Source organism: Chiroxiphia lanceolata, chromosome 1 (assembly GCF_009829145.1).
Source record: "Chiroxiphia lanceolata isolate bChiLan1 chromosome 1, bChiLan1.pri, whole genome shotgun sequence".
Lineage (NCBI taxonomy): Eukaryota > Metazoa > Chordata > Aves > Passeriformes > Pipridae > Chiroxiphia > Chiroxiphia lanceolata.
Window position 1 is genome coordinate 14,764,455 of NC_045637.1, and position 288,358 is coordinate 15,052,812.

The following is a 288,358-nucleotide window of genomic DNA, read 5'->3' on the forward strand; positions in this document are numbered from 1 at the left end:
GCCGCCGCCGCCGCTCCGTCCTGGGGGCCATTCAGCAGGAGCGAGGCGAGGAGCGAGCGGCGCCGGGGCCGGGCGGGGGGCTCCGGGCGATGCGGGGCTTCGTCAGGCTGCGGCGCGGCGGCCGCGGGCTGTGAGCCGGCGGGACCGGGCCGGGCCGGGCTGGGCTGGGCTGGCGGGGCGGGGAGGGGCGGGCGGGAGCGTGGCGGAGCCGAGCGCCGGCAGCGGCGGGAAGGCGGGAGCGGGGCTGCCCGGTGCCCGCCCCGCGCGGGGGGCCGGCCCTGAGTGCATGCGGGGCGCCCCGCCGGGCCGCCGCCCGGCCGCCGCCCGCCGCCCCTGAGACACCGGCGGCGAGAAAGTTGCGGCGGTCGCCCACATGCGCGGCCGCGGCCGGCGGCTTGGGGAACGGCGCCGAGCGGAGGTGGGCGAAGAGAGTTTGAAGCGCTCGCCGGCGGGAAGATGGCGGAGCGGAGCTGAGAGCGGCGCCCGGCGAGCTCGGGCCGCCCCCGCCTTCCTCCGCAGCCCCCCGGACCCCCGCCGGACACATGCAGGCCAAAAAACGCTACCTGACGCTGCTCTCCGCCGGCACCTGTCTCGCCCTGCTGCTCTACCTGGGAGGCGTGCGGCTGCGGGCGGCCCGGCACCCGCCGCCCGGTAGCCGGCATGGCCCCCGTCCCGGCGGCGCCGAGCGGCCCTGGCCCCGCTTCCCCGATGCCCTGCGGCCCTTCGCGCCCGCCGAGCGCCCGGGCCCCGAGGGCGGCGGGCGCGTCTCCCCCCGGCAGCGGCGGGACGCCAGCGCCGGCCTCTACCGCGGGCGCCGCTGCCGCATGGAGTCCTGCTTCGACTTCGCCCAGTGCCGGAAAAACGGCTTCAAGGTCTACGTGTACCCGCAGCAGAAGGGAGAGAAGATCGCCGAGAGCTACCAGAACGTCCTGGCCGCTATCGAGGGCTCCCGCTTCTACACCTCGGACCCGGGGCAGGCCTGCCTCTTCGTCCTCAGCCTGGACACGCTGGACCGGGACCAGCTCTCCCCCCAGTACGTGCACAACCTCCGCTCCAAGGTACAGAGCCTCCACCTGTGGAACAACGGCAGAAACCACCTGATTTTTAATTTATACTCCGGCACCTGGCCCGACTACACCGAGGATGTGGGGTTCGACATTGGCCAGGCCATGCTGGCCAAAGCCAGCATCAGTACTGAAAACTTCAGACCCAACTTTGACGTTTCTATCCCACTCTTTTCTAAGGATCATCCTAGGACAGGAGGGGAGAAGGGATTTTTAAGGTTTAACACCATCCCTCCTCTCAGGAAGTACATGTTGGTATTCAAGGGGAAAAGGTACCTGACGGGGATAGGGTCAGACACCAGGAATGCCTTATATCACGTCCATAACGGAGAGGATGTTGTCCTCCTGACCACCTGCAAGCATGGCAAAGACTGGCAAAAGCACAAGGATTCGCGCTGTGATCGAGACAACGCCGAATACGAAAAGTAAGTGAGCGGTGCCCCTTTCCCTGTGCTTGTGTCCCCAGGGACATGCCGGCGTGCCCGGCTCTGCAGGCAGCCCCTGCCACCGGGCAGATGTGAGCAGCTGTGTGCAGATGTGTACCGATGCACATTCAGTGGCCAGAGGAAAGCCTCCAGCTCTCCTTTGGGCAGGTCGGTGGCTTCCCCTGTCCCCCGTGATGCTGCCGGCTGGTTCGGTGCTGCCTTGGCCGGGGGAGCCGGCGGGGAGGCATTGAAGGGCGATGCGGTGTCCTGCAGCCGTGGCGTTGCTTGCCCAGGGACTGATGACCTGCATCCGCAGCCCGCTGGCTTTCCAAACGTGGCCAGCGGCGGAGATGCTGCTGGAGGATGCGCTGGCACTTGGCACTACCCTTTGTCTTCCCAGCGCCTCTTAGATGCCCTGTGCCCTCCCTGCCCTGAAACAAAGTTTGTACGATTCCTCAGTCCTCTCCAGGTCGCGTGTGACCCTGGCTCCTGTAGAGGGTTGGTTGCTGAGGGCGATGGCTGAGATGCTCTCTCCAAAAAGCACTGCCCGGCGTCTGGCTGGTGTTTGTGTGTCTCCACAGACAAGCCAGGAACTTGCCTAGCCGTATTTTTCCCCTCAGTTCAAACTAGCGCAGCATCAGTAAAGAAAGGAGGAAAAAGAAATGCTGACTATGTTCACGTCCTGTGTCCGAGTTTTTGTCTTTTACCTGTGAGAGGATACACCAGTGATGCGAGCACATCCTGTGCTTGCTCGGTTGCTTGACTTTCCCCGACTTTTATTTTTATTCGTTGGTAATGTTACAGTGTAGCCAGATTTTGTCTCGCTGTGCTCTTGCCCTTGTATTCCAGTCTGCTTTTCACGTTTGTATATATAGCTACCGGGAAAATCGCTTCCTGGGAATTACCTCCAGGACTGCGATGCTGACTAAGCCGTTTGCAACTGATTAGTTCATTTAAATGCCGACCACCACTATGCTTACTGCAGAGTAGGTGCCTATATATGAAGTTTTTCACGTGAGAATGTTTCCTGGGTAGCAGGAATTAGACGCTGAATTAAAGCAGACCAGCTGTACAGCACTGGGTGTACAGCAGTGGAGCTGCACCCGGAGCTGCCAACAGCTGGAGGGTTTTGTGGTGCACAGGGGAACCTGGGTGGAAAAATACTTCTGGAGAGCAGTTAGGAAGAAACTACGTTGGCATTAATACTGATGAAAATTTCCGACTGGCTGCCTGCTTCTGCACTGAAAGTATCCCCAGGGATTTGGGAGAGACGGGGAAGGTCAGCACTGCAAAGCCAGGAAGCCTGTGTGTGCCTGTGTGAACTCTGCTCACCTTTCGGTTACTGTAATTCTGCTGCAGAGGAGAAGGAAACAGCAGTGCAAACACTCAGTAGACTTTTAATCCCATTCACTTTCAGGAAACTGATGGGCGAATGGTGAAACGATGCACACGTGGAAACGATACAGCGGCAGTGACGGGTGATCAGTAGAGATACTAAGCTAAGCTCATGATTTGTCACCCAGGAGTCCCTTTGGTTTGTGATCTCCTTCAGGGAATATTTTTTTGTGGGGAAAAAGGGAGACCTGACAATTGCAGCCTTGCAGGCTGTGCTAGTTTTTGGTTTTTAGATCTCAGCACTGGAGCTAATTTAGAGATGGGAAAAGTCTTTGCTGCACCGTATACCATGTGTGCTGTCAAGGTGTCATAAAAGCAAACATACCCGCCTGTGGTTTGACGTGAGTCAATTTTTTTACAGCTATGACATTTGGTCTAATAAAAAATAGACTTCTCCCCATGAATTCTGCTCCTCCCAAAGTGTTTTTGCCACTTATTTTGTAGTGAGAGGTGTACATAACAACCCTCAGGGGATACAATAGCATGAATCCAACTGGTTTGCTGTGCTGTTCATACAAAAAGTGGACTTGCCGCTAACATGTGTCCGTATCTGAGGTGGTGTGGAGAGGCTTCAGCATTTGTTGCAATGCTGCTGTTAAAAGACAGGAACTAAAAAAAAAGATGTTGACAAGAAAACAAGATTACTCTAAGAACCGAGGCAGGCTGAATCTGTGGTTGAGCTGCTGAGGTGAATGGGCTTTGCTCTGCTGAACAGCTGCAAATGCTGAAGCTCTTTGACCCAGCATCTTACCGGAGTGAGCGCACCTGCCAGAGCGTGCTGCTGCCCCTTCACACTCTTGCTTTGGTGCCTATGCACAGCAAAGTATGCCATCTGGTGATCTCCCAGCACCACGTCCTGCCGTGGCCTCTGGCTCCACTGTGCAAATAGGGACCATGCCTGGTGCTCCACTCCCTTTATAAAATGTGACAGGGTCACATCCTCAAGGTAGGATAATGCAGCCAGGTGGTTGAAATGCTTCTGTGCTGATCTGTAACCCAGGTGTGAAAGCTGTAGGAGGGACTCCGTTGTTCATCCCACCTAACTCAGCATGTGATAATCAATGAGGCTGTAGTTGCTTGGAAAAGAAATGTCTCTAAATATGTCTGGGCCTTGAAAACTGCACACAGAGGGACTCTTGTGAGGCATTTTGGGCTTGGATTCAACAATGCATCCTCAAGGTTTTAATCAAAAAGAAGAAAAAACATACTCTCCGGGATACATCTATTTGCATATCTGTATAGAGTTGGGAGTTGCATATTGTGGTTTTCTGTGCCTGTTTTCCCATCCTCTGCTGTGATCTTTACACCATTTCACTTCATGTGAAGGACAAGAGTGTGGGTGCCCTGGCCATGGGGAACTGACCCTGAGATACCAGTCCTTGTCAGGGTGAAATATGAATGATTTACTCTAGGTAGAGGCCTTGCCAAGTCGGGTAAATTAGGTGACCAGATTTTAAAACATGTTAACCTCATGTCAGCAGGGTGGTGGCGTTATGTTGTGTTAAGCTTGGGGCCAGCACCTGTTGCAAGTTACTTGTGATGGGGTTTCATCTACGACAGAGTATTTGGGGTTGTATTTGCATGAGGTCCACCTGTCTGCAGGATGTGGTGTTTCCTCTCTAGGAGGTTGAAGATACCAACAAAGGTGACTTCTTGACCTGTGGAAGAACGTGTAGAATGTCTTACTTTACTTGGGGGAAGGAGAGCTGGACATGTGTGTATTTGACTCTGTGAATTGTATTGAAAGATCCATCTGTATGTCACAGCTAATTAATTTGCATCCTAGTTATGCATCTCAGCGGATAAAGTTAATGCAGACTAAAATGAGTTACATTATCATGATTAGACTACTAGCAAACAGGATATAAAGGAAAACAAAGAAAACCTGTGGTTGCTTTGCGATGTCCTTGGTTGTCAAAGTTGGCCTTTGTCACCCAGCACTAGGGCAGCTGGGCTTTCTGAATTCCTCCACAATAGGATTTCAGCCTCAAGCTTTCAGTTTCATAAAGGGTTAAGTGAATAAACACTGCTGCTGCTGAAGTTCGAAGACAGCCTCTTAAATATTTAATGACAGTCTAAATATATACATATGTACAGTGTGTTTTAAACAAAGGCAGAATTCATATACAGGCTTAACTGGTTCCAAATAATTACTTTTTGGAAGGTAATATAAATGACTATGGATACTGAAAGAAATGGAGGAATGCAATGTTCTAGTAAAGCCAGATGCAGAGAAGAGATTTGCACCAAAATGAGGACCTTTCTAGGAAAGTAAATAGTGTCTGTGGCATATTCTCTGATTTACAGCAACTCTGCCCTTGGAAGATGGAGAGGGTAGTGGTGATGGTATCTAAAAACATAAGGTCTCATCAGAAGCTCATTCAAGGAGACTTCTTCCTCATCCATGGAGGACAGCTCAAGTAAATGATGATAATGAAGGAAAGGGGAAAAAATGAATGGGGTTGAAGAGAGTAAAATGGGGAAGGAGAAGTGAGGAAAAAAGTGTCTTTTTGGAGAAATGTGAACTATGGTGGAGGACATATAGTATAGTGAGGTGTTCATTACAGACTTAAGTTTTGTGACTAGTCAGTGCTCAAAAAGCCTGGGTGATCATGACTGAACTGAGAAAGGTAGGCAAAATACACAGACCCTCATGAGGTGGGACTAGTTTTGCCAGAGGAGGTTGGAGGCATGTGGTGTAGGAGCCTATAGAAGGAGCTGCTCACACATCTGCCTGGGACTGCTGGGTGCACACACATTGTGTGCTTGTACCTGTGAAACATTTCTGCAGGGCACGTGATAGCACTAGGTAGGGTCGTATGTGTACTTTTACAGGTGAATATATCCAACTGAACATTTTCATTGATGCCTGGTATCCAGTACCTGGTGTGCACTCTACTGGTGGAACATGCATCAATCATCCCTGAACCTCCCACCTTGAAAATCCTGAGTAAAGGTCACAGTTGACCAATAGGCACAGAATGGGAAGAGATGCAAGTTTTAGTTTCATTTCCTTCCCACCAGGAATAAAATACACATATCGAAAAAAGAGAAGTGGTAGACGTAGACACTAGGGATGAGTTTGCCATTCACAAGACCGGCAGAAGAATGTGAAGTAAGGCTTAGGCTTGCCTGCCCAACATGTGATGGTAATCTGGGCGCTGCATACGCATGTATGTGCATGTTTCAAACAAAGGTGAAATTCTTGTATTTTCAACATACTGAGCTTCCGTGTATTGTATTAAAATACAAATGTAAATGCTACACTTCATCACTCACTGTATTATTTTTTGAATTATATAAAAGCCCTCACGAGTCAGCTCATTTGCAGCTATTTAGGATGGGTTTGAGAAACCACCCAGGTTCTGGATGGCTGTTCTTCAGGACATCTGAACTGCAATGGGAACCAGTCTGTGTGTCTTTTATATCACCAGGCTGCTTTGGGAGCTTGGATAAAACTCAAAAACTACTGAGAGAGCTTGGGCATTTTCCCAGAGTGTCTTGGCTCCTGCAGAGACCTGTCACCACCAGACTACTTTTTTAATATCGATTTTCAAGAAACTGGAAATTTGCCTGGTTTACAATACGTTTATTCCAAAATGCAGTAAGCAGGTAAATAACAAAGCATTAACGTATGTCTGAGAAATACAGGACTTGCTCTGTTGTTTTCCTCTTCTTGCTCTCTGTATGTATCGCAGGGTGTCCTTATGGGCCTGTTGATGCTGATTTGATGCAGGCAGGGCCCTGGGAGGAGCTGGGAGCAGGGGTGACAGGAGCGTCCCTGAGCTCACAGCCAGCCGTGCAATCCTCATCCTCCTGACTGTTTGCATCAGGCTCTTCCCACTAGGTAGAGGTGTGGGAGCAGTGGATGCATGTGCATGAGTGTTTCCCCGTGTGAGCAGTGCTGGGCGCTGCCGCGTGTGTGGCCGGGTGTGTGGAATTAGCCCTGGCAGAGGAGCCCACCCTGCCCGCGGGCATTAAACCAGGCGCCCTTCTAACCTCAAGTAATTAAGTTTTCTTGTGGGGCGAGTTGTTATAATAATTGCTTGCCCCAGGCCTTTCTGCATCTTTCTATGAAGCATCTCATATGAGGCTCTGTGGTGACAAAGCATTACAGTAGATGGGTGATCTGGTCTGCAGCAGGTGTGTTCTGCATGCAGAATGTAGGTGAACACTGCTTTCACGGCCAGAGGGATCTGCTTTAGTTTTTCCTGCCCAGGAAAATTGTTCTTGGGTAGTATATTGATAAGTACTCATCACTGAAGAGACACTTGACGATAGAACAAAACCCAAATAAAAAAATTATGAGTCATCATTTTAATTTCAAGTAGAATTAATCTTGAAACAAGTAGTTTGAAGGGCTTGTTGAACCCAGATCAGAACAGCACTAAAAGTGACATTTCCAGCTACCCTGGAAGATGAAGCCCTCCTGTGTCCCCAGCGAGGTGCCCTCAGCAAGAATGTGCTGCAGAGCATCCCACAGTGCTCCTGCCTTCTTGCCCTCCATGGCTGGGTGTTCCACAGAGAAAACTCTGACTTCTGCAGGACGTTTTGTAGTGGCCTAAGGTAAGCTTCACTGAAATTGCTCCTAAGGGAGAGGGGTCGCTGAGTTTGAGGTTCTCCTGAGGGGCTGTGTGCACCTTCCTGCTGCTCCCTGCTGCCTTGAGAGTGTTCCCAGCTGTGGACCTCTTTGCATCCGTGCAGCTCTGAAGTAGAGCATCTTGCTGGGAGGATGGGATTAAACGAGAGGAGTTTCAGCTCAAGACAAACCTGAGCAAAATAGACTACTGGTTTGACTCTGCTGGAAATAATCCTTTTGCCCCACATACAACCCTGGAACAGCCCACTGGAAAGTAAACCAGCAGCCGCTGCTCGCGGGAGAGGGAAGTAAATGAAACTGGTCGACATGAAGCACTTATTTACACAACAGATGTGAGTCAAGAGAATGTGCTGTAATCTGATGATTTCTGGAGTATTATCTGTGATTGTTTTCTTTTTCTCTCTGAGGGGTTTCTTTCAGAAAATCCACAGAGTTTTGCGGTCTTGGGTAAACAAACTGTTTTTCTAACCAGAGAAAAATAATCAGTAGGTCCGTGGATAACTGTCTGGCCTGTGAATGGAGTTAAATGGTATGTTCTGAGCTGCAGAGGTGACTGACTTCTCCAGGATTTGGCTATATCTAGATGATGCAAGATTTATACTCCTGTCCTGTGCTGTGTGGAGATTAGTTTAGCCTGTGGGAATGTGTGAGTATAACTTCAGGTTATATTTAAGGTTCTGCAGCCTTCCACATTGCCAAGTATTTTGAGACGTATAGGTTTCAAAACCTTCTCATGGTTTACACAGAGCAGTAGATTTGTTCCTCTTCCTCTGTTCATCCAACTATGCTGTGCTTTTATATAAGGTTTTGTGTTGCTCTTTTTTCAATCCAAATTTCAGGAGGAAACAGGACATGTGTCATTACTGTTTTGCTCTTAATTTAAGAGCCTCCTCAGTCAGCTGTTGGGAGCATCAATGCTAGGTAATGCTGATCCACCTCATCTCCACATCTCTGGAGCAGGCAGAGTGGGAGGGAGCTGCAGCAGGAGGTGCCTGCAACACCAGGTGTGCACAGGGGTGATTACAGATCTAAGCCAGAGGATGGTGGGAATCCTTTCTTCCATTTATAGAGCAAATTATAAAACAAATGATTGTCAGCCATGCATTGGAAGAAACTGTCCTGGTGTTGTAGCGTGGGGGCTACAAAACCTGGGAGGGTTTTTAGAGGCTGAGAGGTTGGAGATCAGCACACTGCAGTGGTGCAGGAGAAACAAGTTAAGGAAATGAATTCCAAATGACAACAGAAGAGAGGAGATTTTCACATGAGAAGAGGGAAATAATGTTTTAAGAAACACAGGGCCTATCTCAGCAAAATGTTGTGGCTTACTGCTTTGCTGGGAAAGAACTGGCATGAGTGCTGCCAGGCTGATGGCTTTCCAAATGCAATCTAGCTTCCTAAAGTGCTATAATTTCTAAGAATAAGAAAACATAACTGTAAGCTAGTCAGGAGGGTTAGGCCTCCTTAATAACAGGAGAAAAAAGATGCCATTTTCTTTAAATATCTTGTGTTTTCCCCAGTTGTCTTTTCCTTGACCTCTCACTGGGATTTAACCTCAGTTTTTCAAGTGGTGTAGTGCTGCATCCTCAGCCAAGATGCGGACAGGAGGCTAGGTGGGTGTTCCCTGAAAGGTGGTAGATGCTCATCTTGGCTAAATCAGGTTCCCATTTTGTACTCCACTGAGACAGACTTCTCCGTGCTCCTTCAGTCCCTGGGTGAAGTTTAGTGCTGGCAGGGCTGTTGTAGGACCTCCTGCCTTCTCCTTCCTGTAGCACACATGGTTTCGAGATTGTACTTGGACAGCCAGGATTGCTGCTGGCCACCATGGTTACATTTCCATATGCTTTTAAAATGGGAAGAACACTTTGCCTTCCCCAAGCATTTCGTGGATTACTTAAATGCTTTGCCATGTTTAGAAAAAGCACTGTGTAAAGCTGAGATACTACTCATTCATGTTTTCTGTATCTCCTTTCCAAGAAATATCAGTGAGTGAAGGTTTAAACTGATTTTCCCATAAAAGGTGGCAGTTGTCAGCAGCAGTATAAAGCAGCTCTTCTGTGTGTGTCTGGCAGGGGGAAATCCCCACAAAAGCTCTTCTGGGGTTTGACACTTGTCCTGGGTCAGGATATGTGGTACATTAGTATATGAGCCTTTTAACTTCCCTTACTTCACTCAGCCCCTACCAAAGGCCACTGCCTTTCCAGGCACTGCAGCACTATCATTCCCAATCACTCCTCCAAGGAGTGATGCAGTTAGCAAATTCAGTAAAGCTCTTCTGCTGTAAGTTGACTTTTTTCCTCCATGATGGTTTCTAGTCCAGAAATACGTGAAAACAAAATAATTCCTGGGTTCCTAAGTGAATTTCCCATTTTTTCACTTTTTCCCCCCTAATATCCTTTTTGTGTTTCTGAATGAAACAGAATTAGGGCTAATTTAGTTGATTGGCTGCAAAACAAAAGTATTCAATGCTAAGAATGGGAAATGAGAAGGCCTTTCTGAAATGTTACTTCTTTACATAATTGTAACAGATTGTAATTATACAGTTGGGTGTTTAGCAGTGGATTTTCTGTAAACACGGTCATGGGAAATGTCTCATCGCTCACTTGTGTCGGTTCGAGTCCCAGTGCGGTCCCGTCGGCTGTAACAGCATCTCTAACAATGTTTTCTCTTTGGGCTGGATGGTGTGCTACAGAGAATGGTATCTCCAGTTCCCTTTTCAGCTCCTCCTACAAAATTACCACCGGTCGATATGGCCATGTCAGACTGTTGACACAAATCAATAAGATCAATCACTCTTCAGCTCCTAAACAAAATTGAGAGCGTGATGCTGATGGCTTGCACGTAACAGTAGATTCCTAAAGGAAAAATGCATGCCACAGTGTTTGCCAAATGTACATGGGGGACCCTGTCCTGTTAATAATTAGTTTTCTGAGGCTGTAAAACGGAGCATGGTATAAATAGTTTCCTAGAGCTGCAGTGTGCATTATGACCCCTGCAGCCCTCAGTCTGATGGAGAACATCACCTGACCAACAGCAGTGCTGGAAACAGGGAAGCATGGCAGTGTTGGTTAGGAATCCTGTTTTTCTTCATTCTCCTAGAAGATCTTGACTTCTGATACTGGTTTTTGCCTCGCGAATAATTGCAGACATCGTATCACAATATTGGAATTCCTGGTGCAGTCAGGTAGTTCAGTGGGTTAGTACCAGAAAGCTCATCAAAATTGTAGTTGTAGTCTGCAAGAATAAAATCAGAGGCTGCTTCTAAAAATCAGAATCTTTATCTGAAGGGAGGGACAAATTTTTGTTTATAATGTCTGAGTTTATATCTCTGAAGGCTTGTTTGGGTGTGTCTGCTCATAGACTCAATCAGCTGTTTCAGGAAGATAAAGACATGAATGTTTCATCTTCTGAATTTGCCACCAACCGTTGTGCTGGGTGCTAGCAGATTTTTGTTTTAATTAAATGTAATTTATCTAATCCTAATGGGAAACATAATTATAGGATTTACTTTTTAATAGCGTGATTTCAGAATTATTTTATAAAGAAGAGTAACATTTCCCCTTCAGGGCTGTTTAAAAATAAGCAAATAAAATAAAAAAACAAAGTACACTTTGCTAAAAGTAATAAATCTCAGACAAGATGCAAAAAAAAAGGCATCTGATATGTTGGAGCTGCAATAAAGCTGAAAATTAATGATCAGTAAGTTGCTGCTGCAAGAGACTGAATGCATTATGGATTTGAGGAGACGCCTATAGCTTATTAAATGTCAGCAAATTTTTGCATAGGCAGGAGAAAACCCTGATCAGAAATTGTAAAAAGATGCAACCTGCAGCTGGAAGATCCAGTGCCACAAAGGATGTGTGCACCATGTGTATTGTTGGAACATAAGAATGTGCTTTGTAAGATCAGGGTCTGAAGTTTCATGGTAAACTCCTTTAGTTCCTGATCGGAGAGATTTAAATGTTTCAGTAAGGCATGACTGTAGTCTCTGGGAGGGATTTGTCATACTTTGCATAAGAAGGCATGTATGACTGTTTAAAATAATTCAAAACAAATAACATCCCTTTGCCCTCCTACACTCCCTCATGCTTTTTTCCCCCTGAAACCAAAAGCTAAGGCTACTACTTGAATTGTAATAGAAAAATATATCAAGTGAATGATCACATCAGGCATGGACACTTACCAAATCACAGCGAGATAACTGTGAATAACTCTCTAGTTTCAACAATTTGCATGGCCATTAACAATTGATGGGTTTCCCTTAGAACTGCATTATCTATGGCAGCAGGATCTATTCCTGCACACTGCTCCTGCATACTAAGTGCCAGACAAATCCTCAAAAGAGAGGGTAATAAAAAATCTGATAGCAGCAAGGTGAATGAAGCAGGTAGGAATTTCAAGGCGACACTTTTTGAAAATGGGGAAATATTTCAGGCAATCACGCATTTTCATAACTGCTCTCCATCTCCCTTCCCTGCCTACTTTTTTTACTACAGTTCTGCAAGTTTTAATTCAAGCTGGTTTTAGGTTTCGCTTCACTGTTTGGCATTGCTTCAGGCTTGATGATCAGTCTGTCCTGTGGATGAGTTTATGCAAGATTTTGAAATACTTCTTATTATATTTTTGGATTAGACACATGCCTTGAGAAGCTTTTATGCATATTCAACAAAAGATAAAAATGGTGCTAAAGTTAGCCGTCCGAGATTGTTGGGTGGCTCTTTCATGGGAGTGATTTCAAGCAGGTGCCAAAGATATGCTTTCGTATGAGAATCATGCCACTGTTTTAATAAGCGCTCAACACATCCCTTATTTCTAGTGCTTTCATCTCTGCCTGACAGCAAGTCAGTTCTTTCTAGATTCCTCTATCAAGTTGATTTTTCCAGACCCAAATCTCTTTTCTCTCTCTCTTTTTATTTCTCTTTCTCACCCTCTTCCCTTTCCCCCTTTCTTTTCATGGTGCTGTTGTTGTGGCAAGATTAAAGCAGCTGAGGGAAGTGGTAGCAGGGAAGGCTCTGGTAATCAAAGCGTGCAAGCGGCTGGGGCTGTGTGAAGGCAGGTGGGTGACACATCAAAGGGGGGGATGTGGGTGCATGCTGCTCTCATCTCTCCTTGTAAATGACCCCCCTGCCATAAAGAGAGTTCCTGGGGTTAGTTTGTGAGCTCACACGCACACAAATGAGTTTGCTTTTCTATGGCCTTCCCAACATTTACTTGCGGAGAGTCGTGATAGAGTCTCAGCTTTGTTCCTCGAAAGGTGGCTTCTGCAGATGTGGCATGTAAGGAGACAAGTGCCTGAGTCGTTAATTAGCAAAAGGTGGTCGTTCACCTTCATCTGAGAACAACCCACCATCTTATTGTCCTGTCTGCCTGTAAGTGTTGTTTCTGGATTGCTGTGGGCAGGATGAGGAGAACTAGAAGGTCTGAGCAGCGCCTGGTTGTCCCCGGCTGAGTCTTGCATGGTCAGAGACCTAGCATGTCCTGTCTTGGCAAGAGGTCCTCTGGGTGGGGCAGGCAGCGCCCCTTGTTTGGCCACACAAGCTGCTCCCCAAGCTCTGCACCCAGTGTGAGGGCTTCAGGTCCCCTCAGCTCCAAATTCCAGTGGAAGCCCCAAATTCCTGCTCATCTCTAAATTCTCTGTGCATGTCTCTTGACATGGAGGTAACCATAGGGCTGGCTATTTTCTCAGCTGCTGCCTCTCCTCAGACCCTGGCTTGTCTTTGCTGTGGAGCTTGGAGGTGTAGTACCCCATGGTCTGGATTGACTCTTGTTCTGTGTTTGTGCAAGGGGACCTGGTCCTTGTCTTAACCATTTGCCCTGAAGGTGTCAAAAAATCATTGCACTCTGCACTTGCCACCTTTGACAGGACTCATTTCTGTTACTGCTCCCGAGAAACGAAATAACCAGTGGAGCCATTAGGACTCTTGTCTCTTCGCTTTCTGCATCACAACATTAGTGAATTGCAGTGAAAACAGGTTTCAGCTTTTGTTTTATTAGCTATTTCTGGCAGCCTGTAATAATAGCCCTTTTTAGCGAAAAGGTTTTTTATTCTTTCATTTTTCATGAAAATTCTCTCTGACACAGGTCACAGTAAAATAATTCACAATGAAGTTATCTGTGTTGTTTGGGTATAACACTAGAGATCTAAAAATTTAGAGGTAGTGTTTTGATCCTGGGTTGCTCTGTTGGTGTAGTTACTGGTTATAGCAATAGTTCTTATTTACTTTACCTTTAGTCTCAGGATAACTGTGTTTCACAATAATCAATGCACTGATTACTGTAATTGCAGCTTGTGGTACCATGGTCTTACAATTAAATGACTGGGCCAATAAAGCATGGAATTTAATGAATATTTGTAAACAAACTTGATTAGGAAGTAGGTTGAGGATATCTCTGGTGGAGGGTAATAGAAGAGACCCATCCTCAGCTTTGATAATTAGAACAGATGGAAACCAGCAAATGAACAGCAAAGCATGGAAACCATCCCACTGCTACTTACCTTGCATTTATTACTGCACCATGTCTTAAAAATATCTCTTAAAATAAAAAAAAAGATGGCTCCCTGCTGCAGAGAGATTCAGAGAGAGTGTACACAATTTCAGTCTCTTTTGCAGAACTTTAAAGCATTGTCAGACATGATGTTGAAAACTGGATTTACAATGTAGGGCTGGTATCAGCCTTAAGTAAGAAGTGTCTATTGTCACCCCATGGTTGAATCTTAATGCAATTAAAGTGAAAAAGGAAACCACCATTGAAAATGGGACATAGATTTCCTCGTGCTGCCTCTGGGAGGGTGGATGGCTGACATCTAGTAGTTGCTGTAAAGTTGGCTACATTTTACTGTCATTGACGAACTGTGTCCCATTTTTGCTTGTTATTGGTCATGCTTTGTGTGCCTCCCTCTGGTTGTGTACCCGTGTTTCAGATGCGTGTCCCTCGTCTCAGGCATGGAGTCCTGTCCTGCACACTCTGTCAGGCCATTTGGGAGCATGTTATGTAAGTCTGGCGAGTTAACGGTTAAAGGATTCATCCTGTTTTGGATGGTTGCTTTATTTTAAGGTTGCCAGAAATCCCTTTACACCTCTTTGTCTTTTCTTTCCTCTTTCCCCATCTTTAAGCTACTTGACTCTTATTTACAGGTTTTCCTGGCTAAGTACATGTGTGTCTCTTTAACAAAAGTAGCATTCAATCCTGCTGTCTTCCCCTCCCTTCCATTTTTCTTTAAGCTTTTTGTTGTCTGAAAAGTTTGGTACTAATTTTTCAGGGAAACGCATGTGTAAGGAGCCTTGCTTAGAGAGCGCCAGCCCTGAGCAATAGGCTGGTGAGTGGCTGCTCTTGCCGCAGGAGCGTGGAGGGGAAGAGGGTCTTTCAACAGTTACAGTTCATCTATTTGCTTCCTACCTGCTGGTTTCCAGCAGTATTAATTTTTATGCATTTATTGTGTTTAATTAAAAGCAGGGCTTCTTACAACAGTGCTCGCGGAGATTCTTTCTCCCCCCCAAATGCTACAAATAGGCATCTGGTATTTGTTTTGTATAGCACAATCCTCATAAAATGAAGAGTAATAAAACATAATTATCTGTAAAGGCTTGTTTTATAAGCCTAGGAATGAGCTTGTTCCTGCCTTGTTTTGGTCTAGTTGTAAGATAAAGATGCCTTTGTATGGTTTTAGCCCCTCTCCAAATTAGTAGGGAATCAGTTATTACAGTTTTTTAAATCCTGTTGTGCAAAGGTGTATTGTGTAAGGTGGTGTGAGTGCATACACAGGATAGCACTGATGGATCTCTATGGGTGAGAAGAGACTTTTTCTGTTCTTTTTGGAAATTTTTTCCTTACAAACAATGGGTTTTATTTGAAAGCTTTGGTAAAATAAGAGGGTGGAAAATCTGTGGGCTACATGAACAATTCAGCATTTCTGAGCTGTGAGCCGTAAAGTTGGGTTTGAGCCCTTTCTGCGTGTTGCCTGTCCTTGGCAGCATGAGGGACAGTGGTCCATCCTTGTGCTTGAGTGTGTGCGAGGATTCCTTGATTTGGCCCCTGTAGTATTTCTGCCAGATGTTAACTGCTGTGTATCTTCATCTCTATGGAGCATTGCTGGCTTGATCTGCCTCCAGTTAGGTCATCAGGACTCCCAGCACAGGATTCAGCAGTTCTGAAGAGCTAATGGTACTCATTTCATCTTAGATTTGCTGCTTGCTCTTTGTTTGTAGGGCAGTATGCCATTTTGCTTCCCTTTGGCTTGCTCTTACTCTGCAAAAGCTTTTCCTGTCACTACATGCTGGCGGCATATTCTTCTGTGAAAAAGTGAAACTAGATCATTTAAACCAATTAGATAGTAAAGCGAGACACGCGAGTGGCTTATGGCTGTCTGAAGATAAAGTGTGAAAACCAAATCCTTTTAGAAAACTCACAGTCTAAACTTACTTCCTTTTTATTTTCTTTTAAATAGTAATAAGCAAGAATCCACTTTTTTTGTAAAAAAGAGAAACCTGTGGGGCTGCAATGCACCTTCAACTTCAGCATGCTTTGGAATATGTTTGCTTTAACACTGTTCTTCTTTGCACAATTAATTAAAGTGATAGAAGAGGAAATACACCTTTGCTCAGCTTCTTTGTGAATTGTAGCCTTCTCAAAAGCAGATATGACTTATGTATTGCTTTCTCTCTGCAAGGCAAGCCTTGTAATTTTGAATCTTGATGAGCAGCTGCTTTTGTTCTGTGAGTCTCAGAAACAATGGGGTTGGGAGCACTTAACAAATTGCCAAATGATAGCATCGCAAAGAAAACTCTCCTTGAAGTGCCTCATTCCCTGCATCTTTTGTTCTTCAAAGAGAACGATGCACTGACACAGTCTTGGGTGCAGGGACCCACTGCTGGGGCAGGGGAATCCTCCCCCAGCAAATCCTGCTTCCTGGGCAGCAGCAGTGCCTGCACACAGCTGTGTGCCAAGCTACTGCTGCCCTGTGCTGGAGTAATTTCCTTGAAATGCATTTTCCTTGAAATACGCTTTTCTTTCATCTTATCTGGTGATACTGCTGTAATCTGCACATTGCTGACTTTAGTTGTTTAACAGCACTGTTGTGGCTGCTCTCAGTCCCCAGCCAGCGGACGGCCAACAGCAGCAGCAGGGAAGGTGTTAGGAGGCACCCGGCTGCCTTATGTGATCTTACGTTGTTTTCCATGGCCAGAAGTCTTTGATCTATTTAAACAGAAGCCTGAGAAGTGGAGGATGGATGCCACATGGCAGGCTGATGTGTAAATGCGTCCTTTTGCACTGAAGTCTTACGTCACATGTGAGCTAAATGTGTCAAGTATGTCAGAGGCTGCAGAGTCCAGCTACGAGTCAAATGGTCTGAGATGTTTGTCATCTCCACACAGTATATAATGTTCCACTTCTTCATGCAAGGTCTGGAATGCATCTGTCTTATTTTTTTGTCTGGGGTATTGCTTCACTTATGTGTCGAATTGGGAGATATCTCCCTGGAAAGTTTACTGATCCTCGATTCATTAATGTCTCCAGAACATTAGTGTCTCCATAACGTTGCTTTGCATTCACAGCAAAAGAATTGTGTTTAAAAGTTTGGGTAGTTCTGATTCAGACTTCTGATTTCTCCGGAATAATTGGGTTTCACTTTACCAGTGTAAATGAATTGAAGCCTTTAGCTTCAGTCCTGCTATGTGTGTCATGGACTCATTATTTGTTCTGTTTCCCATTGTGTGCAGAGTGGTAGCTTTAGGTGCATTTTCTTTTAAATGCCACGTAAAGTGAAATCCTGTTATTTCCACATTCTGTGGCACTCCTCTTCAAAGTACTGAGGCAACCTTTATGTAGATGACACTTTTGACTCAAACTTTTCCATCATTATGAATATGGTCCCATGGAAAGGAGCAGGATGAAAAAGGGACAGAAGAAAGAACTCACTTGAACTCACTTGGGGCAACTTGAGTCACTTGTAAGAAGACTCTTTGTAGGAAATACAACACACTGAAGATCTCTGCTCCCTTACACTTAAACCATCTACTTCAAACTATTCCATGTTTTTCCTTTGAGCTTGGGCAGGTAGGAAATCTCCTGGCCCTGCTGGAGCTGACAGTAGAACTACCAGGAGAGGGGGTTTTCAGGGCTTCTATAATCCGTCCCTAAGCAGTGGCCTTCCTTGTGTGGTTCTCTGCTCCAGGCTCAGGAGAATGAGTGGTCCAGAATGTCTGCAGCTGGAGCCTTGAGAGGTATGACAGATTTTGAGTTTAGCTGTGCTTCTCAGAAACCAAGAGCTGAATGGGAGGCTTGAAAGATTTGAAGGGGAAGCTACTCAGTTTGCTTTCAGCCTCTGCAAGGAAGAAGTAAAGCTTATTCAGAGGAGATTCTTTGAATTAAAGCATGTCTGTGGGTTTAGGTGTGACTATGACACCTCAACAATGCAGATGGAGCAGCCATCACTATCACATCAGGGTGATCAGTTGGGAAATGGTCTCCAAAGCCAAAGTCACTCAGATATGCTGCACAGGGGGTGTTATGGCCCCAGACTTTGTGACAGGGGGATGTCATCTCTTAGAGCAGTTCTGGTTTTGTTAGATCAAACAAGCATCCTCAAGTGGGAGGCAGGGCCAGTGTAAACGTCACACCACGTGCTGTGGCTGCTTTGGCAGAAATGTGATTGGTGTCCTCATGCTTGATACTGATTGAATTGGGGTTGCCTGATCATCAGGGTGCATGTTGGTATTAAGGAGCACGTTGATGGTGTAGGTCAGTGTACACAACAAAACAATCACCCCAGCTTCTCAACAGGCAGCATATGCAAATCTCACTTTGCCCCCCTTGCCCTGGCCTGGTGCTGGGCAACATGATGTGTTCCCCATCCAACTCTAAGAGGTGGGGTGTTCATAGGACTGATGCCAGAAGCCTAGGACTGTGGTTTGGGGAGATAAAATGTTGGGTGTCTGTAATATACATTTGGTGCGAGGTGATTCCTTTGGGCTGTCATTGCATTCATGCTGTCAGCCCAGATACCAGTGACCACAATGGCATCTTCCCACATGCAGTTGGGTTGGCCCAAAGGAGGCTGAGCTGGTGGTGGAAGGGATGGGAGGCACTGTGTGCCACTGTTGCCCTAGGTGCTGGGTTTTGGGAGGTGGCAGCCCCAGGCAGCACACTGAGGTTTCCCTGGAAGCCAGTGCAGAACATAAAATGAAGCTCAGGTTTCTCAAGACTTCTGTTGCCAGATCCCCTTCCCCATTCTCATGTTGCCCCTCTGGTCTTTATCAATAGCTGAACCTGAGTGTTTAGCGGTATCAGGACAGGGAGGGTAGCTGTTTCTTAGGGGGAATGTTGGAAGGATAGTTGGGAATGGCCTGGACAAATATTTAAAGCATGAGGAGGAAGAAACCAGATTTTTGTGTTTGAATGCTTAGATCAGTAAATGAAAGCTTCCTGTTGCAAGGCAACTATGTATGCAACCAGAAGTTGGTTTTGGTTTTTTTTCTTAGTATTAAAGGGCCAGCTGTATATATAATCTTGACTTAATTTCTCTACTACAAAAGGGTAAAATCATGATCTTGGACCTCATGATTAATGTCCAGTTTGCCTGTAAATGAGGATGCTGCTGGTAAGTATCCCCAAGCAGTGATACTTCTTTATTTGACCTCATGTCCATGGGTTGCTCATGAAAGCTGAGATGGATATTGACTGCTCTAATCTTGACTATATGCTTAATTACAGGGCAGTAAGAGTCAAGTGGGATAGCATTTCGGGTGGTTGGTGTGGAAATAAAGTGACGTGGTAAACTGAGCCCTGGCAGTTCACTTGGGACAGTGTGGTGGATTGGCATTACATTATGATGGGAGAAGCTGCCAAAGGAATACTACAGTGTGGTTAAGTGGGACTGTTAATGGCATGACTGAGCCAATTCATTAATGGCAATGGTGAGTTCTTGTGTCTGCTTTCCCTTACAGCTACTGGGTGAAGATACTTAGGTAAAACAAGGCCAATGGGGGTAAGGGAGGAGGAAAAGAGACTCCAAAGATCTGGTACAGATGCAGTGACTTTCTTAAAGCCTTGGTTCTCAGGGCCATCTGAAATGCAGCTGTTTCCAGGATGGGTTTTATGGAAACCTGGCAGTTTGCTGTCAGAGCAATGTACTGCTGATGAAACATCTTCATATAGATGCTGCTTCTGTGCATTTATTTGTTGGGTGGGTTGGAAAGAAGTGGAGGAAAGGACAGACTTACTCCTGTCTGGTGGAGGTTTCTGTGCAAAAGGATCAAATCAAGGCAACAGCTTCCCTTTGGCAGAGGATATTCTCAGTTACTGGTGTTTTCACAGGCAAATAGCAGTAAAACAGGGGTGTTTGAGATAAAAAAATGTATGGACAAAGATGCCATCTTTGGGATTCCAAAGGAAAGCCAAAGTAAAGAGCTGGTGGCTGCAGGCAGTGCAGTATTTTCTTAAGTATAGATGAAGCTGTTGTCTGACCCATTTCTGTTTATCAGTGTCTTTGTTAGGAATTAGTCTGCTGGACCTTGTAATTTTTGGAGTTAGGGGAAGATAATAAAGATGACCCTAAAGTGGAATCAGCTTTGAAAAAAGACAACACACATTTTGTTTTAAACAGTAAAATACACCCCTGTAGTAGAGGGTATACTCATAATCAAGAACATGAAAGTCTATGCTTCCTTCTATTACACAGAAGAAAGGGTCTCTGGTTGAGCTGTGCCAGGGTGTATGAGATGGCCTCTGCCCTGCTGGGGTGGCCCAGTGTCAGGGCTGATGTGTATAGGTGGGGGTCCTGGCCATCAAGAGAAGCAGGGTGAGCTTCAAGGAGCTATCAAGGAGATAAATGTTGTGTGTGAAAGCCCAAGGGTGGAAGGAGGGGGAGAGTTAAGAATGTGAAAAACAAGACTACATCATTTAGTACAACAGCTTTTTCTTCCCTCTCAGCTGTTCCTCTTGTATTTACTAGAAGTAGGGTTACATTGTTTGGGTAGTGAGAGGTGAGAAGGTTAGTCTCTCAATTTTTAATGTGAGATATAAACTGTAAACCACATGGACAACCACATAGTTGAAACAAACACACCTGCAGCAGAGATGCTCCTCATGGCTTGAAACACCTCCACGTTGACCTGGAGAGCTTCTGGTGTGAAGGCATTTGTGTCTGGCACCGTGATTCACAAACAAACCAAATCTGAGAACTGACAGTGCTGGATGGTGCACCACAAGCATGTGATTTCAAAGCACAAACCTTGTGTGAACTCACTTCACTGCTCCCAATTTCCTTAGAAACCAAACCAAAACACCAAAGTGTGATGTGATGATTTGGGGTAGGGTTTTTGCTGAGCCAGCTATACATCGAGATATCCAACTTAGATCAGGTGCCATCTCACCTGAAACTGGTGTGAAACCCAGTATGGAGGCAGAGGGGTCATACTAGTGGGGGGAGATGTCTTCTCCACCTCCACAGAGATGTCTGTGTGTGTTGCAGTCAGGTCTTGGGGAAAGCCCGGGGCTGGCACAGCCCTGGACTTAAGCAGATGACTCTGGTTTAAAGGGTGTGATTATCTTTTAAACATGGTAAAAGTGATGTACAAGATGTATTTTTAAACAGAGTATGTTTGTTTGGTGTCCCTTTGGCAGAGAGTTGTCTGCGTAATCACTTTAGTTAAACTGTCTTATTTTCTGTCTCACTCACATTATGCAAATTTTATATTGCATGCTTATGTGGTTTAGTTTTGATTTTTATTTTGTACAATCAGGCACAGTTGCATTGGGAAGCAGATGTTGCAGTGGTATTTGAGGTACTGCTGCTCCATGGGATGGGGGATGCAGGCAGGGGAATGGAGGCAGCGCTGCCACAGGGGGCCTTTTGTCACCTGTTTGGAGGAATTCCTCAGTGTGCCATTCAGAGTGGCTGCACTGAGAGTTTAATGGTGGTTGAAGCTTTGCCATAAGTGGTAACTTTGGAGGGAAGATTTAGAAGATGAGGCACTGCCTGCTTTCAGTTCCTGTGCAGGGTATCAGGTCAAGCAGCCACCTGAACCTCAACTCCTGGAGACGGAAACATCCAAAGGATGTCAAAATGCAGTGCTGAAAGTGTATCACAACACCAGGGTTTGTTAAACATCACATTTGGAGGACAGTGGGAAGTGCTGAAGTGGCTCTAGGTGTGTGGTTAGATAACAGAGAACAAATAGGATGCTTTATACATGATTTTTCTCCCCCTGCTTTCCTTTATGAGGCCTATGTGTGTGTCTAAGTACTTGTTAATGAAATAAACTGATGTGTGCCACATCTTACAAAAGCTGATTTTTTTCATCCTAATTACAGATGCTACCTGTGTCCTTGCTCCAATTTTTTGTAATATCAGAAAAGCTGATCCCACATGCCATGCACATTTTCCCTGTTACATTATACCCTGGAAATTTTGACCTCTAGCATTTCATAGTAGTTTGTAAATTATGGAAATGTTCTGAATTGTTATTGTATGAACTCCATGGAGATGGAGTGTCTTGAGTTGCTTGGTTTGGTACTGAGTTTGGGAACGTTTCCATGTGCCTTCCCAAACTCAAAGCAGCATGCTATTTTACACTCAGTTATTGTATTGAAGATAACTTTTGTCTGTGCATGCAGAAAACCTGGAATTGCTCTTAGCCAGTTTAAAATAATGGATCACTTGAAAGACTATTGCCTAGTATTTATTGCTGCTCACCAGAGGATAATTTCAATAAGAGTTTATCATATTTATTCAGCAGCAGACTAATAAATTCAGATTTGTTTAAACAAAGACTCGAGGAAGAACCTGCTAAATGCTTATGCTTATATTCATTGCAGGCATAAGCTACTCCATTTCACTCAATGTACTTGTACCTGCTTATGTCACCAATTAATTTGGCTCTTAATATCTTATTTTCAGCACTTTTTTTTCCTCCAGGTACTGCAGTCATGTTCATCCCTGATGTAAGTCTATTGTGGATAATGGCATCTCTGATGCTTTTTGTCTGTGGATGAGTTTGACTTGTTGTTGTGGCAAACTGTAGATAAAGAAAAATGCTGTTGCAGGAAGGAATGATCTAATATGCTGAACTTGAATTTGGGAAGGTCTTGAATACAAATTTTCCTCTGCTGTCTTTGTGGCTTTGAAGAGTACACACACACACATTTTAAACAGAATTGCATACACTGTAACTTTCTCTGTTTTGCTGGTCATCATCCCACCAACTTCCCCTTCTTTCTTTGCTTTTAATCATCTTTACTATTAGGCCACTGCAAACTCTTAAATAATGTGCACCACATGTGTTAGCTGTGAAAATCAAACCTTCACAGGTTAAATAGTTGGTCTTACAGGGCACAGGAGCCCCGAAGAAAAGATACAAGGACTCCCTGAAACAACATCTCAGCCTCGGCCATATTGATCAACATAACTGGTCTACTCTGGTGTCAGATTGGGAGACCTGGAGACACACCAGTTGTTTCCTTTGAGAACGCTGCTGTTTCCTTTGAGAATGCCCGCAGGATCACTCTTGAGGAGAAAAGACAACGCAGAAAGAATCGTGCCTTACAGAATATACCAGCTAAGGAGTCTTTCTGCTGTGCCTTTTGCAATCGGACATGTCTATCTCGTATTGGCCTTATTAGCCACCGGCGCTATAACAAGCTGATTGCTTGTAACAAATGTGGATAGAGCCTTCCCAAATCTTCGTTCGTGAAGCCCAGCCATGATGACAGGCACAGGCACCACAGACAACTCAGCACATGAAACTTGGTGGGTTTTGCAGGCCTTATTCCTAACTGTTTGATAAATGAATTTGTCAGACCTATCCAGACCAGTGGGGAGAGCAGCACAACCTGACCCAAGAGTCCTTTACCGCTTTCTGTGCAGGGCAGGGTTTAACTAGTGCTCATGCTTCACAAGAGATTTTGGCATTCACAGAAGACATCTTGGGAAGCTCTGTCACAGTGAGAGTCTAGTGTTTGGACCTGCAGAATATGGAGGATTAATAATGTGCAGGAGGAAAATGTGCTGGATGGTGACCTTTTCTATGTAAAATTAAGCCAAGGAATATCATGAATATTAACCTAAAAAGGCCCACTAACAGTTGTTGACTTTCTAGGAAATGTTTGCCTGTGTTGGTTGTTTCTATTCCATTAGAAATGGATTTTTCTGTGTCTTGAGAGTGAATCACAATATTTTTTTCCACTCTGTTTTTAATTAAAAAGTAGAAGAGTGGAAACCTTTTTATACAAGTGATTGGAAAGCTGAGCAAGCTGTAGGAGATAAATAAACTGGTAAAGATTAATGGAACCAAACAATGGAAGTGACAGATTCCTGTGCTTTCAAATCCTTGACAAAAAATTTATTAATATGACTAATATGTTGGTTCCTAATGTGACCTACTCTTGCACTGCAAACAATTTTATGTGGGCACGATGCTTTCTGAAATCCAGAGTAAAACAAAGCAACTGGTGTCTACATCTTCACCATTAGTAGTAGCATTAAAAGACCCGTGCTGATGCAGCAGGAGCAGCATATGGATTAAAATTATTGGCCAACAGGGAGTAAGAGAAATCTGTACAACTTTTTATACTTAAAGTCTTACATGATACATTTAAAACACCTGGGCGTGCTTGTCTCTGTGACCTCTGGGCTGTAAGAGGTATGTGCCTGGTGACTTTCTGCAGGCAGCACTTACCTGGCAGCCTCGAAGTTACCCTTGCAGTTTGTATTTATTGCATAGATGTTACAGAGTTTTAATTGCTTTTGTGTGTCTGAACTGGTGACAGGGCTCTGTGATTTTTATTTGCATGGAATTAACACTGGAAGGGGGATGTCGGAACTCTTAAATGCTGTTGTGCTGGAGCTCGTGGATATGTAGATGGTGTGAGATGGAGCTCCTAATAGAAAGCTGCTGTTGTTGGATGCATCTGCCCTTCTGCTGCAAAGAAGGAGAGGCAAGAGTCAGCATGCCGTGTCAGAAATGGTGCTTTTTATTCCAACTGATGTGATCCTGCAGGACTTCTCCATTAAAATAGCTGGAAGTGGTTTTAAGTGGTACTCTCCTGCATTGTCAACACCAAGTTGTCTGGAAATACCCACTCCCTCTCTCTGTGCTGCTGGGGTCCAGGTGGGTGTGTGATGGGAGGAGCTGACATTTGGCTGGCACTGCTTCAGCTCCTGCTGTGCCCAGAAAACCCTAGTGTTCCCCTGCATGACCTGGAGAGGGGTGGGAAGTTGAACTTCACTGCTATTCAGAATAAAACAGTGATGGAAACTGCAAAAATCAGAGTTTGCAACTGTCAGTTTGGGGTAACTGATTTATTTTGAGGATAAGGGCAAGGAAGAGAACTGGGTATTTTGGCAAATTGCGGTTGTGCTGGTCTTGAAATATCAGATGTTTTGCCCTCTCTCCTAAAAGCACAGGGACATTGAGGTCTGTATGTAGCTTTGTTGTGAAATTGAGATAACAAAGACAAGTGGCCGGCATGGTGTTTCTGTAGAGAAGTTTTGTGTGCTAATCCACATCAGAGCCTCACTGCAGGGTGGAGATTACTGGACTGTGTGGATTTTGGTCCTTACTTCTTAGCATGGGAAAGGGGAAGTTGTGGAACACTGTTCTTGGGCCTGGGAACCTCCTCTCTGCCAGCAGCCGAAATCTGGTGTCAGGTAAGGGGAGGTTTTAATGGCTGTGCAGCTGGGAGGCAGCTACCAGAAGTAGTGTTAATGAGTGTTTATGACCCTTCCTGGTGCCTTCAGTGGTTTTGGTGCAATAAATGGATACCTTTTTAGTGCTAGTTTGAAAAGAGACAAACTATTTTTGTTCAATTGCTGCTGATCTGCACCAAGCGAGCTGTGACCTCTGCCAGCCTTCGTGCATTAAGAAACTTCTCAAAGGTTTTACGGACACTTTCCATTAGCCACACCATAGCTGTTACCATGAATATTTAATGTCAAGAGCAGTACTTTTTGTTATTATTATGCTTTTTTTGGTTGCTCTGCTTTGACAAAAGTGGTTATTTGCCCTCAGAGACCAGGCGGCAGCCAGCATACCCTCCACACCCCACTTGTACCTTCCTCTTCACTTTTTACCTGCTTTTAAGCTTCTCCTCCTCCCCATGACCCTCCTCTGTAGCCCTCAGGGAGCGGTGCCATTTCTGACAGGATTTGCAGTTGAACTTCAGTTGAGCACAATGGCTGTCCCAATGGCTGTCCTGTGCCTCGCCTGGGCACCAGGGGATGAATTCCCCAAGCTTTGTGGGTCACTGGTCCCTCTTTATCTGCAAAACAGATAAATGAAACAGAGCCACTTCTGAGGGTGCACACGGATCATGTTATTTCTTTGCTGAAGGAAACACATTCTTCTGATTTGTAGTCTGGTTCTTCTTTCTTGGTAATTTGTTTGATTAATACTTTTTCCCTAGTAATGTTTTGGTGTCTGTGTTGTCTCTTGTTCCCCACTTCTCATGTGCATCCACAGTCTGTGTTCCACCTTTTGCTCTCAAGGAAGACTTCTCTTACTTTTTTTCCATGAGGAAAAGGAATGCATGCCCAGGATACCCATGGGGTGAAGCTGGTGCTGTTCTGGCATTAGGATAAGTTTTGCTAAATGTGTGTGGTGTCTGCTTGGGTACATTTGAACATTTCTTAGTCACTAATGCAGAACAGCCTCGCTGTTGCTATAGGGGAGGGATTTGTGTTCCCAGCTGGCCCAGTGGAGTTGCAGGATGGATGATGGAATCTATCCAAACTTTGCAGCATCTCCATGGCAGAGAGGAGGACACGGAGCCCCTCCATGGCCATCTGTGTATCTCCTTTAATGCAAGTTTGGGGGTGAAGCTCTTGGGCTTATGTGAACTGTGTAGGTGGCCAAATCTGTTGGAAAATCCCAGCAAGTCCTTTGTGCAAAAGGGGGTTCCCCCCCTCCTGTGCTATGGTGGTGTGCTTTAGCATCCTGCATCACACATTTGGGTTTCTGAAGTTTGAGGGAAACTGAAGGGCACTCTGTAACCAGTGAGTGCATGTATAGTAATCTCAACCATGGCCCACACTGGCAAGAGAAGGGGTAGGATGCTGCATGTATTGTCTCTTTGGAGGAGCCTTGTGCTGGTTGAAGGCGTCTTCCAGCAGGAGGTTGTACCAGTAGGTCTCTTTCTAATTGTTAATCTAGGTGTAACTTGGCCTCTGGTCAGCCAAGTTATAACCACATGTCCCAGATTGGTTTGTGTGCCAGCTCTTAGGGTGGGACTGAGTGATTAAAAATATTTGTCTGATGGCACAAGAAAGGCTTGGAGGCAAGAGGCTTCTCCCTTACCCTCATCCCAGTGAGTGGAGCAGCCACAATGCTTTGTTCTCCAAAGCCTCCTGCAAACCCTCTTCCTTTGGTCCCTGTACTTCTGAAGCCAAATGCAACTTGATCCAGGGAGAGTTTGAAAACTCCTGCTTTGCAAATTAGTTCCTGAAGCCTGTGGTCACAGTCGTGACATTGCAGGTATCGTAACTGCAGGGATCCCATCTGCCCAACATTTCTTCTGGGTCGCTTTTCTGGGATGTGGAAATTGAAATGCTCAGTTCTGGATGCAGGTGCTGAGAGGTGGTTGGGGATGGAGGGCTGGAGCTGGAGAGGCCAAAGCTCTTCTCTTCACAGCCTCCCTGGGGTGGTGCTGGGTTGTGATGACAGTGAGATTGGGCTTTGCAAAACATTCTTAAAATTTCACAATTAGCTCCAAAGGTAAGTAGTAGCTTTGAGGCAGCAAATGCATTTGTTCTGTCTCCCTGGGATCTGAATTAGCTCCTGTCCGCACACAGCTTCCAGTCTACCAACCAGCAGCTGCTCATTGTAGCAGTTGCAGACACATAGGGGTGAGGGAAGGGGGCTGCTGGTGTGCTGCTCTGCCCGGTCCCCTGCACCTTTAGCTGGGGAGGGAGGGAGACGTGGTGTCCACAAGACCCTTTCAGGAGGGAAGGGAGATGCCACTGGTGTTCTGCACGCATGGAGAAACGCACAGAAGGCAGGAGGAGTATAAGCTGTACTGTTGGTAAATATTTAATTGTGGCTTCAGGTTTTTCTTTCTAAGAATAAATAAGAAAATATTTCTTGGGTGGAGAATTGCTAACAAGTGTAAAGTGTTATTGAAAGCAAGCGGTGACTGTACTGAACTTGCTTTCTTTCCCATGCAAAAAGCATGTGTCTCCTTGCAGGTAACCTCCATCACCTCTGGTATGCTTTCATGTGAGATTAAACTAATGTAAGTAATTTTATTTCCTTTGGATTTAGAGAGTGAGAACCTGTGCTTGATCTCTTTGCCTCCCTGTCTGTGCTGAGGAAGGGACTGGGGTGTGCTTTTTTTGGAGGTAAGCCCGGCTGCCACATTGTCAGCAAAGGGCTGTTAACCTGCAGCCTCTGAATTGGACATGCATAACAAAAATGTACTAACAAGCTCCTCTCTTTTTAATTACCTTGATATGACATGCATTGGAAACAGCCAGGCTTCCCCACTCGTCCTGTCCCCAGGGGAAGAACATCTCCAGTTGCTTAAACTTGGATTTCCCTAAATGAGAGTTTACAAGCAATTGGGACATTTCCATCGTTGCTCTAGCCTTTTATTCGAGATAATATTAAGAGACATCATAACATCACAGTGTCAGAGCAAACAAAGCACTATGTAATTTTATCCCATATTAATGCAGAGTGTCGCAGATGGTGCTATCATTAGACAGCAATCTATAAAAATGGCCCATGAGACAAAGCCCTGGCACAATTATTTATTCTTCAATTATTTATTCAGCCCTTTAGGATGTGTAATACTGACAGACAGCACAGAATGTGCTGCCTACCAATTTGCAGATTTTGACTGAGTCCTCTGTCATCGATGGAATAAAACATGTACAGGGGGAGGGTGATGTCACATTGTTTTGGATTTTATTTTTTTGCTTGTTTTGCTGTTTACTACGTGGCTTGAAGACTATGTTCATCTGTTGGTTTGATTTAATTGCAAGGAAGACTTAGTGATCTCAACCTGAGGTTTTTAATCCCTTGTGTGCTCAGAGCCAGGGGTTGGTTTCCCCGTGGGGTTAACATCAGCTGGCCAGCCTTGTGAGGCAGACTAATTGGGCGGGTGCCTGCTCTCCTGCCAGCCCTGTCAATCCAGGGAGCTCTGCTCTCCTCAGCAGTTGATGGTGCTGTGGATTCTGCATGGCCCCTGTGGGAAGCAGGATGGGACCCACTGGTTTCCAGTTGGATTAATGGCTGAAGATGCAGGCTTGTTTGGTTAAGACTCCCTGGCCCAAGACATGGCCTGCTCCTGGCAGCTGTTACTGCTGCAGCGGCATTTTCGGAGAGGAATTTATAGCCTGACAAATTTTTACTGTTGCTTTACTGTCAAAATGATGTCACTGCCATGGAAAGGAGCACATCTGCTTCTGACTGTACTTTTGCCTCCCCTGTGATAAGACAAATGTTTCCGTGGTTGCCCAGTGAACTGGAACTGGGAGCTGATCTGGTTTAAAGCTAAGAACTGGTTTAGATTTAGGCTTTGAGTGACTAATTAAACTGCTTAAGTGTCATTGTCCAAAATGACTCATATTAATCTGGAAAAATCCTCATAGCTATATTATATTAACATTAACATTAAGTCTGTAGGATTTTAGAGTCCTAATAAAATACAAATTTATCCGTCACCAGTTTCTCCTTTCTCTTTCCAGTGTATTGGTTAAGTTCATCTCTTTGACATCCATATTGTTAAAGCCCTTGCCTTTGTACTGAAGCACACCTGAAACTACTGCCCCAAAGGCATCCTTCCGTGTGGTTGGATTTTTTTTTTTATAAAATAAATCTGTAACGTTCTGTTGGAAAGCCTCCCCTGCCTTCCCCATAGCACTTCTCTTCATATCTGTGATAAAAATGAACAATGGCCCTTTCAGTCAGAAACACTATTTCAGTTATTTATGGATTATATTAACTACATGTCTTTAAAACTGTAAAATCCAACCTTGCCCTTTTATTTGATGTTGAGTCATTCTGGCAAGTCCCTTGTATAAAGCTGGTAAATTTTGGGCAGGTGTAAGTAACGTCCTAATTTTTTAATTTAGTGATACATCTATGACAAATGCCTTGTAACCAATGAGATGAACTCTAATTCGATTAGTTTGCAATTTCTAGGGTGCCTGTGTATAGAGAGCCAAGTTAGCTAGTTTTGCTCTTGGTGAGATGTCTTGGTCATTTGCTGTCATTTAAGTAATTTCTTAAGTCTACCTTAAATCTTGGTCTGGATTTTAAAAGTAGATGGAGAAAATGAAAGTGTGGACTGTACCGTACCCTTCTGGATCTCAGCCCTATGGGCAGCCAGAGCTTCTCTTGCTTGGCAGAACATTTAAATTGGGTGGAAAGGAGCAGGTTTTGGTTCAGAGTTGGGGGCTGCTGTGCTGTCAGTTATTTAACCTGGGCAAACTCCTCTGGCTCCTCACTTCAACCCAGGTCCCCTTTCCTTTTCTCACTGCCATGACTGAGACTTCACCTGCTTCAGCATTTCTAAGTTAGCAGGTCCTGATGCAGGTCGTGGATGTGAGGGGCTGGTCTGGTGTCCCATGTGTGGGATGTTTTGTGTGTGCTGGACTCTGGGACCCACCAGTGTGCCCAGGTGAGCTGTCCTGCAGGAGTGGGCTCACCCATTGGTGCAGTTTCACAATTTAACCCATTTTCAGCCATCCTCCAGTGTGTAGCTCCTAGCTACAGGCAGAAATGGGAGAAACCTCACCTCTATTGCTCTGGGTTTTTTTCCTCACCCTGCCCTGTTGTATTTTTAGATTAGTGAAGCCCCTGAAGGGGCTGGAGCAGCAGGGAAGGGGGGTGGGTAGCAGCTGTGGCTGTGCCCACCTGCAGCCAGCCCAGACTTCCTGCCATTGGGATGGAGAATTTCCCTTTTCTGGGAAGTCACTTCCAAGTAAAGTCTCCCAAAGCTTCCTATCCTCACCCCCCTATTTAAAGAACGACTAAATGAATTCACCAAGGGTGACTAGAAGACCCAAAACTCAATTCCCCCAGCTTCATTTTTGGCCTCTCTGCCCCTGAGGACAGCTATGCTATGGCTAATCCCCAGGGTCCTCCTCCTGCCCACCTTCCCAGATTTGGGAGGGAAGCCAAAGCCGGATCCTTGGGATGTGATGCTGCTCTGAAATACCAATTGCTACGGTTGCCCAGGTCTGTTTGTCAGCACTATTCAGCACTGCTTAATCCCCTTTTGTGTCCATTTTGGAAGGACAGCTGGGATTTTGCCAGTTTGTTCATGTCGTATTCACAGCCTTTGGGGAGAAGGAAGGTGAAACCACACGTGGAAAGGTGTGAGTTGTGGGGTGTGTGTGCATATGTGCTTCGTCTTCATGAGGTGTTCATGTAATGTTAAGAACAATATATCTGAGTAGTGCTAGCAACTTAAGCAAGGAAATTGGTGGCAAGGTCTGAAAAATCTTTGCTGACACACAGGCTTTAACCCAGGCCCTTGTGCCAAAAGATCCAGAAAAGGCTTAATGGCAGGAGATAATGCTGCTGTGTCAGCACACATTTTCAGCCTTGGCTGTGAATTTCCTGGCTTTTGTGTACTTGAGTTAAACCCTGATGTTAGTAGCCCATCACCCCCTCCTAATAAGTACCCTCAAACAAAGGGAGAACCAAATCCCAGCAGTTTGCTACTTAGTGGGGGAGACTGGTGGATATTAACGTGTTCAGAGGCATGAACCTGATGAACATGGAGAGTGATGTTACAGTCCATGGGCGACCTATTAAACCTGCAGTAGTTTGGGTCGGTATGAACATTCCTAGCCAGAAATTCCTAGAAAAATATATTTAGTTCATGGATCAATAGCTAGAGCTAACAAGTCCTTGAGAGTTAGAGGTGCAGCCACCAGTAATCTTTGTGCTGTTGCTGATAATGAAACATGTGTGTGCACTAAAAAAAAATCTTTCTTAAACAATTGTTTGGTTGTACTTCTAATGAATGCAGGCTGCACCCAAACATTTTCATATTCATGACGACTGTATAATCTAATTACTGTAGCAACTTATCTATGGCTTTTTGTATTTACTGTTTAGTCCTTGCACCCAGCAAGTTCCCAGGCAGGAGCGTGTGCTGCAATAATCCCTGTTATGTCCTAGGCACTGGAAATGCCACATGAGCTCTGGGAGCATGGTAACGGTGGCACCCAGGGCATTTGCTGTCTAAGGAAACACAGTCATTCTGACAGCACCAAAACAAGAAGACTGATACTGGAAAGAATAACAAAGATACCTAGCAACATTTCAACGACAGCAGGATTTGATTTTGAGACTCAGATTCGGTGCTGGAATCCATTAGGTCTGATCCCCAGGTGTCCTACTCCCTCAATCTCCTCTAACAAGAAACATTCAAGAGAAAGGAAAGGGAAATCTCTCTCTTGAACTTGAGGCTATAACTGATGTGTGAGTGAATCTATCTAATCCAGCAAAGCAGGGACAGAGGGAAGGATTTATCTTCTGCCTCAGTCAAGCCCTTCTGAGTGTCTGCAGTGAGGAAATGTACAAAAGTGTAACGTTCTTGCTAATCCCTGCTGCGTGCGTGCCTTGAGGTAGTGCTGGGACAGCCGTGCGTTGGGTGTGGTGTGCTCACACTGTTGGCAGCCCATCTTTGCTCAGCCATCCTGTGGGCCCCTTCCCTGAATGCTGGGACTGCTGTATCTGAGGGACTGAAGCCAAATGGGGTGATGCCAGTTGTATCCATAGCAGTTATACCCCAAGTGGATACTTACTGTGACCACTGTTAAGGCTTAGCGTGGTTGGAAGCACGGCCTTGAGTATCAGTTCTGCAGATAACCTGGACACATGGAATAAAATGTAGAGGTGTTTTGTGCAAGTTGGGTTGTCTGGATTCGTGTGATAGTTGCTGGAGAGAAATGTGCACTCCAGGGTGCAATTCTTCTCCTCCTGATGTGGCATTAAAAGTAGGTCGGATGACTCTTGCCCTAAAGCTTGACCATGAGCTCTGCAGATGATTAGCTCAGATTGTAGTTACCTGATGAGGATATGAATTATACCTGGCTTAGATGAATATGGGCTTGGACTTGTGCTTAAAACCACTCTTAAGCAGAGGTAGTGCTTTCATGGAAGAACAAATATTTGTATTTCCAATGCCTCTGGAAAAGCTGCATACTCACTTTGTGTGGAAAAAGGACAGCTTTCCCTGTTGCTTGTCTTGGATGTTGTTCTGTGGCAAAGTTCAGAGGTACCATTCTGCATTCTTTTTCCCCAGGTATGTTTGCCTTTGTCCTTCCCTCACAGCAAGCGCCCCCATGAACATGTACGACCACCTGTTTGCCCTCTCCCTTGGAACTGTCATGGTGCCCTTGCTACTGAATGGTTTTGAGGCAAGTGGTCTGTAGGACTAAGAGTGGGATCATCCATCAATTTTAAGTCCTGGGTTCTGTGAGTGTGTTTGATTTGCAGAGCTGATCTCTAAAAAAGCCTGATCGCTCTCCTTGTGTACTGCTTACCATTTTGAGCGATGCTTGGCAGTCCACAGTGAGGAATACAGTACAGGACCCATGAAATTACAGCTTAGGTAATGATTCTGCCTTTGTTTAGTAGGGTTTGAATGGCATGTGGAATATCTATACTGTGATGACTGGAGATTTGAGGAGGAAATCTCTCCACAAGCCAGTTGTTCTTCTTTTAAATCAACTTTGCCCTCTGTATCCAGATTGCTGAACAGAGCCTTTGGTCCTACTTCCCTCCTCCATGTTCAGTGAAGAGTTTCACCTTACACCGTTGTACATGGGTTCAGGTAACACCAAGGCTGCACCACAGCTAGTTAGGATAATTGTAAAGTAATTACCACATGTTAATACTAAAAGTGCTTCTTAAAAGCTCCTTTTCTATGGAAGGCAGTGCCTCTGTGCTTTTGCATATTTTTTTGTATTTTACGGGTGTGCTCCTCATTCAGATGTGCAGTTTGGAGAGGGACTGATGGGGCTGACCCAGCTGTTCAGAGGCTGCTGAAGCTGCATGCAGGATTTTGGTCTGGAAATCTTCAGCTGCATTTCACCCAAGAAGTTCAGAAGTCCATAAACTACCAGCATTGACAAGTGGGAAGAAGGAAATGGAGCATCTTCAACAAAACCACTCCCCCCTCCCCCCAAAAAACCCAACTCCCCAGAAAAACAGGAGCAGCAAAATAAAATGAAATCTTAAAGAGGGCATGGGAGGAGGCAGGAATGAAGATGCTCTTGTCTCAGTTTCTCCTTCTCCACAAGGTTCTTTTGGATTGTAAAACCTGATGAAAATAAAGATATGGGAACCTTGTCCCATAGTGCAGCTCTTCTGCGTTGGGCCACAGGTATTAGAAATTATCAGACTGACAGACCTGGAGAAAACTGTAGCTTCTTGTAACTCCATAGGCTGCTTGGAAAAAAAGTACCATTTAATAGATACAATATTTCAGAGCCTTAAGCATGAACCATAGTGTGTTGTTCAATAGCTGACTTCTGTCAGACAGATACAAGTCTCCATTTTGGAGAGCAATGCGTCCAGGCCATGCAGAGAAACATCCAATAAAGGTTTTAATCTGTGGGTGAATTTCTTTCATGTTGTGTGATACCCAGGGACACTTATATCCCATGTATCTGTCAAAATACTTCATAGTTGAATTGAAGTAGCATCTTGGCTTCGTGGTGACCCCATGTTTTGGGGACAGTTTCCTCCTAGGAACACCACAAGGAAAACCAAAGGGAGCAGAGGTGTCAAGTGTCTTTGTTGCACTTGATCAGTCACCTGCCTTTCAGTCACCTCTTTTTCCAGGCATCTATGCTAAATCAAGAAAAACCAATCCAGCTAGCATCTCATGGGCTGGCCCCATGCAGAACCTGTGTGCTATAAGAATCATAGAATAGAATATGAAGTTGGAAGGGACCTGAAGGATCATGTGGTCCAGCCTTTCTTGGCAAAAACATGATCTAGACAATATTACCAGTACCCTGTCCAGCCAAATTCTAAACATGTCCAGTGTTGGAGGATCCACCACTTCCCTGGGGAGATTATTCTGATGGCTGATTCTCATTGTGACAAATTTTCTTCTTGTGCCCAGTCAGAATCTCTCCAGAAGTAACTTGTAACCCATCACCCCTCATCTTTTCCATGTGGCAGAATAGTCTTCAGTAGCTGGTGCAGTGAGGTGTCGTGGGGCTTGAGCCACTGGGTACTGAGCTGGGGTTTGTTCAGCTGATGGGGGATTGGAACCTGAGCTCACCCCGTGCTCACTCTGCCAGGGACAGGACAGCTCTCCTGGGTCTTGGCACTGTGTCTGGCCTGTGGGCAGGTCACATCTGCTCCAGGCACACATCTCCTCTTGCCCCTGTGTTGGGAAAAAGGCTCAAGTTGCCCATCTGCTTGAAAGGGGTCTGCAGAATGCTTTGAAACCAGGCACGAGAATTTAATTTTGGGGAAGATCAGGATGTGAGAGAAGAGATGACTGCAAACAGGGGGAGTGGGGTGGAAAAGGGAAGCAGGCCAGGAGGTATGTGTAGCCCTTGCTTGGAACTGAGTTGGGGCTTGAGTGGTGTGGTGCTTGCGGGAAGATTAGAGCAATAAGGGCTTCAGTATTTCTGAAATGAGAAGAGTCTGATGTATTGTGCTCACATTCCTGAATGAAATTATTTTACAGTGATTCTGGTAAAAGGTTTTAGGGCCAAAAAGATAATGGGAGTGTTTCAGTTCTCTTTACAAGGGTAGTCTATTTGCATTAATTCTTTTGTGTTACTTTGAAGGAAGTGTCCTGGCAAAATGTCATTTGTAAGGATTATTTTAGAGTTTAAATGCATCTTGCCAATCCCTTCTTTCTTCCCTTCACCTCCAAGAAGAGCAGAGAAATGTACACTAAAATAGATTTTGGCTTTGCAGCTATTTGGGGGTGTATGAGTAAAAATTAATTTAAGAGAACTTAAGACTTACAGAATGGAAAACATTTGCTTCTGCAGTTCATTGCGGCTGAAGGAATTTGTTGTATTTGCATGCTACTTTTCAGTTTTGGTGTGAAGTGCTAGGACGCAGGTTTACAGCCTGAAAAGGGTAGAAGCTTGGCTTGGATGGTCATGCTTATTATACAGTCTTGTCCAGGTCTCGTTTCTCTCCTTGTCTACAACGCTTGTGAAGTTGTTTTTATTGAGATTTTGATGTATGTAAATTCTGGAAAGCAGTGATGAATTGAAAGTGAGTAATAATTTAGCACTTGAGTTTGAGTAGTACTCTTCACACAGTGAAATTAGACTTTTATTGCATTCTAATTTTAATATATTTTAAAAAGAAAGGAAGATAATTGACTGTTTTTCACAGAATTTTATAAATGGATTTGTAACTGTTAGTGGTTCCAAAAAGAAATAAACTTGAATGAGGCATAAGAGGATCTGCTCTATGACTTTTGGCAGAAGATAAGCAATGCTGCAAGATGTACTTTTCACAGATGCTGCAATCTGAACAAAACTTTGCCATAGACCATTCCTAATTTCTTATCCACTTGTGACCATACTGTGTTGTTATTGTGATTGCTTATGAAAAGATGGAACAGTCAAGAATATTAGTATTTTCTTCTGTGACTTAGCAGGTAAGCTTAGTGGGAATTGAATACCACCTGTCCTGCTCTGTAAACCTAAAGCTATAGTTTGGGAGCTGTATATTCGCAGTCAACTGGCTTTCCACTTTCTTTGTGTACCCCTGCTGATCTTGCAAAGCTGGTTGTTTGTTTTGCCACTGCCCTCCTTTGCTATATGTAGTAATCACAGACTGAGGGCTTGCTTGTAGCACATTTGGTTCTTAAAAAGTATTTAAAGCTTGTTTCTTTCTTGATGTTCATCTCTGATACCTTTTGACCTTACAGTGGAAGAGCAGCAGGGGCCAACAGCAGTTGTGATTAGAGAAGTGATATCACAGAACCCTTGCACTAGTTAAGATCACAGGGTCCTTGAAACAGAGGCGAAGCTTCTGTCCTACCAGAAAAGGTCTGGTAGGTAAGCATAAGTGTGCGGTTCCAAGACAAAACGTATGCTGTCCTCTGTGTGTCCATGTTCATAAAAGGTTTTCCTTGTGGGAAACTGCCTGAGATTTTAAATCCGATTCTGTCATTCAGGTAAGGTATCTCATGCAGCACGAACAGGCCTCTACATTGCCAAAATAGATGACTTTGGAACTAGAAGCCCGTTGATGGAACAGTTATTTTTGATAATTTCTTTTTTAAAAAAGTGTTTTCTCCTGATGCAGTGTGTCATAATTTTCTCCTCAAAATGACATCAACACAAGTACAAAGACGCATTTTTTACTGACAGAGACATGAGAATATTGATAACATGCTGTCCATTTTGCTTGTGATGTTCAGGAAATATTTCCTCAGTAGGAGGGAAAAGAGTAAAAATGTGGCTTGGAAAGCCTGAAAACCGCTCTGACGTGCTGCTGGTCCAGCAGCCACCTTGCCTAAGCACAAGGCCAAGATTTCTTGACTCCTTGGTCAGGTCTGTGTGGAGTGTGCTGGGATCCATAAATTAAGATTATTCAACAACATGGTTGTTAAACTCCATTTGCCTTTCATTTTGCATTTATTTGAAAGAGCCATATAGAACTGAATATACAAACAAAAAAAATTCCTTAATTTTAGGAGCAATTATTCTCCAAAAAAAAGGGAATCTAGAGGAAACAGTGCAAAATAAATTTTTGTTTCCAACGGAAACAGTAATGAGAATGAGCTAGGTCACTGTGGAAAAAAGTACGCCCATAAAAGATATTTTTTAGCAAGGACATGGAAACAGAGCTTATCATCTTGGACAGCTTTGCCTAATAGATAAGGCCCTGAACTGAGAGTAGGTTCAAATCCCAGCTCTGCTGGAGAATTTTTGTCGACTTAGGCCTCTCAGTTTGTGCCCTTGTAATTTCTTTTTGCAAAAAGAGAAAACAGTGCGGTTAGTCCTCAGTTCAGAGTAGAGATGAGGGGCTTGTGTGGCCCCCTGGTGTGATACAGTGCAGGTACCTGCCTGTGCAGGGACTTAGGACCCAAGGGTTCAGTGTGACAGGTTGTGCTGTTCACCTGTATGTCCTCACTGAGACACTTTCACCCTCCCTTAGCAGTTTGTTGTTATCAATCAATGGCAGCACTCTCAGAGACCTTGTACAGTATAAAACACCTCCCTTTCTCACCCCCACCTTCAGAGGGACTGAGTGACTGAGTGACCTGTGAGCCAAGGCCCAGATGCTGGTTAATTAAGCCTTGTAGCAGACTTCTGGAGTGTCCCAGCTTTTCAGGTGGTGAATGAAGCATAAGGAGGTTGACTGGTGTGCTCAGGATTATACAGCCATGTGAACATCCCAGTCTCTTTGTATTTCTTCCTGTGTCTGAGGATGAGGTTTAATGTATTTCATGCTACCAAACCCATCCTATAAGGACTGGGTCAGCATTAGAAAAAATGTTACCAAAGAGCTGGAGAATTGGAAGAGATACCGAGACTTCGCTTGCTGAATCAGGAGTCTTCAGGACCACAGGAAATGAAATCCTGCATGCTTGGTGTTACAAAACATAGATTTGCTAACCCAGGGCTGAGCCAAATCCAAAGTGATGAGTAGCAATGCTCGGTTTTCAGTATAATGCTGCAGTCTTTGTTTCCTCTTTTCTGGTACTCAGTGCTTTCTGTAAGCAGCAGAACAGCTATAGTGTTGTTGACAGTGTCGTGAGTACAAGTCCTTGAAGTCCATGGCAATGCTGTTAGATGTAGTGGAGAACGTGTTAGAAATGGGCCAAACTGTGGGAGGATAAAAACAATTGAATGAGTGTCTTACATTTTTATAAAGCAAATTTAATTCAGCACCTAATGGATTTTCACAAGGAGTGAGCTCAAAGAAGTGGAATACCTTAAAGCCTTCAGTTAAAACAAAGGTATCTTTAAGACTCACATTTCAGTATCCCACTGGGGAAAACCAGATTCCATATATGCTAAGGTAAAAATTGACTACGAAGCCCAGTGCTACCTCCCTAACCCCTAGCCTTACAGGCCTACTTTAAATCTCCCAAAGAAGCAGAGAATTATAGGCAATCTATTGGGAAAAAAACCCAACCCAAAACCAACAAAAACAAACCACCAAACAATTGCTAGAAAAATAAGCTTCCTTTTTAGATATCATTAAGGTGGTGATTGGGTCTGCCAGTATTTGTAGCATCAAAAGCAACTGCCACAGGGTTATCTCCAACCCTACAGCCTCACGTTCCCTTCATACAACTCTGCTTAACAAGGTAGAAACCTTCAAAGGATGTCCAGGTTCCTCTTGGCATTTTAGCTCTTGGTAAGTCAAAGTCAAGTAGAGGCTTTTTGAGTCTTCTATATAAGCATTTTTTAATTTTCAACTGGTGGTGCTAAATTGCTGAAAGTTATTTTTTGCTGATACATTTTTTTTAAGTGTAATCATAGTTTAATTAGTTTCTAAGTGAGGGAAATAGTTGAAATGTGCCTGTTATGAAGAGAAGAAGGAGAATATTGTGGTTTCATCTGTCAGTGAAAACTGGCAAAAATGATGTAGTTCCATTTAAGGGGCTGTTACCTCCTTGATTAACCAGCACAGTCGCAAGCAAAACATGACCATAGCCTGTGTGTTTGTATTGGCCACAGCTTTTGGTATCATCAGAGTATGGAAAAAAATATTTCGTATTGACCCTTGTGCAAAAGCCAATGGTTAAGTTGCAGGCAGCTTCAAAATGCAGTTACTCCCTACATAAAAAATGTACATGTGAAGAAATAAAGCCAGAAGAGAGAGTATATTTTCAATAGCAATTTAGTGCATGATTGATCTTACTGATAGTAGTAGTGTAGTGTTCATAGCTGAGTAAGCCCACCAGCAACAACGTGCTTGTAATGTGTCTGTGTTGGAAAAATGCAAAGAAAAATAAAATAAGTTTTAAGTAAAATTTACATTTATATTAGTAAATCAACATGCCAGAGTTTAGTATGCTTGATTCCTTTTCCAAAACTCCTGTTTATGTGTTTGTTTTGCTGTCTTCTGTGTCTGTCTTGATATCTCTAGTATATCTGGTTTTGAAAGGTTAACACCTGAAAGGCAAAACCAGTGTTTGCAGATGCAGTTGACTTTACTCCCGTGTTCTCATTTTCTCATTAAATTCCCTGTAATGCTTCATACCCTCCCACAACCTCTGTGATAAGACAGCTAATAAAGTTGTGAAGCATTTTTACAGGTGAGCGTCCCAAAACAGTTGTCCACTGCCTGGGTTATGTGGGCAAGAAACCATTTAGAGGGGCACAGGCAAAGCATGGGGTGGTGTGAAAGACTGGTTGGTCACCCCTATGAAGACACAGTGGCTCTGCAGCAGGGCAGCTCTGGAGGCCAGTTTTGGTTTAAAATCATGCAGATGTGTGTTGTGGGCTGGGTACCCAGGGCATGGTTTTGCTCTAGTCATGCTTTGTGGTAGAGTTATGACTTGGGTATTTGTGAGCAAAAGCTTCTTCCCCCTGATGATGTGATGGGAAGCTTGTAAGCTGAAGACTTTTTCCCTGCGGAAATTCAAAGATGAAAGTTGTCAAAGCCACCTGGCAGAGGGTGGGAGAGATTTCTCACCCAGACCGCTCTTTAACAGTAACTGCACTTTCATATATGTGTCTGAACAGCCACAGTAATCACAAGGATGGCATTCAGAAAGACTCTGGCAGAGGTGGGGAGTCTTGATGGATGCCTTCTCTTTCCAGCTCTCCCCTCAATGCTTCCCTTTATAATGAGGGTGCTCAGCTGGCATACTTCAGCATTGTAAAGTCAGTATCTTTAAATCGGTTTACTTCCAGCGCACAGCATTTTTTCCCATCCAAAACAAAGCAGTGACTCTTACCTTCCTTTCCATCGCCTGCAAAGAGTTGATTTGAAAACAGTTCTGGTAATAGCACTGATTCCTGCATTGAGGCAGCAGTGATCCACAGTTGTGTCCAGCAGTGACGCTTTTCCTCAAGCTCCCTGTGCTGCTCTGGCAGTTCTGTGCTCCTTGTTTACAGACTTTCAGAAATAAGGTCACTGGGCTAAATTTCAGGTCCTAGCTGTTGGCACCTGTGTTCACAAACCTTAACGTTGTCTGGCAGGTTGATGTCTACAAAACCTGGCTTCTCTTTTGGTTTATCATTGTTTCTCTGTGGCTGAAGGCATCCTGGTGGTTATAATTTGCCCCCCCCCCCCCTTGGACTTTTTTGCACCACTGAAACTACCACTTTCTGCAGCCTTTTAAGATGCTGCTACTGACAACTGTTTATAGATTGGCTTGTAGCAGAGTTGGTTTGTCCCCAAACCCAGATAGTAGGATGGTGAGGCTAAGGCCTTCCCTTCTACTGGGAATGCACACATGTTCAGATGTGCAGTTTGGCTCAGGTCTGGAGCACCTGAAAAAAAAAAAGTCCTACTGCCTTGTACGTCTTCATGGGATCTGGTAGAGGTAAGACTGAGCTCTTCCTAAGCAATGGGACTGGTAAGAACCTGATGTGCAGCTGGGATATGGCAGGCAACAAGGATAGAAAGTGTTCAGGTTACTGGATGAAAGACATGCTTGAGCCTGATCCTCATTTATAGGTACAAAAAATTCAAATGCTGGAATATTGATGACAGTATCTTGGAGCACAGAATGGACCCAGTGTTTTCTAGATCCAGACAGCCTTAACTTTGAAACAACCTTCTGCATTTTCCCCATTTGGTTATATCCAGATATTGTTTATCTTTCTAAATTTTAGTTTTGATCTGTTTTGTACCAGGACTGGGTTGTTACTGAGTTTGGTTTTTTTGAACGCCTACAATAGTTATGCCAGGATCTCTAGATTAATAACACTGATTTAGTGTTTGCATAAGGGCCTTATATATTTCAGTTCTACTTGGGAGGATGTGGGTATCTAGCTTTTGAGAATGTATTAGACTATCATTGTGGGTCATAAATTGTTGTTGTAGACTGTTCACAAAGTGCCTTAAGATTTGCATTCTCTGAACTGATAAATAAAATGAGTGATTATGTTCTGAGTAAATTCAAGCTTTCTGTCTTACTGCTATTCCTTTGAGGAATGGCAGACCTGATGTTACATGTTGGATTTTGAATGCATGGTGTGTGAAGCTAATCTCATTTTATAAGAACTTACTCCACAGCCATTTATTGTGAGGTGTTACCTTGTGGCCTGGAAGCAGCAGGTTGTTTCAGCTTAGTTAGCCCAGTGGCAGCAGTTCTTCAAAATAGTGCTCTCAGGTCCAAAGTCCATGGTTTGCACAAAGGGCTTTAGACTGTTTTTAGTTCTTTTTGTGTTATTTCCTCTCCCTTTTACTCATTCATGAGTGCCACTGCAATTTTGCTCTGGGAAGAAGAAAGTGAGTTATTTCCTTTGGGAAGTATCTTTCTGCATGTAAAGAAGTGGCTTTCAGTATTTCTGTTTCCTGTTGCTATACTTCCATCACTAGATCAGCTTCTGTTTAGTTACACAGCCTCTGCTTTCAGATTTGCCAAGCAGGGCAGTGGTGAGCTGTACAGACAGTCACAGGACATGCTCATCTGTGCCTGTTCTGGTATATAATGCAGACTTAAAGCTGCAGCATCTGGCTGACAGGCCTGGATGAGTGGTGGTTGTGTGGCACAGCAGTAGGGTGCTCTGGTGTGTGCTACTTCCATCAGTAATTTCTTCCTAATATCTGTATACAAGACATGCTGGGATCTGTACGTGAAAGTGTATAACATCTCTGAGATGTATAAAGTACCTCCTATTAAAGGAGTTTGTAGTGCTCTGAATTCATCTTCTAAAACATAAATACCTCATCCAGGATGGGCAACCAATCTTGTGTTCTAGACAGTGAAAAGAGAGAGCAACTCCAGAGGTTGGTGTTGCCCTGCTCAGGTTGGTATCCACATTGTTTACATCCATGTCACTTTAGCAGATGGAATGAACTGGATTTTTGAGAAACTCATCTCTTTCTCTTGACTCGGGGAACCTGTATAGCTGACATACAGTGCCTGGCTTTCAGGTGGCTGAAGTTAGGTGTCAGGAGACCTTTCCTAAATGTCTCACTCCAGCAGTGGGTCCTGAATTAAGTTTGAGAACTTTACTTAACAAATTTGTCTCTCATCAGATTATTTTAATGTATAAGATGTGGATATTGTGGTTGTAACTGTGTTTTATTTTGAGGCAATTTTAAGTACCTTCCTCTTGCCTAACCTAGTTGTGTCTACATATGTTTACCCCATTCAGTGGAGCTCTTCTTAGAGAGGCACATCTGGAACGTGTGGAGCTTCTCAGAAAACAAACAGAAGGAGATTTCTGAAACATCTGCTGTGAAGGAAAAGAGGAGCATTTTCTGTGAAGAATGTAGCAAAAATTAACAGGCATAAAGCAAATTACCATTCGAAATGTTGAGCTTTTGGGAGGTTTCAAAAGACCAAAAGAGATCATGGAAAAAAATCATTCTATACTAATGTAGGACACAGCTTAGTCCATGAAAGTTACTAGTTTTTGGAAACTTTTTGTAATCATGTCAAACTCCTTACTAAACCATCTGGACTTTTTTCCTTTCTTGGCTCAGTTAGTATGTGTAGCCTCTTTTATTTGGCATCAATAGCATGGGGGCTGAAACAAAAGACTCCAGAGAAGGCCAAGGAGACCTTTTCCAAAGATCAATTCTTTTAAGAGATAATGTGAGGCAGGGTTTTGCCCCACATTGGGAAATTGCATAATCTCAAGGAGCTGATGTGGCAAGCAGCGAAGAAGCAAGAAACAGTCCTGCTAAATTGAGTGCAGGTGCAAGAAGAGAGCTGAACTTCACCCAGGGTCGTTCAGTGAGTCATGTGTATGTGTCTGCCTCCCAACAGCACAAACTAAAGAACTTAAAAAACTCGATTATCTAATTAAGATAACAAGGCATTCGAGGAAGAATCTTTCCCATCTGGATGATTTTATTGGATCAACTAAATTGTATGACTTTGTTAGCTGTAGTCTGCCTCGATTGAAAGCTTCTTCTTGTGGAATAAGGTGGAAGAGGTGGCCTGGAGTGAGCTCCAAATTGCAAAATTCAAATCCAGATCTCTTGCACCTCTAAAAATCAAGAGTCTGGGCACATGTCTGGTCAAGGTGTTTGGCTTATTTGGAAGTGTGTCTTTCTTTTTTCTCCAATGTTGTTGACTTGTTTGAGATTCAACTTGCTTTGAAATGGCTGGTCTCCTGCAGTTGTGAAATGTCAGGGTAAGAATATTGGAGGGAAGTTATTGTGTCTTGAGCTTATATAGATCAAAGATGTGTGTATGTATGTGAGTGTACCTGTTTTTCCTTTTCTCCCGAGATGTCAGATTTCTTGTCACAGGCATGGGAGTGGGGAAGAGATACTGCTTGGGGATGAGAGAGGCAGCAGGTATTGATATGCCCAAATATATATTGACAAATACATTCGAAGTGCCTGTCAGAACAGAGCCTTCTCCCTGAGATAGAGGGCAGCTGTCTGCTGCTGACTTGAGAAGTGTTTATGAGCAAATAAATCTTTGTCGTCTTTCCATCTGCTAATGTGGATGTGCTAAATCGGTGGAAAGAAGTAGGAGGGAGGGACAGGTGTCTACCTGCCAATGACAGTGTTTTGCTTAGTTACTTTTCTCTTAAAAAAGCTGCCATCAGAACTGTTTTTCTTACCACTTCTAAAAAGTTGTTTAAGTCCTAAAAAGAGAAGAGATGTATTGCTAGACTGAGTCAAAGTATGATCTATGTAGAAAATTTTTATTATGATAAGCCTAGTGTGGTCCTAGACACCAATGGAAAGACAGACACACTTGCCAAAGAAGCTTTTCCCTTGTTTGTCCTGTGGTTTGTGGTCTGCTAATTAGGTCAGTTGGTTTATTTGAACTCTGCAGATACATGTTGAAGTGTGTGCTTACAAAAGAAGGCATGGCCATCTCCCTGCAACAAGATGGCATTTGTGAACAAAAGTATTGTTCTTTCTTGATTCCTGGTTGTATTTTTACAGGGTGACATGATGCATGCCGGTTCCCTTTGTAGAAACCTCTGCTACTTCTAATAAATGTCAGAAGTCTGGTGTAGAAAACTGGAAATTAAGATATTCACAAGTTTGCAACTGTTTGTGAATGGAATGAGGATCATTGCTTTCAATCAGAGAGAGACTGCATATTTAATTTATACGGGATGATTCCAATTAAAATACTACTTGTTTTGGTTTTCCTTTTATATTGGAAAAGGCAGAGCCTGTTCTGTAGAAACTCCCCATTTGTACTTCAGCACAAAAATATCTATAGTTTCTCCTTCTTCATAGCTCTTCACCATTTATCATAAATCACTGGATCACCAGTGTCTGACTCTACCTGCAGTTAAGAATTTTATCTGTATTATTCTGGAACTTCTTTCTCCCCAAGGTCTAAACTGGTCCCAGCTACATCAGATTAGATAGAAAAAGAAAACTTATCCTCATTACGTAGGTCTGAGTTGAGGACCAGGGGCCATGATCTGGCTACATTCTCTCATTCGTTTTTTACCCCTAAATCTAAAACAAAAATTGGTGCATTCTTGCCAACAGGCAAATTTAATTCCTTGGCACTCCACAAGGTTCCTTCCTCCCACTGCCAGCTGTTCAAAAAGTTATGTTGCTATTAAGGATGTTCATGCTATTAAAGACGTTCATGTTACACGGTCCTTCACTGTGTTCCGTATTCCCCATGATCTCTAAGTACCAGTATTGTTGGATTTGGGATCCATTGCTTAAAACAGCCATTCCCTCCAGAGCTGCACAGGGAAAGTGCTGTGCCCAGTGGTTAGGGTTTGTAGGGTTGGTACTTCGCTGTCAGTGCAAATCTTTGGAAGCTCCTTTTGTGAGTACTTTACTATTTAAATCCATCTATTATTCTTAAAAACACATAAAAAATTTTTCTTATGGTAATTAAAAGCTTATTACATGGTTTTAGACCAAGATAACTGATGCAAGGTTTTTAAAGTTGAATATTTTAGAAATTATTTTCAGTTGTTTTCAGGAAAGAAAATTAGTAAAAAGGAACTATTCTTTTATTTGTTGCTTTTTTTTCCTCATCTCATAACTTTGACTATAGATATTTAAAGGGTTTTTTTTTAAGAAAAAAAATCTAGTTTTGTCTTATTCCAAAAGATTAGTCTATTGTAGTCACTCGGCAGACATTTGTACAGCAAAAATGTTAAACCATGAGATAATGTATTTGGAGATGCTGGGAAGGACTTTGTCTTGTTCTACATCTTCCAGAAACCAAAGGCAATAGTAAAGGTTGTTTTATGCCTCTTAACTTGTTTTCATGGTCATTAATTTAACCTTAATTCTTTATTTTCTATTGGTACCTTGAAAGATGGATTTTAGTGAACCACTTTGATACATTTTAAAAAATCCCACCAAATTTTGTAGTATTGGCAGTAGATTTCAGGTATGCTGTTAAATAAAAATGCCAAAGTTAATGGAAGTTTAAAGTTCTTGTCACCCCTTAGCCCTTGGTGAATTTGAATTTATACTCAAACTCTGCTGTATATCCTTGTTTCAAATTCATTTCCAATATACACATTTTTCTAGGCCATCCATTTGAGTCTGTTCCAGCTTACTGAGGGTTCAACGCTGAGTGAAGTGACCGTAACAAAATCCATCCTCTGGGGCTGGGGGTGGGAAGGAGCCTGGACTCCTTGTGCAATGAAAGGGAATTTAGTGAGAGGTTCCGATTTCTCTCCAAAGAGTTCGTTACATTTTCTAGCAAAGGCCAGATACTTGTTACAAAAAACTGTTAATTGGATTGAATATGCTTGCAAACAATCATGGGGATAGTAACAAAGAGCTGTCAGAGCGGACGGACAATGCCTTGTTCTGAGCTTCGGGATAAATGACAGTCCCGTGCTCATTATGAACTGATGGGGTGTTTCTCCATGGTTAAGGTTGCAACTACTTTCCCACTGTATTTTGTTTCATCAGGTTATTTGTTTTGTTGTATGAGAAAACTTGGATTCGAAGATGTCTTTTGTCAGCTAACTCTATTTTCAACAAAGCTTTTCTTGTGTCTTTCCAGTGCTAATTGAGGTCCATCAGTAGCTATATGATTTAGTGGCCTTAATAGGAATCTATGAGCACAAACAAAACAGAATGCTATAAATCACAGCATGTGCAGAGAAATGTAATTCTCTTTCTGAGGAGAGGTAAAGAGCAAAATTACTGAGCTGTATTATATTGCATACCCTGCAGGTCATTGGAAGAACTGGAATTTCAGTAGAATAATGTCACATAAACAGAGTAAAGTACAAATATCAGTGACTTCTTTGTTTCCTTTGTGTGGCCATAACCAGTGCTGCTGTTGTCAGAGTTACAGCAGCTTACGGTGGTTCATGCACAGGTACACTGACCGTAATTTATTTGGGCACATTTGGTGGCAAATATTTTTATAAAATAATTGAAGATCAGATGTTTTTCAACTATCCACCTGCCTGTGATTCTGGTAATCAAGGCACCTTGTCCGTGATATTATATGGAGATGCCTTATTTTTACTGAGACAATTTCTTTTTAAAAAAAATTTTTTTATTTGTTTATTGTTAAGTAGGTGGCAACTGTGCAGAAATTTTTATGTGAAAATGATGAGAACTGATATGCAATTGCTGATCTTCTTGAGGCATGTGGAATATTGTTTTTCAACATGCTATATTTTAGTGTATGGACTATAAAATCAGTCTTTTTCTCCATTTGCTAGCAAGACAAGTTTAAATTTAAAAAAGAAATACAGCTAACATTTGCAGACAAATGCCAGTAAAGACTGCAGTTGAATAGGTGTGATTTCCCATCTTTTCTCTCTTGACCTTGTTAGCTAGAAAATCTAGGATGTCATCTCAGACTAATTGTACTGCTGGAGTGTATGCATTTTACTGGGCTGAGGGATGTCTTTTGATGTACATAGAAATTTAATTATCAATATATCTCTTGACAGCATTTCAAGAATGGTAGAGAACAGAACTAGTGTGCTATTTTTTAAGCTATCATTGACATCTTCAAACTCCACAGGGTGTTGACAATGCATAATATTGTATAAAATGGTGGGATATTGAGAGCTACTGTCAAGACTCAGAATTAAAAAAAAAATGTAGAAGGAAGGAAAGAAGCTGAGGATGGCAAGTTATTTCTTCTTGAAATAATGTGTCAAGAAACGTGTATTTTATTGCTGCTCTTTGCATCCTTCTGATACCTTGTGTGCAGAACTGCTTACTGTATCTTCTGTGTTACCCCTTCCCAAAGGGAAACCCATGCTTGGTGCAAAGACCAGCTGCTGAAGCTTATAAGCTGCTAACCTATGTTAGTCCATGTGCTGTTTTCTGCTCTACACTCGGAATTTATGGAAAAGGAAGTAAGTTAGTTGCTCTAATGGGAAGCATGCAGAGAGTCTCAGTGTGGGGTGGATGCAACCAAACATCTAAAGAGCAGAGCAGTTCTGGCTGCTGACTGGGATCAGCTCTGAAGAGCAGGAGGTTCACAGGAGGTGAACAGGGTTTCCTGTAACAAAAAACAAAATAACATTTCATCTTCAAGTAGATTGCAAGTTTTTATCTTGGGCTTGTATTTGTAGCAGGAAGAAGAGAAACTTATATTTATGAAGTTACAAATTCGTATTAGGAATACTTGGGATGGGAGGGTAGGGAAGAAACAAGTTTAAAAAAGAAATACAAAATAAATTAGGACATTTCCAGTTACACATGCAAAACCAGAACCTAACATTTGAAAACGAAAGAATTACAACTGCACTCATTTAAGTGCTCTTACCTTTTGATATGGTATAATGCCATATGTACAGTTCTTGAAACAAAGTGCAATAAACCTTCTGCCTTTTTTCTTTTGTTCCAATACTGTTGTAAACTATTTAGGATTAGCATTTCTAATCTGGATTGAAGTGTCACCATGTAAAGTGTTCACGTGTGTTTACTGCCGTTCCACGTTACTTAGGTGCAAGCATCCTCGGCAGTGCAGCTCTGCCTTGCTCATGCTGCCTTGGTGGGGACAGGAAGGCCCTCTACCTCAGTTGCAAATATTTCAGTTTTAGTCTACAAAATCATAACCCATTTTTTCCCACTGAAATGGGTTGATATGGCGAAATAAACACCTGAAGAAAAGTACAAAGGTCAGTGTTTACAGAGTCATTGTGCTGTCTGCTCTTTTATACGGATCTGAATTATGAGTCATCTACCGCCACCACCTGTGACTCTTAGAACGCTTCCATCAACGCTGTCTCCGTACAATCCTAAACATCCACTGGTCAGATTATGTGACTAACATGTCTGTTCTAGAACAAGCAGCAGTCACAAGTATTGAGGCCATGTTGCTGAGAACACAGCTGCACTGGGCAGGGCACGTCTCAAGGATGAAGGACCACCGCCTCCCTAAGATCCTGCTCTATGGTGAACTTGCCACCGGCTGCCACAAGAGAGAAGCCCCAAAGAAAAGATACAAGGACTCCCTGAAACAACATCTTAGCCTTGGCCATATTGATCAACATCACTGGTCTACTCTGGCCTCCAATCGGGAGGTCTGGAGACACACCATCTGTAACGCTGCTGATGCTTTTGAGAAAGCACACAGGATCACTCTCTAGGAGAAAAGACAACGCAGAAAGAAACGTGCCTTGCAGAATATACCTCCTAAGGAGTCTTTCTGCTGTGCCTTTTGCAACCAGATATGTCTATCTCGTATTGGCCTTTTTAGCCACCAGCGTGCGTGTAGCAAATGTGGGTAGAGCCCTTCCCAAATCTTCGTTCATGAAGCCCAGCCATGATGATGGTTTGATATGGTAATGATCAAAATATGGTGTGATTCCAAAAGAGGTATACAAACTTTTTTGTTCTTGGCATGAAAATATTGCTCTCTGGAAACACCTTCTGTGTCAAATGATGGATATGTTCCTGTGATTTATGTAAGTGATTGTCAGGAGGTTTTGTGGCTCATCCAATTTTAGCAGTCAAGTACTCTTTCCTTGTCACTTATGACATATTTGATGAATTTTCATGATTGGCTAATGTGCTTTGTAATTGTCAAAACATTGCAATGGTATTCCTTGGAAGTATGGAGAAGGGGGAAGTCAGCTCTACCTCCCAGTTTTTCTGTACAGCCAGTTTTTCAGTTCTTTATTTACACCGTCCAGTAGCCTTTTGGAAATTCCTCAGTGAGCTTTGGTTAACTCTCTCTCAGATTCATGCTTTGTTTGTTCTTTAGCAAGCAACTCTGCTATTCTTGGCTTGGGCGCAGGAATACCTCAGTGCAGGAATATTTTAGTTGTATTTAACAGGATGGTTTTGGTAGTAAGACACAGTGCTGCTGAGAATGTGACTCTTGTATTTTCCATCTCATGTTTTATCGCTTGTGTTTTCTAGAGAAATGCTGATAAAAGTGGTTTTTTTCCCCTACGCACAACCTTTTTAGATGCCCTTGGCATCTGTTTTGAGTTGGCGTGCACCTCATTGCCTTTCTGTCCCCATCGTTAGTTTGGACACTCCAGAGACCTGTCAAGTACGTCCTTTCTGTCACCAGAGGGATGGAGTTGTTTATGGTGCCTTTTATAAATCTTTTAATCTGCGATTCTGTGATTTCTGGCTTGGTGACAGGTGAGGCCTCTAATGGCCAACCTCCGGGGAAGGACCCCACCATTACAGGCAGCAAGGCCAGCACCTCCCTCCTGCTCTCTCTGCCCCCGTCACTTATCTGTCTGCTGTGGCCTGTGATAATTACAGTGCAGGAAACCGGGAAGGAAGGGAAAATGCAAAGAAGACTCTGCTTTGGGTCTCCTACGCTCTGCGGAAAGGCAGAGAGGGCACTGCAGGGTTCTCCTGGCTGGCTCCAAGGTCAGCTCCGGCCGATGGAGAAGTGGCCATGCCCCTGCTTGATGGGCACCTGTGGTTTCACCCCTCTGGGGAGAGCTGGGCCCCAGCTTGTGCAGGCAGTGCGAGGGGTACTCCTGCTTCTACTCTCAGGTCTGCCTGCCTATTCTTTAAGCTAAGCTCCCTCTGAGAGTGCAGGATAGCTCCCTGAAAGGCAGAGGGATCAGGTTAACCTACTGTGTCCCAAGGGCTGGCCAGGTGTACCAGCTGGGTCCCCTGACATCCCTCCCTGGTGCAGAGGGTGTACCCCTCTGCCAGGCTCAACTGGCTGCTGTGCATGTACCGGGCTGTCACCCAGAGCTCCTGAGGGCAGGTGTTCAGAGATCTCTGTTTGATACATGACTGGTGTTTGAGGGAAGAATGCATACACTGCACCCTGTAAGGCTCTGAGGATGTATTTTATCAGTTGTTTTTCCTCCTACCTTCCATTTCAAACCTTTGTGTGAACTTGAATACTCCCATTAATTTGCCTGAAGGAAACACAAGTCCACTATTCTTGAATCTCATTATTGACGTCTTCTGGAGGCAGGGGCTCTAGGTGCTGGGAGGAGGATGGCACACCATGCCAGCAGCACAGCAACCATCAGGAGTGCTGTGGAAGTGATACCAAGCAGTCAACCCTGCTGTCATCACATCTGACCTGGGCCCTTCTATGGTAGCAATTGGAGCAGCATTGGTTGTCACTAAAAAAGTGTGATGGGGTTTCATCCCCTCCCCCCTTTTTTTTTCGCTTTTTCCTTTCCTGGCTGAAGTTTAGAAATTGAAGCCTTTGTCCTTGAAAAGTCCCCACAAAAATAAAATTTCTCTGAGAAGAGAAACTGGTGGGTGTGCTTTCTGAATTGCTTACATAAATAACAAAAACTCATTTTCTTGTCTCTTCCAAATACCTCAGGTCAGTATATCTGATGGGGTACAGTGTTCCAGGCTTTTCTCCTGGGCCATGCAAAGGCCAGTGTCTTATTACGCCAGTCTTTTTGCAGGAAAGTTGTGATGGTGAGTCCAATTAGAACCTTTCATGAATGCAAGAAAATATTTCTTCTGCGGGCTCTCTATAACTTCTCCCTGTCTACAACATTTAGCCTGCTTCTTTGTGTCTTCTTCCCCAAAACCCACTTCATTTTGTGTCTTTGAAATCTAGACCCCCCAAAGCCCATGAACCTCATGGTGAAGTTGCTTGGTTTGTGGAGAAAGGGCACTAAAATATTTTTAAAACTTTGAAAATGAATACTCAGAATGAAATTTGAAAATAAGTGTTCATAGTGGAAGTTCCCCAGCACAGGTATTACTAGGTGACTGCTGTTCAAGGGCTTTGACGTTTTTACTGTTGGTTTAAGTGGGGATGAATTTGTGCCAGAGCTGGCTCCTTCTGAAAAATCTGATCTATTTGACATTACAGGAGACATAACATAAAAGGGAAGATCAGTGGGGAGTATTTTAAAGAATGCAAAACAACTAGCAGTGAACATTAACTGAAAGTTTTCTAAAATCCAATAAACTGAATTTTGGTTTTGATGCGCCTTACTGCAGATGCTGTTTTAAAAGCTGTCATTTTAGCAAAGGAAGGAGCAAAGCCCTCTGTAGGTGAGTTCAGCATCAGAAGTGGTGTGAATAAAACTTGAAATTAAAAAATTAAAATTTATATTGAAGAGATTTTCTGATTTTTCTATTTAAAGGCTTGGCTGCATTAACAAAGTGGTCTGTCGGCTCTGTAGCAGTCAGTAGATACTTACTGACATGTACACCCGAGCACTGCATCAAAGCCTTTCTGTTCTTCCCTGCCCAGGAGCTCTTCCAAGGCCGAGAGGTGAGGACAGGCTGCCTGAATGCAGGTGTCCATCATCTTAGCATTCAGGCAGGTCACTTGCTGCAAGACTTCAGAGGGAACTTTCTGTTTGCCTCTGCATTCCTGGGTAATTTCTGAAAAGCCCAATACCCCAGCAATTGATCACAAAGCTGCTATCAAGCAAATTCCTGGATGACACCCCGGTGTCCGGTTCCAGTCTGTGTTTCCTCTTCCCGCCCCTGCAGGAAGGTGTCCAGGGCTGTGCCTGTGTGGGCATGCTGAGCTCCAGCTGCAGCCGGTCCCTCCTGGCCAGGGGGAATGGGTGACCGTGCCTGTCCTGTGGTTTGTTGCTAACACGGAGCTGACAGCAATATTGATGAGCGATGGTTGTGTCGTGCTGGAATAGCTGAGACTGGTAATATTTATGGCTGCATTAAACCTCCCAGCCTGAATGCTCTACATCCTGCATTTCCACCTGCTTCAGATGTGTTTCCAGCAGTGGATTTCCGATGTGTTTGTACATGTGTGTACATGTGTGCATGTGCACAGATTAACCTACAAAGTGGTAATTTCAAGTGGAGTCTTAATCTCCAGTTTCCTTTGTAAGGAGCTGTCTGTCTGGAGAGTAGATTTGAGTCTTTATTCCAGTGGGTCACATGCAGGGCAGCCAGCCAGCATGGATTTTCCTAGTCCTGCTATGCAGGAGACCTAAATCTTTTTACCTGACTGGGTTTTCCGTCTCAGCAGTGACACATCTGTGATCTTTCCCTGCTCAAGCCTAGATTTCTCTCTTGAAGAGACATTACCCAATTTGACTGTGTAGCTTATGCTTTTTTATGCTGGTACCTGTTCTGTGGCCTAGACCTTACAACTCCTCAAGGACTGAGCTGAGATCAGCAGTTCAGCCTTTATTTATTGTTCTCCCTCCAGCAAAGAACCATGGATGGTGTTTAATCTACAGCTGTTCCTCCACTTGGCTGCCCCTGTTCTTCTCCCATTCGTTACTGAGTTTGGTCTTGTATGACATGAATTGCAGCATATATTAAAATATCTAAGTACTTTGTGCTGGCAAACACTGTGTTATGGGCTGTGACCACACAGGTAGTTGGAAGTTTCCCTGGATGTTCGTAATGGTGAAGTTGGCCCTGGAGCATCCTTTTGCCTGTTGTGACCACCAAAGCAGCTGTTAGAACTCTGGTGCAAAATTTCATGAAGATGACAGCATTGAGAAGGGTAGGGCTATTGCAGAATGTTCTTTTTCTCAATTGCGTGATACAAAGTGAGATTAAAGCTAAGTGAAATCTCTGGCCAGTACCAGAGGAATGTCAAACAAAAAAGAGTCAGTGACCAGCTTTTAAGAGCAAACTTTGTTGCTGGAAAATCTGGATAAGCAAAGCCAGCTAATGCTTATGAAAGAAATTAGATTTTTGTAATGCAGATGAAATTAATTTGATTTTTCTAATGCTTACAAAGTCAGCTTCCTAAATGGTATTAGTCGACACTGCGTAGGAGAACCACTCGATTTTCCCAGTGACTAGAGCAGCTGTGCCCTGGGCCATGGCCCTAATGTCTCCAGTTAAGGGATGTTGTAAGGGTGGAGAAAGATAAGGGCAGTGCTGTGCTCTTTGGTGAGAGTGGTTTTGTTCTTTGTTGGGAGCTGAGCTTTAAGGGGTGAGGTACCTTCTGAGAATACTTATAAATAACATCAGGGTTCTATTGATAATTATAGTTCCTCTTCTTCCCTTACCTTCTGTTATCTCTTGAGTTACCTATGTGCAGGTGCAGAGGACAGATGTGAAAGTTGTGATGCACACAACTCTGTCCATATTTTGAACAACTGTTGGGTTCAAAAGGGAATATTTCTCTCTCCTCTTTATTGTTCAGCTGGATTGAAGGAATCTTTTGGATTTTTCCACCAAAGTATTTTTTTTTCTTGGATATGTTGATATGGTCTCTTCAAGTGTCATTGTTTTCATAAGAAGTTTTGAATTCCATGGTTCAGTGTGGTTTTCAACATCTATGTCTTTCAACTCTCACTTGCAAAACTTCTTCTGGCAAACCAGATGGTGTCACTGGATTCGGCCTGGGGATCCTTGCATGTGAAAGGATCCTTACTGGGTCCCTTGCTGGGCAATGTCAATGTGCATTAGGTCTTCTCCAGGTGGAGCAGCCAGGAAAGGGGAAGCAAATCAACATCCGTGAAGTCAAAGCACTTACATTAAAAAGTGAATGGTTTCCTCGAGGTGTGAAATGGCCTTTAGAAGTACTGGCATGGAAGGAAGTGGTCCGATTTTGTTTCACATTTTGTAGTGCTGTCAGCTCCTGCCTTTTTGAAATCTCTCTTAGATCTTGTTTTGCATGAAGACAGTTTAAATGTTAACAGCCAATTGTTAACATCAGTGAGTTTAACAAATGCCTATTTACATCACCAAGGTAAACCTGAGCTGAAGAACGTACACTAGAGAAAACTCTGCATAATTGATATTCAGTGGTTTCCTTCATAGTCATCAGGTGCTGAAATGCTGAATTTCAGGTTGGGAGCAGCAGTGATGGGCTGGTCCCCTGGATAATGAAGGTGGTCTGTGCTGCTGAAGCAGCTGCAGAGGGCTTGAGCTGGCTGGGGGTCTCTGGCCCATCAGCAGGATTGCTGGGGCGGTACAGCAGAGCCAGATGATTTGGGTCCTCAGAGTGTCCATTCTGCCACAAGTTAGTGACCATTAACTATAAGAAAGGCACAAGAGGTGGTATCCAGAGTGACAGTTTACATTCAGGAAGTTCTCAGCAATTAAGCACTTTCTTTTTAATGAAAGTTTGCTTTTGCACAGTGAATGATTTATGGCAGGGTTTTAAAATTTATTGCTTTGACTATGCCTACACACTTTAAACACTGTAAATAAAATCGGAAACATTTGAAACAAACTCATAAATATTATCTGAGCATTCAGAATATATTGCCTTCTGGAGGATGTGTAATGGAGTTTATCACCAATCAGTTACAGGAAGATATTTACACTACTTAGAAATTTTGCTTAAACTCTTAATAATATAATAATTATTCCGTTTGTTACCAAGGCCTGAAATAACCCCAAACCCCTGGGATCTGAGGTAGTTAATACCAGGGGGAATATGTTGTATTTTAAACAAAGCAAGCTATTTTAAACAAGGATTAGTTACTTGTCTTTTGTGTAATGCTTTGCAGTTGTATATTTGAAAAGAAGATTCACATTTTCTGTCTGCTCAGATAATACAGTGAAATTTTCTTACTGGATTCTGGAATCATAATATTTCCTAATGACACACAGATAAGGAGAAGCTCTCCCCTCCCCCTGAGTAATTTGAAGTTCTCAGCCCATTTGTCACAGAGAGATATGTCACCCTAAAACAAATCTGGTATGCAGCAGAGCAATCAGCCAGTGCTCTCTGGGGCAGAAAACCAGGACTGGTCACCTAACTGGTGGACCAGTAGATAGCAAGTCATCAGGAGTGTCCACAAAAACCAAATTTATGTATCTAAAACAGATTACAGGGTTGGAGGATGTGTGCCCTGCAAAGCCACGTTCTCAGGATGTAGAGGTAATTATTTTTTTTAAACAGATGGGGAAGATGGATACGTTTATCAGTATAGGAGGAGCAGGTGGGTACTCTGTTGCTGTAAGTGCCAGTGGGTGTTTATTCTCAGCTTTCACAAATGTTTTGTGCGGAGCAGGGATCCAGAGCTGGGGAGCCTGTGCAGATGTTCCTGTTTATAGCATCAGTACTGCTGCACTAGCTAGTGTGACATCCTCAAACATCCACATGGGTCCCCCGTGTGGTTTTAGTAATCAAGTATTTAGGTGCTTAAATACTCATTTGTGTCCCTGGGAGAATTTGGGCACACAGCCCAGGTGGCTGGAATATGTCAGACCAGCTGACCTGCTCTGGCCCCAGGGTGGTTGTCTGACACCCTGAATGATTTTTGAAGCTGTTGGACTCTGTCTGCACATGCTGCAGAATTGGGCCCTCCAGACTTGGCTCCTTCACTTCGAGTGTGCAAGGGCATGTGATTTGGCCAGAAAACAGGCTGGAAATAGTAGCCAGGTAATTTCCTTAGTTCTCCTTTGACTTGATTCTTCCATTTCTGTACTGGTCCTTTTTGAAATTTTTTTAAGCCATGTAACAACAGTGAGGGTATAAATATGCTAGGGGAGTCTGATCAAAAGCTTGGAGCTGAAGTATTTTCAGGCTTGTATTTAATAGATACTCTTTATTTTGGGTAATGACAAAATGGTATCCTTCATGGGAGTCCTTACATTGTTTCATCCTCTAGTCCAAATTAATTATCTATGTGAAAGGAGGGGCAAGAGTAAGGCAGGGCTTATTTCATAAAAGAGTCATCATCTTAAATATTCTTCTTGTAGACTGTAATTTTCCTTTGAGCACTGTCTAAATAAGTTTATATCAAGCATTGATCCTATTTTGTTGAAATATTTGCATGGTCCATTGCTTTTGATTTGTTAAATAGCACATTTGAAGTCCTGTGAAGCACACCCATTCAGGAGAGCTCTGCCAGCCAGCCATAATTTTACTTGATATTAAATTGTACATGATGGCTTTGAAAACAAGCAGCTTGTAGAACTGTGTTCTCTCTCTTTCTTTTGAGTTTCTTCCAGAACTACAGTTTAAGCATATTTCTGGTTCTACCTGAAATTTTAACTGTGGCATTTGTGTTCGAAAGACTTCTGGTGAGGAAAGGGTCCATGTGTTACCAAACATCCTGAAGCTAAAGAGTTAATAGTACACCTCTGTTTCCCTCTAAACTTAGGTATCTTTGAACATTGGATACATTTTTATTAATCAGTCCTGACAAGAGATTGAAAAATTCCCAGTAGCCAAGGAGTTAGTGTCAGTAATTAAAATTTCTGTGTGAATAACTTAACTGATTTATTTTTATTTTACTTTTAAAGGGAAACAATCTGATAAGCAGAGTATAAAGAAGTGCCCAGGTGGAAGACAGCTATTTTCTTGTGTTTTTGCATTCATCTTGGGAACTGAGAACAAAATTCAGATGCCTCCAATGTCAGGTATTAGAACATGTATGTGCAAGTTACTGTTGAAGGAGACAAACCAAATCAAAACTGGAAACGCTTGCATTGCCAATTAATTCTTCCTTTGATTCTCTTCTGTCTCTCGCTATGTAGATTGAGACATCACTGAATTAAGATCTCTTTGGCAAGTTTAGTGAAATTAATTTTAAACTTACAACTGAAACATTCTTATTATACAAATTTCTCTTTATTCTTATTCCTTACTGTGGTCTGTGCCTGTCTTTAACAGTGTGATTTTTGTTATTTTTATTTTTGCAGTTAGTGCAGCTACTGCAGCTGTGTAATACCACTTTTGCACACAGCTAGAAAATGTCCTCAGTTAGGAGGTGCTTCACACTCGATGATCATTTCCTTTTTATCAGCACAGACTCCTTAAGTGCACAATTGCCACATTTTCTGTGCAATTGGAAAAGCTTTTCTAGACTAAAGTGCTTGTGAGCAGAGGTTATGTGTTATCCTGGACATCTGTGGAGCTCTGGAGTTGTTAAACACACACATTTCCTTTAGGTGTAGAGGACTAAACCATGACAGAAGCACAGTCCTATAGGAATTAACAGGTCTTTTCCCAAAGTGCTTCTAGTCTTAGTCGTGAAATTTAAAGCTGTTTTTTAGCGAGAGAAATCTTTCTTTCCTCCTCCACATTGCTCTGGGCAATGCCCTTTATTTTTTGTTTGTTTACCTCAGTAAACTGTAATTACAATATACTCTCCTGTCATTAACAATTCCATTTTCCCTTCTTTCTTGAAATATTTCTGCCTCTTGTAATGAAATACATGGCAGCTTGATTTTTTTTTTTTTTAAGATGAGAGAGAAGTTCTGATTTCAAGGCTCAGAGCATCTGCCTGTACAAGGGAGTGGGCGCTGTATTTCCAGGGCCCAGCATTTTGTGTGTGAGCAATTAAATACTTCACATGTCTGCTCTGGGAGTTGCTGGCTACCTGTACTGCTTTGCCTGTTGTGTTGCAGTACTCAGCATATAGTCATAATCCCTGGTTTGGGAGGTAGTAATTATTGAGCAGATGCAGCATACAATGATAGTGAGGCTTTTAAGCAGCTTACTGATATAGCAGTTTAAAGAATGTTTACCAGCTATAGTAACATTACTTCTGGCTGCCTGTCTTAATTCATTTCAGATTAATCTGTCTTATAGTCGGAAGGAAAATGAATCGAGTCAGTAACTTCAAGAGTTATGTAAAATCTGTACAGTGCTAAATAATTGTGCAGTTTTATGTATGCTGCCGGAATTGGAATGTCAATTTGACACAAATTCGCCAAAACAGAATGCTAGATGATCCGATCTCTTACTGAAATAAAAGCCTTGAAACCTCTCTTTATGTACTGCTTGGGAGTTTACCAATCTCCTTGTCTTATTTCACAGGATGTCTTGGCCATATTTGTTTTTCCATATGGCAGTTAACTCAAACTGCGTGTATTCGTGTGTGGGTGTGTTTCAGAGAATGATGATCAGAGGTGTATGTGAATATGCACATGAACAGAATACCCCATTCCCAGCCACTCATGTTGAACAAATACCCAACTGAATCAGATAAGGATATGACAAACCAGAAACGTCTAATTGTATCAAAAGCAAACAGACTAAAAGTGACTAAATATTTTGGCAGCAAGCCCTGCTGAGGAAACTAGATTAAGTCTTTCTGTTGCATTACATGGGAAGGAAGAGAGGGTCTGGCTTCTCCGCTGCTCCAAAACTCTTAAGCCCAAAATATGATTCTCTTTGACTGTTTAGAGCTGTTGAAAAATTTGTAAAAGGCATGCCAGTGCCAGCTATTAGAATTCATCATCTGGAACCCATGGCTAAATTCTTTTGCTTGTTGAACTTTCTGTAGTTTGTGACAGTTAGTTAGTTTTTCCTATTTATTTTAGAAAAGGGCCAGTGGGAAAAGTCTGGGCTCCCCGCCCTAAACAAAATAAATTGTGAATTCATCATGTTTTGACCTTATCTCTGTTGTTCCTTTTTCATTACAGGCATTCAAATTTACCCTGACTGTTGTTCCACTTTTTCACTGCATCCAACTCAAGCTTTGCAAGCATAGCTTAGGGCTTATTCCAGTGTATATTATCAGCTGCTCTGTATCAAAGCTCATCCAATTTCCTTAGTTGCTTAGTTCCTATTAAACTTCTGGCTCTGAAGGTTACTTAGACAAGAATTTTTTTTTTTTTTTACACTTGATTTTTTCCCCTCCCCTTTTGGTTAGTGTAAGATGCTGGAACAGTAGATCTAGACAAACTGAATTCAGAGGTATGGTAGTCTTTTGGATCCACTACAGACAAAAGGGTTTGTGTCCATCATCTCACTGCTCATCATGGACAAAGGTTTATGCCTGATTGTTGAATGCAAGACAAATTATGATGAATTCATTTAGGTTTCAGTGTGCACAGAATTGTGTTGCACTTATATAATTACACCCTCTTTTTTTATAACATCAGTTTCTTTAATTGTTTCTGGAGGCAGCATGCATGTGAAAAGACAAGCATAACCACTTTTTCATTAATCTGTTACCAGTGACAGTTCATGAGAAAAATTCCTTTACCTCAAAGGCCAAATATGTGACTTCATTCACTGTGCCTTGGGACAACATTTTTTCCTGTGGTAACTGGATACACAGACACTATTTCGGTCTTGAGAGCTGAATAATTTTGGTAAATGATGCTTATCATTGTTTTACTTCATTGTCTGGTGTGTAGCTTGCTGCCTTGACCTGAGTTTGTAAAATGAGATGAATGGCATGAAATGTATCTCAACCTCTAGATGAGAGTCCTGCCTCCAACGAAATGGAGCCCTGAGCTGTTTTGTGTTTGGCAGTGCAGAGCAAACAGATGTGGAAGGCCCAGCCATAAGGTTTTTGGGTGCTCTGAAAGTATGGCAGGCTAGAGTGGGGAGAGGAAGGAGCTGTCTGATTTTAATATATGTCTTGGGATAGAGGAGGTCAGAGAGCTTGAAGAGGAAACCTGCTTCTTTGGGAATCATGGCTCATTGAAAATGGCAGTTACAGCATGAACCTGTCTCAAGACCTGACTCTGCCCCCTCCTTGGTTTCTGACCAAACTCACCAATTGCACAACTCCTTCTTGCATGACCTTGACCTCTGCAAAGATCTTTGCAGAATGAAAAGAAATAACCATCATGCTGATTTTTGCCAAAGCTGGATGTTTGCTTGCTTGCAAAGGTATTGAATAACATCTGACACCTGGAAAAGGACTGATAGTTTTTTCTGTCTTTTGTGCTTGTGGACACAAATAACATATATTATGATAAGAATACATCACCCAGAAAGCAACATTTCAGTGCTTCTCTGTATATACTAGGTTGTGAATTAAAGCAAAGCAACAAAGATTGGGGGGGGCATCTTGTGCTCTCTGCTTTTTCACAGGATAATTGAGATTTACATCTGAAAACATTTGGTTCATCAGCTTTTGTGTCTTCTTTTTGCCATTGAAAAAGTAGGTGAAATGGGATAGGTTGGCTGTGGAAAAGTAGAACTACAGGAACGGAGCACAGCCAGCATTTGTTTCTGGCTTGTTAAAACAGACCATGCAGATGTCTAGGTAAGAATGCCAAGACTCACTCTCAGCTAAGTTTGAGATTTTCAAACTTTCTTACAAACCCTAGCTCTGATTTGGTATTACCTTAACAGAGAAAATTCACTTTAATGAAGCGCTGGTGCTGTTTCCTGTACCACTTTGTAACTTCTGAAAAAGCCTTTTCAGTCTGCAGGCTTGACCTGTCCTGAACCGGTGGAGCCCAGGAGACCTAATGAGAATGGATGCGCATGGGGTGTTTGAAGGTGGGAGTGATCAGACATGCACGGGTAGGGAGTATAGGGGGGAGATTTGAGCTTCTTAAAAATAAAATTTTTTTGTGTTTCTTGGGGATTAGGTCGTGAAACCACCATTAGTGCTAATAGGAATTTGTGTGGCTTAATCTTCATAAACAGCATTAACATACACCCTGCAATACTTAATGTGTTAATGTATATGAAAACTGGCTTTCAGCTAGCACATTTGAATGAGGCACGATGGGGTTTTGGAGGTCATTATTACCACACATTAAAGTAAAATTTATGTTGCACAACTCAAAACTCTCGAACAGATGGAGCTGGAATTGCTCCCAGCATCTGGCCAGAACGCCAGAGCTTCCTCGGGAAGGGGGAGAAGCGATGTAAGAATTCAAACCATCCTTCCACTCCTTTTAAGTAAGCCCTAACCAGGCAAAGTGAGGAAGCTGTGGCACAAAAAAAGTTTTCTTTGCTACCCGGCACATCCTATTTTGTCTTTCCTTGAGGATTTAAAATGAACAGGATGGTCTCCAGGCCACTTGCTGCTGGGGTGAGGGTTTGCAGGAAAGCCGATGTGCGGTCTGCACTTGTGGGAGGGGGAGATAGACCCTCCAGCCTTGCTCTTGCTGTCTGCTGGCATCTCCTGCCTGCCAGAAGAGCAGTGCTGAAGTGTATGGAAATGCAAGGCTTGGAGTCTTTACTGAATAGCAGAAAAGGGCCGAGTTAAAGAAGGAGAAGCATGAAAGGAGTGTAGTTGCAGCTGTAAATATGAATTGATGTCACTCCCTGCCTGACCCTAAAGGAAAATGGCTTTGAGGCGAGGTGCTAAGTACTGTAAGGGATGTGTAAACCACCGTTAACCCGGGAAGCTGGGAGTTTCTGCCATGCATCGATACCGAGGGAGTCAGGCTGACTTTTCTCCTGGCGTAGGACAGGAGGTCACCTTTCTATGTAAACTCTTGCTTCTGTAGTCTCCCTTTTCATACCTGTATATAGCTTTCACATGATAACCCTCTATGTGAAAATAAAAACTGTGCGAGTTTTTAACTTAGAGGTGAAATTACCTTAGCCTTTGCCACACATTATTTAAAATATTGCTCTTTATGTCTTGATATACATTTTAGTGCCCTTATGTTCCCTTGCATGTAGACAGGATCCTCACCAGGAAGGACCACAAACATTACCTACTAAACCAGGAATTTTGTAGTTTGTAAGCCATGCCATAAATTTTAACTTGACCGTTTAAACAGAAAAAAGCCCGCTACCCATAATTAGCACTGTGTTCGAAGCCTGCGCTGCTTGCATATTGTTTAAAGAATTTAAGAGAAATGAATTTCATCTGTGAGGCTTTCTTTGTAAGTAAAGGGTAAACCAAAAGGAATTTCCTGAGATTGTTACATGTATTAGATCTGAAGAGCATTTGGGGCGGTGGTGTGTTTAAAATACTCTGAAAACTGAACCTTAGGCACAGAAATTGAGGTCATTAGGATTTCTTTGTACTGAGAAATGATCACATATGGACCCAAAGCAAGGAGTTTATGTGGCTATCTGCCACTGCCTCCTACATCACTCTTCATAGAAAGCGTTTTCTTCCAAACATAGCAGAATAGGAACTCATAGCTTAAGAGAGCTTGTGGTTTAGATGCCTTTACAATCACTATGCAGACAGGGGAAAAAAATGTTTAAAAGTCTTAGTTTTTGACCAAGATCCTCTTACGTAATTCAGGGGCTCCTACATACAGAAAATGTGAAACAGAGATTAAAAAAAGAAATCATCTGCCGAACGCTGTGTTGTAGTTCAGTTAGGAATAGTACTCTATTCATGAGGGTGAAGGGTAGGGCAAAAACTTTTGGATTAACACTGATTTAATTTGTGATTTTTAGCTTTTGATAAAATAATTAGACAAGTAGAAGAGGAGTCTGAACTAAGTCTGTACTGCTCTTTATATCAAGATACAGGACTTGCTGTAACAACAGAAATGCTGGCTCTTTTTGTCAAAGTAGCCCATTGCTCTTCCCACTCGTACAATTTTAATGCCATGGGAGGAACTGTGTGTACTAGTAGCCTTGGGCTTTTGTTAGTTCTGATCTTTGGTGTACTTTAAAATATATGTCCATGGGTTATAATTAGTGGAAGCCCCCCATTATAATTAAATGACATCTGCTTTTCATCAGAATTGTGGCTTAGTTAACCCCAGAGCCATTGTTTTTCACAGGCTGTCCATAGACTCCTTGGATACTCAGACGTGACTGTTTAAATTGCTTGCTGCAGCCCGTCATTGCCCAAGAAGATTAACGGAAATAGAGTCTCCTGAGTTGTCCAGTTTGGCAGTCAAGATGTAGAAAGTACCATCTGCATAGCAGCTGCTGTTCCTCTGGCCTCGATTAGTTTATCTCATATTGCATAATAGCCAACATTTTTTTTTCCTTTGTGCAGTGTTTGACCTTCTGGGACCATCATTTTTCTCTGGAATGCATGGGTGGGTTTTTTCCCTTATCTTTTCTATAAGAAGCCTCATTTCAGGCCATGATTTTAGGTCCTTTTGCAACATTCTGCCACCTTGATGTGCTTTTGCTCTACCTGTGTGAGTGTGGGCTCATGGGGAGAGAAGGCTTGTGCAGCTCGTACCTGCACATATGTATGTAGTCCCTGGTGTCCTGCTCCTCTTTTCTCACCTCCATCCCTAGGAGCTTATTAGACCTCAGCACTCCTATGGATTAAGACAGAAGGTCTACCTGAGGCTTCTTTTGAGACACATACTAGGGAGGGAGGTAGAAAGCAGCTGTTGATGAATTTATCTTGGAAGTGCAAGTGGTCTTGTTGCAGGCAATCTCACAGGTTACTTCATTGAAACTCTTACAAATTTCACATAGCCCCAGTGTTTTTGCTATTAACAGATTTGTTCCCTAATTGAACAGAAAACCCCAAACCAACTCATTTGGACAGAATTACAGTGCAACATCTGTTTGAAAAGCAAACAGTGTTTGTGAATGTTATGGTTATGAAATGGTTGCTCTGAAACAAAAAACAAACACAAAGTGAAACACCCCCCCCCCTAGATTTTAGAGTTTTGCTTCATGAGTTTACTGCATTTGGGGAAGAGGAGAAGGGAAGAAATCCAGAAGGAAAGGAATACAGCTTGAAAGTAACCCACTTCTTCAGTTGAAGAGTTTTTCTCATTACTGTTGTCTAGTTGGAAATAGCTTTGATTACATTCACATGATCTACACCAGGTTCATTCATTCAGACTATTTCTAACCAGATATTTCTTTTCCCTGGAAATGAAGTTTATTTTGCTGCTTTCTTGCAGCACGTGGCCATTCTACATAGGGACTATATGATTGGAAATTATTGAGAAGCGGTTTTGGTTTGCCTGCTTTTGTTCCAGATATGAATGTGGGTCTGTCCCATGCCCCCACCCCTGTGATTTTTTTTCTCTTTGTGAGGAGAAATTACTTAAATGACTTAACCTTTTATTGTACCATGGCAGAGCATGATGCGCAGAGCACTAAAAGCAGAAGGCATATAAAAGGTTAAATTTTTGGATTCTCCTGTATTTGCTGAAGAATTCTCACTGTTGTTACCAGAGCAGAAAACCTGTTCCAGCTCCAGAGCGCTCTGTCAGTCCTGATCTGTTGCATGAAAAAAAAAAGTATATAGATAGATTTTACTTCTGTTTCCTAAGGGTTTTTTTTATACATAGGTTATAGGTATTTGTAGCTGGCTTTGAGATGTAAGAAACCACATTTTTACTTTGGATCAGAAGAAAGATATACATCCTGTCATTTTAAATGCGCTAGGGAAATTACATTTAAAGTAACATTTCCACACAGAAAAAAAATAATCCATCAGGTTATTGAAGGATTCTTCAAATGTGCTGAATACTTTTAGATGCTGCTTCGGACTTCAGTAGCACACCAGTGCTCTGTAGATTTGGCAATTAATCCCATTTGTTCTTTCCTTTAGCACTGGTTATAGAGTTTTTTGGCTTACTTGTATAATTTTAACAAATAGGCCCTGTTCTCCTGCGAGGCACACATGGAGGCCAAAGGAAGGTGACCTTGTGTTTTGGAGAGCTCCGGTGGCTGAAGCAGCTGCTTTGAGGGATTCTCCTGCCATCTGAGCAGCACTAGGGTATGCAGCTCCATCCAGGGAGCCTGTGACAGCAGCAGGGCTTTGAGGGCCAGGGAATCCTCCTGGAGGGGGAGTGGGAAGCATGAAGTAAATACTCGCTGTGATTTAATGCGAAATGCCCATGTGATGCATTTCATTAGAGCAGGCTGACAGGAAACCTCCTTTTGTTAAGCCCCAGGATAAAGCACAGCACCGGTTTGCTTGCTTTGTCTCTCCCCAGAGATTTTTGGAGAGGGTCATGCTGTTCCAACCACCAAGTGCAAGAGCCTTATGGCTCCCTCCCATGAGGGAGGGGGGAGAGGAGGTCAGGGTGCTTTCACCATTAGACAGGCTATTCCTTTTGGGATGAAAAAACGTTAACTGGAAAGATTATTTTGTGCTCTGTGTGCTGCTGGACAAGTGCAGGACAAGAGCTGGGGCCAAGCCCCCCTTACACCTCCCATCCCAGCTGGTGGCAATCCCTGTTGGGCTGCCTGGCCCCCGGAGGCACAACCGGGTGGGCCTTGGGGATTCCCTGTGCCCCTCTGGCAGCCCTAGAGTGGGAGCCCTGACATCTCCACACTCACTGCCTACCTCCACTCCCAGCTGCTGTCTGACACCAGGTAGAAATGACTGGGAAAAGCCAGACAAGGCTCCTAGGATGGCAGCAGCAGCATAGAAGGAGAATATACTATCCTCCAGCCCACAGCAAAGCAGTGGGGGGTGGTAGGATTAAACCTCTAGTGAAAACTAAAAGTCCTCCCATCTGCAGCCTTCAGTTTAATCTCAGTATTTTAAATCAAAATTTTGCTCAGTGGTTTTGAGACTAGACCTTTGGATAGGAAAGCAAGGGAATAAAAATATCATTGTGTGCAGGTTGTGTTTGCAAAATCAAACGCTTTCTCCCCTACTCTCTCTTAAACGAAACAGATCCCTCCCATGAGAAAACTGGGAAATCTCAGAGCTGATCTCAACCCTGTGAAAAGTGTCAGACCAAAGTAAAGACTCCCAAAGCAAGTGATAGTGTGAAGAAGAGAGGGAGCAAGAAAACCTCTGACTTCCATATGAAGCTCTGCTTGCTTGAAGGGCAGTATATGTCACCTTTCCCAGCAGACCCAGTTTCTTGCCCCTGCTCTGGAGATTTTCACCTCTTCTTTTCCTTTGAACAAGGAAAATGGAGACAATTTCTTGCTTTTGTATTTGGGGGTCAGGGAAAGATCGAAACAAAGGGGAGAGGGAGAAATTAATGACGTCAACAGGAGTGAGTCAGAAATTAAGCATGATTGCTGGGAATTTGGGCTTTCCACATTAGCAACCAATGCCTCTGTTCTGCTGGGAGAACAAGTCAGTTTTGGAGCTATCTCAGATGCTGGTTAGTCAAGTTTTCCAGCAGCAGAGGAGAATTTTCCCAGTCTGCTCCCCATGACTATATGCAACTGTGTGGACAGTTTTCCATCCTGGAAAACTTGAAATCGGAGCGGAGAGTGTGTGTATGGAGGAAGAACTGGGGGAAGGTGGATGGGAGAATCGGCTGCTATTTTGTAGGTGGCGTTGGCACCTAGGAAGACAATGCTTCCTACTGACAACAAAGCTAGAAGGAAACCATGTGTTTACAAAATGCTACACAAATACAAAACAAATATTGTGGATTTGATACAATGTGTGTCCTAAGGCTTAAGTATGTTTTAGATGGGAACAAATTGTCAAACTTAATTATTTATATTGGGCAACTGTTAAAAAACCCCAACCCTTCCTGAACGTTCAAAGAATAATTCAGCTATCTGAGTGTTTCAGTGGATGAGGGAAAACTCGATTTGCAGCACAAAGAGATCTTCTCTGCTGTGCTACTGGCACAGGCTTGCACTTTGTGTAGGTGCTTCTATTTATTTTTTATTTTATGCATCTTCTGTCATGTAGCATATTGCTAGACAGCCCCTTTCTCTCTCTGAGCCCTTCACAAAAACATTTAATTGAAACTGAATGTAGAAACATCTGATGTTCAGTGGTGTTCAAATTTTGGATTCATCTCATCTGCTGAGCTCTGCGTTACGCCAGTGGAAAAATGCTGGCTGTGTTTCATCACATCTGACTGTTGACTAAGTTAGATGCATTTTTGCTGTTGCCAGATGTACAAGATACAGTAAAATGAGCATTTCCTGTAGCAAATTAAGACTTTTTGGCTTTGTGATGATATTGGCAGAAGCTGCCTGTTTGCACTGGGGATTTGGCCAGATTGTGCTGGTCAATACAGACAATAAACTGAGTTAGCAGAGCATATCTCCTGATCCAGCCTAAATTCATCTTATTCTTCTAATTAGTTAAGTTTGGGGGTTGCAACCTTCTATTGTCATTGCTGACTGTGATATCGGTTCTAGATACACCCACTGTTAAGCAAAACCAAATGCCTTGTGGGATTTCTTAGCCAGACTGAACCAGTGAAACCTTCTGGAAGTGAGGGATCTTGGATGAAATGACTGGACCACTGTGTTTCCTGGGCCAAACTCCGAGCTGTCATGAACTGAGACACTATGGACTCAGGAACACAACTCACCACATCATATGACTCAACACGTCAAGGCCAGGTTGGATGGGGCACTGAGCAACCTGATCTAGTAGAAGATGTCCCTTCTCATGGCACAGGGGATCATCTGGGAACCAGATGATTTTTAAGGTCCCTTTCAGCCCAAAACATTCTATGATTCAATGATTCTGTGATTCTGTGACTTTGGCAAAGGGATGGCTCATCACCTGAAGGCTCACTAGTTTGCAGATAAGCTGCCCGTGGGTACTGGCAAACAGGACATCCATGACTGTCTCCCACCCCTCAGCTCCTTAAGGCTGGAGTGTCTATTGGATTGTATTTTAGCGTCGTATATAATTCTTCATAGTGGTCATTGATTCCCAGGATTGGGAACTATGCACATATTTGGACTGTAGGGTGTTGTCTTGCAGCTGCTGCTGTTGTGCGTTAGCAGACCTGGAGTCTCACAGGGAGTTGGGGTTTGCCTTTCTGTGTCTGTGCAATTGCTTACTGAAGAGATGCTGCTTGTCCCAAGCAGCAGATGAACGACTCTGGTGGATACAAGAAGTTAAACCAGGAAAATTACCATGTTAACATGAGGTCACTGATGGGAACAGTAAGCAAGGATCACATAGAGAGCAGAAGAGCTGGGTTAAGGCAATTCTGTCTCTTGTTCTATAGCTGACTTGGAATTTACTGCTTGAAAAACTTTTAAGTGCTGTTAGGGCAGGCAAACTGGAAAAAAAAAAAGCTGTTAGTGTATGAGCCCTGGTTATGGTTGAGTATCTGTATCAGAGAGGCCTTAGAAACCCGAGAGGAGCAATGACACTGTAAATACCTGACATTTACTGAGCTTTAAAGGGGAAGGTTATCTACCTCTGAAAAAAACCCCAAACTACTCACAGAGCCACCCAGCTATGAGAGCTGGAGCAAGAGAAATTTTTTTTTGAGCTGGTGCAACATTTAGGATGTTTAAAAATATTGCCAACCTGGAAATGGCTTTAAAAAAATCCTACCCATTCTGTTGGATGCATTAAATTGACCTTAGTGGTGTCTGAGAGTGAGTAAGGCCAGAAAGTGTCATACTCCTGGCCTGGCCTGAGTGAGAGGAAGGGTCACAGCAAGGCCAGGTTAATCTCACCTGCATTTAGATATGCAAGAGAGAAACATTCATGGTAATATCTATTAATCTAGTACAATCAGGGTAGAAACACCGTGTTCTTCAAGGGAACAGTTTAATCCACGGCATCTGTTTTGAGATAGAAGAGCATGGAGCTGTGCGACACCTGTGCGACCTCAGGCACTGGGAAACCGACCCAGGGCTGAAAGATTTTACTGCTGAGACAGCAAGTGCACATGTATTGTATGTAAGAGAAAAGCAAGGATCCAACAAGCTGTGATCCTCCCCCAGCAAGCATAGCAGTTGCTGAAAGGCGAAGGTGGTGTAGATGTGAACTTCTGAGCTTCACAGCATGAGAGGAGAGATGGTCCCTCTCTGCCAGCACAAGCACTCTCGTGTAATGGGAACATTCCCAGAAGGTGAAATTCAAAGATTCGAGGTCTGCAGATGTCTCTCCATGTCGTCTCTGGTCTTGTTGCTGTTGAAGGAAGACTACCCTGCTTTGGAGCTGCCTGAGCTGCTACAGGGAAGAAGTTACCTGCCTCAAAGTGATTGCCTTGTCATAAGACAATGGGTCTACAAAGTAGGTGCATGTGAGGTGTCAACAGCGACTCTACAGGAAGCTGAGAGCTTGGAAAGCCTGGGGAGAAAATGCTGTGCTAGCAATGTATGAGGTGTATAAGATATGCCTTGTTTAAAACAGATGTATGGGTCCCTGAGGAGTGTAGTAAATGGGGCAAAGGGAAGGTCTGGGCCAAGTTGTAGTATTGCTTTATCTGTCTGCATCAAAAATGAAAACTGGTCTAAAGAAGGTAGTCCCTTTGGGAATACCTTTAAAAAAATAAATAAATTTGCAATTATCTACTATTACCAGATCCCTTGGCTATTCAAAGCAAAGCTCAATATTTACAATAGTAAACTAACCCTGCTATTTTCAAAAAAAAGAAAGAAAGGAGGTTGTATTGTGGAAGGCTGATGGAGGGAGGATATCTCTCTATCACATTTGGTGACCTGTATTAACGCAATGGAAAAGACACTCAAAAATTCATCCAACTGGGGACTTCATGGATATCTCACCCAAAAGCCCCAAATCCTTAGGGCCAGTCTAGATCCCATTTACCCCTGTAAATAATCCCATGCAAATCAATTTACTTTCATGGGTAGACTAAACAGGATTTGTCTGTAATTAGCATGAAGTGGAACAGATTGCAGGCATGCTTATCTTCTAATATGGATGTGCAGCCAGCAGAGGTTGGACACTGGGCCACTTCATCCACAGGGCAGGGACAGCAGGACTGGTGCCTACTGGGAAGCTTTGGCTGAATAGAGGACCTTGGCCCTTGTCATGATTCTCTAGTAAATGCTGTGAAAACAAGCAAACTTCAAAGTAAGTTTGCCAGATCAAAACAGTGCAAGATCAAACCTCATGTGGGATTAAAGTCCTTCTGTTTTATTTTTCCCTGTCACAGCACTGAATTCAGAGATTAATGCCACCTCGGTTATTCTTAGGTATGTTGCATTTTTTTCAGATTAAAGTCAGTGGTACCTCTGACTCAAATTATAAAGCACATTTAATCTTTAATTTATTCGTTATAATACGTTATTATTTAATATTTGATCTCCCAATTGTCTTCCGGTAGCTTCATTCTAATACTTGAATCCCCCAGCTAGTAACAGTTTACTTACTGAATTATTCTTAATTTGTGTTTCTTATGGTGTCAAGATGAGGACAACTTTATTTCATGGTTGGTGACAACAGACCCTTTGTTAGTTTTCAGATGGGGCTATTCTTCTGCCTATTGGTTGTTAAGCAACGATGGCCCCACACAGGAATCATCACACTGAGTGGGTTATTTTTAATATGCTGGTGTACATTCTGACATGCTGGATGATGCCTCCAGATGTGTTTGGATGGATCTCTGTACCTGTGTTGAAACTTGTTTGTGTCCTTAGGATCTCAGAAGACACCTGGGCACTTTGCTGCCATAACTCATGTGTGAATGCAGCCTTTGTCCTTAAGTTGGCTTCCTAATGTTGTGTGTTGCATCTGAAGTATATTTGGTTACGCTCCCTCAAAATGAACGTTTCATTTTCCTTTGTAGGTTAGATTGGTTCTTCTGGTTCATTAAGTACCTCTTAGTTCCATGCTTGCTTTGGCAGGGATGATAGCTCCTATGTACAGGGAGGGATTTCCCTCTCCTCTGATGCAGGTTGAAGGTGTGTTATGGACCTTTACACTGCAGGTAATAAAATGCTTTATTAATCTTTATTTTTTTATTTATAATGATTTAATCATGCCTCTTATGTGCTGGATACCAACACCTACAGTAATGTTTCCAGTATTTGCAAAAACTAAATCCTGTGTCTCTCAAGATGCCATGTTTTCATCCACATGACTCCAACCTGACTAAGCCAAGTTAAAATAGAAAAATAGGAGTGAGGGCAGTAGAACAGCATTAAATTTACTCATGCAAAACTAACAGGAAAAGTTGGCCTTTACAAAGGTTAGTTTTTAATAGCAAATGCATGGAGAGTAGATGCATAATGATATAGCATTTTTATGGAGCTTTTCTCTTTCAATGTTTGGTGAAAACTATAGGTTTAGTATTTAACTTGGGACATAGAAAGTGTTGCACTTTCCTTACCCTAAATGAAATTAGAAGCAAAATAATATTGAATTTATCAGGAGTTAAATTTGTTTGGGGATGAGTGAATCTGCTTTTTCATTTCTGATTTGTGCGCTGCTAGCTCTAAAGCTTGGGGATTAAACAAGCAAAAGTGGAGTGGCAGTATTATGAGATTTATTTACACAGTATATGCAGTGAGCTGTTAATTGAGTTGGTTGACGAAAATAAAATTGGATATGTTTGATATTTTGATATAAATAAATAAAACTAAATCTGTTTGATAAGTTGAGCACTGATATTTACATTTACTCTGTGTGCGTGTAAATAGGGGTCTAGCAGCCTGCAACCTGCGCAGGGTTCCCTGCAGGGCAGAGGTCCACCTCATTCTCACCAATGAAAAAACTATTGATAACCTCTGATACAGAAAGAAAAAAATCTAATTGATTTGATGTGATAGCAAGTGTTTTGGGGAAGATCTGTCACCAAGGCAGGAAATGACCCAGAACTTAATATCTGGGTTTGACCTTGGGATTGGTTGTTGGTTTTTCAGTTTTAGTAATAATGAACACTTAATATTCGCAGCTAAACCTGCAAACAGCAGAAGGGAAATTACAGGCAGGTTTCAAATTCATGGGCAGAAATGGGCAAATCAGAAATTTTTCATGGCTTGTACTGGATAACATAAATATTTTATTTAGCTTTAAGGAATAACCTTTGAAGTGAAAAGTGACAGCTAGCTGAAAAATGGCCCAGCGTATGGAACTGAAAGGCTTCTACTTGCAGTAGATTTTTAGGTATTTTTTAATCTTTTTTTTTAAAGTTGGGTCACTTCATACTTTCCAAGTGCAAACCCTCCTGGTTATATTTGGAGGCTCCCCAATAGCAGTTTATCCATATCGTGTTGTGAGCAGCGCCTGCCAACAGTGACGCCTCCGGCTCTTTTTCATGGTTGGGAAGTTCCCAAGCAACAGGGCGGGCATTCCATCGACAGCGACCTTCCCTCCCCGAGCCCCAGAGCACTCAGGAGAAGCTTTTCCAGCCTGGGGCCTGCCGCCGCCTCTTGCTCTGATTATTCCCTGGGCCGCTCAGCCTGACAAAGGCCATTTGAAGAGGAGGCTGATGCTACAATGGAGCGTCTGACATGAATGCGGGGCTGGGGCCCCCAGGCGTGGGGAAGGCAGGGAAGGCCGGACGGCCCCTCTCTGTGATCGGGCGATGCACCCCTCGGCCCTGTGCACTGAGCCCAGCCCTGGGGGGTCTCGGATGTCCTTTGCCTGGCTCTTGTTTTTTAACAGCTTCTTGTTGACAGAGATCTGTCACAGAGCCACAGGCATCCACCGTTTTCTGAGTCGAGATCCTGGCCCTGCCAAGGGTGAGCAGCTGGATGCCAGGCTGACCGTGCTCCCCGGGATGCAGCATGTGGACCCCTGCCCGGAGCGAGGGAGGAACGAGGATGGCAGAGTGTGTGTGTCTGTGTGTGTGTGTGTGTGTATGTGCCTCATGAAAGGGGGAGAAGGGAAGCCCATGTTTCTCTCACAGCCATCAGATGGGAAGAGCAGCCAGTGTGTAAAGTTGGCCAATCTGAGGATTGCTTTTAAAACATGGGTGGCTGTCACCCTTGGTCACCAGCTCTTGTGCAGAGCAGCCTCGGGCAGATGGCCTCCTGTGATGAGTGTTGCTATTTGAGAGGCACTGGGGTGCTGTCTGCACCCACAAAGAGAGCCTGCCCATGGCCCTGCCTACCTTCCTGCTGCATCCCAGCCACAGGAGTGCAGGGGCCACCAGCCAAATCAGCATCCATGATGAGTACCTCCCTTGTCTAAGCTATGGGCAATGCACACTTTTATTCCAATTATTAACTATCTTCACTGCCACAGAAACTTCAGGGCTATTGCGCTTATCATCAGCTGACTGACAGGCCTGCTGTAGCATTTGATCTGCAGATCAAGAAATGGTGCTTGTCCTGGTGCATGTTTTGGCATATTCTTTACAGAGAGGGTTATCAGGCATTGGAACGGCCTACCCAGAGAGGTGGTGGATTCACCATCCCTGGAGGTTTTTAAAAAGAGATTGGACGTGGCCCTTAGTGCCATGGTATAGTAATTGGAGTTGGATCAGGGGTTGGACTTGATGATCTTGGAGGTCTTTTCCAACCCAATCTATTCTATGATTCTATGATTCTATATCTGTCAGGTCTAGATTGATTTTATAATTGTTACTGCAGGGTCCAAAACTGCTTCTTTTTTTAATTGTATTGAGACAGTTGTAAACTTCATTAAGACAGCTGTGAAAGTATAATAGCTAAGGCTAGCACTTCTTGGGCTAATGGAAGGAATGGATTTATTTACCAATGTATCTGTTTCTGTTCACAATATTGCTAAATTTGTCATGTTTTTCCTAATTCTGAAACCAAAGAGCAAATGAGAAAATTTTCACTTCCAGTGTTTCCTCTTGCCATGTTTCTTGTACCAGATCAATAAGAACACCATGGTTTGCTGTTGCAATTGGAAACCAAAAGTCAGTTTCATGAGAGCTGAGGTGACAGGTCAGAGGGGATGGGGCTTGGGAGCCAGTGCCCTGGATCTGTGAACATCCATTGACAGGGGACCACATATTGCTGCACAAGCAGGGCTTGGCGTGTGGTGATTCAATCAATAACAAATATTCCCATACAGGTTTACAAATCATTGGAACAGGGCTTAAAGCTAGAATTTCTAAACAGCCCCCAGCACTGTATGAACGGGGTCTCTGTTATAATAAGAAACTATCAGACAACTGCTCCTTCTGCTGTTGTGCAGCTCTCTGCATGGGGCTGCCCTCACAGCAGGACCATGTGTCTGTGCAGGCTATAATGAGACAGAGCTCTGGCTGGTTTTGTTTATGAGTGAAGGGCAGGGCTTTAAAAAAAAAAGTCCAGTTGCTAGCACTGAGTAAAGCTACGTTGTTTGACCAGAGAAGGAGATTAAGGTATAAATTCACCCTGCTTTTTTTTTTTTTTAAGTTTTAATTAAAAAGAGGAAGGTCTGGCCTTTCTGTGCCAAGACAGCCTTTCAAATTAATTTAAAAGGCATTAGTGAGTTTTCTGCTGAGGTCTACAAGTAGGTGACTCTTCTGTCACCACTGCTGCTCATTCCTTTCCCAAGAAGCAAGAAAGCTAAACTGATAAAACTCTACCATCTGATATAGCTTTGAAACTTAGAGTTGAACAGGACATTTATTGGGCAATCAAAAAAAAGTCTTGTTAAAACAACAAGATAAACAGTGATTTGGAGTGTGTGTAGGAGCTGTGTGAAGGGTCAGAGGAATAGGACTGCAGCAGCTCAGGCTGGGTTTCCACAGCGGTCACCCTGAAGCTGCTTTAAAGAAGTGGAAGACTGGTAATGCAATCCTGGCCTTGATTTATATCTCATTTTTAAACACCAGATCTTACTGAAATGAATAAAGCAATTTCTATGCCATGAGAGTAGCTCCCAGATCTCTCTTTCTTCCCAGCAGCTGGATAAAGAGTCATTTTACAAAGACCTTTTCCCTAATAAATAGCAAAGCAATCTCATAAAGAAAGTAATGTGCTTTTTAGGCTCAGTAACCATATTGAATTAAATGTTATGCACAGTGTAATTACATTTGCCTGTCAGTTGTATTAATGTGAATTTCCTTGATTAATTTTTCAAGTTAGTTGATATTAAGTAGGTAGGAAGTTTAACATCCCCCTAGACCTCCTCTGTCAGCCTCGCTCAGCTAGCAAAGGGAGGGCGAAGCTCAGCACAATCAGTGTTACTTCATTAGCTCAACTGCTTTAGGTAAGCACCTGGAATCTTCCTATTCTCACTCATTTGCAGTCATCTCGTACTGTACAGTACAGTGTGAATCCCTGGAGCTGGGAGGAGCAGTCCTGTCAGGTGTGGGGCACAGTACTTAGAAGCAGTAGAATGCCCAAACCCATATGCGTTATAGAGCTTTTACAAGGCAGTGCTGTCAGGGTAAGGTGTAAAATGGTGAGTGGGGCACAGCTTTGACCATGCTGCCTGTGCCACGTTCGGAGTGGCACAGTGAGTGTGCAAGTTCACTCGTCTCCTGAAAGTTGTGTGGAGTATGTGATTGCCAAGGATACAGAGCAGCAGTCTGGGAGCAGAGATAACAGAAGACTTGTTGAGACAAGGTAGTGCACTGCTCACATAGGTTAAAGCTGATTTATCCCAGTTATCATCCTGAATGTCAGCTCACTGCCTCTACTGAAAGCTTTCAGTTACTGTGCTGCACAGGCTCCATTTACGTTTTGAGGAATTGTATTTGGTTCTCAGCCACATGGAGAATATTCATTCCTCAGCCATACCTGACTAGCTGGTTACTATATCCAGTGATCTCACAATATGCAGCACAGACTGTCTCGAAACCAGTGGATGTTGATATGTAAGTCTGACCTTCTCTGAATTAATAAAATACTTGAAGCTATTTTAGAGAGGAAGTTGGAGTCATTTGCACAGTGGGGGTCTGTGCATTACAGCTGTGCTTCTTTCTGCTTGGTGTCTGCAAACTTTATATTAAGCTTCAGTTACTGATTCATCTCTCAAACATCTGTGTTAACTCATGGGGCTTGGGGAGTCCTGGTGTAAGTGCGAAGTAGGAATGAACTGAAACAACTTACTTAAATGGGTACCCTTCTTGTGTAAATCGGTCTGGATTATAGTGATCCAAATAAACAATCATTTGGATGAGTACATCCTGCGGTATTCTTTCTATCACACAGCTCTTGGGAGATGAAAAAAGTCTGTTTAGTGTCTACTCAGAAGGAAGAAATGGGAGCAGGGCTGTATAAAAATGTTTCAAGACTGGGAGTCTGTTTCATGTTACAGTGGCTTGTCAGATTTGATACAAAATTTCTTAAATATTGGTGCCCTACACAACTGATTAGCAGTTATCAACTGTAAAGCCATGGGGTGCACTGTACTTTTATTTCCAATGCAGATAGCTTTTGCTCCTTAATCCTGTTCTTAAAATATTTTAAAGCAGTTTGGGAAAACCCAGAAAACCAAATACCCATGAGCAAGTAAGAAGAGATTTGGGAAAAACTGGAAGGACTGTATAGGGAGGTCCAACGTATACAAGGTTATTGCTTCAGGAGGACCTTTATTTACTCCTTTTCTCTTGTTCTTCTAGTTTTGGTACCCTATGGAGCATATACGGTATCAAACCATATGCTGCAGGCAAAGTCCAAAGTACCCTGCCAGGCTGCAAGGCAATATGAACAGGAATGGATTCTCTGTGCTTTGCTTTTTTTGCCCCTTTTTTTTTTTCCTTGTCCATGTAGTCAGCACATTTATCAATTTTTACTTTATTCTTATTTAAAAGAAAAAGAAAAAAGATCCTCCCAATTAACAGTAATTAGAAGATATAAGATCACCCCCAGCCTTCCCTCTGCTTTTAGAGCCAGTAAGGAATATACAATTTCAGCTGCATTTCAGCTTCAGCTCCCTCCTAGCTGGACTGAGTCCTTGCCATGCCATAAAGGAGCTGTTTGCTTTGTTGGGAGCAAGTGTTTCTTTTTTCCTGTGACTGGTGGCTCAGCAAGTAAGAGGAAGTGAGGTCCTGGCTCACAAATAATACCATGAAAGTTACTGGTGAGTTCAGTGGAGCCGTGTTTGTATCTGGAGTTAAAGACTGCAGAGAATGAAATGGGTAGGGAAACCCGAATCATTGCATTTGGTTGTTGTAAGCGTCAGGGTACAAGAAATAAAAATGACCAGACTCCAGTTTTCTTCTGTAACTGGTTGACAATCTGTAGGAAAGGAGGCAGTACACCTTGTCTTTCTGCAGAAGTCTTTTCTTCTGTAGAATGGGAGTGTTCATAAATGTTGCATGAGTCCTGTGAGGACAAAATAATTAATTATTTTCTGAACATTGACCAAACTTGAATTTTCTTGATTCAGTCATGTTGGTACCTAACAATATGAGCAAAAATTTTAGAAACCACAGTGTTGAATGTCATGCTAAGAAAGAGCGTGCGCTAAGCCAATGAATACGTAGAAAGACTGGATAATCAAGGGAGCAGTTACATATTTAAAGTTATAGCAGATTTATTTTCACATTTCTAAATAGCCTGCATCTCTTCTGTTCTTTGGATCAGATTCTGTCTTTTTGCTGTAGGGCAGAAAAGAAATTGGCCCTGTTCCATTTTGAAGGGGAAGAAACAGTTTTGTGGGGAAATCCACTTTCTCTAGGGCTCTAATGATTTGGAAATATTTTTAAATACTTGTGATTTAGATCATAATGAATTATGCTAATGATTCAAGTTAAAACTCCTTTTAACACTTTAAGGAGGTAGGCTTATTGGTGTGTGTTGCCAGTAGTGCTAAGTCGTGTTTGGCAGCTTTCAGAGGTATTTTCAGTGTGCCCAGAGTGCCTAAATGGTCCTCAGTGAATGGTAGAGAATGGGCTGGGGTTGCTGCAAGCAACTGAAACCTCGGGCACTGTCTCAGCAGTCAGATAGGACCGGGGCAGGGACTGAAGCAGTGTGCTGTGAAAGACCTTGGTTTTCTGTAGGGGTTATCTGGATGGCACTTGATAACCTTCTCCAGATCAGACCCAGACCATACCTCTTTTGTTCCCTTCATGTAAATAAAGGCTGTTAAAGCAGGCCCACTGCTCAGGAAAACCTGAGTTATTCAGGCAGTAATGTGCCTTAGGAAAAGAACTGCAGCATTTTCTTGGGGAAAGTCTGATTCATCACTTGTCTGCATGCCTGGACAAGAAAAGGGTCATATTTCTGCTAGACACCAAAGCGAGGGGGGGAGGGTGTTTCTGACTTGATTTATCAACTAGGAGAGATGAATTAGAACCCTCGGGGGAGGGAAAACTTCACAGAAACTGAAATATTTTTACATTGCAGATGATTGTGGCCTCCAGACTTTTTCTTGTATGGCATTTATGCAAGCACACATTCCAAAACAAAATTAAACAAACAGTCCCTTGAAGACTCCTAATTAGCCACTTTGCTCAATACTCAATTAGAATAACCATGTAGGTAAAATATGACTGCAGTGCAGAGAATTTCATTTGAAGTAGCAGTCCGTAAGTAATGTTTAGGAGCAAGTAATAGAGTTCCATCAATGAATGCATTTAGCTCGGAGCAAATTTGACACTGCAAACGATTGGCAGTAGGGGAGGGTGAAATGCTATAAACGTGATGAAGTCTTCTAATTTAAAACAGAGGCCTAGAGTTCAGAAGATTTGGAAAGATCATGCCTCTGCCAGAAACCTTGATGTGACCTCAGGCAAGTCACTTCACCTTTCTGTGCCTTATCTGAATAAGTATCTCTGTTTCCTATCTGTAAAATGAAGATAATGCCTTATGCATGTTCTGAAACTCAAGTGTTAATAAAGTACACAGAAATCATCAGATAGGAAGTCCTCCAGAAGAACAAATGCTGAGTTGTGTAAGTTTGTACAGCACTTAATAGCCAAGTGGTTTTTTATTGGGCCACTTGCAAATACATACTCTTTTGGGACTTATTTGGCTTATCCTCTTTGTGAGGAGGGTAGACTTGAACAAGACATTTGGATTCAAACCATCTGAATACTTGAGGGATAGAGAGCACCTGGTTTCTCTATCCAGACTTAGATCTAAAGTGGAATTTTGGATGTAGTTGTCAGCTGCACAGTGAGTAAAACTTCCCTTTGGAACCTGACACCAGAGCCCAGATAGGACGTGAGATTTTGTGGCTAGAACCTGTTTCTGTCAAAGCATGATAACAGAAAGAGCTTTAAACAAATTCCACAACTTAGAAGTTGTCATCTCTGCATGTGTCTGTTAGTTTCATTTCCGCAAAAGGGCACAACTCTCACAAGTAGTAAATCACATACTTTCTATTGATACCCTCTAAGCTGTGCTAGTATCTGGGGTTTTAGCTGACAAATCTGGTTTTCACAGTACAGAGAGAATTACCTAGAAGTTTGAACACTAGGCTTTTCTCCCCACCCCACATCTCCAGCCCCGCTTGTGGCCACATTCAAGTGTCTGCTCTATACTTGCTCACACTTTACTACCTGTTAGTAGAATTGAAGCCGTACTGAAGGATGCCTCCTCAGAGAGACATTTTGTCAAGAACTAATCATGCTTCTGAAATGTTATGCCTCTGGTGAGGTAAAATGCAGAACATTCAAGGAAAGATTAGAGGAAAGCCTGAACAATTCTGGAAAAAGGCAAAATTTGATGTGCTTTTAATGATAGGTGTTAAAACCTATGGCTTTAGCTTTGGTATTAAAGTATTAATACCACAACATTAAAAGAGCAATCATTTAAAGAAGTGCTTACCCTGGGGAAATTTTAGATCTATCTCAGGTGGTGACTTCAGTTAGTTAGGGAGAACACCTTTTAGCTATATTCCCAGGCAATTGTAAAAGGCAGGACACTGAGAAGACCAAAATTTTCTTGAAAATAAATTGCAGTCCAGCTCGTGACTTGGATCATGCATTTCTGTATGTGAACTGAACAACTGAAATCAAAGGCTGCAGAAGTAGCTGCAGAACTGAAGCTGCAGAGACTGAAAGTGAAAGTGGGTGTGTGTGCAGTATGACCACAACAGCACAGGCTCCATGAGGGAATGCTTTCAGATTTTTGTGTTGTTCGCAGTGAAAGAGCATTTGATCATAAAATCCTTTGCTTAAATTCAAAAGCAGTGTTATGGTTCTTAAGCACTACTCCGGGAAGCTTTAAAAGATTTTGCTTTTCCAAGGTTTGGGAAGCTGAGTCACTTTGTAGTTTCTTGGGAGTCAAACAACCAAAAATTGAAAAAAGGCAGTAATGAAGTATGTGGAAATGTAGCCCTTTATCCATTTTTTATGGTAGACAGGAAAGGAGAGGTCACAATTAGTAACAGTTTAAAGTAGAACTATTTAAATATTTTGTACTTTTCCTACCTATATATGTAAAATTCAAATCAGGTGTTTTACCTGCAGGGACCTTCAAATAGGTAATTAAAAACAACTCAGCAGTTATAAATCAATTTATTCTAAATTTTAATTTAAAACTCCACTTGCATAATTTTCCAAAAGGGTTGAAGCCTTTGTAAAACTTATTTTAATCACTTTTATTTTTGTTTTTCAAAAGAAGTCAGGTATCTTTACTTATCTTCCTGATTAAATCTCTCCATACTGGAGAGAATTATCATTTCCTTCCCAACCTTTCCTTGTCTTTTGAAAATACCAATAGGTAATTTTAGCAACTTAGATAAGGAATTCCATTATAACTGGGAAGCCAATTATCTGTCAAGACGTTATTGCAATATTATTAGAAAACTGGATACTTAAGCAGCAGGTAATTTTTTTTTTTATTTCCTGCGTAACTATCATGCACTCTGTTTTGATTAGATCCTAATGATACCAAGAAGATTTTAAACAAATACTCTCAGCCTATGCAAATGAAAAACATTTTACTTCTTCAGTTGCACTTGTGCAGCAATGGTAATTAATACGTCTTGTGATATTCAAACTATATCTGATTAAATCACAGTGTACCAAAGAGGGCTTTATAAATAATCTTTCCATAAACCCTGCTGAGAGATCTGGGAGAAAAAAAGGAAATGTGTTAAACAGCATCATTGTACCTGAAAATGTGAGTGGCATCTCACCTATAGATTCCCTTGCCCATAACCCAACTCCTGCCCTGGACCACCCACGGTGAATGGGACCAACTTTTTCATCATTTTTGATGATGAGAGCAGGCTTTGCAGTGCTGGGCCCGGCAGACTGGCCAATTCCTGTCGAACAATAACTCCTTTAGTTGCTTTACCCTGCAGTTTACCAGTGTCTTATCCCAGTAGTGGACCTCTCCAAAGGAGCAGTCCCAACATCCGAGCATGTGCAGCCTAAGCTGTGTCTCCCCAGTATGACCCTCACTGGTTAGTATTAGTCTTGAACTCTGGTAGAAGTGTGTTTCAGAATAGTTTGCGTAAAGGATACGCCAAGGAGTATCTGCTTGGAGTAAGCTACTGTGTTGAGTTGTCCCTTGAGGACCATCACCAAGTTTACATGCAAGTAGCCTCCTGGTTTAAAGAACCTTAAATGCACTAGTATTGCAAATCCCTTCCCTCAGTGATGTAATACTTGCAAGCCAGAAAGAGAAGTTTGTTTTGGTTTTGAATTAAACGTGTTTTAACTTCACCAGCACCCTTTCGGAAGGCTGAGATTAAGGACCCCATCTAGGATGGGATACATTTTTAAATGAGCACTGCCAACCCAACAACAGCAGGAAAAAAAAGAGAATCCTTGTGTTATTTTGCATGAGATCTGTTTTTCTCCATTCCCTTTATGGGAATTGTTTTGAACTGTGAGTTTAGAGGAAAGAGATAGATGTTTTCCAGATGATTTATTTCACCTTTGTTAGGCAGCTTCATTCTTTCCCCTGTGTCATCAGCTTCCCCTTGTTGTTTGCAAGGCTCTTTCCTATAGCTACAGGAAGCAGGTTCATAAAAATAGAAAAGTGTGGTATTAAAACAGAAAAAAAAGTAAGTAGGATAGCCAGTGGGAAGGGAGCAGTAATCAGATTTTTGGCTTCCAGTTTCTGTATTTGTGTAAGAACCATCCTCTGTTGCTCTCCATATTGGTTCCCAACTGAATGGTAAGCAGGCACTAGCCTTGAACACCATCATTTGCAAAACCTCATTTTCTGTGTGTGTTTGGGCATGTCAGCAGCCTTTGAAGATTTATTAATAACAGATTATACTCTTTTTAAGGAGTGTTTTCAAGTTCCTGGCTGAGATGAGGGAGTGGCCCCATTTACCTCTGCAACCACCCATATCTAACTGTCTAAACCAAATCACTTGAAGCTTCTTTTATTACACAGCTGCCAAAAACTGGCACAAAATCCCTCCTCAGTGAAAGGTTGTTCAGAAGAGCATCCGTCATGCTCCTGGGGTTGGCCGAGTGGATCCATGTGAGGTTCCACACGAGCTGTTGCACAGAGCCTGGGAGGACCCACAGACCTGCTGGTGGGTGCTGAAGCTCAGCCATGTGAAAAAGCTTTCGGGTTGGAGATCTTGGGAGGCAATGCCCTGGTGCTTGGCATTGCTAGACTTGTCTTCCTGCCTGTCTAGAGCACCAGAACAAACTCCTTGTGTTTGTGCACTTTTTTCCCCTTGGAAAACTGGAAGGCGTTTAGTAAGGGCAAAGTGTTACAGTAAGTCAACATGAGTTGCACCAGAAGATCTCCCAGTAGACAGGGAAAGGAAGAGATTTGATTTGATTCAATTTAGTAGATTCAGTTTAGATGTAGTTTGGTAATTTCTTGTTCAAGTTAACCATGTAGGATCAGCACTTCTGGACAGTCATCGTTCATGAAAAGCAGAGGAAAAAGGAGAAACAGAGTGAGAACAAGAGGTGCTGAAATACTGCAGAAGTACTGGTGAACCAGCCTCAATTTTGCTGTTCCCAGATTGTACCTTCTCTGTGCTGATGCCTGTGTTAATGTTTGCCACAGAGTATACAAATCTTGGATCTCTCTGTGGGTTTTCTGTGGGAAAATACTTGGGACCTCAGACATTGACAATTTTTTTAATTATAGCCCGTGGCAATCCCAGCGTTACGGAAGGAATTTCATGGGGAGGTTTGGCTGGAACTGGCATTTCTGTCCGTCAGTGTACTTAATTTACATTTTTTAAATATTTTGATTGTGGTTAAATAATCATGTGCAGGTGGTAGATTTTAAGTATGATCTTCATTACTTCTGGCAGGGAAGGAGAAAGCTATCTTTATGAGTAAATACTTATTCTTTCCTGAACTTAAATGCTGAGATTCCATCTTTGTGGGAGAGTTTCTTTTCTCAGCCTATGGTTCAGATCTGTGACTTGCCCTTGTCTTGGGACACACATACTAAATATACTTTTAATCTCACAATATGCCCAGGTGTTCGTTTTCTTCTTTTTCTTTCAGCTCTGGAACTGTAAGTAATTCTGGACTCATTCCATCCACCTGGTTGAGTGCTTTTTTCTATTCTTGATTTCTGGTTTTTTCCTTCTCTTTCCCCGTCTCTCTCGTGTTTCATTTCCTAAGCTTTTCTGCCAGAACAGCTTTTTATTTCAATCACCTCCGGGAATGGAGTGGACATAATGAATTGGGTATTTTGTACGGGCTCCATGAAGGAATCAGGTGTGGCAAGAAGTGATATGAGGCACTGCTGAAGCAGTGCCCCATGCAGGGCAGCTGGCTGGCAGCACCATCCAGCCCAGGGGTGGGAACTTCTGACTTTTTGCAGTTGCTTCTGGTCTGTGAAGCAAGCATGGGCCCGTCACACAACCTCCCTGCAATGTGGTTGGGGAATATTTTCGGGAACAGAAACGTAACTGCAGCGGAGATCTGTACTCTTCCATCCTTGCTAATCAAGATTGCTGATGAAACATTTATTTGTCAGGGTTGGATGTTTAACTAAATATAGGAATACATTTTTGCAGTGTAAAGATGAACATCAAGGATCTTGGCACTGGTAATGTCAGTGAAATGCAGATGCAGTGAATGTCTCTTGTCAAACTATTATCCTCCCCATGATCTAAAGACATGCTGGATGGGAGTGATTCATTTCTGTTTGTTTGTTTGTTTGTTTGTTCTGTCTTAGGTTGTTGCTACCTATATTGCTGTTCCATCCTCAGCCTCAGGCATGCAGCAGGACTCTGTAAGAATCCTAAGCAATGACATACATTTGCAAGAAATGATCTAGTTGCTGGCACTGGGACAAGAAGAAGTCTTGCCCTTATCTCATTTGCTAAGCTGCTGTTGTAAACTTCCATGAAGTTAATATCACAGCAGGTTTAGGAAGCCCTTGTTCCAGTGTTTCACTAACTTTAATATTGATTTTTTTTTTTCATTTGATACCCAAGTGTAATGCATTTTGTTGCACTTGGAGATTTTTTGGTCCATCCACCACTGGACATAGTAATCTTCAACTTATTTTCTTTTTATATTTTACATTTTTATAGCTTAACTCTTTATGGTTTTGCTTCATAACCCTCTTTTATTTTTTACTCTCTATAATTTTATTATCCTTCAGTAATTTGTTAAATTTCTTAAATCTCTTCTGACTTTTGTTCCCCTATTCAAGGTCTGGGCTGTTTTAAATTTGTCTGCTGCCGTATCTGTCTTAATGCATTGTCTGAGCCTGGACACAGGAATGTGACTGAGGTCTTACAAAGGCTGAATAAACAGAGCAATTATCTCCCATTTCTTCTGTATGCCATTTCTCTTCCTAAAAACCAAGATTCTGGGTTTTTTTTGTTGCAGCATAACTTTGTTGACTCATGTTTGTGTTGTGATTCGCCATGACCCTCAGATTCTTGTTTCTTGTTTTGCATTTGTGCGTCAGTGTTTGCTTCCAGAGTATATTATTTAGCTTGTTAATTAGCTCTTCTGAGTGTACAAAGTTCTCTGGATTTGAGAGTAGCTCATATTTTCCCATGTGAAGAGTTTCTTCCCTCTTTATCCTTGCTCTTTCTTCTGTTGCTATGTGAAAGACAACACACAGAAAACAAAGAAACTGCCAGATATTCAGAAGAAACAGAGAAGCTGAGAATATACAAAATAAACAGGGTAAAAAAGAGGAAAATATTTTTCTTTCTTAGATGTGGTAATTTTAACTGCATTCTTGTGAATAGCAGTTAAACATACATATCAAACATACAATTTTATAGAAATGAAGGGTAAATTAAGAGAGCACATTCTAAAAAAAAGAAAAAAAGTAAAAAATGAGCCATAACAAAATGGAAGGAACTATTAGATATATTGCTTAGTATTTCTAGGGACAATGTTATGATTTAGCCAGCTAGAAATGGCCATAGCAGCTTTTGTAAATATGATGGATAGTGGAATAATTCATGGTTGACTTTAATTTTTCAATTCAAATATGTTTGCACATGAATTACCGCTTGTCCCGGGTATATTAAAACATCATCTTACTGGATAAATAGATAGATCAATGCATTCAATGTTAATCATGTCTTCAAATTTATTTTAGCTGGGAGTCATGAAGCTGAAGTCTTCCAAATATATGCATTTCTCAGTAATTTGGGGGGTTAATTCAGACAGGAAATAGGGATTTAAAGTGGATTGCTAATACCATTTTATTGGAAAGGGGAAAATGGGGTGGGATGAGCTGATTCTAGTAAAAATGTTTTGAAATTCACCAAATGGATGGTGAGCCCTCAGTTTTCACTGTCTGATACCACGCTGTCAATGTTCTTGGCTAATATAAGCTCTTCGAATGTCCTGTACTGCAAATAAATACCTTTTACTGAGGAAGTTTTAGGAAAGAATAGCTCAGACTTTCATGCCAAAGTAAATGCTTCACTTTTATCCCAAATTTGTAATAAGAACATTTGTGCTACTTGTCGCTGCTGCTCTCAAACCACTGAACTCTCCTCTCAAAATACGAATCTCATACAGCCATCAAGCAGGGTGGAGTGCTTGCCTTTTGGAAGCGTTTATCTTGCTGAGGCCCCTTTGCATAGCGGAATGCACCCAGCACCTCCTCCTGCCGGGGCTGGAGATCTTCACTTTGGGCTGTTACTTACCTGCGTCTTGATTCTTTTTTCTCTACCTGCTAAGGCAGTGGGGTAAGCCCAAGGATCAGCAAGATATAAGAGGATACACAGCAACACACAACTGCTGGTGGGTGGTGGAGCCTTTCTTGGGCTTTGCTGGTGTGGTCTGTGGTGCCAAAGGTTTCCAAGTACAGCACATGGGGACTGGGTGGCCTTGGGACAGGGGATGGGGCAGGAGCCAGCTGCTGGGTATCTAGTACCTTAGTTCCTATATCTTCAACCAGCCTTTCCCTTTTCATGCTTGTGGTAGAGGGCTACTAAACCAATCTTGTGTTTTGACCCTTTGCTACTATTGCCATTCACCCTTTTGTTACCCTTTGTTCTTTCCCTTTGCATGAGGAAGCAATTTATGGGTACTCAGGGGTGCAACAGCAAGCACTGGGCAGAGAGGTCATCCAAAGTTTGGAGGGTTGCTAATTAGATTTTTTCTTCATTAATTAGTCAAAGCTAATTAGCATCTGTCCTTGCAGAGATTCTGATGCAAACAGAAGAAGAGGCTAGTTAAGTCAGGAATTTTAAAGCACCCTTGTGTTCCTAACAGCGCCAGCACACATTAACCCCTGCTCCCCCTGTCCTTTTCAGTTTTTGAGACTTTCCCATGGTGGGTAAGATTTACCTGTTGCCAGACAATGCTGTTGCAATGCTCTGAAGTCAAATAATTTGTCTAAATCACCAGCCAAGCCAGACAGGATAGCAATTCCTTCTGTTTACATCTTGGAGGCAACTTTGCATCTGGAGCAAGGAGTCTGAGGCTCATTGGGGTCTCTCTTTGAACACTGCCCCCTCTCTCCCTGCCCTTTTGCCTCCTGGGCTGACCCAGCTGTAAAAGTGTCAGCCTGGCTGGAGATCCACAGCCAGCCAGACATGATGCATAGTTCCTCGGGCTCTCCATTGTGTGCTGGTGGCCACTAGGCTCAGGGAAGTTTTTGGCTGGATTGCTGGTGCAGAAGGGAGACATTGCACTTCTGCTGCCAGCTCCCACGCTTATTTTGGGAGGACATGAACAGAAAATCAATTCATTTTCAGGCACTCCTGTTCCATAGAGCAAGGCTCTGGTGTTTATCGGTGTAAAAGGAAATGAGGATTTATGGCATTACCTGTTAACTTTACTGGGTAAAAAAAGATTGCTGGAATTTAAAATTACCCTGTTGGGAATTTTTTTCCGTTTTTAATTATAAATTAGTATGCAAATAGTCCAAAGTCACTTTGGCTGCTGTTGTAAACTGCAACACATGGGAAAAGCTCCCTGTCATAGCTGATGTGATGAAAGCAGCCTGTAGAAAATGCTTGGTAACTGCTAAATGAGGAGGAGAAGGGGAAGAGGGCAAAGGATGGAGCTTGTTCACAACTCGGAGGTCTTACGACACAGATGTCCTCTGTATCTGGTTGCCCAGGGCCTTGGGAGGCTGTGCTGCTCAGCACGGTCAGCATCAGTTGTATCGCTGCCGTTGGTCTCACCTGAGGAGCTGTTGTGTGCCGTCCGAGTCCAGCCGTGGTTCACCGGTGAGGACACTGGCATCCGTCGTGGAGGGCAGTTGGAAATACTTCCATCCACACACTGATTAACCTCCAGGTACCCAATGAGAGACATGCCATCCGAAGCGGAAAATAACTCTGTGCTGCTCTGTGAAGCAGGAGTGCAGTGTGATCTGATGTACTAAATATTTGGGCCAGAAACTCCCAGGAGTTCAGGATCCCTGTGCATCCTTGCACAGACCTCCATGTGTGTTACCACATATCAGCTGTGAACTGGGCCTGACTTGATCAAAATCTCCAGAAGTGATCTTGGTTTACCTTAGTGTAGCTGTGATCAGTCAGATGACTGTCTGACCCCTTTGTTTACCATACAGAAGTTACAACCCTCCCTTCTCTTCCCGAATTAATTATTAATCACAAAAAGCTTTCTTTTTTACACAGAGAACATTATGTAATTACCATTACTTTTATATACTACTCTCCTTCGTCTTGCTCTTGGCACCTGGACTGTTTCTGTCACAGAGGTTGTCACATCAGGAAGGTGGCTGTCTACAGCTGTCAACTGAGAGAGACCATTTTAATTACATTTTTTTCATTTCACATTCAAGTCACAGTTTTACCCATGCTGAGACTGGATTCTCAGCACGTGAACTTGGAGATGGCTTCTGCTGAGCCCAGTGGGGAGTCCCGTCCCTTCTGTGGAGGTCCTTCTTTGTTTCCCTCTCCACTAATACTGCTAAGGAACAGATATTATCCTTTTTGATATGCTTGCTATTAAAAATTAGCTTTGATTCTTCAATACCCAATACTCCTGAAACTTTCTATTGTACTCTTTACTGCCTGGCATTTGTGGTATTGGAGTTATACCTATCTATGTAAGCTTTTTGTTGTTTTTAATGAGTGGAGAGTTTGGGAATGTTAAGCACCAGACAGTCAGGAATATTAGCCTTTCAAGTTCTTCTGTTGCTCTGACTGAATATGCATGACAGTGTCTTAGAACCTTCCTTCAGGTTATTTAATTAATTGAATGATATAGTTTCATGTTAGACATTTACTGACTGAGAGGAGGATTGGACTGGGTCTCAAATGTTTGGTGTGCCATGATTATCATGTATGGGAACTGATAATTCGGATGCAGCAGAGGCCAGGCATCAGGAAAGAAGGTGTTGATGGGAACTACAGGCTTGGCCATTTCTACATGGTGCCTGGCTCTGTGCTGCTGTGTCCTGTTTGCCTAAGCCGCACTGCTGGCTTAGGACTCAGTGCCCCTGGGACTGGAGTTTCCCCACCTCTCATGTTTTGGGCTGGAGGTTTGGGCTTGCATACTGGGCGGGGGGGGTAAAAGGGCAGGTGCTAATCTCTGAGCCCTATGTCTGGAATGGTGTTCCCTTAGAAGTCAGCAGTGTTTTCTCTACGTTTGCATCTGTGCAACTGAGATATAGATCCTGTACAAGGTGACAGGAGCTTTTTTTGCCCTTTTTTGTGGTTTTTATTACTGAAGTGCTGCTACTTAGAGAACATGTTAAGTTTCACTGATACATAAATCAATGCAGATGTTTCTCTTAACAGAAATTTCCACTATGGGCTGAAGTTAACACAGTTTTTGAAGTCAGATATCTCTGAGTCATTCTGAGTTTTTCTGTTTACAAGGGATTCTTGTAAAATCATAAAAAATCCCCAACCACCTCTCCAAGAGGTTTTCTAATATGATGCCAAGTTTCCTCAGCCCTCCTCCTACCCCATTGCTTCCCAGATTTTAAAACAAGCTCAAGAGCTCCTCGTATATATTGAAATAGTTACTGGTTTGATTTTATAGTAAGGGCTTTTCTTTACATGTGTCCTTTGCCTCTCTGTCCTGATGAACTCTGAGCGCTCAGTCTGCCATGCTGGATGGTGAGGTGTGATGGAGAGGCTGCTCTGGCTGGGTTGGCCTGGCTGCTTTCTGGCCCTGCATTTAGTAAAGCTGTTGCTAATAGCTGGTTAAATGGATAATGGCAGTTTAATCCCAATAGTCTTATCTTACTGAGACCAGTGTGCAATTATAACGAAACACGTTTCAATGCAAATGTTTAAGTGAGTTAAACCACTCAGATGCTTTAGGCCTTGAGTGGGAATCCTCATGGGGTCAGTGTGGAAATGGCCAGTGCATCTCTGTCACTTGCCCTGCTCCCAGACATCCATCCCCCTGTGGGTAGGGCAGCCACTTGACCTGGGGAAGGAGCCAAAAGCTTGGAGGATTATGTGCCCTGATCAAGTGAGATACACAGTGAGACACAAAGACCCTGCCAGGAAGGATGTCCAGCTTGCTTCTCTTCGTGCCAGTTTGGACATTTTCTGTACCAAAGTAGCACTGCTATAGCTTCATCCTGAGGAAGGAGTTACAGCAGTGGGGTAGGATGGCCTGCTGGGTGTCCTCAAAGCAGACATGGAGCTGCACAGCACCACTTGCTGTTCTAAACAGGGTTCTTGCCCCTGCATGGACCACGCAGCTGCAGACTCTGCATCCCCCTCCACCATCAGCATCACTTGGCTGCCCAGGATGGTTCACAGCTTGGGCAAAAGGAGCTGATTAATCCCTTTGGCTGCCTAAGTCTAGACAGGAACAGAAACATTTTAGACATGTTCTGTTTTGTTTTGGTTTGTTGGTTTTTTTTGTTTTGTTGGTTTTTTTTTTACTGAGGAGTGTAAGATGAGGCTGCATTCTTTGGTGTAAAATTAGTGCTGGCTTGCTCTGTCTAAGCAAAGCAGGATGTGATTCCTCCCTGCAGTTAGCTGTGAGAGTCCGGGAGTCACTTTATAAGGCTTTCGGTTTCATGCTCCTGCATCCCCACATGCCTTTCAGAAACATGCACCTGACATAATTTTTCAGATTGTGAAGTTTTGCTGTTTGTTCTTTTTATAGAGCTTTTTGTGTGTTCCAGAGTTCTGTTCTGTTTAGGTTTTTTAAACTTTTTTGGGGTCTTTGTTTAATGATTGCATGCCAAACTATAGTAGAGAAGATTTTAAAACACTTCACATCCAACCTTCCCAAAAAGTAGACACTTCTGGGTTGGAACACCATAAACTAATAGGACAGAATAAAGGACTCTTAGTCCAAAACTAAGGACTCTAAAATAAATGGCAGTGTTCACCATTCCAGTATGGAAGCACGTCATGCTGTTAAACATTTGTTTAGCTGAATCTTCTGGAGGATATTGTCAAGCCTCAAAATAGATGAGAGGATAAACTGCTGGGAAGGTCATTACCAAAATATCTAGAGAATCCTACATTTTCAGCTGCAAACTACTAGTTTCTTTTTCTCAGACTAAAGAGGAATTTCTGGGAGGTCCCCGGCAGTGGCTCTTCTTGCTCTGCTGCAGGAGGACAAATGGCACCTGTAGGCTTTAACCATTGGTTTGAATACAGGCTGCAATACTTGCATCAGACAGCAGCTCTCAAGTGCTGTTTCAGCAGATGCAATGAAGAGGAACAGAAGCTGAGCTGGAGGGAAGAAGGGCCAGCAGTGTCAGCTCTAAGGTGCAAGTTTAGCTCCTAAATTTTTCTGGTTTCTTCGTCTCCCCACTTCTATCCCCTCACTGTGGGACTTGGGTGCATAAGTGGCCTTTGTGCTTTTGAAATTATCCCTCTTAATCTTTTCCAGTGCAGATCTCCTTCCGTGCTAGAAGTGCCTTGCCTTCTTATTTGAAAAGCAAATAAGGACAAAATAATGGAGGGCCTTTTTTTAAATTATGAAAAGAAAGAAGCTGGGGCTAGTGTGTATGAAAGAAATCACAATGCAGCCTGCCTTGTGCTGTTTATACAACCTGGGTTTAGATCTAAACACTACCCGAGAAGTGTCAGTGAGTATAAACGGGGAGGGCTAAAGCACAGCTGGTTTATATGGGTAGGTTAAAGCAGAGATCACTGAAGCAAGACTCATAATCCTCAAAGAATTGAATGACTAGCAGCTGCTTAAGGCGTTATTCCTATTCATAATGCCTGTGCAAGTGCACTTGAAGTTGGTTACTCTTTTGGAGACACGAGGCAGAAAATGCATAAATAACTGAGCCAGAGAGAAAATCAGGGAGCTTCTTTCTAGTCTGTTGGCCTAAGTTTAAATTTTATTGCTGCAAAACCAAGCAAGTTTAATTCGTGTCAGACACCTGCCCCTCACATAAAGCCAGCGTTGGAGAACACATGGCAGCTCCGCTCATAGAGCTGTCTTCTGAGAGCTCAGGTCAAATTCATAGGAGAAATGAACACCCAGTCTTTTGGAGACTAAATGCATGTTTTTGCTGAATACTTGACAGTCTTAAGTGTGTTAATCCTCCTCAGGTAGGAAGAGCTGTGCTTTAGAGGCACAGGGTCCCTGCTTGGTCAGCTTCAGGCGAAGGTCACGCTGCTGCTGGGGCTGCAGAGCCTGCCGTGAGTGGGGCCCCAGTTTGGTGTGCACTTGGCATGCTCCTTCCCATGGAAATCTGGGATGGGGAATAGCACTAAGGAGGGGTCCTTCCTGGCCTGGGAGGACGATACCACTGGGGTTGTGCAGAGATGTTGTGGAGTGGACAGAGCATCTCTGCCTGCCAGTGCTGTAGCACCATTCCTGCTGTTCTCCCTGATGCTGCAGAAAGGTTGATGCTTTCTTCTAAAGTGTCTTCTTTTTAATTGTTGGGTTTTTAAGATTGTTAAGTGTGAAAAGGAGAAAAGCATATTCATTTGAACTCTGGGTTAAAAATAAAGGGGAATGGGATATTTAAGGACACATAAAAAGCGCTGAAGAGTTAGAAATTGCACTGGTTCTTTCAGTGTGGAAATGCATGGTTTTGTGCACGTGTGTAGATAATTTCTCACATGGATTTGTGCAAGTTTTTCTTGTGCAGTGTAAGTAGTGTCCATATTGAAGAGAACACCCTATAAATGTCTTTAACCAATCTGTTTCTTTCCTTGTAATAAAAAAAATCTTTGCATTAGCTTTCCATATGTCTACGTTTCTAACAGAGAAACTGTGCTGAATGCAATTTAGCCAAATTAAAAAATAAGCTTTGCTTAAGAATGAGGAACTGATGGAGGGCTCAACTCTTTTCTTGCTGGGGGTGATGTAAATCATGAGTAAGTTTATTGGAGTTGATTGCATTACAGTGGCACAAGGAAACTGTATAACGAGATGTGAGTCAGACTCAGAAAGTCCCATGCAGAGATGCCAAATGGCAGCACGGGATCATCAGAAAATCCCACAGAGCAACTTGAAAGTTAATTATTAGGGACATTTTCTCTTCTGGAGCAAAGTCTGTTGTTTACTGAAGCAGGTTATGAACCTGCACAAATCCTGCTATGCTTATTTGGCCAAGATCACACCATACCGTGAAAAAAATGTGTTTTCTTTCTCCCATTTGTTAGTCTTATGCACTATCCTATTTTATGCCTTGTGTTTCCCTTGTGTTTTCCATCTGGCAGCTTCCACTCTGTGTATCTTTTCAAATAAGGAGGAGAGTGGAGAAGGAAGGTTTTTCCCTGGAGAAATGAGGGGCAACAGGAAAATCCCCCGAGTCCTTTCTGCTTGCGAGTAGATAAACGATTTAGTGTATAAGCACCTTCACTGAGCATCTGCAGAGTATATAGTATATTTGAGCTGCTGCACATGGGAGAAGGCTCCCTTCTTTAAGTCAGTTCCTACCAAGAGGACCAGAAGAGAGTGATACCATCTTATCTGACTTCAGCAATAGCTTCAACCATCAGCCAGGGAGGATTTCCCGTTACAGGACGAAGGGATGTTTCAGTTGAACCTCATTGATGCTATTTCTGATCATAAACTAATTCATATGTAAAATTATACCCCAGAGAGACATTTTGGTATGTTCTTTATGAATTCACACTTCCTCATGAGTAAGAAATCATTGTGGTAAAAATTGATAGGAGGAAACTGTTACAATGATTGTGTGGTGGAGGTTGTAGGTGTCCTTCAGTTTGTGTATGAGTAATGCTAGAAGAGTGGGAAGGACAAAGCAAAGATCATTAAGGGCCAGTGCTATCCCAAAAACAAACCAGAAAAATTTGGAAGAGAATCAGATGTGACTGCTGTATGCAAGAGCCTATTTCAGGGCTTCCTGCAGAATGCTGAGCATTCAGGGTTTGGTGGGTGGATCACTATCACCAGAAAAAATACATGTTGCTCTGAGGTTGGAAGCTCTGGTTGCAAGAACATTTCCATGGAAATCTGTTGGAACCAACAAATAAAAAGTTTCTGCAGGGGGACAATGAACAAGTCCATGATGTCTTACCAGCTAAGATATCTGGATAGCCAAGGGGGTGAGGATGTAAACTCTGAAGGGAAGGGAGTACCATGGTGCTCAGACTCAGGCTCAAAAGTACAGAGAAAAACTGATGGGAAAGGTAATGCTTGGTAGATCAAACCCCCAGCAAGGGAGGAAACAGAGTTGCACATGGGATACTGCTGGCATGAGCTGCTCCCTCTGGTACGCACTATGAAGATGTCACTCTGTCCCATTTCTTCCTAGTTGAATGGTCAAAGAATGCGTGCATTTTCCTCCCCACAGCTTCTCTGGGGAATGGGAAGTTTGGGAGTTTTTTCGTGGTGTGATGACTGACATCCTTTGCGGTCCAGAAGGAACCTCCCTGGACTGTGTGAGCAGCTCTGCACTCTCAGCCAGATGCAATACTGCATGTGAGGTTCTGGCCCAAGGGAGAGCAGAGCGGGAAGCCAAGTTCTTGGGCATGAGGGAGTGGGAAGCTGAGTCACAGGACAAACCTATCCCTGAACTTTCCTCCTTTTTAATTTTAAAAAGTGGGGATAAGGCTCTTGCAAGCACAACAATTGTACTCCCTGTGTCTGTACTGTTGAAATCAGGCTGGAGAAGAACTGTGAATTAATTATGTTTTAGGGGAAGATGGATAAAATGGGCTGTTGCAGGCAGTGGATGAGAGCAGCCCTGCCGGCACATGCAGCCCCCCTGGGCCAGCCCTGCCTCAGCAGCAGGAGAAGCTAGAGGAGCTGGGGCTGGGACGGGTGCTGGGCTGTTACATGCCTTGTCTGGTGCCAGGTTCACTGCTTGTGCTAGAAAGTATTGTAGCCTTTCAGAAAAATCAGACTGGAGGGAAGAGGAACAGTTATTAAAAGTATCATTAATACCTAAAAGAAGTTTTCAGAAAACTTTTCTTGAAAGAAAATAAAAAAACCTTTGTATTGTATGAATGTAGTTGCCAAGGAAAGCATTCACAGGGCTTGTAGCAACTAACCCCTGCATCGTGCTGGGTGCAGTGTCCTTGGATCTGGCTCTGGGAGAGACAAGCATTTTTCAGAGGGGGTAAGAAGGTTGCTGTCTGACACACTGAATGTTTTTCAAGTAAAAAAAGTCACGCAATTCCCATGAACTTGTAAACTAGCTGTTCATAGTTTTGGCATTAACCTCTTTAGGAGCAATCTGAACCATCTCTGGCTGTGGATACTGTAGTCATCACAGAGTGACTTCAGAAATGTGAGTCAGATCATGACACTGACTTCCTGCTTGCTGAGTAATCAGTCTGACTTGTGGTATGTGCTGCTTTACCAGCACACCCCGGACCATTCTCATTGCTCTGTGTGTTTTATCTTGTTTTTTTTCTTATATTTATTTATGAGTTGACTGATTGACTTGAGCAAAGCACAGCAAAAAATATTGCATCCCAGGGTGAATTATTTTATTAATTTTTCTTTTACAGTTATTATTACTAGTGTTGATGAGAGGCCTGCAGGGGAGGGGGTTGAAAAGCCTCTGCTTTGTGCTTTGGTGCTGGAATATCTGCTCACTCAAGCTTTACATGGGCAGGCAGCACTGAGAACCCAGGAGGGGTACAAGGGGACCATGGTGGTCAGACTCACTGAATCAGGGAGGTTTAAGGAGATGCCTTTTGAATTGACTCCCTGCCAGCTGAACACAATACATCATGGATCTGGGCTGAGGCTGACGTTTTAATGGTTTGATTAGTTTAGGAAGAATACTTTTATTGTGTGTCTTCGATTATGTTAAGTACTATGTGAAGTTGTTACATCAGGATGAGCTTAGATTGCCTTCCTGTGTACAGTACAGTCTGCACTGTCTATTCAGGATCCTACCAGTAAGCTGGTGGAATCCTCTTAAGTAAGGAGCTGTTAAATTAATAAAGCTGTTAATCACATGGGGGGAAAAAAAGAGATATAGAGAAGGAGAAAATCTTATGTAGAAATGCCAAATCATAGCTCGAAGGTTTCCACTTGGGATGGTCTTGCAGGGCTGGGTAGAACAGCTCTTCTGTTACAGAGCTGCTTTTCATATGGTGATTTTTATACATCCTCATTTTCTTAGATATTCTCTGTGTCAGAGTTTGAGCCTTGCTCCTAATCAAATGTAACACTTAGATTGCGCTCTGCTTCTTAAATGTTAATCCCAATAGAACCCCTTTATACTCAATAAAACCCTGTTATTATTATCCTCTGCACACAGACAAGAATTGCAGTCAGGGAAGTGAAGTGAATTGCTAAAGCCCTTCTGCAGAGTTGCCATCAGGACCAGTTCAGTACTGACAGCCTGCATTCAGACCATGGGACTGTGATTCCACTCTTAACTACAGTTTTAGGACTATGTAAAAGGTATTTTAAGTGTATTTAGATGTGACAGAATTTACTTAGGTCTTATTTGAAATCAATAGGATTGAGGTGGCTTGCCAGATACTCCAGTGCTTTCAAAATTTTGCTTTGCATCTATTACTCATCAGAGTTGCATGAAAGAAAAAGCATTGAAATGGAACATGATAAATAATTTACATACAAAATAATTGAAAATTTACTTTTTCTGTATGATTAGCTATATGCAGCTATTATCTGTGCAGATAGTGACCTGGGTTTGATTGCTCTTTATTTGCAAATCAGTTTGCAACTATGGTAGGCATGAATATATGTGTATTTGATTGTTCATGTGTTGGAACAAACAGGGTCCTTGTCAGACAGTTTGATGTCAGAGTGGTTTTAATCTTGGCTGCTTTTTTTCAGGAAGGAAGTGATTGCTATGCCTCAGCCTTTCAGCACAGGATGCCCTGCCTGAAGTACATATTTTGTTTTACATCATAGAATCAGAATGGTTTGGGTTGGAAAGAACCTTTAAAGATCATCTAGTTCCAACCCTCCTACAATGAGCAGAGGCAACTTCAACTAGATGAGGTTGCTCAGACCCCTTTCCAGCCTGACCCTGAATGTTTCCATGAGCTTGTTCATGTCAAGAAGCAGTCACAGTGGTTCCTTCTCTGATGTTAGATGTCCAACATGACGTGCTGGTTGGTAAATGAAAACAATTAAATAAAAAAAAATATGCAGGAGGAAAAACCTGCATCTTTATGGGGCATTGAAAGCTGCAGAGCAGAGCAGCAATGCTGACCCACGTGCAGGGGCCAGGTCCATACAGAGATGTGAATGGTCTGTGTCACCAGGAAACCTACAGGCAGTCTTAAACCATAATCTGCCAGCGTTTTTGCATTTCTCTTTGAAGTCAGGGGAGCTGTGTTCTCCTAACATGACCTTTGTATCCTCCTTTGGATCTTATTGTATAGACTGGAGGCCAGCGTGTCATTAACAAAGCAGCAGAAAAGCAGAGCTGTCTAGGCTTTTTTGTTGTTTTAAGACCCTTTCTGTTACAAACGGGCCTGCCAGCACTTTGCCTGAACAGGCAGGGAGGGAAGGGGAAGCAGCAGTGCTGGCATAGCAGTGCTGCCCCCCGGCAGGGCCCGCACACAGTGTGTGCCCCAGCCTCAGCCATGTCCTTCTTGGGGTGTGCCGTGGCTCTGCTGGGCTGCCCCTGCCTGGTCTTGTGCCACCAAACTGCTCCTAACTACTGAGGCTGCACATCCAGATCTGCTCATCTGGGCTGAAGGGCTTCTGCTTTTGTCCTGTGAACGTCTGGCAACGGCACCTAATACCAGTAGCTGATGTTTTTTGGCATGAAGGGCAGAGTATTTGGCCTCATCTCCACTGAATCCCTACTCTTGGCCTTCTTTCAGAGAGAGGCACTCAGAGCAGATTCAGTTGACTGAGAAAATCTCTTTTTTAGATGATGATCTGTGTCAGAGGGATAAGGCTTTCGAGGAACGGCACTCCCAAGCCTAACTTTAGCACTTTGGCTCGAACTGCCGTGGTGTGTATGAGATGCAGCAGGATTAGAAAGGTCAGACAACAGAAGCACTTTCCTGGCTAACATGGGGCTTGGCAGTGACCCAGAGCTGCTGCCAGCTGTTGGCTACTGGATGGCTCCAGGCCATTTTGGGCTGTCTTGCTCCATTGCCACCAGCAGGGCAGGCAAATTCAATGGCAGCCTCTCAGCATTTCACAGGCAGCCATGACAAAACACCACATGTGCTCTTATAGATGAGAGCCCCGTCAACATCGAGACCATGAAGCCACGTGATGGAGGTGCTAGGTCTGATGAGTGTGTCCTACTTCCCCTCCAGCACTGCTGACCGGTGCAGTCCTGCCTGCACAGGTTCTGGGATCAAAAGCCCTACCTTAGGATCTTCGGAATCTTCCTCCAGCCCTTACATTTCCCGGCAGGACGGTGCTAAGAGCACCTCATCTCCACCCGATACTTGACTTGCCTTGTATCCAAGCCAAAAGTAATCCAAATGCATCCACCACCGGACCAAGGGACCTGTGTTATCTCTTGCAACTGAAGTCAACTAAAAAGCATTGGAGGGTCTTTGGAACACTCTGAGTCAAAGGAGACGCTTTTGTGTCTCGGGAAGAGCAAGTAATGTTGACCTCAGACCCCAGGCAGAAGCAATATCTTTAATCTCATGTTGTACTGGATTCTTAATCTCCCTTACATTGCAGTATCTCATTTGCACATATTTTCCTGTGTACGTAGAGATAGGGGCTTTATTCAAATATTAATCAGCCTGACTGATGGTGGAGATTTGTGCATCTGACAACTTGACATCAGTACTGTGCAAGCCTGGTTGTTTGCAGGCTATTACAGAGCACCTCCTTGAAAGGATGTTGCACAGGACAAGTTTGAGGTTTTTAGATGTTAGCTTTCCAACTTTTATTTACTTCAAGAAAAGAAGAAGGGACATGATTCTTTGGTACATTAATACCCTTAATATGTTGCCATCTCAAATACTGTTAGATGTTTATTGAGGTCTTAAAATCCAATTTGTATCAGATTGCCCAGAGCTGTTAGGATTGCCTTGGGGATAAGTGGGAGTGTTGTCTTGTTTTCTCTCCTTCCCTCCCTCCCTCTCTCTCTTATGTGGTGTGTTATCTACAGAGGTAAATTTATGAGCAGCCAAAACAGTGCTTGATTGATCATGGGGCAGGACTGACGATAAATGGCACCGTGTGCTGCTGTTCGGGAGATGCAGGATGTGGAGCTGCTGTTCTGTTTCTGCTGGTGTATAGATAATCTGCCTTTGGTTACAGAGCAAGGAAGGCAAAATCGAGGTTTGTTGGTTTGTTTCTTGTTTGATGAGATCTACTATTTTTCTCTCTTTTTTTTTTCTTTTCCTTTTTTTTTTCTTTTCTTTTTTTTTTTTTTTTGTTAACCTGAAGCAGAGACTGAAGCTGCTTGCTCCTGCTGGTGGGGCTGGGCCAGGCTCCAGCAGGGGCCAGCACAGGGTGGTGGGTCAGGGCAGGATCCAGCCCCTGCCCGGGCTGTGTGCTGGCTGTGCAGAGCTGCCTCTGGAGTCCTGCTGGTGTGGTACTGGCGAGGGGCCAGTGGGACAAGAGGATGCGCAGTTCTCCTTCACTTTTGAAGCATCCCCGGTTTAGCCAACAGCTCTGCAGCAGCCTACCATCTGGGAGGCACAGAAATGTTCTTAAAATGACCTTATTTTTTTTCCTTTTTTCCTTTACAGCCTTTTCTCTATGAAAGCTACTGCATTCTGGCTGCTGTCAATTTAAGAGTTTGTTAAACCATTCCAGACGTGTTCGTAGGATATCTGCTTCGAGTGTAATCTACACTGTGCTCCCTGGACCCTTCCTCTCTGTTGCAGAAAAATAAGCTTAATAGAGTTAAATGCTAAAGTACAATTTCCACTGAACTATGAGAATTGACTGCATAAGCCTCCTATGTAAACAGAAAGCACCAATTTGTACAGCTTTGCAGTTAAATACTGCAGATTAATTTTTTACAAATGTCAAATGTCTGTATTTAAATTTAATATACATGTTAAGCCTTTTCCCTCCTTCTTCAGCCTTTCATTTGTAACAGGAATGGAGTCAGCTAGAATTACTTCTTTCCAAAAAGAAAAGGGTCTAATTTCAGACCCCATGCTAGGCATGGAAAAGCTTGCTTCCCCAAACAGGATTTACCCACTCGCCCTCCCCGACCCCCATGGGCTGGTGTATCCCAGGCTGCACAGAACCTTCTGTCCCACAGGCTGTGTTCAGCTGAGACAGACAGCTGCCCCGTGCTACCCTGACACTGCTGCCTGGGCCTTGCCAGCAGCACCTCTTCCTCTCCCCTCATTTTTGTAGTACTTCAGCTCTTCATGTTATTTCGGGAGTGATGGGCAGAAGAAGGAGAACCTCTCCCTCATCTCTCTTCACAGCGTCTCCTCGCTTTCATAGGTATTTTAAAAACACCATAAATATATGTTCTGGCCCAGATTCTGTTGCTGGGCTCTAGGCACTGGGGGGCTTCAATTGTTTGAGGTGCTGGCATGTCTCTCAGGCGATGCTGGTTGTCTGCTGACACGGGTCTCCAGTTGTGTCTTGCTGGGGATCAGGTGTTCAAGAGGAGCAGCACCCCGTTTGTCTCCTCAGCCTCTGCAGCATCTGTGCTCCTGCCCCACATACCAGCACAGCCTCTCCATCGCCTGGTTCTGGGTTTGCTTGTGTAGCACATTGCTTCTAGAATGAAATTACTCCTTCTCATGGGGAAAATAAGTCTCCTCGGCTTTATAGGCAAATTAGTCTCAAGGTGTTTGAGGAGGACTCACAGGGCAGTAGCTTTGTGGATGACATTGAGGATAAATATGAACAGCAGTACCTCAGGTTTTTTTAGATTGCTTTTGTGTGCCACTCATTTAATTACCTTATTCTCTTAATTAAAGCAACAGTAAGAAATAAAACATCATGCAGCATCATGCTTCATTAATAATCTCAAGAATGTTTCTACTAGTATATCTTTTAACCTGTATTTATTTTTTTAAAGTATATTAAACAGGATACATCTTTTGTTATTTTCTGTTATCATGTTTGCTGTTACCTTTCTGCTCTTCTTTATATATTTGAAGAATTCCCTTGAATCTACCTGATTGGCATGCACAAATACTCATGTGCATAACCATCTGCAGATCAGGTAATCAGTGGGAATTAATGCTGAAATTCACATTGGTGTTGTTCAGCAAAAAGGAGGCGAAATAGGAAAAGCCTTCAGAAAGGCCACGAAATGTAAAAATGGGCCTTGTTGCAGCATCTGAATAACAGAGCTGTACAAAAGAGGAATGACAGTGACATTGAACCTGTCAGTAAACACTTCACAGCTTTCCTTTGGCATCACAAACCCTTTGAGCTCCATTCTCCTAGTTGATGTGATTTGGCTGGACCCCATGATGTGTTTTACGGTGTTTTAATTCTCTTCCCCAGCATATATTCTCTGTATACATTGGTGCTGCATGACCCTGCTCCCTGGCCTGCTGAAGACGAATGCCCAACGAAACTCAAACCTGTCACCTGTGTCCTGTCTGTGTAGCACTTAGTCTTGGGAAGCATCCCCTCTTAAATTTTCTCGTTGGTTGTATTGCCGGAACTCAGGAGACCTGAGCCTGTCCATAGAGGCAGCAATGCTTTATTCTCGTGATTTAACATTCTGAATAAAAAGTAGTGTCTCACCAGCTCTCATTATTTATCTATCTTTATGTTGGTCTTATAGAACAAATAAAAGTGCACTGGGCAGTGGGTGACGTGGAACAACAGCTGAGGAGCCTGGCTTGGCTTTCTCCTGCTGGTATCCACAGTGGCTTCAAAGCTTTGTGTCCTCTTCACTGAGTGCTGTGCATAAGACTTGGGCAGCGTGCAGGAGTGGGATGGAGGCAACAGCTGCATTGGTGGGTACTGAGGGCAGTCCTCAGCTAAGCTCCCTGACCGAATTGACTGAAGGTGTTTGTGATTTTTGTTCCTCAAGTAATGGAAGATCACCCAGGGAGGTGCCAGTGCTGGTTGTTTCTGAGCATATGCTAGTTTTGGTTAGGTACCGGTTACATCTTGGCTGCTCATCTCCAAGCACAAGTGTACTACTGAGCACGGCAACTTTGTGCACCATCAACTCTTAAGGCAGTAGGGTCACAAATGGGGCATGGAATTTTTAGTAGGTCATGAGAGGTGGTTATTGTACTGTTACTGAGTTATAACATCATACAAGATGCTTGTGGCAGTGGAGATTCAATTTAGGGGTGACTGATTTACGAGATTGCACCAGTGATGTATGCAGCAATCTATGCACAGGCTGCTCAAAATGGATGCATGGGGAGTACTTCTCTGGGTATAAATGTACCATATATTATAAATATATAATGCTTATATAGACTGGTTTATGCCTTGCAGTAGTATGTGGAAGGAGCAGGGAATGGAGAGATACCTGCATCCACTCAAAGATGGAGCATATTACTGGAGGTGCCAATATCTCAAGGATCAGAAGGGGCTTCTTAAGTGCATCCGTTTTACATAAATCTCGCATGTGTGTGCAAAGATATATATGTTAATGAATATTGGGAGATTGAGTTTTGTATTCTATGTATGTAAATGCCTACTCATGCACTTAAAAGTATAGTGTTAGCTGTAGGTTGCAAGTATAGCAAAACCATATGACTTAAAAAATAACTTCAGCTCTGTGCTGTGAAATGGATGAGAAATGCAGAGTAACATGTGGAGCTGCAGTCACTACTTTTACCTCTGAGATTTTGACACATCCATTAACAAGGAGACCTTGGTGGTGCAGTTGTTTTCAATCACTGTGAGTCTCATGGAAAGTTCAGGGGAAAACAATTCACAAAAAACTGGTAATATTGTTTAAGTGATACTGCTGAAACTCATTCATTTAATGAGAGTTATATGTGGCCCTATAAATAATATATAAGTGTGTATGTGTACATAGTAGTCTCATATGTATGATTAAATGTTTATATGGTACTGTCCATTCCAAAGTGTTAGGTTATGTAACTTAGCATAAAGTACCTTAAAATTTGGGGGGAAAATTAACTTGTATGTAAACATTTTATTTCTTTTTGCTCATTTGTAAAATGACACAATTGCTAAGAAAGAGGTTATCCACTCAACAGCACGTAGAAAGGCTGAAAAACCCAAGTGGAGTGTAATCCAGCATCCATCTTAACTGATGACTTGAAAATGGGGTAGGCATTATACTCAGAGCAGGGCTGGAGGTGACTGGGGTCAATAATTTCGTTTTAGATGGAAAAGGATTTTATTGGCTGCAAGATTATCTGGGAACCTGAATATACATAATGGTATATACATAAAGAAAACTCAATAGTAGATATGCAAAAATAATAGAAGAGAATGAAATAAGTAAGCTAGAGATAAGTCTCAGCAGCAAAATCCAGATGTGGATTTCATAGCAGATACTTTTTTAATGAAAAATTTTGGGAAATATTTTCCCTTTTTCCTTCCAGCTGGCTCTTGCTTGGGCCCCTCTCTAATATAAGCCACATAAGAGAAATGCCAGTCATAATCTAATATTGCACTTGGTGAATATGAAGTATTAAGAAACAATGGTGAAATGAGAAAAAGAGTCTGTAGGAGAACTAGTCTCCAGACCTGGCCTCTTTTTCATGGGTTTATCTGTTCTGGGAAAGAGGATATACAATATTTTTCAGTAATGTTTTCCACAGTTATTCATTTGCGGTGTTGTTTTTAGCCCGGTTCTCAAGTCTCTGATTTTTTTCTTACTTCTTATTTGCAATGTGACTCTGATATCCACCATCACCGCCAATAACCTGAAAACAAATTACTTTCATAAACTGGGTGAGTTAAACCTCTTACTGTCCGTAGCCTCCACTGCCATTAATGGCCTTTTTGTTCATGCCCCCAGACGCCAGTCTTAAAAAACCCTTGTGCCCAGACATGACTCAGAGGATAGATGTTCAAGCATGAATGACAAATTAGTTTATCGCAAATATACGAAAAAGAAATGAGGTGCGACGATGTCAAAGTTAGATAGGCTTCTGCAAAGCCAGCGTGACCTTGTGCAATATGTGTGCCAGTCGCTAAATTTAACTGGGCACAGTCTTGTTAAGAAAGTGCTAATGCTCCTTTTCCAGGAGGAAAATGGGCATTTTGGTTCCCTAGGCACCTGACCTCTTTCGGTGCAAATATTGAATAGCTTACACATCCCGACCTGCTTCTATTTACAATTCTTCCAGCTGAGCCCAAGGAAATACTGCTGGGAGCAGGGGAGGGAGGAGACCAAAGCACGGAACAAGTTGGAGAGGGACCCACATCTTCTCTTCACTGCTTTATACAGCAGGTCTCCTGTAAGTGTAGGAAAGTGTTTTGACCCAAAGCGTTTTACCTGCAGAGCCTTAAAGGCCATTCTCTTACCTTACTGGAAACGGGATCCATGCTAAGGCCTAAGAGGAAATGTGGAGGGGTAGGAGAGAGCTCATGACTTTGCCTTTTACAGTTCCTTTTTGGCATCACAGCTTCAGCAGGAGCTTGCCATCCCTGGCATACACCTTTTTTTCCAGAGCCCTGAGGGCTGTCTTGGGTGGGCTGACACCTGTAGCTTCAGGTGTTTCCCTGACTGTTCACTGCTAGGGCAGCCAAATGTCCTCCCAGTCAGTTGTGCAGCAGTACTGGGCTGGCTAATCCCAACTGCATCCTCTTGGCCACCTCAGTGGTATAACCCACAGCCAGACCAGCAGCGTGAAACTGCAGGGCTGTCCAGTTCAAGGACTTTTCCCGTTCCCCTGCTGCACAACGTGGCCTCACTTGGGCTTTTTCTAGAAACTCAATTGCCCTACATATTTCTGGAGGCACGTCACCTCTGCTCTGTCAGCTGGGGCCACGTAAGCTGTTGACAGCAGTGGAAAGATGACTTCATGCATCTTGCAGCCTGTGCTCCTGTCTCTGCTTTCCAGACTGGGCAGCGTTTAGGGTTTTACTTTCTGTCGGTTGGTTTTTTGGTTTGATTTTTTTAACTTGAGAAGATATCCTGGCTTACACTGCATATATGATTCACTGTAATCACCAGGTCTTTTTCTGAAAGGCTGTAATCTAATTAGTCATTCCCCACCCTGCATGGATTGTACTAATAAGAACAGGAACAGTTCATTTCAGAAAACCCTTTCTAAACTGCGCATGTGGCACTTATGCACAGCAAAGTAGAAATCTTGCAGAGTACAGAGTTATAAATCTCAAATAATTTTACAAAGGAAATGGGTACCTCTGTTTCCATTTTATGGATGTACAAGCTAGCCCACAGAGGAGGCAACTGACAGGTTTTTCACCACGCCAAAGGGAACTGGAAGGGCAGAGCTGGAAAGGAGCCTAGCAGTCTGGATCTCCTGCCCTGTCCTGTGCCTACCGTGCGTGCATGAAATGTGTACTGTCCTCCGCTTATCTCTTATCTGACCCACTTCTTCACATTATTTCCCCCTTAATTCTTGTCTCTCAAGCGCTGTGGTGCTGCGGGATGGGGATTCTTGTTGCTATGTGCATCGGAAAGATAAATGTTAAGTCCCAATATTTATGTAAGCTGGCCCACCACAATTGTTGCTTTGGAGAGTCAGCTCTTTTCTAAAGTTCCTGTCATAATAGCTCATGAAGGGTACAAACCAGCAAAATAGGAAGATACGTGGTTTGCAGCTCATGTACTGGCTAGAGGTGTTTGCTGCTTTAATCATTCACCATCACTCTGCTTTGCATATACGAAATGTTGTGTATCAAATTACCTCTGTGCGTTTTTGTCCTCTTTTCCTATGCCTCCAAGGTCTGACAGTAACAATTACTCTGCTTTCATAAACCTGCTGGACAGCTTGGTCACATATCCTATTTATTCGACTTGTTTAGGCTTGCGGTGATAATTGTTTTTTCTCTGAAGCGTATGATATAACCCATGAGGCCAGTGTGAGGTTGCCATGAGCCATGCAACGCAGCAATTGCTGGCAAATGCTGATTACCTTTGTGCTCAGATGATTTGAGAGGATGTTACATGAAGGTGTAAATAGATAATTTTCTTTTAGCTTCTGTTAGCAATGCAAGCAAAGGGATTCCCCCTCATTTAGCATTATTCCAGTTCAATTTGCAGCAGCCTTGCCAGCCAAGAAATACCCTGGTGAGCTTCTGGTCAAGAGTGGCTTCCTAAGTACCATTAGAAAAGCAGCCAGCCCTCCTGGGTAAAATGAGTCCTCTTTCTTGTCCGTGTTTGTTGCTAGTAGCAGGCCTTAGCATCTACAATGCCTGGTCACAGTTCAAAGACATAAAAGTATAAAGTAATTTGCCTGCTTTCTTTTACACTTACAGAAAATCAAAATTAATTGTTCTCTTTGAACTGAGGGGGGCTCTTTCCACTTTGTCATTTCCATCTCCTTTTTTCTTCATGTAAAAGCAAGACTCCTGGGTCCTGCAACAAAAAAGAGGGGTAGCAGCCTTGTTGCTAAAACTTAGGAGTTTTGAGAATGAGATAGAAGTCTCTAAAGGAGCCTTCTGTTTTCTTTCCAAGAACAGTTGCAGTTATTCCTAAGCAGATTATCTTCTTCAGCAGGACGGCCCTGCTGAGCATGAGGGATCATTTTGCTTTTTTATGGGGATTTAAGGGACTTTTTAAATTGCCAATGTAGCAGCAAACTATTTTTTTGATTAAATATGGAGAAAGATTGGAAACTGAAGAGTTTACATGGATGTTTAGGGAGGAGGCACTGTGGACTTTGTTTTCACAGGTTAGAGAAAATTCGTCTTTTGGTCTTACCCTCCTTGTTTCGCTGCTGGATGGGTGGCCTTCACCTTGGAGGGGGCTGCTGGCTGAGCAGCATGGTGGCCATGGATGTCAGAGACTCCCCTCTCCCAAAAGGTTTGCTGCCGTTAGAGCTGATCCTGCACTGTGGGATGGATCCAGGTTTCCCTTGATCCCTGTCTCTCTGTTCTAGATGGGCTGTTTAGGGGCAGAGTGTTGTCAAAGGGATGATGCAGGCTGGGCAGGTGTGAGGCTGGTCTCTAATTGCAAGTGCACATTTGGGTTATTGTGATCCTTTTGCCTGGTTTTACTCTGTGTCAAGGTCCAGCTGGAGAAAACTCAGTACTAATTGCTGTTACTTGGTTCCAGTACCTCCCCATCAGGTAATTTAATTAAACAAGTCTGAGTTCCAGCTTAGCATAAATGCAGACTTCACCCTAACTCCCATAATTTTAGCTAAGTTTGTACCCTTCACCAAGAGCCAGCACACTGCCACGTTGGAAATTTTAGGCTCGCACAGGATGATTGTTGCTTTGAAATTGAGATAAATATCTTTTTACTGCCTCATAAACAGACGAAGAAAATCAGAAGGACCAAGGTTGCATTTGTACAGATTCATGCCTGAGTGGGAGCTGTGTCTGGGAAGGAAAGCCAGAGTGTTTTTGCAGGGATGAAAGGAAGGGTGCAACTGGAGAGCCCCTCTTGGGACAGGATCTGTGGCTGCACCTCTGAATCATAGCCAAGCTGTGCCTTGCACTGGGGGACATCTCATCTCCTTCCCTCCCCTTGCTTAGCTTGGGGGCAGTCTGGTGGTGGTCAGAGCAAACCTGGTAGGATGGAGCCTGTGGGTGACGACTGGTCTAGAGGGTGAGTAAAAAAGTGCCTTATTTATTAAAGCAAATGCCCTAACAATGCTAATTCTTCATGCAGTTGTTATGAAAGAATTAACTTTTAATTGTCCTACTCATCTTTCAGCTTTAAACATGGTCTTTTTCATTTTGGTCTGTCAATGCCATTTCCTCCAAGCCAGTTGGCTGATGAGGGCGGGCATCCCACAGCTGTGACCGCCCCAGCGGCCAGTGGGTCAGGGGCTGGTGCAGGTGTGTGGGGTGGCCTCCCTGAGTTGGCAGTGGCTAGTGGGACCACCATAACCTGCAAATGCACCCAGATTCGCCACCACCTTTGGCAAGGAAAGCACTCATGGTGTTACCAATCCCATCACTGCTCTGGTGCCAGGGAAATGAAGCTTTTGCATTACAAGATCACAATAAATCACAGGGGGAAATGGCAGCCTCATTAGCATGGGCAAAGTTACTGTAATTTATGTATAAATAACTCCTTTGTGTCAAGATAATTCAGCTACCTTGAAATGTCTTCTCACAGTCTGTAGAGATACCTGTAATTTACATACCATAGTTCACGGCATTTTCCTAATTACACATAGACATTTTAAAAGATTTTTTGGGTGTTCACGCTTGCAGGTTATCCCTTAGCAGTATCCCACTTCTTCAAGAAGTCCTGGAGAATATGGAGCAGGCTGGCTTCTTCCTCTTTTGTTTTCCCGGCTGTGCTGGGACAGTGGAGCCAGTGTGTCCTTTTTCACTGGGGCTTTGCTCAGCAAGTTCACACAGTATCTAAGGGCCACCGGCCACATACTGCCCCAGGAGCAGAGGCACCAGGAAAAGCACATGATGCCCCCTACAATGATAGACCGTGTCATTGGTTTCCATCACTTCTCAATAGCTTTCTTTGGGAAGGATTTTTTGCTTACAATTAAGCTTGGCTTTACGAATGGGGGACGTTTCACTGCTTCCCTTTGGTCATATTGTTTGCTTGCCGAGGAGTGGTACGGCTGTCAGGTTTAATTCTGCGCCTACGTGAACTTGTTTAGATTTGCCTGCCTCCTGGTGGCTAACGCCAAGTGTCTGAAGGCACTGCTTCCTGTTTTACTGTGTGAGAGGAGGTGTTGTTTAAGAAAGGGCTTCAAAGGGCTTGGTATTACTGGGTCTACAGATCGTTGGAGCATTTCATAAGCCTTAATTGTTTTCCAGAATAACTGTGTTTTCAACTCATTATTGGCACATTTAATAGCATACCTATTTTTTGTGTTAACAATGTAGTGCTGCATAACATTTTACTGACCATGGTCTTTAGCCAGGTGAAACACTTCATCCAGACTCTGGGTAAAGCTTGAGCTTGAGCTTTTGGACTCCCCTGGACAGGAAACCCACTTACCTGCTGCCCCACACAGGTGGTCATGCAGTGCTGGTGTTTCTTCCAGCTACTTTACAGGGAAATAAGAGTCTCAGGCTTTTTGGATAGTCCAGGCATGAAGGAATCTGGAAGGTGGTGGCAGCAGGGTCACAGGCTCCTCTCTGCATTTCTAGTTTTCTTTCCTGGTCATGCAGATTTTGTCCTGGCACCTCACATAAGGACCACTGGAATTAGGCTCAAAAAGCCACAGCACAAGTCTGCATTACAGTAGCTCCTGGTGTGGTTGATGATTTTACCTTTGTTACAGAAATTTCCACTCCACCGAAGAGCCAAGTAGGAAGACAGCTTTCAAGTTGTGCAGCTTTCAGTTACAGAGCAGTTAATGGAAGTGCTGCATTCTTCCAGAAATTCATCACATGTTGCAAACAGCATCCAAATTGCATCATAACCCAGTAAGGTATTGAAGGCTCCTCTGCCCATTTTAATGACAGGAAAAAGAGACGTGGTTCAGGTACCGCATGTGGACACTGAAGGTATAGAGAGAGGAGTCCAGACTTACTGTACACACACTCTAACAAGAGTAACTAAAAGAGCTGAGGCAGCAGCTTCAGCTTGTCTGACACCTTTGTTTGATGGACAGAAGGCGTGTTTTTCATTTTTGTTAAGCTTAATGTGATTGAACTAACAAGATTGAAATGCCCCTTTCATCACTGCTGAGACATGCTCCCATCTGTGGCTGCTGTCGTAGCGTTGGAGCCTGCTGAGGCCCACTGGCAGCATGTCCTTCACTGCATTCACCTCATCTGAGCTTGAGGGTGTGCTCTGCCATACCTGACAGAGGAGGTGTGAGAATGTGATGATAGTGCTGTACCATGCAAGCAATATCTGAGCTGTTTTTTCAGTTATCCTCCGTCCAGCTCAGAGCACAGCAGGAGGAAGGAAAAAAAAAAGCTGATGATGAGCTGCAGGCAGGCCAGGCTGGAGATGAAGCACTCTACGAGTCTCCTTGGGGAAAAACCAAGGACTTAGATATTAAACAGTTTTGGAAACTTTGCCCTTGGGTTATTTTATGGGATGGAAACCCATGCCTTGAAGCTCCAGTGGTAGAGCAGGACCTTTTAGTGGGCACACTTTGAGTACCATCTTCAAATGAGGAGCTGTTACAGAGAGGGACTTCAAGGTGTGAGTCCAAGTATTTTGTGGTGTCTTTTCATGGCAGAGTAGTAGTATTACCCTCTGCTGCTGTATCTACAAAACCAGCCTCTCTGCAGTCTTCTATTCCAATAGGGGATTTTCACCTTAAATACAGAATTTGATAAAAATAATGATTCATCTGGTGTTTTCATGCGTGAAAGCAGTTCGCCAAATAGTTTCAAGTCTGAGCCTTTAAAATAAAAGGAATGACTTAGACATTTTATAAGTTTTTTTAGCTTTAGCTTCAGAAACGGCAAGCAGGGGATTCAACTTGAAGAGCAAAACACATGTGCACTAAGGGAATCGTGGAGTTTCGGTTTCTTTCCAAGCTGTGCTTGGGTTTCGTGGGCTCCAGCCCCTCGCTCCCCCAGCCATGCTTCCAGGTGCAGGAGTACTGTGAGGTTCAGGGACAGTGAATGTTGCAGCGTCCTTCAGAAAATCCAGCTTTCTGAAGGCATGAAATAAACACTTTGCAACTGAACTGCAGAATTTTTAAGGGGAATTCTTTAGGGATGGAAACAAATAGCTTGTCATAGCATTTCACAGGATTTAGCAAAATGCAGTTCTGCAGCAAGGGATGTTGTGGATATTTGTTTTGTTTAATAATGGCATGGGGGATTTCTTTATCCTTTTGTCTCATAGTGAGTAGAGCGAGTACAACTGACTTCTGAACTGGATACATTCCTTCTAGAAACTGAAACTGGTGTTAAACTGTGATTTGACCCACTGATGAATTGGTGAATGGCTGAAGCACTACAAATTTTAAATAACTCCCAGTCCCACAGGAAATTCAGAGCAGACCCAGGACCAGAGCCCATGTCTGTCGCTGTGGGAGCAGGCTTCCCCAGAGACTGATTAGGGTGTGAAGTCCCTGGCAGTTCCTCATCACCATCTATCTGGGAGAAGCTGTGATTGAAGTGAGCCTTCCTGCAGGGAGTCTGAATATTTTGGTTAATCACTTTTTTCCCACGGTCCATTTCCTCCTCCCCATTTCAATTATTTTAAAATGCTTAAATTTCCAGTGAGCTAAAAATGCTCAGGATGTGTGTGACTAGATGCTTCTCTAGGTCTCGATGTACCTTCTCTGGAAATAGTGGAGCAAATTCCAAAATGTGGTGCCAAGAGGATCATTTGCAAGGGAATGAATTTGCTGTCAGCTGTAGCATTGCCATGGTAAACAGGCATGCTTGTAGGGGTTTAAAATCCTCAAAGGGTCTTGCAGAGCTCTGGAGATACGGAGGAAAAATGAGTTTAAAATTGCAAGCTCACTGCCACATTGGGGGAAGGCCGCTGCAGCAAGACATTGTTTAAGGGCTCTGTTTTCAGCATGCTCCTGAAAATGTGCTCTTGGAAACAGGGATTTGTGCCTAAATGGGAATCCAGACATACAAAACACTTCATTTATTCATTTAAATGTCTGCATAAAAATGCAAATGTGATACCTATGGCTATTGCCTCTGTATTGGGCTACAGTATAGCATATAAGAGGCATACTGATGAGTTTTCAGCAAATTTTCTGAAAATACTTAAACAGTCATGGGCTCTGACGTATAAAGTTACCTTTTAAAGTAATTTAAAGAAATAGATAATTGGTTTTGCATCCCAGTGGCTCAGCTTCCTAAAAACTTTGAAAATACTTCCAATTTAAAAGAAATCTGAATCTAGAGATCAGCTTTATTTCTAATTCTTGTGCTGGTTAACTTCACTCTGGGGTGTATTTCCTAGATAGTTCCAACCTCAGCTTATACATTTATTTACTTAATTCAGGGTTTTGTAATTTTTTGAAAAGCATGTTTTGATCTTCAGGCAGATGCAATGCAGCTGAATCCAAAACACAGTAATTGCAAAGGAGGGTTAGGAACAAAACTGCCTGTGCCTAGCAAAACCAGCAGTAGGTAGTAACACTGAGCTTGCTGAAGAGTCAATTTAAAATTGTTGATTGATTTCAATTTTTAAACTGTCCTTAATTTGATATGATGTCCATTTTGCAGGTATCGTTTAATATTCCACTGTTAGGAGTTGTGAATAAGAATGTTTCGGCTGACACTTAAATAAAATGCCAGCTGATTCGGAAAGGTGTGGATGGTGTCAGTGGGCTGTGTGTAACCTGTGCAAGCACTAATGCTGTGCTGCCATTCTTTATCCCTTTTTATGAGGAAGAGTTAAAATAGCACGCTGCCTGTGCTGCCATTCTCCCAACTCTGCTTTTGACAAGAACAAGGAGGCTTATCTCTGGGTAAGGCCAGACACTGTCTGAGATGTCTTCCCAGGAGAATAAGAAATGAAAGATGAGAAGAATAAATGAAAAAGAAGAAACTCTGGCATGTGAGCGTGTGCATGGGGATAGACACACACCTCCCCACGGCTCGTCGTGGGGAAAGCAGCATTCCTTGTCTGCAGCATATCATAGGGAAAGGATGCACAGTGATGTACATGCAGGCACTGTATGTCCTTTCTCAGGCCCATCTGGAGATGTTCAGCTGACTTCCCAGGATGTGAGGATTATCTAGAGGGGTTAAATTTTCCATGCTTGTGGAATCTTTTTTTGCCATAAGGAAAAAAATAACCAAGTTTGGTAATTCCTGTATATTGGTAATTCCTATATATTTCAAGGTGTACCTGCCCCACAGAGTTCATTTCCACAGTCTTAGCTGTTTTTAAACTTCAAATTGAGACCCTTTGCTTTGGCCTATCAGACATAATAGGGTTATATTTAAATATATGAATCCACAATACCCACTCTCACTCTCTTCTCCCTTTACTTGCTTTTTTGATGATTTTCCCTGACTGCCTTCCCTGGTGCTTTCTCCCTCCCCACCTGTTTAAAAAAAACCCAGCCTGGCTGAAATGGATGGGATTTGTTGCTGCAGGCTCAGATTTCAGGAGCCTTGTCAGACAACAAAGCAAGCAGTGCACTGGGATCACCTTTATCCAGCCTGAGAAACCGCTGTTGATCAAACTTGCCGTGTCCTGGTTGAAGAAGCTTTCCTGGAGCAGGAGTGATCAGCTTTCTCCATGACAGCCTTGTCACAGGGTGCCTGTTGCCTCCCTCAGCTCTCTGCTTAGCCAAGCCAAACTGCCTGGAGATGCCTAATGAGGGACAAGCCAGGATGCTTTGTGCTCTAATTAATAAAAAATTAACTTCTGGTCGCTGGATGTTTCCAGCATTCCCAGCAGCACTTGTTTGCAGGGAGGCAGCTATTATCGTCTGTCTCATTCTTTTAGGCGGGCACAAATAGGAAATATGGGAATCACCCTTTGCCAAGAGGTTTTCCAGATTTTTTTTTTTTTTTGGAAAGCATAATATATCCATGCACGTGAGTTTTAAATAATCCCAGGATTAAGTGTTTAAGTAATGAGTTGTGTTTAAGTTTCGAGCTGCCTGGATCCCACTGAAGCCCTTCAGCAGCAGTAGTTTGGGGTTTCTGCCTTGTTTTACCAAACCACCAACTGCTCCCAATCTTTAAGTATTTAAAAATTATCTTAATCTTTAATACTGGTTTTGGGAAGATTTTTTAATCTCCACTTTTGGTCTTTTGCAGTCATTGTAGTGAGCTTGCAGGAAGGAAATTGTCTAAAACGTTTTTCTTTTTGTTTTTCTTGGGTAGGGGAGTATGTTATGACCAACTGGCTTTGGGAGAAGAGAGTTCTAGCCCCATGTGTGCTCACTGAAGTTGGTGAATCCGTTGTTAAGTGGGAGTGGGGAGAGGTTTGGGTTCCACCAGCTGGTTCCTGCCCAGCCGCTGACTTCCTGTGACCTTGGAGGAGTTACTAAACTTGCCAACTTTATTTTCTCTAACTATAAATCAATCATTATTTCCATAACAGAGAAGGAATTTTTGTTTTGAGTTGGTGGCAGAGGTTTAGGGTCTGACTTCTCAGTTCCATGCAGCATTGCAGACTGTAGAGCAGTTAAATTGTTTGGGCTCAATCTTCACATCTCCTGTTCCATAGTTATGAGTATTACAGTTATGAGTGTCAATAGAGTGTTAATTCTTCCTGAAATGACTAATAGTGTTTTCAGGCTTGAAAGGATGCAGGGAACCTTAATTTGGTGCTTTTAGGCAGAGGCAAGATGGGGTTAATACAGGTTAGACTATACTCTTGAGGGGGTCATGTGTGCAAGCAGTTTTGGAGTGGTGAGAGCATCTGTGGGTAGCCCATGAATCACTTTCACTGTGCATAATCGTAAGCCTGGAGGAAGGATACAACACTGACCCACAAATGCTGCTTTTCTACTAATTTGTTTCATATGGACTCAACAGATGAGCAGCTTTTGTGATAATACCACTTCCTGTATTTTCTTTCTTTTTGGCCACTGCTAAAGGTTTTATTTGAATAGCAGAATAAACCTGAGCTGGTCAGCCTTGATTTCTGTGGCATACTGGCTCTTGAGGGAAGGAGAAGGAAGGGGAGAAGGAAGGTCACCCACCCAGTGGTTGTACTCCAACATATCATGCTTCCAGCCCTGGGCCACTGTCACTGGGCACAGTAGGTTTCATCTCCTCTGTTAGGAATGCTCTGCTTTCCTTTTCCATTGCATTGAAGTGTTACTATCCACCAACTAATACTGGAGGTCAGTGTTGGTTCCTTGCTGAAGATGGAGTTTCATGTGGGCTGGAAAGAGCAGGATGCTGTTTGCAAATAGGAAAGTCTGTGGGAATGATCAGCTTTTATTGTGAGTCAGGAGGAGGTTCTTCTAATTCTTTAGTAACTTTGATTCTTTTCTGCCTTGAGAGCAAAGGAAAAAATCCACCACATTTTATGGAATATTCATCAAGGGAAATTGAATTTGGCCAAGAAAGAATGTTTGGGGAATCATTTTTTTAGAGCTCTCTCATGAGAATGCTCTGCTGTATTCTTGCATGATGTATATCTCTATATTCACACATATATGCATATGTGTAGAAACAAATACACTACCTTGGTCTTTTTGTTTGTTGCTGTTGATTTTGGTACTGAAGTGATGTAGTTCGTAAAGTGACACAGGAGACTATCTTCATTGCTTTAAGAAATCAGAGGAAAAGAATAAAACCGTCTCAGTGAACCAAGTTGTTGGTGATCTAGCACACCAGATTTTTACCCTTTTTGAAAAAATTTCTAGCCAAAAAGTGTAACAATTGAAAATGAAGCAGCACATTGTTTGCTAGGCCTCTGCAAATGTGATGTTAATCTACCCAAATTACCTATTTCTAGTCTAAATGTTTAATGAGTTCTGTCTTCAAGTGGCAGAAATTAATCAAAATGAGACTGCTTTTAAGTCATGTCTTTTAGATTCTTTTCAATAATAGATAATTATTGACATTTCTAGGAAGCATGTGTAGTCTTGGAACACAGCAGCAGTACAGTAAAATTCCTTTGGTCTTTCTTTCGGCTTGAGTGTGGGGTTCCTCCTCTCATGAAGCAAAATCTTGGATCGGTTGATGTCAACAGCAGTGCCCCTGCCATTGAAAATTGGCCTTTTCCAAGATTTAGTCATTTCTGGCTTAAGGCATATTCAGTCTTTCAGTTCTCTGCTTAGAATTGCCAGCGAGGGGGAACAATAACCAAGGTTATAATTTTTGTGGTGCAGAAACATTAGCTCTCTGGCAACTGGACTGAACATACCAGACTCATTTCTCATAGGACACCAGAAAAGGTTCAGGGCAGAATGTAACTTGGACCAATTGTTGATATTTCAAAGCACAGACCAGGAAGGATTAATTTGTCCGATAACTCTGTTCATGTGGTCAGAAATTTTGAGTGGCAACAACCCATTTGGCAAATGACATTGCTAGTGTTGTCTGCAAAACTAACTTCCCTTCTAAACTTGAGAGTGTCTTTTTTTTGTTGATGAGTGCTGCTGTAGGTATGAATTTCCCCTGTATTCAAAATGAGAATGTAACCCTCACCTCAGATGTGTGCACTGAAGGAGAGAGGAAGAGAGATGTTAATGCCTGAAGTCCTTTAGGGCTGTTGGATTATCAGGCTTGGCAGGATTTGGTTCTAGTTCAACGTGCAGATTCTTGAAACAGCAGAGATGGCTGCTGAGCCTTACTGGAATTGTTTTATTTTTTGGTCTTCTGTGTTAAGAGAAAGATGTGGCTCGTATAAGTTGGGAACCCTTTTTCCTTCAATCTCAGGAATTTCTTTCATGTGGGTCCCCAGTGTATAACATGGACACGTTTCTAATGTAAAAGTGCAAGCTTACATGTATGAAAAGTATTTTTACTGTGTTGAGACCTACATAAAAATAGTGAAGGTGTTTTGTGCTTGCTAATATACAAGCGTATATACATGCATATAAAGGTCCTGAGTCTGAGATGTAGCTAAGTGTGCAGTTCAGTCTGTGAACCTTTCCATCATTTAAGTTATATTCTGAATTAATTTTGATATTGTTTTTAATCTCAAAGACATCAACACATTTCTTTAAAAACTGTAAATCAGTCCTTTTGTGGATTTCCTAGCTCTGTCACAGAGTAAAGTAAAGCTTATTTTGGAAAGTGCTTTTTGCGACATTGCCAAATGTGAGTGTAGCTTCTGCAGTTGTTCTTCATGAAAAGCACTTTTTGACAATTTCAGAAAATGTAAATTTAATCTTGATAAGTGCTTTTCCTCAATGCAACCTTTCCTCTGTAGTGGGAGAGTGCATATTACATCAGCATAAATGCATTCAGATACCTCTACATACAGGCAAGTGACCTCTCATTCAAAAGATGTTTTAGGATCATTTTGAAGACCCTATTATCCGGCAAAAAGTTTAGTGTAGATTAGGGAAAATGTAATAGAGTTTTAGGTTTTCTGTGTTTTTTCCTTTGTGTAACAAAGTGAATCAGGACTTTGCCTAGAAGTCATTTCCCACAGTGTCTTCTGAGCTCATCATTGTCATTATTTTAGGTCTAGAAAATGCTATCCATTCATTTTTTCTGCCCTGCAATACAGCCAGAGTTAGCAGGTAATGCAGAGCTTTCTATTGTAAATAAATACCACAGGTGAAATGGAAAAAACAGTGTCTCTATTTCTTGCTCATTGTTGTTTCCTTTCCATTTACAGATGAAATTTTAAGTTTTTCAACAGCATTTTCAAAAACCTTCACATCCTACCTTATCATAAGGGTCACTCGGAAAAATACAGTGAGATTATTTAAGAACAAACAGTAATTTTTTAGAGATCTTGTGTACAAGTAGTGTAAGTGTGAATGAACTACCTGGCTTGTAAATCCTGAGACAGTGATGGGGTGTTGTGACTGGAAAACAATCCCAAATTTATATTTTCTTCAGGCGTTCGTCATCCCAACATCATTCTAGTTTCCACAGATATAATTGAAAGGGAAGGTTTCTCAGAGCCCCTGTGCTGTTTTAATGTGGGTATCACGTGTCAATCACAGCTAAGCTGTTACCCTCTGGACAGCCAAAGCACAGCACCATCTGGTTTTGAAGGTTCCTACGCAGTCTTGCTTCCTTGTCAGGACCCTGAGGACCCCAGGAGAGGGATCCAGGCAATCCAAGCAGACAAGATGCATCCAAGGCGTCTTCCCAGGCTGGTAGTTGTGGTTCGGGACACAGTGGACATGTGCACCCTTTTGGAGGTGCAACAGCTGGAAAGGTAGCAGGCATCTATGTTTGGGCATATGAGCTGTTCGGAAGAGCAGGAGAGGGGTCAGTACCAGTCAAAGTTAGCCTATTAGAAATTTTTTGCACAAATTTCAGTGTGCACTTGGTGACATCTTTGTGGTACAGAGATGTGTGTGGGTACTAGGAAACCTTATGCCAGATTTTATCATTTTCCTGTTGTCATGCTTTAACCCCACCCAGCAGCCAAGCACCTCACAGCCCTTTGCTCACTCCTCCACCAGCAGGATCGGGAAGAGAATCGGAAGGGTAAAAGCCAGTTGAAATAGGTTTGAGATAAAGACAGTTGTGGGTTGTGATAAAGACAGTTCAACAGGGAAAACAAAAGCCATGCACACAAGCAAAGCAAAACAAAAATTAGTTCACTGCTTCCCATGGGCAGGCAGGTATTCAGCTGTCTCCGGGAGAGCAGGGCCCCATCACACATAACAGTGACTTGGCAAGACGCGTCATCACTCCAAATGTCCCCCCTTCTATCTTCTTCCCCCAGAGGTTTTTATCCTGAGCATGATGTCATGTGGTATGGAATATGCCTTTGGTCAGTTTGGGTCACCTATCCTGGCTGTGTCTCCTCCCAACTTCCCATGCACCCCCAACTTCCCCCAGCATGGCAGTATGAAAAGCAGAAGAGGCCTTGGCTCCGTGTAAGCCCTGCTCAGCAATAACAAAAACGTCACTATATTATCTACCCTGTTTTCAGCACAAATCCAAAACACAGCCCCATACTAGCCACTGTGAAGAAAGTTAACTCTACCACAGCCAAAACCAGCACATCCATATATGTTGGTTGAAAGGGCTTTCTCAGATGGCTTGTGCTAGCCCAGAGCACTGTTCTTGGACTGGTTTAGGGCTACTAATTGTCTTACTTAAATATTATTATTTGAATTGTTTTACATTCTTGTCCGGGCCTTGAAAAATATTTTCTCTCTTTGTTTTCAAGTCTTCTTAATGACTGTTTAGCCTGTGCAGGCAGTTCCTGTGCCTCAGTGGAAGGCACCCTTGGCTTCTAATCTTGTGACTCTCGAATAAGCTCAATTTCAAAGTTTGTGAAAACCAGGGGTTTTAAGCTGATGATTGGATGGAAGCATAAAGCTAAGAACTTGGCAGCAGAGAGAAAAACAAGAGGATTCATCCTCTTTAGCTTAGCACTTCGGAGGTTTCAGGCTTTGCCCATCTCCTTGAATTCTAGGATGATTCATGCATGTGGATGTGCGGAGGAGTGCCTGGGTAAAGCATGTGTGGGCATATAGATGTACTGTGGTGAATACCGCAGTTAATGGTGATTTGGTTGAATTGCAGGTTTCTATAGACGAGGGTGAGCTATAGCAAACACAAGCATGATTAGCATTTCCAGCATGAAACCCTTTGGTCAGCAGGAAAGAGGAAAAAGCAAGGCAGTCTGACACATGAGAACAAGAACATTTCTTATTGCCTGGGCTGCTCCCTGAGACTTTGAAATGCCCCTCTTTGTCGAAGAAGCATGCAAATGTTCTCATTATTTTCTATAATTTGCATTATTAAAGAAAAGTTATTACCCAGACCCAAACTTTTTTAGAGCACTGAGTCAAAGATACTGTTTTGCTTGCTGACACTGCATGCTCAAATGTATCTAATGGTGTTCTGTGCAGGAGTATTTTATCTTTAAGGACACTTAATTGCTTTAACATGCCGTGCTGTAAACAGCTGAATCACTGATAAACAGCAGTCCTTTCCAGCTCTGTTGTTAGGTAGGGCTATAGGCTCTGGCTCAAATTAGGAGTTAATCCTTATTCTTAAATAAGGGGAACTAAGTCCTTAAAAGAAAAAGTAAAAAAAGCCCCTTTAGTAGTTCATAATCCTGACTTTTAGCCATGAGTGCTTCCAGAGCAATCCCATCTCTGATTTTGGAATCCTGTTTCTGGCTGGTTTTTCCTGTTGTCTTGGTTTGTCTCTCTCCCTGTTGATCATGGGACCCACTTCACTTCTGTGGGGCCTGCCAGGATTTTTTCCTTTTTCTGAAGATCCGTCCCTTTGCAGACACTGTCTTTGGTATGCTGGAGGTGCCCTGATGGAGCAGGGCTCTCCCCTCCTCCAGGTGTGCTGAAAAACATGTCTTTCCTGAAGGAGGTAGAGCAAGCTGCATGCTCCCAATGGAGAAATGATTCTCTTGGTCACAGCAGGAGCCCTGTGGCTGCTGAGGGCGAGAAGTGGGAGGCTAGGGGGGCCTGTGAGACTGATTCCCAAAACTGGCACCAGTGCCTCAGATTTTAAAACAAATCACTGTGAAATAACTGGAGAATTTTCCATTGTGGTTTTCTTACCTGGACAGTTAAAGCAATGTGGGCTTGGGGTGAAATGCAGTGATGGCAGCAGACACCCCGCAGCGCTGGCTGCAGTGGGGAGCCCTGCTGTGGGGAGCGCGGCAGTGCCACCCCGCTGCTCCTTTTTATTCCCCATAAGGAAGAGACAAAACAAGTTGTTAATGTCTGAGAAAGGCAAAGGACAGGGGAAAAAGCAATAAAGCACTTGTCTGGCATGCAGGCTGGAGCAGCAGGGAGGGAAGCTGTGGGAAATGGAGGGCTGGCACTGATTCTGGCCTTCCATCCTGCACCTCCATCAAGCTGTGTTGAGGAGCACGTTTGACTGCAGAAGTATGGATGCTGATCTACTCTGGAGGTCAGTTTGCTTATACATTTCACATCACTGGCTTTACATTTACACCAGGGAGCAGTTTAGCTCTCTGAAAGACTTTGCTGGTGTGAGGGGTTGCTCTGGTACCCATGTGGCCATATCACATCTGGTTATCTTACCCCAGGCTTTTGTCCCTAAGGATTTGAGTGCTGGTGGGGATGTTTCCCATAGTCCAGCTCTCATGCACATGTACACACACATAGTGGGAGGTCTGTGTCTGAGCTTTCACTCCAGCTCTAGGATGACTACAGGATGAGTTGGAGTGCTGTGATAACAAAAAGGCAATTTCTCTAAGCCAGATTGGCCTCTGCTCTGCTTTGAAAATAATTTGTTCGCTCTTAGACCCTCAGATACTCTTCTGTAAACAGCACTGAAGAGTGGATCCTCCTAATCTGTCCCACTCATCGATACAGCGTGTCCTAGCTCACCAGGACCATTTTCACATGGTGAATCTACTTGCTGAAATGGGTATGTGGTTGGCTGCCCAGTAACCCTTGTGTAGAATGGGGATAGCTGCTGGTGCTCTGGTCCCAAAATCAGGTAAAAGTGGCCTCCATGGGGGAAAAGGGCATTTCCCTAGATTGTGACAAAGCCAGGCTGCACAAACTTGGGGTCTCTCACTTAGCCCTTTGGCCAAAGAGGGTGCTTCTTGCTGTGGCTTCGCAGGCCTGCGTGATGAAGGGCAGCAGGGGATGCTGGTGGCTCTCTGGAACAAGGGCATTGCCTGGACACTTGTCACCCTGCAGGACAGACCAGGATGGCATCACATTTGACACAGAGTAATCCAGGAGTCCCAATGAGCATTTAAATATGTTGAGTCAAGGGATATGATTGTGATCAGGCCACTTTGTCTTCTTGACTTGGAATATTTTTTCCTCAAGGGCGTTTAAAACAATGGAGTCAAGCCTTCAGATTCGTAGCTGCCACCTTATTATCCTGTTAGTCAATTATGGCTGCTGAGGAGCCAGGAGTAAGTGACAGTATGGCAGATTACAGCAATTTATTTGCAGTTCTCATAGTCTGGTACCGCGTATCATCAGGTTGTTTAAATTTAATGATAGGGTTTTTGCGTGTGTTTTAGTGTAGTTAAAGTTGTAATCAAAATGTTTAGGAAAACCCCCACTGACCTACATAAATACTCCCGTCTTCAGCACTGCTTTCATGCCCTGTTGTAATCTTTATTAGCAGAGCTGACTCACTAATTAGGGGAAACAACCTGCCTTGGAAATAATAGATTTCTTTTTTCTTTTTTTACCACTTTACAAAGCTTTGAGGAATAGAAGCTGCTGGTGACTCTCTGTCTTGGCTCTGCTTTTGAGATGTTCTCTCACCGCCCACCCAATTTAAATTAAAACCTAGAAACAGGTATATATTAGCTTGTTTTCCATAAGCCTGGCATGGTATATTCCATGTGGGGGAAATAGTCACCCACTGGACTTTAGGCATCAGGCACTCGTGGTGATCCTGAGGAGGTGTCTGTGGTCAGACAACACATCCTCCAGCTGCTCCCATTGCATTTGGTCTTTGGACATCACTATTGGGAAGAACGGAGAAACTACCAAGATTTTGTCTCATCATGTTTCATGGGTTTGTAGCTTAGGAGATGACAACCATGGAGATCTGAAAGCAGGCTTGGGCATCCTCAGGAGCATCTGTGGCCTTTCAGTGGGGGTTTTATAGGGCTTACAAATTGTCTGCTAGTGACCAACTGCTCCCTCATAACACTCAGTCTGTGGTGGGATGTGGACCAAGATGCCTTGCTGCTGCTGGCCTGACATACAGCCATTTGGTGGAGCATCCAAAAGGTTCCTGGCCAGAGTACCTCAAAACCTGGCTTCTGAAAATTTTAAGATTTTTTTTTTCAAGGATTTGAGGTCTAACTTGGATGTTCAGTCACTTCATCCTGCACTGAAATAAAGGTGTAGTCATCAAAGCCATGAGCATGTTCAGCCAGCATGCTCAGAGCCCAGCTGGGGGAGATGGATGAGGTTGCAGCTGTCTGCCACTACATGCTTTGATGCAAAGCAGCAACCTAAATGAAATAGAGATATGCGGGATAAAATTTAGGCATAAAGTGTTTCATGACATATGGGGAGCTCCTACAAATAGCTGCTAAGCACTGAGTACATAAACCATGTTGCTTACACAGAGCAGGACGGGTGGCCTGGAGAAAAACAACTCTGGGAAAAATATGCGAAGAATGTGTTTCGGCTGTAATGCCCTGAAACAGAGTGGAGGATGATGAGAAGGCCTGGATGGAGATTGTAGCCACAAGTGGACAGACCTTTCTCCTCTTTTGCCCTCTAGAGGGGCTGTCAGGCTTCACTTTTGTTTTTTGCCTTTGCAGTTCAGGTTTTTGGTTCAGTAGGGCAGGGTTGTTTTTACTTGCCTTTCTATTCACCATCGATTCAGTTACTGTGCATGAGCTCCTTGGACACCTCTGCAGCCCTTCAGCAGCAGCACTTTGAGTTTTCTGCCCTGTTTTACCAAACCACCATCAACTGCCCCAAAGGGTGAACCCCACCAACCCCCTCTCACCTGCCTCTCTGCTCTGCATTGAAACTTTCTGAGTGGGAAACTGGCCAAGACCCCATGATTCCTGTTCACAGGAGCTTCATGCACATCGGTCCACAATCCCATGGCTGTCGGCACAGGAACTCCAAAGGGACTGCCTTCCCTGGGGACATCTGTGAGGCTGGGATAATCCTGCCTTTGCTGTGGAGGGAAGAATGTTCTCTGAGTGGAGTAGCAGCATCAGACTGGCATTTAGAAGTTACTAATTAGTGTGTAATGTTATGTAAAACTGAGCTGGGCTTCCAGAAATATACCAGTCGTGTGTACGAGTTAGGGGATGGTTTACAGACGACGGGTGTTACTTTCTGCAAGGGCAGGGACAATTAAATGGATTTTCTTTGAGCTGTTAACCAGGAGGCATAATACCATTTATTACATCCATATTGGGAATATGTCACATAAAAACATAATTGATGGAAGTATTATCTTGCTTAATTGGGAAATCGAAAAAGCCACTTCCCCTTTATTTACAGATTATTAGCAACAGTATCTCCGGTTTGGTCCAGAATGGTTTCCGTGTAAGTCACAGGCTTTGTGCATTATATTTGGTATATAATTCTCTTAAAGGACTCTGGCTTTTCTGTTTCAGAAATGACAACTTCTAGGGACATGTAATTGGAGCCTCATGGTATTTTACAAAGGCTCAGTATAACCAACACTTAGAATAACTGAAAGATTAGAAAGAAAAGTAGCAAAAATATTGTTTTCTATATTATTAAGTAGGTGAATCCCCTAAATCTTTTTTTGTTTCTCTTCATGAGAAGGAGTTTCACCTTGACTCCAGATGATAGTGCCTTGAGTAGTCAGAATAATTATTTTTCCAGTAGTGTTTGGCAGTAAATTTCTCTCTTGTGATTTTGAAGATGTTCTTCCAGTAACAAGAAACTTATTTTTCATGGGAAAATATGGTTATGAAATCATGAAAATATGGGAAGAGTCTGAGGCAGAGATAAAATTCAAATGGAAGAAAACAGGAAATGAAAGTAGGAGAATTGGCCCCATTTGGATTTTAAGCTCTTGCTTTTCTTTTAAACTTCGTTTTTAAATCAAGAGCCCTTTTAAACAGAAATCCAGACTTATTCCACCACTTAAAATATTAAAACCAAATATAACGAGTATTTGATTTTGCATCAAAAAATGTAAATGTGTTTATTAAAAACATCTATTTCAGTGAGTGGGCAGTGCCTGCTGAGAAGAAATTAACCAATCAAGGGTTTGGGTTTTTTTCATAAACGTCTTTAATGAAGATGTTCTCCTCAGTTTAAAGCACTTTTTCTTTCAACTGCGAAACACATGTTAGTGAATGTAAGACAGATTTCCTTCTCATCAGCCAAGGGATGTTCATCTCCATAACCACATCCAGAGCACAGCAGGAGAAGGTGCATGGCCTTGCCAGGAGTGGGCAGCAAAGGTGGAACAAGGTGCTTGGAGTGCTCTGGGCATGGCACCACAGTGTAAATGTACCCACTGCCCTAAGGTATTAACCCAAAGTGACCTTGTGCCCATGGTCCATTTTGGGTACTTATTCAGTGTCTGAGAGGTGTTGCCATGGGGCAGGAAGTTGAAAAACATTTGGTTTTATTCTCTAAGGACAAAAACAGATTTTAAAGAAACTTCTGAGCAGAAGCTCACTGTCTAAAACATATGGACATTTTTCAAGCAGAGTAATTTATTAACCTCTATTTGAGTATGCAGAAGTATACTGAGATGCTGTTTTCAAGCTTGATAGAAAATGAGAGAGAAGCGTATTTCTGAAAGAAAAATTACTCCTTTGGAGTCTCTGCTCCTCATTGCATATTTTTGCCCTCCCAAGCTGATCACCATCACAGAAGTGACAAGAAGGAAAGCAGTTTAGACAGCGAGCCAAAACTTGTCCACATGAAATTAGGAGAACATTTCTGAGTTGCAACCCATCACCTCAAACTGGTCAAAAGCTCTTGGTTGACTTGCGATGGTTGACTTCTGGCTACAGTTGCCTTGTGGTCTGATTGATGCATTACCTAAAGGGACTTGCCATTACACCTCTCTAGTGTTTGGTCTCTACTCCCTGCACTGCAGGAACCAAATTCTGCTCTGTCTCCCCAGTGCTTTGGATGAGTGCTTGTGGTTCAGCTGTTTCACAGGGGGATGTTGCTCTGCAGTGTGGGTCGTTGGCTAATAGGGTACCAAACCAGGTAGATATTTATCCAGCTCCTAACAGGGCTTAGCCAACAATCACAGCTCCCATTTGTACAACTTTCCCTCCCTCTTGCTCTCTTTTTTCAAGCCACCTCCTTGGAATACACATTTATTTTCTGGCAATGTTTGAAAATTGGTAGCATTACGAGTGGTAATGGCCAATGGCTTAAAGCACAGCAAGTTCAAAAGTGGAGTTCATCAGCACAGTAGAATAAAACCCAGGTCTCTGAACACACAGCCAACCCTGCCAAATAACCTTTCAAAAACTGGCTGATTAAAAAACTAGCTTGGGCCAGGATTTGCTTTGGTCCATCAGACATTCATTACTTCTGCTCTTGAGTTGCATGATGTCCTTATCTTTTCAGGAAAATGGCTCAAATCATTGGGAGCTGCTTCAAATGACTGGTGACATGACAGAGCCTCTTATTTACTCCTAGAATAGCCATAGGTATTGTATGAATGCAGCGACATGCCCCATGTCTGCTGCTGGTTATTGCTTGGAGCTTGGAGCCAGACAGTTGGCTGTGCACTTGCAAGGCAGCTCCCTGGGATCTCAGTGGGACTGGTCTTGCAGAGAGAGCTGCTAGTGTGCAGCACTGACTGCACGTTCCATGTTAATCTGGGAGCTCTGGAGCCTAAATATTTAGCAGCACTCAGTCTGAAATTGGACAAGATGCAGTGTCCTAACCAGGTAATGTCAGAAATTTATTTTTTAGATCCCTTTGTTATAAGGCATGACATTACATTGTTATTTAAAGTGTTTGTGTTTCCTTATGAGAGGAGAGGGCAGTGTGGAAGCTCTGGATTGACCAATGCTGGGTCCTTGTCCAGTGCTGCCCAGGCCAAAGGGCTGCAGGAGATGCATGGACCTCCTCTCACCTGGGTGGACACTTGTCCTAAAGGTCTCCCTGAACCAGATCAAGGTGACAATTTCTGCTGCTGTCTGTCCCATCTATGCCCCTAGTGATGCAAAATGGCTGTTTTTGAACTGTCCCATACCACTGCTCATGGCTGTCAGGTACTGTCAGGCAAGCTAATTTGGGACTGCCTGCCTGAAAAGGGGCATACAATCCACCTTCCATGGCATCCTTGGTGTCTAATTTATTTGTCTACTTGTCTACCAAAGTCCAAATAAATAAAAAGTTTCCTTGTTACTTGTGATGGACCATATCAGCATGAAATAAATTGCCGCTTTGGTTCATTTCTCAGCACCATGTTCACTCATACCCTTTCTCCCACATCTCTTTGTGTGGTAAAATACCAAAAATTAAGGTTTGAAGCTGATGTGGTGCTGAGGTTGAGCAACAGCATCAGGCCAAGAGGCAGCTTGGGGCTGTACTGCAAATGCTCATGATGATTTTGTTTTCCCTATGGATCTAGAGAAATCCAACCCCTTTTCAGTGGTCTCAGTGACCATATTCCAGAGCTGAGCAAACACTCCAGGCCAGATATGCAGGAGTGCATAGGCACTGTTCACATATTTATTTCAGTGGAAATTAGGTAAATGTATACCTTTCAACCTCACCTCTGCTCTCCCACTAGAGAGATGTAACTGAAAACACGGGCTTTGGTAAGTGTTGCAAGTGGTTCTCAAGATTAGGCCTTTGAATCTCATTGTGCCAATCAAACAGGCACATATGAGATTATGTTCTGTCATCCCCTGAATGGCTGCATGGAAGTGAGTCCCTCACATCTGAATTTGCACAGTGTTGGGAGGGATCACGTCTCAGTAGTTATCATGGGAGCTTGTCACCCCCCAACCTGCATGAAGAGATGCTGTGCAGTTCAGCTCTGCTGCCTGATGTTCAGCATCATGCCAAGGAGGGAGAAGCCCCAGGTGACATTTACATCACTAAAATTTTCCTTCCTATTATCATTTCTTTTTAACTGGTGCCAAGTAAAAAAGCAATAAGTTGTTGTTCAAGCAGCCTTTTTTGGGCTCTCCAACAGCATGAAAGAGCCATCCAGTTGCAAGTAAAGCACAGTTGGCCTGACACTGAAGAGCATGCCTTTGAGGTCAAGGGAGGGATTTTCTGCCCTTTGGTGCGTAGGAGTGCTCAGGATGTTTATGAGAAGGGTTAAGACATTTTTGGATGGGTTGGAAGGAATTAGGAGGACATTTTCCTTCTGTGTGAAAGGATGATGCAGAAGCTGCGTCTGGTGCAGACAGATAATTTCCTCCCAAAGATGTGTGCCGGGGACGTGAGTGGCTGGACTCAGAGGGAGTCACAAAACATGCTTCTTGGAGCTCTGGGCATCAGCCTGAGACTGAATCCGGGTTGCCAAGGCTCTGCTGAAACATAACCTTGCAGTCCTTTCCAAAGCAATTTAAAACCAAAATAAAATCAAGCATTTTCTACCAAGGGTCTAACGCAGAAAATCCTTCTGCTAGCTTCACAAAGAGGTGGAACAGCTCCTATCATAAAGCCCTCATCATCCCTTTCTCCACTAAAGTCTCTTCACTCTCTACATCTTTGTCTTCCCTTCCTCTCACTCTCTGTCTCCTGTTGCAGTGTCAGAAGGACACGAACATCCTCTCTGTGTGCCCTGACCCTGCTCTGGACTTTGGCTGGAAAGCACAGTGCTTTGACTCAATGAAGCTGTGTCAAAAGGATTGGTGCTGAAACATTCACATTTATGATATGTTAATGAAACTGATAATGAGTGTGTTGAATAGTTTACTATCTCAAAATATGTGAAATTATTATGCAAGTAATCATAAAGTGCAGATGGACTGTGGTGAACAAGGGTGCACCCTGGGTGCTGAAGTGAGTGAGCCAAGCATGCCCCTCATCTGCATGCCCCTGCACTGGCCTCAGCTGTATTTCTGTATTTCCAGGGACAACTATCTTCACCTATTCCCCTCTTCTGTCTGCATTCTCCTGAATCCAGGTATCTTTACTGTAAAAACTTCCCACAATAAAATTGAAATAAGTAGACTTTTTCTGATCTCTTTAATGTAAAATACCTAAAAATAAGCCACATGGGAACAGTTTTCCTCTTGAAGAGCAAAATCGTGCAAAAATATTTTAATGCAGATTTGGGACCTAATTATTTTTTCTCACTAACAGACATAGTTTTGTCACAGCGTGAACAGCAAGTCTATAACAATCCATCCACTTAGATTTTGGTGGTTTCCTTCCTCTTCTCAGGGCTTTACCAAGAGAGCAGAGAATAGGACTAGTGAATGCCATCCCAGTAGTCCCAGAGTCAATCCCCCCATTAATTCTGCACCCTTATTTCCACCAGGAAATGCCAGCTGGTTCAGCTGGATGGTCCCAGGTTAGTACAATGAGTCAAAAGATCTGTACTGGCAAAAGCAAAATGTCCTTAACTGAAAAAATGCAAGAGAAATGCTATAGTTAAACTATATTGTTTCCGAGCACTTGTTAGATCAGTGCTGGGGAGTATCCAGTGTGTAATCAGATCATTTTAGAGTTGGTTAAAGCACACAGAAACATACAGACAGTGTAGTTAAAAGCTCTTAAAACTTGTTGTTAGTGGCAGGGATTTATCCAGGCTGTTCTGCCTAAACCACAGTGTCACTCCCATCTTTCCTAATGAACCGTGTAGTGCATCCATTGTGCCAGCAAGGGATGGGGCTCCTCCACCGCAAACAGACCCCAGACTGGTTTGAGTTGAAGAAAGTGGATTGTATCTGAGTGTGTTTGTGGGTGAGAGCCTATGTGTCTCAGTTCTCCTTGCCCACTACAGTAGTTGGTACAAGAGATTTCCTAGTCCCTCCTAACACCTGCATGTTATTAGCTTCCTGGTAAGGCAAGCAGGGCAGACAACAGGTTGTCCTTAAAAGCCCCCATGGCAACACATGCAAAAGCCATTCCAGGAGATTTGCAGAAGCATTTCTGTATGTCTGCAGTTTTGCCTATAAATATTGTAGAAAAATCCAAAGTATCAGGCTGGGGAAAATGTTCTGTAACCACCATGCTTCTTTCATTCTGTGACTCCCGAGAAGCAGAGACCTTCACTGGCAGGGGCTGGTGATTAACACATTGTAGTGGTGCAGATTAGCACACTGTGCTAGCTCTTCGGTGTTAAGTGTGTTGGTGGCCTCAGACCTTTATTTCCTATTTTTCTCTGGACAGGTGTCCAAATTGTTCTTGATGGCCCTGGTGGAGAGGCTGGGGTCAGTGCTGGAGCATCAGCTCCCTGCAGGAAGGCATTAGCAGTCCTTCACTTCCACCACGTGTGTTTGTTCAACCACTTGGGTCTGGAGGCTGTTGCAAACAGGACTGTGTTGCTGGGAGCCCAGGCTGGTGCAACTGCCTCAGCCTTGTGCAGCCCTGTGCTGGGAGAGCGGGATGGCTTCCTCTGGAGGCTTTATCACAGCTATTTGTTTTTGATCTGTTGATACTTCTAAATATGCTGAAGAAAAAGCTGTGGCTGCTTCCAAAAGGCCACCTTGAGAGCCACACAAGACTCCTGCCATGCCTACAGTGAGAGGACAAGAGGAAATGGCTGTAAGATGAGACAGGGAAGATTCAGATTAGATATTAGAAAAAAAATTTTTACTGTTACGGTTGTCAGGCATTGGAATAGGTTGCACAGGGAGGTGGCGGAGTCACCATTCCTGGAGGTGTTCAAGAGGCATTTGTATCTGGCACTGGGTGATATGGTTTAGTGGTCTAGGGGTTACAGTGGCAGTGTGGCATTGACAGTTGGACTGGATTATCTTGAAGGGTGGATTTTATGATTCTGTAATTCTATGACAGGCCCTGGAGAAAAGAAAGGTATGGAGGCAAGGGCTTGGGAAATGTCTCTGCCCTCTCAGCCTGGTGAAGACCTGTCTAGAGAGACTTAAGCAGTTTTCTACAAGGAATTGCATCCTCTCCTTTGGTGGGAAGTCCCATGCAGCGGGCAAATCTACCCCTGCATTCGACATGGTGGTGTTTAGCTGCTGCTCCAGTGAAGCTGATGTAAAAGTCATGCCACATTTAGTGGGTTCCTTAATACCAGAGGTACCTGGAGTGCCAAGACCCCCCTCCTGCTTTCCCTATGAATAAGTAAAGGCTTGTGCTCTTTTGACACCCCCCTCCCCCCAGCATGTCTAAATTCAGTAAATAAACCATAGGCAGCCCCAGACAATTCAATTATAGACTGTCACTTGCCTTTAAATCACAGCTGTATGATTATAGGCAATGCCCTTTGTTATTGTGACAATTTCAGACTTTTGCCCACCTTATTTCCCTCTCCCAACAGCTAAAATGAAAATATTGAGTGAGTCTTAATTAAGCTAAAGCTTGTCAGAAAGATCTGAGAGCATATACTGCCATTTCACAAGTGAACCAGAAGCAGGATGCGTATGATATGTATTGTCAACGGTAGGCCCTGCTCAAGCAAGGTAAAAAGTGTCATCTGCTTCATAAGAAAAATGTAAAAGAAATTGTGCTCTGCTCCCGCAATCCTCTGTATTGGGACAGCAGTTTACTGTAGTTGACATTAAGACAGTTGATGCTGACTACACTTTAATAGCTAGTTGCAAATGAGAATTTTAGGTTGCTCGGAGAATCACCACAAAGGTGTTGGCAAAAGCAGATTTAATATAAAAGTGGAAGTGTGACAAAGTTCATTGGCGAGGTCACTGTACAACTTACTAGACAGTTAAAGCACACAGAAAAAAATAGGACTAAAATCTAAAATCAATCAGTCTAAAACTAAAATCAACCTAAACCTACCTATGTGGAGGCTGAGGATGGAAAAAGAGTAAGGATGGGAAAGAGTAAGGATAAAAGAGAATAAAGAAGACCCTGCCAATGAGTCACAAGGTTTGGAGTGGACTCTCTTGCCAAACTTAGCCTTGGACTTGACCAACAGTTTAGGCCTAAAGGTTCTAACAGCAATCAGCCTTCACAGTACTTAATTGATAGCTTAATTTAAACAATTTAAGAATAGATTCTATAGAATGTGCTATAAGCGCAACAGTACCTCACTTATAGGCCTGCCTTACATATTAATCTAACATACTTAAGATTCTAAGAGAGCAACATTCATAGTGAATTTGCTTTAACATATTCACTCTCACAGGCACACAGACCTAAAGGAATTCCCCTTGAGTTCAGTGAAGTTTGCTCATATTGGATGGCCTTGCATCTTCTCAACAGGTGAACTATTGAGCCTTGAGGAGTGGGGCTATCAGCCCAAGCTCTATTTGGCAGCAGTCCTCCAAGTATAGCAAGCTTGAGAGGTCACTAGCCCTGAGAGGAGTCCCTCTCAGAGGGAGATTGCTGGTTACAGCCCACTGCAGTCCAGTAGAGCTCAAAGGGTCTCACTTTGGACTGCTGTTTATAGGGTTGCAAGAGAGTTGGCTTTAGTCATAGCAGTTTTCCAAAGTGGCCGCAATGTGGGTCAGTAACTTTCTTCGGAAGTTCATTTAAAAAAATGTTGTTCCACTTCGGCTGTTATTCAGGCAAGAAAAATAAGTTTCCAAGGATGTTCGTTTAAAAACAGGAGCATGTTAGAGAGCACTTGTCCCTGGGAGCAGACAGTGTTTCTGATAAGCTCAAGAGGAGCTTAGTGCAGGTGCTGTTCATCAAGGCCAAGGCCAAGGAGTGGGAGGGAGGATACACCATCACATAGCTTAAGCTGGCACTGAAATAGGATCTGGTTTTGATCAACCTTTTCGTGTTTCCCAACCTGTGCATGTTTGGTCAGTGGTGGATGCCTCTATATTTATTAATAACTAAACCAGAGAAATGGTGCCTGATTGCACAGTTTTGAAGTGATACACTATAGTCAAGTATGTAAATATGTACAATTAATAGGACAAGAAATCTTCAAAGTCAGGAAAGGAGGCAGTCTCCTGTTGTTATTTCAGGGTTCAAAGGTCTTTGATCACTGGCTGAGGATAGAAGAAGGGTAAGGAGCAGCATGAGTGGCAAAGATTCTCAGGTATTTAATGAAATCAGTTAATCCATTTAATTAATTTGTTCCATTTTCCATAAGGAAATGAGATTGCACCTGTGTACATTGACAACCACATTGACCCACAAGGCAACCAACATGAACCCAAGTGCTCCCCACCTCATGAGCTGTGGTGTGTGACGTCAGCACGTCATTGTTCAGTCAGCAGGAGCTCAAATGGACAGGGCTTCAAGTCAAAGGCTAGGAATAATTGATAGCATTTATGAGGAGATTTTTGTGGTTTATTTGTCCAGTCATAAGAGCTTCATTTTCAGACTTTGGTGATTGTAGGTAGCTCTGTCAGTGACCACTGCAGTAAATAAATAAATAGCTGCACTGCTTAATTCTTCAGTTTGAATATGAGCAAAAATAAATTAATTTGAAAGCTTCTTGAAGAAATAATTGGCCACGTCAAGCCATGTGGACGGATCCTCCTGACATAATGGGCCACGATAGGAAACTCAAAGAGTTCACCTCACTGCAAAAGCCTCCCCTTGTGCTCCTGGCCCTGTACCTGTGCGTTTGCTTTCTGCAGGCTTCACCTACAGCTGTGAAGGAAACACATACAAACAGGAGTTAAAACTAGCTTCAGACCTTGTTTCTGCTCCTCAGTCCCCCACAACTTCTTTTCCATCTGTTCTCTCCATATCCTTCCTTCTCCTGCAGGCATGGGAGAGGGTTCTTCTGCTTCTTCTGAAGGGGCTATTTTCTTGCCAGCTGGCATCTGTGTGCAGTCTCCTCCAGCCTCTGGCTGTGGTTGGTACTGGTGTGTGAGGAAGATTATGCAGTCCCTAAGGGATGATTATAAAATTGCTCCCCCAAGACTGAGTTTCTCCCACACCTCCAGTCCAAGGTACACCAGAGACGCAGAGAGTTTAAGTATCCCTCACTCATTTTATGTGAAATATAATGTAGCTGTGGTAGTCATGTTTTCTACTGCTCATACTTTCTCTGATCTCCTAGAAGTTCCTGGCCTCAATTATATTTAAAGAAAATTAGTTTCATGTCTTAATTACAAACTGTAATCCACAACTGTGGATTGAAAAAAATTAAAATCTTGTAGTGCTTTAAATCCATCTTCTTTACATTGGCTGTTCTTATTGTACAGCTAAACACAAATGGGATGCCAAGAGTCCCTGCTTTGTATTGCTCATTGTTTTGCATTCCACACTGGTCTGGTTCTGGTCTGGTTCTGGTCTCCTCCCTTGCTTTCTGTTTGGGAAACTGTGCCCCTTCCCCGTTAGCCATCTTTGGACCCAGACCAGATTCTCTTGTGGGAGCATTCAAGGCTGCCTGAGCAGTGCCATTCATATCCTACCACTAAGTCCTTTCCTCTTCCTTCATCCCATTGTTTTCATATTTTTCTTGCCCTTCTGACGGTTGCTGTACATCTTGCTATACATCTACTCACCTGCAGAGTAGGTCACTTTGCAGGTCATCCCCTCTTCCAGTTCAGTGCATGCTCAAAGTAAACATTTTAAAAATTAAGTATACAAGGAGGTGGGGGCAGGTAGGGCACTTCTGCCTCCTTATGTACTTGCCTTAAATATTACTGCTAAAAATAAGTGGAGAAAAATGTGAGAAGTGTAGTTTTAAAATTGATAGTGTGCCCTGAGAGAGGGGTTTCACTCTCCCCCAGCTTTACTGGTCTTGGAACCTAATTCACCCACCCCCAGAAAAGCTGTCTGTTCCTACTCCTTTTCTTTAATTAAGAAGAGTGCTGCCAGCAGTCTCAATTCCCACTGAGACCATCCCACTCAGTTGTCAAACCCCATGGGAGGTGCCATGCCCCCTGCAGCCCCCATCCCCTTTCCCCAGGGGCTAGGCACTGCCGCTGATGGATTCCTGAAGCTCGAGTGCCTGCGGCCATGAGCAGTGCTTGATTTGTGGAGCCTGCTGTGAGCATGTAGCCCTGGTGGCATGAAAACAGGCTTGGGTTCATCTTGGCAGCCCAGGGTTTGCAGCACTGAGAGAGAGATCTGGATGCTGTTGTAGCTCAGCCAGTGATCTGTTGTATGATGAGGGGAAATCCCTGATTTTTTTTGTTGCGTTCCAGACATAGTTAGAACACCTTTCAGTATAGGAGCAGCCCCTTATGTACACCTAGAAGAACTGTAGCTTGGTCTTAACTGGCTGTGGGGCAACTGGAATTTAATGAACTATAATAAAAGTACTAAGTTGCTTGTCAAGCTAAGAAAACAGCTGTTTGGTGTTAATGTCTTCAGGAAGTAATTCTGTGCCTAGTGTGTACTGACAGTATTTTTGTTTGTGCTAACACTGTATAATAAAATTCTTGGACAGTTATTAACTCTCCAAGTAGCAAATTGGGGGTTTGTGTTTGTTGTAGTTGTTGGGTGGTTATTGCTGAGCACAACAATGCACCTCCTGTGCTTTTGAGAAGGTTGAGTGGAGCTGTGACTGATGCCCTGGGATGGTTAATGATACAATCTCTCCAGTAGCTGGCAGAATTGAAACCAGCTGTTGGAATTTGTACCCACACAGCTATTGAGTTGAGAAGGAAAGAAAAAACCAGAAAAAACTAGCAGTTCCATGGGGCAATCAAGAACGAGGCATCAGCTTTTTCGTCTAGACTCACCTTGCACAAGTGCTGTCAATTAGAACTTGAGATTTCTCAGCCAAGGTGCTGCCTGTGGAGAGAGTCGGGAGGAGCAAGGCTGACCAGGGACAAGGATGTAATTCTCAATAACAAATGAGCTGTAGCATTGCTTGGGTTGAGAGAAGAATTTTACCAGTGGATTATTTGTGTATTTAAATTCTGTTGCAATTTAAACTGACATGGAAACCTCTTAAGATATTCATGTTTCCACACTAGGTGTAGTAGTTTGGTGTTGCAAATGTATTAACTGCAGGTTTGCACCAAACATGCAAAAACAAATTAGAAATTGGGAAATACAAACACATTTTCTCATTAGGGGATATAAGTATGTGCTGACTGTAGTACAAATATAATTTTTATTCCATTTGTGTAACCTTTGGTATTTTAATGAAGTCCTGTTCCTGTGTACAGCGTATGGTTCACTGTCAGATAATTTAACACTAAGAAAATCTGTCTTGAATAAATTAGAATATATTTGCAAATTAATTGGTTAATTAGATTTTAGACATCTCTTGAGGACAGGAAAGAAACAGATGTGTGCAAAAGCCACACAGATAGTTTGGGGATGAGTGTTTCTTGTAGGGTTTTATCACTCAGTTTTGTGAAAAACAGCCTTTCACAAGTGCCAAAGATTAAAAATCCCCTTGGCTTTAAATGCAGAACATTAAACTCCAATTTCCACGGTGCTGCTGAATTTTTTTCTGGGGCATGGGCAGAGACATTTGGACTGTTAGCTGAATGATTGCACTCAGAATAGGCAAGGTACCCCTTGAGCTGATTTTTTTTTCTAAGAGTATCCGTGAAGCCATCTGAAAATCCTCTGAGCTAAACACTGGCAGATCAGCAGAGAGATGCCAGCTGGCATTGTGGTGAAGTCAGGCAATTCATAAGAAGAAGCAGATCTAGGATGGAGACCAAGATTTAGAAGAGTGGTCACTGAAGAAGGAAAACTGACAGGGCAGGTTTTTTTCTCAGCTACATTGGTGTAAATCCAGAGCAACTCCACTGAGATTCACACCAGAGTAACTGAGAGCAGAATCTGGCCAACATCATCCACCTGACATCAGGAGAGGGCTCAGATGGAAAATAGTTCACTTACCTTCCTCTTGCAAGCCTTTCTCAGAGAGGTGTGAATTCAGTTTTGCTCGGTTTGGGGACATGGTACAATCATACAGTAACCACCAACTTATTTTTACTGGTTGGTAGAGGTAATTAGAGATTCTGCTTACCAAAATCTGCGCTTGTGTATTCCTTATTGACTTGAACTCCTTCAAAAACAAATTCTGAGTAAATTGAAGGAATTCAAATTGTAAGGGCTCAAGTTGGTCCAGAAGCTGAGTGGGAGAGGATTTTCAGCTTAAAAACATTGAAGCAGGTCCCATCAATCCGGGCTGATCCTAAGAGCAGCAGAGGTGGATAGCTGGCATTACTTGCATCTACTTTTCAGCTCTGCTGAAACAGTATCACAGGCTAGGCCCAAACCACGGGGCATTGATCAGTCCCTCTTGGAAGACAGCTGGTGATAACATTACTTTTGTTTTTGCAGTTTTATCTCCAGGATCCCATTTTGGGTGTGTTCCATTGGGTGAACCATTTGGCAAAAACTTCATCGTTAAAAGCAATGTTTGCAGTGTACTGTAAGACAAACAAGAGCCCATTTGTGTGCGTCATCGATCATTTTACAAACAGTCCTCGGGCTACACACAGAACTCACCCAGTACTGGCTGTTCGGGGTCACGATACAGACGTCAGAGGCAGAAGCGCTTTTACTGCTGGCGTAACCTCTGTTAGGCACAGAGTCCCTGATGCTGCTGGGAAGAACCTTCATGTTCTTTCTTTGACCTTGGTGTGTTTTTCTAAGCAGCGGACAGAGCAAAATAAAAGCCTTATTGCTCTTGATGTGTGAAAACTACAGCCAGGTTTCTCAAGCTCCGGAGGCTGAAGCTCCAGGGCTGAGGTTACAGGGGACGCCCGCTGTTGCACCGTGTCTCTGGGCAGAGGGCACCAAAGGAGGCTGCGGGGTCGCTGGGCACAAACGCCGTCCTTGGCCCAGGACCGCTGTCAGCAGCCACATGCCTTGGGGAAGAGAGCACAGCTTTTAGCAGGGCTGTTGCAGACTGGGATGTGCAAAAACCTGGCCACGGTGACCTCAGTGCTCTAATTTATGAGAGCATCTGGGCTGGCCCCGAGGGCAGCATGACTCGAGTACTCGGATAAGAACCTTGCACGGCTGGATTGTGCCAGCAGGCTGCCGTCCTATCCTTTGGAGACCCAGCCACTGCCGGGTCCCATCCAGCCCGCGGGGATGTCTCTGCTGGACGCATGGCCTTTCAATCCCAGTTAACCCCAGAGCCCAGCTCTCCCTTTGCAGGCACGGAGCTCCTGTTCCCACGCAGCAGCTGGCTGTCTCCTGAGCCTGCTCCCTTCTGACCTTGGCCCTTCTTTCCTCTCCTGTGCAGCAGGGCTTACCAAGACAGGATGAGACAGGTACCAGCTCTTAGTGGGATTTGGATTGCATGACTGGGAAAGCAGCACTGCACCACCATCCATGCCTGGGATGCTGTGGAACAGCGTATCCTTCAGTCCAGCTGACGCTGCCCTTCCCTCCACATGTGGCATGTGTGGATTAGTTATGTTCCTTCAAATAAGTAAGAGTGTAGATGCATTAAGACCTGAGGCTGAGAGACTGCTGGCTTGCAGCTGTGATGAATATAAACAGCTACCGAGGAGGTACATGAACATTTCCCTGCAGCATTCATCTGAATGCACAGTGTGCTGGTTCCCTGGGCAAAATGAATTTGCTCATTTGTCAGGAGTCTGAGGGTTGAGGAGAGACCCAAAAATTACCAGCTACAATAGAATTCACAGAGTAATGGGTTAACATCATATGCCATAATTTCTCTGTGGGGCTTTTGTCAAATCTCTCATTCAAACAGTGTTTGCTGAGGCTTTTGACTTTTGTGGCAGCACTGGGACAGACAGTAAGGTTGTGTGTCACTTTAAAGGCTTAATTTTTTTCCAAATTCCTCACAAAACTGGAGCTGAAAGCTCTCCCATGAATTTCTTGGGGAATCTGCTGAGGCAGCAATTATGTTATCCTTCCGAACTCCACGGAAAAGGTCACAGCAGAACCACGCTGAACCTGTCAGGCCGAGGGAGGAGTGAATGAAAGGCTGCTCTCTGTGCTGGCTGAGCGGAGCTGGGAGACACTTGTGGAAACCACAGCCAGCTTGAGATGCTGAGGTGTGGGCAAGGCACAAAGCGTGCATCTCCTCGCCTGGTTGGGTTTCTGCTGGATAGGTATTTACTCAGCAGAGCAAGAAAGCCCAGAGCAGAGGAAGGTATAAACCAAGAAAGCTGTATTTGTGAGGTGTGGCTGCAGTGCTCACACCTTCCTCCCCTCTGAACACAGACCATCATGCGGGATGATAAAAAAAGTAAGGAGCTGCCTTCAAATTTATTTTGCATTCTCTCTCCATTTCTGCAAACCTCCTATAGCAGAATATTAATGCATGATGAGAAACTAGTTTTAAACAGGACATCTCAGTGCAAAAGATCATAAACACTGATGCTCCCAACTAAATTACAGAGGTCTTAGTACATTTTGTGGAAGAGCTGGCTGCACTACTAGACAGAGATCATAAACCTTTAAAAGACAGAGGGAGGAGAAAACAAAATATTCTGCATAAGGAAAATGTGATTGTATTAATGACTTTGCTAATCCCTAGGCTTCCAGTTTTATCCATTCATGTATGCAGTATCTGCAGATGAACGCGGGAGGGTTTCAGTAATCCATTAAAAAAAGATCATTTTAAAATTTCCATCTAGGCACAATCATTTGTTTGTTTGGGTTTTTTCTCCCTTCTTCCCTGATAATTTATGGATGCCTCTGTTAAGTTTGCCAAAACTGTGCATTGGTGCTTTGGTTGAGGTGATCATCCTTGTGGAAGAGTCTTATGAAGAGTTTTTTAGGAATGAAATCAGCTGAAATATATAGAAATATAACACTGATCTCTGTTAAAAAAAAATACATTTTAAACTGTTCATTCATCAGATAAATAATTCTTGAGTAAGTTGAATGTGTTGGTCTGAAGTAGCAAAAATCCTGAAGATTATTTGTTATCAAGTGTAGGCTGTTATTGTTTAGTCTGTTGTAACTCTAGTAAAGTGATCTAAGTAGTGCCTAGGCTTCTTACCAGAAGATACCCCCAGGCATTTCAGTACTAATGTAATTGGATGAAGTTTGCATGATGGAATGTTGGAAGTAGGAGTTTTGTGCTCAGGACTATGAAAAAGCACCAGATACCAGTAGCTTTTATAGAAAATGGAAGGCCAGATGGACCAGGAGATTACTCTGTCTGATCTCCTGTGCACTGCAGCCCATTCTGTGTCACCCACTTTACCCCTGTGCTGTGTCCAGTAAACTGGGATGAGTTACAGCATGTCCTCTGGCTAAGCACTTCCTTCCAATTTCAAGAGATCACTTAGTGGAGGAGCCACCATCTCTCCTGGCAGTTTGGTTCAGTGCTTAAAATACCTTCAGTGCCAAGCATTTGTACAGATTTCTATTGATATTTGTTTCACTTCTAAGTTCCACCTCTTGATCCTTGTTGTGCCCTTTTTCAGCAGGTTGAAGAACTCTTGGTTCCTTTTATTTTTCTCCCTGTAGAGCCACTTACGTGCTGTAATCAAGCTGCTTCTTCCTCTTCTCGCTGATAAGCTGAACAGGCTGAGGTCTTTCAGTCTCTCTCAGAAGGGTATTTACTACAGTCCCTTAAATAACTTCTCTGTCCCTTTTCTCTGTCTTCAATTATTCAACAGCTTTATAAAATGTGGGGATATTAGCACAGCGTGTTTTCTGGTGTCTGCCTCGCTGACTCCAGGTACAAAGGGACAATTTCTTCTCTGTGTGTACATGGTTGATGTGTCTAAGGATTCATTTGCTCTTCCATAACAGCCTTGAGCTGTTTGTTCACGGTGACCCTCTAATCCTTTACACAATTGCTCCTTTCTTAGGTAAAAAGTCTTTTTTTCAGATGCCAAGCATTACAGAGGATTTTGGTTTACTGCATTTTATAGTCTCTTAAACAGTATGTAAAAGATGTCTGTGCTCCATGAGGATGCTCCAGAAAACCTGCTCCAGGTCTGCACCTTTTTAGCCTCCAATGTTGGCAGAAATTGCTGACACATCTAACACGTGATTTGAGGCACTGCTGTAGGAAAATGCCTGTATCACAGCCCATCTGGAGTCTGAGAGAGGGAGCTGGGGGAGAGCAGCTGCTCGGAAGTTTGCAGGGAGAGCTCACAGTCTCATTTATACCCCTTGGGGACAAGACACACAAAACCTAGACTCAGCTGGGAACTTTGCAGCCTGTTCTCCCACTAGCACAAGGTGCTGCAGTTAGAGTTTTTAAGAGGTAGGAAACTGTAGTTACCCTGATAGGCCTCTTTTACAGGTGTCTTTTTACCTGCTCTGTGCTTATCACTTTAATTTCAAACCCAATATATTTTAAACCTAATACCAAAATTAACACACCTGTATAAAAAAGCAGTCCACTTGCATGTTGTAGTGCATCATTGCATGGCCTCTCTTACAGTCAACATCATTCCCCTCCATCTGTTGGCTGTTAGCATTTGGCCAAAGAGCTGTTTTCCTCTGACTAATCTCATCATTGCTGGCATCCTCTTGTAAACTCTTTTGTCTGGACAGTCATGTTTTCCTTGGCAATCTGCAAAGTGCACCAGATCATAGGTCCCTCAGCACTTGCATGCTGATGCCTTTCCCTTTCCATCTGTCCTTGTGCCTTCACTGCTGGAGGAGGTATAAAAGGGCAGGGCAGGTAGCATGGAGAGAGCAGAAGGCTTTTTTGGCCAGGCAGTGTCATTCTGGCCCTGCACGCTTCCCAGTGGAGCTGGAGGAGATGTCTGGCAGTGTCCCAGGGCTGGGGCTGGTAGAGCTGCTCCCAGGTGGGTGTCTGTAGGTGTCCTTCAGCTACTGACCGCAGAACAGAGTTGCAAACACACTTGGGAGTTCCCTGCCCTGCAACTCCACAGCTCATGTGAGCTGTTCCAGTATTTCGCAGATCATAGGAGAAGATGCCAAGATATGCCAAACGTGACCTGTGCTTCTCATTAAGGTTCTGGCTACGAAACCTGCAAGCTTTAGATTTCCTTGCTGAGATACAAAATTTCTCATGGTTAAAGCTTTATTTGGAGTGGAGACTACTCCCTGCAAAAGAGAGAGTCCTTTCAAGTCTGCGGACGCTAGTAAGTAATTCTGAGACAACTGAATTTGTTGGTTTCTTTAAAGAACCATAATTATTTTAAAATGACAAACTAGTCCCTTCCCTTTGTTGATAAATGTTTTATATCTTTGCTGCTATGCCTGAATAGTTTATGTAAATAATTTATTAGCTTGCAAACACAGACGTAGCACATTCAGGCAAACACTGCCCAGCAGGGCAGGCATACAAAAAAAGGGAAATATGATTATGAGTGGTACTGAGCACCAAGAGCAGGAGTGGGCATCAGTTGGGACTGAGAAACACCATCTGCATCTCTTAGGCTTGGGCCCAACATAGCTCAGATGCCTGACACTGTGGTGAGGTATTAGGGGTACAGATGCGAGCAGTCAGGCATTCACCATCAGCAGGTTTGTGGTTTCCTTGGGACTCTTAGGAGCAAAATGAAAAGAGGCACTCAGAGTTACAAAATGGTCTGGTTTGGGTAGTGTTTGGCACTTAACCTTTGCATACTGGTTTTCAAGTCTCACTTTGTGTGCTTGAGAAGAGATCTCCTTCAAAACAAGGTTTTCAGTTTGCTTTGGTTGGTCATTCCTCTAACATTGTTCTCAAAATGGGCCTTGATTTTTGAAAAAGTAATTTTGTGAAAATTGCATGTGAGGTTCTTTGTGTGTCAGGGCAGGGTCAGGCAGGAGAAGAGGGCTAAGCACATGCATCAGTGGTTTCCAGATGAGAGTCCTTTGTAAATAGTGCAGAAGTGTGTGCATATAAGTATGCATGGATGCAAACGTGCTTCTAGGGTTTTTTGGACAGTGATTTTGCATGCTCAGGCTGGGACCTAAAAGTCCCACAGTGCCACAGTGGGGAATCATAGAACCATTGGAAGATTTGGGTTGGACCTTAGAAGATCATGTAGTCCAATTCCCTGCTGTGGACAGGGATATCTTTCAGTAAATCAGGCTGCTCAAAACTCCAACCAATGTGACCTTGAACACTTCCAATGACAGGGCATTCCTAGCTTCTCTGGGCAACCTGTTCCAATGTCTCAGCACCCTCAATGTAAAAAATTTCTTCATTATGTACAATCTAAACTTACCCTCTTTCAGTTTGAAACCATTACCCCTTGTCCTGTCAAAAGTGGATAACTTTCCAGCATTACAGAATGTAATATAGGCACTCTGATCTGGTGCAACGTTAGCTGAAGACCACTGGAATTGCCTGAACAACCCTATGAAAGGTAAAAAACGCCTAACAAAAGTCATCTGCAATTCTAAATTTACACTTAATGGCATGTGACTTCCTCTGGCTTAGGAGGAGAGTCTGGCTCCAAAGGGGACTTGGTGATGCAGAGGTGAAGAGGACCCATGCACTTGTTATAAATGCCTTTTTTGCTGAGAAGAACAAATAATAGAAAACTTGGATTTTACTGTTGTCAGCAGAAGTGAGCAAGCACAGAGAAGGAGCAGATCTGTGATGTGACAGATTTCATTTTACCTGGCCATTCAGTGAAACACAGTTCTGGTTCTCAAACTGCACATGGTGTGGCCTGATGTAGCTTTATGTTAACAAAGCTGAGAATGGAAATAGGAGGCATCACCAAAAACCATTTTTCAGTGCATTTTTCCTTCTATATCCTCTTTTCTCTCTCTTAGAAAATGAAAATTATTTTAATACTCGCTGTTGGCTGCAATAGGGGAAAAAAATGTGGAGTTTCCTCCCTTTCCACAGTTCACACTTCTGCTCTGCTTTATTGCAGAAATTAGTCCTCATTAAGTCTTGAAGATCAGCACCTGCTGTCAGTCAGTGGAAACCACTCTGGACTGTAAACAGTGCTGGGATTTCACCATGAACTTCAGTGCAATAAAATCAAAATACACAGAACGAGGGTTGTTTCTCCCTCCCCACTTTGTATCCTGATCCTATTTTTGAGGTAGCTTTGTCTCATTTATAGAAAGGAGAGAGAATATACTTGGAGATCCTGAGATGAAGGCAAATATAAGAACTGACAATCTTGCCAGAATATTGAAGTGTCTAGATGTGTTGTGGTGTTACCACTCCTGGGCACTAGCTGCATCTGACCTCGTATGAATAAATAAATCACTTCTCTATTTCACTCAAAGTTGTTCCATGGATTTGCTGAACTAATTTTTCCTCCAAGCGTGGTCACATTTTGGGTCAGTGTGCCTAGACAACATGGGGCTCTGCCAGCAGTTCCTGTGCAAAGTCCCTCTTTGTTTTCTTGGAAACAAATCCAGTCATTCATAGAAATGAACTCCTGCATAATTAGAGCCAGTACTGCACATCATCTTTGCTTTCCATTTTTAGATGTTGCGTCTGGAGGACTATAACTTTTAAAGATGCCAACAAGCCACTTAGGAGCTCGATAGCCGTAATGGGAAAATCTGTGGAGCTGAATAGAAAATGATAAGCTTCGTAAGGACTATTCTAAATCGTTTGGTAAAGAGCTCAGCCAGACATTCAAAGCAAGAATAGAAACAATAACCCCTTCTAATTTGATCTTCGGGGGGTTGTACTTTCTCTACTATTCTGCTGAAGCCCCAGTCCTACAGGCAGCTTAATGGAGAGGATGGTGTTGTTTACACTGAAGTCCTCTGGAGTCTGCAGGATCCAGTTATTGGACTGTGGCAAAAATGGGTGCAGAGCACTGATTTTATTCATATTTTATCATCCAGGGCTTGTAATCAACCTTTTCTCTTTCTGTGTTAGTTAAAACATTCAGTAACTGTAGATACTGAAGCATGATACTCTGGAACTGATCCTCTTCAGCATTTTTTAACCTTGAGTTTTCAGTAAAGAGCTATTTAAAAATAATTAAGAAAGATTTGGAGGCCTTTTATTTTTTTTGACAGGCAGGAGGGAATCATCAGCTTCAGAGCCAACAGGTGTGTTGACAGGTGAGAGATCTCACAATAAGTCTTTTATTTCTCTGCATGCTGAGGCTTTCAGATATGTCCTGTAATCTCAAAATTAGAGTGGGTGGCAGATGAACTAAAATTTGTTTCGTTGTTCAGAAAATGCAGTATAGATTTTTCTTTGTTTGGGTCTTTAATCCAAACTGATGCTTTAATAACTGAAATTCTGGTAGTGGATTGTTTTTTTGTTTTTCTAAGTTAGAGAATGAATCGATAAGAAAATTGTCTTTGCAGTGGGAAATTACCCCAAAGTTGTTCACTGCTGGACTGTCACAGCATGTGAGTTTGGTTAATGGGATCAGATGGGGCTATTTAGGACTAGCATTTGACACTGCTTCACTACTAGAAGGCAGCTAAAGTCCAAACAAAGTCACTCTGTGAAGGACAGAATATAATAGCCTCAAATCATAGAATTACAGAATGATTTGGGTTGGAGGGGATCTTTAAAGATCATCTAGTCCAGCCCCCCTGCGATGGGCAGGGACATCTTCGACTAGATCAGGTTGCTCAGAGCCCCGTCCAGCCTGACCTTGAACACTTCCAGAATTGGGGCATCCACAGAGTCTCTGGACAACCTGTTCTAGTGCCTCACTACCCTCACAGTAGAAAAAAATCTTCCTTGGTCCAATGAAAATCTATTCACTTTAAATCTAAAAGTATTACTCTTGTCCTGTCACTACAGGATGTAGTAAAAAGTTTCTTTCCATCTTTCATATAAGCCCCCTTTATATATTGAAAGGCCACAGTAAGGACTCCCCAGAGCCATCTACTCTTCAGGCTGAATCCCAGCTCTCTCAGCCTGTCTTCATAGGAGAGGTGCTCCAGCTGATCGTCTCCGTGGCCTTCTCTGGACCTGCTACAACAGGTCCATATCTTTCTTGTGTTGGGGACCACAAAGCTGGACACGGAACTCCAGATGCAGTCTCACCAAAGCAGAGTAGAGAGGGAGAATCACCTCCGTTAACCTGCTGGTCATGCTTCTTTTGATGCAGTCCAGAATATTAGTTCCCTGTTGAAATACCCAAGCGGACTGTCAAGAGTTAGATACTACTTTTGACTTACTCCTGCATTTTTCTATGCAGAATACTGAGGAACAAAGCTGAGTAGATAAAGCCCAAGTTCAGGTTGCATGGCAGTTTCCTCATCAGTGAAATGGAGGTGCTGCTTTGTTCTCCTGCCAGCAGGCTGAGGTTCTTTATATTAAAATATTCAAAAAGGAGTTTGTGATCTCCAGAAAATGGCAAGGTAGAGGCACCATAATGATACAAAGTGCTGGTATAATTTATTTTTAGAAGAATCCTGTTAGAAAGAGCCTACCTGAGTCACTGGATCATCGTAACAGGTTGGCCTTATCTTTACCTTGTAAGGGTCCAGCAGCTTGATGGTCAATAAGTGCCAGATGGGCACATTTCAGACAAAGAGGATTCATACGTGTTTTTGTCACTTCAGAGGGTGTGTCAGGGGAAGTGGGTCCAGGTAAAATCTTACCATGTGACTGTGTGGGTGTGTTCCTGTGCATGCATTTGTGCGTGCGAGCATCATCATCTTCACTGCTTTCCCGCCGACCCGGAGGGTGTTGAATTCACCATACGTGGTGCTGTATTTACATTCCTCACAAGGTACAAACGAGCAGTGCCTATGCTTTTCTATGGACTTCTCTTGTGCAGGCATGATGTGAGTTTTCTTGCTGCCAGCACAGCGAGGTGCTGCGGTGAAACAGGCGCTCTTAGAGGACTTCAAAGCCCAGGAGCCAGTGTTTGGTTTTAAAAGAAGCACTGCACGGTGCCATTAGCAGGTTGCTGGTAACTGGGGCGTAACGCTGCCTAGAGAGGCACCTCAGCAAGGTTTGCCTCTGACATGCCACTTACAAACCCTCTCTACCACACTTGGTAAATAAGCAGTTATCTTTAAATATCAAATTATGCCAGTGAAACCACATTTGCTACTGTGTCAAACTACTTGTTCTAGGTGGTGTAGCCCCCACACTGAGAGCCAGTTGGATAGTATTTGGCAAGCCAAATGTTGTATGTACATGCTTTGCATGCACCATATAGATTTACAGGACGTTATGTGTAAATATTTAGACAAAAATCTTTAGAGCATTTTTATTTGTTAGAATGCACATTGACTTTAATGGCTTGTGTGTCCAAATATTTCTGTTCATAATATTGAAGTGAACTGAATCAAATGATGATGCCGCTGAAGACTTTAAAGATGACTTCAGTTTTAACGTTTACTGTCCATCTTAACTTTAAAATAAAGTTCCTTTAGTAGTCCATTAAGATGAAAAGTCTACTTCCCTGTTTTTCTTTATTAATCCAACCTTCCGAACTAAAGGAAGATGCTGGCATGGAACGGAGAAAACAGTCGCACTTTGCTGTTAATTGCTGCATGTTTGCAGAGTTTAATTTCCATTGCATTTAATTTCCTAGTAGAATTGTGCAGAATTTTCAGGTTGGGCTCATGGCCATACTCGGCTGTTACCTGCGTTCCGAAGTCGCTGTTTGCACATGCTGCTGCTGCACTTAGACTGTAGCATCCCTTGGAGTCCTGCAGGCAGGGCAGCGTGGTGGCAGCGGCTGTGGTAATGAGCTAGGCTGAAAGAAATACTCCAATGGCTGCCTTTCAGCACTTGGCAAGAAAATCCTTTTTATGTTAGTTTCAAGGTCGTCAGATATCATTATAGCCAAGTATTAAAAATTTCAAAGAAAGGAGGCAGTGTGTTTGATTTATAGAATAATTATCTAGCTTTCGCTCTAACTTGGCTTTGGCAATGGTTTTGCAAGTACTCGAAAATTAAATCCATTTTTTATGGCACTACAAGGTATTATCTCACAGCAAATGATAATTAAACACCTGTGAAATCAATTAGCCCTTTAAACAGGGAAAAAAAAGTTTTCCAATTATGTTTTTGCACCTCCAAACTTTCTAATTCCAGAACCAGTGCTTGCAGAGCGGGAGATGAACTGGCAGCCAGTAGCCAGTTAACTGGCATTAAGATCACCCCAAAGCCTTGTGCAGCCGTAAATCCAAAAGCAAGCAGTTCCAGTGACGGCACCCTTCCAAGTAGGATGCGTTAGCCTTCCGAGCTCAGTCTTGGGCAGCTATCTATCTGACACACAGCTGAGCTGTCAGCTCTTCTACAAAGGCAGTTACTCACTTGTTGTTTTCAGTGCCAAGTTTTACTTGACAGTTTATTTAAAACCCAACATACCTTAATGGAAACCAAGCAACGAGACACTCCATGTGACTGAGTGGGTTTCTTCTCAGGCTCTCCAGCCAGTAGTTCAGAGCCATCTGCATTAAGCATTCACACATGGAAAAATGGCCAGTTGGTTAATGGCTGAAACCGAATATACTGGTGTCATGGTTTGAGATAGCCCAAATTCCAATTCCCTAGCTCCATCCCCCCTCCCACATCTCAACCCAATGTGAGATGGGTTTTTTTCCAGACAAAACACAACCAGACTCAGAATGGGGAAAGGGAATATATTACAATGACTATACAAATAAATACTACAATACATTATACACACGACTACAACTATCTCTACCATAACATAAGTATTTACAATGGATCAGATCTCTTCTCCCCTCCAAATAAAAGTCCAGGAGGGAAAGAAGGACAGATCCCTTCCAGTCTCTCAGGGCAGCAGCTTCTTCAGAGTAGCAGTCACTAAGCAGCAGCATCTTCTAAGGCAGCAGGCTCTCTCTGTCTCTTCTGTTTCTTGTAGCAGCTGATAGCTGGATCTCTGCCAGCACACACGAGGGGGTATCCTCCTCGGCCACTCGTCTCTCCAAACGAGTGGTCTTCCGTGGGCTTCGTCACCCCAGACACAGGTCGTTTCACCACGTCATATCACGAAGCACAGGGGGTCTTCGTGACGGTCTGGTATCTTCAGGAGATTCAAGCTCCTTGCAGGGCCTCTGTGCCCTGTCTCAGGCTGCGAGCTTCTTTGTAGCTTGCAGCAAAGGAGGGCCCTCAAGGCCAACCTCCCACACCGTCCTGGCTGAGCTCTCAGGACGTCCGAGCTTCTCAGCTCCTCTCTGCAGTGCATGTTGCACTTCAAGGCTCTTTCAAGTAAGAGTCTATCAACTTCCTCCTTCCAGGAGGTCTCAAAGGAGTTTTGGGGGGTCTGGTATCAGTTCTTACCCCCAAGAACTCTGTAGAACTCAGCTGCTGACTCTCCTTCCCTCAGGTCTCCCTCCAGGAGTCCCTTCTCTGGTGCTGCATGTCTTTGTTGCTTCTTCAGTTCAGTGCCAGCTGCTGCTTTCTCCGGCCACTGCCACGGCCACTGCCCACGATGGAGAAAACATCTCCCAGCATAACTATAGGCACCTAGCCCAGCATTATGCTGTTCCAGGTCCCCACAGGCTCCAGCTGGGGCTGGGGGCCAAAGCCCCCCTGTGGGGCTCAGAGCCCCTTCCTCGTGGCTCACAACATGGCCACCTTCTTCTAACCTAAAACTACAACTCTTCTCTTCCGGTCTGGTTGTGATATGTTTACATTTTTTGCAGGAGCGCTCATTGGACAGAAATTCAAAACTTCCAGGGGTTTCCACCCCTTGGGGTCTACCACTTTTCTTATCCTCTGGGGGTAAACAAAGTCCAAACCACTACAACTGGAAAACTGGGAAACACTCCACCGTTTACCCTTAGGTTATAGGTGTTTAATATCTGTCTTTGTTGTAGCACTTGAACTGATGCAGAGACTTCTGGAAGATGCAGTGTGTGTTACAGATTAGGGGAGGAAGCCCTAGCCATAGTTGGTTAAGTGCCATTGCAATTTTTTGGCTCAGGAAATTAAAAAACAGCTCTCATCACATCTGACATCTACAGCGGTATGTGCTGATAATCCCTGCCAAAGAGGAGGTCCAGCATCTTCCAAAAGATGGATTATGTGTGGCATTATGTGTGTCAAAATACGTACTGCTGAGTTAAACCCATCGCATTTGATTTGGGTTAAACCTGTTGTATTTGGCTTGGGTTCTGCTCCTGTATTTCCATCTGAATTTTGATAGCCATAATATGCACCTAGTTTTCAGTGGATGCTGCATCACCAGAGAGGAAGGAGACAGGTTAGGATGCTTAGGATTCCCAAGGTCTGCTTAGCTGCTGGAAAAGCCACCAGTCATCTGTATCTCAAGTTTTCTATCTATGAAAAGGGAATGGTGATGGTATCCCATATCTGTGTTCAGAGGATTAGATAAGAATAGATGGACCCTACGTGACAAGTGGCATAGAGCTGGATAAAGTATCATAATCATTGCATCTGAACATATCTGCTGGTCTAAACAGCCAACATCTCTTTAGACATCTTTTCAATCAACAGTGATGACGATATGGCTTTCAAAAAAAATGGTTTATATTAAAATTGGTAATGAAAATGTTTCCCAGGCTAGTTTATAATCTCTAAAGTGTAGAGACATGGGGAACTGCTTAAGCTGTAAGAAGGAATGTATGGCATGGCTGATTAGTCACTGCAGAGCCTCTGCAGCCTGCCCAGGCTGCTTGGGATAATGGAGAACCAGGAATCCCAAGCAGCCCTCTAATCCATGTGCTGATTGACAAGGTCGGCACATCAGAAAGGGAGAAAAAAAAGAGGGGCGATGGGGAAAGACAGAAACTATGTGTTGGATCAAGAAGTTAAAGTGGCAAGAGCATTTGGCTGAGCAGAGTTTCTCCTTCAGATAATTTCCCACACGGCATTGCAGTGTTTACACCTGTGTGATAGATGGGGCCGAACATGTTTTCTCAACTATGGGTGGTAAGAGGGAGGGGATAATTCAATTAAGTTGTGAATAAATTAGAATTGATTACGAATAGAGCTATTCTTTTATGCTGCCTATAAAGGTATTAGCTGTGAACAAGGTACACTTAATCATTACAAAAGGAAGCCTGAAAGTTAATAAAGCATGATGCTGATACTTGCAGAGGGATGCCAGCTTTGGGTTAAATCTGTAGCTATTTTAGTTTTGAAGACCCAACTGTCATTTTGAAGGCGTATGCATTTTGGATTTTAACATGTTTGAATGTTGCAGCTGAGACCCAGTCCAAACCAACCCTAAAATTGGCAGTAAAATGTTACCTCTGTGCAAGCGTGCAGAATGAAGGAATCAGGAATATATGAGCAATAAGCATGTGCCCCCACTCCCCACAGTTTTCTAATGTGGAAACCTGGAGCTTTCTGGAAATAAATACCCTCTGAGCAAAGCAGAGAACTCCTCTCAAAAGCTCCTCTCAAAGCTTTTCTACACTAAATGCTTGGGAAGATTAGCTGCCAAAAGGAAAGGAAAGTGCCCAAAGTACTGCAATACTGAAGCAGCACAAGAAAGGAAGAAGTGTCTGGCTGGCTGCCTGTGCAGTGCTCTGTGGTGCTGGCCTTTTTTCTGATTCCTCACCCTGAAAAAGCTCCATAACTGAGTAAAACCAGAGTGTCTGGATAGGCAGGTAATGCAGAGCTGTCCCCACACCACAGTAATGCAAGCTGGAAGACTGTAACAAATGTCCCTCCCATCTTCAGATGTTACCAGCTAATGGAAATAAGTAGTTCTGGAAACAGATCTAACCCCCATTGCCAGGGGAGAAGAATAAGAGGAGGCTCTGCAACAACCTCCTCTAAACACTTGACTATTTTCTCTATAGCTTAAGGCCCCTTCACCATTTGCGAGTGGGGTTATAATACTTCATTGCCTCCCTGAGGTCTTGTTGAGGTTAGTCAGTGGAGACGGTGGGGAAATCAAGCCTGTTGCTGATGTGATACTGGTATTTGCAGTAGATGCCAGGTCAGTGCTTAATGTACAACGTCAGTACTCTAGATGAGAGGGTGTTCCTGGAAGTCTGTACCAGCTCTGATTTCTCTCCTGGTCAAGTGAAGGAGAAATTTCAATTCCAGCAAAGATTTAACTCTGATATCTACCTTTAATCATAGAGATTATCTCACTGACTTCATTGAAAGTATTTGAAGTCAGAGTTAAGGGAAGTGCAGAGATGCTTCTAGGTATATGCTGTTTGCTTTCTATGTGGAAAAAATTGCCAATCATACATAAACAATTTTATCTTCCTGACAAAAGCCTGGCAAAACTCAAACCTCCTGTTGTGTGTGTGATTCCTACTGAGCCAAATGAGAAGAAGTCTGAAACTGAAAGTTGCCTTGACACCTTCTGTCCCTGCCATGGCCTGTGGGCTGGAGTTTCATTTACCTGGTGACATTTTTGTGGCCAGGGTCTCCTCCAAATACTACCTGGCAGTCTGAGAAAAATATGAAACGCTCTCTGCTGCAAGCTCTACTCTGAGATGCTGTTTGGTACAAGTAAATTATTTCCTCCAGAAGCAATGCTTCAAATTACAGTCTGTCAGGTGCTTGCAACTTGACAGAGATGGTTTTGTATTTGTGGCTGGCTGCATGTGTTGTGTAAAAGGTGTTTCCAAATTAATATGTAAACCCACTGGTCAATCTTCTGTCTTCCACCTAAGGCAGGGTGCCCTCGTTGCTTTGCACACTACCCATGAACTAGTAGGAGTAAAAGTAGCTCCTTGTGTTCATGGATTTCAAATAGATGCTTGATCTTGGAGTCGTCTTTGAGGGCATTAAACTGAAAATTGATCCCTTATCACTGTGCTCAAAGATCCTGTTGAGTCACCTTAAGGCATTTTGGTTGAAATTGCAGGGAAATTTGTTCAATAGAAAAATCTCTGGTGTGGTTCATTCACTGCAGCAGTTCTTGATGGATATTGCTTTAGTCTGGTTGTACTCCTTTTGTATTTGTGGGTTCTCCCCGAGGTGAGTAAATTTTTGGGAAATTTTGTGCTGATATATCAAGATTAGGATGAGGCTTTCTGTGTTCATATGATGTAGATAAATTGCTTGATGACCATGAACTGTGCTATTACACTGCTCAGCAATAAATCACAGCTTAAGTTTTAAAAGGCACAAATGGGAGCAAGATGCTAACTGGTTTCCAGGTGGAAAACGGTCAACAAAATCCTTTTCCTTTTTTTTTCCTTTTGTATAACTATCCTAATATCAACAAGTTAGATATGAAAGAAAAGGTGCCCAATATAGGATGTCCCTGGGATATGGAGGACTCACTTGCAGTGGCCTTGCTCTCTTCATTTCTTTGTATTCTGGTTTTGCCATCAATGTTTTGTGGATAATATTGCATTCTGGGATATTAATAGGATTTTACATTTTTAGCAAGCTAATGATGGGGAACTTCTGACTGGTGTAGTCTAGCCTTACGGGGTATTCTATTTTTGGTATTTATTAACATTTTCTGTCATACAATATACAGCAAAAGGAATGAGCCTCAGACCTGTCGATATGTAAAAAAGGAATGCTTAAAAATGGCAACTTTTTTTTTTTTTTTTGGTATTCCAGTTTCCTAAGATTTTTCACCTGTGTGCTGTGTCAGTGCTACCTGGTGAGCTGGGACATGGCTGCCAATCTCTATCCCACACAGAGAAAAAGAAATTGCCACTCAGATGGAATATGTATATATGTATTTTAACCAAAGTTGAGATAGAATTTAAAAAATAAAAAGGGACTTTGAAGTCTGTTTTGTAGTTTTAATTAAAGCAATGAGGGTTTTTATTTTACTCCCAGTGGAGATAATCTTAATCCATTCACAGTGACCTTTTCTTGTGCAAATTAGCTATACACGCTTGTTTAAGCAAATGGGCCTTTGCAAGATGTCTCTTCCTAAAGACAGAGCTTATAATTGAAAATTGGCTTACTCCCATCTGTCTGGCCTGTGTGAGAATACAAATGGAGATCCCAACTTCTTTGTATATAGAATATAATCATGTATGTATGTATATACATACACAGACACACGTAGAAAAAAACTGCTCTGCCTGCAGGCCATGGTAAAATTACATTATTAGTGATAGAAAATTTCAGTGCTGCAAGTTGCTGTCAAAATAACATCTATCTGCAGGGTCCAGGACCTTCTGGAGAACAGAGGGTGTTCAGTCTGGATCCTTTTGACTCAGACAAGGTTGATGCCATTCACAGTTCCATGGGTTGGTTTGCCAGAAGTACAATTAGCTAATAACAGCCTGGAAACTGTTAGGATTTGATGTGTGTTTTTTGTGAATGGTTTTGCAGTGATTGATGGAATTGAAAAAAAAAACCCCAAAAGTGTCTATGAGCATTTTCATTCAGAGGAGAAGGAGTCATTGCAACTATGTGGTTAATTGCCAAAATTTGGCAGTTTATCCCTCTCACCACTCTTAACAATAACCACCAAGTGAGTCATTGTAAACCCCCATGCCTTTTTAATGCCTGCTTGATAAGGGAAGATTTCTTTGGCATAGTTTGAAATTTTTTTGCTTTGTACAAACCTCTTGTGCAGCCATGAACACAGTTCGGCATGACTTTGACTAAATCTGAATAGAAATCAGGGTCACAGAAGTGCCACAACAATGCTTTAGGTATCAAAACATTTAATGTTTGTTGTTAGAAGTCATGCAAGGCTGTTTATATAGAAATGGCTCATTATTGCAAAGGCAAAATTATTTCCTTCCTTATCAGTTTCATTACCAGTCTCCCCAGCTCTCTCCCATGGTGGTTGCTCCTGAGGATGAACAAAAAGGAGCCAGGGTGATGGCTGACACACATGCAGGGATGGAGCTAGTTAACCTGGTGGTGAACAGTCTTGGTTGGGGATGATTTTATCCAGATGTGTCTGTTTCAGCAGCTGTTTGCATTTTCATGCCCAGTTACTCTAGGACTCACCACTAATTGAATTTTCTCTTTTCTCCCCTGTTCTTGTTAGGTATGATTACCGTGAAATGCTGCACAATGCCACTTTCTGTCTGGTTCCCCGTGGCCGCAGGCTTGGCTCTTTCAGGTTTCTGGAGGCCTTGCAGGTAAGAGCTGCAGTTTAAAGCAATGGCTACACTGGCTGCAATTCGGTGTGCAATAGCAAGGAGGTGGGGAGGAGGGAAATGTGTTTCATTTCCCTGGTGGACAGTAATCCACTTTGCGAAAGCCTCTATTCATACTTCTGGAGCAATTGGCAGCTTCTTCCCAGGAGGGTCTGAGCACTGAGCTCATCTGAAGGTTGAATTGCTTTACCTCCAGGAAGAGGGTTTCCCTGGATGTGGTGAGACTGAGAGATTGGACCGGTTTCGAGCAGTATTTTATCAAGCTGTGAGACTTCCCATGGGAGACACTGGCCTTTACAAGTAAGCCCCAGGGCAGCAAAAATAGCTTTTTGTTTTCACTTATGCCAAAACAGACCTGCTTATGCGTTGCCAGTTTTGAGATGGTACTTACTGAACATGCAGAAGGTGACCTGGAGGGGGTAAAGCTCCAGATGGAAGCTTTACACGAAGGTGGATGTAGGCTGATCTCAGGGAGCGCACATGAATCCCCTTCAACTTATACAAACATTTTGGTTAGTGGTCTCCCATTTTTGCTGTGGGCCAGCAGCAGAAGGCAATACCAAAAGGTTCTGGAGTCACTGTGGCAGTGTGCCTGGCAGCACAGTGATCAAGCCTGACACTGGCCTACTCCAGCTGCAGGTAGTGTGACTTTTCTTTTTGGCAAGATTCAGCTCAGCCTGGGATCCTGGATCTTCAGTCAACCATACAGAGCATCGTTGCATCTAGGACTGGCATCTGGATTGCCGTGGGGGCTGAAGTGGAGAGAAGGAGATGTTGAGGCACTTCTTGGTTTTAGTGAGACAGCAAATCTGACTAAAGAAGACACCTTACAGGGTCCTGCCTCTGGGAGTTCTTCTGCCATTTGGGAAGTGTCCCAGCATTGACAGTAAAGCTGTCATCACATCCCTTTTCTTCATTAACCACAAAATGTCCCAGACATACTCTCTAATAGTACTGTTTACTGCAATGCAGAGCAGGATTCAGCTACCTAAGTGTAGGTATATGATGTCACTTTAGAAGCCCAGAAAGGTAACTCCCAGAAAACCTTCTGGATTTCTGCTGCTTCTCCAGAGGGTCTCCAGTAGATCCTGTATCATATCTTCCAGCCTTTGATAGGTTACTTGGGTACTATGGATGCTCTGGACACTTGGGTTTAACCACTGAAGCCAGCACCTACTATCAGGTTTGGCATCCAAGGTCAGGACTGTCACTTACCTCTTTTTTCTACTCAGGAGGAGATTTATAGCTGGCAAAGAGCTATTCCCTCTCCAGTCTCTGGAGGAAGAAGTGAGACTGGCTTATATGGGATGACATGTCACTTCAGATCTTTCAGAAGGGCACTGCTCAGCTCTTCTCTCATCTAGTCCCCAAGTCATGCAGCTTCTGTTAGATACATCATCTCAGGAGGAGAAAACAGGGACCATACCTCACTGTACAGAATTTGAAGGCTCCAGCTTAATGATAAAATGCACGCACCAAGGATTTTCCTAGCAGACTACCAGCAGTATTCACCAATTATGATGGATTCCCGATTTCTGTCTGGATCCAAGGCATGTTGAAAGGCCTGATCCACATTAGTGGAATGTTTTAAACATGAAAACACATTACTAAGTGTTTTCTGGTTGTTTTTTTTTTTCATACACTGATGTAATTTCCTTACAGAAGGTCACAGTTCTTTACACAGGATAAGCACTCCTGTAATGCAGACTTGAGCAGTCTAAGATGCTGTGTGTGATACATGTTACCAAGGAAGGTACAGCAGTCTTTTGGGAGATGAGGGGAGGTCTGGACCAAACTCAGAGCTCTTAAGCTTAGCTTGATCCAAAAGAAGCTGAACCAGAGCACAGGCTTGCTACAAATCCTCTGGCACTAGTTTCTTTCATCACATCAGGAGATTTTTGGTTTGGATCTTACCTTGTGATTGAGCTGACCAGAACCTAGTAGTGATCATTTGTTTATGGAAATACTGACCTGTTTACTAAATATTTACAAACTCTCTGTACAGAGGAATTTGTACAACTCTTAGAAGATTAAATAGGTTAGACAGATCATGCTGGTATGAAATAGATATTAAATGTATATGTTTTTTGTTTGTTTTAAGACATAAAGCAATTCTTATTTTTGTAGACAGGTGATGAGGGATGAGTTATGTTTGTGCAGTTGCCTCTGTTTGGAGGGTCAATATCATAAAGGATAGGGAATTCACTCCTCCCTTCTGGGAAAGGTGCTCTAGAATTAAATATAACCTGTATTTTCTGTAGAGTTGCATAGTAACATAATGTAAAAATTAGGGGAGTTGCTCCCTACTGAATGGTTCACAAAGCAGCAAGGGGGGTCATGATTTTTTATTAAATTCTCCAGTATATCTACAGCATTTAACAGTTCTGCCCTTGTCTGGCAGTGTAAGCACCAGATTGCAAACTCCACTCTCCATGCAAAGCCCACCTTTCAGTGCATATGAATAAGCACAAAATGGAAAACCATAATCCCTTGGGCTGCCCTCCTGTGGATTCTGGCTTCTGGTGTTCTTTACCGTGTTGCCTCTCCCGAGCTTGTGCAGAAAACAGGGATCATGGTGGTGGTGAAAACATCAGGTAACCACCCTGCTCTGTGTCCCTGCAGGCCGCCTGTGTCCCAGTCATGCTCAGCAATGGATGGGAGTTGCCGTTCTCGGAAGTGATTGATTGGAACCAAGCTGCCATCATAGGCGATGAGAGATTGTTATTACAGGTAAGGAAAAGACCACGGCCTTCAGCAGATCAGGTGATTATTGCTGCCACCATCTAAATGGACAGGGAAGATGAATCCAAAAGGTCAGGACTATAAAGGAATTTTTATCATGAAGGGATTGTCTGTGTCACACCGGGCTGTGAACTCATTTAATATGACATCATTCATTTTTTGACCTGGAGGTCATTGCAGACACCAGGCCACACTCTTAAATGCACTCCTAAACTTTTATTTTTGCAAAGAGCATGAAATCTCTTCTGGTGTGGAGCACTCAGATGCCAATCTGAGGCAGAGCTGTCCTGGTCCTGGTCTTTCATCACAGGTGCTGTGATGAAAGATAGAATGTTTGAGGGCAGGTTCTGCTCCAGTCCTTCAGAAATAGTTTATCCTCAGGTGTCCCGCAGCACTGGGAATCCTCAGAAAAGCAGATATTTTCTCAGGCAGGAATTATCACACAACAGTTTGGTGGGAAGTTGCATCTGTCCCTGTTCTGATGTGTGGAACATTGCTTTCTGAAGCAGTGTTCATGTCACTTATTGTTAATCTTGAGATCATAGAACAAAAGTGGGCTGAGAAGTTACACATTCCCTGCTCCCTTCAACATCTACTTTGGTTTTAAATTCACTAGGATTATTTTTTTTTCAGCTACCTTAGTGGATTTTATAGTATATATATATATGTATATATATATATGTATATGTGTATATATATATATATTCTGTAAAGTATGTGGAGAAGTTGATGTTAGGAGAAGTTCTTGAAAAACTCTTTTCCCCAAAGTAGCATTTGATAAATCTCCATTGCCCAGCATAAAGCTGAGTACCACAAGATCTGGAATAACCACTGAATAACCACTAAATAGCCACTAAGAGTTTTATTTATCATTGAGTTTAGTGTCATCCACAGAGAGACGCCCTCAAAGGTACAGGTGCCGTGGCACCCCCAAAACAAAGTATCTTTGAAAAATCTCGTTTCATACCTCTTAACTTGTCTCAGGAAGTAAATATTTGTGAAGAACTGGCCTTGCAAGCCTTGCAAAGTGTTGCTTATTCTATTTAATGTGATACAAGCTACAAATATAAAAGGGCCATTTGATTTTTGCTTCTGTGGACAGCACATTTTTCTGAGCAAAATTATGTCTCTCTTTAAATAATAATAATTTTCTGATCTTCGTGCTTTCCGGTAACATGCCATTCGTTCACTTCACAGCTGCTTCCATATTGAACAGCTACTGCACCGTTATTAACAGTGTTTTTAAAGAGCTGGCAGAGGGCCTGAATGTCTGCTCTGGGAAATGTTTTTGTTATGTTACAGTTTTTCATTTCCTGTTTGAGAGCAACTCGGATGTTTTTATTTGCATATTCTCCTCATCATAGTGCTGGGAGAGCTTAATCCAGCCTTTCTGCATTTATTTGTGCAGGGTGGTTTTTCCCTCCCCCCTACTCATTGCTGAAATGACCTTTTATTAAGGTTCTAATAATTCCAGTGTAATCATACCAGATTAATATTAATACATCATTTTGCCCACCTGTCTTTCTGGACAAGTAGATTAAAACTAATAGGCAAATGCAGTTAAAATGGGAGCTCTGATTTTTCTTTCCAGCTGTTGTAACAGAGCCCACACCAAGGCCTTTTTTTAACCTTGACACTGTGTTTGCTGGCACTCACAAACATGGTGTGGTGTGTAAAATCATAACTTCTTGCAGTAACCTTCACAGTCTGAGCAGCCTTCCCCTTCAAAAGGTATAGTTGGGAATGAGTATTGATTTTATTTGTTGCTTACACACGTACACACACAGACCCAAGGTTGCACATATTGCAATGAAATTTTAAGTTCATTGAAAAATGCTGTAGTGCCTTTCTGAAGTGACGTTAATCTTGTCTTCGCTGCTGATAATGTTCCTGGGTATGGTTAATACACATCTATGCAGCCAGTAGAGGTAATGTTCATTATCCCTCTACTTATTGGGACACATCACAAATAGTGATGTGGTCACTTAGAAAAACATGTTTCCAACTTCTGTCTTCCATACTAGTTTTGCAGGGAATATTTTACCTAAAGACCTATATTTTACTTAAAGGACCTGTAGCAAAGGAATGTAAAGTAACATCTTCAACAGTCTGACCTTTTTCTTCTGCTCCACCTTGCTGCAGTGCTAAGTCTCTCATAAGCTCAAATTCTGTATTGCATTAGCAGTGTCTCTAAGATGGTGGTCTAATAGTTGAAGGGCTGAGAGAGCAAAGACGTTTCAACTAACACTGCACCCAGTGGAGCCATGAACAAAGTGTCCATACCTGGTTACAAACTCTGCAGTAAAGAACTTGCTGATTCTTGTGAAAATTTTTTACATATAAATTCTTAAAATATCATATTTTCTTCAGGAAAAAGATTTCATGTGAAATCATTTGATTTGAGAACATGTGAAAGCAAATAGTGATCACTACCACATCTCAGAATATTTTAGGAATAAGCAAAGTGTGGGAAAGAATAGGATGTGGTGGGTTGCAGGCAAACTTCAGAATAAGCTGGGATACACAAGAACCAACGCACAGCCCAGGTATATGCTTTTACAGCTAATGACTCAGGTAAAAAATTTATGAGAAATTAGTGTCTGAGAAAAAGATGGTCTATTTTAACGGTTGGACTCGATGATCTTAGAGGTCTTTTCCAGCGTAAACAAATCTATGATTCCATTTAGAAATCAAAAAAAATGTAGGTGTAAAAGCACAACTCTTCATTACTAGAAAAAATGAACACAAATCAGCAACATATCCTCTATGCCTTTTTGCTGCTGTGAGTAGCCAATTGCAGTGAAATTCCCTTGGTAATGTCAGTTTGTGTTGTCCAAGTGGGGTACTGGAGGCCTTGGTTAAAGTCCTAAGTTAAAGCATGGCATGTATGTACATTAGTTTCACTCCAGTGTGGAAGAAGGACATGGGGATAGAGAAGGATGTAGACATAAAGCCCTTGCCTTCTCGTCTAGTGAGCAGTTACATTTTTTAAAGGAAAAGCACTGCAGAAAGACAATTTGGGGTTTATTTGCAAGGCAACTTATACCACAATTAATATGTGGATTTAATGGAAAGGGGGGAAAAATAAGCACTGTTTTCCCTTGTGAATAACAGGTGTTGTGGAAGACGTTATTCTTTCCACCTTCGGTAATTAGTAAAATGCAATTTGATCCACAGGCTCCCAAAAAGTGGAGTCTTACTTAAGATGTTGCTGTGTTTTCTTTAGGGCACGTAGCGTTGCCATGCTGTGGTAAATGCAATTCCAGATCCCTTTAATATACTTTGAATGTGGGGATTATTGTTGAACTCTCAGGACCTGCAGGTACTAGGTTGTTAAAATACTAGTCCACAAAGAGCTTCGTGGGATTAAAAGCATGAGGAGTGTATGGAGGAGCTCCTTACTGTGCCACACCATAACGCTACGGGGGGGCAGCTTTTTGCCATAAAACAACCAAAAACTAAAAGAAAGCAGATTTAAAAAGAAAAATCATATATTCAATGCCAGAGGTTATAAAGGGTTGTGTCTCATTCATTTTACATCAAGGCTTTAACTGTCGACACACATCTCTGTTGGACAGGAGTGCTGAAGCTGTGCAGCTCACTAATAGAGGAGAGGACTTGTCAGCAGCATATTAATTTGATGAGATTGTGTTGTTTCTGAAGCTTCTGACTATATTGCATCTTGTGTTACAGATTCCTTCTACAATCAGGTCTATCCATCAGGATAAAATCCTAGCACTTAGACAGCAGACACAGTTCTTGTGGGAGGCTTATTTTTCTTCAGTTGAGAAGATTGTATTGACTACACTAGAGGTGAGTAAAAATTATCTGGGACCTTGCTAAGCCATGAGATTTCTGTACCTGTCCAGCTGCTTCTGTCCTCAGCTGGTGTCAGACCTTGGTTTTCATGACATGTAGTTGGTCACTGGGAAAAAAGCTCGGCATCTTGATGAGTTTTCTCCCCTAAGGAAATACTTTCTTCATTATCGGAATCCACATTAGAAAACTGACACAGTGAAAAATGGGAGCTACCCAACACATGGAAAAGTTGTCATGTGTGATCTTGACTTAGCAAGGCTTTATGGCTTATGAATCACTATCCTTGTCATTGGTAGTGAATGTATTTCTTAAGAAACCCTTCTGAAATTCATTTTGGAAAAATATTACCATGGAGCTCCTCCTTGACCATTCCTTAACATTTTGATGCCTTGTGATGGGGCTATTGGTCTGGCTCAAGGAAAAAGGGGTTCTTGTAAATGCTGGGTCTTATCTTCACATGCAGGATAAAGGAAAGGCCTGATCATCCTTATAAATTATTAATAAATAATCATAATTAGACTGCTATTAGAGGGGGAGACAGATGATCTCAAATGTGGAGAGAATCCTTTCTGAATTCAGAGGCAGAGGAAAGATGAAAGGCTCTTTAGAAGTAGGGCCCAGGCTGCAATTTCAAAAGCAGGTTTCTTTTCTAATTGTTTTCCAATTTTGCACATAAATTTCTGACACACTTCTACCACTGAAAAAGATTCACTTTATAGGGGCAAATGCACTCGTCTTATGCTAATACTTCTGCAATACCATCCATCTTTGTGCACAGTTGTAATGCACAGTTGTAATGCACAGTTGTAAAGCTCCACATTTCCCACTGTGCCTGCTTTCCCCTGAAAACTGCAAATGAGTGCTTCCGTCTGCAGTACAGGTTACCCATGGCTGATCTATCTCCAGCTGCTGCAAGACAGTCCCTTAGGTTTTTCTGTGCCAGTGAAGAAAACCAGCCAGGGAACATTTGCAGAGCCCCTGGCATAGCTGTCCTCACAATGCTCCCTCACCCTCAGAAGAGCATGTCTTCATCTGTGCTGCCTGTTGGGAACTGCTCTGCATCCTCAAACTCTTCATAAGCCACTGATGAGGTGGTGCTAATTATCACAGCCCACACAAGGATCAGACTCACAAAGCCGAAGACCATGTGCCATAGCTTGCAGTCTAATTAACCCTTACAGAAGTGCTCCCAGGGACCATCAGGTGCCTCACACATCATCTGCCCCTTCCCTGCATGCGCTCTGTTATCGTTAGGGATTGCTAAAAGGACAGGGGCACACTGCTCTCCCCATTGCCCTTCCCCTGCCTGTGCTGGGGCTGGTCTCAAGGGGGCGTAACCTGCAGCCCCCACAGCCTTGGTGTGCATTGAATCAAATTCCAGCTCACAGATGTGTCTTTAGTGCTGCTTTGGAACCCGTTGGCCCATGTGGCTGCATGACTCCAAGGGGCAGCAAAACCCGTAAAGCTGAAGCAGATGCGTAACCAGCAAGCTGGAGTTCCCCCTCAGAGTGCAAAAACTAAAAGACAAAAAACTTCCTGAAAGGCTTCCTGAAAGATTTAGTTTAATGAAACCAATTAATGTATGCCTGGTCTTGAAGTTATGTTCTGAGTTTTTTCATTTGTTTGCAAGTGTAGTTTTGGTTTGAGATGTTTTTTGATTGTTTTTTAATTCAGGACTCTCAATTTTTTGAGACAGCTAAGAGGGACTCTGTTCTTATGAATAGATATTAATTTCACATTTCAACTTGCCTAAGTAAAGTCCTGAGTTAACTTTCCCTAGGAAAGGAGTAAAAGCGTTGAGAGCAATTTTTGGTGTCTGAAACCTGCAAGCAGTATATCGTCTTCTTAAAATCTGATGTCTGGAAGTAAATTCCTAGCAGGATTATTTTTTTCTGGTAGATGTGGTCCATCTTCTCTCTGACACTGTCGTGTCAGAGTGCTCTGATGATTCTAGATATCGTCAGAATAATCACTTGCCTGCTAACTGCAGTGCCAGTGTATGTCCATGTCTGAGGATATCAGCACAGAAAAAATCTTCACCAACTCAGATGTCTGCAAGGACATCACAGTCCTTTATCATGCATACCTGTGGAAACCTTAAGTCACATTTTAAGGTCCTTGATCTTCTCACAACATTTGGTGGCCTAAGCCAAAGAGCTCATAGTCCAAAATAAGAGGTTTGAATATTCTGGCCAGCAACCCCCTATTGCAGTCACAGAGGAACTCCCAGTGCCTTGGACATGGTGTGGGATAGGAAACGATGCTCACAAGTGTCTACTGCAGGCTGGTGAGTGGGAGTGATGTGCTGCTGCAGACACCATCCATGCTCCAGGGTGTCTGCACTTTTTCGGCCTGGTCTTCTCCAAAAGCAAACCCAAAACATCCCTGCATCCATGCACAGTGTGCTGAGCCCTCGGCTCAGGAAGAGGAGTGGAAAGAGACAGCACAAAGTACAGACAAGAAATATTGGATGCTTGGCTGGGACACTTTGAAAAGCAGCTATGATTAAGGCAATATGTGAACTTTTTGAAGTGCGAGGATGAGGGAGACAAAAATATTGGACTATTAATGCATTCCAAAAAGAAAAGGGAGATCTTGCCAGAGATCCTAACCCCTTTCTTCACTTATTAAACTTCCTGTCATGCCTCATCATTGGAGAAACCATGTAGTTGCTGTCTTCTCTGCAACATGTGCAACACTGTACACTCTATATTTTAATTCCTTGGTCCTCCATGTTATCCTTTTTTACACTTTTCTCTTTCTGCCAAGTTGTCTTTTGTCCTCTCTATCCTGACAGACAGGTTTCTTATGGATCAGGAGAATGATAAATTAGTGATCTGTTTGTTAACTGTGATGAACCATCAAGGCCAGCTCCTGAGCCTGGAGCAGAACCACGTTGGTGAGGTTTGTGTGCCTCACATGCACTGCAGGCTGTGTGTGCTCCATGGCACTGGGGCCCTGCTCCCCGTTGGAGCTGCGCTGGCTTCGGGCGCACTGAGGCGGCACTGAACGGGAGCCATGTGTTTCCCCTGCAGCCTTGTTGGCTACCAGCTAGTGGAAAACTCCACCGTCTGTGAAAACCTCCTGACCATGTAAATTCACAGACTTCTCCTTATCTGACTGTGCCCCAGTTCTGAGAAAGCAGGAGGGAGGAGCTGTAGTGCTTAGGCTTTGTGGTAAACACTCAAAAATATGTACTTTCTAGGTTCTGTCTTTGTTTAGTGGCATAACTTGCAGATGGGCAAATAGCAGTCATTGTCTGTGGTTTTTCCTCTCCCCACTGCCATGTGGGAGATCTGACAACTGATATACCTAACTTACCAAACAGAAATATTCAGATACATTCTTGTCAGTGATGAAACTACAGTCCTAAGTCTGTTATTCAAAAAAAAAAGAAAAAAGTTAAATTAACTCACTCATGTGAGTGAATTACTGCATATTAGCTATGGTAATTGGCTGTAGGCAAAATTCAGACAAGCATGCACTCAGCATCTGCCCCAGTTTAGCAGTACGTATATTGCCACCAGCAGTGGATTGTCTAGCACAATGTAACTGGTGTTTTAATCTTTTCTTGTCATGGCAATCAAAAATTCCAGGAAAACCACTGCTTGTGGCAACACTTATTCGTGTTCTGTATTGACCAAATGTCCCTGAACTCAGCAGCTTACAGAGTTTTGAGCTTGGTTAGGCTCCAGCAGCTGCTTTTGTGCTGTTTGTGGTGAGTCTTTTTGCTTGCTTTTGGTTTTCTTACACTTTGCTCCACCTTCAGACACATGAAATTTCACCTAGATATGCCTATGTTAAGGCCAGATGTGTTAGGTTAGGAGACCAACGTGTTCTTCGCACTTAAGCCCTGTGCACTGCATAAACTGCCAGTTAAGTGAAACATTGGGACATCACGGAAGACGAGCTGCAGAAGGCGGCAAGGCATTCCTTAGCCAGCCTGGGAGAAAATTCATTCTTTACCACCTCCTGGCCCTTTACAGTGTCCCATGTCCAGGCCTGGCAGCTTCTTATGCTCTGAGGGAAGGCAAATCTGTAAGAACGTGTGGCTCAAGAGCCTACTGCACTTAAAAAGTTGCACTCATGTGGAGGCTGAACTTGTCCTGTTATAGCTTCCCACCACTGAATCTTATGTCTTTGCAAAAAGTTTAAAAAAATTCCCATCAGTGTAAGAACCACTCTGGTTCTTGCAATCAGACATCTGATGTGAAGCAACTGTAATTAGTTTCATAAATACATATTAATTGTATGAATTGTATGGCCTTGTACTTTTTTTTTTTTTTGGCTTGTGGTATTCTAGATGATGAAGTAGATGATCTAGCAATCTGTTCTGACCTTAAAAGCCTAGGAATCTATGTTTGTGGCCCTCTACAGAGACAGACAGTAGTTGCCAAGGGATCTTTTTCTGCTTCATCCAACAAGGAACTATTGCAGAACTGAGAGGTGGAATCAGCAATGTATCTGAATACTAATATCCCTTTATAATTAAGCAAAACCTTATAATTAGTGCTGCCTGATTTGCTGCAAGTCTTTGTGGTTTTGAATGCTCTCATTATCTCCAAATAATACCTAGCTGTGTAATGCCATCTTCAAATAATTATCATCTGTGAGTTCTGGGTAGTAAAACTGACAATGAACTAATCAGGCTTACAACTGCTAAGATACTAATAGACAAAATATTTGACTTGAAATATAAAATGCTATAAATTGCGTGGTCCCCACGTCCACAGAGACTAATGAGATGTTCTGAAACCTATGGCACACAGCCTGAGCTGCTGAAGTGGTGTCAAGAGTGTTCAGGTTCTGAGTTCTTTTAAGAGAGATCAAGGAGGAATGTCTAGTAATTTGTGTGCCTCAGCTTTTTGCAAAATGGGTGATGTTTCCAGTCAGCTGGAGTCCCTGAAGCTTCTACTAGTGACTATGATAGTCTATTTAAAAATTATTACTTCTCTTGTTTTCCAGATTATTCAGGACAGAATATTTAAGCACATATCACGTAACAGCTTAATATGGAACAAACATCCTGGAGGGTTATTTGTACTGCCACAGTATTCCTCATATCTGGGAGACTTTCCTTACTACTATGCTAATCTCGGTGAGTGAATCCTTGCTATAATGTAGTACAATTTGGAATTTCTAGTGGAAATTTGAAATTTAGTCTTTGAGTAGCATGTGCCAAGTGACTTGCCATTTGTTTGTAGTTAATGGTGCCTTTCGTTTATCCTGTCTTCCCTGTAGACTGGAATGTCTCTGATTCATCAACATGCATTGTATGTCTCTCCCTTGCAAAGATTTTTTAAAAAAAAATCTATGTCCCTTCATACTTTTCAGTTGCTGGTAATGAATGCCTGAGTTGCTGATGCATTCATGGCCTGAGGGGACATAAGAGGAGTAGCTTTTTCCTTTCTTTGTTTATTCGTGCTTGGCAAATTGGAAAAGTGGTAATTTACCCATGACACTTGTTATTGGAGTGCACAGTTGGTATGGATTTGTTCTCCATACGATGTGTCTTCATATGGATCCCACTAGAAGGAATGAATAGGGCTTAGGTTCATGGCTTTTTCCTGGAGCAGAGCTTGAACAATGAGTTCTGCAGGCAAATGTGCCTACAGGCTGAAGTGATCCTGCTTACTAGACTGCTGCTACTTTTGGCTCAGCCTGTGCCATCCCACTTCTGTGGATCTGTACTGCTCACCTACTAAAAATTCACAGTTACTGTGTTAAAAAGGGGAGAAGAAGGTTTCTGTGATAATTTTGATGAAAAATGACTGTGACCCCACACAGATGAATTTAGATGAGGTTGAGAGCGTTAATGAAGGACAGACACCAGTAGGATCTGTTATTTCAGGCAGAAAAGGAAATCATAGTGAGACAAAAATATCAGAATGGAAGGCAAGCAGAATTATCAGCTCAGGAGGTAATCCATGATGCATGTGGAGGGGAATCAACCCAGAAAGAGCAAAAATCTGTCAGAGACTGTAATGGAACTGAGGAAACTGAACAAGCTTCTGGAAGTTATGGAGATAGTCTGTAGAAAACACCGAGCATCCAGAGCCAGGCAGTAAAACAGAGCCTGTGTCAAGAAGGACATTTGACTGAACAAACTAGATGTCAGTATTATCTGTGGGACAAACTGGATGGAAGAAAGAGATTGCAGGACATCTCTGGAAATAGTGAGTAAGAAAAGGCAGTAATTGTCTTGGAGTCAGGTATTTCAGAGGGTGTGGGAGTTAACAGGAAGTGTGATCTCATCTGGTATCCTAGTATCTGAGATGAAGGAACATGGCCTAAAAAAACATGGCAAGGTTTACATTAAGTGCACGTTGTTTTGTCCATCTCTGGAGTCCTTTAATCTGTACTAACTGGTGTGGTTTTGTCTTTACTGAACACGTATGTATCTCTTCACTTCAGGTCTGAAGCCTCTTTCCACATTCACTGCCGTTATCCACGCAGTAACTCCCCTGGTTTCCCAATCTCAGCCTGTGCTGAAACTCCTGGTTGCTGTAGCCAAGTCCCAGTACTGTGCACAGGTAAGCAGCACTGTTTGGCTGTCAGTCCCAACAGAGAAAAACCGCCCTGCCAGGAATGAAGAGCCTGGTGACTCAGCCCTGTTTCAACCCCGTTTCAATTCTGATGTTTCTTTCCTCCGAGATTTCTGCTATCTGTGACCTACATGCATGGGAAACAAAAGTTCTGAGTATAATGGGAGTGGAATAGAGATAGTAATTAAACCCTTTTGTTACATGAGACAGGTAAAATAATGACTACACTTTAAAGATCAACATTGTATGTGCTGCAAGCTGCAAAAGGATGTCTGTGCCTCAAGAGCTGCTGTGTGATCTTCCTTCCTCCTGCTGTGGCTCTTAGACTTATCAGTGCCAGGATTTTGGCTTCTCTAAAAGAAACCCTGGGGAGTTCAGTAGGAGCACCCTCTTGCAATGGAGTGTCACAAGTGGTTTTGCCTTTAATGAGAGCCAAAGTAAATCAGTGACATCCATATGACCTGGCCGAGACAGAGACTTCCCAAGTTCCTGTCTGGTCTATATTTGCCTGAGAGGATGTATATTGTAAGTAGTCAGGTTGGGTGAAATTACTGTAGGAAGTGTTACTTTTATACATATTTGTACCATTGTTTTTGATTTTGAAATTCCTGATTTGAATTTAACGTCTGTCTGGAGATCTGGAACCTTAGTGTTTGGACTGCATTGCCACAAAGGTCTCTGATCATGGTCCAATACTCTCTTTCAGATTATTGTTTTATGGAATTGTGATAAACCTCTCCCAGCCAAACACCGCTGGCCTGCCACTTCTGTGCCTGTCATAGTTATCGAAGGAGAGAGCAAGGTAGGTGGAGGGAAGCATAATAAAATGCTACCTATATTCTCCAATGAAATAAGAATTTATTTTTCTGGCTGCTTTGGTGAAAGCTTCGTAGTTCCCAACTATGTGACAGATCCTTTCTATTCCTTAGCCTTTTGTACCAGCTTGGTCACAGATTTGTGTTTCATGCATGGGCCCTGTGCTCACAGAAGTCATCAGCATGGCAATTAATGCCTTGAATCTGAGATTCAGAGATGGGACCCAGTTTTGAAATGTGGTCTCGAGAGTAGGTAGTGCTGATCCCATCTGTGGAGATTTCTGCCTCTGTGCAAGTGCATGAAGGTAGTGATGCAGCTTCAACATTGAGTCTGAGCAGTCAGATGCAAGACTTGGGGGTCAGCTGTGAACTCAAAAGCAGAGGAAAAGATGAGAACTAGCCTTTGAAAAGTGCCTTTTCTTATGGTCTTGTGGGGTACTGATGCCAGTGATGGGGTCTTACCATCAATAAAAAAGGAAGGGACAAGGGACATGGAACACGTGTGGGAGCAAAATCACCACATCATCTCTTGCTGTGCAACACACGTTTGTTTGTACTTTCACAAAGTCAAAACAGACAGCATCAGATGGGAAAAGAATGGGTTTTTAAAATCCACACTGATGCGAATGATTCCTTTACAGTGAGAGAAGCAAGACTTGCCTCGAGACTCTGAAACAGATTTGGGCTGGTCCCCTCTGCAGTCGCTGTCAGCTGGCTCTTGAGCTCTGCACTGGCAAAGGAAACTTTAAGTTGCTTTGGCTGTACAATCCTATTTTGAATTTATAATCCTCTCTTTGGTCTTTTACCCCTGTCACCTTAACAAGGGGAGAGAGGGAGCCCTGCAAAGTTGGCAGCTAAAGGCTCTCACCTTAGCTAGCCATGTAAACAGTATCAGGAGAGTTGCTGCAGGGCCAAGAAAGGCTATAGTGATTTCTGAACCTTTTGATTGTTCTGGGTTTTTTTAATTTTCTTTTTGTAAAACTTGCAGATGTGAGATAGAGGAGAAAATCTCTGACCAGTTCTACAGTGTTTGTAGAAATTGGCCCCAGGCACTGTTTAGATTCCAAGTGAGTCTCCTGAGTACACAAAGGTGTGTTTATACTGGACAGTCTCTTCCCTCTAATATCCCAACATATGCCAAATGGCTTCGTGCGTGGAAAGCTGTTTGTTTGGACAAAGCTTGTAGAGCCAGAGCAGTGCAATTTAAAGGTTTCATAAAGGAACTGCTTTTCATCTCCAGACTTAACTGAAACATACTGGCAGGCACATTACTCCATGTGGGTGATCGCAGGTCTGCCTTTACCTAACCTTAACTCTTCCCCATGAAATCAAGAGATATTATCACACCCATTTTACAAAAGGTAGCTTTAGCTATGAAACAAATACATGGCTAGTCCCGACTGTTGTACTATTTGACAATTTCACATGGTCTGTAAAAGATCAGAGGTGAGAATGCAGGTCTCCTGCTGGCTGTTTGCTCTGCTTTGCCTTAGTGTAAGCAAAGCAAAACCATCAACCTCAGCCAGATCTCGTACCAGCCATCGCCTCCCCAGAACAAGGCCGTTGTAGCAATGAAGAGATACTCTCCAGACAGACATTGTGAACATCCTGATTATGGAGACAGAGCTTTCTCTGAATCAAGGCATAGATTCTGAAGACTTGCTCCCAAACACGTTGCAGGGGATGCAGAACTGACAATGTCCATTATGAGAGATGTGTAAAACTCCTCCATGTCTCTGTTTCCATATAGTGGTTTCCTCTTACTGGGCTTGACTTTTGTAGTGTTTTTTTGGATTAATGAATAGGAAAAGAAGTCTAGTGACTAGCCAGACTATTTTTCCTAGCAAATGAGGGAAAAAAAATCGTGTTGTGTCCTTGTTACATCAGCTTTCCAAAGGTGCTAATTAGTCTGCTAAAGAAACCATATAGATTTTCATTTCTTGCTATTATCTTTTTGATCCAACTTTCTCATCTATTTCCTGTTACTTTAAGGACCATGCTACCATATCTTTCCAAAGCTTATACTGCATATAGGTTTTATATGTATAGAATGGTTTGGGTTGGAAGGGACCTTAAAGATCATCTAGTACCAACCTGCCTGCCATGGGCAGGGACACCTCTCACACTAGACCAGGTTGCTCAGAGCTCCATCCAGCCTGGCCTTGAACACTTCCAGGGATGGGGCATCTACAGCTTCTCTGGGCAACCTGTTTCAGTGCCTCACTACCCTCACAGTAAAGAATTTTTCCTAATATCTAACCTAAACTTACTCTCTGTCTGTTTGAAGCCATTCCTCCTTGTCCTGTCACTCCATCTTTCTTGTTGGCTCCCTTCAGGTACTGGGAGGTCACTTAGAATGTGACTTTTTAAAAAGCTACAACACCTATATAATTCACGATGCAAATAAAACTCGATACATGTGTTCTATAGCATGTTCTCCTTTTTTGACGGGGAATGTTGCACCATCCTGGTACTGTAACATCCTTCACACACAGTCTGGGCTGCTTGGTTTCCCAGCTGCGTAGCCTTATGAATGCTGCAAAGTCCTTCTCAGTGAGGGACAGTCTTAGCTACCAGGGAAAATGTCCTCTCCAAAGAAGCTGTAGGTACATCTGATTCTCAGTATGATCCACTGCAGTTTCTCACAAAAGGAAAGCACCCTGCTCCAAAGAGGGAGGTCTTTTCGGAAATTACTCCTCATATAGAAGGTGTAACCTGACTGCTGGGGTGACAAAAATGACACTCTTTCACTCTTGAGCTGAAGAGTCTTTTCCATCAGACAGAAATATGCCATGTACCTCAGACAAGAGGAAATAAGAGTGAGGAATAAAATGGAGTATTTACCTTGGAACTGAGTACTTCAAGTGATTTTTATTTTCTCCCCTTCCTGCCTTGGATACCCACAGGTTATGAGCAGTCGCTTCCTGCCCTACGACAACATAGTGACAGATGCAGTGCTAAGCCTGGATGAGGACACCGTTCTTTCAACCACTGAGGTAAGGGTCTCTGTCATGCTGGAAGGCTGCTTGGCTCCTGGGCTCAGCCTGAGCACAGCCGATATGCTCTTCTCTGGGATTTGCCAGTGAGTAAATGTTATAAGATTTCCTGCCACGCTCCTCAAATTTAACGTGTTGCACTTGTTTCAGCAATGCTGCCACTGCCTGCCATCAGAGGAGCTTTTCGCCCTGGTTAATTGGCTCATCATTAGCATATGGTTCTTCCGTTCTTTATTATTTTAGTAACATAGCTGCAGGCGGGTGTAGGCAGCCAAGAGCAGTCAGCTTTAATATTCTGTTCTCACTTTTCTGATTGGGGTAGCTTCCCCCCCTCCCTACATTATCAGTAGGGTGTAGGTGGAGAAGGAAGGGTTGTCAGCAGCAGGGGACTGCTATCGCTCTAAAAGACAGCAGTGCCACCCTAATGCAGGATTTCACTGAGGAATGTTCTTTCACCATTGTGTCGGCCCATAAAATTGGAGATCTTTGCTAGTTTAGGTCCTTGAGTGTTTGTGCCAAGAGCAAGATAGCACTAAGAAAAGAAAAATACTGTAGAAAACCAATTTTTACAACTGGGATGAGTATTGATTTCTAGAACCTGTTCCTGAGAACCACAAGGGAAACTGATGACAGTTTATATAGAGTGCAATATTTGGGAAATACATTATTAATGATGGCCAGGGAATAGCTTGAAAAACTCGATTTTCTTTTGTTTTCCCTCATGTTCATGGCCATTCCCCTCTCCTCACTTCACCTTTATAAAAATGCATTTTTGTCAGTGGTGGAGATGCTATCACTACTTATATATCAGTGAAGAAATGTGTAACATTAATCTTCAGTCACTGCTATATACCCTGTGATGTTACTGAATTTGTTCTAAATTGATGAGATTGCAACTGCTCTTCTTCTCTGTACGGATGTTGTGCTGTGGTTAGGCTGCTCCAGAAAGAGCCACAGTAGCCCTCTTTTGCTTCACAAATGGAAGAAATAGTTGACATTGAACCTATTTCGTACCAAGGTTACACCTTGATAGTTTCTGCTAGATAAAGAATATGGCTGCTGCCAAAGCACTTGTGTGCAAAGCCCTGCACAGCACAGTAAAAGGCATTTATCGTAGGACTGGAGTTCCTGAGCAGGTTATTGCTCAGGATGAAGGGTCTCATCTCAGCTGCCTTGGGGACCATGGTAAGACCTCTCAAGGACTTTATTGCCCTGAGGGGATATTTACAGCAATTCCATGTGAATTACATGAGGATTTGGGGCTTTGTTTTGTTTTAACTGATACTTATTCGTCATCCAAACTTTGGAATCATTTAAGCTTCTGGAACACATATGAAGTAAATAAATAGTGTTCCTCATTCCTCTTGGCCATGTTTTACCCTAAATATTCTAAAATGCAAATATTTGTTGTTGTGTGAGACAACGTACATGTTTCTTTGTGGCTTCTTCCCTCCTGTGAGCAACTTGCAGTTGATCCTGTGTGTTTGTGCAGTGGCTGTTTGCTCTATGAGCTCATGGTCCCTGTTCTGCAGACAGAACCAGCTGGCCAGGTCTTGCTGGCACCCACCTTGCAGCTTTGGTGTGTCTCTGCCAGGGTGCCAGGGTCAGCAGCTCTCCTTGGTGGCTCTCCATGGAGAGCTGGTGGGCCTCCATTGCTTCACTTCCCCCACTGTACAGCTTATGCAAATGCGGTGTGACATTTCCTTTGAAAATAGCTGCTCATGGGTGGTTGTTGTGGCAAAGCTTCAAGGCCCAAAGAAAGCAATTTAGGAATGTGGTCAAACACAGTCACATTCTCATTGAAAGGAGCAGTCACCAGGCACATCCTCTGGACTGTCCAGCCCTGGGGTAGTAAAGGTTTTCCATCCACAATGGAACAGCACGTAATTGCTCTGTGACGGGAGCTGTTCCACATGCGCAGAGGGATGTGTGCGTGAGTCGTGATCTGAAATCAGCACGAGTCAGTGATCCGGAGGTTTAAGAGACTGGCAGCTTGGTTGGATTTTCCTGCTGATCAGCTGAGAGTGGCAATGCTGCTGGAAATTATATAGGATGAGAACTGAGGGATTTTTTTAATAAAGGCAGTTTACTCTTAGGGTGGTTGCTTTAGTGTGTCTCCCCGGTACAAGGACAGATAGTTGAAAGCTCAAGAGAGGGCACTGAGTGCAGAAGCTTTATTATTTATTTAGTTTGAGATTCTCAGACTTCTCTAAAGAAAACAGATGTCACGTTTTATGGGAAAGGCCTTTATAGGGGAAAAAACTCTCTAGTTCTTTCATGTGGTATTGATTAGAACTATCACAACGGTAAGTGGTTTGTGCACATTGTCTTTCTAGTTGGCCTCAGATTCCTTGAAACAACTTTAAAGAAAATATCCAGTCCCTAACTTTGTGTTCCAGTCCATGTGTGACTCTTCTGTTTCATAAAAACACTTGTAAATGTGAGAAGTCTGACAGTAATCAACACAAAATGGGACTGTTCTCAGAGAAACTATTTTTTATCTAACCTCTACACCCTTGACTTTGGCTGCTCTCCTGGAAGACTTTTCAAACATTTTTGAGCAAGGTTTTAGGTCCCTCTGGTACTGGAGCAGCCCAATGTGCAGCGCAGAAGCAAAGCTCTCATTTTCTTGGGTTTGACTAGGACAATTAGAATCATCTTTAACTCATTTTAAAATAATTTTGTTCTAGCTTGAGCTCCAAATCTAAGCTGAAGTGGAGGGACTGCCAACCAACTTTTCGTTGTAGTTACCAAATTCTTTTCAGATATAATGCTGACAAGGTTTTTGCAAACTATCCCAGTCATCTCTTTCCTAGTATCACCAGGATTTGTTTGGTGGGATGTTGGAGTAGCGGTGTCCTGTCACTTCTCAGTTCTCAGAGATTCGAGTTATTAAAATTGTTACGGCAAGACAATATAACAGAAAACCACCATTGGCAGCATTTGACATCCTCTTGTGGCTCATACAGTATCAAGCATTTTTCTTAAAGTTTAGGCTTCTGATGCCATTTAACTAAATAGGAATCTTATCTTTCTCTTTATTAAGCAATTTCGTTGAACCTTTTTGGTCATGTAGACACTCCTAAGAGTGTGACCAGCGTGGTCTTCAGAACGCTCAAAGCAGATGAAAGATATAAATGGACTCCACACTGACTGCCTGTTTTAATCTCACTAAACCACCTTTACAATTTAAAGTATTTGACTCCTGATTTTCCAAGCTTCATGTTAACAGTGCTGAAATGGTAGGTGAGATGCACAAAGACGTGCAAAAGTTTCAGTTTCCCACATGGCTGTTACCTCTTGGTATTGCATCGAAGTATAAATACATGCACCTACACCCATTCTTTTTGTAACTTGAAAAGGTTTGATATGTAAAGGGCAAGTTTGAAAATGTTAATGTAATGCTGTGATGCTCTAGACTCCCTTTAACAGGAACCATTAAAATGTGCATAATTATAGGGCAAAATGTCAAGCAGTCAGTTTAATTTACTGATGAATATATAGAATTAATGTTTTGCAACAGTTCCAAGATTCTGAATTGCGAATTAACGGCAAGGTAATATTTTGTTTTGTTGACATTTGTTGAAACAGTTTCGGTATTCATTTGGCCTGTGCCTTTGTCCACAGGTGGATTTTGCCTTTACAGTTTGGCAGAGCTTTCCAGAGAGGATCGTAGGGTACCCTGCACGCAGTCACTTCTGGGACAACACTAAGGAGAGGTGGGGGTATACCTCCAAATGGACTAATGACTATTCCATGGTATTGACAGGAGCTGCTATTTACCACAAGTAAGAACCCGGAGCATCTGCTGTCCTCCTTCTGAACGAAACAAAAAATAGTAAAGAGGGGGGTGGGGGGGTGGGGTGTGAAGAACATTCTTCCGGGGAGGGTCAAAAACGAAAAGATAATAAGTCTACTTTTTATGGGGTAATAATTTAAGTTCTTGGTTTAGCTCTGGGGATCTGGTAATCATTATTGCGCTTGTTGGGTCTCTTTGAAGTCACTTGTGTTTTGAGGCAGTCGGACTGCTCTTTTTAACATCAGGAATTACACACTTCAAAGAGTTCCCGAATTCATTAAGATGCTTGGCTGAATGGCCTGTAGCATAGCAGAAAGGAGGTTACTTCCAGACCAGCTCTGGGTATGTGTTGGCTGACAGCTGCAGACTGCAAAGTCTTCTGGCTACTCTAGAAATGAAGTACAGTGGACACATCAGAGTTCAGCATATTGCAGCATGTTGGAGAAACCCCCTGTTGTTAGGACTTCATCAGACCAAAGTCCTCTCTAGATGTTAGGAAAAAGTTGGAAAATTTTGGAGTATCTAATCCACATCCCCACAAAGGAGAAGACAGGCCATAAGGGATAGTGTAGGCCCAAAGGGGAATAATTTCAACAGTAAGAACAGCAGTAAGCCACTTTATTACTAGAGTTCTTTCCAACGGAACAGTTTGGAAAGAAAAGGTGGAGGATGAATTCATCAGTGTTGTCTGTCACGTTATAGCAATATGGGGCTCTCTTTCCTGCTTGTCCTTTATGCTTGGGTCTGCATTGTTTCTTTCAACCCAGTTACAAAAAAGGTGTATGTTCTGTTTCTGCATGAACACTGACTTGATGAGAAACTGATTTGTTTTCCCTTCTTGTTGGAGGATGAGACTAAAAAAGGATGTGGTGTATTGGGAGTTGGCTGGAAAAACTTGTTTCTGAACTGAGATAGAAATTTCCTGGAGCTTGTGGTACCTGAAAGCCCAGTGACGTGTATTAATAACTCTGCTGTTTGTTTCCAGATATTATCACTACCTGTACACTCATTACCTGCCTGCCAGCCTAAAGAATATGGTGGACCAACTGGCCAACTGTGAGGACATTCTAATGAATTTTTTGGTGTCAGCTGTGACAAAATTGCCTCCAATCAAAGTAACACAGAAAAAACAATATAAGGAAACCATGATGGGACAGGTATGTATTCACAGCATATTTTAGCAATTGGGATGAACTGATAATATAACAGGTTTGCTTCTAAGTTAGGCTTACAAAGTGATACAATTCTGTTAAATTTTTTTGCAGTTTTTATTTCAGCAGAACTGTAAATAGGGTGTGGATATGCTTCTTATAATGAGAGAAAAGGGAAAAATGGCAAACATCTACTGTGGATGCTGCTTCCCTTCATAGTTTTCTCACACACTGTTATACACTGTAATTCCAAACTCCTGATGATTGTGGTGACTGAATTTCAGTTAAATTCTAGTTTTCTAATTAAATTTTCTAGACCTAAGACCTAGCCATGGAATGCTAGAAGCAGAAGTAAATTCTAGAAAGGTTTTCTATTTTTTATTATTATTAATTAGTATGATGTACCAGGCTGTCCCTGTGCTATTTTAAATTATATAATATGATTCAAGCACTGACATTGGACTGTCACAACAGAGGTAATTTGTGATATGTAAGCAGTGTTTTCCCACAAGGAACATTTTGTCCCACAGTCATGCCATCACTCACTAGCAGCCATGAAATGCTTGCTTTAGATCCTCTTCCAGTTACCGGATAAACCCTCTGTCTTTGCAGAAATGGAAATACCTCTAGTAACAGGGATACTTGGTAACCTGGGGGCACTTGTCCTCCTACCCTGTGTGAGAGCAATGGGAGGAATAGGAAGTCCTGCAAAACCTGCAGGTCCTGAACAGCCTCCCATCTGTGGTGCCACGGTGTCTGTGATTCTCATTGCAAACAGTGCCATGATTACTAGGGGGCAGGAGAAATAAGGGGCCCTCTATTTTCCCCCACATTTCCTCCTATTAGCGTTACTTGGATCTTTGACTGGGGAGTGACCATGACAGTTTGTAAACTCCCTTATATGTATGTCACTGCACTTTCACCTGAGGTATAGGTAGCATTCAGCAATTCTGACTCATCTGGGTGCCCAGGAGACCTTCTGCAAACAAGAAGGTGCCATCCAGAAAGTACCTATTGCTTCCAATTTCAGCTTCACCTCTCCACAGGGCTATGCTTTGGCTGTTTGGCAGAGCCTGAACACTCATTTTTCATCCTACAGCGTGGGTGACTCGAGTCAGCCATGAACTATAACTCTCTCCTAAAGACAAGTTGTTCCTGCAGCTTTGGGAAATGTAATGGACCATGTTCATAATTCCTTGAAAGACAAATAAAAAATTAACATAACCTCAGTGTTGTGACAGAGATTAATAGTCGTATGGAAATTCACTGTTAATGGCCAAAATGTCTGCTATAATCCTCCAGCAACAAGCTTTTACTTGCTCTTTAGTGGCTTGGTATAATCAGGAGGCTGTAATCAATGCACATTATAACCTACCACTTGAGCTAAACTGGACAGGCCTTGGACAAAGATCAAGTTTGATACCACAGTCATTTGGCAAGTCCTTGACTTTATCTGTTTCTTCATGTTTTAATTTACATCCTTTGACTTTATGAATTTGTATTTGTTTTTAAACTATAGTGGAACCATAAGTGCTATAGAGAGATGCATGGGAAGTGGCACAAAAAAAATTCTTAGGCTCTCAGCATTCATACTTTATCTTAAATAATAGTTTTATTATGTTTATAAATGCTCTTTAGGTACAGATAAAGAATAACAACATCTTTAAAGCTGTCAGGACATTTTTTTTCTAGAGCTGCTGAGTTTCAATGGACTTCCACAAGGATTATATCTGCCCTGAACTTTGGAAAGTCAGGCCACAATATTTTGCATGTATGCAGTCAAAGACCTTGGTTCTTTTCCTTGGGTCAGAGTTTAGCTTGATGTAGTGTGGAACATCAGTTAATTTTCTCTGTCTGTGAGACAGTACTGTCTGATGCACTGGCCTTGGCCAGTGGGATTTCTGGAAGCACCCTGTTTTTCACTGCAGGGTGTCTACACCCATGAGTAATGCCAAGCACATAAGGGCTTCTGCCGAGCTCAGTTAAAAGCTGATTGAAATTACTTTTGTATAAATTTCTGCAGATCTGGACTGCAAACGTGCAGTTTTGACCCTGAGAAACTGTAATAATTTTCTTCCTATGGCTGAAGACCATGGGCAGCTGTTGGGCTGGGCTTGGGTGTGCACCTCTGCTGAAAAACAGTGGCCTTCTTGTCTTTCTTAGTGGTTTTTAAGGACTTGTTCTGTCTCTGAAATAACTGGAGGGTTTGAAAGAAAGAAGAGTTAGAGATAAGGTGAAATAGAGTGTGATGAACTATGGAAGGGCTGCTCATGGATGTCATGCTTCACATCAGGCTGGCTCGTGCTTGAACTCTGGTCATCACACTGCACTGCCCTCTGCTCGTTTCGGAAAGTTGGGGGTGTCTGGCTCACCACTGCTGGCTCTGCAGTGGGCAGGGTGTCCTTTCCCCTGTTTGAACCCCCTGAGCGGATTTTAGCTGCCGCAGAGCCACACGCTCCTGAGCCCCAGCGCGGCCCGGCACCACGGTGTCAGCCTGGCCACAGCACCTGCCCTTCCCACCATCCTGTTGTATCATGGCCAGTGTCTGATCTTTGCTCTCCTCTCCACACAGGCATCCCGGGCCTCGCGCTGGGCCGACCCCGACCACTTCGCCCAGCGGCAGAGCTGCATGAACACTTTCGCCAGCTGGTTTGGCTATATGCCGCTGATCCACTCGCAGATGAGGCTCGACCCTGTCCTCTTTAAAGACCAGGTCTCCATCCTGAGGAAGAAGTACCGAGACATTGAACGACTCTGAGGAGCGCTGCTGAGGGGGCCGAGCCGCCCCCCGCCAGACTGTGCCACTGACAGCAAGCGCCCGACCCCGCACGCGGCGTCCTGGCTCCGGGGCGCGCTGCTCCGGACTGTGCCGAACCGCCCGGCAGGCTGCTGTCGCTGAGACTAGGTCGTGTACAGTTTCATTATGGAACATTAAATAATTATTTTTGAAATGATTGCTATGCAGGTTTAAACTTTTTTAATGATCAAAAAAAAAACCCTATTAAAAACAGAGTTCTTTCTTTAATCAAAATTGTGTTGGTTGTGAATATTTCAGAGCTGCCATTTCTTTCTTTCGTGCATTTGATTGTCAGTGCAATTTTCATTCCTTTTCCCCTGCACAGTTAAACGCTGGAATCTCACGGAGACAAAATGCATCAGGTTCAGAAACAAACTGAGCACAAGCAGGACATAACCGAAGTATTAACATTTCTCATTTACTGCTGACTTTTTAATTTTTTTCCTGTTTTCCCCAAGCCAGTAGCAGCCACTGCGGCTAAACTCCTTTGGACACATGGAAAACTGGAGAACCCCCAAGGAACCAGACAAGAGGGTAGATCCTTCTGGTTGAGGACCCCATTTTTAAAGGCCATCAGCCTTGCACTGAAGGGAGAGAGGAGCATTATTATGGAGGAGCAAACCAGTTGCATGGAACAAAGGGACACGTGTGCACAGCAGGGCTGTAGTGCTGGGTGTGTGTATTGTGGTTGGAGAGGTGCATCCGGAGCGTCCCTGTCCATGGGTGGCTGAGCACCCCAGGGACAGTCAGCATGGCCAGCTGTTGTCATGGTCATGTGGGACACCCAGAGCTTGTACAAGTCCCTGCTGCTGGGGGCAGTGGTGCCACTTGGCTGTGGCAGCTAAACTTCTAGAAGTAGCTTTTTTCTGAGAGCAAAAGGGGTTTTGACAGAAAACAAGAAGGCATGTTAGTGCTTGCAGTGCAGGAATTTGGCCTGTAACAAACTGGTTTATTTGAAGTCAAAGCATGGGCTTCTCCTTCTCTTTTTTTGTTTTCTTTTTTTTTTTTTTTGGAAGTGCAAATATGTGGAGAATTTCTCTCTTGTAGGTCTGACACCTGAAGTAAAGTGTATGGTCAGACGCTGGTTACTGGCAGCAGTGGGTACTCCCAGGTATACTTGGGGCAAGGTAACTCACACAAAAAACCTGTCCCTGAAATACCAGTGCTGCTCCCCTTCCAAAATGGTTTTAGCATTTCAAATATAAGTATTTTGAAATTGAAATATTCCAGTTGTTTATTTCTCTGTAGTTCTTTGCTTATTTATTTGTTTCTTTACATTGAAGTATGAAAACAGAAGCAGTCATTTGGGTCAGGAAGATGCCATTCTAATTTGATTAGAAAATAAGCACTTTAAAAATGTTTTGAACTTCACATTTTGATGGGGTGCATTTGGGGTGCTCTGTAACTATTACTACCCCCAAGAGCTCTGTTAAAGTCACAGCAAGAGGTTTTAGTGCCGATGCTCAGAAGACCAGCAAGCCTTTCTATACCTCATTCCTTTGTAAACAGGCAATCTGGTAGCAGGGATGAAGAGTAATTGGACCCGAATTTTCACCAATTTCATTCAGGCTCAGGCACCAATTTAATATGCAGCTTTAAGCATCTCCCATAACCAGGGCATGCCTGTTTCCACCTTTGTAAAAGTAATAGCTGCTGGTTGTAGAGAGAATGCTGTGAAGCTTAAATACTTTCTGTTGCTGTTAAGATCAGAATCCTTAAATGGAAAGTTGCTTTAAAAGTGCAAAGTGCACATTGCTAAATGTTTGTATGCAACTTGACATGTAAAGACTTGCAGAGAGTGCTTTGCTTTGCATATGTATTGCAATATTTAAACAGAGCACAGCGAGTTAGGGCAGGAACATCAGCTTCCTGACATTTTGTGTTAGAATCATTGAATGGTTTGGGTTGGAAGAGATCTTAAAGATCATCTAGTTCCAACCCCCCTGCCATGAGCAGGGACATCTTCCACTAGACCAGGTTGCTCAGACCCCCATCCAACCTGACCTTGAACTCCTCCAGGGATGGGGTATCTACAGCTGCTCTAGGCAACCTGTTCCAGTGCCTCACCACCCTCACAGTAAATAATTTCTTCCTAATATCTGATCTAAACCTGCCCTCTTTCAGTTTAAAACCATTACCCCTTGTCCTATCACTACACGCCCTTGTAAATCTGAACCAAATCTTTAAAGGAATCTGCCAAAACATGTGAGACTGCGGCTAGTGACTTATGCTGCTGAAAGGAAGAGGTGCCACTTTTCCCATCACTTCTGTTGCTCTCCCAGTCCCTGGCCGTGAAGTCTCACCTGATACCTTCTGCCACCTTCACCAGATGTTTCTGTGAGCCCATTTAACTCTCTACACTCATGGAAAACTGTCCAGTGATTTATTGGATTTTTCTAATGCCATTTTAGAGAGTTAAATCAGTATGTGGAGAAAAGTATAAGGAGGCAGCAGTAGGTGGGCAGGGAAAGGGAGCAGGATATACTCCAGTCTGTGTAGAGTGAGCTGCTAATTCAGCTGCCCTCATCTCATAAGAACCTGAACCTCACTTCCCGGTGCTCTCAGGTCTGTGTTTGCCAATCTGTGGGGGAAGGTGAAATCCAGTGGTTTGATTTTCCAGAGTGAATGGCTCAGTGGCTCCCATGGCACTTTTCCTCTTGGAGGTCAGTTAGCTCTTTCGATGACTGGAATAGACCTTCTCCTTAGATTCGTTTTTTGGAGAATGTGCCAAACACTGGATGAGGTCGGCGGGGCTCATGTCCCGTGTGCAGGTGGGCATGCAGCCATGTCCACAAGAGCATCTGCAGCTCCGGGAAGCAGTCACTGGTCTATAGCCAGCAAGAGGGGCCAGGGAGACGGAAAGGGAAAAGAGGGGACCTTACAAAAACAAGAATTACAATTCTGCTTGGGTTTTAGTTAATGCCATTTGGGGGCACGTGGGTTGAGGTTTTAGTTAGAAAGGGAGTAACTAACCATTTTCGGAGTGCACTGAGTCAGGCCAAGCTTTTAAGCTGTTTCACATTCTGTTATCGTCACTTTTTGGGGTAGCTGAAAGAGACTGTGCTAAAGCTCACTCTCAGTGTGATTCGAGGCCCCTTCTGTTTACAGATTGCTAATTAAACGAGTAACAATGGAAGGCTTAGCACCAGAAGGGATGCAGATAGGTAGGAGTGTTTCTCTTTGCAGTATGTTACCCGGGCATAGTCGTCTTGCCTGGAAAGAATGTGCCTCAGGGCCAGTCTCGAGAACAGCCGCTGGTCTCCGTGTCCACTGCCCAGGGACCCAGGGGAAGCAGACCCAGCTTAGAGACTTGTTCTATTACACTGGATGTGTCTGTTCTTGGCCAGCACTCCTAGGACAGCAGGCAGAGCCTCCCGCGTGTACCTGTGTCGGGCAGAGTTGTGTTGTTTCCTTAGTGAATGAAATCACCTTTTGTCATGTCCCAGGTGCAAGTTAATGGTTCTTTATTCTTTTTTTTCCTCCCTTCCCAATTCAGATGGTGCTGAAACAAGGTTCACTCCTTGTTGCTCCTTTTGTAGGTTTTTTCTGTTATTATTTTTCATTAACAGCAGGCTATGTTAGCCTTTACTTTACAGGTACTTGAATGCCTGATGACTTGACTGAGTGTTACGCATGTGGCCTTTTGTAAAGGTTGCTGACCTTAATTTAATCAGGGGTGAGATGGGTGGATGAATGTGAATAGATCCATGCCATTAAAAAAGAATAAAAGTAGAGATTAGAATTTGGGAGAACTGATTAATTTTTAATTGAATTTATTAAACGGGGAAAAAAAAGAGAGAAATAAACCCTTCCCAGTTATAATTTGAATAAGATCTACTGCAGGAGGAAGGTTTCATGAGAAAAATGCAACACAAAAATAAGGGCAAACTTCCAAGATAGAAAGTGCCTGGCACTCCTTGCAGTCCCTTGGACCTGCACAAGATTTTACTTGCCCTCTTTCTATTTTGTGAGAACCCCTAATTATTACCATACCTTTTTCTAGATGTGAATGTTTAAGCTTTATAATAATTTCATAGCGAACACACTGGTGTGCTAATACATGGCTATCAAGAGCTTTGATCTTTTCCATTGGAAAACAATGGATTTGATCAATTTCAGATTGCAGTTTCTCTTTTAGAGCCAATTTTGACAAAGAAATTAATCTCTCACCAGTGGGCACCTCTTAAAATAGCTCATTTACCAAAAGATGTTATTTGGAGAATGGAAGTCATCATTTGACACTGAAGCAATGAAAGAAACAGCTAGATGTAGTTTTTTTAAAAATCTTTACATGCCCAATGTAAAATGCTGTGTCCTCCTCTTTCAGACTCCCCCCTTACTAAAAGACTACTCAGTGTTTGTCATAACGTCTATATCAATTGACAACGATTTGTTAATTTCTCCAGTTAAACATCCTCTTACAGCAAAGGATGGATTGGTGGTCTGCTCCTTTTTTTTTTTTTCCAGGCAGCTCTGATGTCTGTCCTGGAAATGTGGCCTTCAAGGGCATCAGCCTGACAGAGCCATTTCCCTGGGCGTTAGCAGGACTTCACGGGATGGACATGTGGTCTTCCAAGAAGGGACCTGCCCTGTGCAGGGTCTTAGCTGGTGTCTGTTGGAAGTAAAACTGCATCTTCCAAAATTTTGTACGTCTCACCCTTGTTTAAAACTAAGTCAAGCTGGCCTTTATACCACTATTTTAACTGTCTTCACACACATTTTTTAGGTTGGAGTTAAATTAGGGGGAGTTAAATTAGGCAGGGATTAAATTTGGGGGGGGGGGGGGTATGGGACTCATCAGATGCTTTGAGATGCTCCCTCCCACTCTTTCATGATGTTTTTAGTGACTATTTCACAGTGGATTAGCGATGATCCAATGGGCCTTGCGACCTTGTACATAATTCTGTATATTTATTTTGAGAGAAAATATGTATAGTGTTTGGATTATGAGAATGGAAACCTGAAATGGGAATTCTTAGGATGGCAAATGTAAAGCAAAAAAGCAAACAAAAATACAATCTTATTTTGTATAAAATGTACATTTTTGAGAAAAATTTTCTAATGCATTACCAATGTTTTCATAGTGCTGCCACATCTTTTTTAAAGTGTTTCTCCCTCTTTGTTTGACTATTGACAACATGGTGCAATTAAACCTAAAGCAAATGTGTGAGTGAGAGAAAAAGAGAGAATGAGAAATTAAAAAGCCATATAATTTGGTTTACTTCATTAACCTGTATAACATCATAGGTTTACCATCTAAGATAGGTTGTTTTTATAGATAGTGTCACCAAAGACTTTTTTTCTTCAGATTTATTTTGAAAAGTTGTTAATAAAGGACGTACATTTCTGTTGCAGTGTGTTCTCATTTTTAGGGTAGAATAACAAATCTTGCTTGTGCTCTCGGGAATGCAAATTTGGGAGCATGATTGCCATGTGTCTCAAGTTCAGGATAGTTAAAGGAAAGGCTCTTTATCTTCTTTCTCCTCGGCCTGAACTGAGCAATGACTCTATGTATATCCTGTGTCTTTGTTCCGTCGACAATATATGTGGTATAGCATTTATACACAGCAGTCTCTAGTCCAGCAACACTGACAGGTGTTTACTGTCTTACCTGAGAGCAGCAGAACTTTCAGTCTTTGTCACTTGTGTAAAGCAGGACAGTCTCCCTGCATTGTGACACAGTCATTGGTAGGGTGACTTTTAGGAGTCACCATAATGTGTATGTGCAAAAGTGATCACCACCCTTTGAAGGCTAATCCTTGCAGGCTGAGAATATGTGTATTAATTTAATGACCCATATTTATTGTTAGGGGGTTATTAGAAGCCTGTCACAGGCACAGGGGTTCACATTCAGCCCACCTAACGCTAGATAAGTACAAAGTACTCCTCTCTGTCAGAGCTGGACCTCACTGTCACCCTGCCTAGTCAATAAACAGAACAAAGCACTGCTAGAGATTATCCTCCTCACCTGTTTCAGACATGGGCTTTAGCGTAAGATAAGTTGTGCCTCACATGTGCTGGTTTTCTGCCTGCCGATGGTACAGGCACACTGACTGCAGGTCCTGCAACACAGATGCCAACATCTGGTGGGATGAATCCCACACTGGGAAAGTTCCTGATAATGCTAGTGGGCTCAGGATCATGGCCTGTACATTTGAGAGATTAGTCACTGGTTTGTTCCTGTCTGAGATGTTCAGGCTGCCCTCATCCCTTGTGGGGTTCAGACTGCCAGAGCATGGAGAGGTCATTATGTTGACCCATCTGATGTGCCAGTCATAGAATGATATATCTTGGGAAGAGGCTGAAAGATGTGGGTGAGTCTGCTCTGCTCCTGATTCGCAGAGTCACTACAGATTCCTTCAAAACAGAGCATCCCAACAGTCACTGTTTGATACTGGCTAGGGGCTTCTCCCTGCCAGAAGATGAACAAAAAATTTTACCCTGAAAATGATCCAAGATCAGTGCTCCCACTCCTTCAGCACTTGAATTCTTGTTGCCATGTTATTTATACAGAACAGCTTGGGGTGGAATTAATTTGATTAAATGCACATAGCTACATCTGCAGGAGTCACCAGAAGGCTGTTGTCTCCATTAGTAATTAGCATGGGCTGGCTGGTGTAGAGCTGTAGTCTGAGACCTGACTTGTGTGCTATACATATCTTGGAGGGATGGGTTAAATATGGGGGTGGAGTGTGTCAGGTCCACATCTGCCCCTTTTAGCTTTATTTCATCTTAAAAGGATCCGGTTTATGTGCTCCATCACTGCCCTGTGATGTGAACCAAAGTGAGGTAAGGGGGAAATTGGGATAAGTCACCTCAGAAGTGCAATATTGACCTCAACCAAACCACTGCTGTTGCTTTGCACCCCTTGGTAGCCTGTGTCAGCAGTGGAGATGAAATCCAAAACAAATCAGATCAGTGGGATTCTTGGCAACTTGTACCTGCTTAATCTCTGCTGTATAGAAAAGTGGTAAGTAAAGGAAGAACAATTGGAGATCTCCAAGTTGTATGTGTCAGGTGAGGAAATCCCACGCTGAGTCAGTTTGGCTTGCTAGCTTCCTACACTGGGAATAAAAACTGATTCTTAGCTGGAATACAGCAAAGCCAGGTCTGTGAAGTCCCTGAGACCTTGCTTTCTTACATGAACTGAAGATCTGCCCCAAATACTTAGCACATCATCAGTTCAACTTTAAATGCACTCTTGGGGCTTTTTTGAACCACCTCACTGAAGCTCATTGTGCTGTCACTTGAATGGGGGTAGATAAGAGAGTTGGCACTGTTCAATACCTTATTTTATTTTCTCTTTTAAATGATTAGCAGAGAGAAAAGAAACAAGTCTCTGCTTTCCCTTTCTAACGCTGTTAGCATATCGTATCCACAATGTTATCGGAGAGAAACAGATTTTGCTCAAGATTTTGAGCAGCATGAGGTGACATTCTTGACGCTGCATGATATAGTTTATTCCACACTTCATTTCCCTGCATGGCTTCTAGGGCTGTGTGCGGGTTTTATGAGCTGCCTGCTCCAGGTCCTGCTAGTTCTGGGAAGCTGGATTTGCACATCACCTGCATTTCTATTGCGCATTAAGGCTGTATGGGTGCTCCGTGCTGCAGAGGCTGCTCTGTGCAGCTTGAGCTCCTCCCCTTTTCCTTTCTGTAGTTAACTATTGTCTTGCTGGTGGTGGTGAAGCAAAGTGAGGAACAGCTATTCTTCACCCCAGAAAACAAGATGAAGCCATTTCTGAGTTTTCACAAGAAGTATATAATGTTAACAGCAACTGCTGAGATAATGACTAAAAAAAAAAGATACAACACTCTCTCAGAGTTGCGCTACAAATGAGAATTTTGAGTTTGTAAAATATTTTCCCTCATATTCCTCCCTACCCCTCTACACAGAATCATCTCCCATTCACAACCACAAAGCAGGCTAGTTGCTGGCAACTGAGGGATACATTTTGGGTTTTCTTTGTTTCTAAACCAGATCCACAGTCAGTTCCTCCTTGTAAGATGTAAGCATCCTGAGGTCTGTGGCAGCCCCAGCAGGGATTTCATTTGGTAGCCCTGTAGAAGACTGACAAGGTCTTACATTTTTAGGAAGACTTTGGAGTCTTTTAGAACATCTTCACAGGTTCATAGAATGGTTTGGTTTGGAAGAGCCATTAAAGATCATCTAGTTCATCTAGACCATCTTGGCTTGCAGATGGAGAATCAGAGGCATCTGCAGTAACTCTGCTCTTCGGAAAATACAAGTCTGAAATGGACTAATTAGATTTTTTAAAGTGTTTAGTTTTTAATTCTACCATGTTTTTTTATGTGGATACTAGTATGGGGTTTTTTTCTGAACATCTGCCCCATTTTACCATCTCATCACCTAAACCTACTGTGGAGTTGTACAGTGCAGTAAATAATGTACCAGTGGCCTGATTGCCATATACACGCTATTGCTACCACTGGTGGAGCATCAGGGAGCTGGGAAGACAATATGAAAATGACAAGGTAAGAGTACCTGAAATTGTGTTCAAAAACCAAGAGTTTAAAACACTGTAATGGAGATCAACACAGCAAGAAAAAATGGATTTTCCACTTGCTTAGATTGGTGTAAATCCCTCTCATTTGTGTTGAAGACAATGGATTGTTTTCAGCCCCAGAAAGGGCAGAATTAGACTTTCAAAACATGAAGTTGAAATACCTTTTTATTCAGTGAAGTCTTGATCCTGCTAGATAACAAAGCACATTTACAATGTGAACAGCACCTTGTGAGAGGCTGCCAGGAAAATACAGTCCTCTGCTTTCCCTGAAACAGGCTGTTAGAGTACTGTGTTAATGCCAACCAGTGACTACATTAAGATTATTTTTAATATCCAGCAAATCCTCAAGAGAAACTGAAATAAAACATTTGTCACTTTATAATTTTTAAGGAAAATGTATACCAGTTCATTGCAATTCAATTTCCCTTGCAGCCATAATAGAATTGTCACTATTAGGACTAAAACTGAATCTAGCTCAGGAAGATCTAAAAATTGGGAATCACTTGTGATACCAAGCAATAATGTTGTTTTCAAAATCCATGGATGATTTAAATGCAATCCCCTTAAGTATTGAAATCTGTCTAGTTCACTCCAAAGGCAAATAAATCCAATGTATATTTTTGTCTCCCTCTCTTAAAGCAGGGCCAAATTCTGCTTTCAGCAACACTGGAGTGAATCCAAAATTATTGCAGTCTTCCTCATGCTTCTCCTGAGCCTGAAACCATGGTCCCACAGGAGATCAGTGATCTTCCTTAGCTGTTTGGCATTGGGGTGAGCATGGCTTGAGGTCACCTTGGGCCTGATGCTTCCCCTCAAAGTGGCTTTGCTGTGCTCATTGTGCTGCTGTGCAATACAGGTCCAAAAGTGGGACATGATGCACAGGGTGGGGGTTGAGTTTAGCCTCCTCAAATTCCTTTTTATGGCCCTAGTAACAGAATTCATTTGATACATTTGGAGGGATGATGTCAGTAGTAATTGAAGTGCTAAAGAAGATGTTTTTCACATAATGAGACCAAGGACTGCTTGATAGGATTCTTAGTCCTTTGGTAGTATTCTTGGTCCTATTCCCAACTCTTCTAATGATTTATTTGAGGTAAAAACCCATTTAACCTCTCTGTACCATACAGTTCCCAAACAGCAAGTGGATATGCATAAATATCCTCATTTTATAAGGAAGAATGTGAGCTCTGGGAGTTCATTGCCAGTGCTTTCTGGTCCTCAGGTGAAGCATTCAGTAAACTTTTGTTGTGTCATGTGGAAGAAGCTCTGGAACATGTGTAAGTAGGTGAGAGCACTGCAGGTGGCTGCTTCTAGCTCCTCATTTTGTTGCATGTGTGGTTGTGGTTTCTACTCATTTATTCTATTTAACCTCTAAATGAAGAGAAGGCTTGGAAAAACATGATGATTTATGGTGACACACAGCAGTAACAATATCACAGTCACAACCACTTACGAAAATGTTAAAAATCATTAATGTTGTATAACAGAGGGGCAGACTTTTGAGGACCAGTCTTGTAAGGCATGGCCACCCCAGCCTGTTGAGTCCCAGCTCATTACAGTTATGGATATACACTGTCTGCAGCTCCAGCTGTTCTGGAGGTTGCCCATGTCCTCAGCATCAATTTAGGAGATGTCTTGGTCAGTGTGATATTTCTCAGTTTGCTTGCAGGGTCTCAGCTTGCCACCCCAAAGAAGAATCACTGTGAGGGTGGAAGATGCAGTGGGCAAGTTGCCCATCATACACAAAGCTTGTGGATCCCTGCAGACCTCCTGACCAAAGCACTTCTTCCCAGCCCAGCGAGTTAGAGACACTCACAGTTTCAGCTCTTGAGCTGTGGAGAGTAGGTGGTTGGTTCATGGGACAGGAGTTTGCAGAGCTGGGCAAAGGAGAGCTGTTGGAGTGCCTGATGTTGTCTCTCAATGAGTTTCAGAGGTCTCAAGGACCTCTTCAGCATCTTCCCTGATTACGGTGGCAAGGGGAAAGAAAAAAAAAAAAGGAAAACCAATGCCAGGACCAGAAGAAGAACCCAGATTTGCCAACAACTAGCATCTTTCTAGAATTGTGTTGTCTTTTTAACATCTCCACCTCTCTGGCACTGTGTATCCCCCAGGGCATCAGGTAAATGAAGAGATCTGAGCCCTCACGTAGCCCTTGGATTTGAACTTTCTGAGGACAGCCTGCCTGGTTTGTGTGTATGGATTGATGCCATGTGAATGAGTGAAGTCCCACTGTATTCTACAGCTGGCACACTTGATCACTGATTTAATTTTCCAAGATTGCACCAAGTTTTCTTGGATTTTTGGTCAGGAAAAAAACCAAAAGAAGCAGCTGTGCTGTTTCAATCAAATGAAATGAAGGAAATGGTCAGAATTTATGCAGAGCTGGAGCCCTGACTGCTGGTCCTGACAAGGCAAACTCGGTGGGAATGTGGAGTCATTGCCAAGCTGATCTCTGAAAGGTACTATTGAATCCAGTGTGCTGTGCAGGAAAGGGGGGGGGGTGGCTGTGACTGCAGAAATGATGAAAAAAAAGTGCTGATGTTCCCAGACAATTTGGGTTGCATCCTGAAATTTTCCAGCAATGGCCTCTAGTGCTTTTCATGTGTTATGCATCAGATGTGATCAGCCACACAGCACAGTATGATGAAGTAAATGCATTGGGTCACTAAAGTGCATTAAGTGCCATTTACCACATCGATTTAATTCTGTCCCTAGTCAAACTTATAATAACTGTCTCTATCCCTTACTGCTGCTTTCCCTTTTCCTTTTACTGCCAGGCAGGCAATAGCATCCATTTTCTTACCTGACAGAGTGACTCAGCCTAGCTGATAGCCCGAGCCTGGTGCCATCCATCCTGCCTTGAGCAATGCAGTAGATCAGAGGGCTGTAGATACTCCTGGCTGGCAACCTGCATGGGCTCAGTGTGGGTTTAGTGAGCCTGCAAAGCCAAGGCTTTTCTCACTGCCAAAGCGTGGCAGCTCTGGTGCCTGAGAAATCCCAACCAGCCTGCAATGAGGCTTTTTCCTCTTGTGAGCTACACCTTTTGTATAGACGTTTTCCATTAGCAGAGCAGGAGTTGTATGCTACACAAGATGAAAGTGTGTTAGCATGGTGGGGTTGAGTCTGGATAATGGATGTCTCCATCAGAAGAGTTTCTTCTGCAGCAATTTGTTTATGTCATTTGCACTATGTTCACATTTCCACCTGTACTAATGTGTAAGTGCCAGAGCAGGTTGGAGGTCAGTGCTCAAATTAATTCTCCATGTAGAAAAAAGCTTTTTCTGCCTTCCTTTTTTTCTCCTCTCAAGTGGTTACACAACCTCCTGCTTTACTAAAGAGTGTTGAGTCTTTTCTTTTTCACTTTAAATTTCTAAAACACTTTTAAGTGTGCTCTGTCTTGCACTCCTTTGCAATTACCCCTTTTTATCTGGTTACAAGGTTATACTACTTCAAATTTAAATCACATCATATTAAGGGGTTTTGCAAATCTTCTGTGAACAATGAACTTTCCACACCTAACTCCAGGCTAAAAGAATCTCTTTGACTCTGTGATAGAAAGTTAGTAGATGAATACTCAGAAGCAGGAAACCTATGAACTTTTATTCACTGCACAATATTTTTTTTTCACAGCATAATTAATTTCAGGGCTCCAACATGAGTTGGGGAGCAGGGAAGATTTTGCTGGGTAAGATCATTGAAGCACTGCTGCTCCTGGAAGCCTCAGTTCTCTCCTCTGTACTCCAAAGCAGCTGACTTCGAAGGTTTTCCTGTAAAATACTTGCTATGGTGTAATTTTACGCAGAGAGTGCATCGTCTTCAACTGATTTATTGGATTTCTGTTCAGGATTCACAGCTCCTATCTTTACCATCTAAAGTGTCCTGATAAAATGAGGGCTCATGTGGACCCAAGAATATTGTAAGAGCCAGTTCTACTAGTAAACTCCATCTGCTTTGTTCTAATTTACTAACACAAAGCAGCTGTAAAACCTGGTTTACTCTGTTTACTGTGTTTACTCTGCTGCATCAGAGTGGCTCTCAGCAGCTGGAGCATAGCAGAAAATGGGGACCTCAGTGTTTAATATCTAGTATATGTCCTCTGCAAGGAGATGTATAGCACGTCTTTCATGTATAGCTGTTGTGATCATATATTCAACGAAGGCATCTAGAAACATCCCACTGGGGCATCAGTATGCTGTTGCTTTGCTGTTGAGAGGAGTGCAGGGGTGAGATATTCCTCACTAGGTGTCTAGCATATTTAAAAATACTTAAGAGAAAGAGACAACCTGATCATGCTGAAGGTACTATTAAAAATATAAAGCTGCCATTGGACCAGTTGAAGAGTGAGGGACACCCCACAGCTGGGTGGGTTTTAAATGAGTTGGAGTCATGAGAAGAGCCCGGTCTGGACTGTGCCCTTGGCATTGAGACAGTGACACTCTCACAGGGCTGTGGTGTACTTTAGGAAGCCATATCTGCTTCCCAGCTACTTCAGAGAGGCTTTCTGTGGAGACATTTCCAAAGAGGAGGAGGAAAGGGGAGGAACAAAGGTACCTCCCTGTCCAGGAAAGCTGTCAGGAGGTGAGAGCAAAGGGAAAGGAGGCTTCCAAGCTTTGGCTTCCCACAACAACCTTCACTACTCTGCTGCAGAGCCTATTTCTTTGTCTGCTTCTTCCTCTTCACTCTTCTTTTTTTTCTTTTTTTTTTTTTTTTGAGAGGTTCACATTTTATGACTAATTAACAATTAACTTGGCTAGAGAGCAAGCAAACAGAAAGATGTGGTAGAACATATGGAGGAACACACTGTGCTAGGTCCCTGCAGATCTGAACTGAGAAACAAGGTCCAGGAACAATCAGTTTATGAGCAGAATAGGCTGGAAATAAACTTTGGAAGAGGAAGAAAAGAGAAATGGGAGGAGAGATCCACATCATTTCTCTCTGAAAGTTGCAGAGAAGGTGAAGAAAAGCTCTGAGGTGTCATTAAAAAGTTATGAGAACAACCAGGCGAAGTGGCAGAGGTTTACAGACTGGGAAGGAAGGGGAAGACAAAATGAGCCAGATTTTTTGTAAAGAGTAATAGCATCAAAATTATGTTTGTATACAACCATGAGAGAGAACAGCAGGTGTTCTGTCCTGAGGGACTACAGGGACTAGAGGGAGACAAACCCAAAACCTGCTGGGGGAGGTGAGAAAAAGGTGAGAATGAAGTGAGCAGGGGGAGAAGGTCACTTGTTATTTGCCAGATTCCTTTTGCAAGAAATCCCTGGAGACAAAATTTAGGTGGGACAAGATGAGGATTTGAAGAGTGGAAGAAAAAGTCTGCCTGAGTGTGGGTTGGGTTATATCAGGTTATTTAGCAGACAGCAGATGAGAACTGTCTCCGAGGCATAGAAATATGACTAGCTCGTGATTTCCACTGTCAATATTCTGTAACTTGCTAATGAAGGCATCAAGTTCCACTGCTGGCTAAGACATGCTGTTCCCAGACCTGTGGCTTCAGTGTTTGGTGCAAAGAAAGGGAGCAGAAAGTACAGAGGACAGCAGGGAGAGCTTACTGATACCCTGGACTGGAAATGGGGAAAGACCAGGAAATGGCTCCAACTATGTAGCTAGAAGAGCAGGGGTCTGTGCTCCAGGCCTGAGGCTGAGTGTCACAGCCTGGCTTGCTTCCACTTGCCTCAATTTTTTCCCCTCCCTCTCTTTCCACCCTCAAAACCAATACGCATATGATCAAATGCTTGTAGGGACGGTCCCTAGCCTGTGTCATCCCCAAAATTGTGTGTGAGTGATGTCTGGGGTACAAGGAGCTGTCACAGTTCAGATCTATGCCAGGCAGTGTGTCGGTGGGCAACAGCATGGGCAGCTGGGTGCGCTGCCCTGCAGAAACACACCCAAGATGTTCATGGACTGAGATGGGATCTATAATATAAACCCAATTCTTGGTGATGCCTGAAGTGCTCGAACAGCCAGAAAAACCACCAGAGCTGAGTACATGTTGTACAGATGGATTAGTGTAATGCTTTGATTTGGAAGATCCTGCTTTTGCTTTTTGTGTGTTGGTGTCATTGGCCAAGGTCAAGAAGTGTCTCCACACCCTCAGGAAGAGAGGTTCTCTCTGGGGAACTATGGCTCTTGGCTTCCTGTTCTTCCTTCTTCTCCCATTCACAGCTGCCACCTCCTGGGTTGGGGAATGTTCTGTGAGGTTAGGCTGGTCTCACTGCCCCTGACTCGGTCGAGGCTGGATCACAGCCATGCTCTCCTGACTAGGAAATATTTCCCTGCCATCCTCACTGCCACTTACTGGGCTATTCAGACACATGATTTTCCCCAGGGCTCAGCTTCCATTTAAGCACCTGCAGATAAGGGTCAAATTTCCTGAAGTGCTGATCAGGCAGCTGCCTCCCCTGGGACACCTAATCATAGATTAAAAAAAAAAAAAAAAGCTACACTGAATTGTTCAGAAAGATCTAGCCATTTTAAGCTCTTGGGAGCAATGACTGTTCTTTATTTCATGTCTTTGCCTAGTACCACAGTGCTTAGTGTTGGGCCCATGTCCTCATGATTTATCTAAAATTAACTCTTTATTTTCCCCCTTGGAAGAACTGATAACAATATGCTTAGTGTTTTCTTTAGAAGCTCAAGGTGCTGATGGCGGATGAAGGCTTCAGATTCCCTCTGATGCATGAAGAAGCTGTTTGCTCGATTGACAGCACCAGGCAGAGACTGAATTCCCATTTTGCTCTGTGTTAGCATATGGGTGCTGGAGGAAGAAGTTTTAATTTTTAAACATATCTGAGGAAGTCGAAAGTCCACCTAAGACAAACCCATTTATGTTTTAAAGACAGGCTAAAATTTTCTTCAGGGCTGTGTCCTATCAGGGTGAGAAAAGCAGCAGTTCTAATAGCTAGGCTGCTCAGCCACAAAATGATGAGTCTTTCTGTCCTGGAAAGTAGCAGTCAATGACTAAAGCAATGACTAAATGACCTAAAGCAATTGTGTCCCATCTTTCAACTGAGAGATCACACAGCTTAATAGAAAGACACTTGAGCTCTGCACACCTTCCTTGTATGAGTCTATGTTGCATGAGCAAAAATATTTGTCCCCTTGATCACACGATGGAGTAGGTTACTGCAGCCTTCACAGATGTAAGCAGTGAGTTGACTATGGTCAAAATGGACCATTCAGTCTGTCTGTACCTGGTTTGTAGTGGTGAATTTATACTGGACTGTCAAGGGCTTTTCTCCTGCTGGGTACAGCTTGAGAGGATGCAGGGAAGGGATGTGAGGCAACAGGGCCACATTCCTGTCTTTGGTCTATTACTGAGATGTTGCAAGAATTTGGCCAGATCACTTCTCCATTTCTGGCACCACTTTCTCTGCCAATAAAACAGGAATGATGCCATCAACTACCTCTGCAAAGCACTCCAAGGTGGAGGGTAGAAAACACTAATGAAGAGCTGGCTAAAATTACATCCAAATTTTGAAGGAAAATGGGCTCTCGTTCCCTTGTACCTAATGTAATAAATAAATAAATGGAACAGTCTTGGCTTTATTGCCAATTCCATCTGATCAGATGGAACCTAGTTTCCGACATTTTTTCTGCTGGTGGCCATATTATAAAGGCACCCCACAGAACCATTTTGACCTCTGGGTGCCTCATAATTTTCCTGGGTATGAAGTTACTCTTACAGAATTAGTTTCCTCAGCATGCCTTTGCAGGGCTTGTGCTTTAAATCAGGCAGACCCAAGCAGCTGTATCCCTGACACGGTCATTTTACAGCTGGCTGCTGTTTGTCACCTCTCCCTCTTTCCCAGCTGGTAAGCACTGTTTTACCTTTCTTATTGCTGTGGAGATGACATTATCTTACACTGGAGAATTTCCCTGCCATACAGTTGCTCTGGATAATGTTTGTGTACAGATGATGTTTATGAAAGCCAGGGGGCAATTTACTTACTGCAGTGGGCACCGTTGCAACACGTAAAATCATCGTACACAAATACCATTGACTAAACAGCTCCCTTCCTTCTCATAATTCATTATCAGAAGAGGTTACCCAGGGATGGGAGGGAACCTCCATCACTTGAAGGTTGTAAATCAGGCCTGACTGTCTTTCCAAGGAGTGTGCTCTTGCTAAACTGCACAGCATTGGGCTGGATGGGGGCATAGACAGGGTAAACTGATGGGCTCCGTTATGCAGGTGGGCAAATAAGAAAGCCATGACAATTCCACTGGCCTTAAGGCCTGCAGATCCACTGCTGCAACTCTGGCTCAGCATCCACCCACTTTCCTTCTTGGCTGGAGAGAGCCCTTTTCCATTGACTGTCATCAATCCAGGCAGCATTTACTCAGGTTTCCAGAGACAGCAACAAGTCAAGGGGCCCAGGCAGAGAAAGTAATTAAGTTTTCCATGCAAGCTGGATCTACCATTTCTGGAGAAGACTGATGTACTCAATCTGTATAACAGGCCTGGCCCTTGGAGAGATTTCAGGAAGAAAGAGGGGCATATTTTATCCATCAATCTTCTGATTTCTGTTGTTGGCACAGCCGACTCTGGATGCATTGTTCTCCCAAATTCAGCTGCTGCTCATGGCCTGAGGAGGGGTTGAAGTGCCTTTCCACTTACTCCATGAAACCTGTGCTTTCAAATAGTTTCCCAAGCTGGGAAGTGCTGGTTAGGGTTGAACTCAATGGTCTTAAAGGTCTTTTCCAACCTAAATGGTTGCTATTGCATGTGGTGCAGGTGATCAGGAGCTGAGGCTCCGCTCCAAGCCTATCTCATCCCTAATGCCTGGGGATAGCAGGACCTGGTGCCTTTTCCCATCACTTCTGGCAGCCTTCCTTGCTGGTGGCTGTAAAGGACACTCGTGCTCACCCTGGTGCTGACTCCCGAGAGATGAACTGTCTGCAGCCCAAGTCTTCAGAGGGGTGATCAGAGAACCACTTCATGTTCACCAGCTCACTCTAGGCTTCCTGAAATGTCCCTGTGTCAAAAACACAGGTCAGTAGAGGCAAAAGTATCCCCCAGGGTAGCAGAAAAATTCTATGACTGTAGCTAATAAAGACTCTACAATGCTCAGCTTCCATGGTCTCCAGGAAACTTCTGAGATGTGAGAAGCAATACAACCCCTATTTCACACCCAGGAGTGAGGAATTTGCCTGTGCCTGGGCACAGCTGGGAACTGAAGCTATATGTCCATAAGACCAGATCCATTGTATTTTTGTGTCTGTCAGTAATTTCCCATGTTGGGTCCATGTCGACCATTAACAGCTGTGTCATTGCCTTCCTTGCAGCTAATATGAAGCAGCATAATCCATTTTCACGTAACATTGCCCTCAGAAGGCAGAGATTTCAGCAGTCACATTTGTTATCCTCCCTTAGGCAAAAATAGTAAAATCAACCTAGGAAAGGTATGCTAAGATGCATCTGATTGAAAAATCACCCCTCTGAAGCTTGACATGGTGGTTATAACACAAGAATTGTCAGCTTGGGTAAATTCCTTGCTCAGCACAAGAGGATTTTCTGGTTTCTGATAGCTGTCCCAGTTTATTCGACCCGTGTGGTTAGATCAGGCAAATGTTAGTTTTCCTCTTGGAGGATAGGAACAAACAACCTTACGAAACAGCCTCAAGTTGAGTCAGGGGAAGTTAGATTGAATATTAGGAAAAATTTCTTCACCAAAATGATTGTCAAGCATTGGAACTGACTTCTCAAGGAATTAGTAGAATCATCAACCCTAGAGGTTTTTAAAAGATGTGTAGAAGTGTCACATGGTTTAGTGGTGGCCTCTGCTGTACTGGGTTAATGGCTGAATTCAATGAATGATCTTAAAGCTCCTTCTTAACTATTGATGAAGGCATGTCTTAAGTACCACTGGACCAAAACTGTGTAGTTTGTATGGTGAGTGATTCTATATTACAAATTAGGCCATCTGCTTGCATGATTCCATTGTTTTTTTGTCCTTGACCATCTACCTCTGCCCTCCTAACTTGCAGACTACCCACGTGTACAGCAGTAATTTTTCTTCTCTGCTGTTCTATACCAGCAAGAAATGAAGAAAATATATAAGTTTTCATCAGTAACCTGGGGTTAGAGGAAAGAGTGTCCCAATAACAAATATTCCTATTAGCTCCATATAGGACTTGATCTCGGAATTAGTAATATCAGTCTTCTTCATTTGTAGCATAGATCTGGCTCCAAAGCACAGAACAAAGACTTGTGTAGTTCTCCTTTCACTGTCCTGCAGTGTAATTATCCCTCTTGTATGTGTGGGAAAAGGAATATGCAAGAAAGAGGCCAGAGAGGCCTTGGGTCTCGCTCAAGAACTCAGTGGTTCATAGCACATCTGTGTGAGTCTCCCTTTGCTTTTCCCTTTTATTCTGTCCCTAGGTGAAATAAATGAAGTTGCTTTCTGTAAGAAAATGGGTGGGTTTGAACAGCTATATCTGGTCTCCCCCATGACCTACCGACTTATTTCTTTTGGTGCTTGACATTCACAAGCACTTCCCAAACTTGTCCCTCCTCTCTCCCACTGAGCACTTAATGCCTTTTGTTATCCAATTAGTTCCAAGGAGTTTTCAGCAAAAGTGACCTGCAAACACCACTGCAATCGGTTAGGGGAATCCAACTGACTTAGAGAAGATTTTGTCAGGCCTGACAGATAATGAGGATCACATACAGCAGGACTGGGAAGTTTGAATTGGGGACTTTCCAACAAATGTCTCCTTTTATGAGATGCATCGCGAGATTTCTTCTGTCTAGGGCCTTCATTTTTTTGGGATAGTTTGAAGAACAAGCCTGCAGGGTACTACGGAAAGGGTCTTTTGTTTATTTGCTTGTTTGTTTGTTTGTTTGTTTTTAAGCTGTGGAAGGAAACCGAACTGTTCTGACCCTGCCAGGAGCTGAATATAGGTTGGTGAGATAATTTTGCAATATTGATTGAGTGCTCGGAAGTATTACATCTTCTCCTCCTTGCACATAAACCTTCTTACCCTTTTTTTTGTGTCTTCATCCAAGCCCCTCATTCTGCTCTAAGACTGCCAACTGTTTCCTCTTAATTTGGTGTGGTCCAAACAGTAATGGAGTCTGACAACACTTTATAACTAAAAATCTTCATTTCTGCAGAAGGAAAGATGAGCAACAATTTTCCCATACAGTGACTCATCCCATCACCGATAGCAAACAAAGGACCATAAGATGCTGTGGCCTCTGTGCACTGCCAGGAACACTTGCAGCATCATCTTGCAGCAACAGCTGACTCTGCAAACACCTTTTGAATGAGGTATGAGTTGTTCCATCCCTTGGCTCCACCAGCAGTGGTGAAAGGAATAAACCACACCTCAGATACACAAGGTGGGATCTAAGGTGGGGCAGTATCCTGCCTACACTGCTGGTGTCCACCATGGGCACGGTGTTGGCAGTCACTGCCACTGCCACTGGTGGAAGGCAGGGTGCCAGCACTCTGCTTACACTGCCAGTACTGGCCAGAGAGCAGGGTGTCTGTAGGCAGGATATCCTTTGGCCACTGTCTGGTGGCTACAAAGACATTGCAAAGTGGCCTATTACTATATTGGGTGCAGATGGGGCCAGAGAGCTGAACATGGGCTCCTTTCTGGGCGTGCAGGAGGACAAAAGCACCATCAATTGTAAGTGGTCCAGTTGGTATCTGTAACACCCACTGTGCAACATGCCAAGGACAGAGGTGGGACTCCATTTTTATGTCTCCTCTGAAACCTCATCCAACCCTTTCCTCTGTGGTGCTCCACAGTGCCATGCACTTCCATGTTTTTATCACTTGGGATTTTGGGACTGTGTGGAATATGCCTTCAGGCAGCAAGTCAAGCATGGTTTGTAAACCACGCTGTGTTTTTTGACATCTCTTGTGTCATGCCATGTAGCAGGAAATGCTTCCTCGCACTGGTAAGTACCCGCCCAATAAACAATATGTGTGCTTAGTCAGGGCCTCATTTTACCTCATCTGCTTCTCTGTCATGAGCAATATTCTTTTAATATTTACAGTGTTTTTCTGGTGCTAACATTCATATCCCCTCAGAAGAAGAGCTGTCTTTACCAATGCACTGTACTAACACTCCTACCCTGAATCCTTCAAAAATATTGACTTTTCAGAATAAAGTGGAAGAGGTCCAGAATTGCGTGAATCAATGATCTAGGCATATTTACTGAAATTCTCTTGGGCAAGGACTGACACATCTAGAGATTCACTTAAAAAATCTCTGACTGTACAAGGCACATTATGATCTTACTGAATAAAAATGAGTCTATCCAGGAGAACGGTACAATTCTGTTAGTACTTTCAGATCCTGTGGGACAAAGGTGTTCCACAAATGCGAGATGGTGTTTATTAGGACTGAGCTAGATTAAGATCATGTAGTGTGAATAGTTCACTAAGCAGTTACATGTGCTAAAAAGAGACAGAGAAATAGCAACCACAATTTTTGCTCTGCAATATCAACCTGTGAGAGGAAATACCTGTGCTGGCTTGGTATTACACTGAGAATAACCAGTCTTCCAGTAGAGACCAACTTGCCAAAATCATGTGCAGTGCATATGGCAAACTGCGATTAGAAGCTTAGGACGCTTTGAAAATGTGGGGCTGCAATTCAGTGTAATTTCAGTGCATTCTGTCCTTCCACCATTTCAGAGGCTCCTTTGCTCATAGGTCAGTGATGCTTAGCATATGCAAGGTACCTCGCACTAGCTTTCAGTATTCTGAAAGTACCCAAGAAATGTTCCATTGGTAGGCCTATGGACCCATTTGATATGGGAGTTTGAAGACATAGAGAAAATGTCAGACATACCCCAAGGAGCTGATGTAACATGAGGGGGAGGAAAAAGGAGGAAAGCACTGACAAGAGGGGGGAGGATCAGGACTATTCAGTACCTTACCTTTGGCTGGAGGAAGATCCTCCAAGGAAGAGGCTGCTGCTGGCAGAGGGAGACAGCACTACTCTACCCATGCTGAGGCACTCTCTCAGCAGGCAGGTGGATCGTAGATGTCCCAACAGCATGTTAGTGCCTGTGAAGTTTTCAGAGAGCAGTCTGAGCAAAACATTTTGGCACAGAGGCCAGAAAACATTTTTCTTCTCCTTTACATTCTGCTTTCATGCAGGCTGATTCTGGATTTGGCTGCTGGTTTGCGGATTTGGCTGGGAGCTGCACGGATCCACACTATCTCCTGCACTAAGCACAAAGGTGTGCCCAGGTTGATGGGAGGGCATTTGGCTGGAGGGGCAGCAGGTGTAGTTTGACCAGCCATTTTCTGTCTTCTCTGCCCTATGCAGAATTTACTTTATGAGCTTCCAGCCAAACCATGTGGATGAATTAACATATATGAATAAACACAAAGGCATTTACTCCTTAAGAAACAATGCAGTTCTCTCCTCATTTGAGGAAAACTTCAATGTCTCTTGGTGTTCTTCCTGGCTTGTGCAAGTCTCTGTGACCTAATACTCAGTCTCTACTTTCTTTTCATCCTTTAAAACCTTCATACTGCAATTTACTGTATTCCTGACTCAAAAGCAATATCCACTATGCAAATTATTGGCAGAAAGAGATCATTTTGTATCCAAGGTCAGCACAAATTTACACTGAATTCATTATATGGCAATTGGCTTGGAAAGGTTTTTGAATGCTAAGATTGTTTATAAAGTTTTTATTTCTTTATCTTATGCAGAGTTGGGCTTACACCTAGAAAGATATTTTGATGCTTTAATGGAAATCTTTAGTCATTTTGCACAGAGAATTGAAAAGAAAGGAGTGCTGAAAAGGACTTTCTGTCCCTTGCTATTGCTCTCTTTGAATCTGGAAAGAAACCGAGAGCAGTTGGCTGCATGTACAGCCCCGGCCACTACAGATGTACAGCAGGCAGGTGTAAATGAAAGCCTGTGACTTTAAACCAGACCCTCAACACTAATAGCTGCCAGTCACATGCCCTGGCGACTGTGATTCACTGTGTCAGGCAGGATCTGTCATGGCAAATAATGTGAGTGATGCTGCTTGACATGTTATGTCATCTGACAAACCCGGAAAATTAATAATGTGATAAAATTCCTTCTTTTTTTATGAGTCTCTCCTTTAGAGGACATCTTCCTGATACCTGAGAATTTTCTTTCTTCTTTTTTCTTTCCTTTCTAGGGGAAAAAATTTCTATGTTATTAAAATGAGAAATCTCAATAGCATCCGACTGAAAACTAACAAAAAAAAAAAACCACCTGAAAACCATTCACTTTGAAAGTATTTAGCAGTTTGTGCCAGAAAACTCTTCCACTGGAAATTTTTTTACCAACTTTACATGAAATTTATCTGAGCAAAAAATTTCTTCAGACTGTGGAATTAGAAATCAGACTACATAAGAAAAATTACTTCCAGATCACACTTTTGTACAATTGTTTCATAGAGTTTGACTGCCCCGCAGCAGTCTATCTTTAGCAGGATCATTATTAGCTATTGAATACTGAATTAACAAAATGCCAGCTGTATTCCAAGGGTAGAAGAGTGTAAGTCAATAGTAGCTGGAAATAAAGAGTGTTGTCCAATAACTAGATGACGAAAATCAGAGCTCACATGTTTGTACGCTTCACTCAACCTGAGCTACCAATTCCCATTGTGACCTTGGGCAATCTTTCAACCTCCTTGTATTTGTACAGTTTTATCGCATAATTGAGAAGCAGCAAGACTTTACCAAGCCCAGATTTATGTATCGAAATCTTGTATATTTGGGGAAATAGATTTTCAGAAATGTTTCTTACTTCTACAGTTGTCCTAAGCAATCTATTATATAGAGCGCTTTCCGGTTTCTGAAGTGGGAATGTAAAAGAAGGAAGCTACCAAGAGAAGACAAGCATTTAAATACCAGGATTGGTAACCATGCTAATGGCTGCCATACTAAAAGGGCATTCCTCTCCTGGGAGGATGTCTTCCTGAATGGGTGCAGCCATGTGGAGTTTCATTAACTGTATCTAGTCTGGAATCTGCTTAATAAGTCAGCCATTTATTGCCCCTATAGTTTGCATGAATTCCCAAGGGACAAAATGTAATAATACAGGCCCAGATGTGAGCAAAAGGGACTTGACTTGCTTGTCCAGCCTGTATAGGCATACTCAGAGCAGCAGATTAATTTCTAGATGCTTCAGAGAAGGCACAATCCTTTTTGATATCCTCTTGTCGGGATGTTTCATACAGCATAACTGAACAACCACTGGAGCAGAGTGAATGTAAACCAGAACATTTTCCACTGAAAAACAACAGGGCAGAGAGGGGGAAAGAAACTGAAATGATATATTCTTTGTCCTAGCTACAATACACAGACATTATGAAAAAACAAGACCAGGAACCCTTAAGATACATTGTTCTAAATGTTGTGTTTGTGCTTAAATTTTGTTTTTCTGGTTCCTAATAAGGTTGTTGGGCAATACTGTATTACGCTATTAATAATTTATTCATTAATTTCTTAGCCTCTTTTTAACCAAGAAGTGTGTTACAGCTAATCTGAGGTAGCTGTTTAGGGAAGGCCTGGGACCAGATGTGACATTTTCAATGTGCAGATAAATATTGTCAGTATATAAAGGAGTTCAGTTACCCAAAACTTCTTTTGAAAAACAAACAGGGGACTTGGGTGCCCTTTCTAGGATTGACTTCCTTCTCTGAATGTAGAAGATGTTGAGTTAGCATGAAATAGTCAGTGATACATGTTAAAGTTGGATAATGAACTCTTCACCAAAAAAAAATACCAAGTGCTCTTGTGCTGTGGTTCAGGTCAGGCAACACCTGCCTTCTTTTCCACGCTGTAAAGTGGAGCTTTGGTGTCTGCAGTACAGGCCCCCTTGTGTGTCTCTGAGAAAAAAACCCTAAAATACTAATTCTGTCTTAGGGTCTCAGGTATATTTCATGGGGCCCAAAGGAGACATGGGTCCTGCTGATACGCAACTAGAATGGAAGGTGGACCTGTCTGGTGTGCTCCAGAGAGTGGACTGTGGGCCTACAGGGGCTTTGCACTGCTGGATCAGAGAGTCAGCAGCTATGTTGGAGGCTGCTAAAGCAGCACAATAAGTCCCAAACGTATTATGTGCCTTTAGTGCTGTTGACTGCTCCACACCTCCCCTGTGATCAGTCTGCATGGAGAGCTCAGAGCACATGGCTCTGCCCAGGGGGCAGGATCACTTTGTTGTGAGAGGTGAATGTGGACTTGGAAAGAGCTCCTTTCACTTACTTGACTGAGGGAGAAAGGTATTTCCTCGATCTCCCAATATTTTAGAGAAACAGGTCTATGAAAGGTCTTTCAAATGGAAAAGTAAGACCTTCAAAGAGGAGCTGATGAGCAAGTTTGCCCCAACAATTTCATGTAATGGGAGATCACAGGCAGTGATGTGAAAGAGAAGTAGAAAACAAAAGACCAAAACCTTGTATTTAAATAGTCCTACCAGCAGTGAGCACAGTGCCTTCAGACAGCAGAGGAGGATAGTGGAGTTCTGCAGAAGGAAACTTTTTGGCTTTATTATCCTATCAGAAACAAGAAAGAGTCATTCGACATCAACAACACAAGCAAAGCAACATCAGCAACACAAGCAAAGGACCTCTAGTTGCTAAAGTCAAACTGACTTGCAGGGGGTTACAGACCATGGCTATTCAAATACTTCTTGATTCTGTAACACCTGGCAGAGATGTCTGCTCAGGATAGTCAAATACAGAAAAAAAAAGGGGTTAGAAATATTTTATCTTTATTACAGTTCAGATTCATTCTTGTCCCCAAAGTGCTATCAGGACAGTGGACAAAAGGAACTTACTACCTTGGGAATAATGTAGATTTTATGTTTGGATGATGATTCCAGGTTAAATTCATCTAGTCACCTGTATTACTTTGAGAAGTGGTAAGAGAAGGGAGCACTGAGATGGAAGCTATGACAGCATTGAAAGCAAGGAATAGGTTTTAAACATGGAAGCAGAGGTCTGTGTAAGGAGAATGTGTTTTCCAGTTCAAATTTCTGAAATATCTGGGTTTCTACCACCTAACACCTTTCCACTGTTTTGTACAAATGGGAATTTGACTGTAGGAAAAGGGTCATGTGTGTTTTTCCTCAGCTCTTGTCCCAGACAATGACCTGCATGGCTGTGATTAATTTGACACTTCCTCTTGGTTGAAATAGGATCTCCTCAAATTATTTAATGTAATTTTTAATTTTCAAAATTGGATTTTAAATTTGCCTTTTTTTTTTTAAGTGAAAGGGAAAAAAATAATCCTATTTCACTTTCTCCCCCCTCCATTTTTTTTTCCTTTTGACAGGAAGAGAGATGTAAGTAAACAATGTTGAGTGTTTGCTTAAGAGGAACACTTTTGATTTATTTTTTTAACTTATTCATCTCTCTGAAAGAGAGAAGGTCATCCCTGTGTTATACAAAATCTTTCTTTAAGAAATAATGCTCATTCTCCTTCCCATCTTCTTTGTGTCTCCATGTTCTCTATTTCACTCTTTCAAAACAGAGAATTCACTAAAAAACCTGTGGGGTGTTTTTTGCGTCCAGTTCTAGTTTTTCACTTAGTAAAAGTTTTTCTTTTTTTATTTCAGTTATTAAAAGGTACAAAATAGATCCACTTTCAATATCTGATTTATTTTTCCTTTCAAAAGTCTGCCCATGCTGATTTTTTCTCTAATTCCATGCAACCTTTCCAGATTAAAATTCCTTGCTTTTAAAAAAATATGTTCCTGGCACACTTAAATTTAATTTGTAAGAATAAAACATGTATACATGATACTAATGCTAAGCGTATATAGAGGACCTGAGTGTGTGCTTTGAGAGATTGGCAGTGAATACATGACCTCTAATGTAGGATGTGGAAGCAAAGGGTGAACGAGAATTGCCTTAGACTGAAGTTAAGCTCTCAGGACATTACTTCTCAGCCAGTTCTCCTTCAGCTTCCCCTCTTGCACTGACTTTTGTACCCTTCTTGGGGTTACAACCCAAAAGCTGAGCAGTGCCAATTCCACATATTTATTCTTTCTTGTTCAGTTCTGTTTCGGCTACATCTTTTTTTGAAATGAGGTGACCCAAGTTAATGTCATTTTCAGGACAATATTTTTTTTCTTTTTCACCTTTTTACTCTTCAGAGCTCACCTCCAGCTGGAAACTTTCAAAGCACATTAACAGTGTTTCTCATAGTACAACATTTCAGTGACTTTTCTGCAGTGTAGTCTCTTGGTAGATCACTGCAAAGCTGAGTTTGATTCTCCCGTGTACTGGTGTCTGACTCTATGACTTTGTGGGTGACCTTTAACTCCTCTCTTCTCATTTTCTTTATCTGTGTGATGGAGATATTGATGCTTTTCCACCTTTAATAGTGTGAATATGAACCACTCCTGTAGTATTTAACACCATTACTTTGCCTTTAACTTCATTCATCTGAGATAGTTTCTCAAAGCCTCCCTAACTCAGGCTTTCCATTAGTTTTACTGATTGTTGTCTCAGTAATTTTTTACTCATTGTTGTCTCATTTTGAGTCTGCAAATTCACCCTATTACTACTGCTGTAAAATCACATGCACATGACATGTCCTTGACAGGCCAGATGTTCAGCTCTCCTGCTCTGAGCCTGTCAGCATTGCTCTCCATACATTTCACAGTTAATAACCTGTGATTTTCCCATTCAGCACCAAACATGCAGAGAACATAAAGAGATTGTTTGTAACCTACAAAATAAACATCCAGAGGGGAAAAAAACAAGCAAAAAGAGGGATGTGAAAAATGGGCACACAAAGTTGAAATGGTTGTCTCTTAACCCTGGCTGCAGCACTGGAGGTCCACCCCTGCTCTTACTGAACCAGTGACTATGATTCCCCTGGAGCTTATAATTGAAATCCTATAAAGATAGATTTTTTGCTATATATGTGGATGTCAACCCACAAACAAACCTAGCCATCTAGTCGCACTGCTTCCCTTTCAACAACCAGTGCAGGCCTTTATTTTTCTTTTCCTTCTTGCTCTTCTCTCTTTTCTTTCTTGTCATCTCTAGGCAGAAATTCTCCATCAGTCATGAAGGACTGCAGCCCTTATCCAGACTGCTTAACAACCCTTTGCTCTTTACTCAATTTGTGAACAGAGAATCAAATTTATCTCCCCTTGTTATTATTTAATTCTGCAATTAGGTTACTTTGGTTTGCAAGACACTTGAGGCTGTAACTTCAGGAGAGGTGGCATACAAAATAAATGTCTATTGACTTGGCAAGGCTGAGGATGTCTCATTGATCCCCACATTGTCTGTATTATTCTCTGTCTGTTCCATGTTCAATATCCCCTAGTTTTTTATTATTTTTCTTTTTTTTCTTTTTCCTTTTTTATTTTTCCTTTTGTTTTTTTTTTTTTATTGCTGCAGCACATTGAATACATATCATCATTGAGTTGTCCACAATAATTCCTGTATCTTTTTCCTTGGAGGTTACAACTAATTCATAGCACATAAACGTTTACACGTAGTTTTAAACTCTTTCCCACAAACCACATGCCTAGGCTGTTTCAATGCTACTGTCCAACTACCTAGTTTGGTTTAGTTCGTTTGGATCTCCTTACAATATCATGTCTTGGCTAGGCTGATTTGTTTTTGCTTCATCAGCATGTATTTTTCCTTCCCATTTCCTTTCTGCAGGTTAATGAACATGTATTTTTTATTACACTTTTGTGATGAGTTGCAGTGTGATATATGGCTGTTTCTTTGAAAGGAAAATGAGACAGCTGTCTATTGAGAATGACCCTAGTCTTGGGTTGTAATCTTTGGACAGTGTTATTTGCTGATCTCCTGGGAATGGGTTTATTGACTTCTTTTTATGGCACTTTAAATTGCAATTATTTACAAGCATAAGAACACATGTTTTTTCTTGATCTGCATTTACCTGAAGATCTAACAGCCCCCTATTATTGTGAAATAGTCTGACAAAGTCCCTGCATTATTGGAATAAAAGTTGTCCCTCCATTTTATGGATAGAAATCAAAATCACTTGTAAAAAGATTACAATAGGTAACAGGAAATGGTCTACCCATCCCAGTCTCTCATAGGCATGAACAGAAAAGCAGTCATATTTTTATGATACTTTCCAGCTTTCAGCAGCCTGAGTTTCTCAGAGATTTCCACAGGCAGAATCAGTATGTTTGCATTTATTGTCTCTCCATGGCAAACTTTTAACCCAGAGTGAACAAAACTCAGGTAAAAATGATGGAAGTTTTCTGAGTGGTTCCTGCTCTGGTGGCTGCTTCTGCTGGTGAAGTTCTCTGGGTAGTTTCTGCAGCAGTAGGAAAATTGTTCTCGGACAGGTCCAGACCTGGACTACAGGTCTTTACTGGAAAGAATCTGCTGTGGACATATCTGTGTATCTTCAACACAGTCAGCATCAACACGCCCTTGGCTCCAGGACAGCTGCCCCTGCATGGTAGACACTCCTATAGCTGGATGGCTGGTTGTCCATATTTTTACATCAGTCAGGAAGGAAAAAAGATATCTTTAACCACTGGGGAGAACTTTCCTTGAGGCTTCTTTGAATCTGCACAACAAGCCAAGGACAGTGCTTGTAGAAGCAGCTTTTCTGCCTTTAATTGTAGACTCTATCCTTGCTCCTTTTCCCCTCACTTGCTTATTAGTCTCTGTTCCTAATCTTGCCTTTAACTGGTATTGCTGTTATTTCTCTTACGAGGGACCCTCAAGGGGTTAATTCTTCAGTATGTCTGTTTCCAGGATCTAATGGGACCTTCCATTGCTCCCTTCTCAGCTGGCTTGTCTTTGAACCCTACAGATCATAGGATTGCAGGATAATCAAGGCTGAAAGGAATCTCAGGAGGTTTCTTGTAGCAAGTCAATAAAGCTAACATGATCCCAGTTTGGAGGCAGAAACTGGAATAGTTTATTTGGACTCACAAGTTCGTATTTAAAGGGTTCATGGTTTACGTATTCAACAGGGGGTTTACATATTCATAGTATTACAACTGGGGACTTTAGAGAGATGAAGTAAAGGGGAAATCCTAAATTACAAACTTTTGGGCCTTAGCACTTACATCATAGTGGAAAACCCACTTTATCTGGGGGGATTTTCGGGGGGATTAGGTTTTGGACATACATATGCAAAAGGTTACAGAGTATACACATGCAAGGGGGGGGAACACAATGGGTTTTATGCAGAAGTCTGAGGAGATTAGGATGTGGATTCTCTGGCTTGGGCAGGTCATGTGATAACATCATGCAAGGAGTTTCTTTACATATGCTGAAGAAGGCAGGAATAGTCCACAGAGATGAGGTCAGGGAAGAGAGGTTTTTCCAGCTTCTGTTCCCCATGGCCTTCTGCAGAGATCACTCAATTTTCTTTCTGCAGATATAATATTTTGGAACCCAACAGTTTCTGGTCCAAACACAGCACAAAGAAAGGCCAGATGTGAGATCAGATAAGGTTGCTCAGGGCTTTATCCAGTTTAGTCTCGAAAACTTCCCAGGAAGGATCCTACACAAGTTGTCTGGGTAACTTGCTCCAATGTCTGACTGTTCTCTCGGAGCAAAAGTTTTTTCTGATACCCAGTTGGAACTTTTCTTGTTCAAATTTGTGCCTGGTATCTCTCATCCCCCCACCATCACTGTGAAAAGCTTGGTCATCTTCTTCATGGCTTCCTCATAGATGTTAACAAGGTCCACCTGAAGACACTTTTTCTCTAGGCTGAACAAATCTTGTTCTCCAGCACCTAACATTTTTTTCTCCATTTTTGAAATGTATTTCTTGTATTGGGGGGCTCAAAAAACCACAGTGTCTAGATGTGGTTCAGCAGGTGCTTAGTGGGAGGATAATCCCTTGCCACAAGCTCCTGGCTGTGCTCCCACTCGTACAGCCCAGGATGCCATGGGCCACCTTTGCTGCCAGGGCACACTCCTGATGTGTGCTGTCTGCCAGGACTCTCCAGAGTCTTTGCAGTGAAGCCAGTCAGCCCCAGCTCATCTGTGCACAGAGTACAACCCATTAATCACTGTCCCCTGAGTCTAACCCTCCAACCAATTTTTACCCACCTGGTCAGTTGCCCACCCATTCAGACCATAGAGTCCAAACTCAGGTACAAATGCTGTTGGAGACACTGTCAAAGGCCCTGCTAAAGTTCACATAAGTGTTGTCCACTGATCACCCCTTGTACGCAAATCCAGTTATTTTATCATAGAAAGCAATAGGTTTGATCAAGAATAATCTACCTTCAGTAAATTCAAGCTGACTCAGTTATACGGGGCACCTTGCTGTGCTCTTCCCAATGAGTGGGACTTGTTGAGCCCCAAAGTCTCAGAAACATTCTCAGAATCTAATCACGTTATCAGTTTTTATTCCTTGACCTTGAGTTCTTTTTTGTGTTTCATTTTTCGCACTCAGGAAAGTGCATTTCTCTCTTTAGCAACAATTCATCCTCCTCCCTCATGAACAGTGAAACAAAAAGTTCATTTAATTTTTCTGTAATGCCTACCTCTTCTGGCATCTGGTCTCTGCTCTTCTGTCTCTGGGAGATGCGAATGATTCCTTTGTTGACCTCTTCTTCTTCATATATTTGAAAAAAGTTCTATTGTTTACCTCAGGTTCTTGTGTGGTCTTCATTTTACTCTTTCATTAGCTTTTTGAGTTTGTTTGGTGTAGATTTTTTTTCTACAGCCTCATGCTGCAAGATTTCTCTGTCTTTCTTAGTACAGTACCTCCTCGGTTCAATGATTTATATTCTTATCTTTGATTACTTTTTGTTAAAGCTGAATTTGCTGCACTTCATCTAGCAGGAGCACAAAAACATTTGACTTTTTAATTATTTTTAATATCACTTTTTTTTCTTTTCTGAGTTATTTTCTAATATTGCTGTTCTCTAAATTGCTGACTACCGACAGTCAGATACCCATATTAGGAAACCTGTAAATACACAAGACTCCATTTTCTTTTAGTCCTACTCCTCTCTCCATTTTGAGGAGCATAGGAGCAACAGAGCAACCCAGGAGTTCTTCTGCCATGTAGGCTTCACTGAGAACCTCACCACTCTGCAGCACTGCTATCAATTTTACATGCATATGACATCTCAGTTACCAAAAGTCATGGATGTGCTACTGTCTTTCTGTGTCTTTCTGGCACAAAAGCCCTTTGAGGAGGATACCGTCATTTCATCCACTTCCCAAGCAAGTGTCTGAGAAAGACAAGACTAAATAACATACCTGGGTGTTGGGAGGCCAGGATTGCAGCACTGCACTCTCTTCCCCCTTTGGGGACTGAATCCACTGGTTTCTTCCCATAACAAAACCTTAGGTAACATACAGTGAAGTACCTAAATGTACTGCCAAAATGGAGCTAACTGGCAAAGCAAAGGCCTGGTGTCACCCTCAATATGTCCAGAAGGGCTGGTGTGCATTTTTGAAAGGGTGAGAGCAGTTTTGTTTCCTTGAGTTTCACATAGGATTTACAAGCATACAGTACAATGTCCTTCCTAGGAAAGAATCACAGGCAGTTTTGCCCTTGGGTTTGTTTGTTGTTTGGTGTTTTTTAAAAAGAAATCTCTGGTATGCTTTTCACTTCCTTAGTTCTTGCACTTGGGTTATTTAGGATCTCAGTTCTGTGTGATGTTTTTTTCAGTCAAGACTGTTTGTTCTTAGAAGTTCTGGTTACAATATAAAGGCTGCTCCTTTGCTTCAGCACAGAATTTTTCTCTGTCTGAGTATTTCAAAACATATGATAAATCCCCTTGTAATTAATTCATGGAGTGTTTTACTGAATACCTGTGAATTAGTAGGTCTTTTAAAAAAATATAGAGCAGAATAATTGGAAAAGGAATGCTAAAAAAAAAGTAACTAGTCATAAATTAGAGACACAACTGTAGCCTGCTCCTTCTTCTACTCTAATCAGAAACTCATCCTTCTCTTGGAGGTGTAGTTTCCTTCTTGTTCCCTTTCAAGAGCCTTTTTTCCCCCCTCAGTGAAGTTTTCGTTAAGGGAGAAGAGCGACTAAAAATAATACACAACAGCTATAAGTATTCCCAACTGTTAGTCTATTCTGCATCTTTGTACTTTTTTGCAAATAGAAACATGCTTGCAATGCGTATAATATGTACTTATAATATTTACAGAGATACAGTTTTCTAAAAGCAGACTGATGACCTCAATTCCAACCCCCTGTAGACAATTACTTGACATGATTTCTTGGTGTGCCAAATGTCAGTAGCTCCTTCTCACTACTTGGAAGAGTCGACTGCTTGAAAGAAGTGTAGTTGCTGCCCCTACCCCCCATGGTCCATTCTAACTGGAAAAGAAAGTCTGAGGGCCCAAGGAACTGCTGGAGGCTCCCCTCAAAACCTCATAACAAAATAGGAGGTGGCGCCTCTCCAGACCAACAGCCCCTGATCTAGCCATCTAATTTGTGTTTAGGGATTGCTCATACATGCCTTTCTCATTTCATAAAGGAAGGAATTAATAATTCCTGGCAGGGAACAAGTATTTCCCCCTCCAGCTCTTTACCACCCATGAAGATCACAGAATAAAGCCACCAGTGAAGGACATCGTCTGACATTCAAACAGTGGAGATTTTTGTCTGTGGCTCTACAGCAGTCAGGGGGCAGCTGTGAGAAGATGCCCAATCCTGTCACTTCTCATGCCTGCCCATGCTGTGACTCTGGCTGCCTCACTGTGCATTGCTTGCAGTGTAATTTGGGTGGCTGAATGAGGTGACACAACAGCCTTGTAGGTATTGGAATCCACCCAGGGCTGAGGGACAGCACGTGCTGATGCTCCCTGCCAGCAGAGCCGCTGGTGCCTGGGCCATACAGCTGAGGAGCTCAGTCTCACGGGCAGGTGGCCTCCTCGGCAGCACGGGGTAGGCAGGACAGATGTCCCCTCCCACTCTCCAGCTGCAGGCAGTTTTCATTCCAACCTCGTGATATTTTTGAGTAGCCCAATTCCTGTCTCTAACCAGGTGGGTTGGTTTAGGCTGGTTTGGAGTCTATGCTTTTGCATTGAACAATGCAGGTGGATATTGGTGGATTTTGGGAAGGGAGTTATCCTGTTCTCCCCACCCTACAACTGGGCAGAGTCATCCCTTGCACATAGCTATCATGCATGTCCCAAGACACAGATCAAAACTCAGAACTTACCCTTATCTTACCATTAGAAATGCTGCCTCAGCAGCCTTTTGATTAAAACCTTCAGATGTCCAGCCATACCTTGTTGCTGTATTGTGTCTGTCATTCCATCCTGTACTTCTTCATCTTATAACTCTTAACTCATTCCACATGAAGGACCACTGGGATTACCAACTCAGCAAACATTGTTTTAATTTCCGAAGCAGAGAAAAAAGGGTGACTAGTGAGTTTGAAATTACTCACTTAAATTTCAAATGTGAAGCAGAAATTCCAAGTGCTCAAGCTGTTGAAGCTGGGTATGGGGAAAGAAAAATAAAACATGTTTTATTATTTGTGAATTTGAAATAGAGATGTTGCTCACCAACGTAATAAGAAAATCGTCAGACAACTCTTTTGAATTTGTTTGATGACCTTTCTAGCCTGTCAACAGTTAGTGAAGACATTTTGAAACAAAAAAAATTATCAAATATCATGAGAATTGGTATGAAAAATAAAAGAAAATTTTTTTTTAGCATCAGAATGAATTTCTTGGCATGAGAAAAGAATTAAAATGAAATCAGCCCATCCAGTGTGATGCATGCATTTAGACTGACATAACAGAGAAATATAGACTCCTACCAGTCACACTTTTCATGTCTTGCAGGAGATGTTTTATATATCTCCATAGTGGAGATATATCTCCCTTGGTCTATGATCTATTCATGAAATTCTATGTGTCATTTTGGTTTACATAAAAATATTTGTTGTAACAGAAACACAAACCCGCTGTGCAGCCTGTGGTTCTCTCTGTGAAATTTTAGATCATTAGTTTCAATGTTTTAGAGCTTCAGGCACTGCTTTGCAGTGATGATCTAGCAAGTCATGTTGCCCATTGCAATTAAAACATGTAAGACTGCTTTAAAAATGTACTATTTGTGAGAAATAAAATAGTCACTCAAATCTGTTGGGAAAATTTTCTAACATAGCTACAGTATCTTCTCATCTGCTTTCTGCTTCCATTATTGATTGTAATGGGGAAGATGTATTCAATGGGAATTACATTGGATGACTGTAATCCTGTAAGGGAAGGTCACAGAACAGATGAAAATTAGTTTTACATGATTTTGCTTTGTAATTTGAGACAGATCCTTAACTGGTGTAAAATGGCAAATTTTGCTGAGATCAAGAGTGGTAAACAAATTTACTCTGAGAAGCTCTGGATTACAAGACTTAATCAGAAATGTAATATTTCTGAGTGAATTGATGTGAAATTTACTGTTTATCAGATTTATTCATCTATCTTTAAAAAGAATATTTTTTTCAAGATCAGTTAAGTTTCATGGAAAAAATCCCTTCCTTACTGAAGTTGATGGATAAAAAGATATCCTCTTCACTAGAGCATATGCAGAATTAGTACCTTCATATGCTGGTAACAAAAATGAAGGGAATGGAGGGAAAAAAACAGACAGTGGCTACACTACAGTTCTCAAAACAGAAAATTACTGTTCTACACTTAGTATTTGTGCTTGCATAACATGCAAGTGTCCTGATCTCACTCACAGTGAACACTTCATGCACATAGAATATAAAGGGAAGTTTTAATAGTCTCAAAAACCAAGAGCTCACACTTTGATAGTAGACCATGACGGTACAGGAAAGATCAAAGAACTACATCTACTGAGGATGTGGTGTTTTTAAGAGAAGACTGGAGTAGTGGCCAGAAAGGTATAAAGAAATGCTGCATCCAAGTATGATTGCTGTGTGCTTGGAGATGAGAACTGAAGGCAGAAAGCAATGGAGGGGGAATCATCAGTCAAATCTGTCTGCATTTAGCACCAGTGCATGAAGCCGTTGCAACGTCATGTGAGTACTCATACAACCACTGTTTCACAAGCTCCTTGAGATGGGATGAATTTTAATATTTTGAAAGAGTTTATGCACTTAAAAAAATTGCTAATATATACTAAATTGTTTTTTGGAGTACTGATTTCTAGAATTGCACAATAATTTTTCTAAGATAGCCTTGCAGATGGACTTGGCCATAAATCTGTGCATGGGATGTGCAAGGATGTCATATAAACCTTTCAACCTGGGAAGTTATGGTTATTCTACTGAGGGAAACTGCAGCTGCTGGTATCTGTGAGTCAAATAAACCTCTGCCTTATTATTGCATTGCTATTTAAAAATGTGGAACAAACATCTTTCTTCAGATAATAATAGAAAAGTTGATTGTTCCATGTCTTGGGGGAAAGAGTTTTTGAGGTCAGCAGGGAGAGGAAAAAAGTATTGAAATAAAATGAAAGTGTTAGAGATTTGTAGATCTCTGAAAAATAATTGAGCTTCAGTTTCATTTCAGTGGGGCCTGGGGATCTGGAAAATATTCTTGATCTACCAGACATGTGCAAGTTAGTGCTCTTTAAAAAAAGAAATGTTTTCATATGATTCCTAATTATATTCTTTTCTAATGAATGGAGACAATTTCAGATGATTTGTGGCAGGAGATAGACAGATATGATGAAAAATCAAATGAGAACAATGTACGCTGATGACTTTCCTCGAGTCTCTGTAGGATGATTATTATTGCCTTTTACCAGACATAGAGAGGAAAGTGTATCAGTGAATTGGTAAGAAGTCGTTCTACATTTCTTTCTTATTTCACTGAGAATACAAAGGTTAATCTTTATTAAACTCCCTTCTTTCTGAAGTAGATCCATTAGCAAGTCAAGAATCAAGCTATCGCGATAGACTTCCTCAGTGCTGTCACATACTGATGCTTTCCTTCCCCTCCATCCATGGTCTGTAGGGAGTTGGTAGCATCCAGCACTGGCTCTTACCCCACATGTAAAGCCGTGTAAAGCCCAGGGCTTCTCCACACTGTCATTCCTACACAGAGTCAATTTCCCGTCTTTCCTTCCCACATCTTGAAGGACAAGTCTTACTGATTTTGAGGTATTAATGTTTAACCTGGCTCTTTGCTGAAGTACAGGAGGCTGGCAAATACAAGTGATCAGCTACTCTAGCCTCCTTCTCTAAGCAGGACTCTATTACTCTAGGTTGCTCAGACCCTTGTCCAAGCTGGTTTTGAATACTTCCAAAGATGGAGGTGGCACTGCCTCTCCTGGGCCTCTGCTCCCTCTCTGAAATCTTCTTTCGTTGTGCTAGGTTGAAGTTTCCCTTGCTGGAACCTGTGACCTTTACCTTTTCCTTTTTTTGTGACCCCGAGCAGACAGATTCTGGGACCATCCTGGGGCTGCAGTCTGATGAGGCTGGCAATGAACAGAGGGGGCAGGACACTGCACCAGTTCTGACAGTACATCTAGAGGTGTCCCATTCTTCCACTTTTAAAAAGAAGGTGCCAGAAGCCCTCCACTGATGAGAGCTAGTGCTTTAGGCATCCTCTTCATGCTGCTCACCACAGATTGGCTCAAGCAATGAAGTAAGTCTTCAAAGTAAGCATAAGAAAGACTCCTAGTAAGAGTCAAAACTGTAGCAATTTTCACTTACACTACCTTTAGCAAAGCAGTATTCACACCCAGTTCTTTCACCTTCTCACATTGTCACCATCAATAGTGCCCTGCAACATCAAGGTCCATACCATGGGTCCGCTTGTCAGGAAGGAATTTTCTCTTGTATTTGAGTTGGTTCAACTTTTAATTTCATTGCTATTCCCTTCTTACCACCTCCATTCCTGCCTCTCTTGTACCTTGAGACGGGAAAGCACAAATGACCCTTCTGCCTTCTCTAAGGTTTTCACTTGACAGCCCAGAAGAGAGCTGCCCCTAGTGGTCCCCCCTCCAGCTGACCTACACCATGGGGCTCAGCAATAGCTCTACAGACATGTCTGATAGCACTGCTGCACAAATGGGATCTTTCAAGAGGGCAGAGCAACATCTGGAGGCCAGAAACCACTTCAGCCATCCTAAACTATTCTGGTTTCTATTCATGAACTGGAACTTTCAGATAAATAACTCCAATCACTGCAATTTTTTCTCCTAGGAGAATGTTTTCAAGACTTTTATTGTTTCTATTGACCTGCCTTGCTTTCCTGTAGCCCGGCAGCTCTGCAATATTCTCTCTGAAATAAAGGGACCCATAATTCACACAGTGTTTATTTGACAGCCTTTGTAGTCAGGGTAAGCAAAGACAATGATGGGAAGGCAGATTTTCCCTGTTCCACTTGCCGTGATCCCGGTATGTTTTGTCTCTTCTGCCTGAGTTGATGGGGTCATGTAGTAGGCACAGGCTGAAAATGTCCTGTGGTTGTAATGTTCAGCTCTTTAGCTTCAGACTGCTGAGCCTGAATCACAAACGAGTTTAACAATCAAGCCAGGGTGAATATTTTGTCAATGCAACATTTTTAGAATAATAAATAGACCAGTAATTTATTTAAAAGATGTTCTCATTTCATAAATATTTCCATAAAAGCTTGAGGAAGCTTAATTATATGGCAATCCTTCACCCCATTGTGGAGGAGCAGAATTATAACTAGCTTCACTTTCCCTGCTCAGCAGCTCTGTGATTTCTGATCACACTCTAATTGCTCAGAAGCAGAACCTGCTCTGCTTTAAATGATTGTTAAATGATTCAGGAATCATATTTACGTGGAGCAATTGTTCACAACATTCACAAATCTTCACAAAAAACTATGATGGGAAAAGCATCATTCATTTTATAAATGGCAGTTCTTAAATCTGTTGTATTTCTTCCTTTCACTGAATGTGCATCTTCTATAATATGGCTTTGGGTCATTTTTAATTTTTCTCTAAAGAAAATCACACTAATTACAGCTTGATTAGATAAGTAGTTAGTGAGACAGCAAGTTGCTTGCATAGCCTGGAAGAGTTGTTAAAAAAGGTTTTAGCAATTGAAGCTCATGGGAATATACAGCTTAAACTTTTCAGAATGAGAGCAGGCATCCAATCAATATTTAAGCCTATTTCATGACCTTTTGTCCCTGTGATTTTAACTTGCTGCTCAGCTAACCAAAAGCCTGTGATATGACACTTTCTATTTTAGTACGTCTTTCCTCCCCCCCTGCCCAAAGATTGAGAGGGGAATTCTTAATACTGAAAATCATTAGGAGTGTTTTACCTCACAATTTCTTTGTTAGACTAAAAACAGAATTATAAATGGATTCAGGAATATGGAGTCTGAATACTTCATATTGACAAGAGGTCAGACTCCTCTGTCAGCTACATCAGTGCAAATCAGAAGAATATTTTTTTAAAGTGTAGTTATTTTTATTTGGTATAACTTTTAAGATTATTTTCAGGAAGAAAGTTCTTACAAAGTAAAAAGTGGTACATTTATAAATTGCTATTCTTTGTATTTATTTAACTTTTGCTTTTATTTTCCGCTGTATAATCCTTTGCTGGTGAAGTTTAGGGATTCAGACAGACATTTGGTAGCTCTGCAAAGGCAAAATATCAAATGCAATAAAGACTCCCTATAATTTCCCTTAATCTCATGCCAGGTTACTACCAGCATGACCCTGAAAGTAGTATTACTTCCTAAATACACAACCTTGATGAACAATAAATTTTTCTTTCATGACAGGTTTATTGTTTTGTTGAAGAATTGCTTGAGAGCTATTTCATTGTATATAGTGAAGGTGTAATTGGGCTACAGCAGGCTTATTCCCTTAATACATTAGACAATAATTTCATGTCACCTTTTAGTACACAGGGATTTGATTCTGTTAAATTGATTGATTACTTTATCGGTATTCATTTGGTGGCGTTTGTTTAAAGCAGTGTCTTGCTGAAGGAAGAAGTGTAAAACTTCACTCCTTTGCCAAGAGGGCAGGACCTGTGAGAGAAAAGATGACAGCAAAGCATACTGAGCTGCACTGCAGGGCATTCAGACCAAGAAGTTGTCCAGTTTCTCTGTCCATCCAAGACAGACACAACTAAACCCACCATTTGCCTTCCCTGTCAGACATTTATGTAAATTCTTCTTAAAAGTCCTAATCATCCTTTGTGGACTAAATCTGCAGATATGCAAATCTCTCTCTTATGCCTCTTTCCACTTTCATGGAAAAGCCAATGTTCACGTCCAAAGAGGCAAAGATGTACTTTTGGAATTTGCACCCTGTTATGACTGAGCAGTGCCTCACCATCCAGGAAAAAGAAATTGTCCCTAAGTTCTGAAAAATATTTATCATTGGTTTTTCAAAAGCATCTGCTGCTGTTCTGACAATCATCTAAATTGGATTGTGCTGAGGAAAAGCTGACCTTCTCCTTTCCCCAGTGAGATCTTCTATTGGAATTCGATAACTAAAATCAGTCAAAACCCACTTAAATTTCCTCTTAGAATATTTCCCTAGATAGAAGCCAGAGTGAGGAATATTAGGCTAAATTCTCTCTTGACATAAATCCATTACACCTAAATTAATCTATCTCTCGGATCAACCTGATTGTTGCATCAGGTGAAGTATCCTTTTGGCATGGCACCCAGGACTTAAACTAAGTTACATCAGCAGAGAATTTGTTTTGCAATCACCGGAATCAGAGAACTAGCTCTTGTTTTAGTACCACACTAATAAATGTTCCTCACAATGCTGCATGATGAGGATTCAGCAATAAAAACTTACTTGTGTTTCCTTACAATTTTGGTTTACAAAATTGATCCAGACAGAAAACTGAAGATTTTTCTTTCAGAACGAAGAAGGATGTTCCTCTGAAGCTTTGAAGAAAATCTATTAAGCTCTGTTTGAATCTCACTTCATTAAACATTTAGGCTGACTCGCTGTTTTGATATTTGTTATAATGGCTTTTCTGTCTTGCTGAAAAACTTGCACTGTTGCTCTCAGTCAGAATTTCCAGAGAGCTACAACTGTTTGGAAGCAGAGTGCTAGTTATGTGTGAAGAAGCCAGTCATAAATGAAAACACTGAAGTAATTATATCTGCTTGGATATTTTTGCCTAATGTTGTTTTGAGGAGCCCAATGCATAGCCTGTAGTAGTGAGGGTTGCCAACCATTATCAAACCTAAATTCCCCTGGATGAAGCAAGACAGACTCTTGTCTCTGTATTGTCCGTCTCATCTCTATATTTATCTGTGTAAGGTCTTCTCATTGAGGTACAGTTTTCATGCACATTAGTCACCCTGAGTGGTCTGCACAAAGTTGATCCTGACCTGCACTGTGCCATCACTTGCCAGCAGACTTCACTGCTAATCTACCATGAAGGATGCTTCATTTGCCACCAGGTGGGTTGCCCAGAGGGGCTGTGTTGTCCCACTTTTCTTGCCCCTGTCCAGAAAATTTCAATCTTCTTTAAAATAAGCAAGTGGAAAAAAGCAGCCTCACATACCATGCACACATTCTGCCTCATTTAGCACCTACATACAAAAAAAAAAGTTAATAGAGCTGCCAAACCAATTACATTAGATTAAATTAGATTAGCGAGCCAAAAAATTAAGACATCATGGCAGACAGGTCTAGGAATGCTGTGGCAAAAGGGAGTGTGGGATACTCAGCTCTAGGAAAACTGAATTTACTCAGTGAGCTACCACTGAAATAAAAATATTTTAAAAATGTCAGATGGAACTAAAACATTTTAGACATATGGTGCATTAACCAAATGTTTAAACATTTGCCTTTAGCTGCATAAATGTAAAACTGATGGAATGAGTGTAGCAGGGATACAGATTATCTTTAAGTGCATTAAACTGCACATGTTCATTGTAGTGCAGGCCAGTTATAGTTGCAATACAGACCACATCTCTCTAGTCTCATCTATTGATGATATCTACACTTTTCCGTTACTTTGAAAATTGTTGGTCATCTCTATCTTGGGGTATTTTTTCTGTTGACTGAAAATATGAATATTGGAACATTAGTGATCAACACTCCCTGAACACCCAAACCAATCAATGCTTTTATTTCTGTAATTAGGGTACTGGACTTGGCATCAGATGGAGCATTCACTACACTTACTATAAATAATCTTGGGACATCACTGCAATTCTCTGGGCTTAGGTACTGCACCAGATTGCAGTGATAGCCATCTGATAAAGCAGAAGAACCTTCCTCTGTCATCCCCTATCTGGTATATATACATGCACTGGGAGTTGTAGGGTGCTTGGACACTTCAGGCAGCGACTGCAGAAAATATGCTCTCAGTGGGTGTTCTCAGATAGAAAGTCAGCCCTCCCAGAATATGTAACACCTCCAGGGTTTTCATAAATATCCTTCAATTGTCTGAATAGGAAACAATGAGAGAGAAAACCAAGCTTCCTATTGTTATGAGTAAATCTGTGAAGAAAAGAATCAACTTCTTCTGTTCTACAACTGTTATCAATTTTCTAAAAATTGTATTATTTAAGAAGTGCTAACTCAAGCAATTTTCTGGACTTTGAAAGTAGATGTCTTGACAATCTTTATTTTAATTCACCAGGAAAGCTTCTCACAAAGCAATTGTATGCTTGAGATGATGTTTTGAGCTGGTTAGAATTTCAGCATCCTATTATTGAAACCTTCAGACAGGCACGCAGATCTATTAGGTAGAAAAGGAGGGGGCTGGTAAAGTCGAAGTGGAAAAATTGTGATTGATATAATACCAGTTATAAAACAAGTGAACTGACTGCAAAAAGGAGAGGGGGTCTGAACTCACCTATGGCTAAATAGTGGCTGTAGTATATCAAAACCATCTGTGGGTCCTGCAAAAAATGTTTGAGGAAGGCCACTGAACAAAGCATGCTATTAATTGATGTTCCAGGTCAGAAATGCTGTAAGACTTGTCTTAAAATCAGGCAGCATCAGAAAGCTGGTGACATTGTGTGGTAGTGATGGATTAACCCTTTGCTCAACTGGTGATTAGACTGAATACAATGCTTCCTCAGCCTTTGCGCAGGGAAAAGAAGTCGAAAGCTTGTCACACTGGCATAGCTGTGGTAGGGGTGGCAGCTCGGAGTAGGCACAGCACAGCCTCAAATGAGTGGTAGGAGCTGCTGGGGGTTTTGGCAACCCTTGTGCCTGTCCCATCACTGCTCTCCACCTCCACCTCCTCCTCCTACTCCTTCTCCTCTTTGCTCTCTTCTAGTGTTTAATTACAGGTGTTTTTCTCAGTTGTCAGGACTGCCAGAGGGAAGTTTTGGATTTTGTTGCTAGTTTCCCTTTATCTTGTGGGCTTGCTAGGAAAAATCAGAGGATGAGCTTTTCCTTCCCATTTATCTCACACCGTAACTCTGAATGCCGTATGGGGAATCTGCTTGCTACAAAGAGCATATGCAGGTAACAGTGTTCTGGCACACGTATGAGCTTCCTGTGAGATGGCTTGATTCAACATGACTTCCAAACCAGAGGAGGACACAGCACACTCAGGACAAGTTAAACACGGTTGGCAGCTGTTCTGATAGTCTGTGCTTTACAGCTGCACTCCCCAGACTTGTTGTGGCCAGGTCCTGCTGGCTTGCTGGCCAGCAGAGGTGGCTTCTCTGCCTTCTCAGAGCAGCCTGGCATGGCCTGGCCACCAGCATGGCCTGGAAACCAGCCCTGCCTCTCCTGCAGCCCCTGTGTCTACCAGAGCTGGCTGAGCCTGAGCTGGGCCTCTCCCTGGGGCACTTGGAGAGACATCTTCCTCCAGATGTCCACAATGGGGATGGGAAAGCTGGGGCAGGAGGCGGAGACCAAGCCCAGTGAGCTCCTGGCTGCTGGACACGCTGTTCACTCCAGCTGACAGAAACATGCCCAAAGCAATCACTCACCTGCCTGAGACAGAGGAGGCCCATAAGTAATGGGGTGGTTTGGCCGCTGGTTGGTTCAGCAGGTTTCTGTCTCACGCTAAGAAGTGTTCAACAGTATCAAAACTGACATTTTTCAACATTTGTATGTGGTTCAGACAAGGACAACCCAAAAAGTAAGTGCAAAAGCAAGCTGACAGTTACTGGCTCAGGTTACCTTCAAGAGAGCTGGAGGGAAAGGATAGGGATACACCTGGTAGAGGGAAACGGGAATCTCCAGAATCAATTTGTCAGATTAAACTGTTGTCTTCCTCTCTAAGACAAGTATCTTCAGGATCTGAGCCTTGAGTCACCTCTTTAAATGGGCTCTGTGAATTTTGATGACTCAGGAGCCATGGGATATGTCTGGTGGCACCTTGGGAGATGGTGGCCAGCTGAGGAGGGTCACATGCAATACTAAAGGACAGGTCATACTCTCATGAGCTTTTTCTTCAGCTTTTTCTCTCCTGTTTCTCCTTCTCATGTAATTTTTCAGGTATTTGGACAAAAGCAGAAATAAACCATGCCTAAACAATGTGTAAGAGCTTAAACTGTGCAGTAAGAGGCCACTGCTCAGAGGAACTTTGAAGCCCTGCTTATCATGATATTAAATTGTCATTGTGAATTTCTTCCATCTCTGATCACCAGTTTGTATCCTGAGATCTCAGAGAAGGTGCAAAGGTGGATGAATGCTGTTTGCTGATAAGGGTGTGGCACAAGACTGGTGGCACAAAAGGGCAATAAACTGCCAAATTTATGTGGCAATTGAATCTCCTGCACAGGTAGATATTTATTTAGCCCTTGAGAGTAAATCTCTCTAGTGAATTTCAGAGTCTCCCTGACACAGAAATACTGAGCCTAAGGGATATTACCATCTTAATACTGAGCTTCTGTAAGAAGTATTTCTGTGTGAATTGGACTTGTTACTCCAGATGATTACAATTCCTTTCCCAAAGAGCACAACTGTGCTAGAGAAAACCATACAATTTAAAAAGAGACGACTAGAAGCCAGTTCTGTGAAAGGAATGAGTTTTATGTGACAATAATAAATTTGGGTGTGACAGACATACTGAAGGAAAACTGCTTTAAAGTAACACATGTGCCTCAGAAGTTGTGGCTATCTGCCCATCCTGTCCTGCTTGCACTAACTTACCCAGACGTATATGTGCCTCCTTGCTTGGAAAATACTTTCTAACTCCCCTTTACGACTGACTGGCCCAAGTCCAAAGTCCCGGTAGTATCATATTTCTGTCTGCAAGCCTCAGCGTTCACAGTTAATCTAATCATGGCTACTAGCCTCGGGTAAGTACCTTGGTGTCTGGATGGATGGATGGATGGAAGAACGCTACTGGAGATGAATTTCTCAGCGTTAACACTAAAATCCATAAGAAAGTGGAATCAAATCCCTCACCTCTTACAGTGAGACTATGCCAATGGACATTATCTTATCTTATACAGAATGGGGTGAGGAGGGTTACCCGTTTTTGGTCAAGTTATGTGCACAGCAGCTGGTATGTGATATTGAGCAATGGGGCAGATGGCACTTACTGGACACAAGTGGCTGCTGTCCAACAAACACATTTTTCCATGAAATACAGTAAGAGTAGCATATTCTTTTTTTAATAAATGTGGACCTTGCTTTAATGGTGCTTTTATTGCCTCACAACTGTACTTCTCAGGTGGTTCCTTGACATTACCCTTGAGATGTTTCAGAAGTTGAAGCAAGATCATGATGTGGAACACCATTTCCTATGGCAATTGTTACACTGGCAGCATGGACAAAACATGCACTGCCTGCCCATGAGCTTGTAAACTGAACTCAAATGCTTGGATAACGTACCAGAGAGATGACTTTCCTTTTTGAAACACAGTTGCTGTTTCTTTATACTTAACTGAAAACATAGGTCTTTTCTTTTTTCCCCATTGACTGCCGTAAGCAGTTCCGAACACAAGAGAAAGTCTATAAACTGATTTCTCTTATAAAACATGATGAAATCTGTGGGTCTCACTAGGCTCTATGGCTGTTGTGGATGGATTGCATTCTTATTAGTTGCTGTTCAGGTTTTAAAATGTACTGTCATACAGTGGCAGCTCTGGCTCATTATAGCATAGTGCATCTTCAAATATGTTCACCTTCTTCCTTACCATAACTCCTTGTTTTCATTTGATCCTGCTCCTTCTCTAAAAACAGAGAACATTTTTGGAGGGTTGCAAATAAGGAAGCATATGATTTACTGCCATCTTTAGTATGAAGCTAGTGTGTGATGATGAAGCAACTAAATTAGGCCAAAATGTGGAAATTGAAGTAAACAAGATAGATGAACCCCTATCGGAGTGATGTGGTCTAGTGGTGATTACTTTGCAAATATTGGTTTTATGCCCGTGAAGGTAAAGATGTCTCTGCTTCCACAACTGAAAAGTCAAGATGAAAGGGCCTGCTTGTATTTACAGTGATGGTGCTACATTTGTGTAAAAAAAATTTATAAAATTATCTTCTTACTTATTATAATAGAAATGACACTATGGCAATCCTCCTAGGATAGGAATGGTATTGCTATGGTAAAAATGTCCAGTTAATAAGGAGCACTCAGTATACCTGTAAAACAGATACCTCTCTTCATAAGGGAAGTGCTTATTAGAGAAGCCCTCTCTTCAGAAGGTGTGGTTTTCTTGAGACATTGTAATAAAAATAATTTATTGAGATGGATCACAGCATCTTATTTATGTCATAGTACATCACTCTATTGCTTGCTTGGATCTTTGGAGCTTTTGACACATCAGCCTTGACGTGCATAAGTTTATTGCTTCTTTTGTCATGTTGATGGTCATGAATTCCTAACTCCTTTGAACTAGATTTTTTAAAAGACTGAGTGAAAAAAGTGCTCTCAGTAAACATCTGTTAAGAGCACGAGACACAAGAAAGGAAATTTTGCTGTCACAGCAGCCTTCTTTGTTCAGTGTAATCTAACTAATCATCTCCTGTACTTGGAGCTATCTTGTCAGCTAGGTATTGTTTCTCTTCTGCTGAGCAAAATCAGACTGACTTTTGTGCTACCAATTCCCTGAAGAAACCAGAACCCTTACACTTCTGAACCATTTCTCAAAGTATTACCACTTTATTTCACATTCTAAGTCAGATTTGGGATTTCCATTTCTTATCTGGCTCCTCAGTGTACAGCCCCTGTACTCCCTTCGTACCTCCCTCCACATGATGTGGATACCATTAGGATTTCCCCTCCATGCATAGCATATACAACAAGGACTTTTTTTCCTCAGTGGCCTTTCCTCCAGCTCCCGAGCCAGCATTTGCCCGAAGGAAAGCCAGCTGTGTCTGTCTCACTGAGAAAAGAATAGCAGTATCAAAAGACACTGCCAAATAATGCAGGAGGGAGCTGAAAAAGATGCTCTGAGGTAATATTTCAAGTCAGCTCAAGCTTTCTGCTGCATTTTCTTTTTTATCAGCCTGCAAACCAGGTGAGATTCAATCAGATTTTAGGATGTAGAACCATATTTCTAAGTGTTTTTTCCCTCCTTACCTTATTATACTGTAGTCTTCAGGTGGCCATCCTTGACCTGGTCAAGATATGTCTTTGAGGTTGGTGGTGGTGCTCTGTAGATTGCTTCAGAAGTGAGGTAGATTGCTGCACAGTCTCCTTTTCCACTTTTTTCTGATAAAATCGACAATGCTCTTCATAAGCAAGCTGTGGCAGTGTGTGAACCATTAACCTTACTCCATTTGACATTCTCCTTTCCATGTTTTAATTATATTTACATCTTTCCAGGAAGTTGTTAGACTTTCTCTTTTTATCATGAACTTTTCTCAGTGGACCCCAGGTTCCACTTCACCTTCTCCTGTATGCACTTAGCAACATGTGCAATGTACCTTCCTCGGGGCCACAAGATTTGGCTTATAAGAAGTGATTCGAAGAATAGGAACATAAGTATATATTTATATTTGTATTTCCAGGGCACTTATTTACTGGTGATTTCCTGAACCTTTGCATAAACCCAAAGTAAATCACATAAAAATAGAAAAAAATCTAATCGATGCTGAAGAACAGCATCCAACAGAATGGCTGTCCAACAGAAATGGCTCTTCCACTGTTAGCAGCTTGACATTGATTCTCCCTTGGTTTCTGGAACCTGCTCCTCGCAGCATGACTGCATCTGATAGTTGCTGTAGCCCCAAGTAAAGCCATGTATATTGGTGTATATTGTATATTTTTTCACATAGGTGCTGGACTTGGTATAAAAGGAATCTGGTTTACACTGTAGAAAAGTAACTCACAGCACAGTTTTGAAAAGAAAAGGTCAGCAGCTCCATGAAGCTGATGGTCCTTGTCAGTGGGCAGTGATAAACAGCTGCCAGAGCAGCTCTCTTCTGTCACTGCAGAGGACAAAAGTCCCATCCGTGCTGACCAGTGGGGCAGGCCTCTGCTGTCATTCTGGTCCTCGTGTCAAAATCCAACTTCAGTCATTTTGTGGCTGTAACAAACTGAGTGCGGTTCATTGTGCCACCACAGATACCCTCAGTACCTCTTTCTGTGTGGCTGACCCTCCCTGTGAAAGCGATGGGTCCCTTGGAAACTCAGAAGCTCATCTGGCAGCCTCATGTGGTTGTGCTGGGTACCCAAAATCATCTCAAAAGATAGTAGATGGCTTTTTACCATATTTATCTCTCACAGAAGCAAGAACAGACCATGCCTGTATACCCACAACACTTTTTTCCCTGCCCTTTCTGTAACTGTAAAAGGTGTCTACTCTCCCTCATTACCAAAAAGTCAGGGCACCTCCGAGTCCTTCACATAGTGTCACTGAGGTAGGGAAGCAGAGCGACTGCTGTTTAATGATGAGGATTAAAGTCCAGCAGGAAGAAAATTGAAAAAAGAGAGATTCAAACTAATTTCCAACCATATTTCTAATTTTGTTTCTTACTTTGATGATGATCCATTATTAGCAATTAATGAAAGATGCTGAAATGATCAATAGTTGGATAAAATGGCAAGCGGTCAGATCAAAGGCTTATGGTGCTCTTGTGTGTGCATGGAAGAGTGAAGATGGTTGTATAATGAATGCTATAAGGATAAGACAAACATATATGATACAGGGAGCATCTTTCAATCATTTTTATCTCAGAGGTTTTCTGTACAAGACATGATGGTTACTTTCTCTCCCACTAACATGTTTGGTTTTCATGCAACAAAATTTCATGCACAAACTGCTTTGGCAAAGAACAAACCCTTATCAACTGATCCCCTTTATTCACCTCTTCATCAGCTCCTTTAAAGGGCTATCATAGGTTTCTAAGGCAGGACTTACACATATAACAGCTCTGTTGACTTCGAAAAATTCATCACATGTCTGCAGACACCCCCTGTTTCTATTTTTACTACAATTCCTACTAATTTGTTTCTTAGCTGTGTCAGTTTTAGGCATCAATATCTCCTTTGATCTCCCCTACAGAAGGAGACATCACAGTTTTCCAGTTCCAAGTGGTTTTAAGGAAGAAGTCAAAGTCTCATAGCAGACCATTCAAGAAACTGGTTGAATAGCTCAGCATTCAGATTTTTTAATCTGCATATGTTCATCTTGATAGTATCTGAATGCCTTGTACTGATGCCTTAAGTGATGTGATTAATACCTATCATGTGATGTTTACTCTTTACCTCTGCTTTGGAGAGAAGTGTGTTCTCTGGAATGTCTTATTTTGGTACAACTTTATCAGTTTTGGTTTTGTTTAGCTCTGTTTTCTTGGAAAAATGCACGTTTGTCTGTATTTATTTTAGAGAAAGCAAGGTTAGAGAAACAGGGACCTTAGGTCTTCAGGGAGCTCATTCCACAGTCGCAGGCTGACCAGTTCTGTCTCCACAGACAAGCTTTGTCCTAGTTTTAGAGAGGTTCAGTTCCAGCAGAAGAGCAAAATTAATGAGTACAGATTTTATTGAGGGCTTTAAGCAGTATTTAAGATACTTTGGGCTCAAGATAAGAATTACTTTAATAATCCATCTCAGAGTGAACTCCATTTTTGTAGTTTTTGGGAAGACAACACAAGACATGGAGGATAAATCTAATTTCTTATGGTCAGCTCTATAATATGAAGTGCTGTGTGAACCTCTGGTGTACAACCCGGATGTCTTACACCAGATATATCACACTAGTGATATAGGAGTAAATAGCTGAAGTGGGTCACAGTTAGACATGCAACACATTCCAGCCAACTACAGAATCCATGTGGAAGTGCTCATGCAACAAGTTAATATTGATGGGGATGACAACTCTACCAGCCAAGACCAAGAGGATCATCCCAGTGGAGGTGGGTTTGGGCTCCAAATTTCTCAGCCCTGTGACACACCAGATTCTCTCTTCACATGGACTCGGTATGTGGTTTCAGGTGGTCAACATGGATTGGCTGAGAAATTAATGCTGAGAAGTTTAGCAGAGGGAGCTCTCTCATTAATGTTAATCTGTGTTCTGGTGTGTCACAGGATGCCTGAACAATTGCATTCCTAGTGTTAAGGAACTAACTTTATGTTCGTGCTAGTGCTCTCTGGGATGCTCCGAGCAGCCACAAAAAGAGCTGTTTCTAAATAGCTTGACGTGTTTTCATATTGAAGAGGTTGAGACCGATGCTTTCTGGCCCTGCTAGCTCAGGTGCCTCTGCTGTGTTCAACTAAAATGCTCTCAGGCTGAAGCTGAGCAGCAGAAACCAATCAACCCCAACAAAGTACCCACTAGGAATTTGTTATGAAGGGAGGACATCTCAGCTTGCTGGTGCACTTATAGATTTTTTCAGGCATGCATCCAGTCTTAGACTGAGATTCTTAATTTCCTTTAGGCTATGATTTCATGTGGCTCAGTTTATTCATAGGTACCCAAAAAGTTTAACAGTCTCATACAATCCAGAAACTTCCCAATGTCCCCAGAGAGCTCCATAAAGCAAGCAAGCACTGGAAAAGTAATAGCAACCATAACAGCCGCAGATTACTTCTTAGAGCTCTATGCCCTTCCTTCAGAGCGTGCAACCAGGTAAGGGTAGCTGGTTATCCATGGGGTGGGATGCATCCAGGTGGTAGCCTACACTGGGCCCTTCTGCAACCTACTGAGCTGATTCCAGGGTATTTCTCTTTACTCCCACCTGAGCCATAAGGGGGTTGTGCGGTTTAATATGAGGTGTAAGAGATAAACCAGGTTTTAGTTCTTTCCAATCACTGGAACAGTGCAGCCGCTGTTGTGCTACTGACAGCATCCCCCCCACCTCCTTGGCCTGGTTACAGCTTGGGTAGCTGCAATCTGCCTACTTACAGTCTCCCCAGAGTTCCTGTTGGCAGCATTATTCTTTTTCCACATCTTGTCCTAATTTAGTTGGGTTATCTTGCTGTGCACTATTAAATGCTACCACAATCCATATCAGAGGTAGCTACATGTCAGGTTTGGGTGAAGTGATCTCTCATTAGGGGAGCCTGATCTTACAGGCTTCGCTTCTGTGAATAATCCAGAGGTGTGTAATTAGGCTTCCAAAGGTCCAGTGCTGCTACTGGGCGATGCACTCAGAAGAATAACATCACTCGAGTGGCCTGGAGTTTTATGCACATCTACACAACATCCTTGCAGCAAATGTGAAGTCTTTTTTTAAAATTTGCTGTTTTGAACCAATTGGAAAATAAACATAACATTGGGGGGAAAAGTGAGAAACTGAAGGGATTTATCTTCCTTTCTCTGAAACCATTAAAGCTTGAGGTTTTAGTCCTGTATACTGAACAATGATATCTGCAGCCTTTCAGCTCAATCTGGGTTCAGTGGAAGCCAGAAATAAAAATGCAGCCCACTGGGCGTGAGTGTAAATGAATTAAAACCAATGGAGCAAAGACTCCACTGGTCTTTTGAGTTTTGCACAGATCTACAAACTATAAGGATGCTGACTAAGAACTTTGAGAAAATACTTTTTAAACAAAGGCAAAATACTTGTATGTTTCTCTTGCTAGTAGACATGCACTTCCCTTCTCAAGTCTCTGGACTAAGCAGCTCATTAGCAGTCTGTGGTGAGAGGTGGGCACCTGCAGAGAGCAACCCCTGCTTCTGAAGGCAAGATATACGGTAGGGAAGGTGAATTATCCCTAGGGCTACCTTTTGTTCTGCTCTGACTGTGGAGGAAGCTTTTATTCTTCAATTGACAGGACGGAGTGCAGGCACTCTGTCTAAGTAAATAATGGGAAAGGCATCTAAATTTCCTTCATGTGATGTAAAATATAACCTTGATCTTTCTTTCTGGAGCAATGAGACATACCAGCTGTGAGTTTCGTCCAACAGGAAATATATACAATATGTATGCACATATTTAAAAATCACACAACTTTAAGGTAAATTATATATGCATTTGTTTCCAATGCAGTCAATACCTACACTGGCAAGAGATTTTCAGGTTTTAATATATGGCTCTGATGACTGCCTATGTATGGAGAAATGCATCTTAAACACTGCACTGTCAAAGTAATATTCACAAATCATTCAGCACCCATCACTGGCAGATAGTAAATATTTTATACCTTATTGAAAAATAATATTTCTCTTCTCAAGTATTGCTCATGTGTTCCCTTTGGGCAACTCTCAGAATAGCCTTTTGGGATTCATAAAAAATAACAGTTCCCTTTATGCTTTTAAAGCTTTCGTCACATGGGCTCCCCAAAGCACTTCCACAGCAGGAATCCCAGTCACTCGGTTTGAAAAACGAATATGCTTTAAGGGGAGCATAGGGAGAGTAAAACTTCTTTCCTCTCTTCCAGGATGAGGATGTCACCTATGCTGTGAGCAGGACTGCCGCTACCATGGATGGTTTCTCTGCAGGGGTGCCACGAGGAACATCCCTGCTCTGGGAAGATGTTTTGAAACAATGTACAAAGAAAATAAACCATGTGCCCGTGGCAGGCTCAGAGGAAAAGCTATGAAAAACGGTGTTATATTTACTTTTGATTTTTAATCCACACTGTTGTTATATCCCAGATCCCTACCCATATTTTTATTGCTGTGTCTGAAGGTGGATTGAAATTATTTGATGTTAACTTTTTCTTTAGAGACAGATGTCCCTCACATTATTGCAGATACGACTGACACCGAGTAGGATTGCTGCAGGGCATTCAGGCTAGTCCACAGGCACCTCTGCCTTCCCTATATTCAGGATGCAGGTTGTTGATGATGCTGGCCCAAATTTCAGTTGCCATGCTTATGGTCTTGAGAAGCAGAAGTATGTCATCATGTCCCTGGAAGCTGGAGATTATAAAGGGAAAACCAGAAATAATAATAATAATAATGATAATAATAATAATAATAATAATAATGATGATGATGATGATGATGATAATAATGTGGCTTCCAGAACACTGTGACAGTGATCCAACATTCTGCCCTTGAGGCTATTCCTCCAAACAAAATTTCCAGCATGGATTCTTCCCTTTCAAATGTCTAATGGAGTGTTGAGCCAGCAAGACAGCTGGGAAGTTCGAGTTTCTGCCTGCACAATGGCAGCAGTGTCTGTGCTGTCAAAATTAACTCTGCATTTTTTCCTGCTCATGCTGGAAAAAAGATCTTTCTAACATTTAAAAAGTATACTGGGTACTCAGAGATCTTATGTTCCTTTGTTGGTTTAGTTCAAGCAAAGCTGATTACAAAATTCAATTCTAGTGTCATTCAAAGAGCCAGTGATATTCAAATACTGGTATCATGAAGGTCTATTTTAAATACATGACCTCATGGTGTGTGGAAGGATAAGCACAGCAGATCACTGCTTAGCTAATGAGTGGATGGGCACTGCATAAAAACCTGAAAAGAAGCATCAGCCCAGCTCTATAGATATTTCCACAGTAGGTTGATACAATACCTGCTGATACTGGCACTTGTCAAGTAAATTTGGCTCTGGGTTGCAGTTATTGAAGGAATGTCATCATGCTCTGTGGTATTTTGCAGCTGCAAAGGAGAACGGGATCTATCCTATTTTATTACACACCTAATTGCTGTTGAATGGTGGATTTTGTGATTTACTTTTCAGCCAATGCACAAACTGCATCAAAACATCAGACATGTGAATTGGCACTTCTTGATCCGAGTTACCAGACAAAGAAGGTTTGTACAGATTTGTAATATCTATTTTGACCTCTCTGCCTTTGATGGTAATAGCACATGTTCAGTGTGAGCTCAGTTTTTAAAATATTAGTGACCCCCTTGAGGATCTGTTCCAAAAAAACTCGGGCTTCTCAATGATGGAAAGATATGTTTTTCTCTTTAAGGGAAGGAGGGACACAGGTAAGAAAGAGTGAGTACTCTGCTCCTTGGATACAGAAGGCACATGTAAATGCAAGATGCCATTTATCATTATTTGATACATAGCAAAATACAGTAATTTCATTTAGCAGCAGGTTTTAAGAAGATTAAACATGCTAGGAAAATTGTTTTAGAATAACAATATAACAGGATATTGTAAATTATTTTGCAGTAGGCTGTCATGTCATGTCACTGTAATTCTTCAATATTTAATTAAAACCTGCAGCAAATTAATATTCAGGTCCTGTCAAGAGAACTAATTGGATACAGGGACCAGCTGCTGAAGAAGTTTGGATGTCAGCTTCAAATGGTAATGTGAAAGGTTCTCACTGGCTTGTGGTTACACATTTAAAAAACTCATCATAGAATTAGAGAATCATGGATAAAATGGTTTGAGTTGGAAGGGATGTTAAAGATCACCTGGTTTCAAAGTCCCCTGCCATGGGCAGGGACAATTTCCACTAGACCAGGTTACTCAAAGCTCCATCCAACTTGGCCTGTACACAAGTTGCAACATCCACAAACGCCACAAATGCGGATGGGGCATCCACAAATTCTCTGGGAAACCTGTGCCTCACCAACCTCACACTGAAGATCATCACAGACCTATGGAAAAGACTGCTTTTGTTTATAACAAAGTCTAGCATTTTAGCAAGAAAGGTTCATATTTAATGACATGATATACTAATACTGTTTAATTAGAGACCGGGAGTTTTTTAAAGCAATTCTCAGAGAATATTCTGTGACAGAAAGTTCTCGCCTGGGAAAGGTGGTAGCCCCTGCTGTCCATGGTCTCAGGCACCTCTGCTCCTATATACCTGATAAACCTTCAGACCCTGTCTCTGAGATTAGGCTCTTTTAAGGTAAGGATGGATACTTCAAGTCACTAGTCCCCTTTTTAGCATTGTAGCCATCACACTGGGCTGAGCCACCACTAGATCAGGCTACATGATTTTGGTGGAGGAAGTAAGGGAACTGTAGTACTCTTCGGGAAGGGGCCAGCCACAGTGATCATGTATCATGCAAATAATGAAAGGCCTGACATAAATGCATCACAAGGAATCACACACTTATTCAAGGCGATACTTTATAGCTCTGCAGTTTCAAAGCTATGTATGTTTTTTGAAAAATAAGTTTTAAATTGCTGGTGCTTTGTACAGGTCATTTGTAAAGTCAGAAGTACCAGGTATTGCAAGATATCTGTATTTCAATGTTTATCAGAACACAGAGCACTGTTTGCAAATTGCTCAGGAATAGAAAAAAAAGTTTAAAATTATGGAAACTGGCATAATAAGGATTTATGAATATTGTATTAGTAAGGGGTATGTAATTCTCCTACTTTTGCAGCACTATAAAATACCCACAATAAAAGATATTCTGTTTTCTAGTAAATGGTTAAGATTTTTTCCATCACTGAATTATATTGAAGTGCTGAACTCCAACACTTTTGTTGTTAGCTAGCAATTAAGATGAAAGCACTGTCCTTTCTGAGAGCAGCATTCATTCAGGCAATACAGAGCTCTGACATAGTTTTGCTCTTTTACTCAGCAGTTGTTTGCAAAACAATAGAAAGGAACTCTATTTCATTGTCTTAAAAATAAAGAAAGAGAAAAAAATAAAGAAAAAAGGCTGTAAAAATTTAGCTTACAAAGAGATGAGAAACAGGGTTTGTAGGGAGCCAATGTCATGCTCTATGTAAGCTAATATAGCAAATTCAGAGTAAATACAAATTCAGTATGTTAGGCAAATTAGAGATGGTTGAATTAATCTGGAGTAAGTGACCAACATTGTGCTGCTTCTATCTGGGTTCTCCAGCTGATGCTGATTTCTAGTTATGCTCTTGTTGCTATTTAAGCAGATTCTTCCATGGATTAATCCTGAGAATACCTGAACTGCTTGAAGACATCAAGGACATCAAGAATTTTCTTGACACAGTGAGGAAATGCCTGTTCCAAGTGGGACAGTGCTGAACCCCAGCAGGAGTCCTGGCCCTGGGACTTGTTCCCAGCTCCTCTAAGACAGCTGAGGACCTCAGCCTAGGCCTTGGTGGCCTGGATCTGGTCTGGAGAGCTCTGTGTGCCCTCTTGAGCCTTGTGCTCAAGTTTCACGGTGCTGATCTCGTGGGCCTCATCCAGTGGCTGGGAGACACATACACAATGGACGAGTTCTAGGAGAGTGGAAGCCATGTGACTTGCCTGGCTGACAGCTTTTCATCACCCTCATCTAGAGAGTGATGCTGGATGAGCTGGTATGCCAAGTGGGTGAAACACTCAGTGTTAGTCTTGCTTATATCCCCTCTTCTGTCTTGGTAGTGCTTGAGCAGGGTCTCTTTGCAGCCCAGTGGCCCAACTGCCATGAGGAGGGAGAGCACCTATCCTTGTAGCCTGTAACGAAGAATAAGCATCCACAAGACTGGGCAATGAGTGTCCTCTGAGCTTTTATCCTATACTAAATTAATAGGAGCAAGACCAGTATCCTTCTAGGCTTTGGTTTGACATCAGGTGGCAAATACTTCATCTTGTAAAGCTTGTTCTGCCATAGACAACAGCGTTCCTCTGCATTGTATTAGTATACCTCTTCCACATGCAACTTCTGCTAATTTAATGAATTATTTAGAAGTGCCATGCTCACAGGCTCATGCCAACACAGTAATGGAATTCTGTACTGGCTATGGGTATAGCCAGATGTTCACAATTTTTCTGCCTCTTTCTGCACAGATTTTATGCAAATTTCAGGAAGAACAGCACTGCCATCACCATATTCTCCACTAATAAATCTCATAACGGGCCTCCATCCCTGTACAACTCAGCCCACAAGGGACAAGCTGCTGGTTGTGATCCCTACTCTTTGTGAGTTAAGGATGGTCAGTGGTGGGAAGGTAAGGGGTACTGGGGACATTCCTTCACTTGCCTGCTCCTGCTGGTGTAAATCGCACATAACCACAGCTGGTGGATTTACACTGAAATATTGTCAGGGGAGAACCAGGATCACAAAACTCAGGAAGAATGAGATAAACTACAAAGTTAAAGGGAGATCAGAAGGTGATGACAGAAGAACAGTAGGAAATCCAGAGCCGTAGGGTATGACAGTTTTACAGAAACTTTTTTCCTTTTTATTTTTTTTTCCTAGGAATTGTTTTTCCAGGGCTGGTGCCATTTTACTGAGTACCTATGGAGAGAAGAGCTGGCCTCACTCTCTCCTTGTTTTTCACTATTCAGGCCTCTCCTCAGAGGATTTACTTGTGATTTACACTTGTAGAAGTGAGAAAAGATTCAAACTGTGCTCATGCAATTATACTGAATGGGGAAAAGAGGCCAGCAGAACTGAAGTTGGTGGATTCTGGGGCTGGGGCTCTTTCTGCACAGCTGTGCTCCCTGCTCAGCCATTCAAACCACTCTAGAGTGAGACAGAGCAGATGCAGCCGTTCTGGAGTCAGAGCAGTTTCAGTCTAGGGCTGCTTTTCGGCTCATAATGACATCCCCGGTCTGCAAAGTATTTAAATATGAGCTTTCCTCCCATCAGCTTCTTTGCAGTAGTTAAGCTTAAGCACATGCTTAAATGTTTTTCTGAAGTGGATCCTCGGTCTGATAGCATTTTATACATGACGTCAAATTGTAAGCATCAGGTCCACTATTCAACAGTGCAAGAGTTACCCATTTATAGAGATCTAGAAATGTCATTTATAATTCAAGTCCTTCAAGGGAAGGATAATTGTCCAATTTTGCACTGCTGCACAGGAGAAAACAAAAGCCAGTTACGTATTTGTGTGCACTGTGCTTTGGGGGTTTATGTCATTTTGCTTTATAAATTATTCCAGATTTTGGGGTATTGAAATCTACCTGATGCTCTAAAATGCTTTACATAAAGCAAAGTCTTGCATCTTGCTGTAGCTGCGGGATTTTGTGAAAGTGCTGTGCTTGCTCCAGACTCCGTCTGTGGTCCGGCTCACCCTGAGTGCCCAACAGCTACATGCTAACTTCATACCCTGGCAGAGGGACTGACGATGGATGATCTCTGGTCACAGTGACCCCTGCTCTCTGATCACTTGAGTTGCCTTGCCAATGAGGCTGCATTTTTGTTTACTCAGTTAATGAGGATCAGAATTACAAACTGCATGGCAGGGATTCAGCACACATATACCAGTTAATAGAGATAATTGAGTGGAAGGAAAACTAGTTTCTGATGTCACAAAATCTCTCTTGTGATAAAGCATTTGGAATATAATGGTTAACATTTCATTTAGCACTTACGGAGATTTGTGTACCAGTTAATACGTATTGTTTGTGAAACTATAATGACATAATAATTGCTTGCAGATACATTCCTGTCATATTGGGTGAAGACTTTCTTTCCGTTTTTCTTGTCTTTCCAGTCTCCAAACATGCCATCAGACATCTGGTGCCAGGATTTGAGTATCTGTTTTTCTGTCTCCACATCTAGATTTCTGAAAAGATAGACAAATCTTTCTTGTTTTATTTTTGTGGTTTGTTTTCTTTTTCCCAGAAACCTAAACACTAAGATCAGTGGGAGTTGAAGACTGAGTAATATTTCAAATTGGGCAACTTAACTATGCTATAGCACATATGTTTGCAGCAGCTAAATAGATAAGTGCCAGGAAAGGACACTCAGAGCATGCAGCATAATTTTTAGGCTTGGTAGGACCTCTAAAACTTCCTGTTGTGCATTGTACAGACTTTCTTGGCACCTACTGACGCTCATCTTTGGCACCATTAAAAATCTTGGCTCTGGTTTGGGAAAACAGCTAGCAAACTAACACTGTTTACCTGATTGCAGACCATCCATATTCTGATTTGACAAGTTTTCATCAATATGGATTTTATTTTGAAAAAAATAAGACTCAACTGAGACAGCATTTTACCTTATTATTTTTTTCCCCAGTAAGTCCTCATATCAGTTTCAACTAAAAAGATGTGTTTAACTCACAGATATATTTGCTTTTCCAGCATGAAAAACCTCAAGAATAAAAGGAAAACAGGAATACATTGGGGGACATAAACAGTAGTTTCCTCTATATAGAGAAATAAATAACATCTAAAAATCTTTTTGCCTCCTACTTGAGTAGACTAAAATCCTAAAAGCTTCTTGTATGTGCTGGCTGACTAAAAATAAAGAGCATTTATCATATTATCATTCATACAAAAAGTGCCTGCACAGCCTGTGTAGTCCCCAAGCTGCTGGAGGCAGGAAGGATATTTTGTGTCAGTACCAGTTTATGTGGCTGAGATCTTCCCTCGCTTTTCCTCAGAAATAGGATATTGGACAACACAGGATTTCAGGCTGATTTCTGATGACCAATGTTAGCTTCTCAACCTGGAAAATGCAAGTTGTTAGTCAAATACTGGCAAATATTTTAGTGCTGCTGGTGTTTTTTTCAGTATTAATCAAAGTAAGTAAGAAAGAAGATACTAGAAAATAAAACAGTTAAACTTGAGGCTTTGCATGCTGCATGGGTTGTACTTTGCTTCATTCTATGCAGTGTCAGGCTAGTGCTTTCCATGGGCTTCTCTTAGGAGCCAAGCACATATTGCTGAAAACATCTCCATGAGTCTCCAGGCTGCTGGAATACATTGATTTGGCTAAGGAGGGACTACGGGGGCCTGTGGATGGAAAGGACAAGATAATTTGTTGTACCATGTAGAATAGTAATAAGGAAGTAGTTTTCTGCTGAGGGAGGGTCTGGGGGTATGGGCTTAGGCACTCTTTAGGAGTCACCCTTTGTATAGCCTGCGTGAGCTAGACTTTCTGATGCTACATCTGATTTCTTGAGGTACAGCTGGAAGAGGTAGGGAGCTCTTGAACTGGTGCTAGCTGGGCTTTGCCTCAGATGCAATTGTTCCCATTGGCATAGAGAGAAAGCTGACTTCTCCAAGATCACTTGGATGGAAAGGTGACCTGGGATGGGAACAATTTACAGAAGAAGAAAGGAACCCACCATGCTCTGCTTGTTGTGCTGGTATTGTGTCCTGCTTAGGGCAGGGTGGCAGCATCAGAAACCAGACCAACACATGGGTGAGTGCCATGGCCCGAAGGAAAAGGGAATAGGGACGTGACACTGCACAGAGGGTTCTGACACAGTAGAAGGTCAGGGTGCAATGGCCACTTTATTGAAGGAGAACAAAGATTTATATAGGGTTTGGGTAAAGGGAGGTCTGATAACTGGGGTGGAGCATGAGATTGACATCTCAGGGTAACACGGGATTGGGGAATGAGGGAAAGATGGGAGGAACTTGGTAGTATCTAGGGGAAGGGGACCAATGGGAGCGCACTCCGCACTGCGGCATTCATGGGCCAATCGGTGTGGGACGAGTGGGAAACCAGGGGAGGACAAGGTGGTAAACAACTTTTGGTGGGAAAATGTGAGGGCAAGTCCAGACAAGCCCTGAACAATACAAACCAAAGGGATTAACACAGAAATATATGTGGGGGTACATCAGACATGGTATAAAACTAGGGAATAACATGAAAGTCCATAGATTGTTAGCTTCTTCAGGCTCCGTATAAGTCTCTCCAGGCTTTAAATCTCTCCCAATCACTCTGATGTTTCTCCACAGGTGAGCCCAGCATATTAGCAATAGCTGTCAGACCACAGATGCCAGTAAGGGAGAAATAACCTGCAAAGCCTCTGAGGGAGATGTCTGTTACAGGGATGGTCAGGGCTGCTGCAGCATCCTGAAGCATCCACCATAGCTGTCTAGAAGTTGCTCAGCCTTGGTTGGTACTACCTGCTTATGAGGAACTTGCAGAGATGTAAGAGATGAGAAGAAGGCCACCATGAAAAGCTAACTGTACAAAACCTCCATTCTCCTAATAGTCACATGCATTTTAAAGCCTTGAATCTGCATTTGAGAAGACCTCCCTGACTCACTCTGGTAACTTAGTGCACCATCAGTTCTCGTGATATTTTTTAGTCTAAGTGCAGATGGCTAACACCACAGAACTGGATGGACATGCAATCAGTTTTCTCTACCTACGATCTACAAAGGTTTCCTGTTCACTTCCTGTCACTTCCTGACATAGGAAAATTGTCCTGTAACACCAGCCCATGCTGTCACAGTCAGGCCTGCCATACCTTGGGGAACACTAACCTAAATATACTTTTAAAAATCTGTGAGAGTGGCTCAGTGGAAATTTCTGTCTCAGACAAATTTCCAGGCAGGGTTAGTACCTTCATTTTCCTTTATTCCACCTTGGAAGTTTTGTTAGACCTGGAGACTGTTAATGGTCCATGGAAGAGGGAGGTGATCAGGGTGCAAAGGTGAAAAGTGAAAAGGAAAAACTTGGGTAAAAACGAAGAAGTAGGGAGGAAGTTACTGGTTATGTGATCCAACCCATGCTGTGGCTCATTATTATTACTTGCAACAGCAAATGTTGATGAAGTGCTGTAGAGTGCCAGTAATTAGTAGGCATGGCTCTCCAACTGCTGCAGCATGTGGTCAATGAGTTCCTGCCTCCAAGAGATGTTCTGCACTGTAAGAAAAGAGATTTATGTTAGTGATAAACATAAAGAGAGACTGAAATACGGTCTATGTGCCACATTAGGAATGAGATTTCTCCTACACCTACTCATCCAGAGAAATGATGTCAGGCTGGAGAGTTGGTGGAAGGTGAGGCTCAGCATCTAGGGTGCAAGGCAGACTATATATCTTTCTGTTTTCTTCTCCTCAAACTCCCACCAATCTGTTCAGCAGTATCTGGGAAAAGAAATCAAGCCCACGTAACATGGAATGCTTTCGGGTGGCTTAGTGACAATTATGCACGTCCAACAGCACAGACATTATGGCTGATGGCTTCCAGTTTCCATGTCTGTGTTATATAGAATTCTCTTAATTATATTTTTAGTCAAACTCTTTCTGCCAGTTGTAGGCTACACATATTTTACAAGCCTAGTAAATAGGGCATGAGCAAAGAAAGTGATAAAGTTCATGAAACAGGATAGAGAGCTGTGCTCACTAATGGTATAGCCTTTAACAGGAGTTGACATGGTGCCAGGTAAAGTGGAAGGAGTGATAGGGCTACAATCACATCACTGGGAGGTTTGCAAGGTGTGCCACTTGGTGTGGTGTGTAGGGGAAGTGGCCTAAATTCCGCATTATTCTTGGGTAGTTCCTAATCCTCCTTCAATGCTGAATATAGTTTTGCACTGCAGACCTATCCTTTGGCTCACTGTTATTTCAATACAGTGTACAGCTCAGCTTCAAATATCCAGCCTCTGAACTGCTGAACAAAGTCCATTAGAACTTCATGAGGATGAAGAACACCTTGGGTTGCAAAGCCCAAGTTCTTCTAGTCACATACCACTATGTCAAACGCCTTCCTGATAATCTTTTATTAAACTAGATCTTAACGTGAGTTTGTTATTTACTCCCACTTGTGCTAAAATGCAGATCCAGGAATTAACTCCTCTGCTCACTAGGTAGCTTATTTCAACTTCTGTTCTAATTTTAGAAGATTATTTTATGACTGTGAGCTCTTAGGCTGTCAATAATCTCTACATTTAACCAGTTCGTCTGCCTTGCTTATATTTGCCACTGATATTTTTATAGAAAATGACTATATTCTCTCTCAACTTCCGCTTTGATAAGCTAAACAAGTCAACCTTTTCCAATGTCCCCTCAAAAAATAAATGCTAAAATCCCTGAACATCCTACAAGACTTGCTCTACCCCATTCCAGGTTGAATTCCTTGTTATACCACATGGCAGTAGAACTGGATATGAGACCAGCCAAGTAGAGGAAGGAGCTGTGCTGTCATCTCCACTGAAGGAAAGGTTGCAGCACAAGCTTTGCCTAACCCTTTCTTAGATGCTAGGAAACCCTGTCAGATTTCCAGACATGAAAAATAGTAAATTGGAGCTCACAAGTTGTTATATATTGTACAGTCAAGCTAGGGCACAAATCCATAGGAAAGCAGCCTGCATTAGTTCTGCTGCTCTGAGCTATTTGCTATATTTGTGTATTTTCCCTTGCTTAGAGAATTGGAAATCTCTGAAAATGCATATCCACCCTACTTTTTCTGCTGTCTTGTAATATATATGGAAATTATGTATCTCCAGACATATATTTGAATACATCTCATGAATGAATTTGTTTTTCACTCATACAGACACCCCTCTCTGTATCTCTACATCTCTGTATATTCCAGCTGTTTAGACACTCCATATTTACTTCTCAATCTATAGATTTTATGGACAACCTTACAGACAACAGCATTGCCACCATCTGCATCTTCTCTCTGCTCACCACCAGGTGTTGAACCTATAGATAGATATGCTGTGGCCATTTACAGGATGCAGAAACAATAACATAAATAGGAGGCAATAGGCTCTCTGTGGAAGGGGGTGATGTTGGGTTGGTGGTGTACAGCCATGGCATTGCACAGGTTATAGCTACTCCAGAGGTTCTGACAAGAACCAAGATTTGGCCCCAGGTCAAGTGATAGATCAATAGGTATTCTAATAAAACATGGGTCCAAGTTACTTAGTCCAATAGTCACTAACTGCAACGTTGCACTTGGTGCTGGGAAGCTGTTCTCCCTTTTAAAGAGAAAATAACAGTCCTTCTTTGGTGCTCTGTATTTTCACAATAAACAACCATAAATAAGATGCTGCTAGTAGACTCCATTTTCTCTGATTACATAGCTACCTGCCTTTCTGTCTATCAGTCACACAGTAAATCTCTCTTTCCATGAAGTACCTTACGTTGTGCAAAATCAATATGCTGTCAGAGCACTTTGCTACCCTACCAGTGACACCAGCGTGGCATCTCCCCTGGGGAGCCTGATTTTGTGCGGGAAAAAAAAAGATCTCCCTGTCTTAGGGCTGGATTTAGAAGGGGTCTGAGAGGTTAGATCCCCATGGGGACCTTGGCATTTTTTTGGCTCCAGCTCACTCTACTTAGTGTTCTGGATCCCTCCACCTGATCCCTTTGGTTTACAGCCCCCAGGGGCCTCTGACATCCCATGCCTCAGCAAACTTGGCCAGACCGCAGCTACAGCAGTGGCACAGGGAGCTTCTGTCAGCTCCCAGCTCAGCATTATCAGTGTTAAAACATTTACTGCATGTGCAATTCTCAACAGCTCTTAACTCTGGCAAATCAAAACCAATTTTAACCGGAACACTCCAAGACACTTCTCTACAACAAGGGCTATCTATCTGTCTGACAAATTCAGGCTTGCTTCCCCCAGCTGCTTTGGCATTAAAGATGTTAAAAAAAAAAAAAAAGAAAAGAGTTGCAACAATTTTCTTCTTTAGAGATGTTGAAAAAAATATCATTCTCTTTGTATTAAAAGCCAGTGATGCCTTCATGCCAACAAATCAAATGAGATTTCAATTGCAGGAGCAAATAGAAAAATTTCTGCCTGATCAATAGACATTCAAAGTGTTATCAGGAATTATCCAGAGGGAGCTGGGATGGAAATGCCTGCTGATCTCAGCCGCTATGTCTAATGTCCTGTCTCAGGGCAGTCTGAACCCCTCAGGGCTGTGGATGGATCTAGGTTTTAGGGCACAGGTATGTCACTGAACCCTACTCCTTCCTACTGAGCACCCAGGCACTCAACTCACAGCTGGGGCATCCAATGAGCTCTTTGAGGGTTCCAGTCAGCCTAAAATCTGTAAAATTCAGCTTTGGTTTTGCTTCCCACTTTGTTTAGCTTCATTGCTGCATTTACAGGTTCAATGTGTGTATGACCAAGCTGTGAAAACAGCAACCAAACAAAATGATACCCTAAGGTCTGATCAGTAGCACACTGGGATTTACTTCTTTCAGGCTATCATCCCTGATTTTAAATTGGAGCAGGGAGCACAGCATGGCCATTTTATTGATTGGATTAGAGAAAAATTGAGCTGGCTGATCTGTACGATGACATTATTGAGTTGTGTTTGCAGCTATGACAGAAACAAAGGAGTTTTTATTGGATTACTGGGGCACAGGGGGAAAAGGAGAAAGAAAAGGTAATATAGAGGTGAGTGGGTATTAGGCTTGGTGCCTTTGTGCTCAGTCTCTCCAGCAAGGGCTTTCTTCTTCTCTGCTGCCCTGTCTATTCAGCTGACTGCTGCGTTGGCTGCTGCTGCTGCTGCCTTTCCAAACGCAACCAACTGTGTATCCAAAGAGACGGGAATTAGTTGCAGTCCCTCATTAGTGGATACTCTCATTACACTTGTTCATCACTCAGGTAAGAATACTTGTGACTTTAAAAAAACCCCACAAAACAACAAAAGCCATTTGGAGGTGAATATCCTCTTTAAGGGATATTTTTGTGCAAGATAGGTGTTTAAAAACTGTGGTGTTGCATGACACCTACTGACAAGCAGGGCATACCACAGTTCAGTGTGTGGGCAGCTGAGTTGCTTGGTTTATTTTTACTGATGCTGTATTTTTCTATTTGTTAACAGTATATGATTGAAAAGGAAGAAACTGATATTTTGTACCATGTGAATATGTGACATTGAGTGAGTGACTGGCATATATATATGTGTATGTATGTGTGTATAGATGTACCCTACCTTATGTTTTATATACTTCTTTACATGTTTAGTTTATAGACTGGTTTTAAAACTACCATGTGCAGCAGCTTCGTTGATTCATTTTATTTGTGGCTGAGGAAGAACATTAGTAGCAAATGTACTCAGCACAAGAGAGCAACCTACAGGTTATGCTTTTGAAATGATCATATATTTTATTTATATAGTGCCTGTCAGTCATAGAAGCCTCCTGTGAAATATTACTAAAATGAAACACAGCTAAAGCTCCATATTAAAATGATGCAGCCTGATTCTCCACTGCCTTGCCTGCTGTGCCCTTTGACGGCTGAAATCAAACCATGTGGAGAAGAAAACTATATGGGTATGAAGTGGCCTTACAAAATAAGAACATCTTTCAATTGCTTTGCTCTGGTGTGTTTTGTCCTACTAAATGATCAGGAAGAATTCAGAGCCATGACTGTGCTGCGTTCCTACTGGGGTTTTATTCCCAGTTCAAAACATTAATTATCTTGTCAGCTCTCTTGTGGCACAGGTGAGAGGTCTGAGGGACAGATGACCAGGTGTCAGATTCAGAGGCCCACCAAAGGCCATCACTCTCCTCACCTTGTCACAGCTTGCATCATGATTTCACCCAAGAGCTGTTTAAACATGAAGAGATCGTGCATCGCAGGTCAACCCAGTTCAGCACCAATGTTTCAACAGAAGACACAGAAGGCAATGGATCTTATGAGGCTCATCAGCACAATTCAAACCTCAAATGAAACCAACAAGCAAATAGATGAGCTGTAATTTTATCAGGTGGAAACAGAAATCAGAGGAGCTATTAAGTTTGCAGCAGCTGAGATTCTGCTCCTTAAATAAGTTGCACAAAGCCACTGCTACAACTGGAGTGTTTTTCAGCTCAGAAGGCAGCAAGTGGGCCCCATGCCCGAGGAAAAGATAGCGACACTGTACTTTTTTGGAAACATCACTTCCATACTGTGAAATTGCCCATGTGCTAGACTTGTATGGATTTCAATGGGAAGGCTCAGTATCAAACTACATGGCATCCAGCCCATGCAAAGCTTTGAAAAAGATGCTAGAGATAGTGTCAAAATCACCATGAAAATGGGACCAATGGCTAACAGTACTGTCAAAATTGGTCCCATAATTCATTTAGAATGTTGTCAAAATAAGGCTAGAGCTGAAATACTCTTAACAACCATCATCATCAGCTGCAGTTTTCTTCTAAGAATGAAATACAATGGGAAAAATGTGTCTTTGTGGATAATCCAGTGCTGCAAGGTAAAAAAAAATTGCTCCATTAAGATTTAGAAGCTGACATCTCAGGCTACAGAATTCCATACAAACTACACAGCTCTCTTTTAAAAGGAACAATATCATATGCAGTGATGGCATATTCATCCAAACTCCCCAAGCAGCTCTGTTTTCCCCAGTCCCTACATGTGTCTGACTTTCACAGGCAATAAGTGCATTTTACATATCGCCTTCCTCAGCCTCGGTGAAAAACAGGCCCTAACTGTTGCCCAGAATGACATAAATCATAAGTTCTGGGAAATATTCACACCAGCTTCCTGTTAGAGGATGAGACCTCATACCTCCCTAGGACAACATGCTTTGACTAGAGGACAGGCCCAGGATGCCCATACCAGTACCCATGCTGTAGTAACTGAGAGTGTCCCCCCCCGCTCCAGTGGGCACTGAACCCAGACTTTAAAGACACTCTTGATGTGATCAGTTCCTTACTGCAAAGGATACCAATGACGGAGCCTGTGAGGAGCACTAGGATAAAATTTAACAAGAAAAATGTGAACACTGGTAAAACTTTCCCATAGGTGAGGTCTAATTGATCATGGCATGATCCTGTCAGACATTTCTTGCTTGATCCTCTGGAAGATGTCTGAAAAAAACAGCAAAAAGACTATTACAAAGAAGAATTCTGTGTTGGCAAGGCATCCTGCCTTTTTTGCTTCATCCTTGCACTGCTAGGATCACTTCACTCAGGAGTTATTCACTAACTTAATTTTAGTTTAAAAATAAAAAAGAAGGGTTTAAACCCTCAGGGAAGAGTTATCAGCTTAAATATTGGTTTTTTTTAATTTAATGGTTATATTTTTATACTGATTGTTGAACGTTATTTCAACGTCCATGGGGGACTATGGTAGTGTTATGTTTACACTTGAGACACTGCAAATGCAGTTCCCCTCTAATTTACTCAGTATGACTTTGTGAACTTCAAATAGGTTGTAGAGGAAGCAAAGGAGAGCAGAAGTTAACCCTGCAGATGTTTGTCTTGCTGGACTGGATTAGTTTATCTGTTGGCGCTCAGCTGGTACATGGTTTGGATTACGAAGAGCATTCCCCTGGCTGGGGACAGCCACGGCAGTGGCACTGTTGTGCACAGGGACAGTGTTAGCCAGGTATACTTGTGCTAGGACAGAGACCTAGACAGTACTTTAGTTTGTGGTACTGGCTAGCCAAAGTTGTTTTACATATATATGGAATTTGTGTGTGATAGTTAATTTAACTAACATGTTTATTTACTGTTGCGCTGTCTTTTTGTGTTTGGAAAAGATGACTCATCTGCTACTTGATCCTGCCAATGTTTATTCTGCTGGTGGGCTCACTCTTTACTGAGTAATGAGAGTAATCCCACTGTATCAAGCCTATTAGCAAGGATACTTTCATGGGATCAGGTCACAGGCTAAATGTAAATTAAAATATCCACCTTCTTGCCCTCAGCTCAGGTGGAATTACAAGGATGCTCATGTCATCACAGCCTGTTATAAGATCTCAAAAGTACCACATTAGCTATGTCCAGTTTTTCTAGGGATAACAGTTTAAAAGGCACAACATGCAAGGAGGCATTTTGCAGTTGCTCAGCTGAGCACACAACAGTGAAACTCCCACTGGACTTTCTGCCTCATGCTCTGTGGTGTTCAGGTTCCTCCAGGGCCCGGAGGCAGATAAATGGCTAAGACAGACAGTGGCTGGCGAGCAAAGCAGGGAGTTGTCTGAGGTTTAGAGAAACAGCAAGAAAGCAGCTGCATGCACAAAAAAGTCAAGGCTCCTGGGGCCAAGAAGAGGGTGCACAAGCAAACCCTCCGTGCTCCAGCCTAGGAGTCAGGGCACCTGATGAAGGTGGATGGAAGGTCTCTTCTTCCACCAGCACTGCTCCCTGCCATGGGCTGTACAGAGAGCTCATGACACTCTCTGTGCTGGTCAGCTATGGAGTGCCAAGGGATCTTTAGAGAAACTGTATTTCAGTCATGAGTGCTTTTTTTTTCCTGGAAATGTTTTTGGATTGTGCTACCTCTTCATCACAGAATGGTTTGGGTTGTAAGGGACCTTAAGGATCATCTACTTTCAACCTCTCCTCCATGGGCAGGGATGCCAACCACTAGATCAGGTTGCTCAGGGCCCCATCCCACCTGGCTTTCAACATTTCTTAGTCTGCCAAAGACCATCTAGCCACAGCCCGGGAGCAGGAATGGTCCAGGTCCTCTTCAAGAAGTCAGTCTACTTGTGGCTCCCTGCCCCTGAAAGCTTTGATGCCGGCTGGCCTTTGTGGCAGCACGCCTCTGGTGACATTTAATGTAGCAGATGGCTGCAGTCTCTCAATGACCACTCTTATTTTGGGTTCTGCACCAGGAAGATCTAAAAGCTAGGTGTTTTGGTGCCTCACTTGCATGAGTCTTGCTCTTAATTGCCAGCTACATCAATATCACTGAAAGCTTGGAGCTCTTGAGGATCCAGCTGGGCCTTAGATTTTTGATTACACAGATATTAAGCACCTAAAGACCAAACCAGATATTTAGTACTTGCAGACATAAATGCAATATCATAGGGTTTGCTGAAAAAGAACTGATGAAGATTTAGCAAACATCAGTATCGTGCACTTCCTTACTTTCTACAGTTGACCTTGGCATCATGTATCTACCCAGGTATTCTTGAAATCCTGTCTTTGATTCCCAGCAGGGTCAGATTTGGAATAAGTTTTTGTGTCTAAAAAGATATCTAAGTCCACCCTGAGTACATTCCCAAGATTCCCCAGCTCAGGCACTGGGCAACATCCATTCTCCATGAGTCAGACTGTTTGTGAGCTATGGGGTGGCCCACCCATATCCCTGGGAAGGGCTGGCAAAGCCCAAGGAACCAGCCGTGCTCCCTGTAGTTAGAGCACAAATCACCTGAGCACCATTAAGGAGAGGAGACATGAGGATACAAAGCACCAAAACAAGAAAGAAGTGAAAATAAGTTTCCAAGTTGTTCTGTGTGTGGCAGAGCAGTGCCACTCCTATTTCATAGACTCATAGATTCATAGAATGGTCTGGGTTGGAAGGGTCCTCAAGGATCATCTAGTTCCAACCGCCCTGCCATGGGCATGGATGCCAAACACTACATCAGGTCACGTGAACAGTCTTCTTTGCTTCCTTCCAGGAGCAGGTTTGGAAATAGGGTCCTCAACTGTAGAGGGTGCTGGTCTCCAAACCCCAGCTTGCTCAGGCAGTCCGAGCTCTCACCTCATCTTACGGCTCTAGGTTTTAATCACAGGCACTTTGCTTGCCCCAGATGAACCATCTATGATTGTGTGGCCTTTGTGCACAGTTACATGTTTTCATTGCTTTCCATACACTGGGATACTACAGTACACAATATAATGGGATAATGTGCTAAAATGAGGTGCCAGGGCTGTCTCTTCAGAGGGCTAGGCTGCCAAACGTTACACCCACTGGATGTTAAATGAAGGCGATGACTAAGTGTTCACACAGTGGCTTGCTTTCACTTAAGACTTTGGCAGACTGACGTAAATTGAAAGTCTGCTGCGGGCAGATTTCCTCCTACTATTTTTGATTTCATGCAAATAAGAATTGCAGGACGCCAGGCAATTTCTACCTGTGACTGACATATTTAGTGTTGACAGTCCCACACTGTTTTTATATCTAAAAGTGTAGATCTAATGATACATGTAGGGCAGTTGTAGCTTGCAATATCTCATCCCAGACCCATTTCTAGTTCCTCTCCCTCTCCTGCTCCCAGCAGGCTGCATCCAGCCCCACATGGCTTCCTTTGACACATACATGTCTATAAAGTGTTGCAGTCTGCTGCCAAGCTGCCAAAGAAACCACAACGGTGCAATATTTTCTGCTAACGAGTCTATGTCCTGTGTGTTTCACTCCCCGGTTCTGCTAGATAAAAGCTTCCTGTTAAAGGCTTAAGGGGTAGCTTAGTCAAACAAGCATTCCCTGTCTTTCAACTGATCTGGGCAAGGAAGCAGCTACTGCTCAAAAGCACTTAAGCTAATCTGAAAGAGTCTGGGATGGAGACAGGTGCGGGACTTCTGGGAGAGGAGTGGGGACATCAGCTTTTGGGGTGATGGGAAGAGAGTAGGAAGCGCCTGCATGGGGGACCAGTGAGTTCCCCAAGAACGAAATGTGTTGGAAGAGTCTGAAGCACCAGGTGCACATGTGGTTTCATTCTCTCAGCTCTGGGTTGTATATGGGTGCCACAAAAAGTGCTGGGAAGGGACAGCAGTAACGTCCTGGGTATGAAGACCCCAGCCACCTGTGAGCAGCACTGCTCTCTCCCAAGGCCAGGAAGCCCTGCCTGGGGACAGAGGCTGCAGATGCCTTTGAAAAAGCTAACTCCTGGATAAACAACCTGTGAACTCTTTAATGCTTGTCCCTACCAGCCCAGAAATCTTTCTCCATGTATTTTAGTGCACTGTCCAGCCACCATGAAACATGGTGGTTTCACATCATCTTTTTCCCACAGCCACCAACCATGAAGCCAAAATCTCAAGGAGGAAATGAGATTAAATAGCCAAGATGCTGATCACAGGAGGTGACAGATGATAATATTATAATTCCCTTCATTGCTTTATTCAGACCAGGATCACCCACAGCAGCAACTGCCTGTTTGGAGACGTGCCCTCACCTTGCAGGTATTCTGCAGCAGATGCCTGTCTTTTCCCACCTTGGTTTAAACAAGGCTTAGGCTGTGCCTACCTGCCTACAGGCATGTGCTGCATGCAACTTGGCCAGTGGTACGGTGTGGATTGCAGCCTGACGGTTCAGGGCTTGTCCTGGAGGCAACTAGTAATCCATACATCTAGCATATAGCCTCAGTCTCCACCACCTCTTCATGGAGGACCTAATATATGATAATTTTTTGGAGTTTTTCCTCCCAGAGTGACTGTTTCCCACAGTGGTGTTTTGGTATGGTGTGGTCTGTGGCTTGAGGAGGACAAGGGAAGCTTCAAGACTTTCTGGGATAGTGGTAACTAATGGATAGTGGATAGATCCAAACTTGGAGGAATCCTGTCTGTAATGCCTGTGGAAAAGTGTCTCTGAATTAACTATCCTTAGACAGTTATTTAGTAGTGCATACATCTGTGGGAAGCTAACTTGAAAGGGACTTGAGGCCCCCGGTTCCTAGCAGAAGGTGGCATTCTGGGTACCTAACCTCTTACTCCATAATTCACACAGGCTCTTGAGATATCTCATCTTCAGGAGCAGGAAAGCAGGTGCCAAATCAGGCTGAAGGTGTCTTTATTGATGTGCCTCAGAAATAGCCCTGGCACTAAGCTTGTGGTTAGCACAATGTCCCATGATGTTGTATTCACATTGATATGCTCACGAAACTACCTTTTTCCTTGAGTTTTCCAGTTGCACTGAGAGAGAACAAGTAGACCAAAAGCGACAAAACTCAGGAGTTGAGATAAAGATAGTTTAACAGGTGAGGGAAAGAGAAAAAGACAAGTGAGACCAAGGAGGTTACTCACCTTGGCCCACAGGCAGACAAGCTGAGCAATGGCCACCTTGGAAGCCAAAATTTCACTGTTTTGTTCCTTCACCCTAGTTTTCATTCCCGAGTATGTCAATCACTATATGGTAGAGAATATATCTTTGGCCAATTTGAGTCAACTGTTGCTCCATGGGAAAGCTGAGTTTGGCTTCACCTAGTGCCAGCTGGTTCCAAACACTGCAGTTCAGGTAATGGACACAGGATTTCTGTGATAACACTTCATGTGCAAAAGAGATGTGCAAATCAGCTGATGGTGAAACTACCCATGCCGAGAGGTGGCTAAAATGTCTTATTTATGGTTACATATTTCGTCGGATAGTTCTTTCGAATATGTTTGAGCTATTCAACCTAGAACAGTGAGACAGAGCTGCAATACTGGGACCATAGGCCTCAGCAAGTGTTTCTGTTTACAGTCCAGCTTTTATTTACATTCTTCCCTTCAGCAGCTGACATCAGTGGGAAAGAGAAGTGGGTGGCCTGTCCTAAGGCTGGTACTAATTATTGCAATTAGGAAGCTTCATAAGAATACACCCAACATTCAAACAGAGCATCCAGTGTTTTGTAGCTTTACTACACTACTTAACAGTGAGTGTTAATTTAACTAGAAGTGTTTGAACTGTTTTTTATCACAAACATCCAGTTTGTTCAGGACTGTGGATTTCCAAAAGCTCATGAACAAAAAAAAAGTTGCACTGGATCCATCCTGTTCATTATTTCTTCTAATCTACCAAGTTAAAGTTTTTTCAAGAAAACAGAACATCATTTGAGCCCATTGCATGCACCACACCAGTGAAAAACATAGCTGCATCCTGCCACCATGCCTCTGCCTGTCTGTGTAGACATCTGCCTCTTTATTGACATTCAAAGCATTGACAGGAATCAGCCCACCTTGCCTCAGCTATGCCCACCAGCTCATAAACTTCATTGTTTAGTATCTCTTCTAGTGCCTGCTGCTTATTTTCCATGCTCCTTGCATCCATGTATAGACATTTCAGTACATTAATATTCTTCATCTTCTCTTGTTGAGCTACTCCAGCTTCAGTCTTATTTGCAGGCTGGAAGTACATGTCAGATTATTTGAGTTGGGTGAAAATTTCTCCTCTTTCCTTCACACTGAGTTTTATAGCTATCCAATAAACTTGCCTGCTTTTGAAACTGGGAGATTGGTACCCTGTTCTGGCAGAGTAACATTAACCACAATTGCTTACATCTAAAAATAATACATGATAATTTTGTTCTCTCTCAGAAACTGGCACACTGCATTCTCTAAAGGGAGACGAATGAATATGTGAAAATATTTTCAGAGCAGTTGCTTGTCTAGAACAAGTCAATATGAAATCAAGATAGAATTTATTCCTTCATAAAGGGTTTATTGAACTATGTTTCAAACATCATTCAGCATGAACACACTAGAGGATCAAGAAAGGACTTGATCTTTCTAGAGCTTTCTATTCATAGGGAGAAAACAGGTCTGAATAGTCATCTCCTGGACAGCAAGAACAGATTGCAACTCTTGCACAATTTCTCTGTGAAGTGAGGAAATCGTGACCATTTTTCATTTTGCTTTCTATTTCCTGAGAAACTTCTGGGTATAGCAACATTAGCAATTTCCTACAAGGAGTCCTACATGCTAATTAAATCTCCTCAGACTCATCTCTCCCAGTCTGAAACAAGAGTCAGACATTTGCCAAATTACATCACTTCACCATGAGCAACTTCTTGAAATCTCACCCGTGTCATCCATGTGACAAAAATTGTGGTCATGCCCTGATCATTTCTCCTCAAGACTACTAGAGCCTCCTCTTCATTTTCACCTTTTTCCTTTGCAACCTATTTCAAATGTCTCAGTAAGTCATCTGCCTCCACAGCGGCACCTCTGAATTCTTCCATCATTTTCCTTTGGCCTCCTGCATTAAATTTCAGCTACTTGTGCTGAAAGGATCCCCAGAACACTGCTCTGACCTATAGCATCAACTGCAATATTTCCTGCTCTCATTTTCACTCAGCCAGTACATCACACCTCGGTGATGCCTTTATCATCTCCTCCATGCTCCAGACCATCCTCAACAACTGAATTCTTTTATGCAGTTTTCAAAGGCATGCACTGCAGTTTTCATACATCCTTTCTCAAAGCACACCTTGCTGTGTTGATATGTGCTCCTTCAGCCCTCCCTGCTCCATTATGACATTCAGACAAGGGCAACATTGCCAAAACAATCACACTCCAGGCCACTGATGAGCTCCAGACTTGTATTTACAATTCATTGGTTAAAAGCAGCATTATTCAAGCTTTGTGCCATGCCAACCTGCTTGTAGACATCAGTAACTAAGAAAAGTAAGATGCCTGGAACAAATTTATATTATCCTTCTTATTTTACAGATGGACTCATGTTACCTTTTCAAATCAAAGACCCTTCTGAGGTACAAAAATAGTCCAAGTGAAGATTAGGGTTTCCTGAGAACTCCTCTATCCTTAACTGGCTGGCTGAGGCTGCATCCAGGACACTTCTGTTTTCCTGCCATAAAGTATCTCTCATATTTGGTCCCAGCTGTCTTCTTCCTTATTTAGACAACTCCTAGAATACAAGATGCACTGCAGGCTCATCCTTTCAATGAGTGGTGGAGGATCTCACCTGGCTGTTGGAGTCCTGTCAGACCTAGTGGCTTAGGCAAGAATGTTTATTGCCACTGGAGAAGGATGTTTTTTTCCAGCCACACAAAATGTGAATAATGTGAGGCTGGGTTTGTGATTATACGTGTGCAGCTGGTGGTTTACAGCTGTGTTTGTAGTGAGAGGAGTGTGGGATGATGGATAGAGTTAAACCTAGAGGGAATTCAGAATTTTAAGGTAAAAAGTAGCTGCAACTACCTGGACGGACTGAGGTCGACATCCTCCCCAATACAATGATAAACATCTGCTCAGAGAAACAGAACGGAGTGTGGAATGAAGTGCAGACTACATGGCCCCCCTCCATTCTAATCCCAGCAGAATGGGAGAACATTGTGGTACTGAGACCATACAGTACCTGTCTGACAAGGAAGAACCAAGATGTTCTGCTGCTGAAGCCAACAAACACGTCAAACTCCCTCCTCAGGTACCAAACCACAACCATCACCCCCCTCCCATTAAATACACCAATCAGAAATAAAAGGTATTTATGACTAGACCCACTCAAACTCCACCCAAACATAAAGCAAATAGTATAAAAGTAAGCAGGGGATACGGGGAAAGTGGGAGAAGACCTCCACCGAAACTGCTGGGATCAGTCGATGGGCTGAGTCCATCTTCTCCCCCGCCAGAGGGACGCCTTGGGTGAGAAATATACTCTACGCCCATTAAATGCTGCTTTGAAGACTAAAGCTTTCGTTTGTGCTTACCCCACAACATATTAGTAGATTGCTTTGTATCAGAACTTGTGCTTGCTTAATATATGTATTAATAGACTGGGTTTTTTTAAGTCATATTCTTGCAGTAGACACTATCACCAATAACATTCAAACCTTAATTATCTGTCACTATTTGTATTAATAGAGTGTTATTCCATAAACTGTAAAGCTAGTCCTTGCAGTTGCTGGCAGTGCTTAACACCAGTTGCAGAAGGGTCCTGGCTCTGATGAGTTTCCCCTCACAAGGCAGGTTGAGGTACCCTCTGATCTTGTGAATCTGTTGGTGAAGGGTCTCATTACGGGATGCTGACAGACTGTCAGGCACCAGGGGCTCGACTCTCCCAGAGATATCAACAGGCAAAAATCCAAACTCCCACCTTTTACGTGACAAGGAGTTGTAGGTATAGTTATATATATACTCTGTGCCTTATGCAACATTTACAAGTGTGTGAAGAGAGCATAAGGAATAGGATGTGTTGTATATTTTCTGTAATGAATTATTATCTTACAATTTTGCACAGATCTGATGAGAAGGTATTGCAGCCATGTCTCATGTTCAAGCCCATAACTGCAAATTCTCTGCCATCACAGAAGCAGTGTTAGAGTTACTCAAATACCACCTCTCTCTTTTTCCTTTGGCCTTAGCTGCTGTAGCTAAGGGGAGCACTTGCTTGTTCTCGTTCCGTAATTATGGTGAGTTGACCTTGACTGGATACCAGCAGCCCACCAAAGCTGCTCTACCACTTCTCAGCTGGACAGGGGAGAGAAAATATAACAAAAGGCTTGTGGGTTGAGATAAGGAGGGGGAGAGATCACTCAGGGGAGGGATCACACTAAGGGGAGAGCTCACTCATCACAGGCAAAACAGACTCAACTTGGGGAAATTAGTTTAATTTATTATCAGTAAAAATCAGAGTAAAGTAGTGAGAAATAAAATCTTAAGCCATCTTTCCCCCACTCCTCCTCTCTTCCCAGGTTCAATTTTATATCTAAGTTCTCTCTCTCTTCCCCACAGCAGTGTAGGGGGATGGGGAATGTGGGCTGTGGTCAGTTCATCCCACTTTGTCTCTGCTGCTCCTTTCTTCCAACGAAAAGGACTCATCCCCTCCCCTGCTCCAGGGTAGGTTCCTTGCAGTGTCAGAAGTCCTGCCAGCAAACCTGCTCCAGTGTGGGTTCCTCTCTCCACAGATCCACAGGTCCTGACAGAAGCCTGCTCCAGCACAGGTTTTCCATGGGGTCACAGGCTCCTTTGGGCATCCACCTGTTCCAGCATGGGGTCCTTCATGAGCTGCAGGTGGATCTCTGCTCCCCTGTGGACCTCCATGGGCTGCAGGGGCACAGCTGCCTCACCATGGGCTGCACCACAGAGTGCAGAGGAATCTCTGCTCTGGTGCCTGGAGCACCTCCTCACACTCCTTCCTCACTGACCTTGGTGTCTGAAGGGCTGTTTCTCTCACATATTCCCGCTCCTCTGTTCACTGCCGTTATTCTGAGCAGTTTTTTCACCTTCTTGTATACGTTATCCCAGAGGTAGCTGTTGGGCTCACCCTTGGCTAGCATCTGGTCTGTCTCAGAGCCAGCTGGAGTTGGCTCTGTCAGACTTGGGGGAAGCTTCCATCAGCTTCTTACAGAAGCCACCTCTGTAGCCCCCCCCTGTGAAAACAATGCCACACAAACCCAACACTGCAGTATTTTCTACTCTTTTCTGGATACAGCTATTTGATTTGTACTCAGGAGCTGTATCTTTCAACAAGTATAAATTATGCCCGTACTCTGTGTCATCTCTCAGTTTTCATGAAATACATGTTTGCCTTCTCTTTCTGCAGTGAGGCTTCTATGTATGCAAAAAAAAAAAAAAAAAGACTTGTGTAAGAGAGCACCTTCCAGACATAAAGTTGGCTCCTTTCTGGCATGACTCACGCTGCTGCATCCCTCTTTGCCTCAAGCTGAGCCTGATGTGCTCCCAAAGGTTGAAGACCTGAGTTTGGGTCTTTCAAGGAAGTGCTTTAATCACCAGAGGGATGGGTGTTGCATTTCGTTGTGCAGTCTCTTGTGCCTCACTTAAAAAATGCCTACTAGCACCAGTTCCCATGAGAGAGAAGCGACAAAAGGGTCAGTACGGGAGTTCTGCCAACACTTAGATACTACCTGAGCAGCTCAGTTACATCAAGGCTTAGCAAGTCTGTGAGTTCCTGTAAACAAAACCTAGGCTTTGTTACATTAATATTGACATCTACAGGTTAAAATGGGATTTGAACACAAGATTTGCAACAAGCATTAGTGTCACTGTAGTTCCCGGACACGGCACTCAAAGCAGCCATACAGCTCTTGAAGTACTCAAATTTCCAGTGCTCAACACTTTAACAACAAAGTAATTGCACACATAAATGGTCAGAATTACCCAGGTTTCATTACTTACTGTTTTATGTACTGATGCAACACAACATCACAGTTACTGTATTTAACAAATTGGCCCCTTTACAGTTGTTTCAGTGAGATGTAGGCTAATGAAGAAACTCTCTGTCATGGACTCAAGAGGCAGAAACTTCTCTATTTAGGTATTTAAGAAAGACTCTTGCTTGAAGGATTCATGTTGATAGAATAAAGTGAATATCAGAACATGCTCTCTAGTCAAGCAGCTTGTCCTACTGCAGCTATCCTTTACAAATCACATATATGTTCCCAAAGCTTTGTCTTCTGGAACTTTTGAGGAAATTTATTGGCCTTAAAAGCCGATATTCTTAGACATTGATAGACCCAGAAGAGAGGCAAAATCCAGAACAAAAGACTCTTTCAATTAAATGCTTAAAATGTTCCAGTAACAAACTCCCCTACATTAAACTAGATGACAACTAACTGAGGCATTTCTGATGCACTCAGCTGCTTTGGTGCTACACAAGCAGAAATCATCTCTAAAATGTACAAGATCCAGCCTACAAAGGAGACTTTGTGCAGTGTCTCTCTGAAACAATTTTTATAGCAATTACTTGGAAATTAAGTTCTACTGCATTTGCCATCAGTTTCAGTGGAACCAGGCTTTCATCCATTTCGTATCAGCTTTAGGGCTGGGTTTTTTTCTGTTTTCCCATTTCTGGCATGATCCAGTTCAGAGACTAGCTGCAATCTGTCATCTGGTGGTGGATACTAAATGTATGTTGGGGCGAGGGGGGAATTAAAAAAAACCCCAATCTGCCAAGTCTCTCAGCCTTCAACCTTTCGTGCAGTACAAGGTTTACAAGATGATTTAAAATCTGCATGTGTAGGAAATAAGGAAGATGGGCTAACTCTACACATAAAATAGGTTTGGGACAGACTGAGATTGATGGCTTTGTGACAATGACACTAAAGTTAATAGCTGATATAGGCAGACAACAGAGTCTATTTTAAATTTAAAATTGAACTGTGTGTCACTGACAGCATCATACTGACCATTCATTGCTAGACCTAATTTCTCTCTGGTAATGACTACAAGAAGCAGAATAGATAATGATGTGCACTGCAGAACATTTGGGAAATGGGATTAACTGATTTGCTTTTTTTTTTCCTTGTTTTTAAAACAACTATTTAATGATTAGTAGAGGTGGCTATCCTTGAACACTCCTGAAGGGTAAAGATTAGTCACTCCTCTGGGAACATCTCTGTCGCCTCTATTTCCTTTCCTCTTAGGAGACAGAAGGGGTGTAAATTGTGCTTGCAACAGACTGGGAAGGCTGACACTGTTAAAATATAAGACCTTGACAAAAACCCTGGAGATGATGTATCACCAGTCTCCTGGGCAGTTGCACTCCACATTCACATTTGCACACTGCAGATAATTCCTGTCTCTCAACAGTCTGAACCCAAACTTCAAATGCAAATTGTCTTGGAGCTGGAAATGGAAATTTGCATGCACCGAAAGGAGAGAGTTATTCATATATTTAAATAAAAAGCTGACAAAAAAATATGTGAAACAAGGAAAAAACAAATCCTTCAGTCCTGTGGGAGGCATTTCTTTGCTGTCTATTTCTGTCATTATTCCCTCCCGTTTATCTACTCTTTTCTTCAGAGACAGAGATGGTCACTGGTTTTGTACATCTCCACCCATACAAATAGAGATCTTTATTGGCATACCACTATAGGGCTGATCACCGGAGACTTAACTTTATTACGTGTCAGTGAAAGGCCTTTAAAAAAGTGCACAAACTATAATACAAGGGGCTTCTGAAATTTTACATGTATGGCACATGGAAGCAATCGACTTTGGGAATAAATATTTGTGCCTCAAACCTGAATGCAGCCAGCACACATGTGTGAGGGTGAATGTTGCTGGCCTCATGCTAGGAATTTGAGCTCTGTCCTTGAAACCACGTTTTTTTTGGTAGGTGCTGTGTTAATGTGTAGCAAAACGGTAGTAGTGCATTCCATAATCTGCTCAGTAACTGTATTTCAGAGCATCAGCGGGTTGAAATTTCTACCTGCTTTCCTTACTCCTGTCTGTGACGCGAGTTTGCAGACCTGAAAGATTTACTGTTTCTCTGCTTGCTTTTTCTGTTTGGCAGGAAAACGAGCTGAATTGTTCGAGTCGAGTTCAAAAGCTCAAATCTGAAAGCTGCATACTCTTTGGTTGCATTAATTGCAATTCCACTCTGGCCTTGTAAAGCTAATTTAAATTATCGTGGTCTCTGCAACTTCATGGTGTAAAATAAATAAATCTAATTGTATTTGGCTTAACTACTGAATCTGCTTATTACTTTCCAAATGGTACGGTGGGGCTTGTAGTTTTTATAAACTAAGCTACCAAATGATTATGATGAGAAATCGGGACTGTGGAAGTAGTAATTACATATATATAACCCCATTTTCTACCCTATGAGAAAGTGCAGTGCCTATGTTCTATTTCCTCCTTTTCTTCTGTGTTCTGTGAGTGCTGGAGGGCATTTTAGATGGGGTTGCTCAGACTATCCAAGACCTCTAAAAAAATCTTCTCATTTCCTAGAAAGTAATTGAAAACTCCCACACCAAACAAAAATATATGTAACATACGTAAATGCTATAAAAGTAACATGTGGTTTACATAACAATTTATAATGCTACTTCATATCTGAGGCAAAATATGATCATGTATTTTATGCTCTTAGATCACCCCTGTGTGTCTGTGCTGGAACAAACATGCTCCCTTGGTGCAGACTGTGACATCAGCTCACACTGCAAGGCATGCAAGCACTACAGCTGGTTTTGTTATCAGCTGGGGAAGGGTGGATAAACAGGATCATGTTTCCCATTAGTAAAAGGCTTCCTAAGTTCCACAAAGTCAACAGACAGTAATCAGGTATCAGCTACTTCACTAGGAAATGAATCAAAATTAGGAGTGGGAGGCTTGGGATGTGGGGTGGGGAAGTAGGGAGGGAGAAACAAGGTACTGCTTCATTTCTTTGTCTGCTCTGATCCCTCTAATAGAATTTCCATGAAGGCATGTTAAGTAGAAGAGGAATTTCTGCAGCAAATCATCACAAAGAAGCCATGAAAGCCTGTTTAATACTTGCAGATGGCATCTAGTCCAGGTGCTCACAGGAGCTCATCATCTGAAGTCATCCAGTTCTAAAACTGTACAATCTAAAGGTGGAAAAACCAGTCAGGTCAGTTCAATCCACCTCTTGCTCTGCCAGGGCAAGACAAGATATTCTTTTTTTTTTTTTTTTTTTTATCTTTTCCCAATGTATTTGTTTAGCCTTTTTGTGCTGTTTAGTTTTAAAATTTCCAAGTAACCCAACAGGCATCTTCTAAACTACTACGGAAATTAGTATTTCATATCTTGGCATTATAAGGTTTCCCTTACCCATCCCTCTTCATTGCTGCTTGGTAAAATAAGTTCCTGCTTACCTTCTTTCACTGTTTTGTACTATAGCCACTCCAAATCACTCTAATTACCTCCCCTTTGCATCTACCCAAGAATTTCTACATTTGAGCCTTGTCTTCACTTCCACAAGTTATTCTAATAATTATTCATATGGTAGCACATCAGTATTCTTCTTTTCTACTGTGTTAGTAACATGCTGACCCCAAAACTAATGCAGTATTTCATGCAGAATTAATTTATCAGAACTACTGGTCTCAGAGCAAGAGCTCTCACACTCACACTCCCTACTATGCAATATTTGGACATGCACCCCAAAACCGCAGAGGCTTTTTTTGTCTCACAGCATCCAAATTTATTTCTTTAATGCAGGTTTAAAATGTGTTTTCCCAAATTCCCTTTCATTGCCTCTATTTTATGGCAAGTGTGTACTCACCTAAGTTTTGATGGTTGCTGTTATATTTCTTTGTATTTTCCCCTTACTGTTTGAAAGTCTTTCTACTCTAACAATGTATTTCAGTGATGGACTGTCTTCACGATCCTCCTCCACCCTCCCCAGGACTGTAAATACCACTAAAACTTCTACGTGGTTGTAAAAAAAAGCTGCATTGCTATCCATTGCTACTCAGACAACTTTAAAATTACCAATCTTTCTTCCTATTTACACAAATCTGAATTTATTTCTCAAGCAAGATTTAACAATAAGCACACACAGACCTAGGAAAAAATTTTAGCACAGATGTGTATGTAATTCATTCCTTTCAGCCACTCAGTTTCAACTCCATTCCAGAACACTGCTCTGTAGATTTGCAGGAAGGGCAGTCAGCTGAAAGTGAGAGCGCAAGGGGCCAATGGGGCCTCAGCACATCAGGCCTCTTATAGGATCTGGGCAGAAAAATCACAGTTTATACAACCTCAGCAGTGATTGTCAGATATCATCAGCTGCTGGGAACACGTGCAGAAGCAGAACTCTAAGCAATTAGATGGTCTGTAAGTTGAACATGAAGGCAGACAATGAGCTGTGATGCTCCCAGGGTAAAGGGGACATATGAAAATGCGCCTCTGCTTATTTACTTCAAATATTTTGATGGTCCTCACTGGGCCTAGTCTGGTGAGAAGTGCTGGAAAACATGGATTCAGCTTCTGACTACATTCAATCAATACAAACACAGTTCCAGCCTGTTAGTAGTGTTATTTGTTCTGTAGTAACAGGTGCCAGAATGTGTCCCTTATGCAATATGAGTAAGAAAAATCCTTTAAATTTACACAGAAGTTAGATTTAACAAGACAAAAGTTTTACTATATTGTATTAATTTACCTCTTACATTTAATTTACTCATTACATTTTCTTAACTAAAAACTGACATTGGTACATAACTGTTGTCACTTTCATTAATATCCTGCAATACATATCAGCCAGATTGTTATTTTTACATATAGAGTAACCTTCCAACTCAGAAAAAACGCCTTCTCTTTTAAAGGCCTGATGCTCAGCCATATCAGTCTTCGCTGCTATTAAACAAGGAAAATGAGAAAACTATTTACGTCCTTCCTCAAATATTTTTTCTGCACTGATGTATTTGTAAATTCCTTTATAATCCCCCAATTCCTTTGTTAGCCTGAAACAATTAAACTAATCCATCCTCTGTGAACCTCAGTTGACTCACAGTGTCCTTGGGTGTCTTCAAATATTTTTTTTTTTGACACTTTTTCTTAAATTCAGGTCTTCAAATCTACATATGGAGCTTACTGTTTTCCACAGCAGTTGTCAGTCACCCTTCAGCTGTGGTCTTTCTGGCTTTTGCAGCCACCTCGTACACCAACAAAATCTTGGTTCCTATGAGATCAGAATTCTTGTCCTTCTCCCTCTAAATCCATTCTCTACAGTGATTAATTTAGGTAGCATTTGTGCACAAGTTCCAGTTTCTCCCTCAGTAAGAAATATTAATCAGAGCAGGGGTTTTCTCTATGGTACAACAAGAACGGTCATGGTTTATTAGAGCACTCTGGATATTGCTGCCTCTGTGGAAGATAAGAGGAAAGGTAAACTCCTTGCATCTTTCCTGAACAAGGCATAAATCTGCTCTGCACTTTTGTCTTTTTATGTGAGAAAAACCTTGGACCTTTGCATACTGCCTAGCAGGCAGCTTCTACTGTTGTGTTGTGACACTGAGCCACACATTCAATATCTGCTATTTTGTCTACAAAGGTGTTGGATGAATGGTTGCATTCTGAGAGTGTGTGTTAACTTGAAGTGCTCCCACAAATATGCTATAAAGTATTCCAAGTCGTAGCTCCACTCTCCCAAGTCCTATCTGGGCAAACCAGAATCCTAAGAACCCCAAGCCCCTCAAATATTTTTATATTCCAAAAATATAATGATCCTATGTTCTGGTGTTTGCTTCTGGGATTGTCTGTATGTTTATCCAGCTTCTGCCTTATCAAAAATACAAATACAGCCACAGAATCATAGAAACATTTAAGTTGGAAAAGACCTTTAAGATCATTGAGTCCAACCACTAATAAGCAGCTGTACTTATTATCAGTCACACGAAGACGACCCTCAAAGTGAACAGGGTGTGCTTCCAGAGAGCTCTGTGTGTGCAGGAGGGACAGCAAGTCCCAACACTGCTGCAGGCAGCAACTTCGAGAGCCATCACGTTGCTGAGGAAAGTAGGGGAACGCCAGAAGCATGAAGACAATTTCAATGATATATAATGATACAACAATCAACTATATGTACATAAACCAAACACTGAAATATCTGTGTTGGTATTGCTTTACTGGTATTTGTAAATACTTCATCTGGTGCCATTTCATTAACCAGCAGTTAAAGTTCAGTCAGCATTAACCAAAATATTAAATTTCAGCACATGTTGATGCCCAGTAATTCCTTCAAAAGTGTTTCACAGCTCAGGAATTGCCACTTTTCTTAAAACTGTCATCTTCTTGGCCAAATCCTATACTTATTCACAGACCTGCTAGCACATGAATTACATTCACTACCCTTACTTTCATCTGTGTAAGTCAAAGTGTATGGTTTTGGTCCAATACCTTGCAAAGTTCCTGCTTTGACAGTATTTACTGTGATAATTTACAATTCTGTGAATTTCTGCACTTTGCAATTTAGCTACTGCCCATCTATTCTGGTAGCGGTTTGAAGTGTTTCTCCTCTCAGATGAAAAATTGTAGTCTAGACCTTGGCTACTGCTAGCAGCTGCACAGAGACAGCTGAATATTTTATCAGCCAGACATCTACTTGCAATAACTGCACCCTTATTCACATTTTAGGTTACTTGCGTACTGTTTGTATGCAATAAAAAAGTCAACAAACTTTAAACACATTTAGGAAAAAGACATAGATATTATACAAGCAGTAGAGCCAAGTCTAGGCTTATTTCCATTTTCCATAATTGTTCCAAAAATAGAACAAAAATTTGAAGACCTGAGAATTTTACACTACCAATTAGGATGATCGTGCCATTTCAAAATCCACTTCAAATACTTCCTCTAGGCTGCATGCGTACTTATACATGCACAAAACAGAAGGCTGCCACCACACCTTGCAAATAGAAAAATGCATTTGCATTTTAAACCAAAAACAAAATAAAATCTCTACTTGCAGTCATCTCCTTTTCAAAAGCTTTGCATATGACTCTCACAGCTGTAGAAATCAACTATTATTTCTGACCAACAAGTCTGCCATAGTGGTCAATCTAAATGGGAAAAGAACAGTTCTGCTGCTAGGAATAAGTGGAGTAAGATACCCACTCTCCCTTTTGCAATGTGGGAGAAAAGAGAGAGACCTTATTTGTAAGGTGTTTTGACATCTACTCACATCTAGGTATTGTCATAGTTACAGATCACTTTCACCACTGTATAAACTAATCAAAATTAACATTTTCTAACACTTTATTTGCAATTATAAGACAGGACATCCATTCATCTGTTAATATTTACAGTCTTCAAAAGGAGAAACAAATGACAACTATACTGTACCGAATTTTAGGGAAAAGGCACATATTGCTAATCGGGTGTGAGCACATCTATTACCAGTGACTTTTACCTCAAGGAGTAGACAAATGGGTTGAAATTATTAAAAAACAAAATTAAAAGGACTGACAGAACAACAAAACACGTGTGAGGGTGAAGAGGCACTGGAACAGGTTGACCACAGAAGCTGTGGATGTCTCATCCCTGGAAGTGTTCAAGGCCAGGCTGGATGAAGATCTGAGCAACCTGGTCTAGTGGAAGGTTCACTGCCCATGGCAGGGGGTTGGAACAAGATGATCTTTAAGGTCCCTTCCAACCCAAACCATTCTATGATTCTGTGAAAAGCAGTATAACATTTTTAAACCCATGAATCTCAAATCAGTAAGCATTCAGCAAACCCCAAGACTGTAAAAAGGATATCTTTCAAAGGGATACCATTTAACTGGACGCTTCAGAAGGTTCTGAACAAATCTTTTACACAAAACTACTAAGGAATCTGACTGGACATGGAATGAGCATTAAAAGTAATACACAAGAAGCAAATCATGAAGATGATAAGTTTTCAACTTGACAAATATTAACAGTAAAGTGCCCCATAGATTTGTACTGAAACTGTTGTTTTACATATTCGTTCATCTGGAAAAAGAGGCAATAGTCCACTGGCAGCATCTGTGGATAACAAAAATTTTCAGGTCTATTTTCAGGGCTAATGAAAATTGTGAAGAATAGCAAGGGCAGAACAAAGAAAGATGAATGTTGATGATTAACTCAAAATAATCAACTGCTCGTATACCCCAAAGTTTCCTAGGACTGACAGTCATAGGGAAAAGATTAATGAGGCGTTTATTCAGTGCATTCTGGTAAAGAAAACCAAAATATTCCAGCCATACATAATGCTATGGGAATACATCACTGGTCAATCTGTCACAGCCAGCAAGGCTTCATGAGGGGGAAGTCCTGCTTGTAGAACCTGATTTACTTCTACAACAGGATAACCCACCTAATTGATCTAGGAAAGCCAGTAGATGTAATCTTTTTGGATTTCAGCAAAGGTTTTGATACTGTCTCTCACAGGATCCTTCTGGACAAAATGTCCAGCTGAATAACCATGTTATGTGATGAGTGACCAAATGACTCATGGGTTGAGCACAGAGTTACAGTGAATGGGGTGACATCAGGATGGTGCAAGGTCACTAGTAGGGTTTGACAGGGCTCCATCCTCAGCCCAGTTCTCTTCAACATCTCCATTAATGACCTGGACCCAGGACTCAAAGGAATACTAAGTTTGCCAACAACACTAAGTAGGGAGGAGCTGTTGAGTCCCTCGAGGGCAGAGAGGCCCTGCAGAGAGACCTTCATAAATCAGAGGGCTGGGCAATCACCAACACATGAAGTTTAACAAGGGTAAGTACTGGCTTCTACACCTGGGATAGGGCAATGCTGGTTGTGTGTACAGACCAGGGAATGAGAGGCTGGAGAGCAGCACTGTGAAAAGGGACCTGGGGGTCCTGGTCAATGGCAAGTTGAATATGAGTCAGCAGTGCCCTGGCAGCCAGGAGGGCCAACCATGTCCTGGGGGGCACGAGGCAAAGCATCACCAGTCAGTCGAGGGAGGGGATTGTCCCACTCTGCTCTGCACTGGGGCAGCCTCATCTTGAATACTGTGTCCAGTTTTGGGCACCACAATATAAAAATGACATTAAGGTATTAGAAAGCATCCAAAGGAGAGGAATGAGGATGGTGATGGGCTTTGAGGGGAAGCCTTATGAGGACCAGCTGAGGTCACCTGGTCTGTTCAGCCTGGAGGAGACTGAGGGGAGAAGCCATTGCAGTTACAACTTCCTCGTGAGGGGAAGAGGAGGGGCAGGTACCAATCTCTTGTGACCAGTGACAGGACTCGAGGAAATCGCATGAAGCTGAAGCAGCGGAGGTTTTGGTCAGATATCAGAACAGAACAGAACATGGCAAGTTGGAAGGAACCCACAACAGGCTCCCCAGGGAAGCGGTCACAGCACCAAACCTGCCTGAGATGAAGAAGTGTCTGGACAGCGCTCTCAGGCACACGGTGTGATTCTTGGGGGTGGTCCTGTGCAAGGGCAGGAGTTGGACTCCTGATGATCCCGATGAGTCCCTTCCAACTCAGCATATTCTATGATTCACCATACAATACCTAGAGTAGTACTCAAGAAATTACTACATGTAATTGCAGAAGAAGTTAAGGTAGTCTTCCCTTAAAAAGACTTAATTATATCCATAAGGATATAATTTTTATGTAGCTTTTGAATTTTGCTCTGATTTATCTAATGTATCATATATCCAGTGACAGGATATGGAATAAGATGAACTTGTATGGTATAGCAGCCTGCAGTGTAAGTTCCCACAATGGAGAACATATCGAATTGCAGTATCTGATCACTGATTTTGGCCCCGTAGCTTTCTGGAGCGACTTTCCTGTCTTGCAACCCTTCCTGTCTGTAGAGGCTGTTTGACGTATACAAACATGTTTTTAAAATTGTTAATTGTATTATAAAGAAAATCTAGAAACACTTCATTTATAAACCCCCTCGTTTGCATAGCAATCCAAATTATTACTGTAAGTTACTGATGCTGTACAGCCTAAGGGAAACACTCAGGTAAAACCTGTAGGATGAATCTTCTATAAAAACAAACGCAACACCATTTAAGTTATTAGAAAAAACCCAACATTTTAATCTTGAAGACTTTTCAAACATTACTGCAATATGATTGTAGGAAAATATTTCTTCTTACAAGGAAGTTAAGCATATCGAATGAGATTTGTATCTTCTTCAAATACAAAGTTTGATTTTCCTTGTTCAATTCCTCATTGCCAACATGGCATTTATGTCCCAAATAAGATTCCGTAACTGATCCATGATCTGCTTCAGCTGCTGATTCTTCTGTTTCAGTTTCTGTGGAAAGAGTTTATTATCAGGTTTTTTTGTGATCGGTTCAATTAACACACTCAAAAATTCAACAAAAGTTACAGTGTTATGAAATGCTATATGAACCTTTTCCTCAGTTGTCTGTGAGCACTATAAGTGGGATAATACATCCCCTTAAAATCAAACTCTAAAAATACAAGAAAGCCTCAAAAGTTAAGGACCATTGCTACAGGGTCAATGCTGTTCTCTTCACAGCATTCTTTTTATCAGAACACCTGACACCTTCAAAAGCTGGAGGTTTGTGGAGATCATTCCTCACTTTTCAAAGTCCAAAGGAGAGCATCGTAAGTAGGAAGAAACAATTCAGAGAACAGGTACATTTATGTGAATATATGTTTTGTAACTTGGGTTTGCAGAAAAATGAGGGATTAACAGTAGAAGTTTGAACAAAGCACAAGGTATAGGTGAAGCAAATCAAGCTTTTGCAGCCCTTCTGCCTATGTAGGTCAACTGTGATGTGCTTAGAGTCCTGTCTTGAAAAAGGTTCTCCCAAGCATGCTGAATTCTTTAAAATTATGTATTTGTTTTTGCAAACTGCAGAAGCACGTGAAGGAAAAGAAGAACAGCAAACTTGCTTTTATTTGGTTGCATAACCAAAACTTAAAAATTATGTCTTTACAGAAGAAAGATCTGGGCATTAAGACATCATACAATTTCCTTAACCTTTCATGTTTCACAATAATACCCGTATTTATTGTCTCATTTATTCATTCTCCTGCTCAAATTGAAGCTGTTGAGAACTAAGTTAGGTTGTTGTTAACAATACACAGCATGTCCTTCATTCTTATTTGACAAGATGTCAGCCTTCTCACATTAGAGATCAAACTACTTATTCATTAGGGAAGTATGGAGTTCCAAGTAAAGCGAAAGAACAGGAAAGACTTGTTACCATCAAAAGAAAATAAAATGTTTCAGGTTTGACATAACTTTGTTATTGACACTACACAAATGGCAATACATTAAAAGGGCGACTCAGATCAGTAATACAACCAAAGCAACTGGAACAGTGATAAAATTAAGCAACAAAAGAAGTAATATCCTGAAAATTGTCTCCTGTATTTTGATGCAGACAACACAACAATATTTTAAGTTGCCCAGATGGTCAGTTGGGAAAGAAGTCCAGAGTAAAAAAGGAAGCCCATTAATTTCAGACCTGTAAAAACAGTCTGAAGTAATATGGTAATTAGGCTTATTATGGGGAACATAGTAAGGGAAATATTTCTCAACACAGACTTTGAGGGACACATTTCCTGGAAGAAGAGACAACATTCAGTTCCAGACTCCTGAGCAGGATGTGAAAACAGAGGTAGGACAGTTCATGTGCAATAACACTGAATTTCTAATCAAGCATTTGACAGACTAAAAAAATGTTTTAAAGATAACTATGGGCATTTATCTAATGCTTCTTTCATTTCCATTTGCTGATCCAAGACTTCATAATATATAGCAGAGATCCAACTCCTAAAGACGAGAGAGAAAACTAAGAATCATGTAGTTACCACAGCACCCAAATGACAGAACTGCAAGTGTCTTCCTACAAAGGTCTTGATGCTTGAGAAAGCACAAGCCGGATGAGATAAACAAGCACGTTCATACCTGTGGCATTTTTAAACATGTTTCTATTTGCCATCCTCAACATTCAATCTTAAAGAAATCAGTGAATGTTACATCAAAACTACTAGTTTAATGCAGGCTGATACTGAGGGCATGTAATTTCAAGAATTTCAAAACCTTCATCAATAGGAATGAAGGGTGAACAGTCAGTGATGGTTATTCAAGTCAGACAGAAATAAGAACCACTGACCTCTGATAAGCAGACCGTGTTCTCTCTTCATCCATGTCTAATTGTATTGTTAAATACTGTTACTTAGGTAAGCTCACATGAACTTTATGCAAGTTATGCCCAAAAGACTCATTCTGTAATATTGTTTTCCTTTCCTGTGCAAGCATTATGACACAAATTGCTTGATCTTTATTTGATGTTAGACAAGGGGACCTTCAAACTGGATTTCATTTGTTTTCAAAGCATCTGTAAAGACAGGAAGTATAAAATTGTTTCTTTATTTATCTGAAGATAATTTTAGATCCTTGTCTTCAGTGAAGACTTACTTTTTTAGCTCTTCTACTTTTTCTAGAGACAGAAAAAAACATCTAAGATGAAGCACCATCCCTGGATTGCTAGGCTGGTGAAAGTATAAAGAGAGGAGAAAATATCCACTTCAGAGAGCATAGTCTCCTAATTGAAATGCATAGAGTGATCTTTGTTACTGATCTTTGACAGGCAGTGGCTCACACCACAGAGTAATACATAATTAATATGTTCTACACCACTGGAAGTGCTGGCCTCTGTTTAAGACTTTGCTGAGCCAGTAAGAACACCTCAACCCAGGTCTAACCTTGGAAAGATAGGTGAAATGGCCTTCTTGAGAAATGGGCAAGTTCTGTAAGCAGCTTCTGCAGTAATGACAAATTTTTGTTTGAACAGATTGCTCTCAAGTTGTCTCCCACTCTTTCCTCCTTCTATTGAAATGACTTAGCTGAACTCTGGACTGCTTCTCAGGATTAACAGTTGTATGAAACAAGAAAAAGTGCTTCATCCCACATATATGCTACAGCTTCTGACTTTATTTGTTTTAAGATAGCACAGGGAAACTATCTTACATGAGGCAGTTTATAATGATTTAAGAGACCTAAGTTCAAGTTACATCTGACAGGCAGGTTTTTGTTAGTCCCTTTCTGTCAGAAAAGGGATCTGACTGGAAGTTTATAATGAGTTTAAGAGACCTAAATTCAAGTTACATTTGACAGGAAGGTTTCTGTTAGTCCCCTTCTGTCAGGAAAGGGATGTGACTGTAAACCAATCCTAAGAAGTCTTCTTTGGTGATACTAATATTCAATGTGATTAACTACCCATTTTGATTGACCCTGAAAGCACTATGGCCAGCAGGATGGAGTTGGCAAGGACTGCATCTTCCAGTAACCAACAATACCTCAGTAGGCATAGGTCAGGTAAGTCAGTCATGAAAATAGGTACTGAAGCACAAAACCCACATAAATGAAATTATGTGGGAGAACCATAACATACATGCAGAAAATAGCTGCATAAAGAAAAGAAAAGCTGCCATAAAGAACTTGTCACGTTTCATACAGATTTGGGTTTAGTAGGACACAGTAATTTCAACTTCAACTGAAATGAAATTTCTACTAAAACTAATTTTTGGTTCACTTTCATTTCATTTGAAATTAGTGCTGTCTGGACCAATTCACAACTTACTACCAGAGATGCATCAGAACTTTCCTTCAACACTGTTCCCATCTCTCTCCTCATTTTAAGCTCATCTATCCTTCAAATTTTAAAACCAAAACATGAGTCATTATGCTGCATCTCAAGCTATTTGTTAGAAGTCCCTTCTTCAGGCAAAGAAAATAGTGTAAACACTGTGGATGAGTAAGATCATATTCCAATTGGTGCCTGTAAAAACATCAACAGTACTTGCCTATGTTGTACAGGCTCTCCTTCTGCTTAAGAAAAAAATAAACAAAGAGGGCTTTCCACCTTGAAAATCTTATATAAAAGACCATACCCCTGAATGCTGTGACAGCTATAGTTTTCACCTGCTCTGTTGAAGATCTACAACTGTACAGGCCAGAAGGACATCTCAGTGTAATAAAACATTAAATATTAGTAACAGTAGTACCTTTATTTGTATAAATCTTGGCAGAATTAAAAAATTATACTTACTTTGTTGATTATGACTCTACTACAGAGAACGGGCATCATGTTCTTTTCCATTAGCATAGAATCATGGAACAGTTTGGGTTAGAAGTAATGTTTAATGGTCATCTAGTCCAACCCCCCAGAGAACATCTTCAACTAGACCAGATTACTCAGAGACCAATCCAGCCTGACTGTGAATGTTTTCAGGGATGGGGCATCTACCTCCTCTCTGGACAAGCGTTTCATCACCCCCAGCATAAAAAATTTCTTCCTTATATCTAATCTAAATGGACTTTCTGTTAGTCTAAAGCCATTACCCCTTGCAACAGACCCTGCTAAAAAGTGTTCCCACCTTTCTTGGGAAGCCTTTCAGGCCCCTTTAGGTACTGAAAGGCTGCTATAATGTCTCCGTGGAGTCTTCTCTCCTCCAGACTGAACAGCCCCAACTCTCTCTGCCTTTCCTCATAAGTGAGGTGCTCCATCCCTCTGATCATTTTTGTGGCTCTCCTCTGGACCTGCTCCAATGGGTCCATATCCTTCCTGTGAGGCAGACCCCAGAGCTGGACACAGAACTCATGTTACTCCTTCTGACCATTAAACTGCTGTAGGAAGTGATTGTTGAAAGCCTTATGAAGGTTACAGAGGCCTCCACGTTTCCATGTAAGTCAAAGCCAAGAAATTTCTACAGAAACACAATGTTTGTGATAGGAAAGTGAAATTTATACTGTCTCTTTTTTAAATGAGTCCTTTATATTGAAATCTCTGAAGTAAGGTCGAAAAACCTTCTTCTTTCTTTTTTCCTTTGCTTTTATAGTCAAAAGAATGACAATATTATATGCATATAGCTGGAAAAAAATATGATACAAAAAATGTCCTCAACACTTTGCTCAAACACTCTTAAAGCTGCCAGATGATATTCTAACTTATGTCTGCTCAACTGATACCAAGGCCCACTTTTCATCGTAATATCGACCTATGTATAATTTTTTTCCAAAGCGATAAAAAATATTAATCACTAATACAGTAATTGCTGTGCAATTAAACATTAACACAGCTTTTCCTGATGTCACGCACAGACATAACTGTTCTACCCCTACCAGAAATAAGACTGGGTTTTCTGCCTTGCTCCTCACCTGATAGCTGAAGGGAAAACTGCTCCTTCTGCATGTGTAACTCTGTGTTCCTGAAACATGCAGAGGCACCACTGACAGCCTGTGCTCCACTGCATGCTCAGTACTTTTCACCTATTGACCCAGACGGGACTGCACGTATCCACTGTCAGGGAGGAAGAAGCACGTTCGTTCAAGTAGATCGATGTTTGCTCCATACCAATTATTTATCATTCAACAATGAGGTCTGAGGTCTTATTTACTGAGTACCATCTAGACTATGTAGCTTGTAATGGAAATACCCATTCCCCAAGGTGCTTCTCCACCACAACCCTCAGTGTTACATCCCCCTTCTTAACATGAAAATCACATAGATGTATGATCCTCAGTTACAGATGGACAACTAAGTGACATGAACACCAGAGATAAAACTGGAGTGCCTACTAACTTTGTCCAGAGACACTTCAGGTTCAAGTTTGTAGTGGTTTGGATTTTGTTTTCCCCCAGAGGCTAAGAAAAGTGGTAGACTCCAAGGGGTGGAAACCCCTGGAAGTTTTGAAGTTCTGTCCAATAGGCGCTCCTGCGAAAATGTAAACATACCACAACCAGACCGAAGAGAAGAGTTGTAGTTTGGTTGTAGAGAAGTAGCAGCCATGTTGTAGAGCCAGGAGGAAGGGGGCTCTGAGCCCCTCGGGGCCTCTGGGGCCTCCCAGTCCCTGGGCTGGGGGAGCTGCAGGGACCTGGAACAGCATAAAGCTGGGCTAGGTGCCTGTAGTTATGCCGGGAGATATTTTCTCTCCATCGTGGGTAGGAGTAGCGGCAGACGCAGCGCCCGGAGACTCTGGCTAAGAGCCAGGACAGATAAGAACTGAACCGGAGAAGCAGCAGAAGCTAGCAGCAGAGCTACAGAGTTCTTGGGGGTAAGAACTGATTCCAGACCCCCCAAAACTCCTTTGAGACCTCCGAGAAGGAGGAATGGATGGACTCCTATTTGAGAGGAGCCCTGGAGTACATGCAGCAGCGGAGAGAGAGAGAGGAGCTGAGAAGCTCGGTCGTCCTGAGAGCTGAGCCAGGATGGTGTGGGAGGTTGGCCTTGGGGGTCCTCCCTTGCTGCAAGCTACAAAGAAGCTCGCAGCCTGAGACAGGGCACAGAGGCCCTGCAAGGAGCTTGAATCTCCTGGAGATACCAGACTGTCACGAAGACCCCCTGTGTCTCATGATATGACGTGGTGAAACGACCTTGTCTGGGGTGAACGAAGCCCACGGAAGACCCCTCGGTTGGTTGGCGACGCGGCTGAGGGAGCTTGGATACCTCCCTCGTGAGTGCTGGCAGAGATCCAGCAACAGCTGCATGCATGAGAGAGAGACAGACTGCTACTCTGAAGAAGCTGCTGCCCTGAGAGACTGGAAGGGATCTGTCCTTCTTTCCCTCCTGGACTTTTATTTGGAGGGGAGAAGAGATCTGATCCATTGTAAATACTACATGTCATGGTAGAGATAGTTGTGATTGTGTGTATAATGTGTTATAGTATTTATTTGTACAGTCATTGTAACATATTCCCTTTCCCCCATTCTGAGTCTGGTTGTGTTTCGTCTGGAAAAATCCATCTCACATTGGGTTGAGATGTGGGAGGGGGAATGGAGCTAGGGAATTGGATTTTGGGGCTATCTCAAACCATGACAAAGTTCATAACTAAATTTCATATTTTAGCAGCTTCCCACATATTCAAAGCTACCATGAACCACAAGGAGAAGAATGAACAACTGCCATGGATGTTTTGTGGCAGAGAAAAAAAAAATCCAGTTTTCAGGAGCTGCCTTCAGTTAGTTACTCACTGCTCACAAGAAATCCTTGCTTCTCATTCACAAATTCCCTGCTTATTCAATACCCTCATACCAGTTACCCAATACACAAACCAGGATTTTTATAATCTTATTTACTACGATACTGATTCAATCTAAACACTGCCTCATCTGCAACAAAAGCAGAATAACTCAAGGACTCTTCCAGAAATGCGGGCAGAGGGGAAGAGGAACCAAATGTGATAATGCAATAAAGGTTGTACAATATGCACCTATATGAGGACAAAAGGTGACAATTGGGATTGTTAAAACAGCTTTAAGCTCACTTTTTTCTAATTTTTTTTTTGTTACCATGATATTATTTTGATATAGGATGTAATGTGAAAAACTTTCCATGCAACACTTTACACAAAACTGAAAAGGAAGTATATCATCATCTGGCATAAAATGTATCTGAGTGCTGTGGGAGCTGTCTGATGATATTACAAGACCACTCTATGCAATCTTCTACTGGAGAGGGGAGGAGGCTCCTGATGAAGAAGGAAACATCTTTAGTCATCTGCAAGAAAAGTCAAGGAGTGATATCCAGAAAACTACAGGCTGGTTAGCCTAACCCCTGACTCCAGAAAGACTATGCAGCAAACCCTTCTGGAAGCCGTGTCCAGACATAAGAATGATAAAGTCATGGTAACTGGAAACAGTCACCCTGGATTTACCAAAGATGTGCTGTGCCTGAAAAACATGATGTCCTTCTACTGAGTAGTGACTGGCTGTGTGGCAAGGGGAGAGTAGGAGCTTTTCTTTACTTTCATATTAGTCAGGCTTTTGACACAATCTCTCATAGTCTTGTAGCCAAACTGGAGAGATGTGGTTTGGATAGGTGGATTACAAGATTGATGGAAAACTGTCAGGGATATGGGATTCTAAATGCTGGGATCATCAGTATTAAGACGAAATGGTAGCTGGTCACTCTTGAAGTTTCTCAGGATTGATACTAAGGTGAGTATTCTTAATATCCTCATTACTGATTAATCCACACTTACTGACCTAATCACTGTATCAAATTTGTGGACAACGCCAAGTAGGGGAATGTGATAAACATACTCAGTGGTAGGATATCTGGTTCAGAGGGACCTACCTTGGGAAGTTCAATTAAAGCAAAATCCTACATTTGCACACACAATAAACTCACACAACAGCACAAATTGAACATGAGTCAGCTGCAGATCTTTTTGCAACAATGACTAACTGCACGCTGTGCTATATTAGAGAGAGTGCACCCACCAGGTCAAGTGAAATTGTTATTCCCCTCTATTTGGTTCTGCAGAACAACTGTCCATTTTGAGGATCAATATAAAGCACTAACATACTGAATAATGCCTAGTGGAAGGCCACCAAGATGAGTAAAGCTGTATTTGTTCCGTCTCAAGCAGAGAAGGCCAAAAGGCATGATCACTGTCTTCAGCTACATACTGAAGATCATAGAAAAGACAAAGCTGGACTTTTCTTGACGTACACAGCAAAAGGATGAGGGAAAGCGGATATATGAGTTATGAAAAAATTCCAATGTAACATTAGGAAAAATTTCATAGTGGAAGTCAACCCTTAAGAAGAGACCAGAAAAGGCAGAATTTCCATCCTTACAGATATTTGAAATGCTACTGGATATGAGCTGGAGCAACAGGATCTAAACATGGACAAAAGTCCATGCAAATAGTGTGAAAGGTAGTTTAAATGGAATTTAGGTTTTCAGCATAGTTCAAAAGTAAAGTTTTCTGAAGAGAAAGACAAATTGCAAATTCCTGTCATTTTAAGGATACTTCCCTAAACAACATCAGCTGCAGTGCACAATATTTATGTTATCAAAAAAAAGCCCAGAGCTAAACTCATAACAGCTTAACTTAAAAGTCTGTCATATAGATTGTCTTTTCCTCTCTTAGCAAGATCACTGTTAAACACTTAGCAAATGTTAATTAAGAATATCAGACACGACTGTTTTCTGAAGAGCCACCTGGAATGTCCTAATGCTATTTCACATCATTTCATTTTCATCCAAATGTACTGAGACTACTAATTACGTCATAGTTTTCCTAAGTGCTTCATTTGAAACCAGACCTACAGCACCTAAGAAACCTAAGCTGTACTTGCTCCACAGAGACTAAAGCATTCTCAGTTTCTGATTTGTTATTTTCTAAGTCCTGTCAAATGTACTACAAGACTACAGACCTAAGGTGAGCCTTAGGTGAAAATAATACTGACGATGCTATACTCAGAAGGTAAAAAATCTGTAGACTGAACATTAAACACTTGAAAAATATGAAGACAAGTGAGAAAATCTTGTTAACAGTTTCCACTTGTTGCAAATAGATTAATTTCAATGAAAACTGGGTCAAGACTTGCACTAGTAAACCAATGCAAATGCTTAACCGATTCTGGAACAGTGAATTATTTATTCCAAAAGAGAGTCAACCACCCCAACAATTTACAAGCCCAGAAAGCAAATACAGTTAAAAAAGAATAAGCTACATTTTTGGGAACTGCAACAGAGAATTGTTTAGTACAAAAGGTAGAAGTAGCTCAGTGCTCAAGAAATGGTTTGTTTGTTTGTTTGTTTGTTTTGTAATAACGGTATATGTTTCTTAGTGCTGGCAAAACTCCCTTCTGGTATTAAGCTTAATGGGTTTTATTTAAACATACACTTGCTAATTACTACTGAATTGCTAGGACAGAAATTCATTACCTTGTAAACTGATCTATATTTTAAATTAACAGACAAGCACTTCCACAGCCAAGGTGAGCGCATTAAACTTTCTGACCTAAAATATAAGCCTAACACAGCAGAAAGATGTCACCACACAGTAAACCAATACCAAAAGCTCCTGCAGTATTTAGGATCACATCAACAGATTCTCCTGCCCCATGAATGAGACAGTGAGTACAGGAAGTACCTGATGCTCCTCTCCTCCTCCACTGAGGATGCCCTGCCCAGACAACTGCAGCAGCAAAGCAGAGCTGCCATGTTTCAGGTCAGTGGTTCATGGAATGAGGGACATTTTTGTGTGAGAATACATGATCCACAAGATTTGTATGAGCTACTCCTAGCTGTGTCTGAGCTCTACACTGAGGGGCAATTAGTGCCTTTCACATACATCCAGAGTCACTAAAGAAATCAGACTGGCTGAGATACCACAGGAAGAAGGGTAAAATTAAGTGACCCATGGCAGGTCTAAGAACTCAAATATCTCAATAGTGTCAAAGTGCTGGGAAATTGCAACAATGCTTTTTTTAGTACCAACGACAGTCAAGATTGAAAAAATGTTGCCTGTCACAGCAAAAAGGATTAGGTGAGAAGAGGACAACAGCTGAACGATGACAGCGGGTCAAGAATATAAAAAGTTTCCTCATCTGTAATGTTGGTTTCCCTATCACAGCATCTTCATCAACATTTTGCATCATGAAATTTTTCTAAAATAAATTAATCCAATTGAGTTGAATGTTACATACCATAGGGAAACTGAAAAGCTATCAGGAATGCCAGCTAAGAACCAGAGAGGGCTAGTTAAGCCCAGCAGCCAGTGTCAGAAATTAGATCAATTAATAACGATTCCAGTGATTTTTCTTTGCAAAAAGAAGAATTTCTTTATTTCTAGTCATAAAACCCAAAGCATTTCCTATTCTGAAAAGTACTAAAATTCAAGCTCTGAAAGTGGTGGATGTGCTAATACAGCTGGAGGGAGACAAAAGAAAAAAAATCAGTGCTCTTCCAAAAAACAAGAAGTTTAACTTTCTTTTGCAGTAGTTAGTAAGTATTTGTCCACAGGAATATTAGAGAAAGTTCAACTATCTTGTGAAGATTTATTATGGAAAATCTGGAAAACTAGGTCTGGCATTTAGGTGTAAATACAGGATTTCAGACCAGATTTAAGTGAAGGTTTTAATGCATTCTTAATTACCAGTTTGCAACCAATGGTCCTGTAACACCATCAACCTTCTTAAGGTTCAGAACTCATCATAAAAATTTATGAAATTCTTTTCACAAGATCACACCAAGGAGGTTTAAAAACACATTAGCATGCAAGTACAACACCAAGGGCAAACCCACATCACAGAACTATTAAAACCACAGCAAATATGGACAGTTAAACTTATTAACACTTAAAGATTGCAAATAAATGTGCATAAATTCAGAATACTACACTGCATACAATATAATATATACAACTATGCTATATCAGCACTCAGGAGAACGATTACAACAGGGAAGCTGACAACTGCTTTTCTCTAAATTCAAGTAGTCCCTATTTTTCTAAATAAATGGGTTATGAAAAATTCAATACATCTCTGAGTGTTGAAGACAAATTAAAATACTGGAAATATTTTAAAAGTTAAAAATCCACCAATTATTCTCTAAATTAAACATTTCATCTATTTATTTCCTTTGTTCAGTTATTTTTGTAGATTATACTTCCTTTTTACTAAGTATTTACAAATATTACAGCCATAGAAATATTTAATTAATCCTATCTTTGTACTTTACAGATTGAAGAAACAATATTCAAAACTGTGTTCTGGCAAAACTTCATATTTTAATCTCAGCATTATATTAGCAGTTACTCTAGCATTATTTATTTTTAGATTTGAATCCATCTTTAGTAATTGTCCCTAACTGCAGACTGCCACTCAAACTGAAAATTTAACAGTATCTTTATAATTCATAGCACATTTTTTTCTGAATGTGTTAAGATTCAATAGATGTTCCTCTTAACAAAGGAATGGTCTTCCTCAGACTGTCAAAATACAAAAGCCTTTACCAACTCAATAATTGTAACAATATTTGGTCAATACCCTTTTTTTTTTAAACTTGAGGTAAGTTTTGAAGAAAAATAAATTCAACAGGCACCTTACCTCAGTTTATAGTGCTGATATCTAGTGGGCTAAGCATAAACATAATACATCGTGTTCAAAAGAATATATGTTGGTTTTAAAAGAGGCACAAGTAAAAACTGTCAGGGAACCCAAACTCTACAGCCAGAGTTAAAATAAAAAAACAAACAAACCCAAACCAAACAAAAAACCAAACCAAACCAAAACCAACCAACCAAACAACAAAAAACAAAACAAAAAACTCCTCTCAAATTTGTTTCCTGAAATGTAATTCTAAAATAGTTAAGTGCAAGAAGTAATTATCCCCAGGTTTGATGGCAGTCATCAGACATTCTGCATTTAGTAAAGCAATCTAGAAATTTAAGCTTTGTCACATCGAAGTGCCATTTCCTATTTTATGCAAATTAATTTAACTTTGTTACCTTATTTACTTCCATAATTTCTCTTCTCTCTTCACTAGCAAAACGAAGCTGACTTGCAGCACCACGATCATCATGCTTAGAGCCATCTTCTTCAACATATGGAATAAGTTGCTGTGAAGACAAGAAATATTAGCTTTGTTAAAAAAAAAAAAAAAAGAAAAATTAAAAGAAGAAATTAAAAAAAAAAAGAAATGAAATGCAGGAGATAAACAAGGTACTACCATTTTCTCCACAGGTTCAAACCGCTCAAACGAAAGTTGACACAAGCTCGTCACCTCAAACCCAAAGGCCTTGGAATGACCTCAGTTTGTTCTCCAGGAAAATGATGCACTTCAAAAGGACACAATCCCACCTGTTACCATGCTTAGACCCAAGCAATTTCACAACTGCAGGAAAACCCCACACTTTCCATTTCAAGATGTGTATCATGGATAAATCTTGTATTCTTGAACTATGCAGATTGTGATTTTACATTTTACCATTCCACACTATGAAACACCACAGACAAGAGCTTGTCATTATTATAAAGTATTTCAGCAGAGGGGCAGGTAGTGATCTCTTCACTCTCATGACCAGCAACAGGACTCGAGGAAACAGCATGAAGCTGAGTCAGGGGAAGTTTAGGTTGGATATGAGGAAAATGTTTTTCACCCAGAGGATGGTTGGGCACCAAACAGGCTCTCCAGGGAAGTGGTCACAAGCCTGCCTGAGTTCAAGGAACATTTGGACAATGCTGTCAGGCACATGGCGTGATTCTTGGGGTGTCCTGGGCAGGGCCAGGAGTTGGACTCAATGATCCTGATGGGTCATTGATTCTATGATTCTATACTAACCATAATTACGACTGGCTTTACATAGCTACTTAGTTAATACTCCAGTTATGACTTGCTATTTTAGTGAACCTCTGTTTGGTTGCTATTAAGACCAGGCCTATAGTTACCTAAAGGGAGTTTTTCCCTAAGTATTTCCCACTGTGATCTTCTCCAACACACAGAATCATAGTTTTGTTTAGGCTGGAAAAGACCATATTGTGCTATCATTTCTGTACAAAGCCAAAAATCTTTGATGAAGTGTCCCTAAATGAATACTACTGTATGCTTCCTTCCTAAAAAGAAAATAAATTAAAAAGAATCAGTAAATATAGCAGGTACATAACAAATACATGCTTCTGTGTCAGAACACTTCCAAGCTACTAACAACTAATAAAAAAATAATAAGCTGTAGCATTTTATACATAGCATACATCCACAGTGTCCACAGTGCAACATTGTTTTTTCTGTCCTGAACCAAGCAAAATTACATCCACGTTCCCATACACACTACAGACAAATGAAAGACTAGTATTGATGAAAATGAGCAAGAAGACATTAGTTCAAAAGCCTGAGAGCAAGCTGCTCACCAAGTGCATATTAACTCGTTACTTAGGCTGGAGTGTAATATTTCAAAGCATTCAGCATCCTCCTTCAGCATTTTGATAGAAAACTTACTTTGATTTGACCCACTGAAAATTTAATTTCCTTCTATGCAAAAATTTCCATAGTCCACTCTTATTAAGCTTATCAAAATGAACAAAAACTACCACACTAAACTTTGTCATGAAAATGTAGTAAAGGTTAACCACTTACTACGTTTGCAGACCATAAAAAAGAAGTAGTGTGGCTCCTAAATACTCTTGGAAAAAACTCCTCTCTCTGATGGAAAAATAAAGTAGCACTTAAACTAGAACACTTCCTTTGAAAACCTCCCGTCTTTCAGAAAAGGTATTAGGAAAAAACCAAACCCATCAAGAAAAGCCAAATTACACCTAACACACAAAAGCAGGAGATTTAAACCAGATCTGCTTCACAATTATTTCATGCCTTGCTACATTGGTTAACAGAAATTTAGTCATACTTATTATATCGGTAATACACATTTACAAAAAATGTGAAAACATTTATATCAATAATAATAGACTAAGGAATATTAGTAGGTACTGACTTCTCTTGACTGTGTAAAAAAAAAAAAGAGCTTTGTAAATATTCTTCAAAGGTATGGTTAGAATGTCAGTACAAAATAATATGATTGAGACTATTACTGAAATGTTGGAAGAAGAATTTAAGAAAATTGATCCAAGATGAATGGTGTGCCACTGTCATTCACCCTAACCAGTAAAAACATGAGACAGGCAGGCACCTCCTAACTTCAGAGCAGAAAAGACTACGCAGATTAAAAAGAAAGAATTCCAACTATTGATACAAAATTCTGCTGTGCCTAAGTTATCAGTCAGACATTGCATTAAAAAAGCTTACTCTACTCTATTGCACACAAGTCAACACACCACTGAAAAAGTTTTATTCTTTAAAATGGGAAAGTTATCCTAATCCCTTGCTTGCTGTCAGGTTTCTCTAAAACCCTTGGCAGTGACTGTTGACAGAAGTAGTAGTCTAGAAGCAGTAGTCTACACCGGACTGTAGAGAATGAATGAATGAACCTAATTTATTTATTCCTATTCATTGAAGAGACTCAAATACAAAATAAAATGCTTATATGGTTAAAATTCAACAGACAATCACAAGTCTGTTAATCAAGTTGCCTCCGAATCCCAAGGTCAATATTTAAAGAACTTCACAGTTCTGGAAAATTAGTGCAGTAGTAACTCAAGTCATAACACAAAACAGGGTTTAAGAGTATTACTAAGAATTAGAAACAACTTAACTTATGAGGGAGAAAACAAAGTTTTGATTTTACTAGGAATAGCAGTTTTATTAGAAAAAACTTTAGCCAATCCTCCTTCCTGGAAGTCTGATGCTGTAACTGTTTCATCACCACTGCACACTTAGGTTTGGTTCATACTGGCCCAGCAGGTTAGGAGCAGCAGAATGAGGCAACTAAGGAGGCACACATTGATGGCCAGAGAAAGAGAATAATGTTTATTAGTGAGGGAGCCAGGCTGACAGGTGAGAGCTTGAAGCAGGCTGTTCCCCACTTTTTCCCACTTCTTTTAAAAAATCTACCCTGATCCTTTCATTTTCCTATGGGAAACAAATTGATGAAGGAATTAAGAAGCTTGAGGGAAAAGGCTAAAATTTTAAATTAAGTTCGATTTTACAGAATCCAAGAATGAATTAGGTTGGAAAAGACCTCTGAGATCTTGTCAACTAGACCATGGCACTAAGCGCCACATTCAGTCTTTCCTTAAACACCTCCAGAGACAGTGACTCTAACACCTCCTTGGGCAGCCCATTCCAGTGTTTAATAACCCTAATGTCAACCTAAGCCTCCCCTGGCACAGCTTGAGGCCATTTCCTCTTATCCTGTCACTTGTTGCCTGGGAGAAGAGGTTGACCCTTACTTTGCCACAACCTCCTTTCAGGGAGTTGTAGAGAGTGAGAAGGTCCCTCCTGAGCCTCCCCTTCTCCAAGCTAAACAACTCCAGGTCCCCCAGTCACTCCTTGTCAGACTTGTGCTCCAGACTCTTCACCAGCTTTATTGCCCTTCTCTGGACACGCTCCGGCACCTCCATGTCCTTCCTCAATTGAGGGGCCCAGAATTGGACACAGCACTCGAGGTGTGGCCTCACCAGTGCTGAGTACAGAGGGAAAATTTCAAATTGGGATTCAATTTCAAAATTGGATCCCTCCCAATTGGCAAGAATTGATGATGATAATGTGAAAGTTTTGCAGTTTTCCAACCAGCTCTAACTAATAAACAGAATTCAGTCCACTTAATATCCAGTCTCATTAAAACTTGTTATGAGTCTCCTGCAACTGAGGAGAATGGACGATATGCTATGCAGAGAGTGGTTATTCCGAGATGTAATGTATATATGCATAAAGATACTTACTTCTATGGGAACAGGATCGAGCCCAGCACAGTTTTCATTGCATTTGTCATAGACTAATCTCAGTTTTCTGAAGAGTATTGATAACTGACGGAGATGTTCCTGCAGTTTTCCCAATCTGTCTTGATACGTTGCAGTATGATAAGTAACACCATTTGGTAACTTAAGAGAATCAAAACATTAAAAATATTAAAGCTTCTGTCCCACAAAATAACCAGACCAAAAGAAATCAGATGGGGTTTTGTACATTTTAAAATCAGACAATCACATCATTCCCTCAGAAATCACTGATTTTTTAATTTTCTTTACCAGTAAAATGCTGGATTTTATGTGCTCAATCACTGTTGTCAAACAGCTTCATGTATTCTATACTTTGGTCATTGCCAGTCCCTCTAACTCTTTTCAGTGACTGTCTTCACAACAGTTAAGCATGACATTGTTGTGATCCAAGTATTACACTTTGAGAGTTTGTGTCTCAATCCCAGGCCACAAAATTCAATAACACCAGAGTCATGAAAACAGAAAGAATGGGGGTTATTATTTATCTTCTACTTTCCACAGAGAGAAAACACAACAAATGTTTGTATGTTTTCTCAGTAAGTAGCCATAAATAAGGACTATGAACATTTTTATAAGAAAAAAAAAGAAGTTTTAGGTGGGAAATATTACCAAAAAAGATAAATGAAAATTCCTCTAAAATTACTCCCTGTATGTTAACATAAATAGAGAAACACAACTGGCATATAAACAGACTTTGCTATTCATAAAGGAAAACACAATTACAAAGTGCATTTAGAGTTTATCTATTGTGGGGGCGACATGTTCACTTTATCTACAGGAGTAAACAAATACATTAAGAGTAGTATTCACTTCTCCAATCAATCCTCCCTTTTAAAGCAGTTTGATGGAGTTATCTAAACGTCCTAAGCCGCCACCTCTGTCTGTATATACGGGATACAGACAGTGATAACAACACGGGAAGCAAGGGCCGTGAAAATAAAAAGCTATTTTTCACCTGCATGTTCCTCAGTAACTGGAAGATCTCCATGGTTCGGAACACAATGTCCTGCACGGTCTCCTGGCCGATGCGGCAGAGGGAAGCCGTGTTCACCTCCCTGGCCGCCTGAGCCTGAGTCCCCGAGAAAGCGCCCGGCGGCATCCCCGCCCCAGCCAGAGGGGGGGTCGACATCTCCAGGCCTTAACCAGTCCCACTAGGACGAGCAGAAAGAGGAGGTTATGACGGAACGATTAAGTACTTGAGTCTATCCTAATAAACTTCTGAAGGACAGCTATCCCATTCCTTTTCCCCGCACGCGGCCCTATCCCAGACAGAACCGTTCAACTGACGAAGCCGGCTCAGCGCTGCACTCCCGGGGTCGGACCAACCCCTCGGTTGGGACACCGCTCCCTCACCAACCGCAGCCCTGCCGGGCGGTGGGACCGGGGATGCTCCTCACGCACCTCCGTCCCCTCAGCGCGGTCACTGCCTCGACTCGTCGCAAGCGGACACGGCAGTGACCCACCCGCTCCCGACCGGGCCCGGGCCCCGGCCCCGCTCCGGGCTGCAGCCGCCGCAGCCGAGCCGGCCCGGCGGAACCTCGTCGTGTCCCCCGCACTCCCGGGGCCACGGCACCGCGTCCCCGCGAAGGCGCAGGCGGAAGCACTTCCCGGCGCCCGGTGCCGTCACAGCCGGCGGGGCGGGAGCGGCGGGCGGGGCCCGGGCAGCCCGTCACGGCCGCTCGGTGTGGTCCCTGTGCCCGCCGGTCTCTTCAGTCGGGATCTGGGTCGTTTTCCCGGCTTCCTGAATCCAGTGAGGACTTGCGGGCTGGTCAGCATGTGGAGGTGTCGGCCCCGAGCCCTGCGCGCGGTCTCTTGAGATTGAAAAGTTTGGTCAGAATCCCCCAGCGTGTTCACACAAGTCCCACCTCCCCTGTGCTACATCATAGAATCATAGAACAATCTGGTTTGGAGGTGACCTTAAAGATCGTCTAGTTCCAAATGCCCATGCCCTGGGCAGGGACACCTTCCACTAGACCGGGTTGCTCAGAGCCCCCGTCTAACCTGGCCTTGAATACTTCCAGGGTTGGGGCATCAACAGGTTCTGTGGGCAACCTGTTCCAGTGCCTCACCACCCTCCCAGCAAAGAATTTCTTCCTAACATCTAATCCAAACCTACTGTCTTTCAGTTTGAAGCCATTCCACTTTGTCCTATCACAGTTCCTGATGAAGAGTCCCTCTACATCTTCCTTGGAGGTGCCCTGCAGATACTGGAAGATTGCTATAAAGTCTCCACACAACCTTCTCCAGGCTGAACAGCCCCAGCTTTCTCAGCCTGTCTTCATAGGGGAGGTGATCTGGTTCCAATCACGCTGATAAATGGCTGAAAAATCTGTTTTGCAAGGTAGAGTGTATATGTCAGTATACACATGCACACCTGTATTAATTTTACGGCTTTATAGGTGTACTGCTACTCCTTCTTGCTTAGAAATATTACTGCTAATACAGAAAAGCCTTAACGCATGGCCTTCCTGTGTCACAGTATTTGTGTGGGTGTAAAATGTCTCTGAGTGCTTGTACCACACTAATACAGTTGAATTGAGGTGGTTTCAAAATACAGACAAAGCTTCCTGTGCGAGGGGAAAAGGAACACCCTCAAAAACAAACAGGGGACTGATAGATACAAACTGTCTATGCAGTAGCTAATGCTTACTGTCTGCCTAATGAAAAATTTCTTCATATGCAAAAATCAGTAAGTACCAAAGTTTCTCTTTTTATTTCCAAGTGATGTCATACCTAGAACTCCATATTTGAGTGAGTTTGACAACTAGTCAAAATCATGACAAAATATAAATTCTTACTAAGTCCTGTCAAGATAGTTGTGATCTATTAAAACGGATATTACAAATTATCTTTTTTGTGAAATGTGTTGCATTTGTAATGCTGTAAAAATAAATCAGAAATTTGACACGTGTGGGGAAGCAAGGGGTGACAAGCACAAGAAATTGGGCGAGGAGGAAAGCTGAGCTGCTTAAGGATTTTCCTTTGCTCAAGAGACCTTCCGCAGCTGGAAGGTTTAAGTCTAGAAGAAATAATGTGGGAAGCAGCAACATTCTGTTTTTCCCTCCGGCTGTTTTTGCCAAAAAAGATGTTGTTTCTATCAAGAGAGATAATTGCAGGTTATGTAAAACTTCAAAGCATTCTTTCCCATTGACTGAGGGGAGGGGAAATAAGAAGAGAAAGAGAAAAATGTAAAAAGCAGCCCAGAGGGCATTCTGCGTATGTGTTGGGCCTTTGACACATAAGGCAGGAGCCCAGCTCTGCGGGATGTGTGTGTTCTCTCCCACCTGGCTGTGAGTTCTCGCAGTCTGTTCTAGCATTTCCGAATTTGGAAATAAACTGTCTTCAATGCTGGAGCTAATGGCTTAGTTCTCTGGTTACCTGCATACATATCAAATCATACATGTGGTATGCAATCTTTGTTAAAGAAAGAAAAAAGCAGTCAAGGAACAGTCAGGAACAGAACCATACAAACTTGCTGTCAGAGGCATTTTGCTGCAGAAAACACTTTTTACCTCAGAAACTGACGAATGAGGGTAAACACCACCCCCTTTCCTAAACTGAAGATTTTTACTGCCTGGCTAAGTCCTCTCTAGCACTCTGCCCTAGTCAAGCTGCAGTGCAAATAATTATATTTTAACAAGGATCTTAGCATAAAGGATACAAAAGTGATTTCTTAAACAGACAGGAAAAAATGGTTTATTAAAATAGGAGGGGGATATTTTCAGACAGCAAAAGAACATCCCAGGGTGTCTGGCTAGACAGTGTTTGGGAAGAGCAGCCCCTGGAGAATTCCAAAGGGCTTGTTTGAAGGCTTGCATCTCAGTTCACTGTACATTGAGAAAATGATGCAAAAACTATTCAAGGGTTGAGCACAAAGGATAATGTTTTCCTCTTCTGATTGCATGGCCAAGAGCTCTGTTCACACTGCTTAACTTGCTGTCCCAGATCCGATGGCATGAGAGTAATGAACGACTCAGACCACCTACTATTCAGGCATGCCAGACACAGACTCCATATTAAGTTGTATCCTGAAGTATAGGGCTGTCACGTACAGTAGGCAGTTGAAACATGTAGCCAAGTCTGCATGTGGAGAGTGCTGAAGAACTTTGCTAAGAGGCCTAATGTTCTTCATTGCCAGTCAGCGGAGCCATTTAAATCTGATATTTCACTCCCAGACAAAGGAATCTATTCCTTTTAGGTAAGAATGTTTTCTTGGTTGAATGAGAAAAAGATTAATATATATTTTTCTTTTTAAAAGCAATCTGTTAAGCAAACACTGTCTGACTTCAGCTTGGGCCAAGTGCTTTCATCTGGAAGGTGTCCAAATCAGAGATCATCTTTCACATCCATTTCAATTTCTGTGGCACTGGTTCAACCAGTGTCTTAGCATTCTGCAGCCTTTGTTGTTGGGTTGTAAAGAAGCTACCAAAAACCTAACAAAGAGCCTATGTCTGTATGTAATATTCTAGTCCAATCAGCTTTAACCCAAGTTTGAAATTAGGACTCATTTTTTTTACAATAATAATGTCTTATGATTTTTTTCTATTTTAAGAGGTTCTCACTCATATACCCTGAGCAACTCCAAAGGTGGTGTAGTTGTGTTCTATCAGGAGAATAAAAATCCTCAAAAGTGAGTGAAGAGGATAATTGTTGCTTTTATTCAAATAATTTTCTCTAAATCAGTTGATGTGCTTGCAAGGCAATATGAATCATTCTATTTAAAAATAAACAGAACTAGTGAAATCCCTGGATATCCTCTCTTTTCCTTGAATAAAAGAGTGTACTCTCTCACAAGTTTCCTCACACTACTCCTTAGCAGCAGTGGTTTGATACTGCTCTGAGGGTGACAGATGGGCTTGGGGGAAATGTGTTAGCCAGGAAAGGACTTTCATTCTCCACCCTGTCCCATTTACTGTTTATGTGTTCTTTCAAGGAGAAATAATGGGACTTAGTGGAACCTTTGCAAACAATAAACAGACAAGGCACAATTTTACTGATACCAAGCTGTGACAGATAAAGGCATGGCATGTAACTTTTTTAGTATGTGGCCAACACAGACAGTCAAGGTAGGTGGAGTTTAGTTCATCAGAGATTATGTTTATAGGCCAGAGGAAAGAGTTAATGGCTGTGATTGCATGAGGAGGATTGGGAGTTTGGGGGGTTTTTTTGTATGTGACATGGGTGTTTTTCCGATGCTGTTTTCCTCATTCAGGCAGGTATTTTCATGAACTATGAAAGCATCCATTTAGAGGGAAGCAGGATCATCTGTGGTAGTGCTAGATAAGATGGGATAAATTACATAGGATCAGAGCCCAAAGCATCTGAGCAGAGGGCAGTACTCCATGCCTTTGCTCAGTAGGGGATGAACACAGCTGTTTTCTGGACCAAGGGGAGTCTGGGGTTGAGCAATGAAGACCTCTCTGCCTTTATATGAGTCTGTTACACAGCTCTTGGTGTTGCAGGTGGTAGAAGGACAAGAAGAGCGAGATGGAAGGGGTTCAGCTTCCTTCCTTGCCTCGTCTCCTTCATGATCTGTATATCCATAAGCAGACTTGTCTATATGTTAAATGTGTTAATGGCACCTTCTCTGGGGGTGCAGAGAAGCAGAGTGTCATGCCTACTGGGTTTCATACAGGTGGCAACCAACTTCAGTGGTTTGCCACAGCCCAGCCTCCGAATGTTCACAGAGTGGTCAGAAAAAATGACCCGTAAATCCCTAATTTCAGAATGGCCTTATGTGGTGGAATGCCCACCAAGCTACCCCACCATCACACTCCCTCACTCCCCCACTCCCTCGCTCTCCATCCTCAGCAGCACGGGGTGGGGGGAGAATAAGATGAAAAACTTTATAGGTTGAGATAAAATCGATTTAATAAAAGAAAGTAAAGGCTGAATGTGGAAGCATAGTCCTGCCATAAACTGATCCAAATGGCACTGCAACAGGTGTTATTTTACAGCTTGGACACTGTGGAGACTTACATTGCCCCCATAAGTCAGGGTCAGATCCATCAGAGCAGAGGGCAGTACTCCATTTCCCGTAATATACATACATCCATTTGCCATAATATAAAAACAAGCATTAACAAAGGATGGGGGAGCCAGATGAAGTGTGATAGCTCAGCGTACATGTGGGGGGCTTCAAGCATGATGTAGCTTTTGGGTTCTAACTTTGCAGTGGATCCTACACGCCCATTTCTTGATATTGACAGATGTGTTGTATTATCAATTCTCTACTTCTAAAAAGTTTGCTTCTTGACCTTCAGCCCAGAATGTTGCCCTTGGCCCCTTTGTTCCTTAAACACCAAAG

The 288,358-nt window shown here is 42.4% G+C and overlaps 2 protein-coding genes and 2 long non-coding RNA genes across 4 annotated transcripts; 1 reads left to right on the forward strand and 3 right to left on the reverse strand.

Annotated features, from left to right (window-relative positions):
• Positions 1-325: 325 nt before the first annotated feature.
• On the forward strand, positions 326-178,318 carry EXT1 (exostosin glycosyltransferase 1). The gene is made up of 11 exons (XM_032683228.1): positions 326-1,489; positions 153,315-153,408; positions 156,049-156,156; positions 159,862-159,981; positions 164,953-165,085; positions 166,402-166,520; positions 167,239-167,334; positions 170,254-170,343; positions 173,971-174,131; positions 175,128-175,299; positions 177,866-178,318. Exons 1-11 carry the CDS (start codon positions 543-545, stop codon positions 178,049-178,051), a joined length of 2,226 nt encoding a protein of 741 aa, XP_032539119.1. The 5' UTR covers positions 326-542; the 3' UTR covers positions 178,052-178,318.
• LOC116784526 lies at positions 168,007-171,843 on the reverse strand. Its single transcript, XR_004356114.1, has 3 exons — positions 171,772-171,843; positions 170,192-170,276; positions 168,007-168,072 (listed from the first exon to the last, which is right to left on the reverse strand). It is a non-coding gene; the product is annotated as an uncharacterized LOC116784526 (long non-coding RNA).
• Positions 178,319-236,075: 57,757 nt separating the features above from the next.
• Positions 236,076-237,385, reverse strand: LOC116796234. Its single transcript, XR_004360300.1, has 3 exons — positions 237,174-237,385; positions 236,974-237,077; positions 236,076-236,190 (listed from the first exon to the last, which is right to left on the reverse strand). It is a non-coding gene; the product is annotated as an uncharacterized LOC116796234 (long non-coding RNA).
• A 27,970-nt stretch (positions 237,386-265,355) lies between these two features.
• MED30 (mediator complex subunit 30) lies at positions 265,356-283,495 on the reverse strand. The gene is made up of 4 exons (XM_032698353.1): positions 283,007-283,495; positions 281,995-282,153; positions 278,169-278,279; positions 265,356-266,199 (listed from the first exon to the last, which is right to left on the reverse strand). Exons 1-4 carry the CDS (start codon positions 283,178-283,180, stop codon positions 266,104-266,106), a joined length of 540 nt encoding a protein of 179 aa, XP_032554244.1. The 5' UTR covers positions 283,181-283,495; the 3' UTR covers positions 265,356-266,103.
• Between the last annotated feature and the right edge of the window lie 4,863 nt (positions 283,496-288,358).

Bases quoted from the DNA above. Each gene is read 5' to 3' on its own strand.
- EXT1 (XM_032683228.1), top strand. From the start codon at position 543: ATGCAGGCCAAAAAACGCTACCTGACGCTGCTCTCCGCCGGCACCTGT. The intron at 156,157-159,861 runs GTAAGGAAAAGA...CTTGTGTTACAG, and splicing joins ATGAGAGATTGTTATTACAG to ATTCCTTCTACAATCAGGTC. The intron at 170,344-173,970 runs GTAAGGGTCTCT...CTTTGTCCACAG, and splicing joins CCGTTCTTTCAACCACTGAG to GTGGATTTTGCCTTTACAGT.
- MED30 (XM_032698353.1), bottom strand. From the start codon at position 283,180: ATGTCGACCCCCCCTCTGGCTGGGGCGGGGATGCCGCCGGGCGCTTTC. The intron at 282,154-283,006 runs GTGAAAAATAGC...GATTCTCTTAAG, and splicing joins AGTTACTGAGGAACATGCAG to TTACCAAATGGTGTTACTTA. The intron at 266,200-278,168 runs GTAACAAAGTTA...CTCTTTCCACAG, and splicing joins AAATTATGGAAGTAAATAAG to AAACTGAAACAGAAGAATCA.